The sequence below is a fragment of the Convolutriloba macropyga genome, chromosome 1, assembly GCF_964194025.1.
Source record: "Convolutriloba macropyga chromosome 1, txConMacr16.3, whole genome shotgun sequence".
NCBI lineage: Eukaryota > Metazoa > Xenacoelomorpha > Acoela > Convolutidae > Convolutriloba > Convolutriloba macropyga.
The window spans coordinates 43,050,175-43,261,377 of record NC_134468.1 but is presented as its reverse complement, the minus strand read 5'-3'; the positions used below and the strand labels follow the sequence as shown (position 1 = coordinate 43,261,377).

The 211,203-nt window shown below is 35.0% G+C and overlaps 1 protein-coding gene across 1 annotated transcript; it reads right to left on the bottom strand.

Annotated features, from left to right (window-relative positions):
* Positions 1 to 48,499: 48,499 nt before the first annotated feature.
* LOC142349208 (uncharacterized) lies at positions 48,500 to 172,864 on the bottom strand. Its single transcript, XM_075400625.1, has 5 exons — positions 172,646 to 172,864; positions 55,562 to 55,826; positions 55,262 to 55,480; positions 49,299 to 49,433; positions 48,500 to 48,788 (listed from the first exon to the last, which is right to left on the bottom strand). The coding sequence occupies exons 1-5, from the start codon at positions 172,844 to 172,846 to the stop codon at positions 48,601 to 48,603; spliced, it is 1,008 nt and encodes a 335-aa protein (XP_075256740.1). The 5' UTR covers positions 172,847 to 172,864; the 3' UTR covers positions 48,500 to 48,600.
* Positions 172,865 to 211,203: the final 38,339 nt, after the last annotated feature.

The following is a 211,203-nucleotide window of genomic DNA, read 5'->3' as shown; positions in this document are numbered from 1 at the left end:
TGGAAGAAAAAGGACTACGGCAATGAAAACTGCAGTTCATCCGATTAAAAAAGATATCGTTTTTGATTCTTTGAAGGAGGCTCACACTCGGGATCACTCACAGTTTCAATATCATCGGAAGCCGGCGATCTAGAAAATAATCAGTATCTTAACCTGCGTCAAAAGCAAGAAAATTGCACAAAAAACGGTCCAGGCTTTACTTATCTTCAATATAATCTGTAACTGGCACGCAGTGGATATATTGTTAATCTTTCCAAAATCTCTCTTCACTGCACAATATGAGTTCGCGAAAAAATACCGGACTGCACGCTCCCACTTTGATACACAGTATGGAGAAATTACTTGTAAAACACGGCAAAGTCCAGCCTAAGTAGACAGGCGAGGCCAAAATACTGAAATGAAAACATGGAACACAATTGAACAAGAAACTGCTATTATCTGACTCTCAAAGTAGAAGCTGAAGCCGGCGAATGTCAAAATTATGCCTCTGAGCAAACGTCAAAGCCAAAATTATAAAAACTTGAGCAAAAAACATACATTAAACCAACGATCCGCAACAGACACCTGATACTCTCGTGTAAAGAGCACCTGAAACAGCTGTGCTTTGCAATATGCTAAAAACTTTGGTTCCAAAATACGGTCAGCCCATTTGATGTATCCAATCATCTGAGTATGTTTTTTGGCCTGAATCATCCCAACATCAGTCACAAGAACGGCCACAAATGAAAATACACACTTGCCCGACTCTTGTGATTTGCATTTGGGCTCCTCAAGGACACCGAGAAACAGGCTATCGGCAGGACAGAAACATGGATCCCTATTGAATTGGACCCCAAGATCTGCAAAAATAGTCTTTTTCCTGTTATCCGTTACGCCGCCAATTTGAATCTGCTGTTATGAGAACATTCCCATATAGCAATCAAGACAAAATCGCAGAAATCTAAACAGAGAAAATTCTTTTAGAATGTATGTATGACTTAAAAACGTGAAGTCATAAAGCATAAAAAGTATTGCTTTAAAACAAATAAGAGATCTTGAACTAACTCTCGGACAACCTGTCTTAAACTGGCCGGGATACCCATAGACAGGGAGCCTAGAGCGACTCTATGGTTTTCACCCGCTGAATATGGCTACCCGCTTCATTGTTTTGTGCGTCTTGCAGCACAACGGTGGTCTCTTCAATGGTTGGCACCTTCACACTTTTCGTGCCATATATGAGTCTGCAATGTTACAGTAGAATCAATCGAGCACGATTTTGAAGAGTCTTCAGCAAGACAGCATCTGGCTAATGCCTCTTCTTGAGCTCAATCGAATCGTTCAAGAAGCAGGCATGAACTGAATAAAGACTCTGTTCCATTAAATCCCTTTTGCTTCCATTGCAGAATCACCAGTTTTGTTCTTCAATAGTAATGAGATGCACTTGGGTTAAAACCTAAGAGACTACTGTCTTTCAAAACCTACAAAGTTTGTCCTCTACTGGATTTTTCAGTGGACAGCTTTCAAGAGCACTCATCAATTTTATTGAAGGTTAAAATATACAATGTGAACATACAAAGACATCATTTCGCTTTGACATTGTATTACATTTCTAAATTCGAGTTCACCACCGAGTTATTTGCATAAAAAACCAGTTCCAAAAACTTTGACAATTATTTAAACTCAATATAATGAAAGTCGAAAATTCCAACCATTTCTACTGCTGAACTTTCAACTCAAACAAACAAACGATTTTAAACGTTCAGCAAATAAAGGATTTTCACGGTTGTTCATTTTACCATAATAATTATTACTAGTGATGTATACGAATAACATTCTCAGTTTCTGAAAAAATCATTTCAAACTCAACAACGAACACGCCGCAGATCAACGAGCAAATGAGTTTTAAGCTCATTATCGTCCTCCTCACGGCTTTGATAATAAACCTCTTCACACGAAGCAACAGATAAATACGACAAAGTTCTTGGAATCATTTGACACCAATAATTCAAGATTGCTCTTGCAGAAAAAACTTTAAATGTAGCGTTTCTCTTCCCATTCCCCGTATACAGCTTCGAATTGAAAGCCGAAATTGCGGAACTGCTATCAAACCTTAAGAAAAAAGGGGAACTCCATCCCGACTTTGCCCGCTTTATTTTTCTGGACAATTTAATGCAACAGACGGACCGTTTCTCTGAAAATTTTGGTGTGGGCAAAAATCAACGAAAAAGTTATACTGGTACAACGGGAGACTGATTTAGTTCGAAAAGAAACCACTAAACTGCTATACAATACATAGGAAAAGTCAAATTGTGTACGAAAGGACAACGGCTCTGATATAGTGACCATTGTCGGAGTTGGAGTATTTGGAGCAGGAGTTCCACTGACAGGTATTGCAGGAAGCTGTGGGCTTTCAGCAACTTTTGGAGCATGCAAATCATATCAAAGCAAAAGCAGAAAATATTGAACGAATGCGTGAAACAATGGCACAGGGAAATGGAAGATGAAACTAACGAATTTTTGTTTCTCTTCACAAACAAAACTGCTGAAGTTCAATGCATAGAGCAACTGATGGGAGAAAACCAGAATAAGAATTGTAAAATTATAGAAGAACAGTTTCAAACCACAGAAAAAAAGTTTCACATCCCAAGAGATTGCACTCAAACCTTGTACTCCAATCAAAAACTGACTTTTAATCTTGACACCATTGCTTCAGTTCTTAACTTTGTTTATGCTGAAGTGAAGATCTTCCAAGCCGCGCTTTATGTCTTCAAGAGCAATCTTTGGAACTCGGTGCCCTCAATGCTTGATAAGGGATTGAAAACGTTTTTGATGCCACGTGAATTACTGATCGATGTCTTGAACTAAGTATAAAAATCCAAATTATTCCGCCAGACCGACTGACCCTAGCAATACCAACAAACGAGCTTCGCGTGTATTACGACTCAGAAATGTTACGAGAAGTAGCAAAAAGCCTATACGTTTTGATGTGTGCCCTTGAGATACCACTTGCATCCAATCAGACGGCTTTTTAGATCTACAAGTTAGTGACCGTGCCTATGCCGCAGCCGGACCCGTAAGAAGCCATTCAGTGGTCAGTAGAGGGGCAATACCTTGCGATCTCTGAATATTCTAGGAAATTTACTGTTCTAATAAAGGAGCAGCTTGACAAATGCCTCGGGTCCTCTACTTACCGAATCTGTCGCCAAACGATGGAGACGCATCTCAGTCACACATCTTGTCTCGCAAAACTGTTTCTCCACAGTGCGGCGACGCACTTACTGTATGCGAGACAGAAAATGTGCAACTGCAATCGCCTGAAGAAGCCATGAATCTGATTGCTGACATCTGCATCTGAATATTCTACCTTACTTGAGTACAACCTAAATCAGAAGAAAGAGCCGAAACGTATGGAAAATCCTGGATGTAACATCTGCATCCTGACTTTAGACTGCGCCAGAATTAAACACATGCGATAAAATCAAAGCATCAAGGATAAGTGTTTCATGGCCAGACCCCCTTCAAAGCATGCTGTCCGAGCTACTTGATCTCGAAGAGCTTCCTTATTTCGAATCCAAAACCGAAGCGGGGACAAAGTTACTGCGAGACGTTAAGACAAAACTGATAGACAGCCACAACTTTCAAAAAGAGATGAGCCTGACGCTATTGCCAATCCGATGGCGCACTATATGTGTTTTCTTAAGCCAACTCTTGCACCGCAACCAGAAGCTTATAGGCCACTGAAAATTTTTTTTCTGTAATAGTTTTTTGCTGAATAAAATTTTACTTCATATCCTGTTCATCGTTATTTACCGCAGTTTCAAATTAATACGATACCTTACATCAAAAATTCTAAAAACGCAACACGACGGCCTTCGACTAAAATCTTTTTTCAGTGTCAGTCAGAATAAAATTGACACTATATATAAATGGCGGAACGAATAGAAAGACAAGATAGAGATACAGCCGGAAAATACAACCCACGAATGGGAAGGCGAAACCGAAGAACCTTTGAAACGATCTGACTTAATTAGAAGTTGTCAGTTATCGTTGTCTGACTTAATGCCGTTGTCAGTATATACTCTCACCGAAGAATTTTCAGCGGCAACTTATAACTAGATCCCAACAATGCAGAACATTCGGGATATAGAAAGGTCTAATCCCAAAAAATGCAAAAAATGCTACAATTCACGACACTTAAGTTTAATGTACCCGAAAAGGGACATCATAATTCATATGAGAATCACTAATCAAACTCATTGATAGTTTGGTACATAAAGTAGCTATTTCATTTAGACTATTAGGAAATGATAAATCACTGTCTATCTATAATTAAGATAAACATATAATTATGAACACAGCCTACTAATATTGTGTTCTATGTCACATTTCCTATGTTCAAATAGTAAAAACAAGTAAACAGAGCTAAATATCGTTTGTTACTCGATTAATTGGAAGTTAATGTTCACCTTTAAATTTTCTTTCCAGCCCGGAAGAATTTTAAAAAGCAGGATAATACGAAGGCCCTGAAAATTACGTCATATCATAAAGGCAGTAGTCTAGTTATATAATATTTGTTCAACATAAATTTCATTAGTTGAAGTATGAAATTTGCTCAAAAAATTATATAATGTGATTGAATTATAAACTTTACACAATGTGAAAGAATATTATTTTATTTAGATTACTTATGTAAACATTTAAACATTAATTACGTTACGATTCAGAACAACGGAAATCGATTGTACCCAAGATTTTCTTTCTTAGAAGCGAAAATTGATATTCTATTAAAGTAAATAATTAAAGATTGCAAAATCACTAAACCCAGTTTTATGAACAAGATGTAGATAGAGTCAACCCACGCATCACTCTGCACGAAGATACTGCAGAGCACATCCTCTGCCATTATACAAACGCGCATCAAAATACACCATACCATTTGTACATTACAGCTCCGCATCATTCGGTCCATAAACACAATTAAATTAACCAACATCAGACAGAAATTTTAGATATTTTCGTCGTTTTATAATTGTTTTTTAAGCTGAAAACAGCGAAATCAGGTTGAGATTCGTTTTCAGATTTGTATAAATAAAGCAAGATTTTTGGAGTTGAACAAAAATCAAATATTTTACAACGATAAACTACTAATGTCGAGTGGAGTGTGAGAGGTACAAGCATTCAGGGTGGGAACAAAAGTAGGGGGTTGAGTCATGGTCGACATTGTTCAACCAAAATTGTCGGACAAAAAGGACATTGCTACATATTTTGGATTTTTTAATTCTGCCCGACCCCCTCCCAACCTCAGTCCTAAATAATCAGTCTGTTTGCACCACCCAAACAAAGACTTTTGGGAACATAGAGATCCCTTACTTTAACCACAAAAAACTGCTGGCAACAGCGGACTATTGGATGGCTTTTTGTTTGCGACTGTAGTAAAAATTAGGGCCAGGAAGCCGATCTCTTCTTCCCCCGTTTTTTTGGTCCCATAGTCTAAGTTAGATATTATGCTTGTTATAAAGCTCGCAACGACGTAAATTTTAGCACACCTGACAGCGGTTCAGAATAAAGTGCCCACTTAGCTTGGAGGCTGCAAATAATAGACACCATGATTTTGTTCCTTTGAAAGATAGGTGAAAATACAGTAAACTTTGGTTTAAATACGGATCCATTTGGATCTTTTCCGTTTGTGCCTCGGCTTCCACCCCCTAACGCATTACAGAAAACGTGCCATTACACAGTAAATTTTTACGTATATTACTTGTTGTGATTGAAGATAGTTACAATTTGAAATGGTGATTGTGGAAACCCAGATGGCAGCAATAATGCAGGACACTCTGGCTGGTGGCTTTGTAATTTATTGAATCTCTCTTTGATTGAGCCCCAGTTGCTACTAGCAATCTTTTTAAATTTTTTGTAGTTTCTATTTCGTGCTCCTTCATTGTTCCCCAAAATAGAGAATACAATCAAAGGTGACAGCAAGTAATTGTTGATAGTGAGGTATGAGTCAAACTTAGCCTCCTTTCTCCAGTTTATGAACACATTGGCACTTGATTTCTCTGCTGATAACGTAAGTTATCGGCATTCTTGTTGAAACCAAGCAGATATTGAAGGATAACATAAAAAAAACAAAAAAAGTCAATTTCAACGCTGCAATTACATCGTCCAAAACTTTTCATTTTTTCTACGATGACCACAAAATTGAACGCAAGATAAACTATCAAGTATCAAAAGCGTTTTAGGGAAATCGAGCTAGCTCAACAGAAACCAATTTGAGAACATATGACAAAAAGTTCAACCAGATGGATCCTGAGCTCCGAGCTAGCGTAAAAAATTAGATTGCAAAAAAGCTAGGGTTTTGTCTCCGTCCATATTGATCTAAAAGCACGAACTGCTATAACTTATCAAAATCTCTAAAACTCATCAAAAAATATCAAGTATTAACTTCCAACTAGTTAAAACAGTACAACAAAAAACAAGGTAAATTACTCGAAATTAGTTCCTCATATCAAATAACTCCTCTGAAGTTTCTTTTAAGACTATCCCGAACAAACATTCTCATCTAAGGTAATAACAAGTTTTACATGGAATTGGTCGGCGTATTAACGGGCGCGTAAATGATTGTGACTCTGGTAAATTATTGGACCAAGTGTTATGATAAACCCTAACAGAAACAGGATGATTGAGGAAAGACCCGAATTTCCAACATGAAGCGAAGGTGCGCTGGTTGTAAATGACGCATCAATTTCCAAAACAAAGGTGTCGAGTGCGAATAACGCTGAAGAAATTTCTATACAGAACGCCAGAATATTGATGACTGGGAGTTTAAGAACACTGGGAGTTTAAGAGGAGGTGGTATGGATTTGTTTTTTTTGTATAAAAAGAGGTACAACAAAAGAAGCAGATGAAGTGATATTCTCCAATTGCTATTTAGACGACGTAGTGTGCACCAAAAAGACCTAGGATTACATTGAGTATTCGCATTTTTTTTCCCAATGAGTTAAAATTGATTCTCGAGAGACCCCACGGGTATCAAACTTCGCCTACTCAATTCTGAGCAAAAAAATTACTGATACTAGCATAATGTAAATTTGCATAATTGCAAAATAATAATCAAACACTTCAAGGGAATATACATCAGATTTATAATGCAAGCAATGACTGGAAATCTTTTAATCTTGCTCTTGATAAAATCAAGAGGCCTGAACAGAAAACAGGCAACCAACTGAGTAGTTATCCAGTCCCATTTTCTATTCCTTAGAAAATTATAATCACAAAAGAAGGTTACAGCAAAACCTCCCAGGAAAAATCATTCCAACACAAACAATAAACTCAACTAATGTTAGCTTAAACCGATGTTTCATGTCCATTTAGAGGAAAAGTTCTCCAATTTTTGTTGAATAGACTGAAAATATTGTGTGCGGTTAAAATAATTTTTGCAAAGTGAAAACTAAGAACTTGAGTTCCCACCCTGAAATCTTCCATTGGAAACTTCGAATCGCATGTGTTATAAAAAAATATGTGAAAGGAATGCATATCCATCTACGCCGGCAAAGCGAGTGACCGTGTTACCACTAGAGTTTCAGAGCTTCAAAAAAAATTTCAAGAGAGACATTCTGTTGAATGTTGTGATACAGCGAAAAATTACGAATGCAACACACTAAACGACGGTTGTCGGTTTGGATGTAAAATGACAGGAAAGCAATCTGTGAAAGTCAGTTAAAAGTTGTTGATGTTTTCAATCAGTTCGTTAAGTTTAAAAAACTAAATGGCAAACTTATCTACCTTGCAGTTCATTTTTTTATTGTGCGTCATTTCAATCTGACGACAAACGCAAAGCTCAAAAACGTTGCGATATACTAACCCATTTCAGTCATAATTGAATATTTCCGTTTTGCTCTAATGAAAGACGTTAAGGAAAGTTAAAGAACTACCCTTGAATGAAAAAAAATCCGAAGCGACAGAAATACTGCTATAATTAGATTAAAACTTGAAAATCCTCAAAAGGGACCGTTGAAAAAGTCAAAACTTTGGCAACATTTGGCAAAACATCAAATCCGGAATAATTTCAGAGCAATTCCAGAGCTGAAACGATATCAGAACGACTCACCTATTAATCAAATCCCGTTGGCTTAGCAAGGGGTGCTTAATTTGCCGTGACTCTGGCAAACTTCTGATAAACCCTCACAGAATTATTGTGATGCTTGCAAGAGCCAAAAATCTAACACGAGGTGAAGATGCGTTAAATGTATTTGAAGCGATATACTTTCCGAATTAAAAATGTCGAGTGGGACTTATCGTAAAATTGTATTCATGCAAATAGCCAAAAAGTTTCTGACAGGGAGTTTAAGAGCACGCAGCCGAGGTTTTATGAATTTGTTCTTTTTTGTAAAAAGAGGTACAATGGGAGACGCACATAAAATGACACTATTCAAACGGTATTATGATGATATTATGATGATTACACAGGAGAACAATCAACATGCATTAAATCTGGCCTTCTCAGATCTGATAGAAAAATCTACTGATACTGGCATAATCTAAACTTTCCATAGCTGTGTATTAAATTAAAAATATTTAATATAGTATAAACATCATAGTAAAAAACACATTTCGAGAGAACATATAAAAGATCTTTAATGCAAGCAGTGATTGGAAACAATTTAATCTCGCTCTTAATAAAGAAAAACATATTATGAACAGACAACCTCAAGACAACTGAGTGGCTGCCCAGTACCATTCTTTATACCTCAGACAAAAATATCAACCAAAACAAAAAATTACATCAGAACCTCTCCAGAAAAAAACATTCGACCACAAACAATAGCCTTAACAGAAATTACCTTAAACAAGTTTTTTATGTTCATAAGAGAGAACAAATCTCAAAAAAAAATTTGAGGAGACTGAAAATATGGTGTGCAATTCAAATACCTTTAACTAAGAGAAAATTTCGAATTTATATTCTCACCCGAAGTCATCTATTGGAAACATCAAATAACTTGCTATGTAATATTTAAAGTGTAAGGAAAGTAATCCATCTACGGGAGCCAAACTAGTGGCTTTCTTACTACTAGGGTTTCAGTGATTCAAGGAAAAACTCCTCGGCAAACATCTTGTCGAAGGTTCTGATACTGCAAATAATTGTGAATGGGAAAAACCAGACGACTGTTGTTGAATTGGAAGTTGAATGACATGAAAACGATGTTCAACAATCAGTTAAAAGTGGCTGTTTTATCCAATCAGTCCATAAATTTTTAGGAAAAAAAGTGAAAGGAAGAATAAATACTTTATAGGTCATTTTGTTCTATTGTGCTCCATTTTTAAGTGAATATGACGATGAAAGTTCGAAAACGTTAGGATGTTTTATTTCAATTCAGTCGTTATTTTCGTGTTGCATCAATGAAGAACGTTGAGGAGAGTAAAAAAGTCACCCGTGAATGACAAAAAATACCCGAAGCGACAAACATACCACTATTATCAGATTATATCAAAAAAACCTTAAAAATTATATTTAAAAAAGGCAAAATTCTGACAAGGTTTTGACAAAAAGAATATCCGAAATAATTCGAGAGCAGATATCAAAGCAGAAACGACATCAGAACAACTCGCCAATTATTCGAATCTCATTACCATCAAGAAACAACAAAAATGATTCGCAAAATAACCAATAATTTCTCTCCAAAAAACTCGAAATGTAAGAGAATGTAGATAAGTACTCAATTACAGAGCTCTAGACATTTTGCAACGTTTTTTATTAGTTTTAAGAAACGGGAACAAGAAACTTGTTTGTGCTGCAAAAATGACAAAAGACAATGTTTTTTCAAGCTTCACTTCTGACTTGATTGTTGCATAAAATGCTCCAGGGAAAAGAGGGCGTCAGCAACATATCACAGTCGTTTGACCAGGTTGTCGGAGAGGGTGTAACCCAATTTGCTTAGAGAACTGTTTCGAACAAAAGGTCAAAAAATGGGCTATTGAGTTAAAACGCGTGCGAGGGTTGAGACCTGGTGAACGTACGTGCCGTAAGCAGTTTTCACCTTCAACATACGATGTTGTCCATCTCGCCCAGGGTAGTCTTCGAGAACATGTCCAAGGGGCCAAATTCCACGTGGAGTCATATCTTTCTGAATCCAAACGATGTCATTGACTCTGAGTGGTGTTTGATCACTATCGCTCCCTTTGGACTTCTTTAACAGTATCGGAAGTAACTCCTTGACGAGTCGTTTCCAGAAATGGTTGATCATTTGCTGCACATTTTCCCAGACCTGAAGCTGGGGGATCTTGGTTGTTAAATTTTCCTGGTGGGACAGACTTCAACGGTCTCTTGACTGGAAAATGGTTTAGCGTGAAGGGCATTCCTTTTTCTGGGAGGTCAGCGACAATTTTTAGTGTTTTGGAGTTCAAAAACGCTTCTGTCTCGACCAAAATTGTCTCAAACACATAAAGCGACATTCTTCTGGAGCCTAGAATGATTAATAGAGTGCGTTTTGCGGTCTTGCGGTCTGGATCAAGCGCTCCCAAAAACCGCCAAAATGAGGTCTATAGGGAGGATTGAACTTCCAGGTTGTTTTCGTTGCTACCATTGGTTCGTAGATTTGGTCGTTGTCGAGACGTTTCACACATCTTTTCAGCTCCTCAGAGGCACCAATAAATGTCTTGCCATTGTCACTGAGCATTGTTGACGGCTGGCATCTGCGGTTTACAAAATATCAATAGGCGTTCAAAATAGTGTCAGTTTTGAGATCGGGAAAAGATTTTAGATGCACAGAACTAGTAACAAGGTAATTGAAGATTAAGCCGTAGTGTTTTTCGATGGCATCCTTTGGCATCTTCTATATAAAAGGGTCCAAAAATAGTCTACTCCGCTGTTTACGAAAGGATACTGGGTTGATTATGTTGGGAAACGGCAGGCAGGTAGCGGAGCAATGACAGGTTGAATGCATTGAGGGACAAATTGTCTGCAAATAAAACATGTGTACTTTATACTCAAAATTGTTTTTTTTGAGTCCAATGATGTGGTATCTTTGCTGCAAAAAAGCTTTCACTGGCTCGGTTCCTTGGTGAACGCAAATGTTGTGTGCATGCTCTATATAGAGTCTCTCTTTCTTTTCTTTTGCGTGCAGTGTAATCCGAGATTTCTCGACATCGAGGTTATTTGGCCTAAACTGCAATCCTGCCCATTAACAAAGAATTTCATTGTTGTCCAATATTGGGATGAGCGAACAAATTTTGCACTTTGCATCTTTCCTGGAACCGCGTTTCAGGGTTTGTATTGTTGGTAAGAAGAAATTCTGCTGTGACAATTTGATCAGCCAATTTTTTGCCAGGTTGACGTCTTCTGTTTTTTACTGTTGATCTTCAGACTTTTGCTTTTTGATTCAAAAGACCAATTTGAAAACCGTTGCTAAAGTCAGGGGCATTTTGTTCCAAGTTGAAAACCGAGTCGTGTCAAATATTTGCTCCGATAAACGGCGTAAAATTCCGTGCGTTGCTAACACATGCTTTCTTCTGGAAAGAAATTCTGGCGCTGATAGCCACTTGGCAGGAATTTGGTCAGGATTGAGACCACTGGACTCGTGGTCAGCTGGATTTTTTTTGGTGGTAGAGTGTTTTCATTGGTTAGCATCCGATGGAGAAAGAATTTTGTTGAGGCGATTTGTAACAATAACAGGCTGATTCTTGGTTTTGGATAGCCAGTCGGGAACCGTTTTCAAGTATGCAACGGCTGCAACTGCTACAGTTGAGGCGTCGACAAGTATATGGGCTTCATTTTAACTTTGTGTTGAATGGCAACTCTTACTGAGCGTCATGTTCAATGTTACTTCTGGTGAAAAAAAGTATAAGTCCAATTTCCTTTGAAGTGGTTTAACTGCTTGAGGGACAATTTGTTCGTCCCATTTTTCCCAAGTTTCCACAGTTTTCGAAGAACTATTTTGAAACGGATCGTTGATGGCAACATTATCCCCATTGGGTCGAAGATCGAGGAGAAAGATTAAAGATCTTACGCTGCGTGTACGCTGAGGCATCTTGTGGGAAATCAGTGAGAGGCTTCAAAGTAAAGCAGTCTTTCTCAAGATTTCATTTAACACCAAAAATTCTAACAATATCTGAAATGTCTTCTGGGCGATTTGGTTTAGGACGAGAGAGCTGTTTGAATCAAATTTTGTCAGTTGAAACCCACCTGTTTGCAGACAATGTTTTGTTTCAAGAACTGCCTTACAGGTGTATTCTTCTGTTGCATGTGATTGGATGTAGTCTATATAGAAATGCTTTCTGACTGCTTTGAGGGCTTCTGGGAATTGTTGACTGTTCTCGTTGGCACAATTATTAAGAACGTATTTTGCGCACGAAGGCAAGCAATTTGCTTCAAAAAGCAGTCTGGTAAATTGGTACTGTTGTATCTGATTGTCTGTTAACCAGAGAAAGCCAAGAGCAGCTTGATCAATCTGATGGATGGTGATATGCATAAACATACCTTCGGTGCCCGCAAGGATCGTAATGGGATGCTCTCGAAATCTCATCAGAACACCTAAAAACTATTAAGGAGATCGGGTCTTGTATGAAGATTTGAATTAAAGGATTGACCCCCGAAATTTGAAGCTGCGTTTGCCACTCGGCGGACTTTTGCGGGTTCATTGATATTTTCCACAGGTTAGTGTGGCAGGTACCAAATTCTGTCTGGTTCTTGCATTTCCATAGGTCAGACATAGTTTGTGTCGAGGTCTGTCATGAGGGTCTTATTGTAATTCTCTTGAAACAAAGGTTTACGCTAAAGGCGTGTGTGAAGCTCTTGAATTGGTTCAGTGCAGAATAGAAGTTGATTTCCAACTTCATATCAGGACAGTTTGATTTCATATCACTCACCATTGTGATTGATGGAGTTTTTAAATAAGGAGAAACCGTTTTGTAAAAACTTGTTCAGGGACTCTCTGAAAGCCATCCGCTTCAATATTCCAGAACTGTTGAACAAGTTCGTCAAGTTCAATTTCATCTGTTCTGTTATTTGACACATGGAAAATAAATGTCCTCTTCTTCTAACTTCCGGGCTGCTGATTGGTGGCTGAGATACAGTTCCCATTTTCACGGTCGCGGGTCCAACCAAGTTCAGTTCTCGCACCAAACGGTTGATTTTGATTGCCCGGTATAACATGTGTAGGATAGGTGAATGCAAATGCGTTAACACTGAGGAGTGCGCCGACTTTTCCGTCGTCAATCTTTGGGAAATGTAGGTGGCGCAATTTGTTGAAGGCGTCAAAAAATTGATTAAGTTCGAAAATTTTTGCAGCTGCGACAATCATGGACGGTGTGCTGAATGTTCGATAGAGTTAAAACGATATATCAGTCGACTTATATGGAGTTATTGTGACTGCCTCAACAATGTTTGAGAGGGACATGCTGTTCTCTGTATTGCGAAATTGTAGTGATACTGAATGTTGGGTTTCGCGGGGAAGCTCAATAAATTCAAATATTGTGTCCAATACGAAAATGAATTGGCTACCGGGGTCTATGAGGGCGTAGATATCGAATGCTATATTCCCATTGAGGAATGAAACAGGAATAAGCTGTTACAAGAAACAGCAATAGCTCATACCAATTCTTCGGAGTTTCCGAGCACTCGTTAATGCTGAACAAATGGTTATTTGCATTGCCGTTTAAATTACGTCGTTGCACGTTTAGCTGGCTTTGCTTGTTGAAAGTTGATGGCGGCTTCGTTTGAGTGACTTTTCTGTTGAGAAGATTTAGTTGGAGTTTGACTGGGAACTTTACTACTAGACAAAACTGTTGGATTTTTACCAGAAAGACTTCAGTAGAAAAAGCTGCTGTAAGGCGTTTGATTTGCTTGGCAAGATCATAAAAAATTGTGTGGTGGAATCCACTGCAAACTTGACAATGTTTTTGCGATGGGCACGATTGTTTGTGGTGTCTGTTGCTCAAGCAAATTGTACACAAATTGTTATGGCCGACAAGTTGGTACCGATCACCTGGTGAGGAGAACAGACACTCAGGACAAGTGGCAACACTGTGATCTTGTTTGCACTTCTCACAGTACCGATCTGTGTTGAAAGTTTCATTCGGAACAATTTGGGAAGTTGACTGTTGCTTTTGCTGAGGTGCACAGCTCCAATGTTTTCCACCACTTTCTGGTAATGCGCTGTTGATTGACACTGAGAGGTTGCTACTGTACTGCTTATTTTGCAAGTTAAAAGATTTTGAGGCTTGAGAACTGATGTTTCTTTGATGGCTTTCTTGGCTCAGTTTGTCGCAGATTTGAGCTTGAAGTTCTAACCATTGTTGAAAGACCACAAGAGTCGGGTCTGAGCTGAGCTCGTTAATACAATATGTTCTGTCCATTTCAGAACCAAATGATATGTTGTTTTTTCTTTGGCTTTCTTAATGAGTATTGTAGATTGGAGGTCTTCTTAACTGTCTGGAGGTATTTGCAAAAATGAGGAAAAAGCAATGAAGCTTTGCCTTTTTTGGTGGTTCTTTTGCCAGTTTTCGAGCTGGTTAATGAATATATTAACAATTATAGTACTATCACCGAAGTGTCGGGTTAGTTTGCTCAGTGCTGTCTGATAATAAAATGGATCGCAGGAGTACGCATGAATCAAGTCCCCTGCTTTCCAGCTTACAGAAATCTGCAAGTAGGTTATACGATGCGTGTCTGTAATGAAAACGTTGTTGTGAATCATTGTGTTGAAATTATTGATCCACTCGTGAAAGTGGAGAGGGTTACCATTGAAATTATGAAGTTTCAGAGGTCGCAATTTGAATGAATGCTTGAAATCAACATTTTTTCTTTCTGTGTTACATTAGAATTCGAGGGTACTGAGCTAATGTGTTGGTTGACAGTGGGTAATAAACTCTGGTTGATTAAAAGTTGGTTTATCTGATCTTGTCCAACAGGATTTAGCTGTTGATTAATAAACTTTGGGGGATGGATGGTGGAAAATACTGGAGCTTGGAAGTTCGATATCACTTGAGAGCCAGGAATGAATTGCTTGTTACACAAGTGACTGGGTTGTGCCACATACTAATAACTGGGAAATTGAGCTGACGAGGCCGTGATGACTGCTCACAATTTGCGGAAATTGCAGAGGAGCTGCAATTACGTTTGATTGAAGCTACCCGGTTTGGCATAAAATTGGGAGCTACAGGATTTCAGACTGTATTTTGATGCTGTGGTTCCATCAGGGGCACGGTAATTGGAGAAAACTTGTGTGAAATAAACCCCAATTATAGGACGATACAATAACTGGATTGTAGGCAATTGCTTTCTGCGGCTATTATGTCAGTGTTACTTGGAGGATGTGTGGTTCTGTTTTGCCACGTCGGGTAAACAGGGGAGTTTTTGCTGATCACAGTTCAACAGTTGTCTGTGCTGATCACAATTTTGTTCCCATGTTAATTTGAGAACGTCCAAAAAAGTTTTTCAGATTGGAAAAAATTATTGTATTGAGGATTTCTGTTCGCATTTGAATACTGATTGTTTCTTTGCTTTGGCAAGTTTAAATTAAAAGTTTTCTCCAATTCCCTGGGCTAATAGACCACCTGTATGCAATTGAGGGGTTTAATCTGCCAAATGACATTCAGCAATGGAGGTAAGGTTTTGCGACGTAATAAAATTTTCACTCAAATTGATTAGAGCTGTTTCAATTTCGCGGACATCACCATTTAACAGATTGGAGGCAATTTTTGGCTTCCCTGGTTTTTTGGAAACGTGAATTCATGGCTGGTATCTTTGTTAAAGCATGGACGGGGATTCGGGGCATTTGTTTGGTTTTCAATGTTATTTTTCGATTTCAGAAGACTTTCATTACCTTCCCTTTTAGAATTTTTTTGATGGGTTTCAAGCACATGTTGAATATGAAGTCTTGGTTCATTAGATGGTTGCAGAAAAAGTGATGGTTGCTTTGGCTCTGGTGGTATTGGAGGCGGCTGATTGAAGCTTGTTACTGGTGGTCTGCTTTTTTTTCTATAGCGCGCTTATGCTGGATTTGTTCTTTGTCGTCACTCGGCGCAAGTGTTTACTGCCGAGACAGTTTTTTTTTGCTAGAACTCATGCTGACATCATCTTTAATGCGACTAAAAGACTGACTGAGCAGGCCATCATCGTCCAACAGACCGACTAGCAGTTACAATTCCTTGAGGCAAGTTATTAGTGTCGTTTGCCAATTCAATATTGATGATGCAGTGCTTTGATGTGGCTGATGTCTCATCACTTCCTCTGAAAGTTTCTTGAGCTCTGTTTCCTGGCCTTTGATTTTGTTGATAATCAAAGATAATGATCGGAAACTCTTTTTTTGCTCCACATTTTTCTCAAAGAGGTCGAGCAATCTCTTCATTGACATTTCTGTCGCTTTGAACATATTGATGGCGAACTGACATTCAGCGATGTTTTGCTTCGACATCTTTGTGTTTTGCTTTTTTGTAGCTGATTTTGACGCAGTTTTTTTTATGTAAAAAAGTTGTCCAAGGATTGAATGCTAATGATCCTAGTTTTTTCTTGTTCAAAAGATCAGCGACGCAAGTTTTCTCAAAAACTGATTTCTTATGATGTGTTTTAAGTGCTAAATATAGCTTTTTGCACTAAAAAATATTCAAAATTTTTTCCAAACGTTCGCGTGCTTCAATCGAATTTTGTTTAACAGACATAAACAATTGTTTGTTTTTGTTGAATAAACACAAGTTTTGCTTAAATAGCTGGCTTTGATTGGTGTAACTAGTCTGTGTGGCTACTGTAGTTGACTGGAAACTTGTGCTTTGCTACAATTACGTAGCGGAGTCAACTTTAGACCAGAACTCAAATAATTGTGACATTAAACACCTTTTTCTTGAAAACCTCAAAAAAATCGTCTGTTTCTCTCAAATAGGAAAAATTACCATTCAGAAGGCTTAAGAAACTACTACCAAAATTTTGTCTCAACCATCTAACGCTAACCAAACACTATGTATAATAAATAACTTTCACTGTCTTTTGCCAACTTAGAAATTTGAAACTTGTTTTTTTTTCTAGGAGTTTTTTGATTTTGCGAGGGCCAAAGATAAGAAATTTGTAAAACTGCCATGTGTGTAGGCAACAAATGTTTGATTAGGGCTACTGAATGCCAGACTTTTGCAAAGACGAGCCATATTGTGCAAAACTTTTTTGTTTTATTTATGACTGTATGATTTTGTTAGCTCTTTTCCACTCTCTGTTCGTTTTTTATAGTATGCATCGTCTGTACTAAACTTTTAAAACTCTCTTCGACAGATAACGTCTGAGATCTGCCTTTCAAAAAATTGAAATAGGAAAAAAACGTCAAATTTTCTAGTCACTACTTGAACCAAGTTTCTTCAAAAACTCCTCTTCTGCTGATGGTGACGTCTGAAACCAATGGGGATAAAGGGACTTAGCAGACGGCAACGTCTGAGACCGAGGACTTCTGCAAAAAAAACAACTTTTGGAAGGACTTTTTTTGTTCCAAAAAAAAAACAAAACCGTAGTGGTTGTTGTCAGCTTAAAATTTTGATTTTTGGTGTGGCGCCTAATGATTTTCTACAAATCGTACAGTTGAAATTGTCAAACTGGCCGACAAAAACTTGTTTTAGAGATCAGAGCTTAAAAAATTTTTCTGACATTTGTTATTTATATGACACTGATTTAATAAATCGATCAAAAAGGCTTTGTTTTTGAATGAAAACTAAATCAAAAGTGTTGTTTGATGGTTTATTCCGAAGATCAAACAGAGTTGTAGTCAGAAAATTGAATTGTAATTTTGAAATTTTCTGAAATTCAAAAATTTTTTCGACACTTTTTTATTCATATGGTACTGATTTGATGAGTCGATTGAAGTGGCTTTCTGTTTGATTTGAAATAAACTCAAAAGAGTGGCTGAATAGTTTTTTCCGCATTTCCAATGTATATGCAGTCGGAAAATCAAAATAGGTTTTTTTGATTTTTCTGATATAAGGAACTTTTCTCTGCTTTTTGTGTTTTTTTTTCGAAGTCGGAAAATCAAAATAGGTTTTTTTGATTTTTCTGACATAAGGAACTTTTTTCTGCTTTTTGTGTTTTTTTTCGAAGATTTTACATCAAAGTTAGAAAATCACCTTCACTCGCTTTGAAAAAAAATCAAAACAGTCAAGGTTTATCAATCGAGGTCTCATAGTAACAAAAAGGTTTTTTGGGGGACATATATCCCTTTCTATTGGCTTTTCGACGAAAAAATTAGAGATTTTTTATGAATCTAACCGGGAACAGGACATCAGAGGTAACATCTGAGACCTCGGGCGGACTTTTTCTGGTGACATTTGAAACCAGTAAAAAAAGATCCTCTCGTCCAGGTGAAGTCTGAGACCCATTTCTCAACAAATCGTCCCTAAAAAATCGCTTTTCTTTTCTCTTCTGTGTCTTTTCTGTGTTTTTTTTGTGTCTTTGCTGGTCGCCAGCGTTCGATTTCCTTTTACTGTGCTCCGCACTTGATATTTGCACAGACTGTTGTCATAGAACCTCTTTCATGGTTCTCTTTAGTTAGTCACACAGGTTGTGGATCAATGAAGATATTTGCCAGTAGGGGAGATTTTTGTCCTCGAAATTGTTTTGTGGAAAGTAGGTAGGTTTTGTTCTTTGAACGAGGGAAAAAACCATAAAATGTAAGAGAATGTATATACGGATTCAATTACATAGTTCTAGACAGCTTGCAAAGTTTTTGTATCAATTTTAAGTTGCGGGAACAAGGAACTCGTTTTTGCAGGGATAACAACAAATTAAATGTTTGTTCAAGCTTTACTTTTGACTTGATTGTAACGTAACACTAAAGAAAACAAATCGTCCAATATAGGCTCTTGCAGCCAGGCCAATAGCGTTAAAAGTTTACAAAATTAATTCCTTCTTTAAATTGATATACTATTATCAAAGAACAAAAAACTGGATATCGCAACGAATAAATCACACAAATGACTGATGGACAGAAGAGCCCACTTTAATATTCTCGAAGCCAATTAGACTCACAAAGAAGACAATCACAAAACCTGAATGCATTGTTGCGACAGGTTTTAGATAATGAAGGGTATTCGATAAACGGAAAATGTTTTGTTGAGGTTCACAATTGAGCTTCTCTAACTTCGTCATCCATAGTCAAGATGAAGAAAAGTAACAAGTCTACAATTTCACTGAGGTACGTATAAGGTAACTCATCGTCATTACTTCAGTCCAGTATCACCGTGTAGATTTTTTTCGCCTTTGAGTTTACATCTCTTTTTGCAGACTCTTGTTGTTTTATCTCTCTACTTGTGGAGCAATTGGCTCAACAAGTTGACTCTAAGCAATTGATTCTAATGCTTGACTCAGTATAAAACCATCGCATGCCCTGTCTATAGAGATTTACCGTCTAATTTCTAATTCGCGCAATTTTAGCCTAAGTGACCCCCCGACTTGGGTATTGAATTCAAACTGGTGATCACAATGCAATGTGATCAATATGATGTTGAATGTTATCCGCCTGTTGTTTTTTGCGCTTTTGTTTTCTGCTGATGTTTTTACCTACTGCCCAATTTACTGAGTTTGCCTGATTTCTATCACAACGAATGTTTTGTATCGAATTTCTTACCTAATATTTTCCAATATAACATATTTACAGTTGGGGTATTACTTAAATAAAAAAGCAGCATCTACGCTTAGAGTTCCAATTCAGTTTTAATTGCATATCTTAGTTTGGTTTCCAATTTCACTTTTTGATTTTTAACCAGACTTCCAAATGGCTGGTAGCTTTCATCTAGTAAAAATCTTTCTTCTTACCTCATTGTTACAGTTTTATGAACCTGGCTACAAACGAATCGATCCTAAATATCAATTTTGATACCTTTTTTTGTAACTGAATGCGCGTGTTCAGCAATGTCACATTAATATTCCAGTTTTCCCTGCAAATTTCTAAAAACCCAGCAAAGACAAGACTAACAGACAACTTCAATTGATACTCCGTTTTGGAAAACTATCTCAGTAGCCGATAAAAATCGCAAATAACTTTGAAGCATAATATACAATTAGTACACGCTTAATGTTTTGTTTTTATGCATATAAAGTAGTTAATGCAATTTCCTCGTCGCCCAAGATCATTACGCTTGTTTATGAGAAGCTTGACCCAGATAGCATATGACGTGACTCAGCTCAACTTCAACGAACTCTTCAATTTCATATTGACCCGAATTTTATTCGTTCTATAGTTTTTACTTGACTGAAGCTAAAATGCTGACGCAGTTGTTCTGCTCAATTTCTGTTCGACTCATCAAAAGAACTAATCATTTAGCCATTATCAAATCATGAGTCAAGCAAAAGCTTTTTTAGGAGTCCAAATTTTTGTCCTGATTTTGTTACGTGCGATTTGCACTCTAAGGCTTACAAACTAGCCATTATGTGTGATACTTCATTCTTTTCCGTTCTCTATAACCAATAACATCTCAAAAATTGCTTTTCTCTCTCTTTTTAAATTCTGAGCCATCATTTGGTACTGAAAACTGTTAAAGCTCACTGCAATTTTATCATTGATATTGGAAAGCAAACAGTTACACTTAGAAAACTTCTGCGATCTGCCTTTCAAAAAATTGAAAGTAGGAAAAAAACGTCCAAATTTTCTAGCGACTATGGGATCAAATTTTCTTCGAAAACTCCTCTTCTGCTGATGGTAGTGACTGAAACCAATGGGGAATTCGCAGACGGCAACCTCTGAGACCGAGGACTTCTGAAAAAAAAACAAGTTTTGGAAGGAATTTTTTTCCCGAAAAAATCAAAATGGTAGTTGTTGTTGCCAACTGAAAGTTTTGATTTTTGGTGCGGCGCCGAATGATTTTCTATAACTCCCTGTACAGGTGAAATTGTCAAACTGACCGACAGTAACTTGTTTTAGAGATCAGAGTTCAAAAACTTTTTCTGAAATTTGTTATTTATATGATTCTGATTTAATAAATCGGTCAAAAAAGCTTTCTTTTTGATTGAAAGCCAATTCAAAAGTATGCTTTGATGGTTTATTCCGAAGATCAAACAAATTTGTGGTCAGAAAATTGAACTATGTTTCTTGAATTTTCTGAATTCAAAAATTTTTTTGACATTTTTTTCATATGATACTGATCTGATGAATAGATGGAAGTGGTTTTCTATTTTCTACAACTCGTACAGTTGAAATTGTCAAACTGACCGACAAAAACTTGTTTTAGAGATCAGAGCTCAAAAAATTTTTCTGACATTTGTTATTTATATGACACTGATTTAATAAATCGATCAAAAAGGCTTTGTTTTTGAATGGAAACTAAATCAAAAGTGTTGTTTGATGGTTTTTTCCGAAGATCAAACGGAGTTGTAGTCAGAAAATTGAATTGTAATTTTGAAATTTTCTGAAATTCAAAAATTTTTTCGACACTTTTTTATTCATAGGGTACTGATTTGATGAGTCGATTGAAGTGGCTTTCTGTTTGATTTAAAATCAATTCAAAAGAGTGACTGAATAGTTTTTTCCGCAATTCCAATGTATATGCAGTCGGAAAATCAAAATAGGTTTTTTGATTTTTCTGATTTAAGGAACCTTTCTCCGCCTTTAATGTTTTTTTTTCAAAGATTTTACTTTAAAGGTTAGAAAAGTGCCTTCAATTGCTTTATAAAAAATAAAAATAGTCAAGGTTTATCAATCGAGGTGTCATAGTAGCAAAAAAAGTTTTTTGGGGGACAAATATCACCTTTTTAGGCCTTTCGACGAAAAAAAGTAGAGATTTTGGATGGATCTAACCGGGAACAGGACATCAGAGGTATCGTCTGAGACCTCGGGCGAACTTTTAATGGTGACGGCTGAAACCAGTAAAAAAGATCCTCTCGTCGGGGTGAAATCTGAAACCCATTTCTCAACAAATTGTCCCTAAAAAGTCGCTTGTCTTTTCTTTTCTGTGTCTTTTCTGTGTCTTTTCTGTGTTTTTTCTTTGTCTTTGCTGGTCGACAGCGTTCGAGTTCCTTTTGCTGTGCTCCGCTCTTGATAATTGCACTGACTGCTGTCATAGAACCTCTTTTATGCTTCTCTTCAGTTAGTCACACAGGTTGTGGATCAATGAAGATATTTGCCAGTAGGGGAGACTTTTGTCCTCAAAATGCTTTTGTGGAAAATTGGTAGGTTTTGTTCTTTGAACGAGGGGAAAAACCATAAAATGTAAGAGAATGTAGATACGGATTCAAGTACATAGTTCTGGACAGCTTGCAAAGTTTTTTTTATCAATTTTAAGTTGCTGGAACAAGCAACTCGTTTTTGCTGGGATAACGACAAATTAAATGTTTGTTCAAGCTTTACTTTTGACTTGATTGTAACGTAACACTAAAGAAAACAAATCTTCCAATATAGGCTCTTGCAGCAGCGGCAATAGCATTAAAAGTTTACAAAATTAATTCCTTCTTTCAATTGATCTACTATTATCAAAGAATAAAAAACAAGATTTCGCAACGAATAAAGTACACAAAGGACTGATGGAGAGAACAGCCCCCTTTAATATTCTCGAAGCCAATTAGACTCACAAGGAAGACAATCACAAAACCTGAATGCATCGTTGCGACAGGTTTTAGATAATGAATGCTATTCGATAAACGGAAAATGTTTTGTTGAGGTTCACAATTGAGCTTCTCTAACTTCGTCATCCATAGTCAAGACGAAGAAAGTAACAAGTCTACAATTTCACTGGGGTACGTATAAGATAACTCATCGTCATTACTTCAGTCCAGTATCACCGTGTGACCTTTTTTCGCCTTTGAGTTTACATCTTTTCTTTTTTGCAGTCTCTTGTTGTTTTATCTCTCAACTGGTGGAGCAATTGGCTCAACAAGTTGACTCTCCGCAACCGATTCTAATGCTTGACTCAGTATAAAACCAGCGCATGCTCTGTCTATAGATATTTACCGTCTAATTTTTAATCCACTCAATTTTAGCCTAAGTGACCAACTGATTTGGGTATTGAATTCAAACTGGTGATCACAATGCAATGTGTTTGTTGAATGTTATCCGCCTTTTGTTTTTTGCTCTTTGTATTCTGCTGCTGTTTTTACCTACTGCCCAATTTAATGGGGTTGCTTGATTTCTATCTCAACGAGTGCGAACTTTTTGTATCAAATTTTTCACCTAATCTTTTCCAGTATAACATATATACAATCAGGGTATTATTTAAACAACAAAAAAGCAGCATCTACGCTGAGAGTTCTAATTCAATTTTATTTGCAGTTGCATATCTTAGTTTGGTTTCCAATTTCAATCCCTCTTTTTCACCAGACTTCCAAATGGTTGGTAGCATTCATCTAAAAAATCTTGCTTCATAGCTCACTTTTACAGTTTTATGAACCTGGCTGCAAACGATTCGATCATAAATATCAATTCTGTTACCTTTCTGGTACTTAAATGCGCGTTGTCAACAATGTCACACAGATATTCGATTTTTCCCTGCAATGTTCTGAAACCCCTGCAATGACCTTACTAACGGAAGACTTCTATCGTGACTCCACTTTGCAAAACTAGCTCAGTTGCCAAACAAAAGTACTAACAACTTTCACGCGTAATTTATTATTAGTATACGCTTAATGTTTTGTTTTTATGCATATAAAGTAGTTCCTACAATTTTCACGTCACCTAAAATCATTCCGCTTGCTTATAAAAACCTTGACCCAGATAGCCTATGACATGACTCAGCTCAACTTTAACGAACTCCTCCAGTTTGACCTTAATTAAATTCGTTCTATGGTTTTTACTTGACTCAAGTTAAAAAAAGCTGACGCAGTTGTTCTGCTCAATTTCTGTACGACTTAACAAAATATAAAACAAATAATGAGTATATCCATTATCAAATCAGGAGTAGAGCAAAAGCTTTTTTATGAGTTTAAATTTTTGTCCTGATTTTTTTCGTGCAATTTTCACTCTAAGGCTTACAAACTAGCCATTAGGTGTGATACTTCATTCTTTCCAATTCCTTATAATCAATAATCTCTCAAAAAATCGCTATTGTCTTTGAAAATGATTAGCCATCATTTGGTACGGAAAATTGCTAAAGCGCACTACAATTTTATCATTGATAGTGGAAAGAAGACAGTTACACTTATAGTACCCAACTTCATACAAGAAACTAATGTTGTTTATTAGTCGAACTATGATCATTGTAGTCTTTTAAGAGTTGCAAAAATTTTTAAAGACTTTTGTCGGTGTTCAAACTGTTTTGTTAATATCAACATCATTGCTGCTCAGACTTCCTCCGTGCTTGCGGCAGTATCAAACGAAGCAAAACAATAGAAAGTTGTTTACAGGTTTACATGGAAGCAAATTTAAGAAGTGATTGAAAGACAAGAAATACATTGCACCCAAGCACTGACTAAAATACCGGACTATTAACTTGCTATTTTTTGGCCCATTAAAAGCTTGCTGGGTCCAAAAATCTTACGAAAAATCTATGTTTGACCAAAAATTCCTGTTAAAAGACGCTTGTTGGACCCTTTAAAGGACTATTTTTGACACTAAGCACAAAACTTGAATGTGTTGTTTAGTTTTAGTCAACAAAGACCCTACTCAATATTGTTTTTGAGCAACTGCATAAGTCAGTGACTAATTTTGGGCAGTGTCTACAAAAAAAGTGCTTTGATAGGCTTGGCTTATTTATCCCAACTTCAGGCTTGTGAAGTGTCTCGAATTTAAGAAAAAAGCTTTAATGTTAATTAATTCTTTTTTGATTTAAATGTTTAAGAAATGATTCCATGAGTGACACTAAATATGCTTCTTCCGTTTGAAATAATTCAGCGCCTTCTGTGAATTTAGCAGTCTGCCAATCTTTCTCTTGGGGCCAGGGTTGTGTTGAAAAAAAATTCAATTAATGGGGTGGATAGTGCCAAAAATAGCTCCACTGCAAGTAGTGTTCTTTAAAATTGGCTCTCAAATCAACATTTGCTGCTGTCTTACTGATTCCGTCTGTACGCGGATCTCGGAACAGCCAGAAGGTTTTTATTCTGTTTCAACATCTCTTTCGTGAACCCGCATCGAGGGTGGTGTTTGTCAAACTTCATGACCCAGACTTCTTTTTATATCTGAACTGGCAAAATAGAACTCGCACACCAAGTTGGGGTTAATTTCAATAGCTTGACTTGATAAAAATTTTCGAAAAATATCAATTGCTTTTATGCAACTAAAAAACTATGATATTCAAAATTTTCCTCCAAAGCAAGCTATTCTTATGGTGATGTAGAATCCTCGCGCAAAAGGGAACGCACATATCAAATTGGTCTTCATCTGTACTACCCCTTGATCCAATATTATCCATTGTTTTTGTCATCGGCTTTTGTGCAAATAAAAACGTGGTAAATTCATTTTTTTGCTAGGAAGGTTTTCCACATTCTTTTGATGCTTTAGACTCACTGTACATAAAGGAACTTACATATCATGTTTGGTTTAATTTGAATAACTCCTTCGTCCGGTTAAAAACCTTTGTTTAAAACATTGTTTGATTATAAACAGCTAAGAAGGAATAAAACACCAATTTTTGTTCCCAGGCAAGCAATTGCAACATATTTTGATGTTTTAGGCTCCCCACACAAAGAAAACTTATCTTATATGGCAACAATTGAACCGCCGCTTGGTACCATTTAAATTCAATATTTTTGAAAAAGGCATCTCGTCTATATGCTACTAAAAACATGAGAAAATCCCATTTGATTCCCAGGAAAACTACCAAAAGTGCTTGATTTTTAGATTCTCTATACGGAAAAGAATTTACATTGCAAACTTTACGCTACACCTTCGCTCTTCTTGAAATTTTTGAGTTTTATTTCGACTCAGATAGTCTGTTCAGTTTTTGCTGGACACGAAAAAATGAATTGGTCGAGCTATTATCAAATCAGCGGTCAAAAGTTTTTATTGAGACTGTATGTTTAACTCGAACAGATTACAAGCAAACATATTACTCACTACGACAGTCAAATTAGGCATTATGTGTGATGCTTCATCATTTATCATTCCTAATAATCACTAATCTCTCTACAATCGCCATTGCTTTTGAAATTGATCAACCATCTTTGGGAACGACAACCCACTGAAACACTTCTCATGGTTAACGGAAAAAAGACTTTTACACTTAAAGTACCTATTTTCATTCAATCAGGTAACGTGGTATAATAATCGAACTCTGATCCCTGACTTAGCTTAGAAAATGCAAACAAATTAAGTCTTTTGATAGTTTTTCATCTGTTTAATGAGGTGACCCGCAAAACTGTTTTTTCTTGCTCAGATGCATCAGAATTACTCCTTGTTCCAGTTAAAATCCATTTTTAAAATTTTTATTTGCTTAACAACTGCTGAAAAGGGATAACAATCCAGATCCTTTTTTAGTAAGAAAGCAGTTTTAACAGATTTTAGTGTTCTAAACTCTCCATACACAAAAAGAGCGTACATATCTAGTTTGGTTTTGGTTGAACCGCTATATTATCATATATAAATTGATTGTTTATTGTTTTTGAAAAAGAAAATAAGTTAATATTTAATTGACAACGTATGAAAATTCGATTTAATACGTAGACTCGCAATTCCAAAAGTGCTTGAATTTTTGAAATTCCTATATGTAGTAGAATAAACATAGCAACTATTTTGCTGGACCTTTGCTCAGCTTGATTTTCTGGGTTTCAGCTCAAAATACTCTGATCAGTTATTGCTCGACTTGAAAAGATGAGTTACAAAAAATTGGTCAAGCTAATATCAAATCATGAGAGAACTAAAAAATTTTTTCATTTGACTGAATTGTGCTTCGAACATTTTACTTGGAATGATTAATTGGAAGAAGATCGCTATTTTCACATTGTTTAATGATTCTCAATTCGGTTATGTGGAACAATAGTCCAACTCTGATCACTTATTTAAATTAGTTTCTGCAGAAAAAAGATTAAGTATAATGAAAATCTTACATCTGTTTTTGAAGTGAAACTCAATGGTGTTTAGTCAATTCTGTTCAAAAGCCATTTTGCTTATATGCATCCCAAAACATGTGGAAATTCTAATTATCTCCTAGGCTATCTATTCCAAAATTGCTTGATTTTAAAACTTCCTATGTATAGAAGAAAATACATAGCAAATGATGTGCTAGACCTTCTCCAGACTTGCATTGTTGGGCTTTGACTCGACTCAAACAATCTGTTTTTTTTTTAAAAAAAATCTGAAACATGTCATTTAAACTAACCGCTTGGTTGATTTTACGTGTTAGAAACTTATATGTCAAAAACTATCTTTCAGATTCATAACAAACTAAGTTGCTGTTTTCTTAAGGCATTTGAGTCCTGCAACGCTTCTTTTTATTGGAATCGTTTTCGAATCGTTTTAAATTTTCTGCAAAAATTTTTTTGTCTATTTTTGTTGTTCGACTTTTTTAATGGGAAATTTGATGTTTCTATGAGAGGATATGATTTGGAGTTCCGCCGGAAGAGTTTTTGTTTCTAGAAATTGATCTCTGGGAAAATCATTTTTCAGCAAACTTTTATTCTCGAGTTGACCCGTTTGATAATTCTGTCCTAGATGATGATAAATTTTGAAAAAAAGCATCGCATTAAAATCTAAATGAGACAATGCAAGAGACTTGAAGAGATTTATTTTCATTTTTTATGGAAATTAACCACGAACCAAGCAGTATAGTCTGATTGCTAAAGCCATCTGCTGAAAGTTAATTGATTTTGGTTTTTCAGTTCGTTGTCAATTATTACACCCAAACACAAACATATTTCAGAGGCTCCCAATCGGTGCATTTTTAATTTGACAATTTGTACGATTGCCAATTTTTCATTCTCGAAAACTTCTAACTCCGTTTTTCCCCATTAAAGGTAACTTGTACTGTTTCGTTTTATTGTACCGTTTTGGCATAGAATTGATGTATCAATGTCAAACTGTCACACATAACAATACTTTAACAATTAATACATAAAAATTTCGTAATCCCTTTTTCCCCCTTTAGGTAACTTGTACTTTTTGGTTTAACTGTACAGTTTTGTTTAATTCATCATAAGATTTTTGCTGTGAATGTGTTTCTTTCTTTGCACGGCATAGAATTGATGCATCAATGTAAAACTGTGACACATAACAATTCCATAACAATTGATACATAACAATTTCTTAATCCGTTTTTCCCCAATAAAGGTAAATTGTACTCTGTCGTTCAACTGTACCGTTTCGTTTAATTCATCATCAGTTTTTATTTGTAAATGTTTCTTTCTTTGCACGGCATTGAAATGATGAAAATTGTCAAACTGTGATATGTAACAATTCGTTGACATAACTTCACTAATATTGTTGACATAAAGTACGAAAGTTAAATGCTCTTAGACAATTCAGGGAAACCATGATTTAATGACAACCCAATCCGATTTTGCACACCGCTTTCTATCACAAGGAAAAGAACTTTGAAAAAAATCGTGCATTTCTTTAAACTCTTCTTTACCAAAAAAAATTCTATACTTATCGAGATCAAAACTTTTGCTAAGTATAACAAAAATATAATAACAGTTTCGTTTTCTTGATAACATATAATTATTAAATGATGGTGTTTTGAAAAGTCTTTTGCTTTGGGAATCCGAATCGATTCATTAAAAAGTAAGTTGTAATCTAATTCTTGAAGTAGTAATTGTTCAAACAACTTTGCTAGAGTTGGAGTGATTGATAGTGTTCGATATTTTTTTGGTTTTAACTGGTCTCTTTTCTGATGAATACGTGTAACATGGACTATTGTCTAAACATTAGGAGCAGTGATTGTTTTATTTTTTCTTCGATTGCAACTTTTAATGAGTTAGAGCTGATCTTGTTGTTTATAACTTTTTTTGTTCTCTTGAACTAGTGAGCTGTTGGAAAAACTGCTTTGCATTATCATCTGCAGTTTTTCCAGCTTTATCTTCGCGTAACAGAATTTTGTAAAGTTTTGTAATTAATAAAAAACTCTGTTTTTGGATTTTGTCGATTTCATTTCCACGCAATAAAAAGAAAAACTTTTAGTCTCGAATACGTTTTATTTTGATTATCAAAAATTGCTTTTTAATATAAGTGTGATCCTAATCTAAAGATGACCGATACAATATTATGAAGTGCTCAACTTCAGGGATTCACTTTAGGGTATTAACTTCAAAGGTTCGTTTCTACAACATAAGCAAATGATCAATTGACGAACTTTTTTCACCATTTGACCAGGTTGCCTTCTTTGCATCAAAGTAATACAACCCAATCTGCTGTAATAGTATCAAGAGAAATTTTCCCTTTTGTATCTCACAGGTTTTTCTATAATCTCCAAATAATAGTAGACTATCTGTAAACGGATCTAATTTGAGATGTCTACAATCCCTGCAACCAGAAGAAATTACATATATTGACCTTTCGCAGTATGCTAATTTAAAGAGTAAATTTTTTGTTAAAGGCTTACCAATTTTACTCCATTTTTACTCAAAAATTTCGTTGATTGTTTGATTGTATGCAAATTACTTCTCTTTTTATTGCAAAATTGTTTCGACTCCAATTAACTTCATCTCTTTGTACTATAGTTATTAGTGATATTGCTTGGTGACCAAAATGACAACTATTCCATAGAAAAAATTGTAGAATGTCAGTTTTTCTTTTATCCATGTTCCGGTATTAACCACGAATGAAAATTCATCAGGGATTTCAAAAAAAGACATTTGCTCTCGTTTTTTCTATGAGGTTTCTCTAAATCATACACCAAAACGTGGTAAATTTCAATTTTCTCCCAGTATCATCAACCAATTTTTCAATTGTTGATATGCTATCCAAGTCGGCGGAACATGCCTTCATTCAATGTCACCATTTTTATGCAGAACTATTATTATAATTATAACTTTTATTTATTAGACAATTCAGGGAAACCATGAATTAATGACAACCCAATCCGATTTTGCACACCGCTTTCTATCACAAGGAAAAGAACTTTGAAAAAAAATCGTGCATTTCTTTAAAGTCTTTTTTATCAAAAAAATTCTATACTTATCGAGATCAAAACTTTTGCTAAGTATAACAAAAATATAATAACAGTTTCGTTTTCTTGATAACATATAATTATTAAATGATGGTGTTTTGAAAAGTCTTTTGCTTTGGGAATCCGAATCGATTCATTAAAAAGTAAGTTGTAATCTAATTCTTGAAGTAGTAATTGTTCAAACAACTTTGCTAGAGTTGGAGTGATTGATAGTGTTCGATTTTTTTTGGTTTTAACTGGTCTCTTTTCTGATGAATACGTGTAACATGGACTGTTGTCTAAACATTAGGAGCAGTGATTGTTTTATTTTTTCTTCGATTGCAACTTTTAATGAGTTAGAGCTGATCGTGTTGTTTATAACTTTTTTTGTTCTCTTGAACTAGTGAGCTGTTGGAGAAACTGCTTTGCATTATCATCTGCAGTTTTTCCAGCTTTATCTTCCCTTAACAGAATTTTGTAAAGTTTTGTAATTAATAAAAAACTCTGTTTTTGGATTTCGTCGATTTCATTTCCACGCAATAAAAAGAAAAAATTTTAGTCTCGAATACGTTTTATTTTTATTATCAAAAATTGCTTTTTAATATAAGTGTGATCCTAATCTAAAGATGACCGATACAATATTATGAAGTGCTCAACTTCAGGGATTCACTTTAGGGTATTAACTTCAAAGATTCGTTTCTACAACATAAGCAAATGATCAATTGATGAACTGTTTTCACCATTTGACCAGGTTGCCTTCTTTGCATCAAAGTAATACAACCCAATTTGCTGTAATAATATCAAGAGACATTTTCCCTTTTTGTATCTCACAGGTTTTTCTATAATCTCCAAATAATAGTAGACTATCTGTAAACGGATCTAATTTGAGATGTCTACAATCCCTGCAACCAGAAGAAATTACATATATTGACCTTTGGCAGTATGCTAATTTAAAGAGTAAATTTTTTGTTAAAGGCTTACCAATTTTACTCCATTTTTACTCAAAAATTTCGTTGATTGTTTGATTGTATGCAAATTACTTCTCTTTTTATTGCAAAATTGTTTCGACTCCAATTAACTTCATCTCTTTGTACTATAGTTATTAGTGATATTGCTTGGTGACCAAAATGACAACTATTCCATAGAAAAAATTGTAGAATGTCAGTTTTTCTTTTATCCATGTTCCGGTATTAACCACGAATGAAAATTCATCAGGGATTTCAAAAAGAGACATTTGCTCTCGTTTTTTCTATGGGGTTTCTCTAAATCATACACCAAAACGTGGTAAATTTCAATTTTCTCCCAGTATCATCAACCAATTTTTCAATTGTTGATATGCTATCCAAGCCGGCGGAACATGCCTTCATTCAATGTCACCACTTTTATGCAGAACAATTATTATAATTATAACTTTTATTTATTAGACAATTCAGGGAAACCATGAATTAATGACAACCCAATCCGATTTTGCACACCGCTTTCTATCACAAGGAAAAGAACTTTGAAAAAAAATCGTGCATTTCTTTAAAGTCTTTTTTATCAAAAAAATTCTATACTTATCGAGATCAAAACTTTTGCTAAGTATAACAAAAATATAATAACAGTTTCGTTTTCTTGATAACATATAATTATTAAATGATGGTGTTTTGAAAAGTCTTTTGCTTTGGGAATCCGAATCGATTCATTAAAAAGTAAGTTGTAATCTAATTCTTGAAGTAGTAATTGTTCAAACAACTTTGCTAGAGTTGGAGTGATTGATAGTGTTCGATTTTTTTTGGTTTTAACTGGTCTCTTTTCTGATGAATACGTGTAACATGGACTGTTGTCTAAACATTAGGAGCAGTGATTGTTTTATTTTTTCTTCGATTGCAACTTTTAATGAGTTAGAGCTGATCTTGTTGTTGATAACTTTTTTTGTTCTCTTGAACGAGTGAGCTGTTGGAAAAACTGCTTTGCATTATCATCTGCAGTTTTTCCAGCTTTATCTTCCCTTAACAGAATTTTGTAAAGTTTTGTAATTAAAAAAAAACTCTGTTTTTGGATTTTGTCGATTTCATTTCCAAGCAATAAGAAGAAAAAATTTTAGTCTCGAATACGTTTTATTTTTATTATCAAAAATTGCTTTTTAATATGAGTGTGATCCTAATCTAAAGATGACCGATACAATATTATGAAGTGCTCAACTTCAGGGATTCACTTTAGGGTATTAACTTCAAAGGTTCGTTTCTACAACATAAGCAAATGATCAATTGACGAATTTTTTTCACCATTTGACCAGGTTGCCTTCTTTGCATCAATGTAATACAACCGAATTTGCTGTAATAGTATCAAGAGACATTTTCCCTTTTGTATCTGACAGGTTTTTCTATAATCTCCAAATAATAGTAGACTATCTGTAAACGGATCTAATTTGAGATGTCTACAATCCCTGCAACCAGAAGAAATTACATATATTGACCTTTGGCAGTATGCTAATTTAAAGAGTAAATTTTTTGTTAAAGGCTTACCAATTTTACTCCATTTTTACTCAAAAATTTCGTTGATTGTTTGATTGTATGCAAATTACTTCTCTTTTTATTGCAAAATTGTTTCGACTCCAATTAACTTCATCTCTTTGTACTATAGTTATTAGTGATATTGCTTGGTGACCAAAATGACAACTATTCCATAGAAAAAATTGTAGAATGTCAGTTTTTCTTTTATCCATGTTCCGGTATTAACCACGAATGAAAATTCACCAGGGATTTCAAAAAAAGACATTTGCTCTCGTTTTTTCTATGAGGTTTCTCTAAATCATACACCAAAACGTGGTAAATTTCAGTTTTCTCCCAGTATCATCAACCAATTTTTCAATTATTGATATGCTATCCAAGCCGGTGGAACATGCCTTCATTCAATGTCACCACTTTTATGCAGAACTATTATTATAATTATAACTTTTATTTATTAGATAATCTAAAGTAGACAATTTATTTTAGTTATTCCTAACCTTAGTAAAAGTTGCTTTTATGATTTATATGTCAGCAGATAGGTTTTCTGGTGTTAACAAAATTTGAGGGTATTTTGAGAAAATTTGTTGTCTTTAAGAATGTTGAACCATCACCATAGTTAAAGTCACGAAAGAATTTTGGTCTCAATATTTATCGGTCTTAGGTACTAGAAACTGCATTTTTAAACATCTGTGATCTATTTCTTCACAGTTATGAACTGGTTTGCACCAGGGTTTAAATATAGAACATTGGTTTCAAAATTTTTTTTCTGCGAAAAAAACAGCAGTGGCCAATTTACGGATATTTTTAAGGTTTTTGTTTTCACATATTGCCTGATTTTCATTCACATTACAAAGCCCATTGTTTGCTGATAAGGTATCAAGGGACTGTTTGGCTTTCTATCTAATATGTTTTTTTGTAATCCCCAAACAATATTAGATTACCTGTATACGGAAAAAATTTGGGATGGCTACAGTCATTTCATCCAGAAATTAATTAGAAATGTTGTTTTTCTGTTAAAAGCTCAACAGTTTCGATACAATTTGTTTCAAAACTTCGATTGATTGTGATCAAATTGTTTCCCATTTTTATTGCTAAACTGTCCGGACCCCAATTAACTATCCCTTCATCTTTCTGTTTTTTTGTTATTTGTGATCTTGATTGGTGGCCAAATTGATGACCCTTGCATGGAAAAACTGTGGAATGCCAGTTTCCTATATCTATATTCCGGTAGTAACAAGGAATGAAATTTCATCATGAGATTCAAAAAAACGAAAAGAACGCTCGCGTTGAGTTTTGGCGCTTGTACAATTTATACAACAAAAACCGGAAAACTCCGCTGAAGAAACTCCGCTCTGTTTCTAGAAGTTGATCCCTGTGAGTATTGTATTTGATGACAACTCAATCCAATATTGCGATCCCATTGCTAACACACTGTTTTCTGTTACAAAGGATGGAGTTTAATAACGTTCTTGTATTCTCATAATTTTTTAATTTTGTTCCTAAAAATTCTATAGATACTTGTTTGAAAGCTTCGCTAAGTCTAAAGTATGTGTGACAATAGTTTCGTTAAATGAGAGTATCGCGAATAGATCTTTTTTTGAATTACGAATTGATTCATATCAATTAGATCAGTAAAATAAAAGTAATGAGTTAATTCTTGAAGTAATAACTGCCTGAAACATTTTTGCTGTAGCTGGAGTGATTGACATGGTTCGATAGTTTTTTGGTTTTACCTGGTCTCTTTTCTTATGAATACGTGTAACATAGACTGTTTTCTAAACATTGGGAGAAGTGATTGTTCTATTTTTCCTTCGGTTGCAACTTTTTAATGATTTTAAATACGCAGTTTAATATTCTTCGCCTAGGCTGTTATATAGCCCGCTCCGGCCAACTTATGGTTGGTTAGTTTATCATAAACATCAGATTAACAATTTCTGGTATGTGGTCGGAGGTTAAATTCTGATCCCTGAGATGTCATGGAAGACCAATTTGACGAAAATTTCTCAACTTCGTATGTTCGAAGCCGCGCAAAACGTTTACTAAGTATATTGGAAATTTTTTTGTGATCCTCATTTAGATGACTGCCTCCCCTAATTTTTTAATTTTTTCAATTGACTGTTTGATTTGATCTAGTTGTTAATAAGTTTCTTCTGTTCCCTTGAATTAGTGAGCTGCTGATGAAATTGTTTCGTATAACCATCTAAAGTTTTCCCCAGCTTTCTCTTCTTTTCACAGGTATAACTAAACCGTTGTAATTACTAAAAAATTCTGGTTTTGGATTTTGTGGATTTCAGTTCCACGCATTAAAGATATAAAGAAATTGGTCTTGATTATTTTCATATAGGTGTGATTCTACTTGTTGACGTAGCGTCACTGATATAGTTGACAAAGAGGTTACAATTAAAGGCTCTAAGACAACTTTCTTTAGAGACACCGTGATGTAATGAAAATCCAAACCAATTTTGCTTTCCCACGTTTAACACACTGCTTTCTATGACGAAGGAAGTTGTTTTAGGAGAAATTCTTCAATTCTCTTCCAAATCTTTTTTAAACTTTAGTCATGAAAAATTTTAATTTTGAAAACCGTATTAAATCTTGTCAATTAAGTCAATAAAATGAAAATGGTGAATAAATTCCTTAAGTAATACTTGTTCAAAAGTTGTTGCTAGAGTTGGAGTGAGTGATATGAGTCGATAGCTTTCTGCTTCTAATCGGTCTCTTTTCTTGGTTGTAACTTGGGCTGTTTTTCAAACATCTAGAAAAGAGTTCATGTTTATACGTTCGATGATGGCAAACTGTTAATGATGTCCAACGGTCAGTTTAATATCTTTCATCGCCTATGCTGGTGTCGTGACCAATTCGTTCGATTTATGCTGAGATAGATGAAGAATAACGTTAGTCAACTCTTTTCTGCTGACCGGTAGCAAGTTAACTTTTGGTCTTTAAGATGTCAAGGAAGATGTATTTGTTGGGGGAAGTTTTTAAACTTTGTATAACCTGAGCCTAACAAACAATTTATTAGGTAAATTAAAATCTTTCCGTCATACCCAATAGGAACACTGCCTTCCCCTACTTTGTCAGCTTTTTCCTATTGACTGTTGGAGTTGATCTTCTTTTAGGTAAAAATTCTTTTGTGCTCAAGAAGGTGGGAGCTATTAGAAAAACTGCTTCCTATTATCACCGCAATACTGTTGGGTAAACCGTACCACTCTTTAGTCTTGCTCGGTTTTGTTTAAATTATTCTTTGGTACGATTAATATGCATTTTTAAAATAATATTTGCTTAAAAGGAGCTTAAAACGTATAGGAAGCCAGTTCGTTTTCCTAGACAAACAGTTCAAATAATTTCTGATGTCTTAGAAAGACTATACATAGAAAAACCTATTTGTTATGTTTCATTTGAACTACTACATAATCCCATTTATATACAATATTTGAGAAAAAGAGATTTTGTTTATCAAAAAACGTATGAAAATCATACTTAACTAAGCTAGCTATTCCAAAAGTGATTTATTTCTAGACAAATTATGCATATAAGAAAATATATTGCAGGTATCGCAGTAGACTTTTGCCACTATTGTATTATTGCGTTTTTGCTGAACTCAAATATTCTGTTCAGTTTTCTTCATAGGAGATGTGTAATTTCAGATTTAACCTCACCTAATTTAACTTAACTTAGGGTTTAAACTAACTTAATTGAAACTAACCGCTTGGTTAATTTTCTTGACTAAATTAATTCAATCTACCGTAAGGTTTAACCTAACCTAATTTAAATTAACCTTTTGTTTTATTTTAGAGATTAGAGAATTATCAACCAAACGTTATTATGTTCCGAATTCATAAACTATTAAAACCCTGTTATCCTTTTTTCTATTGGAATTTTTCGAGTTGTTTAAAATTTGTTTTATAACTCTTTTTGTTTAAATTTGGTGGTTGACGTTTCAATTCTATTTGGGGGTTTGACGTTTCTTTGAGTGAATATTGATTGGAGTTCTGCCGGGAGATTTTTTGTTTCTAGAAATTGATCTAATGGAAAATCAGACTTTATGCTGGATTAATTTCGTTTGTTAATTCTGTTGAAAAGCATTGTAAATTTTGAAAAAGAAAATCGAACTTATATCTGAGCGGGACAATACAAGTGATTTGAGAGATCTATTCGTGTTTTTAATGGAACTTCATGACGAACAAAGTAAACTGATCTGATTGCTGAAACCATTTTACTGATGAATTTGATAAGTTGATTTTGATATTTCAGTTCCTTTTTATTTATTACACCTAAAAATCTATATTTTTCCGATGTTTCCAATCGGTGTCCATTGAACTGAACATTTTAACAATTGTCCATTTTCCAATCTTGATTTTCCAATCTTGAAGATCAATAACTCATTCTGTGCACGACATAGAATTGATGTATCATCAGCAAACTGTACCAAATTGCAATTTGTTGACGTAGTTTCACTGAGACTATTAACAAAAAGATTAAAAATAAAGGATCTAAGACAATTCCTTTAGAAACACCGTAATGTTATGAAAATTCAAACCAATTTTGCTATCCCACGTTTAACACACCTCTTTCTATGACGAAGGAAGTAGTTTAAGGAGAAATTCTTTAATTCTCTTCAAAATCTTTTTTAAACTTTGTTAATGAAAAATTTTGTTTTTGATAACCGTATTAATTCTTGCCAATTAGGTCTTTAAAATGTAAAATGGTGAGTGAATTTCTAAAGTAGTAATTGCACAAAAAATTGGAGTTGGAGTAACTGAAAGTGGTCGATAGTTTTCTTATTCTAATCAGTCTCCTTCCCTATGAACATGTGTAAAATGTGTCTTCTCAAAATTAATTAATTCTTTGAATTATAAAAAACGGTTTATGGCAAATTTTTATTGAGTTTTAAGACATTTTTCTAAATCGCCCATTCTCTTAAGTAGCCCGCTGCGACCGTTTTATACCCGGTTAGATTATCAAAAACATTAGACATTTTTTCGGGTGACTGGTCAAAAAATATTTTCTAGTCCCTGAGTTGCCACGGGAGACGTATTTGAAGAAATTTCTTCAGCTATGTATAATTCAAGCCTGGCAAAACAGTTATCAACTTTTTTTGGCAGCCTTTCGGTTATCCTCAAAGGGATTGCTGCCTTCCCTTAACTTGACATTTATTGCCAATTGACTATTGGAGTTGATTTTGCTGTTGATGAGTTTCGTATGCTCTCTTGAATTAGTAAGCTGCATGAAAAACTGTTTCGTGTCAATATCTGCAGCTTTTTCAGCTGTCTTTCCTCTTAACAGAATTTTGAAACGCTTAGTAATTATCAAAAAACTCTTGTTTTAGATTTTTCATCAACAAATTAATGCTATCGCTTTTCTTCGGTAAGACCATGCTATTCTTGTATTAACCAATTTTTGTTGTTTTTTGCACTTTTCAGCCAATTTCAAGGGTGCATGACAATTCATAATATACTAAAAAGCCAAACAAACTCCAAAGACATTTCCTTAGGCTCATTTGTCTGGTACATTGTTGACCAGTCTTGCAGTGCAGTGTCACGATTGAAGTTTTGTCTCAATGTTTATTGGTATTGGGTACTACTAACTGCATTTTGAAATAGTTGTGATAAAGTTTTAAAGATGAATAATTCCCAATTATGAATTGGTCAACTCCTGGAATTCAATCTGGAATTTTGGCTTCAAATTTTTGCTTCTTGGATGAAACAGTTTTCAATTAACGAATGTTTTTCACGGTTCGTCCATATTGCCTACTTTTTGTCAACATTTCAAAATCCATTATTTGCTGTAATTGTATCAAGTGATTGTTTGGCTTTCTACCAAACATATTTTTCTTGTAATCTCCAAATTATATTAGATTATCTGTATACGGATATATTTTTTGAGATATCTACAGTCATTTCATCCAGAAGTTAATAAGAAATGTTTACCTTTGGGCAGTATGCTACATTAATGAGTAATTTTTCTGTTAAAAGTTTGCCAATTTCGATCCACTTTGTTTCATAACTTTAATTGATTTTATTCAGATTACTTCACATTTTTTTTATTGCCAAATTGTTTGGTCCCCAATTACTTATCCCTTCATCTCTCTGTACATTATGTATTGGTGATCTTGTTTGGTGACCAAAGTAATGACTTTTGCAATGAAAAAACTGAAGAATGCCAGTTTCATTTTTCTATGTTCCGTTAATAACCAAGGATGAAGTTTCATCAAAACTTTCCTAAAAACGAGAGAAATGCTCTCGCTTAATTTTTGTGGTTTCTACAAATCAAACACCAAAACTTGTTTTTCTCCAAATGTCATCAACGTACATTTCAATTGTTGTTGTGTTATCCAAAATCGATTAACCAATGTCCGCTTTCTTTTAATGTCAGCACTTTTATGTAGAATAACTGTGCTAAGAATATGTTTTTTTTTTTACATTTTTTCAATTAGATAATCTAAACTAGGTACCTTTTTAGGTATTTCCGTATAACCGTTTTTTGTCATCGATTTCACGGCAGATGGGTTTTTAAATATAAAACAATTTGATTGTCATTTCAGAAAAGACAAAATAAATTACAAAAAAATTGTCAAGCTATCATCAAATCTAGAATCAATAACAATTTTTATAGGTTTCGTATTTTGCCTCAAAAATTTTACGTGCAAACTCAAAACTTACCAATGCCGACACTTCAATCATTATGTGTAATAATTTATCATTTGTCATTCTAAGTAATCAGTAATTTATCAATAATCTCCGTTGTCTTTGAAAACGATGAAACATCCGATGGAAAGAAAAACTACTAAAATACACTTCAATTTAATTAAATTTTACGGGAAAAAGATCCTTACCCTTATAGTTTCTAATTTTTTTCACTTCAGTGGGTTGATATAATATTCGAACTGTGATCACTGGTTTATCGTAAGAGTTATAAAAAAATTTTTAAATCTTTTGTCAGTTTTCCGTCTGTTTTATGAGATGAACCGAAATACTGTTTAATCTTGGTTGGATTTCATTTACTCCTTGGTCAGGTTAATATAAATTTTTAAGAAAATGATTTTCTTAAAAGCTGATAAAAACCTAGAAAAAGTCTATTCTTTTTCGTTGGTAAGCAGTTCTAACATCTTTTAATGTTTTAGACTCCCAATACATATAAGAGTTAATATATCTGGTTTAATTTATCTGAACCGTTATCTGATCCCTCTTAAATTCCTTATTTTCGAAGAAATATTTGCCTGCAAGCAACTGAAAACGTATGAAAATCCAATCTATCCGCCATGCTTTCTATTCCAAAAGTACTTAGTTTTTTAACTCGTTCCACACAAAAAAAATTACATAGTAAAATTGTTGGGTTTTAGCTCGACTCAAATATTCTGTTTAAGTTTTTCTCGGCTCGAAAAAATGAATTTCAAAAAAATTGTTTGAGCTTTTATCAATTCATGCGTCAAGTAAATGTTTTTAATGAGTCCATATTTTCGCCTCAATCATTTTACCTGCAAAGTTATTATTCACTTTTGCCATCAAAGCAGTGCAGTCATTATGTGTGAATTTTCAATATTTGCCTTTCTTAATAATCACTAATCTCTCAATGATCTCAACTTCTTTGGGAACGATCAACCGTCTTTGGAATCGGAAAAATACTGAAATACAACGCAATTTCCTCCTGGTTGATGGAAAGAAGACCGTTACACTTACAATAACTAGTATCGTTTAATCAAGTAATTTGGTATGGCAGTCGAACTATCATCATTGCTTTATCTAAAGAATTGCAAAAAATTTAACTCTTTTACCAGCTTTCCATCTGTTTTTTTTAGGTGAACTGCAATGCTATATAGTCGGTGGTTGCTGCAGTAAAAAGAAACAGGAAAAAAATCCAATTCAGAAAAAAAAAGATTTCTGAAGACTTTTGCTCAACCCATGGAAAAAATTGTTACCCACCGACAATTTTTTCAAGTGGCCAAACTATGAAACTGCTAAATGTTCACCAATGAAACGACAGCTGGATCCAAAATGCCTATGAAGAAACCACGTTGGGCCCAAAATGACTTTGAAAAGTTATTTGCTTGACCAAAGGAAAAACGTTTTCCTGAATTTAGGTGGAAAACTTGAATGTGTCATGTAGCTTTAGTCAATAAAAACCCTACAAAATAATTTTTGAGGAATTTCAGAAGTCTGGGCATAAATTTGGGCACATGTCAGCTCAAAGAATTTGTTTGACAGGCTTCTCAGGCTTACTGCTCCTCCAGGCATCTTTAGGGTAGGGAATTTGAAAAAGTTCTAAACTTATTAGAAGTTTATTTCTTTCTTCATAAATTTCAGAAAAATGTATCTCACCGAGACATTAAATATGCTTCTTCTAAATTGAACATTTTCGTGAGAAACATTTTGGCATATTCTGTATATTTAACAACATACCAAATTTTCTCCCCTGCCGAGGTTTTGTCAAAAAAGAATTTAAGATGTGGCAAAAGCGGTGAAAATAATCTCTTAGAAATGAATGCGGTGCTAGCGGTAAATTTTTGAAGATAGCGGTGAATTTTTGATGTTTTGAGTGACTGCCATAGAGTATTTGCGGTTTTCGGTAGTACCAGAATGTTTAATCTTTCTTTATCAATCCTTTTTTGACATTTCTTTCGTGATTACCCACCGATGCTGGTTTTGGTCGATGTCAATCCGCGGTCCACGCATCTTTTTTATAACACAACTTTACTGACAGACCAAATTTGGAGTATATTGATTGGCTCCTTGAATCAATTGAATTCCCCTTTTTTTATGAAATGTGTTCCTTGTCAAGCTATTGGAAAAAAACTTGTAGCCAGAAAAAAAGAAATCCAATTTTCTTTCAATTTGAATTACTCCTTGGTCTAACTAAAGTCAACATATTTGAAAAAATTTTTAGCTCATAAGTCCTAAAGCATGTATGAGGATACAATTTTTTACCTGCGCAAGAAATTAGAAAACATCTTTGTGTTTTAAACTCCCGTATAAAACAAAACCAAACTACAAACTTTGGTTTCACTTGAGCTACTCCATTCTCCATGTGAAATCCACTTTTTAGAAGATTTTAATTGCAAATATGCTATGTGCAACTTTACATGTATTTACTGAAAAGTCAACTTTTTCCTGAATTATCTATGCCAAAAACTGTTTGATGATCTAGAAACTTATATATACTAGATCCGGTTTCATTTAAAAAATATTTCAAAAACATTTTTCATATATGCACCTAAATACAAATTGAAAAACCAACTTTTTCCTTTTCAATTTATTTCAGAAATGTTCTGGATTAATCGTACAAAAAATTAACATTTCAAACTTAGTTTCACTCGAACTAATCCTCAGTCAGATTAAAATGCACTGTTTTTGAAGAAGAATTATCTTTTTTGTAGTTAAAGACGTATGAAAATCGACTTCTCCTAGGAAAAATATTTCACATTGTATTGGTGTTTGAGACCCCCCGTTGAAAAAAGAACTTTTGTATCATGTTTTGTTTCACTTGAAATTTTCCTTAGTCCAATGTAAAATCTTTTTTAAAAAAATTATTTGCTTTTTGATCAGGAAACCAGTTCCAAAATTTCTATTAAAATTTTAGGCTACCCTCAAAAAAAGAAATCAGATATCAAGATTGTTTCATTTGGATTACTCCTTGTTCAGATTAAAATCTTTTTTTGAATAGAGCACTCGCTTATATGCAACTAACAATGTGTAAAAATCAATTTTTGATTACTAGGCAAGCTATTCCACCTTGTTTTGGTGTTTTAAACTCCCCGTACAAACGCAAACGTTAATACTCTGTTTCATTTCAATTGAATTACTCCTAGGTCCAATTAAAATCCAATTTTGAAAACAATATTATTCTTATATGCAACTAAGACGTAGGAAAAACCTGCTTATTTTTGCTTGCGAGCTGTTGCCAAAATTTATTATAGTTTAGGATTCTCCATAAACAGAGGAACTCACATATTATGAATGGTTTGATTTGAATCACTACTTGATCCGACTTAAATCAGCTGTTCCTGAAAAAGAATAGTAGCTTACATGCAAAACAAAACGTAGGACAATCGAACTTTTTTTCTAGGCAAGCTGCCTCAAGATTACCGAATTCTCTAGACTCCTTTTCCATAAAAAAGCATATCAAACAAAAATTAACCAAATTAAAATAAGCAAGTTTCGAAAAAAATTCTTCTTAGCGAAGATATTTGAAACGTTTTTAATGTTGTAGAATTCCCAACCCCCCCCCCCACTTTGTAAAAATGGGTTCTGCTTATTTGCAACTGAAAACCTAACTCGGAAGCCAATTATTTCATATGCAAACTGTCCCACAAATGCTTGATTATATTGACTCCCTATACTTACTATGTGTTTGTAACTAGACTCCAATGTTGGACAACAGAAGTCAAAGTTCTCAAAAAAAAGTAATTGTTCGAAAAGACATTATGCAAATTTCAAGTATTGAACAAACTTCCTTCATCTACCGAAAATCTGTAGAAAAACAACTCTCCTCTTCGATTCCTAAGACGTGAGGCAAGCAAACATTTTGAGTAAAAAAGACATAACTGATTACAAAAATTTTGCCCGAGAGGAAAAAGAAATTATTAAACATGCTATTGACCGCTAGCACAGTAGAAAAGCGGTGGTCTCAAAATGTCAAATTTTGTTTCGATGCCATTGGCGCTGGAAATGATTTCGATAAAAAAAACACGTCACAAGAATTAAAAAAGAGCCTGTAAATACCAATCTACTTAAAGACTTTTAAACGAATTAACAAAAATTAGACATCGAATCTCCAGGTGAAAAAAGCTATTTATAGAAAAATCCTGCAAAAAAAGTTGGAAGAAGAAGGATATAAGTTTCATTGCAGCAACCATAGTGTTTTTTCAAACGAAAAAATCAAGGATATCCAATCATTTTTTGCACAGTTTTTGGCGTTTTTGGCGTGAGCAAAAACTACTCAAATTTGACTTTAAAATTAATTAAACTGCATAAACAGGTCTTAAAAATTTAGCCACCGGAACATTGTAGAAACCTCCAAACGTTGGCAAGTCTATGATCAAACTGTATGATGAACATAGCAGAAAATTTCTATATCACTTGTTACAAAAAAAAAACAGAAATGTAATCTATTAAACCCTACGAAATAATAAAGCATAAAAGCAACTAACAAGAATTGATCACAATGACAAGCTTAAAAGGAAAGTGACCAAAATTAAAACATAGCCTTCAGATTGCCGGAAAAAAGCCGCCATTGACGCGCTTGATGCACATCAGGATTGAAACAGAGGAAGAAAAAAATATTAGATTAGTTAACCGAATTTTTTTTCTGTTTTTTTTTCAGTGTGAAAAAGTGTTCTAATTTGGCAGTTTCAGTTGGATTCTAAAACTATACTTAATTCAGCCTCTAAACAGAAGGGTATTAGTCTTGATACTAATATCAGCTAGCAAAAACTCTAATGACCTTTGATCACCTAATTCTCAATGATTTAATGACTGGGATTTATCGGTTTATCTCGTTTGTTGATTTTTATATTTTGACTTTGAGTTTTCACCACATTGCGTAATTGAATGCGTGAAAGATTTCAAGGATGTATTCTGTTTTGCCCACCCCCAATTTAGTGGGCTTATATATTTTACCCCCCCCCCCCCACCCAGGCGCACGTGCTATTTTTTTTGCATAGTAACGTGCTATGTAAGAACGTATAATTTGTAACTGGGGGCGTAAAAAACGCTTGGGGGTAAAACAGAATAGACACCATTTTAAAATCAATTCAGTTGAAACAGTGAGTGAAGTAAGTTAGAAGTCAAACGTGAAAATCGTGACTTATGTAAAACGAAAAACGTGATCAAAAGATAAAGCAAATTAGAAAAACATAGCAGTACAAGTCCTGACGTACAATTCAAAAAAGTTTTGATGAATAAACAAAAAAATAGACCTAGAACAGATTATGGGTGAAGTGGGACAATCATTTCTAAACAAAATAGATCAAAAAAATTAAAAATAAAACAAAAAAAATTATGTCAAAATGCCGCATGTGACAAACAAAAAACCACTAACGAGAAATTGAAGTTTGGTTTAAACAAAAAACTAGGCCTAAAATGTTTGAATGGATTGAGAAAACCTTTTAGAAAAAAAATCGAACCAAAGAAATAGGAAAAAACAGCAAAATCAAAGTGAAATAGCCGCATGTGAACCAAAACCAACAGCGAGAAAGCGAATTTTTGTTCACCCTTTTCTCACTCTACTTTAAAAAAAGAGTGAAAAAATTTCACGACGCAAAACCTCTCGCTTTTTCGCTCCACATCCTGTTTCGGCGTGACCAAAATCACTACTCCAATTTGACTTCAAAAATCATAAAAATGTGTGAACAGATCTTAAAAAAACGGCGCCCCGATACAACTCAAATTCTTTGAATTGTAGAAAAGAGAGCGCCTAAATAATAGCCGTTGAGAGGCTGATGGCGGCTATTAATAATGCATCTGACCGATGTCAAACGAAATGCTCTCTAAAGATAGGCACGGTAGCAGATCGCTAATCTAATTCAAATTGTCGAGTATATTAACAAATAGATACTAACCAAAGAGGAAACATTTACTGTCAAAAGACCAAAGGGTAGCGACAAGAGTGCCATTTTTAGCCAATAAAGTTTGCAGAATAACTGCCTCGTCCAAACCCAACCAGGACAAGCAACTGAATTGATAGGTTATTCAGCTATACAGTTATGGCTCATCAGTTTGTTAAAAAAACAGATTGCACGAAAAATATAACTAAAATTCTCCAAAAAACCGAAAATTGTTGGAATTTGAAATAACTGAAGTTCAATAATCTTGATAATTGAGCAAACTGAAGTTCAATAATCTTGATAACTGAGTGTTCACTCAAAAATAGCTGCCTCGTCCAATGAGCAAACTCCAACTACATAGAAAAACCGACTATCGTCGGATTCCTTGCTCGCTAACTGCAGGCGGTGCATTTTCTTGAAGACATGGTAACGCTTAGAAGCTTTTGAACACTCAAAGCCCCGTGTGGCATTCTGACACCTTACACACTTAACTTTACCGGCTTCGCTACTTCGTCACCTTTATCGTTTACATTCGGCTCTAAGTTAACAATAAACTAATGTCGGAAGGAGAGCAATTGAAAACATAACCTGACTAACATCCGATGAATTTCTCTCGAACAACCGGCGAGGGCAAATTATTTTACGGTTGTTGCTTAGAAAGTTTGATGGGTGCAAGAACTCCGACCTCATAGGGATTTGGACCAACGACTTCCATTATAGAAGTCTGGCATCTTAACAAATAAGGTACAACGGCTTTGGTCCTCAACCACTCACAATCGCTTCTATATTAGCAACAAACAATGAGAGAAATTGCAATCATTCAAAAATGAAGTGAAGCGTGAAAACAGTCACTGTAGAGAATGCAGAAAAAGCGCAGGAACGGTCAACAGAAAACTTTGCTTGAAAAAGACCAAAACGATTACAGTAATGCTTCAAACTTCTTTCTCGCGTAATTAAAAAGGATGCCAAATATACACAAACTGAAACAAAAATAAGAAAATTTGTCTATCGGTATGTTTTGTTACTTATACTTTCTAAACAAAACATTTTAAAGTTTTAGAAATGCGGCATGAGCAGACAACAATTTCTCTGCTCTTCAAATTCGTTGAGCGGTTTCTAATAAGCAAGCATCTTATACGCAGCATTTCCTGTGTCAAACAGCAACAATATTTTCGATCAAAAAATACACTCCACAAATACTCCTCTTCGAATAGTGAAAGAACAAGCAAGGCACCAACACAATCCAAATTCTTTACAATCCAGATTGTAAAACATACCCGGCAGATTGCCGGAAAATAGCCGCCGTTGATTCCAATAAGCATGATTGGGGTTGAACGAATAGAATATATTGAAAAAAAAAGATTTTTGTACAAAAATATTTTTTAAGTCCGATTTATTTTGATGGCATTTCGCAGTTGAACACACTTCTGTTTCTTAGAGAGAGGCTACAGGGGCTACTATCAACACCAATAAGCATTAGAGGTGGTAACTAAGACTTATAGGAACGACGTTCAAATAGCGGGCATCTAAAATTGGGCCTATGGGTTTATCCCGTTTCTATTTCTGACTTCAATTGTTTATTCTGACTCTGTTCATTTTGAATTGCTTTGCTGAGCAACTGATGTTCAAATTCACTTCTAGCAGAATGAGAGAAGAGAGAAACTAGCCTAGAGAAGTCAAAAAGATTTCACGCAAAATGTCGAGAAAGCGGCAAAATGGTAAAGCGAAAAAAAGTTTGACGAAGTAAAAAAAAATACGAGCGCAATAATAGCCGACTGAGAAGATGAGGGCGGCTATTAAACATAACCGACTAACGTCGGGCGAATTGATCTCAAACGACCGGCGAGCGGTTGGCTTCCTCAGTAGCTAGCCACGGTTTAGTGAGACCAGCTTTAGATTAATTTAAGGGGCGTAAGGTGAGCGCAGCTGAGTTGCACCACAGCGGGGGTGCAAAAGTGGATTGGGGAGACTGATGGGGCGTTGGTTGGAGGGCGGGGTGTCATCAATTTCTAAGAGCCATCCTTCACACCATAAGTATAAGTCTCCAAAACAGCTTCTTGGAGACTAGCGGGCTGAACGGCTCCAAGAGAAATTTATGCAAATTGTGCCTTACCTCTTTATCCCGTTTCTAAAGACAAAATTCAAATGGGTCCGACAAAAAAAATTGCCAAGCGAAAAAATGCATTAGACAATCAGTATTAATAAATTTGCTACAAATTGCTTGAGAGAAATTAGCACTGATTGCTTAAAAAAGGCCGGTCAAGTCATTTATGGTAAAAACATTTCTACTATAAGAAGATGACGGATCAGAGATGATGATATTACGCCACATAACAGCAGCCGAAGTGCGGCATCAACAAAAGGAGAGAGATAGAGATAAAACGTGAAGGAGAAAGAGAAGGAAAGAAACGCTAACCCACAGATAGAGAGAGAGAAAGAGAGACGCGGATTTTTTCCCAGATGGGACTTGACTCTGAAACTTCTAGTTTTCTAGTATTGTTAGTAAATGAATCCTATAGAAAAACCGAAAAAAAGAAAACTTAAAACAAAAAGTTTCCAACTGCACAGTAAAAAAAAAGTTCAACATTTTTTGTCTCGAAAGTTCTGTCAAGTAACCCATCTCCAAGACCTAAAAAGTTTCGTTGCCCAGTAATGGTTGTTAAAATTAGAAAGATAGAAAAAATATTTTAAAATTTCAAAAACAACTGCAAATTTTAACAAAATCTTGCTAAAATTCAAGATATTATTATCTTTAGAACCATTTCATTGTCTCAAGAGACTATCCAGTATCACTGTTTCAAGCCTCAAAATAGTTTCAGTGGCTCATAAAGATCCAAACACTTGGAATATGATAAAAATTTCCCGCAAAATTGAAAAAAAAAATTGAAATTTTATCCAACTATTACTAAAACTGGAATAATAAAAAAAATATTGATCACCATTCCATTAACTCTGCAGTGTTTTTTTTTGGGGGGGGGGTGTTCGCGGTTGTTGGGGGATCAATTTCTAATAACCGTCCTTCACAACTTAAGTATAAGTCTCCAGAACAGTTTGAGCTGAAACAGAACTGAATGACTTTAAGAGCACTTAATGCCCACTGGTCGCTACCTGTTTATCTCGTTTTTGACAAAAGTCAAAAGCGTCAGACAAAAAATCGGTCAAGCAAAAAATTGCATTAAAAAGACCGACAGGACTAATATAGTTGATACAAACTTCTTTTGAGAGCAATTAAAAAGCACCGGGTCTAAAAATAGCCATGTGTGTCGCTGACGTCTGCTATTAATCAGTGGCAATCAAGACCGCAGTTTTGTCTCCTACAAACCTTCTTTACATCGTCCGACCATCCTTACATTGTTTTAAGTGAGCTGATCGTTAACCAATAGCAGTTCATTTAAACAAGTTATTATAGCCTGCAAAAGATTTTTAAACTGAGTTTCGAGCATGGGATTGAATTTTTGCTTGTTTCCCACAGGATGTGCAGATCTGCGCACGAAATTCACGAATTCACTAGGACAAACAAAAACGAATTTCAAAATAATCTTTTGATGCTAATCAAGTGTATTCTAATATATAGACAGGATAGACAAGTTATCTTATTGAAATGATAGTTTGGCTGATTCAGTTTCATTCGAGCAGTTCATCAATTAGCCCCTTGCCTTCCACGAACACTTTGTGCAGTCGCATTGTGAAGTAATCTCCGAACTTGAACATGGGGTATGAAGTCTTGGCACCGATGTTGGGAAGAGTCTCTATCTCTGCCTCGTCATCAAATAGTCCAAACACAATCAAACTGAAGGCAGCAGGAACCACACCTGAAAAACAGTTGGTCTCTTACCAGAATAAAATTAGAAATTCGCAAAGATTTACAACTGATAGTCGCGAAGCAGTTCTTAAATTTGAAACAATTTCAAATTGCTGAAAGCGAAAAACCATCAACGGTATTATAGGAATTTTCATCCATCAAGCTTGCAAACTCATTCTTTAACATGTGTATTCATACGATACAGTCAGTCAAACTCTTCATTCATCAACTCTCCAATTTTAACAGAAAGATGAATGAAAGGGTTACCCAGATTTTCTGTACGTAACTTAAGAATTTAAACAACTTAAAATGTCATTTGGATCTGCTTCAGCGTTTTGAGAAATTGAAAGCTATAAAGAATATTCCAATCGTCTTTCCTCTCGATTTTCTATGCTCTATAAAAGCAGAAAAAAGTAAATCTAAAAAAGTATAAAAAATCTGATAGCAATCTGAGCATAACACAAAAACTGTTAAGTTAGATAGGTGATTACATATTGTGTACACGACAAACTCAACTTACCTTTCTCGGTGGGCTGCGGGAATCCAACCTGGTGGGGCGATGCTCTGATTAGATCGCCAGTCATCATCTGAAGACACTCACCCGCATTCACAATCAAGTCGCCCTCCTCCAAACCATACACGTCAATGAAGTCGCCTAAAGTAGAATACAAAAACTGGTGGCAAAGAAAAATAAATGCAACTAGACTGTTCATTGTATCAAAACATTACTCCACAATGAATCAATCAATTCATAAGACGCAGTAAGGTAACCAGAAAGTCGGATTTCCAAAATGTGCCTGTTGAGATTTGAAATGAAAACCAAAGACAGCTGGTAGATTACAGACGAAGAGCCAATATTGACTCCTTTGACCTCAACTGGAATCAAAACAAAAGGGAGTAAAAGAACAAGAGTTCACTTTTCAACGTGCTATTTATTAATAATAAAAGGTGCTAAATTACACACAAACTTAATGTATATGCCCACTTCTGCTTTTAATTGAGAGCATCAAAGGCGTAGAGCTAATACATGGCAAGTCTAAATCTTTCAGCAAATTTATGTTATAGACAGAGCTTTGATTTATCAACCATTCTTGTTTTTTTGCTCGCTTTAAAATGCTAATCTGAGTTGCACCTCGAAATGGGCACAAAATAAATTGCGTACAGCATCATAAAGGCGGCTGACGAAGAAAAACAAAGGTTCGTGCCCAAACAACTGGCCACTATAAATGACAAAAAATTGGTGATTTTCCCAAATCCATAAAAAACATGGAAGAACTATGGTATCAAATGATTCTCCCACCCTCAGTAATTAAGAAATCTGAAACAAAATGAAAATAATTGCTAAGTGCTAGGGCTCACCAAAACTTTGAACTAATTTTAAGATTAAAAAAGCTTAGATCCTATTGAGGTTTTGAAATGTATCATTCTTGATTTTCATTGTTATTCCCAGCAAAATAATATCCCAACGACACAAACGCTTAAAACTAGAAAACAGTGAATGCAAAAAGTAGAGCTAATTTTAGACACCAAAGACGGTGGCAACCGAAGAAACAAAGTCAACGTAGGAGGGCTGGCTTTGATAGCAGCTGGCTTAAGTTTATGGAGGTAAATTGGAGAGGATAAAAATGAATAAGCGGCAAGGTTGATCCAAAACACTCAAAATTGAGCCAGAGTAAATTTACGCGTCGTAAGCACATTATGTGTCTTCACGCAAAGTTTTTACTGAATCAATTTGAATTTCCAAAAGTTTCGTACCAGAAAGCGCAGAGTGCATGTAAAGCAATACACCCAACTCCCAATTAACTTAAATGCATCATGATGTCTGCACAATTTCATAGGGAGTGTAAAATGAGCAAGAACTGAAGTGGAGCCTGCGTTCGATACTACAAGTCAATAAAATTGCCGTAGAATTTTTAATCTAAAAAACCTCCTTTTAAAACCACTTGAAGCCCCCTAGTAAACTAAGCCCTACCCTTCCCTCCAAGCAGGCCACAATGGAAAACCATCAACTACATTTCTTCATATAGTATTCCTCATAATTATTTCTAGTTTCAAATGGGTTTATTATAGATGTTCAACTTAAATTTGTTACCAACTTATTGTTTTATTGTCCAATATTACGTGGCTCTTTAGTTCAGTAGATACTGAATTGAATGACAAACATAACCGACGAACGGCGGGTTAATGGGTCTTAAACGACCGGCTTGGGCAGTAGACAGCTGGGGCTTAGGGGTGCCAAGCGTTGGGGGGAGGGGATTAGGGTTGGGATGGCTGGACAAGAGGGGTGTCCAAATGAGGTGGAGAGTGGACGTGGGGAGTGGTAGGGGGTAAGTGCGTTGGGGTGGAGCATTGAGGGGAGTCGAACTTTTAAGACTAGGAACCGCCCTTCAAACCAAGAAAAGGTCTCCTTGAAACAGTTTCGGTGAATCGCATACTAAGTGACTAGTAAGGCGTAAGATTCTAAGAGAGCTGCTCACCCACATAAAGCTCTGCGTGCATTACCTGTCTATCCTGTTTTTGAGGACAAAAAGTCAAATGGGTCGTTCGAAAAATCGGAGAACCGTATTTCAGGAAAATAGCCGCGATAGATGCTTGTGGCTATGACCACCATTCCTTTAGTAGACCACTCGGCTTTTTGAGTTAGATTCGGACTGTCATTTATATGAGACACATAAGCCCTATAAGGAGAAAACCCTTCTTCTTCGTGTCCAAATTCTAACTGAAGTTCTTAATCTCCTGGGCCAGCTGGATTGCTTTTGCATTTGCGCACCAGAGGTCAGATTTTGCCACTGCTGTTCTCAGCGAGCACTGGGTCACGTGTGTCATGCTTTCAGGGGTCCCACATTTGCACAGGTGGCTATCCACTGTTCCCCATCTGTGCAGGGTCTCTCGGCATCTCCCTGCTCCTGCTCTGAGCATGTTCAGGCTTTTCCATGTTTTCCATGAGAGCTGTTCTGGTGGTAGGCTTTTCTCTAACGGTGGTAGGTTTTCTCTTCACAGTCCGTTCAAGAGGTTCCATCTTTTTGTCCTGAATTTATGGCTATTGTCATATGCTCGAGCTAAGCTGAGGAAGCTCTGTCGGGATTTCAGCCGCCTCGGTTTCTGTTCATGGCCATACATCGGGTGTCTTTTGTCGGTCTCTTGCTTCCATTTTTCTTTTTGAGTCGCTGCTTCCCTCCTTATCTCCGGTGGGCTTATTCCAGGCAGTGCGTGGAGTTTGCTGATCTTCGTGGTCTTAATGCAGCCTGTGATCCTCCGGCAGGTTTCATTCAGGACTATATTCACTTTGTTAGTGACTGGAGCACGACTAGGCAGGACACGCGTATTTAGCTGCAGAATAGCAGAGCGCTAGTGCATTCGTTCGCAGCACGTTCGGGTTTGCGCTCCACGAGGCAAATGTCAACATTTGCAAAAGGTTATTTCGGGCCGCCACTTGCTGAGCTGTGTTTCTGCAATGTTTCTTATACGTGAGTATTCGACCTAGTGTTACACCCAGGTATTTAGGGAACTCGAGTGTTTCAGTTCCACTCCATTCCTGTTGATTTTGAGCCTGGTTGCAGCCATCTTGTTTTTTAGGCGGAAAACGCTTGTTTCCGTTTTAGAAGGGTTTGGGCAAAGATTATTCTCTTCATAGTACCGGCCAAGCTCATCCAGGGCGTTTTCTAGAGTTCTTTCTATTTTCATTAAGAGCAATACTTGGCAGGCAATGGCTCTGTCATCTGCAAACTCATCATAGTCTCTTTGGGCATAGGCTGGTCGTTAGCGTTAGGCTGGTGTTTAAAAGGATAGGTGCCAGGACGCTTCCCTAGGGCAGTCCGTTCTTCTGGTTTCTCCATCTGCTGCTTTTTCCCTGCAACTCTACATAGAAGCGTCGGTTGCCGAGGAGGTTCTTGATTATCCTTGTTAGCTTTCCGTCGTCTGTAATTGTGAGTACTTTTTTGCACAGTTTTCGCTGGTTGATCGTTCAATATGCTGCACTGAGGTCGATGAAAACGATTTCCGTGAAGCAGTTTGTTTCGTACCCTTCTTCAATAAGCTCAGTCATCTTCAGGATCTGGCTCGTTGTTGACTTTCCTGGTGTGAAGCCCGCTTGCTAGGGTATGGTCTGTGGCTCGATGAAGGGGTATGTAGAGAGCCTCCACGTGGCGACCCTGGCTTTGGACAGATTGTTCCGATTCGTCTACCAATCTCTACACCACCACAATGAAATGAAGGAGAAAGCCATAATAGGGCTTTTCAAAATTAATATTCAAAATCGAAAACTCAAGACTCTTAGGGTATCAAGAATTAGGGTATATATGTTTGGCACTCTTAGATGCACATTATTGAGTTCAGAATTCATTTTATTGAGTGTGGTAAGTCACGCAATTGAGCCTAAAAAACAAAAACGCGGGACGCAGGGTAAGACGAAACAAAAATCTGTTAGACGAAGTAAAAAAACATAGCAAGACAAGTCTTGAAATAAAATTCAAAGAAATGAATGAAAAGCTTAGAAGTACTCAACCTGACCAGCAGATCAATTGAGCAATGCCAGCCAACAGACAAACAAATTCAGTCAAAAAAAAAAACAAAAACTAAAGCAACCAAACGCTAAACAAAATTATACTCATTGCTAAAACTCTTGAAGCTTTTACCCCTAAAGCAAAACTTGATCCATTTAAATATACCTATTTCAAAAATATGTTCAGAACTAATATTTGTTTCTGAAACCGGTCCAAGATTATATCTGCAAGACTTGAAAAAAATTCATTGGCCCTTGAAGATCGATTAACCGAAAAATTTTTTACAATGAAATTAATTGCAAACCTTAATAAATGCTGCTGAAAATCGTAACATTAATATCTTCAGAATCATTTCCGTGTCTCTAGAGGCTATCCAGTAACCCAATTCCAAGCCTTGAAAAATTCATTGGCTCAAAGATCGATAGGCAATAATTTTTAGAAACAATTTCAAATTTCATAAAAGAAATTCGTTCCATTTATATGTTGAAAACTATTCAATTGGCTCCTAGCAACTATTTAACAAGAATCTATCAAATCCTGGATGAGGTTATCTGGCTACTGAGCCAAGAAAAACTGGAAAAAAATGTTTTGAAGGAAACTTAAAAATTGCAAACTTTATCAAAAATTTTTTAAAATTCGAAAGATTAAATTGGTGAAAACAAATCCATTGAAACTAACAATCATGCAGTAACTTTTTATCGGACTGAGTACTAGGCTTTCTGGCACTTGAAAACAGACAAAAAACAAAAATAAATAACAACTTTAGGAAAAAAATTGCAGATTTTAAAACACAGAAAATGACAAAAACTTTCAATAAAGATTGCAAAATTTGTATCATTTTGCGTGATTGTGTTTGTAGTACCGAAACATATAGCTCATAAAATGGTCATAACAAGTAATTTTGTCTCGCAAAAGGTCTTCATCATATGTTAAAAACACCAACCTAAGACTAATGAAACATACCCGGCAGATTGCCGGAAAATAGCCGCCGTTGATTCCAATAAGCATGATTGGGATTGAAATAACAGAAGATATTGAAAAAAAAAGATTTTTGTGCAAAAACATTTTTTTAAGTCCGATTTATTTTGATGGCATTTCGTGGTTGAACATACTTCTGTTTTAGAGAGAGGCTACAGGGGCTACTATCAATACCAATAAGCATTAGAGATGGTAACTAAGACTTATAGGAACGACGTTCAATTAGCGGGCATCTAAAATTGGGCTTTATGGGTTTATCCCGTTTCTACTTCTGACTTCAATTTTTTATACGGACTCTGTTCATTTTGAATTGCTTTGCTGAGCAACTGATGTTCAAAAACACTTTTAGCAGAATGAGAGAAGAGAGAAACTAGCCTAGAGAAGTCAAAAAGATTTCACGCAAAATGTTGAAAAGGCGGCAAAATGAGGTAAAGCGAAACATTTTTTTATTCGACGAAGTAAAAAAAAAATAGGAGCGCTATAATAGCCGGCTGAGAAGATGAGGGCGGCTATTAAACAAAAAAACTAAAAAAAAATCACAAAAAACATAAAAAATTGCGCCATTTTGAGCCCAAAACTCCTAACAATGACCTTTTAATCTTAAATTAAGCCCATTCCAGCAGCTACACCATTCTAAGCACTTGAAGGACGACTAAAGCCCATTTTGGGCCTCTAATGAAACTTAATGCGGGCCGGGCTTTACCTGTTTATCCCGTTTTGAAAGATCAAAGTCAGTGCAAAATGTGAACACATCTTTAAAAAAAACACAGCGCCCAAATACAATTCAAATTCTTTGAATTGTAAAAAATAGGAGCGCAATAATAGCCGCCTGGAATTGCTGACGCGGCTATTAATAAATGGTACTAACCTCGTTTGAGAGCAGTTAATTATACACACCTCTCGTGTTATTGAACATGCTCCTGAAGGCAAGAATATTTCCCTTCCGTAGCGCGGAAAGAAAACAATTATGGAAAAATTGAGAGCTGCAACCTATTGTACTGACCTCCTCGTTCTTTAGCAGAGAGACCTCGTTCGAAGGGGCTTTTATAAATGAAGGTCAAGCAGCCATAGTCACAATGAAGACCACATCTCAACTGTCCTGGCAGAATCCTGTCGCTCTTCACCTCGGGATACAATGCAGCACGAAATGCTGTCCTGTTATGAGATGTTCCCAATCCTTTTATCTTGGACGTGATAATATTTGGGTTGTCCAGTTTGAGTGCTTAAACGGTAAAGTTCTTTCCCTCATTGTAAGAAATGATGCCAGAAGGAATTGGAAGGATGTTTGAATTGAAGTACACACCCCGAGCGATGATCAGGATCAGTCGTGTGTATAGAAGTGAGAAATCTCGACTGAGTTCCTCACGCATTTTCTGCCACTCATCTGTTGGTACAGGATCGTCTCCACGCAGTGAAAACTCAAATGTTTCTTTGATATCACAAGGCCGATTAATGTCGAATATTTCAGTTGAGTTTTCTTGTGCCGTGTATCCGAACATTTCCACTTTTGGATTTGTTCGCTTGTAAGCTAACTTTCTTTCAGACGTCTCTCCAAAAAATCTTATGCACTGAAAACACAACCACAATAATAACACAAACAGAAATCTACACAGAAATAATTGAAGTTTATTAGGATCCCTATGATGCTTGCCGTGATATTTCACGCTTTCGTTACAGCTGAAACCCTCACACAACTTAGAAGAGAACAAAATAGTATTTTAATGCAAAATCTTGGTAAAACCACCAAAGAACCTCACACCCAGAGACAAGCAATTTTGATTATTCAAAAGAAAACACTGCGAAAGCAATAGACCGCTAGCCTGCATAGTGATACAGATCAAACTTACGATTCGAAACAATGATCACATACAAAAAGCCAAGACAAAAACATAGCGGGCTGATTGCCGGAATAGCTGCGAAAGAATAGACTTGCGTGCCGTACAATAGAGATAGAAACAGATACAGATCTGAATATATACTCGACGCCGCTCAAAAAGCTATGTAAAAGACATTGATCGGTAAAATAATGAAAATTGTTAATTATCATTCCGCAAAAGCCCTTTAATAGGGACCTTTTCTGCACATATGAGTTCCTTTGGCCTTCAACTAATTCAAATTAAACCTAAAGTGCAAAAATCATTATATCGAGTGAGGTAAGTCATGTAAGATCAAAATCTAATCACGCAAATGAACTTAAAACCTTTGCTAGAGAGACAATGAGAAATAAAGTCACGGGCGCAAACGCTGTTAGTGAGACAAATTTTGTTCAAACACTGTCTTTTCACTACTTTAAAATTAGAAAAAAAAACAATTCACGCCGCAAAACTACTCGCTTTTTCGCTTCAATTCCTGTTTCAGCATGACCAAAATCACTACTCCAATTTGAATTCAACCACCATGCATGAAAATGTACACAGATCTTCAGATCTTAAAAAAGACAGCGCCCCAATACAATTCAAATTCTTAGAATTGCAAAAAAACAAAGAGCACCACAATATAGCTCTTCTCAGCTTAGCTTCGCAGCTATAAAAATTGTAATCCAATCCTCCAAACTTGTTTGGGGGTTAGGAAATTTCTGCCATTATGGCTTTTTAAATTCAGTTTTGTTCGGTCGATATTGTTTACAAAGACATGCAAAAAAGCTATCACTGAAAAGCTCTTGAAAAAGTGAACCAAACTTTGAGTTCTTCTGACTTCAAACTTATTTTAGTAATCAAACAAACTATTCAACGGCGGATGGAATTCCTACTTTAATATCGATATCAAGAATATATTTCGCGGAAACTAAAGACCAATTGAGAAGCTCCACCCTTTAATAAAAAAATGCTGCAATCTTTGTTTGAGATGATAACACAGGGCGAACTATACACAAAGCTTGATAGAAAATTCTCTCTTTTTAGTAACTCATATTTATTTCAACAGACACGTCATAAACAAGTCACTCCACGACTAAATAGCAAAAGAAAACAGCAACTTTTCACAAGGGAGAGATGAAACTACAACAAGCCAAAAATATAAAAAATATCAGATGTATTTTATATCAATCAACATGTAGAACCTCCCCATTCAACCGATGGAGGGGAAAGCGCCACACATCACTCAAAAAGGTAGTGCCAAAAAGTCTTCGAACAAATGCCTTAACTCAAAAATTAACCCAGACCAGAAAACAAATATTCGAAATAATAGGCTTCCTCCCCTTTTCATTTATGTCAGAGAAAGCAACTTTTATCAAAACAACGAATCTAAACGCGACAAGTGGTTTCATCTAAACTCAACAAACAACAGAACAGCATTTAAGTGCCACCAAGTTCTCAAAAAAAGCCTCAGCTCATTTGTTAAACCAGACCCGAAAACAAACTTTCGAAATAACAGGCCTCCTCCACTTTTCATTTATATGCCAGAGAAAGCAACTTTAATCACAACGTATCTAAACGCAGCAGTTTGATAAATAGAAGCTCAACAATCACAAAATTAACAGAGCAGACAATTCATACAAGGAATAACAACTCAAATTAAGAAAAAATAACAACCGCCTGAAATTTAAAGAGCAATAAAAAACCATAACACAATCCTATCTAACTAAAGGTAGAAATCAGATAGAGATAAACCAATCGCTGAAAACAGACTCAGGCTGCAAACAGAACAACAAAATGCCACTAACTGTTGAAGGCACATGTTTCTAAAAAGAAGCCAACAGAAAAATAAGTCGAAGGGTCTATGTAAGGCAGCGGAAAAACAACTATCGGCCTCACCAAAAAAACACGAAAAATCAGATGTATGTTATATGAATCAACTTGTAGAATTTGACCATTCAACTGATACAGCAGAAAGCTCAACATAATTTTAAAAAGTGGTGCCGAAAATCCTCGAAAAAAAGCCTCAACTCATAACTTAAAAAGGACCGAAAACAAAAATTCGAAAGAATAGGCCTCCTCCACTTATCATTTATATGTCGGAGAAGGCAACTTTTATCACAACGTATCTAAACGAGACAATTGGATGCACTTAAAGTCAACAATCATACAAATAACAGAACAGATATTTCATAAGGAATTACAACTCAAATAGAAAAAACATATCAAAGGGGCTTTTATAAATGAAGGTCGAGCAGTCACAATGAAGACCACATCTCAACTGCCCCGGAAGAATCCTTTCGCTCTTCACTTCCAGTTTTAATGCAGCAAGAAATGCTGTCCGGTTATGAGATGTTCCCAATCCTTTTATCTTGACGTGATATTTGGGTTGTCCAGTTTGAGTGCTTAAACGTTAAAAGTCTTTCCGTCATTGTAAGATGTGATGCCAGAAGGAATTTGAAGGAAGCTTGAATTGAAGTACACACCCCGCGCAATGATCAGGATCAATTTTCTGCATAGAAGTGAAAAATCCCGGCGGAGTTCTTCACGCAATTTCTGCCACTCAACTGTTGGTAGAGGATCGTCTCCACGGAGAGAAAACTCAAATGATTCTTTGATATCACAAAGCCGATTAATGTCCAAATATTTTAGTCGAGTCTTTTTGTGCCATGTATCCGAACATTTCCACCTTTGGACTTGTTCGCTTGTGAGCTGCCTTTCTTTCAGACGTCTCCAAAAAATCTTATGCACTAAAAAACCACAATAATAACACAAACAGAAATACATACAGAAATAATTGACGATTATTAGGTTCCCTATGATGCTTTGCCGTGATATTTCACGCTTTCCTTACAGCTGAAAACCTCACACAGCTTAGAAGAGAACAAAATAGTATTTTAAGGCAAAATCTTGGCAAAACCATCAAAGAACCAGCCGACTCTCCAGACAGCTACAGACCAATCAGCATCCTCTCTCCTGTGGCCAGGATTGCCGAGAGAATTTTACTGCCTGAGATACAGCAGGCCACCAACCTGCCCAAGCAGCAACATGGTTTTCGGAAAAGACATTCGACCGTAACTGCCATCTCAACCCTGGTAGAAGATGTCATAGATGGGTTCAATGGGAGACGATCACCAAGAAGAACGATTGCAGTGGCGCTTGATCTCAAGAAAACTTTCGATACGGTGAACCTGGACCAAATCATCGAATTGATTCTTGAGTCGCAAATAACAGTTCACACCAAAAAATGGCTCTCGAACTATCTGAGAGGTAGAGTACAGCGAACGGAACTCGATGGTGTGTTGTCAAAAGCAGCTGTTATCAAAACAGGCGTCCCGCAAGGCACCGTCCTTTCCCCGCCGAAGATGAAGAAGTGAAGCCTGTCATATATGCAGACGATATAGCCGTATATGCACAGAGTACAGACAGAAAGGACGCAGGAGCACGCATAAATCGATACTTGGACGAACCCTCGCCGTACCTTGAGCGGAAACAACTCTTTGTTTCCACTGGAAAATGTGCTTCGATGCTCTTCTCAACCTGGAACAAAGAATGGAAAAAACCGCTAGGGATAAGGCTGCGCAATGCAGATATACCGACAGTTCATTCACTGAAACTACGGAGTGACACTAGACCACAGCCTCACTTTCAACGAGCACATCAAAGGTGTCAACCAAAAGGCTCTGAAACGGACCAACGCCATCAAAGCAATTTGCAGCCGTAACCACGGCCTCAAGCGACATGAAGGAACAATCATCTACGAAACCATGCTGAAATCAACTCAACTATGGTGCGGCGACATGAACCCCGAATGCATCTGAGACAAACTGGAAAAAGCTCGAAGCACGACAAAATGACGGTTTGGGAGCCGTTACTGGTTGCCTAAAAATGTCGCCGGTTAATCACATTCGGACTGAGACAATGTGCATACCCATAAAAGAGAATTGCATTATGATTGCCAGCCAGTGCGCAGAGGAAGCACTGCAAAAGCCGGGTCACCCCTGTTATGTGAAAACGAAGAAAGACAGCTCCACCCGGCAAGTGCGCAAACCACTGCGTGAACACCACACCATATTGCCAGAATCTCCTTTTGGAACCGACATGCAAGAAAGGAGAAATCCATAGAGAAAAGGTCCAACACACTGTAGAAAATCTGGCTGACAACAAAGTTTTGAACGATAGCCCTCCAGTTCCACCCGACGTCCTGATACAAAACGCACGAGAACTAACACCCAGCGATGAAGTAATCCTTTGTCAGCTAAGAAGTGGCTCTAGCTCAAAACTCAACAGTTATCTATCGAGAATAGACGGCTCAAAAAGTGGGCTATGCAGGAAAAGCAAAAATGAGCACGAGACTGTGAGCCACATGAAGAGATCTTACCTTAATCGAGAACCAGGCGACCTGTGGAGGGACCCTGCAGCTGTGTCCAAGGACCTGGGCACCTTATGAGCGGCGGCCTATACAACAACAACAACACCAAGAGACAAGCAATTTTGATTATTCAAAACAAAACACTGCGAAAACAATAGACCGCTAGCCTGCATAGTGATACAGATCAAACTTAGGATTCAAAACAATGATCACATACGTAAAGACAAAAACACAACCGGCTGAAGGCCAAAACCAATCCAGAAGGCAGCATTCAGATGGAGTCATAACAATCGCTGGAAAAACAAAGGCTATGGAAGGCAGCGCCAAAAAAAACTTTGGGCTCACCAGAAAATCCAAAAGTATCAGATGTATATTATTTCAACCAACTAGTAGAACCTGCCTATTCAACTGATGGAGAACAAAACGCTCAATATGAGTCAGAAAGCTGTGCCAACAGGTCCTCAAACAAATGCCTCAACTCATCAAGTAAACCAAACCAAAAAAAACAAACAATGGAAATATAGGTCCGCATCTCCGTTTAAATTACGCATTAGAAAGAGCACAATTTATCTCAGCGACGTATCTAAGCGCAACAATTGGATGCACCTAAACACTATATTCACATGAATAACAGAAAACATTTCAAATCAGAAGGTAAAACTCAAATTTAATAAAAACCGCAAAACAACCGCTAAAAAATGGAAGACAGAAACCAAGAAAAATGAGGAAATCCAATCTCAAAGAAGGGAGCAATCAGATGGAGTCATATCAATCGCTGGAAACAAACAAAAGCTATGGAAGGCAGCACAAAAGAAAACTTTGGGCTAACCAAAAAAATAAAATATCAGATGTATATTTTTTCAATCAACTTGTAGAACCTGCCTATTCAACCGACGGAGAGCAAAACGCACAATATCAGTCAACTCATCAGGTAAACCAAACCAAAAAAACAAACATTGAAATATTATTCCGCATCTCCTTTTAATTTACGCATCAGAAAGAGCAAAATTGATCCCACCAACGTATCTATCTAAACGCAACATTTGGATGTATCTAAACACTATATTCACTTAAATAACAGAAAGTATTTTAAATCAGGAGGTACAACTCAAACTAAAATAGGCAAAACAAACGCCAAAAATTAGAAGATAGAAACTAAGAACCACAAGAAAATCCAACCTTAAAAAAGGCAGCAATCAGATGGAGTCATATCAATCGCCGGAAACAAACAAAGGCTATGGAAGGCAGCGAGAAAAAAAATTTGGACTCACCAGAAAATACAAAAATATCAGATGTACTTTATTTCAATCAACTTGTAGAACCTGCCTATTCAACCGCCGGAGAGCAAAACGCTCAATGTCAGTCAAAAAGGCAGTGCCAACAAGTCCTCAAACAAATGCCTCAATTCATCAAGTAAACCAAACCAAAAAAAAACAAAAATTTGCAACATTAGTCCGCTTCTCCTTTTAATTTACGCATCAAAAAGAGCAAAATTGATCTCAGCAACGTATCTAAAGGCAATATTTGGATGTATCTAAATACTTTATTCACTTAAATAACAGAAAGTATTTTAAATCAGGAGGTACAACTCAAACTTCTTAGAAAAAACAGGCAAAACAAACGCCAAAAATTAGAAGATAGAAACCAAGAACCACAAGAAAATCCAACCTAAAAGAAGGCAGCAATCAGATGGAGTCATATCAATCGCTGGAAACAAACAAAGGCTATGGAAGGCAGCGAGAAAAAAAACTTTGGGCTCACCAGAAAATACAAAATCTCAGATGTATTTTATTTCAGTCAACTTGTAGAACCTGCCAATTCAACCGAGGGACAGCAAAACGCTCAATGTTAGTCAAAAAGGCAGTGCCAACATGTCGTCAAACAAATGCCTCAACTAATCATGTAAACCAAAGCAAAAAAAACAAACATTGGAAAAATTAGTCCGCATCTCCTTTTAGTTTACGCATCAGAAAGATCAAAATTGATCTTAGCAACGTATCTAAACGCAACATTTGGCTGTATCTAAACACTATATTCACTTAAATAACAAAGTATTTTAAATAATGAGGTAGAACTCAAACTTAGAAAAAACAGGAAAAACAAACGCCAAAAATTAGAAGATAGAAACCAAGAACCACAAGAAAATCCAACCTAAAAGAAGGCAGCAATCAGATGGAGTCATATCAATCGCTGGAAACAAACAAAGGCTATGGAAGGCAGCGAGAAAAAAAACTTTGGGCTCACCAGAAAATACAAAATCTCAGATGTATTTTATTTCAGTCAACTTGTAGAACCTGCCAATTCAACCGAGGGACAGCAAAACGCTCAATGTTAGTCAAAAAGGCAGTGCCAACATGTCGTCAAACAAATGCCTCAATTCATCAAGTAAACCAAACCAGAAAAAAAACAAACATTTGAAATATTATTCCGCATCTCCTTTTAATTTAGGCATCAGAAAGAGCAAAATTGATCCCACCAACGTATCTATCTAAACGCAACATTTGGATGTATCTAAACACTATATTCACTTAAATAACAGAAAGTATTTTAAATCAGGAGGTACAACTCAAACTAAAATAGGCAAAACAAACGCCAAAAATTAGAAGATAGAAACTAAGAACCACAAGAAAATCCAACCTTAAAAAAGGCAGCAATCAGATGGAGTCATATCAATCGCCGGAAACAAACAAAGGCTATGGAAGGCAGCGAGAAAAAAAAATTGGACTCACCAGAAAATACAAAAATATCAGATGTGATTTATTTCAATCAACTTGTAGAACCTGCCTATTCAACCGCCGGAGAGCAAAACGCTCAATGTCAGTCAAAAAGGCAGTGCCAACAAGTCCTCAAACAAATGCCTCAATTCATCAAGTAAACCAAACCAAAAAAAACAAACATTTGAAACATTAGTCCGCTTCTCCTTTTAATTTACGCATCAAAAAGAGCAAAATTGATCTCAGCAACGTATCTAAAGGCAACATTTGGATGTATCTAAATACTTTATTCACTTAAATAACAGAAAGTATTTTAAATCAGGAGGTACAACTCAAACTTCTTAGAAAAAACAGGCAAAACAAACGCCAAAAATTAGAAGATAGAAACCAAGAACCACAAGAAAATCCAACCTAAAAGAAGGCAGCAATCAGATGGAGTCATAACAATCGCTGGAAACAAACAAAGGCTATGGAAGGCAGCGAGAAAAAAACTTTGGGCTCACCAGAAAATACAAAATCTCAGATGTATTTTATTTCAGTCAACTTGTAGAAGCTGCCTATTCAACCGACAGACAGCAAAACGCTCAATGTTAGTCAAAAAGGCAGTGCCAACATGTCGTCAAACAAACGCCTCAACTAATCATGTAAACCAAAGCAAAAAAACAAACATTGGAAAAATTAGTCCGCATCTCCTTTTAATTTACGCATCAGAAAGATCAAAATTGATCTTAGCAACGTATCTAAACGCAACATTTGGCTGTTTCTAAACACTATATTCACTTAAATAACAAAGTATTTTAAATAATGAGGTAGAACTCAAACTTAGAAAAAACAGGAAAAACAAACGCCAAAAATTAGAAGATAGAAACCAAGAACCACAAGAAAATCCAATCTAAAAGAAGGCACCAATCAGATGGAGTCATACCAATCGCTGCAAACAAACAAAGGCTATGGAAGGCAGCGAGAAAAAAACTTTGGGCTCACCAGAAAATACAAAAAATCATGTATTTTACTTCAGTCAACTTGTAGAAGCTGCCTATTCAACCGACAGACAGCAAAACGCTCAATGTTAGTCAAAAAGGCAGTGCCAACATGTCAAACAAATGCCTCAACTAATCATGTAAACCAAAGCAAAAAAAAACAAACATTGGAAAACATAGTCCGCATCTCCTTTTAATTTACGCAGCAGAAAGAGCAGAAATTATCTCAGCAACGTATCTAAACGCAACAATTGTATGAATCTAAACACTATATTCACATAAATAACAGAAAACGTTTCAAATCAGGAGGTACAACTCAAATAAAAAACAGGCAAAACAACCGCCAAAAAATTGAAGATAGCAATCAAGAACCTTGAGAAAATCCAATCTAAAAGGCAGCATTCAGATGGAGTCGTAACAATCGCTGGAAACAAACAAAGGCTATGGAAGGCAGTGCCAAAAAAACTTTGGGCTCACCAGAAAATACAAAAACATCAGATGATTTTATTTCAATTTGTACAAACTGCCTATTCAACCAACGGAGAGCAAAACGCACACTATCAGTCAAAAAGACAATGCCAACAGGTCCTCAAACAAATGCCTCAACTCATCAGGTAAAACAAACCAAAAAAAAGCAAACATTGGAAAATTAGTCCGCATCTCCTTTTAATTTACGCATCAGAAAGATCAAAATTGATCTTAGCAACGTATCTAAACGCAACATCTGGCTGTAGTTAAACACTATATTCACATAAACAACAGAAAGTATTTAAATCAGGAGGCACAACTCAAACTTAGAAAAAACAGGCAAAACAAACGCCAAAAATTAGAAGATAGAAACCAAGAACCACAAGAAAATCCAACCTAAAAGAAGGCAGCAATCAGATGGAGTCATATCAATCGCCGGAAACAAACAGGGGCTATGGAAGGCAGCGCCAAGAGAACTTTGGGCTCACCAGAAAATACAAAAATATCAGATGTATTTTATTTCAATCAATTTGTACAACCTGCCTATTCAACCGACGGAGAGCAAAACGCACAATATCAGTCAAAAAGACAAAGCCAACAGGTCCTCAAACAAATGCCTCAACTCATCATGTAAATGAAACCAAAAAAAACAAACAATGAAATATTAGTCCGCATCTCCTTTTAATGTACGCATCAGGAAGAACACAATTGATCTCAGCAACGTATCTGAACGCAACAATTGCAACAGGCAAAATTGACGATAGAAACCAAGAACCACAAGAAAATCCAACCTAAGAGAAGGCAGCAATCAGATGGAGTCATATCAATCGCTGGATAACAAACAAAGGCCATGGAAGGCAGCGAGAAAAAAACTTTGGGCTCACCAGAAAATACAAAATATCAGATGTATTTTACTTCAGTCAACTTGTAGAAGCTGCCTATTCAACCGACAGACAGCAAAACGCTCAATGTTAGTCAAAAAGTCAGTGCCAACAAGTCCTCAAACAAACTCCTGAACTCATCATGTACACCAAACCCAAAAAAAACAAACATTGGAAAAACTAGTCCGTATCTCCTTTTAATTTACGCATCAGAAAGAGCAGAATTTATTTGAGCAACGTATCTAAACGCAGCAATTGTATGAATCTAAACACTATATTCACATATATAACCGAAAACATTTCAAATCAGTGCCAACATGTCAAACAAATGCCTCAACTAATCATGTAAACCAAAGCAAAAAAAAAAACAAACATTGGAAAACATAGTCCGCATCTCCTTTTAATTTACGCAGCAGAAAAAGCAGAAATTATCTCAGCAACGTATCTAAACGCAACAATTGTACGAATCTAAACACTATATTCACATATATAACAGAAAACGTTTCAAATCAGGAGGTACAACTCAAATAAAAAAACAGGCAAAACAACCGCCAAAAAATTGAAGATAGCAGCCAAGAACCTTGAGAAAATCCAATCTAAAAGGCAGCATTCAGATGGAGTCATAACAATCGCTGGAAACAAACAAAGACTATAGAAGGCAGCGCCAAAAAAACTGAGCTCACTAGAAAATACAACAATACAGATGTACTTTATTTCAATCAACTTGTAGAACCTGCTTATTCAACCGACAGAGAGCAGAACGCTCAATATCAGTCAAAAAGACAATGCCAACAACTCCTCAAACAAATGCCTCAACTCATTGGGTAAACCAAATAAAAAAAACACATTTGAAAGATTAGTCCGCATCTCCTTTTAATTTACGCATCAGAAAGAGCAAAATTGATCTCAGCAACGTATCTAAACGCCAACATTTGAATGTATCTAAACACTATATTCACTTAAATTAGAGAAAGTACTTTAAATCATGAGGTACAATTCAAACTTAGAAAAAACAGGCAAAACAAACGCCCAAAATTAGAAGATAGAAACCAAGATCCACAAGAAAAACCAACCTAAAAGAAGGCAGCAATCAGATGGAGTCATATCAATCGCTGGAAACAAACAAAGGCTATGGAAGGCAGCAAGAAAAAACTTTGGACTCCCCAGAAAATACAAAAATATCAGATGTATTTTATTTCAGTCAACTTGTAGAACCAGCCTATTCAACCGACGGACAGCAAAACGCTCAATGTTATTCAAAAAGGCAGTGCCAACAAGTCATCAAACAAATACTCATCATGTAAACCAAAGCAAAAAACAAACATTGGAAAAATTAGTCCGCATCTCCTTCTAATTTACGCATCAGAAAGAGCAGATATTATCTCATTAACCTATCTAAACGCAACAATTGAATGAATCTAACTACTATATTCACATAAATAACAGAAAACGTTTCAAATCAGGAGGTACAACTCAAATCAAAAACAGGCAAAACAACAGCCAAAAAATTGAAGATAGCAACCAAGAACCCTGAGAAAATCCAATCTAAAAGGCAGCATTCAGATGGAATCATAACAATCGCTGGAAACAAACAAAGGCTATGGAAGACAGCGCCAAAAAAACTTTGGGCTCACCAGAAAATACAACAATACAGATGTATTTTATTTCAATCAACTTGTAGAACCTGCTTATGCAATCGACAGAGAGCAAGACGCTCAATATCAGTCAAAAAGACAATGCCAACAGGTCCTCAAACAAATGCCTCAACTCATCAGGTAAACCAAACAAAAAAAAACAAACATTTGAAACATTAGTCCGCATCTCCTTTTAATTTACGCATCAGAAAGAGCAAAATTGATCTCAGCAACGTCTCTAAACGCAACATTTGGATGTATCTAAACACTATATTCACTTAAATAACAGAACGTATTTTAAATCAGGAGGTACATCCCAAACTTGGCAGAACAAACGCCAAAAATGAGAAGATAGAAAGCAAGAACCACAAAAAAATCCAACCTAAAAGAAGGCAGCAATCAGATGGAGTAATATCAATCGCTGGAAACAAACAAAGGCTATGGAAGGCAGCGAGAAAAAACTTTGGGCTCACAGGAAAATACAAAAACATCAGATGTATTTTATTTCAATCAACTTGTAGAACCTGCCTATTCAACCGACGGAGAGCAAAACGCTCAAGGTTAGTCAAAAAGGCAGTGCCAACAAGTCCTCAAACAAATGCCTCAACTCATCATGTAAACCAAACAAAAAAACAAACATTTGAGACAATAGTCCGCATCTCCTTTTAATTTACGCATCAGAAAAAAACAAAATTGATCTTAGCAACGCATCTAACCGCAACATTTGGATGTATCTAAACACTATATTCACATAAATAACAGAAAGTATTTTAAATCAGGAGGTACAACTCAATCTTAGAAAAAACATGCAAAACAAAAGCCAAAAATTAGAAGATAGAAAGCAAGAACCACAAAAAAATCTAACCTAAAAAAAGGCAGCAATCACATGGAGTAATATCAATCGCTGGAAACAAACAAAGGCTATGGAAGGCAGCGAGAAAAAACTTTGTGCTCACCAGAAAACACAAAAACATCAGATGTATTTTATTTCAATCAACTTGTAGAACCTGCCTATTCAACCGGCGGAGAGCAAAACGCTCAATGTTAGTCAAAAAGGCAGTGCCAACAAGTCCTCAAACAAATGCCTCAACTCATCATGTAAACCAAACAAAAAAAAACAAACATTTGAAACAATAGTCCGCATCTCCTTTTAATTTACGCATCAGAAAAAACAAAATTGATCTCAGCAACATATCGAAACGCAACATTTGGATGTATCTAAACACTATATTCACTTAAATAACAGAACGTATTTTAAATCAGGAGGTACAACCCAAACTTAGAAAAAACAGGCAAAACAAACGCCAAAAATTAGAAGATAGAAAGCAAGAACCAAAAGAAAATCCAACCTAAAAGAAGGCGGCAATCAGATGGAATAATATCAATCGCTGGAAACAAACAAAGGCTATGGAAGGCAGCGAGAAAAAACTTTGGGCTCACCAGAAAATACAAAAACATCAGATGTCTTTTATTTCAATCAACTTGTAGAACCTGCCTATTCAACCGACGGAGAGCAAAACGCTCAAGGTTAGTCAAAAAGGCAGTGCCAACAAGTCCTCAAACAAATGCCTCAACTCATCATGTAAACCAAACAAAAAAACAAACATTTGAGACAATAGTCCGCATCTCCTTTTAATTTACGCATCAGAAAAAAACAAAATTGATCTTAGCAACGCATCTAACCGCAACATTTGGATGTATCTAAACAATATATTCACATAAATAACAGAAAGTATTTTAAATCAGGAGGTACAACTCAATCTTAGAAAAAACATGCAAAACAAAAGCCAAAAATTAGAAGATAGAAAGCAAGAACCACAAAAAAATCTAACCTAAAAAAAGGCAGCAATCACATGGAGTAATATCAATCGCTGGAAACAAACAAAGGCTATGGAAGGCAGCGAGAAAAAACTTTGTGCTCACCAGAAAACACAAAAACATCAGATGTATTTTATTTCAATCAACTTGTAGAACCTGCCTATTCAACCGGCGGAGAGCAAAACGCTCAATGTTAGTCAAAAAGGCAGTGCCAACAAGTCCTCAAACAAATGCCTCAACTCATCATGTAAACCAAACAAAAAAAAACAAACATTTGAAACAATAGTCCGCATCTCCTTTTAATTTACGCATCAGAAAGAGCAAAATTGATCTCAGCAACGTCTCTAAACGCAACATTTGGATGTATCTAAACACTATATTCACTTAAATAACAGAACGTATTTTAAATCAGGAGGTACATCCCAAACTTGGCAGAACAAACGCCAAAAATGAGAAGATAGAAAGCAAGAACCACAAAAAAATCCAACCTAAAAGAAGGCAGCAATCAGATGGAGTAATATCAATCGCTGGAAACAAACAAAGGCTATGGAAGGCAGCGAGAAAAAACTTTGGGCTCACAGGAAAATACAAAAACATCAGATGTATTTTATTTCAATCAACTTGTAGAACCTGCCTATTCAACCGACGGAGAGCAAAACGCTCAAGGTTAGTCAAAAAGGCAGTGCCAACAAGTCCTCAAACAAATGCCTCAACTCATCATGTAAACCAAACAAAAAAACAAACATTTGAGACAATAGTCCGCATCTCCTTTTAATTTACGCATCAGAAAAAAACAAAATTGATCTTAGCAACGCATCTAACCGCAACATTTGGATGTATCTAAACACTATATTCACATAAATAACAGAAAGTATTTTAAATCAGGAGGTACAACTCAATCTTAGAAAAAACATGCAAAACAAAAGCCAAAAATTAGAAGATAGAAAGCAAGAACCACAAAAAAATCTAACCTAAAAAAAGGCAGCAATCACATGGAGTAATATCAATCGCTGGAAACAAACAAAGGCTATGGAAGGCAGCGAGAAAAAACTTTGTGCTCACCAGAAAACACAAAAACATCAGATGTATTTTATTTCAATCAACTTGTAGAACCTGCCTATTCAACCGGCGGAGAGCAAAACGCTCAATGTTAGTCAAAAAGGCAGTGCCAACAAGTCCTCAAACAAATGCCTCAACTCATCATGTAAACCAAACAAAAAAAAACAAACATTTGAAACAATAGTCCGCATCTCCTTTTAATTTACGCATCAGAAAAAACAAAATTGATCTCAGCAACATATCGAAACGCAACATTTGGATGTATCTAAACACTATATTCACTTAAATAACAGAACGTATTTTAAATCAGGAGGTACAACCCAAACTTAGAAAAAACAGGCAAAACAAACGCCAAAAATTAGAAGATAGAAAGCAAGAACCAAAAGAAAATCCAACCTAAAAGAAGGCGGCAATCAGATGGAATAATATCAATCGCTGGAAACAAACAAAGGCTATGGAAGGCAGCGAGAAAAAACTTTGGGCTCACCAGAAAATACAAAAACATCAGATGTCTTTTATTTCAATCAACTTGTAGAACCTGCCTATTCAACCGACGGAGAGCAAAACGCTCAAGGTTAGTCAAAAAGGCAGTGCCAACAAGTCCTCAAACAAATGCCTCAACTCATCATGTAAACCAAACAAAAAAACAAACATTTGAGACAATAGTCCGCATCTCCTTTTAATTTACGCATCAGAAAAAAACAAAATTGATCTTAGCAACGCATCTAACCGCAACATTTGGATGTATCTAAACACTATATTCACATAAATAACAGAAAGTATTTTAAATCAGGAGGTACAACTCAATCTTAGAAAAAACATGCAAAACAAAAGCCAAAAATTAGAAGATAGAAAGCAAGAACCACAAAAAAATCTAACCTAAAAAAAGGCAGCAATCACATGGAGTAATATCAATCGCTGGAAACAAACAAAGGCTATGGAAGGCAGCGAGAAAAAACTTTGTGCTCACCAGAAAACACAAAAACATCAGATGTATTTTATTTCAATCAACTTGTAGAACCTGCCTATTCAACCGGCGGAGAGCAAAACGCTCAATGTTAGTCAAAAAGGCAGTGCCAACAAGTCCTCAAACAAATGCCTAAACTCATCATGTAAACCAAACAAAAAAAACAAACATTTGAAACAATAGTCCGCATCTCCTTTTAATTTACGCATCAGAAAAAACAAAATTGATCTCAGCAACATATCGAAACGCAACATTTGGATGTATCTAAACACTATATTCACTTAAATAACAGAACGTATTTTAAATCAGGAGGTACAACCCAAACTTAGAAAAAACAGGCAAAACAAACGCCAAAAATTAGAAGATAGAAAGCAAGAACCAAAAGAAAATCCAACCTAAAAGAAGGCGGCAATCAGATGGAATAATATCAATCGCTGGAAACAAACAAAGGCTATGGAAGGCAGCGAGAAAAAACTTTGGGCTCACCAGAAAATACAAAAACATCAGATGTCTTTTATTTCAATCAACTTGTAGAACCTGCCTATTCAACCGACGGAGAGCAAAACGCTCAGGGTTAGTCAAAAAGGCAGTGCCAACAAGTCCTCAAACAAATGCCTCAACTCATCATGTAAACCAAACAAAAAAACAAACATTTGAGACAATAGTCCGCATCTCCTTTTAATTTACGCATCAGAAAAAAACAAAATTGATCTTAGCAACGCATCTAACCGCAACATTTGGATGTATCTAAACACTATATTCACATAAATAACAGAAAGTATTTTAAATCAGGAGGTACAACTCAATCTTAGAAAAAACATGCAAAACAAAAGCCAAAAATTAGAAGATAGAAAGCAAGAACCACAAAAAAATCTAACCTAAAAAAAGGCAGCAATCACATGGAGTAATATCAATCGCTGGAAACAAACAAAGGCTATGGAAGGCAGCGAGAAAAAACTTTGTGCTCACCAGAAAACACAAAAACATCAGATGTATTTTATTTCAATCAACTTGTAGAACCTGCCTATTCAACCGGCGGAGAGCAAAACGCTCAATGTTAGTCAAAAAGGCAGTGCCAACAAGTCCTCAAACAAATGCCTCAACTCATCATGTAAACCAAACAAAAAAAAACAAACATTTGAAACAATAGTCCGCATCTCCTTTTAATTTACGCATCAGAAAAAACAAAATTGATCTCAGCAACATATCGAAACGCAACATTTGGATGTATCTAAACACTATATTCACTTAAATAACAGAACGTATTTTAAATCAGGAGGTACAACCCAAACTTAGAAAAAACAGGCAAAACAAACGCCACAAATTAGAAGATAGAAAGCAAGAACCAAAAGAAAATCCAACCTAAAAGAAGGCGGCAATCAGATGGAATAATATCAATCGCTGGAAACAAACAAAGGCTATGGAAGGCAGCGAGAAAAAACTTTGGGCTCACCAGAAAATACAAAAACATCAGATGTCTTTTATTTCAATCAACTTGTAGAACCTGCCTATTCAACCGACGGAGAGCAAAACGCTCAAGGTTAGTCAAAAAGACAATGCCAACAACTCCTCAAACAAATGCCTCAACTCATTGGGTAAACCAAATAAAAAAAAACACATTTGAAAGATTAGTCCGCATCTCCTTTTAATTTACGCATCAGAAAGAGCAAAATTGATCTCAGCAACGTATCTAAACGCCAACATTTTAATGTATCTAAACACTATATTCACTTAAATTAGAGAAAGTATTTTAAATCATGAGGTACAATTCAAACTTAGAAAAAACAGGCAAAACAAACGCCCAAAATTAGAAGATAGAAACCAAGATCCACAAGAAAAACCAACCTAAAAGAAGGCAGCAATCAGATGGAGTCATATCAATCGCTGGAAACAAACAAAGGCTATGGAAGGCAGCAAGAAAAAACTTTGGACTCCCAAGAAAATACAAAAATATCAGATGTATTTTATTTCAGTCAACTTGTAGAACCAGCCTATTCAACCGACGGACAGCAAAACGCTCAATGTTATTCAAAAAGGCAGTGCCAACAAGTCGTCAAACAAATACTCATCATGTAAACCAAAGCAAAAAACAAACATTGGAAAAATTAGTCCGCATCTCCTTCTAATTTACGCATCAGAAAGAGCAGATATTATCTCATTAACCTATCTAAACGCAACAATTGAATGAATCTAACTACTATATTCACATAAATAACAGAAAACGTTTCAAATCAGGAGGTACAACTCAAATCAAAAACAGGCAAAACAACCGCCAAAAAATTGAAGATAGCAACCAAGAACCCTGAGAAAATCCAATCTAAAAGGCAGCATTCAGATGGAATCATCACAATCGCTGGAAACAAACAAAGGCTATGGAAGACAGCGCCAAAAAAACTTTGGGCTCACCAGAAAATACAACAATACAGATGTATTTTATTTCAATCAACTTGTAGAACCTGCTTATGCAATCGACAGAGAGCAAGACGCTCAATATCAGTCAAAAAGACAATGCCAACAGGTCCTCAAACAAATGCCTCAACTCATCAGGTAAACCAAACAAAAAAAAACAAACATTTGAAACATTAGTCCGCATCTCCTTTTAATTTACGCATCAGAAAGAGCAAAATTGATCTCAGCAACGTCTCTAAACGCAACATTTGGATGTATCTAAACACTATATTCACTTAAATAACAGAACGTATTTTAAATCAGGAGGTACAACCCAAACTTGGCAGAACAAACGCCAAAAATGAGAAGATAGAAAGCAAGAACCACAAAAAAATCCAACCTAAAAGAAGGCAGCAATCAGATGGAGTAATATCAATCGCTGGAAACAAACAAAGGCTATGGAAGGCAGCGAGAAAAAACTTTGGGCTCACAGGAAAATACAAAAACATCAGATGTATTTCATTTCAATCAACTTGTAGAACCTGCCTATTCAACCGACGGAGAGAAAAACGCTCAAGGTTAGTCAAAAAGGCAGTGCCAACAAGTCCTCAAACAAATGCCTCAACTCATCATGTAAACCAAACAAAAAAACAAACATTTGAGACAATAGTCCGCATCTCCTTTTAATTTACGCATCAGAAAAAAACAAAATTGATCTTAGCAACGCATCTAACCGCAACATTTGGATGTATCTAAACACTATATTCACATAAATAACAGAAAGTATTTTAAATCAGGAGGTACAACTCAATCTTAGAAAAAACATGCAAAACAAAAGCCAAAAATTAGAAGATAGAAAGCAAGAACCACAAAAAAATCTAACCTAAAAAAAGGCAGCAATCACATGGAGTAATATCAATCGCTGGAAACAAACAAAGGCTATGGAAGGCAGCGAGAAAAAACTTTGTGCTCACCAGAAAACACAAAAACATCAGATGTATTTTATTTCAATCAACTTGTAGAACCTGCCTATTCAACCGGCGGAGAGCAAAACGCTCAATGTTAGTCAAAAAGGCAGTGCCAACAGGTCCTCAAACAAATGCCTCAACTCATCATGTAAACCAAACAAAAAAAAACAAACATTTGAAACAATAGTCCGCATCTCCTTTTAATTTACGCATCAGAAAAAACAAAATTGATCTCAGCAACATATCGAAACGCAACATTTGGATGTATCTAAACACTATATTCACTTAAATAACAGAACGTATTTTAAATCAGGAGGTACAACCCAAACTTAGAAAAAACAGGCAAAACAAACGCCAAAAATTAGAAGATAGAAAGCAAGAACCACAAAAAAATCTAACCTAAAAAAAGGCAGCAATCACATGGAGTAATATCAATCGCTGGAAACAAACAAAGGCTATGGAAGGCAGCGAGAAAAAACTTTGTGCTCACCAGAAAACACAAAAACATCAGATGTATTTTATTTCAATCAACTTGTAGAACCTGCCTATTCAACCGACGGAGAGCAAAACGCTCAAGGTTAGTCAAAAAGGCAGTGCCAACAAGTCCTCAAACAAATGCCTCAACTCATCATGTAAACCAAACAAAAAAACAAACATTTGAAACAATAGTCCGCATCTCCTTTTAATTTACGCATCAGAAAAAAACAAAATTGATCTCAGCAACGTATCTAAACGCAACATTTGGATGTATCTAAACACTATATTCACTTAAATAACAAAGTATTTTAAATAATGAGGTAGAACTCAAACTTAGAAAAAACAGGAAAAACAAACGCCAAAAATTAGAAGATAGAAACCAAGAACCACAAGAAAATCCAACTTAAAAGAAGGCAGCAATCAGATGGAGTCATATCAATCGCTCGAAAAAAACCAAGGCTATGGAAGGCAGCGAGAAAAAACTTTGGGCTCACCAGAAAATACAAAAATATCAGATATAATTTATTTCAATCAACTTGTAGAACCTGCCTATTCAACCGACCGAGAGCAAAACGCTCAAGGTTAGTCAAAAAGGCAGTGCCAACAAGTCCTCAAACAAATGCCTCAACTCATCATGTAAACCAAACAAAAAAACAAACATTTGAAACAATAGTCCGCATCTCCTTTTAATTTACGCATCAGAAAAAAACAAAATTGATCTCAGCAACGTATCTAAACGCAACATTTGGATGTATCTAAACACTATATTCACTTAAATAACAAAGTATTTTAAATAATGAGGTAGAACTCAAACTTAGAAAAAACAGGAAAAACAAACGCCAAAAATTAGAAGATAGAAACCAAGAACCACAAGAAAATCCAACTTAAAAGAAGGCAGCAATCAGATGGAGTCATATCAATCGCTCGAAAAAAACCAAGGCTATGGAAGGCAGCGAGAAAAAACTTTGGGCTCACCAGAAAATACAAAAATATCAGATATAATTTATTTCAATCAACTTGTAGAATCTGCCTATTCAACCGACGGAGAGCAAAACGCTCAATGTTAGTCAAAAAGGCAGTGACAACAAGTCCTCAAACAAATGCCTCAACTCATCATGTAAACCAAACAAAAAAAACAAACATTTGAAACAATAGTCCGCATCTCCTTTTAATTTACGCATCAGAAAAAACAAAATTGATCTCAGCAACGTATCTAAACGCAACATTTGGATGTATCTAAACACTATATTCACTTAAATAACAGAACATATTTTAAGTCAGGAGGTACAACCCAAACTTAGAAAAAACAGGCAAAACAAACGCCAAAAATTAGAAGATAGAAAGCAAGAACCAAAAGAAAATCCAACCTAAAAGAAGGCAGCAATCAGATGGAATAATATCAATCGCTGGAAACAAACAAAGGCTATGGAAGGCAGCGAGAAAAAACTTTGGGCTCACCAGAAAATACAAAAACATCAGATGTTTTTTATTTCAATCAACTTGTAGAACCTGCCTATTCAACCGACGAAGAGCAAAACGCTCAAGGTTAGTCAAAAAGGCAGTGCCAACAAGTCCTCAAACAAATGCCTCAACTCATCATGTAAACCAAACAAAAAAAACAAACATTTGAAACAATAGTCCGCATCTCCTTTTAATTTACGCATCAGAAAAAAAAAACAAAATTGATCTCAGCAACGTATCTAAACGCAACATTTGGAAGTATCTAAACACTATATTCACTTAAATAACAAAGTATTTTAAATAATGACGTAGAACTCAAACTTAGAAAAAACAGGAAAAACAAACGCCAAAATTTAGAAGATAGAAACCAAGAACCATAAGAAAATCCAACTTAAAAGAAGGCAGCAATCAGACGGAGTCATATCAATCGCTCGAAAAAAACCAAGGCTATGGAAGGCAGCGAGAAAAAACTTTGGGCTCACCAGAAAATACAAAAATATCAGATATAATTTATTTCAATCAACTTGTAGAATCTGCCTATTCAACCGACGGAGAGCAAAACGCTCAATGTTAGTCAAAAAGGCAGTGCCAACAAGTCCTCAAACAAATACCTCAACTCATCATGTAAAACAAACCAAAAAAACAAACATTTGAAACGATAGTCCGCATCTCCTTTTAATTTACGCTTCAGAAAAAAAACAAAATTGATCTCAGCAACGTATCTAAACGCAACATTTGGATGTATTTAAACACTATATTCCCTTAAATAAAAGAAAGTATTTTAAATCAGGAGGTAGGTAGAACTCAAACTTAGAAAAAACAGGCAAAACAAACGCCAAAAATAAAAAGATAGAAACCAAGAACAAAAAAATCCAACTTAAAAGAAGGCAGCAATCAGATGGAGTCATATCAATTGCTCGAAACAAACAAAGGCTAAGGAAGGCAGCGAGAAAAAACTTTGGGCTCACCAGAAAATACAAAAATATCATATTTATATTATTTCAATCAATTTGTAGATCCTGCCTATTCAACCGACGGAGAACAAAACGCTCAATATCAGTCGAAAAGACAATGCCAACAGGTCCTTAAACAAATGCCTCAACTCATCAGGTAAACCAAACCAAAAAACAAACATTTGAAACATTAGTCTGCATCTCCTTTTAATTTACGCATCAGAAAGAGCAAAATTGATCTCAGCAACGTATCTAAACGCAACATTTGGATGTATCAAGACACTATATTCACTTAAATAACAAAGTATTTTAAATCAGGAGGTAGAACTCAAACTTAGAAAAAACAGGCAAAACAAACGCCAAAAATTAGAAGATAGAAACCAAGAACCACAAGAAAATCCAACTTAAAAGAAGGCAGCAATCAGATGGAGTCATATCAATCGCTGGAAACAAACAAAGGCTATGGAAGGCAGCGAGAAAAAACATTTGGCTCACCAGAAAATACAAAAATATCAGATATAATTTATTTCAATCAACTTGTAGAATCTGCCTGTTCAACCGACGGAGAGCAAAACGCTCTATGTTAGTCAAAAAGGCAGTGCCAACAAGTCCTCAAACAAATGCCTCAACTCATCATGTAATACAAACCAAAAAAAAACATTTGAAACGATAGTCCGCATCTCCTTTTAATTTACGCATCAGAAAAAACAAAATTGATCTCAGCAACGTATCTAAACGCAACATTTGTATGTATCTAAACACTATATTCACTTAAATAAAAGAAAGTATTTTAAATCAGGAGGTAGGTAGAACTCAAACTTAGAAAAAACAGGCAAAACAAACGCCAAAAATTAAAAGATAGAAACCAGGAACAAGAAAATCCAATTTAAAAGAAGGCAGCAATCAGATGGAGTCATATCAATTGCTCGAAACAAACAAAAGCTAAGGAAGGCAGCGAGAAAAAACTCATCAGGTAAACCAAACCAAAAAACAAACATTTGAAACATTAGTCTGCATCTCCTTTTAATTTACGCATCAGAAAGAGCAAAATTGATCTCAGCAACGTATCTAAACGCAACATTGGGATGTATCTAAACACTATATTCACTTAAATAACAGAAAGCATTTTAAAACAGGAGGTACAACTAAAACTTAGAATAAACAGGCAAAACAAACGCCAAAAATTGGAAGATAGAAAGCAAGAACCACAAGAAAATCCAACCTAAAAGAAGGCAGCAATCAGATGGAGTAATATCAATCGCTGGAAACAAACAAAGGCTATGGAAGGCAGCGCCAAAAAAACTTTGGGCTCACCAGAAAATACAACAATACATATGTACTTTATTTCAATCAACTTGTAGAACCTGCTTATTCAACCGACAGAGAGCAAAATGCTCAATATCAGTCAAAAATACAATGCCAACAGTTCCTCAAACAAATGCCTCAACTCATTAGGTAAACCAAACCAAAAAAAAACATTTGAAAGGTTAGTCCGCATCTCCTTTTAATTTACGCATCAGAAAGCAAAATTGATCTCAGCAACGTATCTAAACGCCAACATTTGGATGTATCTAAACACTATACTCACTTAAATAACAAAGTATTTTAAATCAGGAGGTACAACTCAAACTTAGGAAAAGCAGGCAAAAAAAACAAAAATTGGAAGATAGAAACCAAGAACAACACAAAAATGCAACCTAAAAGAAGGCAGCAATCAGATGGAGTCATATCAATCGCTGGAAACAAACAAAGGCTATGGAAGGCAGCGAGAAAAAAAAATTTGGACTCTCAAGAAAATAAAAAATATCAGATGTATTTTATTTCAGTCAACTTGTAGAACCAGCCTATTCAACCGACGGACAGCAAAACGCTCAATGTTAGTCATAAAGGCAGTGCCAACAAGTCGTCAAACAAATGCCTCAACTCATCATGTAAACCAAAGCAAAAAACAAACATTGGAAAAATTAGTCCGCATCTCCTTCTAATTTACGCATCAGAAAGAGCAGAAACTATCTCAGCAACCTATCTAAACGAAACAATTGAATGAATCTAAATACTATATTCACATAAATAACAGAAAACGTTTCAAATCAGGAGGTACAACTCAAATAAAAAACAGGCAAAACAACCGCCGAAAAATTGAAGATAGCAACCAAGAACCCTGAGAAAATCCAATCTAAAAGGCAGCATTCAGATGGAATCATAACAATCGCTGGAAACAAACAAAGGCTATGGAAGACAGCGCCAAAAAAACTTTGGGCTCACCAGAAAATACAACAATACAGATGTATTTCATTTCAATCAACTTGTAGAACCTGCTTATGCAACCGGCAGAGAGCAAAACGCTCAATATCAGTCAAAAAGACAATTCCAACAGATCCTCAAACAAATGCCTCAACTCATCAGGTAAACCAAACCAAAAAAAAACATCTGAAACATTAGTCCGCATCTCTTTTTAAGTTACGCATCAGAAAGAGCAAAACTGATCTCAGCAACGTATCTAAACGCAACGTTTGGATGTATCTAAACACCATATTCACTTAAATAACAGAAAAAATTTTAAATCAGGAGGTATAAACCAAACTTAGAAAAAACAGGCAAAACAAACGCCAAAAATTAGAAGATATAAAGCAAGAACCACAAGAAAATTCAACCTAAAAGAAGGCAGCAATCAGATGGAGTAATATAAATCGCTGGAAACAAACAAAGGCTGTGGAAGGCAGCGAGAAAAAACTTTGGGCTCACCAGAAAATACAAAAAAACCAGATGTATTTTATTTCAATCACCTTGTAGAACCTGCCTATTCAACCGACGGAGAGCAAAACGCTCAATGTTAGTCGAAAAGGCAGTGCCAACAAGTCCTCAAACAAATGCCTCAACTCATCATGTAACCTAAACCAAAAAAAAAACAAACATTTAAAACAATAGTCCGCATCTCCTTTTTATTTACGCATCAGAAAAAAAACAAAATTTATCTCAGCAACGTATCTAAACGCAAAATTTGGATGTATCTAAACACTATATTCACTTAAATAACAAAGTATTTTAAATCAGGAGGTAGAACTCAAACTTAGAAAAAAAACAGGCAAAACAAATGCCAAAAATTAGAAGATAGAAACCAAGAACCACAAGAAAATCCAACTTAAAAGAAGGCAGCAATCAGATAGAGTCATATCAATCACTCGAAAAAAACAAAGGCTATGGAAGGCAGCGAGAAAAAACTTTGCGCTCACCAGAAAATAAAAATATCAGATATAATTTATTTCAATCAACTTGTAGAATCTGCCTATTCAACCGACGGAGAGCAAAACGCTCAATGTTAGTCAAAAAGGCAGTGCCAACAAGTCCTCAAACAAATACCTCAACTCATCAAGTAAAACAAACCAAAAAAACAAACATTTGAAACGATAGTCCGCATCTCCTTTTAATTTATGCATCAGAAAAAAAAACAAAATTGATCTCAGCAACGTATCTAAACGCAAGATTTGGATGTATCTAAACATTATATTCACTTAAATAAAAGAAAGTATTTTAAATCAGGAGGTAGAACTCAAACTTAGAAAAAACAGGCAAAACAAACGCCAAAAATTAAAAGATAGAAACCAAGAACAAGAAAATCCAACTTAAAAGAAGGCAGCAATCAGATGGAGTCATATCAATTGCTCGAAACAAACAAAAGCTAAGGAAGGCAGCGAGAAAAAACTTTGGGCTCACCAGAAAATACAAAAATATCAGATGTATATTATTGCAATCAATTTGTAGAATCTGCCTATACAACCGACGGAGAGAAAACGCATAATATCAGTCAAAAAGACAAGGCCAACAGGTCCTCAAACAAATGCCTCAACTCGTCAGGTAAACCAAACCAAAAAACAAACATTTGAAACATTAGTCCGCATCTCCTTTTTATTTACGCAGCAGAAAGATCAAAATTGATCTCAGCAACGTATCTAAACGCAACATTGGGATGTATCTAAACACTATATTCACTTAAATAACAGAAAACATTTTAAATCAGGGGGTACAACTCAAACTTAGAAAAAACAGTCAAAACAAACGCCAAAAATTAGAAGATAGAAACCAAGAACCACAAGAAAATCCAACCTAAAAGAAGGCAGCAATCAGATGGTGTCATATCAATCGCTGGAAACAAACAAAAGCTATGAAAGGCAGCGAGAAAAAACTTTGGGCTCACCAGAAAATACAAAAATATCAGATGTATTTTATTTCAGTCAACTTAAAGAACCTGCCTATTCAACCGACGGAGAGCAAAACGTTCAATGTTAGTCAAAAAGGCAGTGCCAACAAGTCATCAAACAAATGCCTCAACTCATCGGGTAAACCAAACTAAAAAACAAACATTTGAAACATTAGTCCGCATCTCCTTTTAATTTACGCATCAGAAAGAGCAAAATTGATCTCAGCAACGTATCTAAACGCAACATTTGGATTTATCTAAACACTATATTCACTTGAATAACAGAAAGTATTTTAAATCAGGAGGTACAACTGAAAATTTAGAAAAAACAGGCAAAACAAATGCCAAAAATTAGAAGACAGAAACCAAGAACCACAAGAAAATCCAACTTAAAAGAAGGCAGCAATCAGATGGAGTCATATCAATCGCTCGAAACAAACAAAGGCTATAGAAGGCAGAGAGAAAAAAAACTTTGGGCTCACCAGAAAATACAAAAATATCAGATGTATTTTTATTTCAATCAACTTGTAGAACCTGCCTATTCAACCGACAGAGAGCAAAACGCATAATATCAGTCAAAAAGACAAGGCCAACAGGTCCTCAAATAAATGCCTCAACTCGTCAGGTAAACCAAACCAAAAAACAAACATTTGAAACATTAGTCCGCATCTCCTTTTAATTTACGCAGCAGAAAGATCAAAATTGATCTCAGCAACGTATCTAAACGCAACATTGGGATGTATCTAAACACTATATTCACTTAAATAACAGAAAACATTTTAAATCAGGGGGTACAACTCAAACTTAGAAAAAACAGTCAAAACAAACGCCAAAAATTAGAAGATAGAAACCAAGAACCACAAGAAAATCCAACCTAAAAGAAGGCAGCAATCAGATGGTGTCATATCAATCGCTGGAAACAAACAAAAGCTATGAAAGGCAGCGAGAAAAAACTTTGGGCTCACCAGAAAATACAAAAATATCAGATGTATTTTATTTCAGTCAACTTAAAGAACCTGCCTATTCAACCGACGGAGAGCAAAACGTTCAATGTTAGTCAAAAAGGCAGTGCCAACAAGTCCTCAAACAAATGCCTCAACTCATCGGGTAAACCAAACTAAAAAACAAACATTTGAAACATTAGTCCGCATCTCCTTTTAATTTACGCATCAGAAAGAGCAAAATTGATCTCAGCAACGTATCTAAACGCAACATTTGGATTTATCTAAACACTATATTCACTTGAATAACAGAAAGTATTTTAAATCAGGAGGTACAACTGAAAATTTAGAAAAAACAGGCAAAACAAATGCCAAAAATTAGAAGACAGAAACCAAGAACCACAAGAAAATCCAACTTAAAAGAAGGCAGCAATCAGATGGAGTCATATCAATCGCTCGAAACAAACAAAGGCTATAGAAGGCAGAGAGAAAAAAAACTTTGGGCTCACCAGAAAATACAAAAATATCAGATGTATTTTTATTTCAATCAACTTGTAGAACCTGCCTATTCAACCGACAGAGAGCAAAACGCTCAATGTGAGTCAAAAAAGCAGTGCCAACAAGTCTTCAAACAAATGCCTCAACTCATCATGTAAACCAAACCAAAAAAAAACATTTGAAACAATAGTCCGCATCTCCTTTTAATTTACGCGTCAGAAAAAGCAAAATTGATTTCAGCAACGTATCTAAACGCAACATTTGGATGTATCTAAACACTATATTCACTTAAATAACAGAAAAAATTTTAAATCAGGAGGTACAACTCAAACTTAGAAAAAACAGGCAAAACAAACGCAAAATATTAGAAGATAGAAACCAAAACCAGAAAACTTAAAAGAACGCAACAATCAGATGGAGTCATATCAATCGCTTGAAACAAATAAAGGCTATGGAAGGCAGCGAGAAAAAAACTTTGGGCTCACCAGAAAGTACAAAAATATCAGATGTATATTATTTCAATCAATTTGTAGAACCTGCCTATTCAACCGAGGGAGAGCAAATCACTGAATACCAGTCAAAAAGACAATGCCAACAAGTCCTCAAACAAATGCCTCAACTCATTAGGTAAATCAAACCAAAGAACAAACATTTGAAACGTTAGTCCGCATCTCCTTTTAATTTACGCGTCAGAAAGAGCAAAATTGATCTCAGCAGCGTATCTAAACGCAACATTTGGATGTAACTAAACACTATATTGACTTAAAAACAGAAAATATTTTAAATCAGGAGGTACAACTCAAACTTAGAAAAAACAGGCAAAACAAACGCCAAATATTAGAAGATAGAAACCAAGAACCACAAGAAAATCCAACTTAAAAGGCAGCAATCAGATGGAGTCATATCAATCGCTGGAAACATGAAGGCTATGCAAGGCAGCGAAAAAAAAATTTTGGGCTCACCAGAAAATACAAAAATATCAGATGTATTTTATTTCAATCAACTTGTAGAACCTGCCTGTTCAACCGACGGAGAGCAAAACGCTCAATGTTAGTCAAAAAGGCAGTACCAACAAGTCCTCAAACAAATGCCTCAACTCATCATTAAAACCAAACCAAAAAAATCAAACATTTGAAACAATAGTCCCAATCTCCTTTTAATTTACGCATCAGAAAAAGCAAAATTGATCTCAGCAACGTATCTAAACGCAACATTTGGATGTATCTAAACACTATATTCACTTAAATAACAGAAAGCATTTTAAATCAGGAGGTACAAATCAAGCTTAGAAAAAACAGGCAAAACAAACGCCAAAAATTAGACGATAGAAACCAAGAACCACAAGAAAATCCAACCTAAAAGAAGGCAGAAATCAGATGGAGTCACATCAATTGCTGGAAACAAACAAAGGCTATGGAAGGCAGCGAGAAAAAAACTTAGGGCTCACCAGAAAATACAAAATTATCAGATGTATTTTATTTCAATCAATTTGCAGAACCTGCCTATTCAACCGACGGAGAGCAAAACGCTCAATGTTAGTCAAAAAGGCAGTGGCAACAAGTCCTCAAACAAATGCCTCAACTCATCAAGTAAACCAAACCACAAAAAAAACAAACATTTAAAACTATAGTCCGCATCTCCTTTTAATTTACGCACCAGAAGAAGCAAAATCGATCTCAGCAACGTATCTAAACGCAACATTTGGATGTATCTAAACACTATATTCACTTAAATAACAGAAAGTATTTTAAATCAGGAGGTTCAACTCAAACTTAGAAAAAACAGGCAAAACACGCCAAAAATTAAAAGATAGAAACCAAGAACAAGAAAATCCAACTTAAAAGAAGGCAGCAATCAGATGGAGTCATATCAATCGCTCGAAACAAAAAAGGCTATGGAAGGCAGCGAGAAAAAACTTTAGGTTCACCAGAAAATACAAAAATATCAGATGTATATTATTTCAATCAATTTGTAGAACCTGCCTATTCAACCGACGGAGAGCAAAACGCTCAATGTTAGTCAAAAAGGCAGTGCCAACAAGTCCTCAAACAAATGCCTCAACTCATCATTAAAACCAAACCAAAAAAATCAAACATTTGAAACAATAGTCCCAATCTCCTTTTAATTTACGCATCAGAAAAAGCAAAATTGATCTCAGCAACGTATCTAAACGCAACATTTGGATGTAACTAAACACTATATTGACTTAAAAACAGAAAATATTTTAAATCAGGAGGTACAACTCAAACTTAGAAAAAACAGGCAAAACAAACGCCAAATATTAGAAGATAGAAACCAAGAACCACAAGAAAATCCAACCTAAAAGGCAGCAATCAGATGGAGTCATATCAATCGCTGGAAACAAATGAAGGCTATGCAAGGCAGCGAAAAAAAAAATTTTGGGCTCACCAGAAAATACAAAAATATCAGATGTATTTTATTTCAATCAACTTGTAGAACCTGCCTATTCAACCGACGGAGAGCAAAACGCTCAATGTTAGTCAAAAAGGCAGTACCAACAAGTCCTCAAACAAATGCCTCAACTCATCATTAAAACCAAACCAAAAAAATCAAACATTTGAAACAATAGTCCCAATCTCCTTTTAATTTACGCATCAGAAAAAGCAAAATTGATCTCAGCAACGTATCTAAACGCAACATTTGGATGTATCTAAACACTATATTCACTTAAATAACAGAAAGCATTTTAAATCAGGAGGTACAACTCAAACTTAGAAAAGCAGGCAAAACAAACGCCAAAAATTAGACGATAGAAACCAAGAACCACAAGAAAATCCAACCTAAAAGAAGGCAGAAATCAGATGGAGTCATATCAATTGCTGGAAACAAACAAAGGCTATGGAAGGCAGCGAGAAAAAAACTGAGGGCTCACCAGAAAATACAAAAATATCAGATGTATTTTATTTCAATCAATTTGCAGAACCTGCCTATTCAACCGACGGAGAGCAAAACGCTCAATGTTAGTCAAAAAGGCAGTGGCAACAAGTCCTCAAACAAATGCCTCAACTCATCAAGTAAACCAAACCACAAAAAAAAACATTTGAAACAATAGTCCGCATCTCCTTTTAATTTACGCACCAGAAGAAGCAAAATCGATCTCAGCAACGTATCTAAACGCAACATTTGGATGTATCTAAACACTATATTCACTTAAATAACAGAAAGTATTTTAAATCAGGAGGTTCAACTCAAACTTAGAAAAAACAGGCAAAACACGCCAAAAATTAAAAGATAGAAACCAAGAACAAGAAAATCCAACTTAAAAGAAGGCAGCAATCAGATGGAGTCATATCAATCGCTCGAAACAAAAAAGGCTATGGAAGGCAGCCAGAAAAAACTTTAGGCTCACCAGAAAATACAAAAATATCAGATGTATATTATTTCAATCAATTTGTAGAACCTGCCTATTCAACCGACGGAGAGCAAAACGCTCAATGTTAGTCAAAAAGGCAGTGCCAACAAGTCCTCAAACAAATGCCTCAACTCATCATTAAAACCAAACCAAAAAAATCAAACATTTGAAACAATAGTCCCAATCTCCTTTTAATTTACGCATCAGAAAAAGCAAAATTGATCTCAGCAACGTATCTAAACGCAACATTTGGATGTATCTAAACACTATATTCACTTAAATAACAGAAAGCATTTTAAATCAGGAGGTACAACTCAAAATTAGAAAAAACAGGCAAAACAAACGCCAAAAATTAGACGATAGAAACCAAGAACCACAAGAAAATTCAACCTAAAAGAAGGCGGAAATCAGATGGAGTCATATCAATTGGTGGAAACAAACAAAGGCTATGGAAGGCAGCGAGAAAAAAACTTAGGGCTCACCAGAAAATACAAAAATATCAGATGTACTTTATTTCAATCAATTTGCAGAACCTGCCTATTCAACCGACGGAGAGCAAAACGCTCAATGTTAGTCAAAAAGGCAGTGGCAACAAGTCCTCAAACAAATGCCTCAACTCATCAAGTAAACCAAACCACAAAAAAAACATTTGAAACAATAGTCCGCATCTCCTTTTAATTTACGCACCAGAAGAAGCAAAATCGATCTCAGCAACGTATCTAAACGCAACATTTGGATGTATCTAAACACTATATTCACTTAAATAACAGAAAGTATTTTAAATCAGGAGGTTCAACTCAAACTTAGAAAAAACAGGCAAAACACGCCAAAAATTAAAAGATAGAAACCAAGAACAAGAAAATCCAACTTAAAAGAAGGCAGCAATCAGATGGAGTCATATCAATCGCTCGAAACAAAAAAGGCTATGGAAGGCAGCGAGAAAAAACTTTAGGCTCACCAGAAAATACAAAAATATCAGATGTATATTATTTCAATCAATTTGTAGAACCTGCCTATTCAACCGACGGAGAGCAAAACGCTCAATGTTAGTCAAAAAGGCAGTGCCAACAAGTCCTCAAACAAATGCCTCAACTCATCATTAAAACCAAACCAAAAAAATCAAACATTTGAAACAATAGTCCCAATCTCCTTTTAATTTACGCATCAGAAAAAGCAAAATTGATCTCAGCAACTTATCTAAACGCAACATTTGGATGTATCTAAACACTATATTCACTTAAATAACAGAAAGCATTTTAAATCAGGAGGTACAACTCAAACTTAGAAAAAACAGGCAAAACAAACGCCAAAAATTAGACGATAGAAACCAAGAACCACAAGAAAATTCAACCTAAAAGAAGGCGGAAATCAGATGGAGTCATATCAATTGGTGGAAACAAACAAAGGCTATGGAAGGCAGCGAGAAAAAAACTTAGGGCTCACCAGAAAATACAAAAATATCAGATGTACTTTATTTCAATCAATTTGCAGAACCTGCCTATTCAACCGACGGAGAGCAAAACGCTCAATGTTAGTCAAAAAGGCAGTGGCAACAAGTCCTCAAACAAATGCCTCAACTCATCAAGTAAACCAAACCACAAAAAAAACAAACATTTGAAACAATAGTCCGCATCTCCTTTTAATTTACGCACCAGAAGAAGCAAAATCGATCTCAGCAAAGTATCCAAACGCAACATTTGGATGTATCTAAACACTATATTCACTTAAATAACAGAAAGTATTTTAAATCAGGAGGTTCAACTCAAACTTAGAAAAAACAGGCAAAACACGCCAAAAATTAAAAGATAGAAACCAAGAACAAGAAAATCCAACTTAAAAGAAGGCAGCAATCAGATGGAGTCATATCAATCGCTCGAAACAAAAAAGGCAATGGAAGGCAGCGAGAAAAAACTTTGGGCTCACCAGAAAATACAAAAATATCAGATGTATATCATTTCAATCAATTTGTAGAACCTGCCTATTCAACCGACGGAGAGCAAAACACTGAATATCAGTCAAAAAGACAATGCCAACAGGTCTTAAACAAATGACTCAACTCATCAGGTAAACCAAACCAAAAAAAAAACATTTGAAACAATAGTGCGCATCTCCGTTTAATTTACGCATCAGAAAGAGCAAAATTGATCTCAGCAACGTATCTAAACGCAACATTTGGATGTATCTAAACACTATATTCACTTAAATAACACAGCATTTTAAATCAGGAGGGACAACTCAAACTTAGAAAAAACAGGCAAAACAAACGCCAAAAATTAGAAGATAGAAACCAAGAACCACAAGAAAGTCCAACTTAAAAGAAGGCGGCAATCAGATGGAGTCATATCAATCGCTCGAAGCAAACAAAGGCTATGGAATGCAGCGAAGAAAAAACTTTGGGCTCACCAGAAAATACAAAAAAATCAGTTGTATATTATTTCAATCATTTTGTAGAACCTGCCTATTCAACCGACGAAGAGCATAACGCTGAATATCAGTCAAAAATACAATGCCTACAGGTCCTCAAACAAATGCCTCCACTCATCAGGTAAACCAAACCAAAAAACGAACCTTTGAAACATTAGTCCGCATCTCCTTTTAATTTACGCATCAGAAAGAGCGAAATTGATCTCAGCAACGTATCTAAACGCAACATTTGGATGTATCTAAACACTATCTTCACTTAAATAACAGAAAGTATATTAAATCAGGAGGTACAACTCAAACTTAAAAACAGGCAAAACAAACGCCAAAAACTAAAAGATAGAAACCAAGAATAAGAAAATCCAACTTAAAAGAAGGCAGCAATCAGATGGAGTCATATCAATCGCTCGAAACAAATAAAGGCTATGGGAGGCATCGAGAAAAAAACTTTAGGCTCATCAGAAAATACAAAAATATCAGATGTATATTATTTCAATCAATTTGTAGAACCTGCCTATTCAACCGACGGAGAGCAAAACGCTCAATGTTAGTCAAAAAGGCAGTGCCAATAAGTCCTCAAACAAATGCCTCAGCTCATCATGTAAACCAAACAAAAAACAAACATTTGAAACAATAGTCCGCATCTCCTTTTCATTTACGCATCAGAAAACGCAAAATTGATCTCAGCAACGTATCTAAACGCAACATTTGGATGTATCTAAACACTATATTCACTTAAATAACAGAAAGTATTTTAAACCAGGAGGTACAACTCAAACTTAGAAAAAACAGGCAAAACAAACGCCAAAAATTAGAAGACAGAAAACAAGAACCAATAGAAAATCCAACTTAAAAGAAGGAAGCAATCAGATGGAGTCATATCAATCGCTCGAAACAAACAAGGGCTATGGAAGGCAGCGAGAAAAAAACTTTGGGCTCACCAGAAAATACAAAAATATCAGATGTATTTTTAATTCAATCAACTTGTAGAACCTGCCTATTCAACCGACGGAGAGCAAAACGATCAATGTTAGTCAGAAAAGCAGTGCCAACAAGTCCTCACACAAATGCCTCAACTCATCATGTAAACCAAACCAAAAAAAAACAAACATTTGAAACAATAGTCCGCATCTCCTTTTAATTTACGCATCAGAAAGAGCAAAATTGATCGCAGTAACGTATCTAAACGCAACATTTGGATGTATCTAAACACTATATTCACTTAAATAACAGAAAGTATATTAAATCAGGAGGTACAACTCAAACTTAAAAACAGGCAAAACAAACACCAAAAACTAAAAGATAGAAACCAAGAGTCAGAAAATCCAACTTAAAAGAAGGCAGCAATCAGATGGAGTCATATCAATCGCTCGAAACAAATAAAGGCTATGGAAGGCATCGAGAAAAAACTTAGGGCTCACCAGAAAATACAAAATTATCAGATGTATATTATTTCAATCAATTTGTAGAACCTGCCTATTCAACCGACGGAGAGCAAAACGCTGAATATCAGTCAAAAATACAATGCCAACAGGTCCTCAAACAAATGCCTCAACTCATCAGGTAAACCAAACCAAAAAACAAAGATTTGAAACATTAGTCCGCATCTCCTTTTAATTTACGCATCAGAAAGAGCAAAATTGATCCCAGCAAAGTATCTAAACGCAACATTTGGATGTATCTAAACACTATATTCACTTAAATAACAGAAAGTATTTTAAATCAGGAGGTACAACTCAAACTTAGAAAAAACAGGCAAACGCCAAAAATTAGCAGACAGAAACCAAGAACCACAAGAAAATCCATCTTAAAAGAAGGTAGCAATCAGATGGAGTCATATCAACCGCTCGAAAGAAACAAAGACTATGGAAGGCAGCGAGAAAAAACTTTGGGCTCGACACAAAATACAAAAATATCAGAAGAATTTTATTTCAACCAACTTGTAGAACCTGTCTATTCAACCGACGGAGAGCAAAACGCTCAATGTTAGTCAAAAGGCAGTGCCAATAAGTCCTCAAACAAATGCCTCAACTCATCACGTAAATCAAACAAAAAACAAACATTTGAAACAATAGTCCGCATCTCCTTTTCATTTACGCATCAGAAAACGCAAAATTGATCTCAGCAACGTATCTAAACGCAACATTTGGATGCATCTAAACACTATATTCACTTAAATAACAGAAAGTATTTTAAATCAGGAGGTACAACTCAAACTTAGAAAAAACAGGCAAAACAAACGCCAAAAATTAGAAGACAGAAAACAAGAACCAAAAGAAAATCCATCTTAAAAGAAGGCAGCAATCAGATGGAGTCATATCAATCGATCGAAACAAACTATGGAAGGCATCGAGAAAAAAACTTTGGGCTCACCAGAAAATACAAAATTATCAGATGTATATTAACTCAATCAATTTGTAGAACCTGCCTATTCAACCAACGGAGAGCAAAACGCTGAATATGAGTCAAAAATACAATGCCAACAGGTCCTCAAACAAATGCCTCAACTCATCAGGTAAACCCAACCAAAAAAACATACATTAGAAACATTAGTCCGCATCTCCTTTTAATTTACGCATCAGAAAGAGCAAAATTGATCCCGGCAACGTATCTATCTAAACGCAACATTTGGATGTAACTAAACACTATATTCACATAATTAACAGAAAACATTTCAAATCAGGAGGTACAACTTATTTGAAAAAGGCAAAAACAAGCGCCAAAAACTTGAAGATAGCAACCAAAAATCATAGGAAAGTCCAATCTAAAAGAACGCAGCAATCAGATGGAGTTATAACAACCGCTGGAAACAAACAAAAGCTACGGAAGGCAGCGCGGAAAAAACTTTGGGCTCACCAAAAATCCATCCTAAAAGAAGGCAGCAATCAGATGGAGTCATATCAATCGCTCGAAACAAACAAAAGCTAAGGAAGGCAGCGAGAAAAAAAACTTTGGGCTCACCAGAAAATACAAAAATATCAGATGTATTTTTTTCAATCAACTTGTAGAACCTGCCTATTCAACCGACGGAGAGCAAAACGCTCAATGTTAGTCAAAAAGGCAGTGCCAACAAGTCCTCAAACAAATGCCTCAACTCATCATGTACACCAAACAAAAAAACAAACAATTGAAACAATAGTCCGCATCTCCTTTTATTTTAGGCATCAGAAAACGCAAAATTGATCTCAGCAACGTATCTAAACGCAACATTTGGATGTATCTAAACACTATATTCACTTAAATAACAGAACGTATTTTAAATCAGGAGGTACAACTCAAAAAGTAGAAAAAACAGGCAAAACAAACGCCAAAATTAGAAGATAGAACCCAAGAACCACAAGAAAATCCAACCTAAAGGAAGGCAGCAATCAGATGGAGTCATATCAATCGCTCGAAACAAACAAAAGCTAAGGAAGGCAGCCAGAAAAAAAAACTTTGGGCTCAGCAGAAAATACAAAAATATCAGATGTATTTTTTTTCAATCAACTTGTAGAACCTGCCTATTCAACCAACGGAGAGAAAAACGCTCAATGTTAGTCAAAAAGGCAGTGCCAACAAGTCCTCAAACAATAGCCTCAACTCATCAGGTAAACCAAACCAAAAAAAAACAAACATTTGGAACATAAGTCCGCATCTCATTTTAATTTACGCACCAGAAGAAGCAAAATCGATCTCAGCAACGTATCTAAACGCAACATTTGGATGTATCTAAACACTATATTCACTTAAATAACAGAAAGCATTTTAAATCAGGAGGTACAACTCAAACTTAGAAAATACAGGCAAAACAAACGCCAAAAATTAGACGATAGAAACCAAGAACCACAAGAAAATTCAACCTAAAAGAAGGCGGAAATCAGATGGAGTCATATCAATTGGTGGAAACAAACAAAGGCTATGGAAGGCAGCGAGAAAAAAAACTTAGGGCTCACCAGAAAATACAAAAATATCAGATGTATATTATTTCAATCAATTTGTAGAACCTGCCTATTCAACCGACGGAGAGCAAAACGCTCAATGTTAGTCAAAAAGGCAGTGCCAACAAGTCCTCAAACAAATGCCTCAACTCATCATTAAAACCAAACCAAAAAAATCAAACATTTGAAACAATAGTCCCAATCTCCTTTTAATTTACGCATCAGAAAGAGCAAAATTGATCTCAGCAACGTATCTTAACGCAACATTTGGATTTATCTAAACACAATAATCATTTCAATAACAGAACGTATTTTAAATCAGGAGGTACAACTCAAACATAGGAAAAACAGGCAAAACAAACGCCAAAAAAGATAGAAACCAAGAACAAGAAAGTCCAACTTAAAAGAAGGCAGCAATCAGATGGAGTGATATCAATCGATATCAAACAAATAAAGGCTATGGAAGGCGAGAAAAAAACTTTGGGCTCACCAGAAAATACAAAAATATCAGATGTATATTATTTCAATCAATTTGTAGAACCTGCCTATTCAACCGACGGAGAGCAAAACGCTGAATATCAGTCAAAAAGACAATGCCAACAGGTCCTCAAACAAATGCCTCAACTCATCAGGTAAACCAAACCAAAAAAACAAACATTTGAAACATTAGTCCGCATCTCCTTTTAATTTACGCATCAGAAAGAGCGAAATTGATCTCAGCAACGTATCTACCAAGTATCTAAACGCAACATTTGGATGTATCTAAACACCATATTCACTTAAATGACAGAAAGTTTTTTAAATCAGGAGGCACAAAAAACTTGGAAAAAACAGGCAAAACAAACGCCAAAAATTAGAAGATAGAAACCAAGAACCGCAAGAAAATCCAGCCTAAAAGAAGGCAGCAATCAGATGGAGTCATATCAATCGCTGGCAAAAAAAAAGGCTATGGAAGGCAGCGAGAAAAAAACTTTGGGCTCGCCAGAAAATACAAAAATATCAGATGTATTTTATTTCAATCAACTTGTAGAACCTGCCTATTCAACCGACGGAGAGCAAAACGCTCAATATCACTCAAAAAGGCAGTGCCAACAAGTCCTCAAAGAAATGCGTCATCTCATTATGTTAACCCAACCAAAAAAACAAACATTGAAATATTAATCCGCATCTCCTTTTAATTTACGCATCAGGAAGAGCACAATTTATCTCATCAACGTATTTGAACGCAACAATTGGATGTATCTAAACACTATTTTCAGATAACAGAAAACAATTCAAATCAAGAGGTACAAATCAAATTGAAAAAAAGGCAAAACAACCGCCAAAAATTTGAAGATAACCAAGAATCATGAGAAAATACAATCTGAAAGAACGCAGAAATCAGATGGAGTCATAACAATCGCTGGAAACAAACAAAGGCTATGGAAGGCAGCGCGAAAAAACTTTGCGCTCACAAAAAGGTACAAAAATATCAGATGCATTTTATTTCAATCAACTTGTAGAACCTGCCTATTCAACCGACGGAGAGCAGAACGCTCAATGGCAGTAAAAAAGGCAGTGCCAATAAGTCCTCAAACAAATGCCTCAACTCATTATGTAAACCCAACCAAAAAAACAATTATTGAAATATTAATCCGCATTTCCTTTTAATTTACGCATCAGGAAGAGCACAATATATCTCAGCAAAGTATCTGAACGCAACAATTGGATGCATCTGAACAGTATATTCACATAACAGAAAACATTTCAAATCAGGAGGTACAACTCAAATTTGAAAAAACAGGCAAAACAGCCGCCAAAAATTTGAATATCGCAATCAAGAACCAACAGAAAATCCAATCTAAAAGAACGCAGCAATCAGATTGCGTCAAAACAATTGCTGGAAACAAACAAAGGTTATGGAAAGCCGCGCGAAAAAACTTTTGGCTCACAGAAAAATATCAGATGTATAATATTTCAATCAATTTGTAGAACCTGCCTATTCAACCGCCGGAGAGCAAAACGCTCGATATCAGTCAAAAAAGCAGTGCCAACAAGTCCTCAAACAAATGCCTCAACTAATCATGTAAATGAACCCAAAAAAAAGCAAACAATGAAATATTAGTCCGCATCTCCTTTTAATTTACGCATCAGAAAGAGCGAAATTGATCTCAGCAACGTATCTAAGTATCTAAACGCAACATTTGGATGTATCTAAACACCATATTCACTTAAATGACAGAAAGTTTTTTAAATCAGGAGGCACAAAAAACTTGGAAAAAACAGGCAAAACAAACGCCAAAAATTAGAAGATAGAAACCAAGAACCGCAAGAAAATCCAGCCTAAAAGAAGGCAGCAATCAGATGGAGTCATATCAATCGCTGGCAAAAAAAAGGCTATGGAAGGCAGCGAGAAAAAAACTTTGGGCTCGCCAGAAAATACAAAAATATCAGATGTATTTTATTTCAATCAACTTGTAGAACCTGCCTATTCAACCGACGGAGAGCAAAACGCTCAATATCACTCAAAAAGGCAGTGCCAACAAGTCCTCAAAGAAATGCGTCATCTCATTATGTTAACCCAACCAAAAAAACAAACATTGAAATATTAATCCGCATCTCCTTTTAATTTACGCATCAGGAAGAGCACAATTTATCTCATCAACGTATTTGAACGCAACAATTGGATGTATCTAAACACTATTTTCAGATAACAGAAAACAATTCAAATCAAGAGGTACAAATCAAATTGAAAAAAAGGCAAAACAACCGCCAAAAATTTGAAGATAACCAAGAATCATGAGAAAATACAATCTGAAAGAACGCAGAAATCAGATGGAGTCATAACAATCGCTGGAAACAAACAAAGGCTATGGAAGGCAGCGCGAAAAAAACTTTGCGCTCACAAAAAGGTACAAAAATATCAGATGCATTTTATTTCAGTCAACTTGTAGAACCTGCCTATTCAACCGACGGAGAGCAGAACGCTCAATGGCAGTAAAAAAGGCAGTGCCAATAAGTCCTCAAACAAATGCCTCAACTCATTATGTAAACCCAACCAAAAAAACAAACATTGAAATATTAATCCGCATTTCCTTTTAATTTACGCATCAGGAAGAGCACAATATATCTCAGCAAAGTATATGCCTCAACTAATCATGTAAATGAACCCAAAAAAAAGCAAACAATGAAATATTAGTCCGCATCTCCTTCTAAGGTACGCATCAGGAAGAACACAATTTATCTCAGCAACGTATCTGAACGCAACAATTGCAACAGGCAAAATTGACGATAGAAACCAAGAACCACAAGAAAATCCAACCTAAAAGAAGGCAGCAATCAGATGGAGTCATATCAATCGCTGGCAAAAAAAAGGCTATGGAAGGCAGCGAGAAAAAAACTTTGGGCTCGCCAGAAAATAAAATATCAGACGTATTTTATTTCAATCAACTTGTAGAACCTGACTATTCAACCGACGGAGAGCAAAACGCTCAATATCACTCAAAAAGGCAGTGCCAACAAGTCCTCAAAGAAATGCGTCATCTCATTATGTAAACCCAACCAAAAAAAACACACATTGAAATATTAATCCGCATCTCCTTTTAATTTACGCATCAGGAAGAGCACAATTTATCTCATCAACGTATTTGAACGCAACAATTGGATGTATCTAAACACTATTTTCAGATAACAGAAAACAATTCAAATCAAGAGGTACAAATCAAATTTAAAAAAAGGCAAAACAACCGCCAAAAATTTGAAGATAACAACCAAGAATCATGAGAAAATACAATCTGAAAGAACGCAGAAATCAGATGGAGTCATAACAATCGCTGAAAACAAACAAAGGCTATGGAAGGCTGCGCGAAAAAACTTTGCGCTCACAAAAAGGTACAAAAATATCAGATGCATTTTATTTCAATCAATTTGAAGAACCTGCCTATTCAATAGACGGAGACCAAAACGCTCAATGGCAGTAAAAAGGCAGTGCCAACAAGTCCTCAAACAAATGCCTCAACTCATCATGTAGACCCAACAAAAAAAACAAACATTGAAATATTAGTCCGCATCTTCTTTTAATTTCCGTATCAGAAAGTGCACAATTTATATCAGCAACTCATCTGAACGCAACAATTGGATGTATCTGAACTACATTCACATAAACAACAGAAAACATTTCAAATCAGGAGAAACAACTCAAATTAAAAAAAAAACAGGCAAAACAACCTCCAAAAATTGTAAGATAGAAACCAAGAACAAGAAAATCCAACCTAAGAGAAGGCAGCAATCAGATGGAGTCATATCAATCACTGGAATTAAACAAAGGCTATGGAAGGCAGGCGAGAAAGAACTTTGGGCTCACCAAAAATTACAAAAATATCAGACTTATATTATTTCAATCAATTTGTCGAACCTGCCTATTCAATAGACGGAGACCAAAACGCTCAATGTCTGTAAAAAGGGCAGTGCCAACAAGTCCTCAAACAAATGCCTCAACTCATCAGGTAAACCATACTAAAAAACAAACATTTGAAACATTAGTCCGCATCTCCTTTTAATTTACGCATCAGAAAGAGCAAAATTGATCTCAGCAACGTATCTAAACGCAACAATTGGATGTATCTAAACACTATGTTCAGATAACAGAAAACATTTCAAATCAGAAGGTACAAATCAAATTTAAAAAAGGCAAAAGAACCGCCAAAAATTTGAAAATAGCAACCAAGAACCATGAGAAAATCCAATATAAAAGAACGCAGCAATCATGGAGTCATAACAAATGCTGGAAACAAACAAAAGCTATGGAAGGTAGCGCGAAAAAAAACTTTGCGCTCACAAAAACGTACAAAAATATCAGATGCATTTTATTTCAATCAATTTGTAGAACCTGCCTATTCAACTGACGGAGAGCAAAACGCTCAATGTCAGTCAGAAAGGCAGTGCCAAAAAATCCTCAAACAAATGCTTCAACTCATCATGTAAACGAAACCAAAAAAAAACAAACATTGAAATATTAGTCCGCATCTCCTTTTAATGTACGCATCAGCAAGAGCTCAATTTATCTCAGCAACGTATCTGAACGCAAAAATTGGATGCATCTGAACAGTATATTCACATAACAGAAAACATTTCAAATCAGGAGGTACAACTCAAATTTCAAAAAAACAGGCAAGACAACTGCCAAAAATTAGCAGATAGAAACCAAGAACCACAAGAAAATTCAACCTAAAAGAAGGCAGCAATCAGATGGATCCATATCAATCGCTGGAAACAAACAAAGGTTATGGAATGCAGCGCGAAAAAACTTTGACTCACCAAAAAATACAAAATTATCTGATGCATTTTATTTCAATCAATTTGTAGAACCTGCCTATTCAACCGACGGAGAGCAAAACGCTCAATGTCAGTCAGTGCCAAAAAATCCTCAAACAAATGCCTCAACTCATCATGTAAACGAAACCAAAAAAAACAAACATTGAAATATTAGGCCGCAACTCCTTTTAATTTACGCATCAGAAAGAGCACAATTTATCGCAGCAACGTATCTGAACGCAACAATTGGATGTATCTAAACACTATATTCAGATAAGAGAAAACATTTCAAATCAGGAGGTACAAATCAAAATTAAAAAAAGGCAAAAGAACCGCCAAAAATTTGAAAATAGCAACCAAGAACCATGAGAAAATCCAATCTAAAAGAACGCAGCAATCATGGAGTCATAACAATTGCTGGAATCAAACAAAACCTATGGAAGGTAGCGCGAAAAAAAACTTTCCGCTCACAAAAACGTACAAAAATATCAGATGCATTTTATTTCAATCAATTTGTAGAACCTGCCTATTCAACTGACGGAGAGCAAAACGCTCAATGTCAGTCAGAAAGGCAGTGCCAAAAAATCCTCAAACAAATGCCTCAACTCATCATGTAAACGAAACCAAAAAAAAACAAACATTGAAATATTAGTCCGCATCTCCTTTTAATGTACGCATCAGCAAGAGCTCAATTTATCTCAGCAACGTATCTGAACGCAAAAATTGGATGCATCTGAACAGTATATTCACATAACAGAAAACATTTCAAATCAGGAGGTACAACTCAAATTTCAAAAAAACAGGCAAGACAACTGCCAAAAATTAGCAGATAGAAACCAAGAACCACAAGAAAATTCAACCTAAAAGAAGGCAGCAATCAGATGGATCCATATCAATCGCTGGAAACAAACAAAGGCTATGGAAGGCAGCGAGAAAAAAACTTTGGGCTCGCCAGAAAATAAAATATCAGACGTATTTTATTTCAATCAACTTGTAGAACCTGGCTATTCAACCGACGGAGAGCAAAACGCTCAATATCACTCAAAAAGGCAGTGCCAACAAGTCCTCAAAGAAATGCGTCATCTCATTATGTAAACCCAACCAAAAAAAACACACATTGAAATATTAATCCGCATCTCCTTTTAATTTACGCATCAGGAAGAGCACAATTTATCTCATCAACGTATTTGAACGCAACAATTGGATGTATCTAAACACTATTTTCAGATAACAGAAAACAATTCAAATCAAGAGGTACAAATCAAATTTAAAAAAAGGCAAAACAACCGCCAAAAATTTGAAGATAACAACCAAGAATCATGAGAAAATACAATCTGAAAGAACGCAGAAATCAGATGGAGTCATAACAATCGCTGAAAACAAACAAAGGCTATGGAAGGCTGCGCGAAAAAACTTTGCGCTCACAAAAAGGTACAAAAATATCAGATGCATTTTATTCCAATCAACTTGTAGAACCTGCCTATTCAACCGACGGAGAGCAGAACGCTCAATGGCAGTAAAAAAGGCAGTGCCAATAAGTTCTCAAACAAATGCCTCAACTCATTATGTAAACCCAACCAAAAAAACAAACGTTGAAATATTAATCCGCATCTCCTTTTAATTTACGCATCAGGAAGAGCACAATATATCTCAGCAAAGTATCTGAACGTAACAATTGGATGCATCTGAACAGTATATTCACATAACAGAAAACATTTCAAATCAGGAGGTACAACTCAAATTTGAAAAAAACAGGCAAAACAGCCGCCAAAAATTTGAAGATAACAACCAAGAATCATGAGAAAATACAATCTGAAAGAACGCAGAAATCAGATGGAGTCATAACAATCGCTGGAAACAAACAAAGGCTATGGAAGGCAGCGCGAAAAAACTTTGCGCTCACAAAAAGGTACAAAAATATCAGATGCATTTTATTTCAATCAATTTGAAGAACCTGCCTATTCAATAGACGGAGACCAAAACGCTCAATGGCAGTAAAAAGGCAGTGCCAACAAGTCCTCAAACAAATGCCTCAACTCATCATGTAGACCCAACCAAAAAAACAAACATTGAAATATTAGTCCGCATCTTCTTTTAATTTCCGTATCAGAAAGTGCACAATTTATATCAGCAACTCATCTGAACGCAACAATTGGATTTATCTGAACTACATTCACATAAACAACAGAAAACATTTCAAATCAGGAGAAACAACTCAAATTAAAAAAAAAACAGGCAAAACAACCTCCAAAAATTGTAAGATAGAAACCAAGAACAAGAAAATCCAACCTAAGAGAAGGCAGCAATCAGATGGAGTCATATCAATCACTGGAATTAAACAAAGGCTATGGAAGGCAGGCGAGAAAGAACTTTGGGCTCACCAAAAATTACAAAAATATCAGACTTATATTATTTCAATCAATTTGTCGAACCTGCCTATTCAATAGACGGAGACCAAAACGCTCAATGTCAGTAAAAAGGGCAGTCCCAACAAGTTCTCAAACAAATGCCTCAACTCATTATGTAAACCCAACCAAAAAAACAAACGTTGAAATATTAATCCGCATCTCCTTTTAATTTACGCATCAGGAAGAGCACAATATATCTCAGCAAAGTATCTGAACGCAACAATTGGATGCATCTGAACAGTATATTCACATAACAGAAAACATTTCAAATCAGGAGGTACAACTCAAATTTGAAAAAACAGGCAAAACAGCCGCCAAAAATTTGCAGATAACAACCAAGAATCATGAGAAAATACAATCTGAAAGAACGCAGAAATCAGATGGAGTCATAACAATCGCTGGAAACAAACAAAGGCTATGGAAGGCAGCGCGAAAAAACTTTGCGCTCACAAAAAGGTACAAAAATATCAGATGCATTTTATTTCAATCAATTTGAAGAACCTGCCTATTCAATAGACGGAGACCAAAACGCTCAATGGCAGTAAAAAGGCAGTGCCAACAAGTCCTCAAACAAATGCCTCAACTCATCATGTAGACCCAACCAAAAAAACAAACATTGAAATATTAGTCCGCATCTTCTTTTAATTTCCGTATCAGAAAGTGCACAATTTATATCAGCAACTCATCTGAACGCAACAATTGGATGTATCTGAACTACATTCACATAAACAACAGAAAACATTTCAAATCAGGAGAAACAACTCAAATTAAAAAAAAACAGGCAAAACAACCTCCAAAAATTGTAAGATAGAAACCAAGAACAAGAAAATCCAACCTAAGAGAAGGCAGCAATCAGATGGAGTCATATCAATCACTGGAATTAAACAAAGGCTATGGAAGGCAGGCGAGAAAGAACTTTGGGCTCACCAAAAATTACAAAAATATCAGACTTATATTATTTCAATCAATTTGTCGAACCTGCCTATTCAATAGACGGAGAGCAAAACGCTCAATGTCAGTAAAAAGGGCAGTGCCAACAAGTCCTCAAACAAATGCCTCAACTCATCAGGTAAACCATACTAAAAAACAAACATTTGAAACATTAGTCCGCATCTCCTTTTAATTTACGCATCAGAAAGAGCAAAATTGATCTCAGCAACGTATCTAAACGCAACAATTGGATGTATCTAAACACTATGTTCAGATAACAGAAAACATTTCAAATCAGAAGGTACAAATCAAATTTAAAAAAAGGCAAAAGAACCGCCAAAAATTTGAAAATAGCAACCAAGAACCATGAGAAAATCCAATATAAAAGAACGCAGCAATCATGGAGTCATAACAAATGCTGGAAACAAACAAAAGCTATGGAAGGCAGCGCGAAAAAAAACTTTGCGCTCACAAAAACGTACAAAAATATCAGATGCATTTTATTTCAATCAATTTGTAGAACCTGCCTATTCAACTGACGGAGAGCAAAACGCTCAATGTCAGTCAGAAAGGCAGTGCCAAAAAATCCTCAAACAAATGCTTCAACTCATCATGTAAACGAAACCAAAAAAAAACAAACATTGAAATATTAGTCCGCATCTCCTTTTAATGTACGCATCAGCAAGAGCTCAATTTATCTCAGCAACTTATCTGAACGCAAAAATTGGATGCATCTGAACAGTATATTCACATAACAGAAAACATTTCAAATCAGGAGGTACAACTCAAATTTCAAAAAAACAGGCAAGACAACTGCCAAAAATTAGCAGATAGAAACCAAGAACCACAAGAAAATTCAACCTAAAAGAAGGCAGCAATCAGATGGATCCATATCAATCGCTGGAAACAAACAAAGGTTATGGAATGCAGCGCGAAAAAACTTTGACTCACCAAAAAATACAAAATTATCTGATGCATTTTATTTCAATCAATTTGTAGAACCTGCCTATTCAACCGACGGAGAGCAAAACGCTCAATGTCAGTCAGTGCCAAAAAATCCTCAAACAAATGCCTCAACTCATCATGTAAACGAAACCAAAAAAACAAACATTGAAATATTAGGCCGCAACTCCTTTTAATTTACGCATCAGAAAGAGCACAATTTATCGCAGCAACGTATCTGAACGCAACAATTGGATGTATCTAAACACTATATTCAGATAAGAGAAAACATTTCAAATCAGGAGGTACAAATCAAAATTAAAAAAAGGCAAAAGAACCGCCAAAAATTTGAAAATAGCAACCAAGAACCATGAGAAAATCCAATCTAAAAGAACGCAGCAATCATGGAGTCATAACAATTGCTGGAATCAAACAAAACCTATAGAAGGTAGCGCGAAAAAAAACTTTGCGCTCACAAAAACGTACAAAAATATCAGATGCATTTTATTTCAATCAATTTGTAGAACCTTCCTATTCAACTGACGGAGAGCAAAACGCTCAATGTCAGTCAGAAAGGCAGTGCCAAAAAATCCTCAAACAAATGCCTCAACTCATCATGTAAACGAAACCAAAAAAAAAACAAACATTGAAATATTAGTCCGCATCTCCTTTTAATGTACGCATCAGCAAGAGCTCAATTTATCTCAGCAACGTATCTGAACGCAAAAATTGGATGCATCTGAACAGTATATTCACATAACAGAAAACATTTCAAATCAGGAGGTACAACTCAAATTTCAAAAAAACAGGCAAGACAACTGCCAAAAATTAGCAGATAGAAACCAAGAACCACAAGAAAATTCAACCTAAAAGAAGGCAGCAATCAGATGGATCCATATCAATCGCTGGAAACAAACAAAGGTTATGGAATGCAGCGCGAAAAAACTTTGACTCACCAAAAAATACAAAATTATCTGATGCATTTTATTTCAATCAATTTGTAGAACCTGCCTATTCAACCGACGGAGAGCAAAACGCTCAATGTCAGTCAGTGCCAAAAAATCCTCAAACAAATGCCTCAACTCATCATGTAAACGAAACCAAAAAAAACAAACATTGAAATATTAGGCCGCAACTCCTTTTAATTTACGCATCAGAAAGAGCACAATTTATCGCAGCAACGTATCTGAACGCAACAATTGGATGTATCTAAACACTATATTCAGATAAGAGAAAACATTTCAAATCAGGAGGTACAAATCAAAATTAAAAAAAGGCAAAAGAACCGCCAAAAACTTGAAAATAGCAACCAAGAACCATGAGAAAATCCAATCTAAAAGAACGCAGCAATCATGGAGTCATAACAATTGCTGGAATCAAACAAAACCTATGGAAGTTAGCGCGAAAAAAAAACTTTGCGCTCACAAAAACGTACAAAAATATCAGATGCATTTTATTTCAATCAATTTGTAGAACCTGCCTATTCAACTGACGGAGAGCAAAACGCTCAATGTCAGTCAGAAAGGCAGTGCCAAAAAATCCTCAAACAAATGCCTCAACTCATCATGTAAACGAAACCAAAAAAAAACAAACATTGAAATATTAGTCCGCATCTCCTTTTAATGTACGCATCAGCAAGAGCTCAATTTATCTCAGCAACGTATCTGAACGCAAAAATTGGATGCATCTGAACAGTATATAAGGTACAACTAATTAAAAAAAACAGGCAAAACAGCCAAAAATTTGATGATAGAGACCAGAGAGAATCCAATCTGAAAGAACGCAGCAATCAGATGGAGTCATAACAATAGCTGGAAACAAAAGAAGCTATAGAACGCAACGCGAAAAATATGGGCTCACCAAAAAATATCAGTTGTAAATTATATCCAACTACGGAGTTAAACCAATCTCTGATAAGACATAGCCTGCAAACAGAACGAAAGTGCCATTAAAAGTTGAAAGTACTTGTTTCTAAAAACTCACTGATAAATCAGTTGATCAATCTATGGAAGGCAGCGCAAAAACAAGACTTTTGGCCTCACAAACAAAAAAATCAGGTGTATATTATTTCAATCAACTTGTAGAGCCGGCCTATTCAACCGACGGAGAGCACTACGCCCAAAATCAGTCAAAAAGCAGTGCAAGTCCTCAAACAAATGCCTCAACTCATCATAAGAACCAAACCAAAAAACATACAATAGAAATATTAGTCCGCATCCCCTTTAAGTTATGCATCAGCCAAATTTATCTCAGCGACGTATCTAAACGCAACAATTGGATGTATCTAAACACTATATTCACATAATTAACAAAACATTTCAAATCAGGAGGTACAACTTATTTGAAAAAGGCAAAAACAACCGCCAAAAACTTAGCAACCAAGAATCATAGGAAAGTCCAATCTAAAAGAACGCAGCAATCAGATGGAGTTATAACAATCGCTGGAAACAAACAAAAGCTATGGAAGGCAGCGCGGAAAAAACTTTGGGCTCACCAAAAATTACAAAATTATCAGAATACAAAATTACAAAATAATGTATATTATTTCAATCAACATGTAGAACCTGCCTATTCAACCGACGATGTCAGTCAAAACAGCCTATTCAACATTGGAAATAATAGTCAACATCTCCTTTCAATTTACGCATCAGAAAGAACACAATTCATCTTGGCGACGTATCTAAAAGCAACGATTGGATGCATTTAAACACTGTACTCAGATAACAGAAAACATTTCAAATGAGGAGGTACAACTCAAATTTAAAAAAGAACATACAAAACAACCACCGAAATTGGAACACAGAAACCAAGAACCATAATAAAATCCAATCTGAAAGAACGCAGCAATCAGATGGAGTCATAACAATTGCTGCAAACAAACAAAGGCTAAAGAACGCAGCGCGAAAAGTGTGCTCACCAAAAAATACAAAAATATCAGATGTAAGTTTTAACCAACAACGGCGTCAAAGCAATCTCTGATAAGACACAGGCTGCAAAGAGAACAAAAATTGCAAACAACTGGCGAAAGCACTTGTTTCTGAAAACTCACTGATAAATCAGTTCAACAATCTATGGAAGGAAGCGCAAGAACAAGACTTTCAGCCTCACAAATAAAAAACAAAAGATCAGATGTATGTTGTTCGAATCAAATTGTAGAACCAGCCTATTCAACCGACGGAGAGCAAAACAATCAATATCAGTCAAAAAAGCAGTACCAGCAAGTCCTCAAACAAATGCCTCAACTCATCATGTAAAATAAACCAAAAAACAAACATGAAATATTAGTCCGCATGTTTTAATCCACGCATAAGAAAGAGCAAAATTTAACTCAGCAACGTATCTATACGCAACAACTGCAGGTATCTAAAAACAATAATCACATAAGAAAACAATTCAAATCAGGAGGTACAACTCAAATTTAAAAAAACAGGCAAAACCGCCAAAAATTTGACGAGAGAAACCAAGAAACATAGGAAAATCCAATTCTAAAAGAACGCAGCAATCAGATGGAGTCATAACAATCGCTGGAAACAAACGACACTATCGAACGCAATGCGAATAAAATGTGGGCTCACCAAAAAATACAAAGATATTAGTTGTAAATTATATCAAACAACGGAGTCAAGCCAATCTCTGATAAAACACAGGCTGCAAACAGAACAAAAAAGTGCAAACAATTGTCGAAAGCACTTGTTTCTGAAAACTCAGTTGAACAATATATGGAAGGCAGCGCAAAAACAGGACTTTCGGCCTCACGAGCAAAAAATAAAAGATCAGATGTATGTTATTTCAATCAAATTGTAGAACCGGCCTATTCAACCGACGGAGAGCAAAACGCTCAAAATCAGTCGAAAAAGCAGTACCAACAAGTCCTCAAACAAATGCCTCTACTCATCATATAAACTAAACCAAAAAACAAACATGAAATTTTAGTCCGCATCTCGTTTTAATTTACGCATTAGAAAGAGCACAATTTAACTCAGCAACGCATCTAAACGCAACAACTAGATGTATCTAAAAACAATATTCACAAAAATAACAGGAAACATTTCAAATCAGGAGGAACAACTCAAATTTAAAAGAGGCAAAAACAACCTCCAAAACCTTGAAGATAGAAACCAAGAATCATAGGAAAGTCCAATCTAAAAGAACGCAGCAATAAGATGGAGTCATAACAATCGCTGGAAAGAAACAAAAGCTATGGAAGGCAGCACAAAAAAACTTTGGGCTCACCAAAAATTACAAAGTTATCAGATGTATATTATTTCAATAAACATGTAGAACCTGCCTATTCAACCGACGGAGAGCAAAACGCTCAATTTAAACTAAAAAGTCCTCAAAAATGCCTCAACTCTTCATGTAAACGATACCAAAAAAACAAACATTGGAAATATTAGTCAACATCTTTTAATTTACGCATCAGAAAGAACAATTTATCTCAGCGACGTAATTAAACGCAACAATTGGATGTGTTTAAACATTATGATCACATATATAACGGAAAAAATTTAAAACGAGGAACTACAACTAAAAAAACAAGAAAAACAGCCAAAACTTGACGATAGAAACCAAGAACCATAGGGCAATCCGATCTAAAAGAACGCAGCAATCAGATGGAGTCATAACAATCTCTGGAAACAAACAAAGGCTATAGAACGCAGCGCGAAAAAAAGTAGGCTTACCAAAAAATACAAAAAAAATCAGATATAAATTATATCCAACAACGGAGTCAAACAAAGCTCTGATAAAACACAGGCTGCAAACAGAAGCAAAAAGTGCCCCTAACTGTTGTAAGCACTTGTTTTTAAAAACTCACTGATAAATCAGTTGAAACAATTTATGAAAGGCAGCGCAAAAACAAGATCTTCGGCCTCACAAACAAAAAAACAAAAAAAATCAGATGTTTATTTTAATCAAATTGTACAACCGGCCTATTCAACCATTGGTGAGCAAAACGATCAATATCAGTCGAAAATGCAGTACCAACAAGTCCTCAAAAAATGCCAACTTATCATGTAAACCAAACCAAAAAAAAACAAACATTGGGAATATAGTCCACATCTCCTTTAATTTACGCATGAAAAAGAGCACAATTTATCTGAGCGAAATATCTAAACGCAACAATTGTATGTATTTAAATACTATATATAAATAACAGAAAACATTTCAAATGAGGAGGTACATCTCAAAGTTAAAAAAAACAGGCAAAACATCCGCCAAAAACTTGAATATAGCAACCAAGAAGCATGAGAAAATCCAATCCAAAACAAGGCAGCAATCAGATGGTGTCATATCATTCGCTGGAAACAAACAAAGGTTATGGAATGCAGCGCGAAAAAACTTTGACTCACCAAAAAATACAAAATTATCTGATGTATTTTAACTCAATCAACTTGTAGAACCTGCCTATTCAACCGATGGAGAGCAAAACGCTCAATATCACTCAAAAAGGCAGTTCCAACAAGTCCTCAAACAAAAGCCTCATCTCATTATGTAAACCCAACCAAAAAAACAAACATTGAATTATTATTCCGCATCTCCTTTTAATTTACGCATCAGAAAAAGCACGATTTATCTCAGCAACGTATCTAAACGCAACAATTGGATGTATCTAAACACCGTATTCACTTAAAAAACAGAAAGTATTTTAAATCAGGAGGTAAAACTCAAACTTAGAAAAAACGGGCAAAATCCACGCCAAAAATTAGAAGATAGAAACCAAGAACTACAAGAAAATCCAACTTAAAAGAAGGCAGCAATCAGATGGAGTCATATCAATTGCCGGAAACAAACAAAGGCTTTGGAAGGCAGCGCCAAAAAAACTTTGATCTCACCAGAAAATACAAAAATATCAGATATAAATTATATTTAACAACGGAGTCAAACAAATCTCTGATAAGACACAGGCTGCAAACAGAAGCAAAAAGTGCCCCTGAATGTTGTAAGCACTTGTTTTTAAAAACTCACTGATAAATCAGTTGAAACAATCTATGAAAGGCAGCGCAAAGACAAGATCTTCGGCCTCACATACAAAAAACAAAAAAATCAGATGTTTATTTTAATCAACTTGTAGAACCGGCCTATTCAACCATTGGTGAGCAAAACGATCAATATCAGTCGAAAATGCAGTACCAACAAGTCCTCAAACAAATGCCTCAACTTATCATGTAAATCAAACCAAAAAAAACAAATATTGGGAATATTAGTCCACATCTCCTTTAATTTACGCATAAAAAAGAGCACAATTTATCTGAGCGGAATATCTAAACGCAACAATTGGATGTATTTAAATACTATATATAAATAACAGAAAACATTTCAAATGAGGAGGTACATCTCAAAGTTAAAAAAAAAACAGGCAAAACATCCGCCAAAAACCTGAATATAGCAACCAAGAAGCATGAGAAAATCCAATCCAAAACAAGGCAGCAATCAGATGGTGTCATATGATTCGCTGGAAACAAACAAAGGTCATGGAATGCAGCGCGAAAAAACTTTGACTCAAAAAAAATTGTCTGATGTATTTTAATTCAATCAACTTGTAGAACCTGCCTATTCAACCGACGGAGAGCAAAACGTTCAATATCACTCAGAAAGGCAGTTCCAACAAGTCCTCAAACAAAAGCGTCATCTCATTATGTAAACCCAACCGAAAAAACAAGCATTGAAATATTATTCCGCATCTCCTTTTAATTTACGCATCAGAAAAAGCACGATTTATCTCAGCAACGTATCTAAACGCAACAATTGGATGTATCTAAACACCGTATTCACTTAAAAAACAGAAAGTATTTTAAATCAGGAGGTACAACTCAAACTTAGAAAAAAACGGGCAAAATCAAGGCCAAAAATTAGAAGATAGAAACCAAGAACTACAAGAAAATCCAACTTAAAAGAAGGCAGCAATCAGATGGAGTCATATCAATCGCCGGAAACAAACAAAGGCTATGGAAGGCAGCGCCAAAAAAACTTTGGGCTCACCAGAAAATACAAAACTATCAGATATAAATTATATCTAACAACGGAGTCAAACAAATCTCTGATAAGACACAGGCTGCAAAAAAGAAGGAAAAAGTGCCCCTGACTGTTGTAAGCACTTGTTTTTGAAAACTCACTGATAAATCAGTTGAAACAATCTATGAAAGGCAGCGCAAAAACAAGATCTTCGGCCTCAAAAAACAAAAAAATCAGATGTTTATTTTAATCAACTTGTAGAACCGGCCTATTCAACCATTGGTGAGCAAAACGATCAATATCAGTCGAAAATGCAGTACCAACAAGTCCTCAAACAAATGCCTCAACTTATCATGTAAACCAAACCAAAAAAAAAACAAACATTGGGAATATTAGTCCAAATTTCCTTTAATTTACGCATAAAAAAGAGCACAATTTATCTGAGCGAAATATCTAAACGCAACAATTGGATGTATTTAAATTATATATATAAATAACAGAAAACATTTCAAATGAGGAGGTACATCTCAAAGTTAAAAAAAACAGGCAAAACATCCGCCAAAAACTTGAATATAGCAACCAAGAAGCATGAGAAAATCCAATCCAAAACAAGGCAGCAATCAGATGGTGTCATATCATTCGCTGGAAACAAACAAAGGTCATGGAATGCAGCGCGAAAAAACTTTGACTCAAAAAAAAATTGTCTGATGTATTTTAATTCAATCAACTTGTAGAACCTGCCTATTCAACCGACGGAGAGCAAAACGCTCAATATCACTCAAAAAGGCAGTTCCAACAAGTCCTCAAACAAAAGCGTCATCTCATTATGTAAACCCAACCAAAAAAACAAGCATTGAAATATTATTCCGCATCTCCTTTTAATTTACGCATCAGAAAAAGCACGATTTATCTCAGCAACGTATCTAAACGCAACAATTGGATGTATCTAAACGGGCAAAATCCACGCCAAAAATTAGAAGATAGAAACCAAGAACTACAAGAAAATCCAACTTAAAAGAAGGCAGCAATCAGATGGAGTCATATCAATTGCCGGAAACAAACAAAGGCTATGGAAGGCAGCGCCAAAAAAAACTTTGGGCTCACCAGAAAATACAAAAATATCAGATATAAATTATATCCAACAACGGAGTCAAACAAATCTCTGATAAGACAGGCTGCAAACAGAAGCAAAAAGTGCCCCTAACTGTTGTAAGCACTTGTTTTTAAAAACTCACTGATAAATCAGTTGAAACAATCTATGAAAGGCAGCACAAAAACAAGATCTTCGGCCTCACAAACAAAAAACAAAAAAATCAGATGTTCATTTTAATCAACTTGTAGAACCGGCCTATTCAACCATTGGTGAGCAAAACGATCAATATCAGTCGAAAATGCAGTATCAACAAGTCCTCAAACAAATGCCTCAACTTATCATGTAAACCAAACAAAAAAAAAACAAACATTGGGAATATTAGTCCACATCTCCTTTAATTTACGCATAAAAAAGAGCACAATTTATCTGAGCGAAATATCTAAACGCAACAATTGGATGTATTTAAATACTATATATAACTAACAGATATATATAAATATCATGTAAACCAAACCAAAAAAAATCAAACATCGGAAATATTAGTCCACGTCTACTTTTAATTTACGCATCAGAAAGAGCACAATTTATCTTGGCGACGTATCTAAACGCAACAATTGGATGTATCTAAACGGGCAAAATCCACGCCAAAAATTAGAAGATAGAAACCAAGAACTACAAGAAAATCCAACTTAAAAGAAGGCAGCAATCAGATGGAGTCATATCAATCGCTGGAAACAAACAAAGGTTATGGAATGCAGCGCGAAAAAACTTTGACTCACCAAAAAATACAAAATTATCTGAAGTATTTTAATTCAATCAACTTGTAGAACCTGCCTATTCAACCGACGGAGAGCAAAACGCTCAATATCACTTAAAAAGGCAGTTCCAACAAGTCCTCAAACATAAACGTCATCTCATTATGTAAACCCAACCAAAAAAACAAACATTGAAATATTATTCCGCATCTCCTTTTAATTTACGCATCAGAAAAAGCACGATTTATCTCAGCAACGTATCTAAACGCAACAATTGGATGTATCTAAACGGGCAAAATCCACGCCAAAAATTAGAAGATAGAAACCAAGAACTACAAGAAAATCCAACTTAAAAGAAGGCAGCAATCAGATGGAGTCATATCAATCGCCGGAAACAAACAAAGGCTATGGAAGGCAGCGCCAAAAAAACTTTGGGCTCACCAGAAAATACAAAACTATCAGATATAAATTATATCTAACAACGGAGTCAAACAAATCTCTGATAAGACACAGGCTGCAAAAAAGAAGGAAAAAGTGCCCCTAACTGTTGTAAGCACTTGTTTTTAAAAACTCACTGAAAAATCAGTTGAAACAATCTATGAAAGGCAGCGCAAAAACAAGATCTTCGGCCTCACAAACAAAAAACAAAAAAAATCAGATGTTTATTTTAATCAACTTGTAGAACCGGCCTATTCAACCATTGGTGAGCAAAACGATCAATATCAGTCGAAAATGCAGTACCAACAAGTCCTCAAACAAATGCCTCAACTTATCATGTAAACCAAATAAAAAAAACAAACATTGGGAATATTAGTCCACATCTCCTTTAATTTACGCATAAAAAAGAGCACAGTTTATCTGAGCGGAATATCTAAACGCAACAATTGGATGTATTTAAATTCTATATACAAATAACAGAAGACAATTCAAATGAGGAGGTACATCTCAAAGTTAAAAAAACAGGCAAAACATCCGCCAAAAACTTGAATATAGCAACCAAGAAGCATGAGAAAATCCAATCCAAAACAAGGCAGCAATCAGATGGTGTCATATCATTCGCTGGAAACAAACAAAGGTTATGGAATGCAGCGCGAAAAAAACTTTGACTCACCAAAAAATACAAATTTGTCTGATGTATTTTAATTCAATCAACTTGTAGAACCTGCCTATTCAACCGACGGAGAGCAAAACGATCAATATCACTCAAAAAGGCAGTTCCAACAAGTCCTTACACAAAAGCGTCATCTCATTATGTAAACCCAACCAAAAAAACAAACATTGAAATATTATTCCGCATCTCCTTTTAATTTACGCATCAGAAAAAGCACGATTTATCTCAGAAACGTATCTAAACGCAACAATTGGATGTATCTAAACACCGTATTCACTTAAAAAACAGAAAGTATTTTAAATCAGGAGGTACAACTCAAACTTAGAAAAAACGGGCAAAATCAACGCCAAAAATTAGAAGATAGAAACCAAGAACTACAAGAAAATCCAATTTAAAAGAAGGCAGCAATCAGATGGAGTCATATCAATCGCCGGAAACAAATAAAGGCTATGGAAGGCAGCGCCAAAAAAACTTTGGGCTCACCAGAAAATACAAAAATATCAGATATAAATTATATCCAACAACGGAGTCAAACAAATCTCTGATAAGACACAGGCTGCAAACAGAAGCAAAAAGTGCCCCAAACTGTTGTAAGCACTTGTTTTTAAAAACTCACTGATAAATCAGTTGAAACAATTTATGAAAGGCAGCGCAAAAACAAGATCTTCGGCCTCACAAACAAAAAAACAAAAAAAATCAGATGTTTATTTTAATCAAATTGTACAACCGGCCTATTCAACCATTGGTGAGCAAAACGATCAATATCAGTCGAAAATGCAGTACCAACAAGTCCTCAAAAAATGCCTCAACTTATCATGTAAACCAAACCAAAAAAAAACAAACATTGGGAATATAGTCCACAACTCCTTTAATTTACGCATAAAAAAGAGCACAATTTATCTGAGCGGAATATCTAAACGCAACAATTGGATGTATTTAAATACTATATACAAATAACAGAAAACATTTCAAATGAGGAGAAAAATCTCAAAGTTAAAAAAAAACAGGCAAAACATCCGCCAAAAACTTGAATATAGCAACCAAGAAGCATGAGAAAATCCAACCCAAAACAAGGCAGCAATCAGATGGTGTCATATCATTCGCTGGAAACAAACAAAGGTTATGGAATGCAGCGCGAAAAAAAAACTTTGACTCACCAAAAAATACAAAATTATCTGATGTATTTTAATTCAATCAACTTGTAGAACCTGCCTATTCAACCGACGGAGAGCAAAACGCTCAATATCACTCAAAAAGGCAGTTCCAACAAGTCCTCAAACAAAACCGTCATCTCATTATGTAAACCCAACCAAAAAACACACATTGAAATATTATTCCGCATCTCCTTTTAATTTACGCATCAGAAAAAGCACGATTTATCTCAGCGACGTATCTAAACGCAACAATTGGATGTATCTAAACACCGTATTCACTTAAAAGACAGAAAGTATTTTAAATAAGGAGGTACAACCCAAACTTAGAAAAAACGGGCAAAATCAACGCCAAAAGTTAGAAAAGATAGAAACCAAGAACTACAAGAAAATCCAACTTAAAAGAAGGCAGCGATCAGATGGAGTCATATCAATCGCCGGAAACAAACAAAGGCTATGGAAGGCAGCGCCAAAAAAACTTTGGGCTCACCCGAAAATACAAAAATATCAGATATAAATTATATCCAATAACGGAGTCAAACAAATCTCTGATAAGACACAGGCTGCAAACAGAAGCAAAAAGTGCCCCAAACTGTTGTAAGCACTTGTTTTTAAAAACTCACTGATAAATCAGTTGAAACAATCTATGAAAGGCAGCGCAAAAACAAGATCTTCGGCCTCACAAACAAAAAACAAAAAAATCAGATGTTTATTTTAATCAACCTGTAGAACCGGCCTATTCAACCATTGGTGAGCAAAACGATCAATATCAGTCGAAAATGCAGTACCAACAAGTCCTCAAACAAATGCCTCAACTTATCATGTAAATCAAACCAAAAAAACAAACATTGGGAATATTAGTCCACATCTCCTTTAATTTACGCATAAAAAAGAGCACAATTTATCTGAGCGAAATATCTAAACGCAACAATTGGATGTATTTAAATACTATATATATATAACAGAAAACATTTCAAATGAGGAGGTACATCTCAACGTTAAAAAAACAGGCAAAACATCCGCCAAAAACTTGAATATAGAAACCAAGAAGCATGAGAAAATCCAATCCAAAACAAGGCAGCAATCAGATGGTGTCATATCATTCGCTGGAAACAAAAAAAGGTTATGGAATGCAGCGCGAAAAAAACTTTGACTCACCAAAAAATACAAAATTATCTGATGTATTTTAATTCAATCAACTTGTAGAACCTGCCTATTCAACCGACGGAGAGCAAAACGCTCAATATCACTCAAAAAGGCAGTTCCAACAAGTCCTCACACAAAAGCGTCATCTCATTATGTAAACCCAACCAAAAAAACAAACATTGAAATATTATTCCGCATCTCCTTTTAATTTACGCATCAGAAAAAGCACGATTTATCTCAGCAACGTATCTAGACGCAACAATTGGATGTATCTAAACACCGTATTCACTTAAAAAACAAAGTATTTTAAATCAGGAGGTACAACACAAACTTAGAAAAAACGGGCAAAATCAACGCCAAAAATTAGAAGATAGAAACCAAGAACTACAAGAAAATCCAACTTAAAAGAAGGCAGCAATCAGATGGAGTCATATCAACCGCCGGAAACAAACAAAGGCTATGGAAGGCAGCGCCAAAAAATTTGGGCTCACCGGGAAATACAAAAATATCAGATATAAATTATATCCAACAACGGAGTCAAACAAATCTCTGATAAGACACAGGCTGCAAACAGAAGCAAAAAGTGCCCCTAACTGTTCTAAGCACTTGTTTTTAAAAACTCACTGATAAATCAGTTGAAACAATCTATGAAAGGCAGCGCAAAAACAAGATCTTCGGCCTCACAAACAAAAAACAAAAAAATCAGATGTTTATTATTTCAATCAACTTGTAGAACCGGCCTATTCAACCATTGGTGAGCAAAACGATCAAAATCAGTCGAAAATGCAGTACCAACAAGTCCTCAAACAAATGCCTCAACTTATCATGTAAACCAAACCAAAAAAAAACAAACATTGGGAATATTAGTCCACATCTCTTTTAATTTACGCATAAAAAAGAGCACAATTTATCTGAGCGAATTATCTAAACGCAACAATTGGATGTATTTAAATACTATATATAAATAACAGAAAACATTTCAACTGAGGAGGTACATCTCAAAGTTAAAAAAAAACAGGCAAACATCCGCCAAAAACTTGAATATAGCAACCAAGAAGCATGAGAAAATCCAATCCAAAACAAGGCAGCAATCAGATGGTGTCATATCATTCGCTGGAAACAAACAAAGGTTATGGAATGCAGCGCGAAAAAAACTTTGACTCACCAAAAAATACAAAATTATCTGATGTATTTTAATTCAATCAAATTGTAGAACCGGCCTATTCAACCGACGGAGAGCAAAACGCTCAAAATCAGTCAAAAAAGCAGTACCAGCAGGTCCTCAAACAAATGCCTCAACTCATCATGTAAACTAAACCAAAACACAAACATCAAATTTTAGTCCGCATCTCGTTTTAATTTACGCATAAGAAAGAGCACAATTTAACAAATAAGAAAGAGCAACAACTGGATGTATCTAAAAACAATATTCACATAAATAACAGAAAACATTTCAAATCAGGAGGTACAACTCAAATTTAAAAGCGGCAAAAACAACCACCAAAAACTTGAAGATAGCAACCAAGAATCATAGGAAAGTCCAATCTAAAAGAACGCAGCAATCAGATGGAGTCATAACAATTGCTGGAAAGAAACAAAGGCTATGGAAGGCAGCACAAAAAAACTTTGGGCTCACCAAAAATTACAAAGTTATCAGATGTATATTATTTCAATAAACATGTAGAACCTGCCTATTCAACCGACGGAGAGCAAAACGCTCAATTTAAACTAAAAAGTCCTCAAAAATGCCTCAACTCTTCATGTAAACGATACCAAAAAAACAAACATTGGAAATATTAGTCAACATCTTTTAATTTACGCATCAGAAAGAACAATTTATCTCAGCGACGTATTTAAACGCAACAATTGGATGTTTAAACACTATAATCACATATATAACGGAAAAAAAATTTAAAACGAGGAAGTACAACTAAAAAAACAAAACAGCCAAAAACTTGACGATAGAAACCAAGAACCATAGAAAAATCCGATCTAAAAGAACACAGCAATCAGATGGAGTCATAACAATCTCTGGAAACAAACAAAGGCTAGAACGCAGCGCGAAAAAAGTAGGCTTACCAAAAAATACAAAAAAAATCAGACGCAAATTATATCCAACAACGGAGTCAAACAAATCTCTGATAAGACACAGGCTGCAAACAGAAGCAAAAAGTGCCCCTAACTGTTCTAAGCACTTGTTTTTAAAAACTCACTGATAAATCAGTTGAAACAATCTATGAAAAGCAGCGCAAAAACAAGATCTTCGGCCTCACAAACAAAAAACAAAAAAATCAGATGTTTATTATTTCAATCAACTTGTAGAACCGGCCTATTCAACCATTGGTGAGCAAAACGATCAAAATCAGTCGAAAATGCAGTACCAACAAGTCCTCAAACAAATGCCTCAACTTATCATGTAAACCAAACCAAAAAAAAACAAACATTGGGAATATTATTCTACATCTCTTTTAATTTACGCATAAAAAAGAGCACAATTTATCTGAGCGAATTATCTAAACGCAACAATTGGATGTATTTAAATACTATATATAAATAACAGAAAACGTTTCAAATGAGGAGGTACATCTCAAAGTTAAAAAAAAACAGGCAAACATCCGCCAAAAACTTGAATATAGCAACCAAGAAGCATGAGAAAATCCAATCCAAAACAAGGCAGCAATCAGATGGTGTCATATCATTCGCTGGAAACAAACAAAGGTTATGGAATGCAGCGCGAAAAAAATTTGGGCTCACCGGGAAATACAAAAATATCAGATATAAATTATATCCAACAACGGAGTCAAACAAATCTCTGATAAGACACAGGCTGCAAACAGAAAGAAAAAGTGCCATTAACTGTTGAAAGCACTTGATTCTAAAAACTCATAGATAAATCAGTTGAACAATCTATGGAAGGCAGCGCAAAAAGAAGACTTTCGGCCTCACGAAAAAAACCAAAAAAGTCAGATGTATCTTATTTCAATCAACTTGTAGAACCTGCCTATTCAACTATCGAAGGGCAAAACGATCAATATCAGTCGAAAATGCAGTACCAACAAGTCCTCAAACAAATGCCTCACCTTATCATGTAAACCAAACCAAAAAAAATCAAACATCGGAAATATTAGTCCGCATCTCCTTTTAATTTACGCATCAGAAGAGCACAATTTATCTTGGCGACGTATCTAAAAGCGACGATTGGATGCATTTAAACACTGTACTCACATAACAGAAAACATTTCAAATGAGGAGGTAGAACTCAAATTTAAAAAAGAACAAACAAAACAACCACCAAATTGGAAGACAGAAACCAAGAACCATAATAAAATCCAATCTGAAAGAACGCAGCAATCAGATGGAGTCATAACAATTGCTGCAAACAAACAAAGGCTAAAGAACGCAGCGCGAAATGTGTGCTCACCAAAAAATAAAAATATCAGATGTAAGTTTTATCCAACAACGGCGTAAAACCAATCTCTGATAAGACACAGGCTGCAAAGAGAAAGAAAAAGTGCCATTAACTGTTGAAAGCATTTGATTTTAAAAACTCACAGATAATTCAGTTGAACAATCTAGGAAGTCAGCGCAAAAAGAAGACTTTCGGCCTCACGAAAAAAAAGTCAGATGTATCTTATTTCAACCAACTTGTAGAACCTGCCTATTCAACTAACGAAGAGCAAAACGCTCAATATTAGTCGAAAAGGCAGTGCCAACAAGTCCTCAAACAAATGCCTCAACTCATCATGTAAACCAAACCAAAAACACGAACATAGGAAATATTAGTCCGCATCTCCTTTTACGGGGTCAAACCAAAGACACAGGCTGCAAACAGAAGAAAAAAGTGCCATTGACTGTTGGAAGCACTTGTTTTTAAAAACTCATTGATAAATCAGTTGAAACAATCTATGAAAGGAAGCGCAAAAATAAGATCTTCGGCCTCACAAACAAAAAACAAAAAATCAGATGTTTATTATTTTAATCAACTTGTAGAACCGGCCTATTCAACCATTGGAGAGCAAAACGATCAATATCAGTCGAAAATGCAGTACCAACAAGTTCTCAAACAAATGCCTCAAATTATCATGTAAACCAAACCAAAAAAAATCAAACATCGGAAATATTAGTCCACATCTACTTTTAATTTACGCATCAGAAAGAGCACAATTTATCTTGGCGACGTATCTAAAAGCAACGATTGGATGCATTTAAACACTGTACTCACATAACAGAAAACATTTCAAATGAGGAGGTAGAACTCAAATTTAAAAAAACATACAAAACAACCACCAAATTGGAAGACAGAAACCAAGAACCATAATAAAATCCAATCTGAAAGAACGCAGCAATCAGATGGAGTCATAACAATTGCTGCAAACTACCAAAGGCTAAAGAACGCAGCGCGAAATGTGTGCTCACCAAAAAATAAAAATATCAGATGTAAGTTTGATCCAACAACGGCGTAAAACCAATCTCTGATAAGACGCAGGCTGCAAACAGAAAAAAAAGTGCAATTAACTGTTGAAAGCAATTGATTCTAAAAACTCACATAAATCAGTTGAACAATCTATGGAAGGCAGCGCAAAAACAAGACTTTCGGCATCACGAAAAAAAAAACAAAAAAGTCAGATGTATCTTATTTCAATCAACTTGTAGAACCTGCCTATTCAACTAACAAAGAGCAAAACGCTCAAAATCAGTCAAAAAAGCAGTGCCAACAAGTCCTCAAACAAATGCCTCAACTCATCATGTAAACCAAACCAAAAACATGAACGTAGGAAATAATAGTCCGCATCTCCTTTTACGGAGTCAAACCAAGGACACAGGCTGCAAACAGAAGAAAAAAGTGCCATTAACTGTTGGAAGCACATGTTTTTAAAAACTCACTGATAAATCAGTTGAAACAATCTATGAAAGGCAGCGCAAAAACAAGATCTTCGGCCTCACAAACAAAAAACAAAAAAATCAGATGTTTATTATTTTAATCAACTTGTAGAACCGGCCTATTCAACCATTGGACAGCAAAACGATCAATATCAGTCGAAAACGCAGTACCAACAAGTCCTCAAACAAATGCCTCAACTTATGTAAACCAAACCAAAAAAAATCAAACATCGGAAATATTAGTCCACATCTACTTTTAAATTACGCATCAGAAAGAGCACAATTTATCTTGGCGACGTATCTAAAAGCAACGATTTGATGCATTTAAATACTGTACTCACATAACAGAAAACATTTCAAATGAGGAGGTAGAACTCAAATTTAAAAAAGAACATACAAAACAACCACCGAAATTAGAAGACAGAAACCAAGAACCATAATAAAATCCAATCTGAAAGAACGCAGTAATCAGATGGAGTCATAACAATTGCTGCAAACAAACAAAGGCTAAAGAACGCAGCGCGAAATGTGTGCTCACCAAAAAACAAAAATATCAGATGTAAGTTTTATCCAACAACGGCGTAAAACCAATCTCTGATAAGACACAGGCTGCAAACAGAAAGAAAAAGTGCCATTCACTGTTGAAAGCACTTGATTCTAAAAACTCACAGATAAATCAGTTGAACAATCTATGGAAGGCAGCGAAAAAAGAAGACTTTCGGCCTCACGAAAAAAAACCAAAAAAGTCAGATGTATCTTATTTCAATCAACTTGTAGAACCTGCCTATTCAACTAACGAAGGGCAAAACGCTCAATATCAGTCAAAAAGGCAGTGCCAACAAGTCCTCAAACAAATGCCTCAACTCATCATGTAAACCAAACCAAAAACACGAACATAGGTAATATTAGTCCGCATCTCCTTTTACGGGGTCAAACCAAAGACACAGGCTGCAAACAGAAGAAAAAAGTGCCATTAACTGTTGGAAGCACTTGTTTTTAAAAACTCACTGATAAATCAGTTGAAACAATCTATGTAAGGCAGCGCAAAAACAAGATCTTCGGCCTCACAAACAAAAAACAAAAAAATCAGATGTTTATTATTTTAATCAACCTGTAGAACCGGCCTATTCAACCATTGGAGAGCAAAACGATCAATATCAGTCGAAAATGCAGTACCAACAAGTCCTCAAACAAATGCCTCAACTTATCATGTAAACCAAACAAAAAAACCAAACATCGGAAATATTACTCCACATCTACTTTTAATTTACTCATCAGAAAGAGCACAATTTATCTTGGCGACGTATCTAAAAGCAACGATTGGATGCATTTAAACACTGTACTCACATAACAGAAAACATTTCGAATCAGGAGGTACGACTCAAATTTAAAAAAGAACATACAAAATAACCACCGAAATTGGAAGACAGAAACCAAGAACCATAATAAAATCCAATCTGAAAGAACGCAGCAATCAGATGGAGTCATAACAATTGCTGCAAACAAACAAAGGCTAAAGAACGCAGCGCGAAATGTGTGCTCACCAAAAAATACAAAAATATCAGATGTAAGTTTTGTCCAACAACGGCGTCAAACCAATCTCTGATAAGACACAGGCTGCAAACAGAAAAAAAGTGCCATTACCTGTTGAAAGCAATTGATTCTAAAAACTCACAGATAAATCAGTTGAACAATCTATGGAAGGCAGCGCAAAAAGAAGACTTTCGGCCTCACGAAAAAAACCAAAAAAGTCAGATGTATCTTATTTCAATCAACTTGTAGAACCTGCCTATTCAACTAACGAAGGGCAAAACGCTCAATATCAGTCAAAAAGGCAGTGCCAACAAGTCCTCAAACAAATGCCTCAACTCATCATGTAAACCAAACCAAAAACACGAACATAGGTAATATTAGTCCGCATCTCCTTTTACGGGGTCAAACCAAAGACACAGGCTGCAAACAGAAGAAAAAAGTGCCATTAACTGTTGGAAGCACTTGTTTTTAAAAACTCACTGATAAATCAGTTGAAACAATCTATGTAAGGCAGCGCAAAAACAAGATCTTCGGCCTCACAAACAAAAAACAAAAAAATCAGATGTTTATTATTTTAATCAACTTGTAGAACCGGCCTATTCAACCATTGGAGAGCAAAACGATCAATATCAGTCGAAAATGCAGTACCAACAAGTCCTCAAACAAATGCCTCAACTTATCATGTAAACCAAACCAAAAAAAAACAAACATCGGAAATATTAGTCCACATCTACTTTTAATTTACTCATCAGAAAGAGCACAATTTATCTTGGCGACGTATCTAAAAGCAACGATTGGATGCATTTAAACACTGTACTCACATAACAGAAAACATTTCGAATCAGGAGGTACAACTCAAATTTAAAAAAGAACATACAAAATAACCACCGAAATTGGAAGACAGAAACCAAGAACCATAATAAAATCCAATCTGAAAGAACGCAGCAATCAGATGGAGTCATAACAATTGCTGCAAACAAACAAAGGCTAAAGAACGCAGCGCGAAATGTGTGCTCACCAAAAAATACAAAAATATCAGATGTAAGTTTTGTCCAACAACGGCGTCAAACCAATCTCTGATAAGACACAGGCTGCAAACAGAAAAAAAAGTGCCATTAACTGTTGAAAGCAATTGATTCTAAAAACTCACAGATAAATCAGTTGAACAATCTATGGAAGGCAGCGCAAAAAGAAGACTTTCGGCCTCACGAAAAAAACCAAAAAAGTCAGATGTATCTTATTTCAATCAACTTGTAGAACCTGCCTATTCAACTAACGAAGGGCAAAACGCTCAATATCAGTCAAAAAGGCAGTGCCAACAAGTCCTCAAACAAATGCCTCAACTCATCATGTAAACCAAACCAAAAACACGAACATAGGTAATATTAGTCCGCATCTCTTTTTACGGGGTCAAACCAAAGACACAGGCTGCAAACAGAAGAAAAAAGTGCCATTAACTGTTGGAAGCACTTGTTTTTAAAAACTCACTGATAAATCAGTTGAAACAATCTATGTAAGGCAGCGCAAAAACAAGATCTTCGGCCTCACAAACAAAAAACAAAAAAATCAGATGTTTATTATTTTAATCAACTTGTAGAACCGGCCTATTCAACCATCGGAGAGCAAAACGATCAATATCAGTCGAAAATGCAGTACCAACAAGTCCTCAAACAAATGCCTCAACTTATCATGTAAACCAAACCAAAAAAACCAAACATCGGAAATATTAGTCCACATCTACTTTTAATTTACTCATCAAAAAGAGCACAATTTATCTTGGCGACGTATCTAAAAGCAACGATTGGATGCATTTAAACACTGTACTCACATAACAGAAAACATTTCGAATCAGGAGGTACAACTCAAATTTAAAAAAGAACATACAAAATAACCACCGAAATTGGAAGACAGAAACCAAGAACCATAATAAAATCCAATCTGAAAGAACGCAGCAATCAGATGGAGTCATAACAATTGCTGCAAACAAACAAAGGCTAAAGAACGCAGCGCGAAATGTGTGCTCACCAAAAAACACAAAAATATCAGATGTAAGTTTTGTCCAACAACGGCGTCAAACCAATCTCTGATAAGACACAGGCTGCAAACAGAAAAAAAAGTGCCATTAACTGTTGAAAGCAATTGATTCTAAAAACTCACAGATAAATCAGTTGAACAATCTATGGAAGGCAGCGCAAAAAGAAGACTTTCGGCCTCACGAAAAAAAACAAAAAAGTCAGATGTATCTTATTTCAATCAACTTGTAGAACCTGCCTATTCAACTAACGAAGGGCAAAACGCTCAATATCAGTCAAAAAGGCAGTGCCAACAAGTCCTCAAACAAATGCCTCAACTCATCATGTAAACCAAACCAAAAACACGAACATAGGTAATATTAGTCCGCATCTCCTTTTACGGGGTCAAACCAAAGACACAGGCTGCAAACAGAAGAAAAAAGTGCCATTAACCGTTGGAAGCACTTGTTTTTAAAAACTCACTGATAAATCAGTTGAAACAATCTATGTAAGGCAGCGCAAAAACAAGATCTTCGGCCTCACAAACAAAAAACAAAAAAATCAGATGTTTATTATTTCAATCAACTTGTAGAACCGGCCTATTCAACCATTGGAGAGGAAAACGATCAATATCACTCGAAAATGCAGTACCAACAAGTCCTCAAACGAATGCCTCAACTTATCATGTAAACTAAACCAAAAAAAACCAAACATCGGAAATATTAGTCCACATCTACTTTTAATTTACTCATCAGAAAGTGCACAATTTATCTTGGCGACGTATCTAAAAGCAACGATTGGATGCATTTAAACACATAACAGAAAACATTTCGAATCAGGAGGTAGAACTCAAATTTAAAAAAAGAACATACAAAATAACCACCGAAATTGGAAGACAGAAACCAAGAACCATAATAAAATCCAATCTGAAAGAACGCAGCAATCAGATGGAGTCATAACAATTGCTGCAAACAAACAAAGGCTAAAGAACGCAGCGCGAAATGTGTTCTCACCAAAAAATACAGAAATATCAGATGTAAGTTTTGTCCAACAACGGCGTCAAACCAATCTCTGATAAGACACAGGCTGCAAACAGAAAAAAAGTGCCATCAACTTGTAGAACCTGCCTATTCAACTAACGAAGGGCAAAACGCTCAATATCAGTCAAAAAGGCAGTGCCAACAAGTCCTCAAACAAATGCCTCAACTCATCATGTAAACCAAACCAAAAACACGAACATAGGTAATATTAGTCCGCATCTCCTTTTACGGGGTCAAACCAAAGACACAGGCTGCAAACAGAAGAAAAAAGTGCCATTAACTGTTGGAAGCACTTGTTTTTAAAAACTCACTGATAAATCAGTTGAAACAATCTATGTAAGGCAGCGCAAAAACAAGATCTTCGGCCTCACAAACAAAAAACAAAAAAATCAGATGTTTATTATTTTAATCAACTTGTAGAACCGGCCTATTCAACCATTGGAGAGCAAAACGATCAATATCAGTCGAAAATGCAGTACCAACAAGTCCTCAAACAAATGCCTCAACTTATCATGTAAACTAAACCAAAAAAAACCAAACATCGGAAATATTAGTCCACATCTACTTTTAATTTACTCATCAGAAAGTGCACAATTTATCTTGGCGACGTATCTAAAAGCAACGATTGGATGCATTTAAACACATAACAGAAAACATTTCGAATCAGGAGGTAGAACTCAAATTTAAAAAAAGAACATACAAAATAACCACCGAAATTGGAAGACAGAAACCAAGAACCATAATAAAATCCAATCTGAAAGAACGCAGCAATCAGATGGAGTCATAACAATTGCTGCAAACAAACAAAGGCTAAAGAACGCAGCGCGAAATGTGTGCTCACCAAAAAATACAAAAATATCAGATGTAAGTTTTGTCCAACAACGGCGTCAAACCAATCTCTGATAAGACACAGGCTGCAAACAGAAAAAAAGTGCCATTAACTGTTGAAAGCAATTGATTCTAAAAACTCACAGATAAATCAGTTGAACAATCTATGGAAGGCAGCCCAAAAAGAAGACTTTCGGCCTCATAAAAAAAACAAAAAAGTCAGATGTATCTTATTTCAATCAACTTGTAGAACCTGCCTATTCAACTGACGAAGAGCAAAACGCTCAATATCAGTCAAAAAGGCAGTGCCAACAAGTCCTCAAACAAATGCTTCAACTCATCATGTAAACCAAACCAAAAACACGAACATAGGAAATATTAGTCCGCATCTCCTTTTACGGGGTCAAAACAAAGACACAGGCTGCAAACAGAAGAAAAAAGTGCCATTAACTGTTGGAAGCACTTGTTTTTAAAAACTCACTGATAAATCAGTTGAACAATCTAAGGAAGGCAGTGCAAAAAGAAGACTTTGGGCCTCACAAAAACAAAAAAGTCAGATGTATCTTATTTCAATCAACTTGTAGAACCTGCCTATTCAACTAACGAAGAGCAAAACGCTCAATATCAGTCAAAAAGGCAGTGCCAACAAGTCCTCAAACAAATGCCTCAATTCATCATGTAAACCAAACCAAAAACACGAACATAGGAAATATTAGTCCGCATCTCCTTTTACGGGGTCGAACCAAAGACACAGGCTGCAAACAGAAGAAAAAAGTGCCATTAACTGTTCGAAGCACTTGTTTTTAAAAACTCACTGATAAATGAGTTGAAACAATCTATAAAAGGCAGCGCAAAAACAAGATCTTCGGCCTCACAAACAAAACACAAAAAAATCAGATGCACCAAAAAATACAAAAATATCAGATGTAAGTTTTGTCCAACAACGGCGTCAAACCAATCTCTGATAAGACACAGGCTGCAAACAGAAAGAAAAAGTGCCATTAACTGTTGAATGCACTTGATTCTAAAAACTCACAGATAAATCAGTTGAACAATCTATGGAAGGCAGCGCAAAAAGAAGACTTTCGGCCTCACGAAAAAAACCAAAAAAGTCAGATGTATCTTATTTCAATCAACTTGTAGAACCTGCCTATTCAACTAACGAAGGGCAAAACGCTCAACATCAGTCAAAAAGCCAGTGCCCAAAAGTCCTCAAACAAATGCCTCAACTCATCATGTAAACCAAACCAAAAACACGAACACAGGAAATATTAGTCCGCATCTCCTTTTACGGGGTCAAACCAAAGACACAGGCTGTAAACAGAAGAAAAAAGTGCCATTAACTGTTGGGAGCAATTGATTCTAAAAACTCACAGATAAATCAGTTAAACAATCTATGGAAGGCAGCGCAAAAAGAAGACTTTCGGCCTCACGAAAAAAAAACAAAGTCAGATGTATCCCATCAGTCAAAAAGCCAGTGCCCAAAAGTCCTCAAACAAATGCCTCAACTCATCATGTAAACCAAACCAAAAACACGAACACAGGAAATATTAGTCCGCATCTCCTTTTACGGGGTCAAACCAAAGACACAGGCTGTAAACAGAAGAAAAAAGTGCCATTAACTGTTGGGAGCACTTGTTTCTAAAAACTCACTGATAAATCAGTTGAACAATCTAAGGAAGGCAGTGCAAAAAGAAGATTTTCGGCCTCACAAAAACAATAAAATCAGATGTATCTTATTTCAATCATTTTGTAGAACCTGCCTATTCAACTGACGAAGAGCAAAACGCCCAATATCAGTCAAAAAGGCAGTGCCAACAAGTCCTCAAACAAAGGCCTCAACTCATCATGTAAACAAAACCAAAAACACAAATATAGGAAACATCAGTCCGCATCTCCTTTTACGGGGTCGAACCAAAGACACAGGCTGCAAACAGAAAGAAAAAGTGCCATTAACTGTTGAAAGCACTTGATTCTAAAAACTCACAGATAAATCAGTTGAACAATCTATGGAAGGCAGCGTAAAAAGAAGACTTTCGGCCTCATGAAAAAAAAAACAAAAAAGTCAGATGTATCTTATTTCAATCAACTTGAAGAACCTGCCTATTCAACTAACGAAGAGCAAAACGCTCAATATCAGTCAAAAAGGCAGTGCCAACAAGTCCTCAAACAAATGCCTCAACTCATCATGTAAACCAAACCAAAAAAATGAACGTAGGAAATATTAGTCCGCATCTCCTTTTACGGAGTCAAACCAAGGACACAGGCTGCAAACAGAAGAAAAAAGTGCCATTAACTGTGGGAAGCACTTGTTTCTAAAAACTCACTGATAAATCAGTTGAAACAATCTATGAAAGGCAGCGCAAAAACAAGATCTTCGGCCTCACAAACAAAAAACAAAAAAAATCAGATGTTTACTGTTTTAATCAACTTGTAGAACCGGCCTATTCAACCATTGGAGAGCAAAACGATCAATATCAGTCAAAAATGCAGTACCAACAAGTCCTCAAACAAATGCCTCAACTTATCATGTAATCCAAACCAAAAACACGACCATAGGAAATATTAGTCCGCATCTCCTTTTACGGGGTCAAACCAAAGACACGGGCTGCAAACAGAAGAAAAAAGTGCCATTAACTGTTGGAAGCACTTGTTTTTTAAAACTCACTGATAAATCAGTTAAAACAATCTATGAAAGGCAGCGCAAAAACAAGATCTTCGGCCTCACAAACAAAAAACAAAAAAATCAGATGCACCAAAAAATACAAAAATATCAGATGAAAGTTTTGTCTAACAACGGCGTCAAACCAATCTCTGATAAGACACAAGCTGCAAACAGAAAAAAAGTGCCATTAACTGTTGAAAGCAATTGATTCTAAAAACTCACAGATAAATCAGTTGAACAATCTATGGAAGGCAGCGCAAAAAGAAGACTTTCGGCCTAACGAAAAAAAAACAGAGTCAGATGTATCTTATTTCAATCAACTTGTAGAACCTGCCTATTCAACTAACGAAGAGCAAAACGCTCAATATCAGTCAAAAAGGCAGTGCCAACAAGTCCTCAAACAAATGCCTCAACTCATAATGTAAACCAAACCAAAAACACGAACATAGGAAATATTAGTCCGCATCTCCTTTTACGGGGTCAAACCAAAGACACAGGCTGCAAACAGAAGAAAAAAGTGCCATTAACTGTTGGAAGCACTTGTTTCTAAAAGCTCACTGATAAATCAGTTGAAACAATCTATAAAGGCAGCGCAAAAACAAGATTTCGGCCTCACAAACAAAAAACAAAAAAATCAGATGTTTATTGTTTTAATCAACTTGTAGAACCGGCCTATTCAACCATTGGAGAGCAAAACGATCAATATCAGTCAAAAAGGCAGTGCCAACAAGTCCTCAAACAAATGCCTCAACTCATCATGTAAACCAAACCAAAAAAATGAACGTAGGAAATATTAGTCCGCATCTCCTTTTACGGAGTCAAACCAAGGACACAGGCTGCAAACAGAAGAAAAAAGTGCCATTAACTGTGGGAAGCACTTGTTTCTAAAAACTCACTGATAAATCAGTTGAAACAATCTATGAAAGGCAGCGCAAAAACAAGATCTTCGGCCTCACAAACAAAAAACAAAAAAATCAGATGTTTATTGTTTTAATCAACTTGTAGAACCGGCCTATTCAACCATTGGAGAGCAAAACGATCAATATCAGTCAAAAAGGCAGTGCCAACAAGTCCTCAAACAAATGCCTCAACTTATCATGTAATCCAAACCAAAAACACGACCATAGGAAATATTAGTCCGCATCTCCTTTTACGGGGTCAAACCAAAGACACAGGCTGCAAACAGAAGAAAAAAGTGCCATTAACTGTTGGAAGCACTTGTTTCTAAAAGCTCACTGATAAATCAGTTGAAACAATCTATAAAGGCAGCGCAAAAACAAGATCTTCGGCCTCACAAACAAAAAACAAAAAAATCAGATGCACCAAAAAATACAAAAATATCAGATGAAAGTTTTGTCTAACAACGGCGTCAAACCAATCTCTGATAAGACACAAGCTGCAAACGGAAAAAAAGTGCCATTAACTGTTGAAAGCAATTGATTCTAAAAACTCACAGATAAATCAGTTGAACAATCTATGGAAGGCAGCGCAAAAAGAAGATCTTCGGCCTCACAAACAAAAAACAAAAAAATCAGATGTTTATTGTTTTAATCAACTTGTAGAACCTGCCTATTCAACTAACGAAGAGCAAAACGCTCAATATCAGTCAAAAAGGCAGTGCCAACAAGTCCTCAAACAAATGCCTCAACTCATAATGTAAACCAAACCAAAAACACGAACATAGGAAATATTAGTCCGCATCTCCTTTTACGGGGTCAAACCAAAGACACAGGCTGCAAACAGAAGAAAAAAGTGCCATTAACTGTTGGAAGCACTTGTTTCTAAAAGCTCACTGATAAATCAGTTGAAACAATCTATAAAGGCAGCGCAAAAACAAGATTTCGGCCTCACAAACAAAAAACAAAAAAATCAGATGTTTATTGTTTTAATCAACTTGTAGAACCGGCCTATTCAACCATTGGAGAGCAAAACGATCAATATCAGTCAAAAATGCAGTACCAACAAGTCCTCAAACAAATGCCTCAACTTATCATGTAAACCAAACCAAAAACACGAACATAGGAAATATTAGTCTGCATCTCCTTTTACGGGGTCAAACCAAAGACACAGGCTGCAAACAGAAGAAAAAAGTGCCATTAACTGTTGGAAGCACTTGTTTTTAAAAACTCACTGATAGATCAGTTGAAACAATTTATGAAAGGCAGCGCAAAAACAAGATCTTCGGCCTCACAAACAAAAAACAAAAAAATCAGATGCACCAAAAAATACAAAAATATCAGATGTAAGTTTTGTCCAACAACGGCGTCAAACCAATCTCTGATAAGACACAGGCTGCAAACAGAAAACAGTGCCATTAACTGTTGAAAGCAATTGATTCTAAAAACTCACAGATAAATCAGTTGAACAATCTATGGAAGGCAGCGCAAAAAGAAGACTTTCGGCCTCACGAAAAAAAAAACAAAGTCAGATGTATTTTATTTCAATCAACTTGCAGAACCTGCCTATTCAACTAACGAAGAGCAAAACGCTCAATATCAGTCAAAAAGGCAGTGCCAACAAGTCCTCAAACAAATGCCTCAACTCATAATGTAAACCAAACCAAAAACACGAACATAGGAAATATTAGTCCGCATCTCCTTTTACGGGGTCAAACCAAAGACACAGGCTGCAAACAGAAGAAAAAAAGGCCATTAACTGTGGGAAGCACTTGTTTCTAAAAACTCACTGATAAATCAGTTGAAACAATCTATGAAACGCAGCGCAAAAACAAGATCTTTGGCCTCACAAACAAAAAACAAAAAAATCAGATGTTTATTGTTTTAATCAACTTGTACAACCGGCCTATTCAACCATTGGAGAGCAAAACGATCAATATCAGTCAAAAATGCAGTACCAACAAGTCCTCAAACAAATGCCTCAACTTATCATGTAAACTAAACCAAAAACACGAACATAGGAAATATTAGTCCGCATCTCCTTTTACGGGGTCAAACCAAAGACACAGGCTGCAAACAGAAGAAAAAAGTGCCATTAACTGTGGGAAGCACTTGTTTCTAAAAACTCACTGACAAATCAGTTGAAACAATCTATGAAAGGCAGCGCAAAAACAAGATCTTCGGCCTCACAAACAAAAAACAAAAAAATCAGATGCTTATTGTTTTAATCAACTTGTAGAACCGGCCTGTTCAGCCATTGGAGAGCAAAACGATCATTATCAGTCAAAAATGCAGTTCCAACAAGTCCTCAAACAAATGCCTCAACTTATCATGTAAACCAAACCAAAAACACGAACACAGGAAATATTAGTCCGCATCTCCTTTTACGGGGTCAAACCAAACCAAAGACACAGGCTGCAAACAGAAGAAAAAAGTGCCATTAACTATGGGAAGCACTTGTTTCTAAAAACTCACTGATAAATCAGTTGAAACAATCTATGAAAGGCAGCGCAAAAACAAGATCTTCGGCCTCACAAACAAAAAACAAAAAAATCAGATGTTTATTGTTTTAATCAACTTGTAGAACCGGCCTATTCAACCATTGGAGAGCAAAACGATCAATATCAGTCAAAAATGCAGTACCAACAAGTCCTCAAACAAATGCCTCAACTTATCATGTAAACTAAACCAAAAACACGAACATAGGAAATATTAGTCCGCATCTCATTTTACGGGGTCAAACCAAAGACACAGGCTGCAAACAGAAGAAAAAAGTGCCATTAACTGTGGGAAGCACTTGTTTCTAAAAACTCACTGACAAATCAGTTGAAACAATCTATGAAAGGCAGCGCAAAAACAAGATCTTCGGCCTCACAAACAAAAAACAAAAAAATCAGATGTTTATTGTTTTAATCAACTTGTAGAACCGGCCTGTTCAACCATTGGAGAGCAAAACGATCAATATCAGTCAAAAATGCAGTACCAACAAGTCCTCAAACAAATGCCTCAACTTATCATGTAAACCAAACCAAAAACACGAACATAGGAAATATTAGTCCGCATCTCCTTTTACGGGGTCAAACCAAAGACACAGGCTGCAAACAGAAGAAAAAAGTGCCATTAACTGTGGGAAGCACTTGTTTCTAAAAACTCACTGATAAATCAGTTGAAACAATCTATGAAAGGCAGCGCAAAAACAAGATCTTCGGCCTCACAAACAAAAAACAAAAAAATCAGATGTTTATTGTTTTAATCATCTTGTAGAACCGGCCTATTCAACCATTGGAGAGCAAAACGATCAATATCAGTCAAAAATGCAGTACCAACAAGTCCTCAAACAAATGCCTCAACTTATCATGTAAACCAAACCAAAAACACGAACATAGGAAATATTAGTCCGCATCTCCTTTTACGGGGTCAAACCAAAGACACGGGCTGCAAACAGAAGAAAAAAGTGCCATTAACTGTGGGAAGCACTTGTTTCTAAAAACTCACTGATAAATCAGTTGAAACAATCTATGGAAGGCAGCGCAAAAACAAGATCTTCGGCCTCACAAACAAAAAACAAAAAAATCAGATGTTTATTGTTTTAATCAACTTGTAGAACCGGCCTATTCAACCATTGGAGAGCAAAACGATCAATATCAGTCAAAAATGCAGTACCAACAAGTCCTCAAACAAATGCCTCAACTTATCATGTAAACCAAACCAAAAACACGAACATAGGAAATATTAGTCCGCATCTCCTTTTACGGGGTCAAACCAAAGACACGGGCTGCAAACAGAAGAAAAAAGTGCCATTAACTGTGGGAAGCACTTGTTTCTAAAAACTCACTGATAAATCAGTTGAAACAATCTATGGAAGGCAGCGCAAAAACAAGATCTTCGGCCTCACAAACAAAAAACAAAAAAATCAGATGTTTACTGTTTTAATCAACTTGTAGAACCGGCCTATTCAACCATTGGAGAGCAAAACGATCAATATCAGTCAAAAATGCAGTACCAACAAGTCCTCAAACAAATGCCTCAACTTATCATGTAATCCAAACCAAAAACACGACCATAGGAAATATTAGTCCGCATCTCCTTTTACGGGGTCAAACCAAAGACACGGGCTGCAAACAGAAGAAAAAAGTGCCATTAACTGTTGGAAGCACTTGTTTTTTAAAACTCACTGATAAATCAGTTAAAACAATCTATGAAAGGCAGCGCAAAAACAAGATCTTCGGCCTCACAAACAAAAAACAAAAAAATCAGATGCACCAAAAAATAAAATATCAGATGAAAGTTTTGTCTAACAACGGCGTCAAACCAATCTCTGATAAGACACAAGCTGCAAACAGAAAAAAAGTGCCATTAACTGTTGAAAGCAATTGATTCTAAAAACTCACAGATAAATCAGTTGAACAATCTATGGAAGGCAGCGCAAAAAGAAGACTTTCGGCCTAACGAAAAAAAACAGAGTCAGATGTATCTTATTTCAATCAACTTGTAGAACCTGCCTATTCAACTAACGAAGAGCAAAACGCTCAATATCAGTCAAAAAGGCAGTGCCAACAAGTCCTCAAACAAATGCCTCAACTCATAATGTAAACCAAACCAAAAACACGAACATAGGAAATATTAGTCCGCATCTCCTTTTACGGGGTCAAACCAAAGACACAGGCTGCAAACAGAAGAAAAAAGTGCCATTAACTGTTGGAAGCACTTGTTTCTAAAAGCTCACTGATAAATCAGTTGAAACAATCTATAAAGGCAGCGCAAAAACAAGATTTCGGCCTCACAAACAAAAAACAAAAAAATCAGATGTTTATTGTTTTAATCAACTTGTAGAACCGGCCTATTCAACCATTGGAGAGCAAAACGATCAATATCAGTCAAAAATGCAGTACCAACAAGTCCTCAAACAAATGCCTCAACTTATCATGTAAACCAAACCAAAAACACGAACATAGGAAATATTAGTCCGCATCTCCTTTTACGGGGTCAAACCAAAGACACAGGCTGCAAACAGAAGAAAAAAGTGCCATTAACTGTTGGAAGCACTTGTTTTTAAAAACTCACTGATAGATCAGTTGAAACAATTTATGAAAGGCAGCGCAAAAACAAGATCTTCGGCCTCACAAACAAAAAAATCAGATGCACCAAAAAATACAAAAATATCAGATGTAAGTTTTGTCCAACAACGGCGTCAAACCAATCTCTGATAAGACACAGGCTGCAAACAGAAAACAGTGCCATTAACTGTTGAAAGCAATTGATTCTAAAAACTCACAGATAAATCAGTTGAACAATCTATGGAAGGCAGCGCAAAAAGAAGACTTTCGGCCTCACGAAAAAAAAAAACAAAGTCAGATGTATTTTATTTCAATCAACTTGCAGAACCTGCCTATTCAACTAACAAAGAGCAAAACGCTCAATATCAGTCAAAAAGGCAGTGCCAACAAGTCCTCAAACAAATGCCTCAACTCATAATGTAAACCAAACCAAAAACACGAACATAGGAAATATTAGTCCGCATCTCCTTTTAAAGGGGGTCAAACCAAAGACACAGGCTGCAAACAGAAGAAAAAAGGCCATTAACTGTGGGAAGCACTTGTTTCTAAAAACTCACTGATAAATCAGTTGAAACAATCTATGAAACGCAGCGCAAAAACAAGATCTTTGGCCTCACAAACAAAAAACAAAAAAATCAGATGTTTATTGTTTTAATCAACTTGTACAACCGGCCTATTCAACCATTGGAGAGCAAAACGATCAATATCAGTCAAAAATGCAGTACCAACAAGTCCTCAAACAAATGCCTCAACTTATCATGTAAACTAAACCAAAAACACGAACATAGGAAATATTAGTCCGCATCTCCTTTTACGGGGTCAAACCAAAGACACAGGCTGCAAACAGAAGAAAAAAGTGCCATTAACTGTGGGAAGCACTTGTTTCTAAAAACTCACTGACAAATCAGTTGAAACAATCTATGAAAGGCAGCGCAAAAACAAGATCTTCGGCCTCACAAACAAAAAACAAAAAAATCAGATGCTTATTGTTTTAATCAACTTGTAGAACCGGCCTGTTCAGCCATTGGAGAGCAAAACGATCATTATCAGTCAAAAATGCAGTTCCAACAAGTCCTCAAACAAATGCCTCAACTTATCATGTAAACCAAACCAAAAACACGAACACAGGAAATATTAGTCCGCATCTCCTTTTACGGGGTCAAACCAAAGACACAGGCTGCAAACAGAAGAAAAAAGTGCCATTAACTATGGGAAGCACTTGTTTCTAAAAACTCACTGATAAATCAGTTGAAACAATCTATGAAAGGCAGCGCAAAAACAAGATCTTCGGCCTCACAAACAAAAAACAAAAAAATCAGATGTTTATTGTTTTAATCAACTTGTAGAACCGGCCTATTCAACCATTGGAGAGCAAAACGATCAATATCAGTCAAAAATGCAGTACCAACAAGTCCTCAAACAAATGCCTCAACTTATCATGTAAACTAAACCAAAAACACGAACATAGGAAATATTAGTCCGCATCTCCATTTACGGGGTCAAACCAAAGACACAGGCTGCAAACAGAAGAAAAAAGTGCCATTAACTGTGGGAAGCACTTGTTTCTAAAAACTCACTGACAAATCAGTTGAAACAATCTATGAAAGGCAGCGCAAAAACAAGATCTTCGGCATCACAAACAAAAAACAAAAAAATCAGATGTTTATTGTTTTAATCAACTTGTAGAACCGGCCTGTTCAACCATTGGAGAGCAAAACGATCAATATCAGTCAAAAATGCAGTACCAACAAGTCCTCAAACAAATGCCTCAACTTATCATGTAAACCAAACCAAAAACACGAACATAGGAAATATTAGTCCGCATCTCCTTTTACGGGGTCAAACCAAAGACACAGGCTGCAAACAGAAGAAAAAAGTGCCATTAACTGTGGGAAGCACTTGTTTCTAAAAACTCACTGATAAATCAGTTGAAACAATCTATGAAAGGCAGCGCAAAAACAAGATCTTCGGCCTCACAAACAAAAAACAAAAAAATCAGATGTTTATTGTTTTAATCATCTTGTAGAACCGGCCTATTCAACCATTGGAGAGCAAAACGATCAATATCAGTCAAAAATGCAGTACCAACAAGTCCTCAAACAAATGCCTCAACTTATCATGTAAACCAAACCAAAAACACGAACATAGGAAATATTAGTCCGCATCTCCTTTTACGGGGTCAAACCAAAGACACGGGCTGCAAACAGAAGAAAAAAGTGCCATTAACTGTTGGAAGCACTTGTTTTTAAAAACTCACTGATAAATCAGTTGAAACAATCTATGTAAGGCAGCGCAAAAACAAGATCTTCGGCCTCACAAACAAAAAACAAAAAAATCAGATGTTTATTGTTTTAATCAACTTGTAGAACCGGCCTATTCAACCATTGGAGAGCAAAACGATCAATATCAGTCAAAAAGGCAGTTCCAACAAGTCCTCAAACAAAAGCGTCATCTCATTATGTAAACCCAACCAAGAAAACAAACATTGAAATATTATTCCGCTTCTCCTTTTAATTTACGCATCAGAAAAAGCACGATTTAACTCAGCAACGTATCTAAACGCAACAATTGGATGTATCTAAACACCTTAATCACTTAAAAAACAGAAAGTACTTTAAATCAGGAGGTACAACTCAAACTTAGAAAAAACGGGCAAAATCAACGCCAAAAATTAGAAGATAGAAACCAAGAACTACAAGAAAATCCAACTAAAAAGAAGGCAGCAATCAGATGGAGTCATATCAATCGCCGGAAAAAAACAAAGGCTATGGAAGGCAGCGCCAAAAAAACTTTGGGCTCACCAGAAAACACAAAAATATCAGATATAAATTATATCCAACAACGGAGTCAAACCAATCTCTGATAAGACACAGGCTGCAAACAGAAGCAAAAAGTGCCCCTAACTGTTGTAAGCACTTGTTTTTAAAAACTCACTGATAAATCAGTTGAAACAATCTATGAAAGGCAGCGCAAAAACAAGATCTTCGGCCTCACAAACAAAAAACAAAAAAAAGCTGTTTATTATTTTCATCAACTTGTAGAACCGGCCTATTCAACCATTGGAGAGCAAAACGATCAATATCAGTCGAAAATGCAGTACCAACAAGTCCTCAAACAAATGCCTCACCTTATCATGTAAACCAAACCAAAAAAAATCAAACATCGGAAATATTAGTCCACGTCTACTTTTAATTTACGCATCAGAAAGAGCACAATTTATCTTGGCGACGTATCTAAAAGCAACGATTGGATGCATTTAAACACTGTACTCACATAACAGAAAACATTTCAAATGAGGGGTACATCTCAAAGTTAAAAAAACAGGCAAAACATCCGCCAAAAACTTGAATATAGCAACCAAGAAAGATAAGAAAATCCAATCCAAAAGAACGCAGCAATCAGATGGAGTCATAACAATCACTGGAAACAAACAAAGGGTATAGAATGCAGCGCGACAAATAAGGGCTCACCAAAAAACACAAAAATATCAGATGTAAATTATATCCAACATCGGAGTCAAACCAATCTCTGATAAGACACAGGCTGCAAACAGAAGAAAAAAGTGCCATTAACTGTTGGAAACACTTGTTTCTAAAAACTCACTGATAAATCAGTTGAAACAATCTATGAAAGGCAGCGCAAAAACAAGATCTTCGGCCTCACAAACAAAAAACAAAAAAATCAGATGTTTATTGTTTTAATCAACTTGTAGAACCGGCCTATTCAAACATTGGAGAGCAAAACGATCAATATCAGTCAGAAAGGCAGTTCCAAAAAGTCCTCAAACAAAAGCGTCATCTCATTATGTAAACCCAACCAAAAAAACAAACATTGAAATATTATTCCGCTTCTCCTTTTAATTTACGCATCAGAAAAAGCAAGATTTAACTCAGCAACGTATCTAAACGCAACAATTGGATGTATCTAAACACCGTATTCACTTAAAAAACAGAAAGTATTTTAAATCAGGAGGTAAAACTCAAACTTAGAAAAAACGGGCAAAATCCACGCCAAAAATTAGAAGATAGAAACCAAGAACTACAAGAAAATCCAACTAAACAGAAGGCAGCAATCAGATGGAGTCATATCAATTGCCGGAAACAAACAAAGGCTTTGGAAGGCAGCGCCAAAAAAACTTTGATCTCACCAGAAAATACAAAAATATCAGATATAAATTATATTTAACAACGGAGTCAAACAAATCTCTGATAAGACACAGGCTGCAAACAGAAGCAAAAAGTGCCCCTAACTGTTGTAAGCACTTGTTTTTAAAAACTCACTGATAAATCAGTTGAAACAATCTATGTAAGGAAGCGCAAAAACAAGATCTTCGGCCTCACAAACAAAAAACAAAAAAATCAGATGTTTATTATTTCAATCAACTTGTAGAACCGGCCTATTCAACCATTGGAGAGCAAAACGATCAATATCAGTCGAAAATGCAGTACCAACAAGTCCTCAAACAAATGCCTCACCTTATCATGTAAACCAAACCAAAAAAAATCAAACATCGGAAATATTAGTCCACGTCTACTTTTAATTTACGCATCAGAAAGAGCACAATTTATCTTGGCGACGTATCTAAAAGCAACGATTGGATGCATTTAAACACTGTACTCACATAACAGAAAACATTTCAAATGAGGGGTACATCTCAAAGTTAAAAAAACAGGCAAAACATCCGCCAAAAACTTGAATATAGCAACCAAGAAAGATAAGAAAATCCAATCCAAAAGAACGCAGCAATCAGATGGAGTCATAACAATCACTGGAAACAAACAAAGGGTATAGAATGCAGCGCGACAAATAAGGGCTCACCAAAAAACACAAAAATATCAGATGTAAATTATATCCAACATCGGAGTCAAACCAATCTCTGATAAGACACAGGCTGCAAACAGAAGAAAAAAGTGCCATTAACTGTTGGAAACACTTGTTTCTAAAAACTCACTGATAAATCAGTTGGACAATCTAAGGAAGGCAGTGCAAAAAGAAAACCTTCGGCCTCACAGACAAAAAACAAAATTATCAATGTAAATTATTTCAATCAATTTGTAGAACCGACCTATTCAACCGACGGAGAGCAAAACGCTCAATATCAGTCAAAAAGGGAGTGCCATCAAGTCCTCAAACAAATGCCTCAACTCATTATGTAAACCAAACCAAAAACACTACCATTGGTAAAATTAGACCGCGTCTCCTTTTAACTTACGCTTCAGAAAGAGCACAATTTATCTCAGCAACGTATCTAAACGAAGCAATTGGATGTATCTAAACACTATTTACATAAAAAACAAAACATTTCAAATCAGATAAAACTCAAATAAAAAACAGTCAAAACAACCACCAAAAATTTGAAGATAGAAACCAAGAATCATAAGAAAATCCAATCCAAAAGAACGCAGCAATCAGATGGAGTCATAACAATCACTGGAAACAAACAAAGGGTATAGAATGCAGCGCGACAAAAAATGTGGGCTCACCAAAAAACACAAAAATATCAGATGTAAATTATATCCAACATCGGAGTCAAACCAATCTCTGATAAGACACAGGCTGCAAACAGAAGAAAAAAGTGCCATTAACTGTTGGAAACACTTGTTTCTAAAAACTCACTGATAAATCAGTTGCACAATCTAAGGAAGGCAGTGCAAAAAGAAAACCTTCGGCCTCACAGACAAAAAACAAAATTATCAATGTAAATTATTTAAATCAATTGGTAGAACCGTCCCATTCAACCGACGGAGAGCAAAACGCTCAATATCAGTCAAAAAGGCAGTGCCAACAAGTCCTCAAACAAATGCCTCAACTCATCATGTAAACGAAACCAAAAACAAACATTGCTAATATTAGTCCGCCTTTCCTTTTAATTTACGCATCAGACAAGTCACAATTTATGTCGGCAACGTATCTGAACGCAACAATTGGATGTATATAAACACTATAATTACATAAATAACAGAAAACATTTCAAATCAGGTACAACTCAAATTTTAAAAAACAGACAAAACCGCCAAAAACTTGAAGATAGCTACTAAGAACCATGAGGAAATCCAATCTAAAAGAAGGCAGCAATCAGATGGAGTCATAGCAATCGAAACAAAGGCTATGGAAGGCAGCGCGAAAAAACTTTTCGGCGCTCCAAAACATAGAGCAAGAATATCAGATGTATATTATATCATTTAACTTGTAGAACCTGCCCATTCATCCGAGGGAGAGCAAAACACCCAAAATCAGTCAAAAAGGCAGTGCAAACAAGTCCTAAAACAAACCAGTTATGTAAAACAAACCAAAAAACAAACAATCGAAATATTGTTCCTCCTCCCTTTTAATTTAGGCGTCAAAAAGAGCACATTCTCTCTCAACGTATATTAACGCAACAATTGAAGGTATCAAAACACAATAATCACGTAAATAACAGAAAACATTTCAATTCAGGAGGAACAACTTAAATTTTAAAAAAGGCAAAACAACCGCCAGAAACTTGAAGATAGCAAACAAGAATCATAGGAAAGTCCAATCTAAACAGGAAAGGAATCAGATGGAGTTATAACAATCGCTGGAAACAAAAAAATTCATGAAAGGCAGCGCGGAAAAAAACTTTTGGACTCACCAAAAATAGAGCAAGAACATCAGAAGTATATTATATCAATCAATTTGTAGAACCTGCCCATCCATCCAATGGTGATCAAAACGCCCAACATCAGTCAAAAAGGTTAAGCCAACAAGATCTCAAACGAATGCCTCATGTCATCAAATAAACCTGACCCGAAAACAAATTCGAAAAAATAGGCGTCCTCCCCGTTTTCATTTATGTAAGACGGCAACTTTTTTCACAACAACGCATCTAAACGCGACAAGTGGATGTGTCTAAACTCAAAAATCAAACAAATATCATACACAGGGTCGGGAAGGCAGCAAAAAAAAATTTGGGGCTCACCATTTATGTCACACGAATATCAGACGTATATTATATCAATCAACTTGTAGAGCCTCCTAAGCCAACAAGTCCTCAAACAGTCGCCCGAATTAGACCTAAATGCCTAAATCAGGCCCAACAACAAATATTCGCAATAATCAATAGCGAGTAATCAGGCGAACAAACTATAAAAAGCAGGGGAAAGAAGACTTTCGCCCTTAACAAAAAATACAACGATTTCCCCTTTTAACTTGCCAAATGAACAGGAAACAAAAAACTCATTTACAAAAGGTCAGCATTCGTTTGATGTACACCTCAGATAAAACAAATTGTATCCCAATGGCGTACCTGATCCCGATAGAAAAATGAATCTAAAAGCAGCACTCAAAGCGTACAAGTAGACAGAAGTAAAAAGAAGTGTAACCAGGGCCGCATAATCTATTTTCCCGTGAAACGCCGGGAAAATAGATATTATACCAATCAAATCGCAGAACCTAACCGACAAAGATGTATTAAATCCGCCCAGGATCAGTCAGAGAAATAGCCTGCAAATCTTCAAACAAATGTCAGCTAAGACATTTTGTTCCGCAACAGCGTATCTTAACGCGACAGCTAGATGTATAATAGAAAAATCACATCTAATTTATGGATAGCAATAAAAAAACCAAGCAAGAAACGAGAGTCTAAAAGAGTACATAACTAGATATCACAAGAATTTTAATTCACAAGAAAAAAACGAAGGCAGAAAACAGGAAGTATTGCGCCTAAATGTTGTGAGAAGTCGTCTCTAGAGAAGAACAGAAAAATGCATGAATATATGATAGAAAACATCATTCTAGCAGAACAAACTAATCAAATAAAGAGGTACATCCCCACTTTTCAAAGAATAAAACGAGAACAAAAGGTAGCTACAGGTTTTTGGATAGCAATTTAAAACTACAGAAAAGAGAATCTAACCAAACGTATCAATCAGATCTAATCCTATATTTCCCAAACAAAAATAAAAGCTGAAAACAGAAGGAAACATGGCCAGTGATTTTTGAAAAAGACAGGTAACACAAAAACTAAGGAAAGTAGAAAACGAACTCACGAAAAAAACGAGAAGAATATCACATGTTCATAATCGAAAATAGAAAATTATATCAACTTGCGGAGCATAGTCCTTCAATCGATAAAGAGAAAAACACCTAACTTACGTCTAAGAGTTTCGAATATTGAAAATAGGAAACGATAAGGGCAGTTAAAAATATTAGACAGCCTCTTCTTCTAACATACGATTAAGAAAAATCGATTTGTAGCTCAACCATGTGTCGAAACTTGATAGATCCCAACACGTAAAAGTTACATATAACACAACAAACATGTTAAATCAGCAGGAAAAACTCAATTTTACAAAAAAAAATAAACCTTGTCAGAATTTTTAAACTAGCAATCAAAATCAGACGTAGATTATATCAATCAACTTGTAGAACCTCCCAAGACAACAAGTCCTCAAACAGTTGCCGAATTAGACCTAAATGCCTAAATCAGGCCCAACAACAAATATTCGCAATAATCAATAGCGAGTAATCAGGCGAACAAACTATAAAAGGCAGCGGAAAGAAAAGACTTTCGGCCTTAACAAAAAATACAACGATTTCCCCTTTTAACTTGCCAAATGAACAGGAAACAAAAAACTCATTTACAAAAGGTCAGCATTCGTTTGATGTACACCTCAGATAAAACAAATTGTATCCCAACGGCGTACCTGATCCCGATAAACAAATGAATCTAAAAGCAACACTCAAATATAAAATAGCGTACAAGAAGTAGACAGAAGTAAAAAGAAGTGTAACCAGGGCCGCATAATTTCAATAAAATTGCCGTTCAATGTTGAAAATCGCTTATGTCCAGAGAAATTAACTGAGTGAAACGCCGGGAAAATAGATATTATACCAATCAAATCGCAGAACCTAACCGACAAAGATGTATTAAATCCTCCCAGGATCAGTCAGAGAAATAGCCTGCAAATCTTCAAACAAATGTCAGCTAAGACATTTTGTTCCGCAACAGCGTATCTTAACGCGACAGCTAGATGTATCTAAATAGCAAAATCACATCTAATTTATGGATAGCAAAAAAAATCAAGCAAGAAACGAGAGTCTAAAAGAGTACATAACTAGATATCATATTTTAATTCACAAGAAAAAAACGAAGGCAGAAAACAGGAAGTATTGCGCCTAAATGTTGTGAGAAGTCGACTCTAGAGAAGAACAGAAAAATGCATGGAAAAAGAATATATGATAGAAAACATCATTCTAGCAGAACAAACTAATCAAATGAAGAGGTACATCCCCACTTTTCAAAGAATAAAACGAGAACAAAAGGTAGCTACAGGTTTTTGGATAGCAATTTAAAACTACAGAAAAGAGAATCTAACCAAACGTATCAATCAGATCTAATCCTATATTTCCCAAACAAAAATAAAAGCTGAAAACAGAAGGAAACATGGCCAGTGATTTTTGAAAAAGACAGCTAACACAAAAACTAAGGAAAGTAGAAAATGAACTCACAAAAAAAACGAGAAGAATATCACATGTTCATAATCGAAAATAGAAAATTATATCAACTTGCGGAGCATAGTCCTTCAATCGATAAAGAGAAAAACGCCTAACTTACGTCTAAGAGTTTCGAATATTGAAAAAAGGAAACGATAAGGGCAGTTAAAAATATTAGACAGCCTCTTCCTCTAACATACGATTTAAAAAAATCGATTTGTAGCTCAACCATGTGTCGAAAGTTGATAGATCCAAACACGTAAAAGTTACATAAAACACAAAAAACATGTCAAATCAGCAGGCAAAACTCAAATTTACAAAAACAAATAAACCTTGTCAGAATTTTTAAACTAGCAATCAAAAACAACACAAAAGATCAACGAACAAAAATTAAAAATCAGATAAACTCACAGAGTTCTCAGGAAGAAAGCGAAGGATGGATACGAAAGAACCATGAAAGTAATTGTCGAAAGAAGTCATTTCCAGATATAAAAAAAATCAGGGAAACCCAGGGAACAAAGTATGAAAGATAGCGCAAAGAACAAACTTTGTTCTGATCAAAAAGCCTTTAAAAAAATTAGATGCATCTTATATCAGTTAGTTTCACATTTACATTTATATAAACGCAGAACTCACGTCTAACAGAGCAAACGTATAAAATCAAGAAATGAAAAACTCAGCTGAGCTGAGGAAAAAATGAGGGACAGATTAAGGAAAATTGAGCGTATAATATCTCGGTCTACATTCCCTCCATTCAATAACGGAAAAACACGAACTACAGTCGAAGTAGCCGCACTAGTAAGTCCTCAGCAAGTGCCTCAATTCATCAAGTAAACAGGAATAAAAAGCTTTTCGGTTAAAGATACGCGTCAGAAACAAATGCATCTATGAAACAAATTAAATTTCAACCACGTATCAAAACGCAATAGTTGGATGCATCTAAAAGGAAAACTCAAAAATAAAGTTCAAGAGGGAAACTTGAAGAAAGAAAAAAAGTGCAATCATGGCCAAAAACATCATAGCAATCAAAAATTACAAAGGACAAGAAGGTATGAATAAAAAAGAATAGTATCAAGAACGATCAAAAAGACGAGTGCCGGTGACCATTCAAATAGCCTATGTTGTCTAGAAAGAACACAGCCGGGAACTTGATGTAAATTACATCAATCGAAATGAAGAGTCTAACACTCAAAACAACAAAAAAAACAACAATGGTCAAAGATGTACGGCTTGGAATTCCGCAAAAATGCTTAAGTTAATCAGATAACCCGAATGAAAATTATAGAATTGAAAAAACTTTCCAGCAATCATTTTCAAAATACGCTTTAAATGTCAATATGTATCTCAACAAGGAATAGAAAATCCTATGTAAAACAGAGTAAACGAAGAAAAGTAGCGCTCCAATATAACAAACTAGCCAAATTAGTAGCGGATCTAAGATTTCTCAAGAAACAAGTGTCAGAGTGCACAAAAAAAATCAAAAAGCAACTGCGTATAAGCTAGGAATTAATCAGATACATTTTCAAATATAAACACCGTATATGCTAAAAGTCTGGAATAGGATTTTGTTGAACAAAAGTAAATTCAGTCAACAAAAAATTTCTCAGCTACAAAAACTCGAAAACAGCTTCATCGGATGATCTAAACGTAAAAGTCACGCACTGCTAAAATATAACAATCTCTGTGTTCATAAAAAAGAATTACTTCATATACTAAGATTTATGAAAGCCGAGCCAGTTGTACTTACTGTAACGTTCACGTACTTCTTTTTAATGTCCTCAGTTGCTATGTTCCTCCGTTCCAACACCGCTATTGTTCAGAACAAACAAATAAAATCAAGGAATGCCAGCGACTGAAAAACTCAGCTGAGAGAAAAAAAAACAGCCATTAAAAAATCGGGTGTATATTATCTCAGTCTTCATTCCCTCCATTCAATAACGGAAAACCACAAACTAAAATCGAAGTAGCCGCGTTAGTAAGTCCTCAACAACTGCCTCAATGCATCAAACAAACAGGAATAAAACAATCCATTCCGCTTAAAATAGGCGTCAGATAAAACAAACTGTATTCCAACAACGTATCGAAACGCGATAGTTGGATGCATCTAGGAAAACTAAATTACAAAGTCGAAAAGGGAAACATCAAAAAGGGAAAAAAGAAGTGTAATCAAGGCCAAAAGCAAACATGGCTATGAAAAACTACAGAAGACAAGAGCGTCTAGGAAGGTATCAATCAGAAAGAAAGGCATAAGACAAAAAGGATGAGTGCCGGTGACCATTGAAAAAACCTATGTTGTCTAGAAAGAACAGAGCCGGGAAAATTGATGTAAATTACATCAATCGAAATGAAGAGTCTAACACTCAAAGCAACAAAAAAACAACACCAGTCAAAGATGTAGGGCTTGGAATTTCGCAAAAATGCCTAAGTTAATCAGATAACCCGAAAGAAAATTATATAATTGAAAAAACTTTCCAGCAATTATTTTCAAAATACACTTTAAATGTCAATATGTATCTCAACAAGGAAAAGAAAATCCTATGTAAAACAGAGTAAACGAAGAAAAGCACCGCTCCAATATAACAAACTAGCCAAATTAGTAGCGAATCTAAGATTTCTCAAGAAACAAGTGTCAGAGTGCACAAAAAATTCAAAAAGAAACTGCGTATATGGTAGGAATTAATCAGATACATTTTCAAAAATAAACACCGTATATGCTAAAATTCTGGAATAGGATTCCGTTGAACAGAAGTAATTTCAGTCAACAAAAAATTTCTGTGAGCTACAAAAACTCGAAAACAGCGTCATCGGAGGATCTAAACGTAAAAGTCACGCACTGCTAAAATAAAACAATCTCTGTGTTCATAAAAAAAGAATTACTTCTTTTACTAAGAATTATGAAAGCCGAGCCAGTTGTACTTACTGTAACGTTCACGTACCTCTTTTTAAGGTCCTCAGTTGCTCCGTTCCAACACCGCTATTGTTCAGAAAAAAAATAACATCAAGGAATGCCAGCGACTGAAAAACTCAGCTGAGAGAAAAAAATCAGACATTAAAAAATCGGGTGTATATTATCTCAGTCTTCATTCCCCCAATTCAATAACGGAAAACCACAAACTAAAATCGAAGTAGCCGCGTTAGTAAGTCCTCAACAACTGCCTCAATGCATCAAACAAACAGGAATAAAACAATCCATTCCACTTAAAATAGGCGTCAGATAAAACAAACTGTATTTCAACAACGTATCAAAACGCGATAGTTGGATGCATCTAGGAAAACTAAATTAAAAAGTCGAAAAGGGAAACATCAAAAAGGGAAAAAAGAAGTGTAATCATGGCCAAAAGCAAACATGGCTATGAAAAACTACAGAAGACAAGAGCGTCTAAGAAGGTATCAATCAGAAAGAAAGGTATAAGACAAAAAGGATGAGTGCCGGTGACCATTGAAAAAACCTATGTTGTCTAGAAAGAACACAGCCGGGAAAATTGATGTAAATTACATCAATCGAAATGAAGAGTCTAACACTCAAAGCAACAAAAAAACAACACCAGTCAAAGATGTAGGGCTTGGAATTTCACTAAAATGTGTAAGTTAATCAGATAACCCGACAGAAAATTATAGAATTGAAAAAACTTTCCAGCAATCATTTTCAAAATACACTTTAAATGTCAATATGTATCTCAACAAGGAAAAGAAAATCCTATGTAAAACAGAGTAAACGAAGAAAAGCAGCGCTCCAATATAACGAACTAGCCAAATTAGTAGCGGATCTAAGATTTCAAGAAACAAGGGTCAGAGTGCACAAAAAAATCAGAAAGCAACTGCGTATACGCTAGGAATTAATCAGATACATTTTAAAATATAAACACCGTATATGCTAAAAGTCTGGAATAGGATTTTGTTGAACAGAAGTAATTTCAGTCAATAAAAAATTTCTGTGAGCTACAAAAACTCGAAAACAGCGTCATCGGAGGATCTAAACCTAAAAGTCACGCACTGCTAAAATAAAACAATCTCTGTGTTCATAAAAAAAGAATTACTTCTTTTACTAAGAATTATGAAAGCCGAGCCAGTTGTACTTACTGTAACGTTCACGTACCTCTTTTTAAGGTCCTCAGTTGCTCCGTTCCAACACCGCTATTGTTCAGAAAAAAAATAACATCAAGGAATGCCAGCGACTGAAAAACTCAGCTGAGAGAAAAAATCAGACATTAAAAAATCGGGTGTATATTATCTCAGTCTTCATTCCCCCAATTCAATAACGGAAAACCACAAACTAAAATCGAAGTAGCCGCGTTAGTAAGTCCTCAACAAATGCCTCAATGCATCAAACAAACAGGAATAAAACAATCCATTCCACTTAAAATAGGCGTCAGATAAAACAAACTGTATTTCAACAACGTATCAAAACGCGATAGTTGGATGCATCTAGGAAAACTAAATTAAAAAGTCGAAAAGGGAAACATCAAAAAGGGAAAAAAGAAGTGTAATCATGGCCAAAAGCAAACATGGCTATGAAAAACTACAGAAGACAAGAGCGTCTAAGAAGGTATCAATCAGAAAGAAAGGTATAAGACAAAAAGGATGAGTGCCGGTGACCATTGAAAAAACCTATGTTGTCTAGAAAGAACACAGCCGGGAAAATTGATGTAAATTACATCAATCGAAATGAAGAGTCTAACACTCAAAGCAACAAAAAAACAACACCAGTCAAAGATGTAGGGCTTGGAATTTCACTAAAATGTGTAAGTTAATCAGATAACCCGACAGAAAATTATAGAATTGAAAAAACTTTCCAGCAATCATTTTCAAAATACACTTTAAATGTCAATATGTATCTCAACAAGGAAAAGAAAATCCTATGTAAAACAGAGTAAACGAAGAAAAGCAGCGCTCCAATATAACAAACTAGCCAAATTAGTAGCGGATCTAAGATTTCAAGAAACAAGGGTCAGAGTGCACAAAAAAATCAGAAAGCAACTGCGTATACGCTAGGAATTAATCAGATACATTTTAAAATATAAACACCGTATATGCTAAAAGTCTGGAATAGGATTTTGTTGAACAGAAGTAATTTCAGTCAATAAAAAATTTCTGTGAGCTACAAAAACTCGAAAACAGCGTCATCGGAGGATCTAAACCTAAAAGTCACGCACTGCTAAAATAAAACAATCTCTGTGTTCATAAAAAAAGAATTACTACTTTTACTAAGAATTATGAAAGCCGAGCCTGTTGTACTTACTGTAACGTTCACGTACCTCTTTTTAAGGTCCTCAGTTGCTCCGTTCCAACACCGCTATTGTTCAGAAAAAAAATAATATCAAGGAATGCCAGCGACTGAAAAACTCAGCTGAGAGAAAAAAAATCAGACATTAAAAAATCGGGTGTATATTATCTCAGTCTTCATTCCCCCCATTCAATAACGGAAAACCACAAACTAAAATCGAAGTAGCCGCGTTAGTAAGTACTCAACAACTGCCTCAATGCATCAAACAAACAGGAATAAAACAATCCATTCCGCTTAAAATAGGCGTCAGATAAAACAAACTGTATTTCAACAACGTATCAAAACGCGATAGTTGGATGCATCTAGGAAAACTAAATTATAAAGTCGAAAAGGGAAACATCAAAAAGGGAAAAAAGAAGTGTAATCATGGCCAAAAGCAAACATGGCTATGAAAAACTACAGAAGACAAGAGCGTCTAAGAAGGTATCAATCAGAAAGAAAGGTATAAGACAAAAAGGATGAGTGCCGGTGACCATTGAAAAAACCTATGTTGTCTAGAAAGAACACAGCCGGGAAAATTGATGTAAATTACATCAATCGAAATGAAGAGTCTAACACTCAAAGCAACAAAAAAACAACACCAGTCAAAGATGTAGGGCTTGGAATTCCGCAAAAAAACCTAAGTTAATCAGATAACCCGAAAGAAAATTATAGAATTGAAAAAACTTTCCAGCAATCATTTTCAAAACACACTTCAAATGTCAATATGTATCTCAACAAGGAAAAGAAAAACCTATGTAAAACAGAGTAAACGAAGAAAAGCAGCGCTCCAATATAACAAACTAGCCAAATTAGTATCGAATCTAAGATTTCTCAAGAAACAAATGTCAGAGTGCACAAAAAATTCAAAAAGAAACTGCGTATATGGTAGGAATTAATCAGATACATTTTCAAAAATAAACACCGAATAGGCTAAAATTCTGGAACAGGATTCCGTTGAACAGAAGTAATTTCAGTCAACAAAAAATTTCTGTGAGCTACAAAAACTCGAAAACAGCTTCATCGGAGGATCTAAACGTAAAAGTCACGCACTGCTAAAATATAACAATCTCTGTGTTCATAAAAAAGAATTACTTCTTTTACTAAGAATTATGAAAGCCGAGCCAGTTGTACTTACTGTAACGTTCACGTACCTCTTTTTAAGGTCCTCAGTTGCTCCGTTCCAACACCGCTATTGTTCAGAAAAAAAATATCAAGGAATGCCAGCGACTGAAAAACTCAGCTGAGAGAAAAAAATCAGACATTAAAAAATCGGGTGTATATTATCTCAGTCTTCATTCCCCCCATTCAATAACGGAAAACCACAAACTAAAATTGAAGTAGCCGCTTTATTAAGTCCCCAACAACCACCTCGATGCATCAAACAAGCAGGAATAAAGCCTTTCCGTTTAAAATAAGTCAGATAAAACAAACTGTATCTCAACAACGTATCAAAACGCGATAGTTGGATACATCTAGGAAAACTAAAAATTAAACTCGAAGAGGGAAGTTTATAAAAAAGAAAAGAGTAATCATGGCCAAAAATATCATAGCAATCAAAAATTACAAAGGACAAGAAGGTATGAATCAAAAAGAATAGTATCAAGAAAGATCAAAAAGACGAGTGCCGGTGACCATTCAAATGGCCTATGTTGTCTAGAAAGAACACAGCCGGGAAGTTTGATGTAAATTACATCAATCGAAATGAAGAGTCTAACGCTCAAAGCAACAAAAAAAAACAACACCAGTCAAAGATGTAGGGCTTGGAATTCCGCAAAAATGCCTAAGTTAATCAGATAACCCGAAAGAAAATTATAGAATTGAAAAAACTTTCCAGCAATCATTTTCAAAAAACCAATTAAATGTCAATATGTACCTCAACAAGGAATAGAAAATCCTATGTAAAACAGAGTAAACGAAGAAAAGCAGCGCTCCAATATAACAAACTAGCCAAATTAGTAGCAAATCTAAGATTTCTCAAGAAACAAGTGTCAGAGTGCACAAATAATTCAAAAAGAAACTGCGTATATGCTAGGAATAAATCAGATACATTTTCAAAAACAAACACCATATATGCTAAAATTCTGGAATAGGATTTCGTTGAACAGAAGTAATTTCAGTCAACAAAAAATTTCTGAGCTACAAAAACTCGAAAACAGCTTCATCGGAGGATCTAAACGTAAAAGTCACGCACAGCTAAAATATAACAATCTCTGTGTTCATAAAAAAAAGAATTACTTCTTTTACTAAGAATTATGAAAGCCGAGCCAGTTGTACTTACTGTAACGTTCACGTACCTCTTTTTAATGTCCTCAGTTGCTCCGTTCCAACACCGCTATTGTTCAGAAAAAAAATAATATCAAGGAAAGCCAGCGACTGAAAAACTCAGCTGAGAGAAAAAAATCAGACATTAAAAAATCGGGTGTATATTATCTCAGTCTTCATTCCCCCCATTCAATAACGGAAAACCACAAACTAAAATTGAAGTAGCCGCTTTATTAAGTCCCCAACAACCACCTCGATGCATCAAACAAGCAGGAATAAAGCCTTTCCGTTTAAAATAAGTCAGATAAAACAAACTGTATCTCAACAACGTATCAAAACGCGATAGTTGGATACATCTAGGAAAACTAAAAATTAAACTCGAAGAGGGAAGTTTATAAAAAAGAAAAGAGTAATCATGGCCAAAAATATCATAGCAATCAAAAATTACAAAGGACAAGAAGGTATGAATCAAAAAGAATAGTATCAAGAAAGATCAAAAAGACGAGTGCCGGTGACCATTCAAATGGCCTATGTTGTCTAGAAAGAACACAGCCGGGAAGTTTGATGTAAATTACATCAATCGAAATGAAGAGTCTAACGCTCAAAGCAACAAAAAAAAACAACACCAGTCAAAGATGTAGGGCTTGGAATTCCGCAAAAATGCCTAAGTTAATCAGATAACCCGAAAGAAAATTATAGAATTGAAAAAACTTTCCAGCAATCATTTTCAAAAAACCAATTAAATGTCAATATGTACCTCAACAAGGAATAGAAAATCCTATGTAAAACAGAGTAAACGAAGAAAAGCAGCGCTCCAATATAACAAACTAGCCAAATTAGTAGCAAATCTAAGATTTCTCAAGAAACAAGTGTCAGAGTGCACAAATAATTCAAAAAGAAACTGCGTATATGCTAGGAATAAATCAGATACATTTTCAAAAACAAACACCATATATGCTAAAATTCTGGAATAGGATTTCGTTGAACAGAAGTAATTTCAGTCAACAAAAAATTTCTGAGCTACAAAAACTCGAAAACAGCTTCATCGGAGGATCTAAACGTAAAAGTCACGCACAGCTAAAATATAACAATCTCTGTGTTCATAAAAAAAGAATTACTTCTTTTACTAAGAATTATGAAAGCCGAGCCAGTTGTACTTACTGTAACGTTCACGTACCTCTTTTTAATGTCCTCAGTTGCTCCGTTCCAACACCGCTATTGTTCAGAAAAAAAATAATATCAAGGAAAGCCAGCGACTGAAAAACTCAGCTGAGAGAAAAAAATCAGACATTAAAAAATCGGGTGTATATTATCTCAGTCTTCATTCCCCCCATTCAATAACGGAAAACCACAAACTAAAATCGAAGTAGCCGAGTTAGTAAGTCCTCAACAACCGCCTCGATGCATCAAACAAGCAGGAATAAAAAAGCCTTTCCGTTTAAAATAAGAGTCAGATAAAAACAAACTGTATTTCAACAACGCATCAAAACGCGATAGTTGGATACATCTAGGAAAACTAAAATTAAACTCGAAGAGGGAAGCTTATAAAAAAGAAAAGAGTGTAATCATGGCCAAAAATATCATAGCAATCAAAAATTACAAAGGACAAGAAGGTATGAATAAAAAAATAGTATCAAGAAAGATCAAAATGACGAGTGCCGGTGACCATTCAAATGGCCTATGTTGTCTAGAAAGAACACAGCCGGGAAGTTTGATGTAAATTACATCAATCGAAATGAAGAGTCTAACACTCAAAGCAACAAAAAAACAACACCAGTCAAAGATGTAGGGCTTGGAATTTCACTAAAATGTGTAAGTTAATCAGATAACCCGAAAGAAAATTATAGAATTGAAAAAAACTTTCCAGCAATCATTTTCAAAATACAATTTAAATGTCAATATGTACCTCAACAAGGAATAGAAAATCCTATGTAAAACAGAGTAAACGAAGAAAAGCAGCGCTCCAATATAACAAACTAGCCAAATAAGTAGCGAATCTAAGATTTCTCAAGAAACAAGTGTCAGAGTGCACAAATAATTCAAAAAGAAACTGCGTATATGCCAGGAATTAATCAGATACATTTTCAAAAATAAACACCGTATATGCTAAAATTCTGGAATAGGATTTCGTTGAACAGAAGTAATTTCAGTCAACAAAAAATTTCTGAGCTACAAAAACTCGAAAACAGCTTCATCGGAGGATCTAAACCTAAAAGTCACGCACAGCTAAAATAAAACAATCTCTGTGTTCATAAAAAAAGAATTACTTCTTTTACTAAGAATTATGAAAGCCGAGCCAGTTGTACTTACTGTAACGTTCAGGTACCTCTTTTTAATGTCCCCAGTTGCTCCGTTCCAACACCGCTATTGTTCAGAACAAACTAATAAATTCAAGGAATGCCAGCGACTGAAAAACTCAGCTGAGAGAAACAGTCAGACATTAAAAAATCGGGTGTATATTATCTCAGTCTTCATTCCCCCCATTCAATAACGGAAAACCACAAACTAAAATCGAAGTAGCCGCGTTAGTAAGTCCTCAAAAACCGCCTCGATGCATCAAACAAGCAGGAATAAAAAAGCCTTTACGTTTAAAATAAGAGTCAGATAAAACAAACTGTATTTCAACAACGTATCAAAACGCGATAGTTGGATACATCTAGGAAAACTAAAAATTAAACTCGAAGAGGGAAGCTTATAAAAAGGAAAAAAGGAGTGTAATCATGGCGAAAAATATCATAGCAATCAAAAATTACAAAGGACAAGAAGGTATGAATCAAAAAGAATAGTATGAAGAAAGATCAAAAGACGAGTGCCGGTGACCATTCAAATAGCCTAAGTTGTCTAGAAAGAACACAGCCGGGAAGTTTGATGTAATTTACATCAATCGAAATGAAGAGTCTAACACTCAAAGCAACAAAAAAAACAACACCAGTCAAAGATGTAGGGCCTGGAATTCCGCAAAAATGCCTAAGTTAATCAGATAACCCGAATGAAAATTATAGAATTGAAAAAACTTTCCAGCAATCATTTTCAAAATACACTTTAAATGTCAATATTTATCTCAACAAGGAATATAAAATCCTATGTAAAACAGAGTAAACGAAGAAAAGCAGCGCTCCAATATAACAAACTAGCCAAATTAGTAGCGAATCTAAGATTTCTCAAGAAACAAGTGTCAGAGTGCACAAAAAATTCAAAAAGAAACTGCGTATATGGTAGGAATTAATCAGATACATTTTCAAAAATAAACACCGTATATGCTAAAATTCTGGAATAGGATTCCGTTGAACAGAAGTAATTTCAGTCAACAAAAAATTTCTGTGAGCTACAAAAACTCGAAAACAGCTTCATCGGAGGATCTAAACGTCAAAGTCACGCACTGCTAAAATATAACAATCTCTGTGTTCATAAAAAAGAATTACTTCTTTTACTAAGAATTATGAAAGCCGAGCCAGTTGTAATTACTGTAAAGTTCACGTACCTCTTCTTAAGGTCCTCAGTTGCTCCGTTCCAACACCGCTATTGTTCAGAAAAAAATAATATCAAGGAATGCCAGCGACTGAAAAACTCAGCTGAGAGAAAAAAAACAGACATTAAAAAATCGGGTGTACATTACCTCAGTCTTCATTCCCCCCATTCAATAACGGAAAAGCACAAACTAAAATCGAAGTAGCCGCGTTAGTAAGTCCTCAACAACCGCCTCGATGCATCAAACAAGCAGGAATAAAAAAAGCCTTTCCGTTTAAAATAAGAGTCAGATAAAACAAACTGTATTTCAACAACGTATCAAAAAGCGATAGTTGGATACATCTAGGAAAACTAAAAATTAAACTCGAAGAGGGAAGCTTATAAAAAGGAAAAAAGGAGTGTAATCATGGCCAAAAATATAATAGCAATCAAAAATTACAAAGGACAAGAAGTTATGAATCAAAAAGAATAGTATCAAGAAAGATCAAAAAGACGAGTGCCGGTGACCATTCAAATGGCCTATGTTGTCTACAAAGAACACAGCCGGGAAGTTTGATCTAAATTACATCACTCGAAATGAAGAGTAACACTCAAAGCAACAAAAAACAACACCAGTCAAAGATGTAGGGCTTGGAATTCCGCAAAAATGCCTAAGTTAATCAGATAACCCGAATGAAAACTATAGAATTGAAAAAAACTTCCCAGCAATCATTTTCAAAATACACTTTAAATGTCAATATGTATCTCAACAAGAAATAGAAAATCCTATGTAAAACAGTAAACGAAGAAAAGCAGCGCTCCAATATAACAAACTAGCCAAATTAGTAGCGAATCTAAGATTTCTCAAGAAACAAGTGTCAGAGTGCACAAAAAATTCAAAAAGAAACTGTGTATATGGTAGGAATTAATCAGATACATTTTCAAAAATAAACACCGTATATGCTAAAATTCTGGAATAGGATTCCGTTGAACAGAAGTAATTTCAGTCAACAAAAAATTTCTGTGAGCTACAAAAACTCGAAAACAGCTTCATCGGAGGATCTAAACGTCAAAGTCACGCACTGCTAAAATATAACAATCTCTGTGTTCATAAAAAAGAATTACTTCTTTTACTAAGAATTATGAAAGCCGAGCCAGTTGTACTTACTGTAAAGTTCACGTACCTCTTTTTAAGGTCCTCAGTTGCTCCGTTCCAACACCGCTATTGTTCAGAAAAAAATAATATCAAGGAATGCCAGCGACTGAAAAACTCAGCTGAGAGAAAAAAATCAGACATTAAAAAATCGGGTGTATATTACCTCAGTCTTCATTCCCCCCATTCAATAACGGAAAACCACAAACTAAAATCGAAGTAGCCGCGTTAGTAAGTCCTCAACAACTGCCTCGATGCATCAAACAAGCAGGAATAAAAAAGCCTTTCCGTTTAAAATAAGAGTCAGATAAAACAAACTGTATTTCAACAACGTATCAAAACACGATAGTTGGATACATCTAGGAAAACTAAAAATTAAACTCGAAGAGGGAAGCTTATAAAAATGAAAAAAGGAGTGTAATCATGGCCAAAAAATATCACAGCAATCAAAAATTACAAAGGACCAGAAGGTATGAATCAAAAAGAATAGTACCAAGAAAGACCAAAAAGACGAGTGCCGGCGACCATTCAAATAGCCTATGTTGTCTAGAAAGAACAGAGCCGGGAAGTTTGATGTAAATTACATCAATCGAAATGAAGAGTCTAACACTCAAAGCACAAAAAAAACAACACCAGTCAAAGATGTAGGGCTTGGAATTTCGCAAAAATGCCTACGTTAATCAGATAACCCGAAAGAAAATTATAGAATTGAAAAAACTTTCCAGCTATCATTTTCAAAATACACTTTAAATGTCAATATGTATCTCAACAAGGAATAGAAAATCCTATGTAAAACAGTAAACGAAGAAAAGCAGCGCTCCAATATAACAAACTAGCCAAATTAGTAGCGGATCTAAGATTTCTCAAGAAACAAGTGTCAGAGTGCACAAATAATTCAAAAGGAAACTGCGTATATGCTAGGAATAAATCAGATACATTTTCAAAAACAAACACCATATATGCTAAAATTCTGGAATAGGATTTCGTTGAACAGAAGTAATTTCAGTCAACAAAAAATTTCTGTGAGCTACAAAAACTCGAAAACAGCTTTATCGGATGATCTAAACGTAAAAATGACGCACTGCTAAAATATGACAATCTCTGTGTTCATAAAAAAAAGAATTACTTCTTTTACTAAGAATTACGAAAGCCGAGCCAGTTGTACTTACTGTAATGTTCACGTACCTCTTTTTAATGCCCTCAATTGCTCCGTTCCTACGTTCAACACCGCTATTGTTCAGAACAAACTAATAAATTCAAGGAATGCCAGCGACTGAAAAACTCAGCTGAGAGAAACAGTCAGACATTAAAAAATCGGGTGATTATTATCTCAGTCTTCATTCCCCCCATTCAATAACGGAAAATCACAAACTAAAATCGAAGTATCCGCGTTAGTAAGTCCTCAACAACCGCCTCGATGAATCAAACAAACAGGAATAAAAAAAAGCCTTTCCTTTCCTTTTAAAATAAGAGTCAGATAAAACAAACTGTATTTCAACAACGTATCAAAACGCGATAGTTGGATACATCTAGGAAAACTAAAAATTAAACTCAAAGACGGAAGCTTATAAAAATGAAAAAAGGAGTGTAATCATGGCCAAAAAATATCACAGCAATCAAAAATTACAAAGGACCAGAAGGTATGAATCAAAAAGAATAGTACCAAGAAAGACCAAAAAGACGAGTGCCGGTGACCATTCAAATAGCCTATGTTGTCTAGAAAGAACAGAGCCGGGAAGTTTGATGTAAATTACATCACTCGAAATGAAGAGTACCACTCAAAGCAACAAAAAACAACACCAGTCAAAGATGTAGGGCTTGGAATTCCGCAAAAATGCCTAAGTTAATCAGATAACCCGAAAGAAAATTATAGAATTGAAAAAACTTTCCAGCAATCATTTTCAAAAAACCAATTAAATGTCAATATGTACCTCAACAAGGAATAGAAAATCCTATGTAAAACAGAGTAAACGAAGAAAAGCAGCGCTCCAATATAACAAACTAGCCAAATTAGTAGCAAATCTAAGATTTCTCAAGAAACAAGTGTCAGAGTGCACAAATAATTCAAAAAGAAACTGCGTATATGCTAGGAATAAATCAGATACATTTTCAAAAACAAACACCATATATGCTAAAATTCTGGAATAGGATTTCGTTGAACAGAAGTAATTTCAGTCAACAAAAAATTTCTGAGCTACAAAAACTCGAAAACAGCTTCATCGGAGGATCTAAACGTAAAAGTCACGCACAGCTAAAATATAACAATCTCTGTGTTCATAAAAAAAGAATTACTTCTTTTACTAAGAATTATGAAAGCCGAGCCAGTTGTACTTACTGTAACGTTCACGTACCTCTTTTTAATGTCCTCAGTTGCTCCGTTCCAACACCGCTATTGTTCAGAAAAAAATAATATCAAGGAATGCCAGCGACTGAAAAACTCAGCTGAGAGAAAAAAAACAGACATTAAAAAATCGGGTGTACATTACCTCAGTCTTCATTCCCCCCATTCAATAACGGAAAAGCACAAACTAAAATCGAAGTAGCCGCGTTAGTAAGTCCTCAACAACCGCCTCGATGCATCAAACAAGCAGGAATAAAAAAAGCCTTTCCGTTTAAAATAAGAGTCAGATAAAACAAACTGTATTTCAACAACGTATCAAAAAGCGATAGTTGGATACATCTAGGAAAACTAAAAATTAAACTCGAAGAGGGAAGCTTATAAAAAGGAAAAAAGGAGTGTAATCATGGCCAAAAATATAATAGCAATCAAAAATTACAAAGGACAAGAAGTTATGAATCAAAAAGAATAGTATCAAGAAAGATCAAAAAGACGAGTGCCGGTGACCATTCAAATGGCCTATGTTGTCTACAAAGAACACAGCCGGGAAGTTTGATCTAAATTACATCACTCGAAATGAAGAGTAACACTCAAAGCAACAAAAAACAACACCAGTCAAAGATGTAGGGCTTGGAATTCCGCAAAAATGCCTAAGTTAATCAGATAACCCGAATGAAAACTATAGAATTGAAAAAAACTTCCCAGCAATCATTTTCAAAATACACTTTAAATGTCAATATGTATCTCAACAAGAAATAGAAAATCCTATGTAAAACAGTAAACGAAGAAAAGCAGCGCTCCAATATAACAAACTAGCCAAATTAGTAGCGAATCTAAGATTTCTCAAGAAACAAGTGTCAGAGTGCACAAAAAATTCAAAAAGAAACTGTGTATATGGTAGGAATTAATCAGATACATTTTCAAAAATAAACACCGTATATGCTAAAATTCTGGAATAGGATTCCGTTGAACAGAAGTAATTTCAGTCAACAAAAAATTTCTGTGAGCTACAAAAACTCGAAAACAGCTTCATCGGAGGATCTAAACGTCAAAGTCACGCACTGCTAAAATATAACAATCTCTGTGTTCATAAAAAAGAATTACTTCTTTTACTAAGAATTATGAAAGCCGAGCCAGTTGTACTTACTGTAAAGTTCACGTACCTCTTTTTAAGGTCCTCAGTTGCTCCGTTCCAACACCGCTATTGTTCAGAAAAAAATAATATCAAGGAATGCCAGCGACTGAAAAACTCAGCTGAGAGAAAAAAATCAGACATTAAAAAATCGGGTGTATATTACCTCAGTCTTCATTCCCCCCATTCAATAACGGAAAACCACAAACTAAAATCGAAGTAGCCGCGTTAGTAAGTCCTCAACAACTGCCTCGATGCATCAAACAAGCAGGAATAAAAAAGCCTTTCCGTTTAAAATAAGAGTCAGATAAAACAAACTGTATTTCAACAACGTATCAAAACGCGATAGTTGGATACATCTAGGAAAACTAAAAATTAAACTCGAAGAGGGAAGCTTATAAAAATGAAAAAAGGAGTGTAATCATGGCCAAAAAATATCACAGCAATCAAAAATTACAAAGGACCAGAAGGTATGAATCAAAAAGAATAGTACCAAGAAAGACCAAAAAGACGAGTGCCGGTGACCATTCAAATAGCCTATGTTGTCTAGAAAGAACAGAGCCGGGAAGTTTGATGTAAATTACATCAATCGAAATGAAGAGTCTAACACTCAAAGCACAAAAAAAAACAACACCAGTCAAAGATGTAGGGCTTGGAATTTCGCAAAAATGCCTACGTTAATCAGATAACCCGAAAGAAAATTATAGAATTGAAAAAACTTTCCAGCTATCATTTTCAAAATACACTTTAAATGTCAATATGTATCTCAACAAGGAATAGAAAATCCTATGTAAAACAGTAAACGAAGAAAAGCAGCGCTCCAATATAACAAACTAGCCAAAATAGTAGCGGATCTAAGATTTCTCAAGAAACAAGTGTCAGAGTGCACAAATAATTCAAAAGGAAACTGCGTATATGCTAGGAATAAATCAGATACATTTTCAAAAACAAACACCATATATGCTAAAATTCTGGAATAGGATTTCGTTGAACAGAAGTAATTTCAGTCAACAAAAAATTTCTGTGAGCTACAAAAACTCGAAAACAGCTTTATCGGATGATCTAAACGTAAAAATGACGCACTGCTAAAATATGACAATCTCTGTGTTCATAAAAAAAAGAATTACTTCTTTTACTAAGAATTACGAAAGCCGAGCCAGTTGTACTTACTGTAATGTTCACGTACCTCTTTTTAATGCCCTCAATTGCTCCGTTCCTACGTTCAACACCGCTATTGTTCAGAACAAACTAATAAATTCAAGGAATGCCAGCGACTCAAAAACTCAGCTGAGAGAAACAGTCAGACATTAAAAAATCGGGTGATTATTATCTCAGTCTTCATTCCCCCCATTCAATAACGGAAAATCACAAACTAAAATCGAAGTATCCGCGTTAGTAAGTCCTCAACAACCGCCTCGATGAATCAAACAAACAGGAATAAAAAAAAGCCTTTCCTTTCCTTTTAAAATAAGAGTCAGATAAAACAAACTGTATTTCAACAACGTATCAAAACGCGATAGTTGGATACATCTAGGAAAACTAAAAATTAAACTCAAAGACGGAAGCTTATAAAAATGAAAAAAGGAGTGTAATCATGGCCAAAAAATATCACAGCAATCAAAAATTACAAAGGACCAGAAGGTATGAATCAAAAAGAATAGTACCAAGAAAGACCAAAAAGACGAGTGCCGGTGACCATTCAAATAGCCTATGTTGTCTAGAAAGAACAGAGCCGGGAAGTTTGATGTAAATTACATCAATCGAAATGAAGAGTCTAACACTCAAAGCACAAAAAAAAAACAACACCAGTCAAAGATGTAGGGCTTGGAATTTCGCAAAAATGCCTACGTTAATCAGATAACCCGAAAGAAAATTATAGAATTGAAAAAACTTTCCAGCTATCATTTTCAAAATACACTTTAAATGTCAATATGTATCTCAACAAGGAATAGAAAATCCTATGTAAAACAGTAAACGAAGAAAAGCAGCGCTCCAATATAACAAACTAGCCAAAATAGTAGCGGATCTAAGATTTCTCAAGAAACAAGTGTCAGAGTGCACAAATAATTCAAAAGGAAACTGCGTATATGCTAGGAATAAATCAGATACATTTTCAAAAACAAACACCATATATGCTAAAATTCTGGAATAGGATTTCGTTGAACAGAAGTAATTTCAGTCAACAAAAAATTTCTGTGAGCTACAAAAACTCGAAAACAGCTTTATCGGATGATCTAAACGTAAAAATGACGCACTGCTAAAATATGACAATCTCTGTGTTCATAAAAAAAAGAATTACTTCTTTTACTAAGAATTACGAAAGCCGAGCCAGTTGTACTTACTGTAATGTTCACGTACCTCTTTTTAATGCCCTCAATTGCTCCGTTCCTACGTTCAACACCGCTATTGTTCAGAACAAACTAATAAATTCAAGGAATGCCAGCGACTCAAAAACTCAGCTGAGAGAAACAGTCAGACATTAAAAAATCGGGTGATTATTATCTCAGTCTTCATTCCCCCCATTCAATAACGGAAAATCACAAACTAAAATCGAAGTATCCGCGTTAGTAAGTCCTCAACAACCGCCTCGATGAATCAAACAAACAGGAATAAAAAAAAGCCTTTCCTTTCCTTTTAAAATAAGAGTCAGATAAAACAAACTGTATTTCAACAACGTATCAAAACGCGATAGTTGGATACATCTAGGAAAACTAAAAATTAAACTCAAAGACGGAAGCTTATAAAAATGAAAAAAGGAGTGTAATCATGGCCAAAAAATATCACAGCAATCAAAAATTACAAAGGACCAGAAGGTATGAATCAAAAAGAATAGTACCAAGAAAGACCAAAAAGACGAGTGCCGGTGACCATTCAAATAGCCTATGTTGTCTAGAAAGAACAGAGCCGGGAAGTTTGATGTAAATTACATCAATCGAAATGAAGAGTCTAACACTCAAAGCACAAAAAAAAACAACACCAGTCAAAGACGTAGGGCTTGGAATTTCGCAAAAATGCCTACGTTAATCAGATAACCCGAAAGAAAATTATAGAATTGAAAAAACTTTCCAGCTATCATTTTCAAAATACACTTTAAATGTCAATATGTATCTCAACAAGGAATAGAAAATCCTATGTAAAACAGTAAACGAAGAAAAGCAGCGCTCCAATATAACAAACTAGCCAAATTAGTAGCGGATCTAAGATTTCTCAAGAAACAAGTGTCAGAGTGCACAAATAATTCAAAAGGAAACTGCGTATATGCTAGGAATAAATCAGATACATTTTCAAAAACAAACACCATATATGCTAAAATTCCGGAATAGGATTTCGTTGAACAGAAGTAATTTCAGTCAACAAAAAATTTCTGTGAGCTACAAAAACTCGAAAACAGCTTTATCGGATGATCTAAACGTAAAAATGACGCACTGCTAAAATATGACAATCTCTGTGTTCATAAAAAAAAGAATTACTTCTTTTACTAAGAATTACGAAAGCCGAGCCAGTTGTACTTACTGTAATGTTCACGTACCTCTTTTTAATGCCCTCAATTGCTCCGTTCCTCCGTTCAACACCGCTATTGTTCAGAACAAACTAATAAATTCAAGGAATGCCAGCGACTGAAAAACTCAGCTGAGAGAAAAAATCAGACAATAAAAAATCGGGTGTATATTATCTCAGTCTTCATTCCCCCCATTCAATAACGGAAAACCACAAACTAAAATCGAAGTATCCGCGTTAGTAAGTCCTCAACAACTGCATCAATGCATCAAATAAACAGGAATAAAAAAGCCTTTCCGTCAGATAAAACAAACTGTTTTTCAACAACCTATCAAAACGCGATAGTTGGATACATCTAGGAAAACTAAAAATTAAACTCAAAGAGGGAAGCTTATAAAAAGGAAAAAAGGAGTGTAATCATGGCCAAAAATATCAGAGCAATCAAAAATTACAAAGGACAAGAAGGTATGAATCAAAAAGAATAGTATCAAGAAAGATCAAAAAGACGAGTGCCGGTGACCATTTAAATAGCCTATGTTGTCTAGAAAGAACAGAGCCGGGAAGTTTGATGTAAATTACATCAATCGAAATGAAGAGTCTAACACTCAAAGCAACAAAAAACAACACCAGTCAAAGATGCAGGGCTTGGAATTTCGCAAAAATGCCTAAGTTAATCAGATAACCCGAAAGAAAATTATAGAATTGAAAAAAAACTTTCCAGCTATCATTTTCAAAATACACTTTAAATGTCAATATGTATCTCAACAAGGAATATAAAATCCTATGTAAAACAGAGTAAACGAAGAAAAGCAGCGCTCCATTATAACAAACTAGCCAAATTAGTAGCGGATCTAAGATTTCTCAAGAAACAAGAGTCAGAGTGCACAAAAAATTTAAAAAGAAACTGCTTATATGCTAGGAATTAATCAGATACATTTTCAAAAAAAACCGTATATGCTAAAATTCTGGAATAGGATTTCGTTGAACAGAAGTAATTTCAGTCAACAAAAAATTTCTGTGAGCTACAAAAACTCGAAAACAGCTTTATCGGATGATCTAAACGTAAAAATGACGCACTGCTAAAATATGACAATCTCTGTGTTCATAAAAAAAAGAATTACTTCTTTTACTAAGAATTACGAAAGCCGAGCCAGTTGTATTTACTGTAACGTTCACGTACTTCTTTTTAATGTCCTCAATTGCTCCGTTCCTCCGTTCAACACCGCTATTGTTCAGAACAAACTAATAAATTCAAGGAATGCCAGCGACTGAAAAACTCAGCTGAGAGAAAAAATCACAATAAAAAATTGGGTGTATATTATCTCAGTCTTCATTCCCCCCATTCAATAACGGAAAACCACAAACTAAAATCGAAGTATCCGCGTTAGTAAGTCCTCAACAACTGCATCAATGCATCAAATAAACAGGAATAAAAAAGCCTTTCCGTCAGATAAAACAAACTGTTTTTCAACAACCTATCAAAACGCGATAGTTGGATACATCTAGGAAAACTAAAAATTAAACTCAAAGAGGGAAGCTTATAAAAAGGAAAAAAGGAGTGTAATCATGGCCAAAAATATCAGAGCAATCAAAAATTACAAAGGACAAGAAGGTATAAATCAAAAAGAATAGTATCAAGAAAGATCAAAAAGACGAGTGCCGGTGACCATTTAAATAGCCTATGTTGTCTAGAAAGAACAGAGCCGGGAAGTTTGATGTAAATTACATCAATCGAAATGAAGAGTCTAACACTCAAAGCAACAAAAAAACAACACCAGTCAAAGATGTAGGGCTTGGAATTTCGCAAAAATGCCTAAGTTAATCAGATAACCCGAAAGAAAATTATAGAATTGAAAAAACATTCCAGCAATCATTTTGAAAAAACACTTTAAATGTCAATATGTATCTGAACAAGGAATAGAAAATCGTATGTAAAACAGTTAACGAAGAAAAGCAGCGCTCCAAAATAACAAACTAGCCAAATTAGTAGCGGATCTAAGATTTCTCAAGAAACAAGTGTCAGAGTGCACAAAAAATTCAAAAAGAAACTGCGTATATGCTAGGAATTAATCAGATACATTTTCAAAAAAAACCGTATATGCTAAAATTCTGGAATAGGATTTCGTTCAACAAAAGTAATTTCAGTCAACAAAAAATTTCTTTGAGCTACAAAAACTCGAAAACAGCTTTATCGGATGATCTAAACGTAAAAGTCACGCACTGCTAAAATATGACAATCTCTGTGTTCATAAAAAAAGAATTATTTCTTTTACTAAGAATTACGGAAAGCCGAGCCAGTTGTACTTACTGTAACGTTTACGTTACTCTTTTTAATGTCCTCAGTTGCTCCGTTCCAACACCGCTATTGTTCAGAAAAAAAAATAATATCAAGGAAAGCCAGCGACTGAAAAACTCAACTGAGAGAAAAAAATCAGACATTAAAAAATCGGGTGTATATTATCTCAGTCTTCATTCCCCCCATTCAATAACGGAAAACGACAAACTAAAATCGAAGTAGCCGCGTTAGTAAGTCCTCAACAACCGCCTCGATGCATCAAACAAGCAGGAATAAAAAAGCCTTTCCGTATAAAATAAGAGTCAGATAAAACAAACTGTATTTCAACAACGTATCAAAACGCGATAGTTGGATACATCTAGGAAAACTAAAAATTAAACTCGAAGAGGGAAGCTTATAAAAAGGAAAAAAGGAGTGTAATCATAGCCAATAATATCATAGCAATCAAAAATTACAAAGGACAAGAAGTTATGAATCAAAAAGAATAGTATCAAGAAAGGTCAAAAAGACGAGTGCCGGTGACCATTCAAATAGCCTATGTTGTCTAGAAAGAACAAATCCGGGAAGTTGGATGTAAATTACATCAATCGAAATGAAGAGTCTAACACTCAACGCAACAAAAAAACAACACCAGTCAAAGATGTAGGGCTCGGAATTTCGCAAAAATGCCTAAGTTAATCAGATAACCCGAAAGAAAATTATAGAATTGAAAAAACTTTCCAGTAATCATTTTAAAAACACATTAAATGTCAATATGTATCTCAACAAGGAACAGAAAATCCTATGTAAAACAGAGTAAACGAAGAAAAGCACCGCTCCAATATAACAAATTAGCCAAATTAGTAGCGGATCTAAGATTTCTCAAGAAACAAGTGTCAGAGTGCACAAAAAATTCAAAAAGAAACTGCGTATATGCTAGGAATTAATCAGATACATTTTCAAAAAAAAACACTAAATGCTGAAATTCTGGAATAGGAATTCGTTGAACAGAAGTAATTTCAATCAACAAAAAATTTCTGTGAGCTACAAAAACTCGAAAACAGCTTCATCGGAGGATCTAAACATAAAAGTCACGCACTGCTAAAATATGACAATCTCTGTGTTCATAAAAAAAAGAATTACTTCTTTTACTAAGAATTATGAAAGCCGAGCCAGTTGTAATTACTGTAACGTTCACGTACCTCTTTTTAATGTCCTCAATTGCTCCGTTCCTCCGTTCCAACACCGCTATTGTTCAGAACAAACAAATAAAATCAAGGAATGCCAGCGACTGAAAAAATCAGCTGATAAAAAATCACATTAAAAAATCGGGTCTATATTATCTCAGTCTTCATTCCCCCCATCCAATAAAGGAAAACCACAAACTAAAATCGAAGTATCCGCGTTAGTAAGTCCTCAACAACCGCCTCGATGCATCAAACAAACAGGAATACAAAAGCCTTTCCTTTCCGTTTAAAATAAGAGTCAGATAAAACAAACTGTATTTCAACAACGTATCAAAACGCGATAGTTGGATACTTCTAGGAAAACTAAAAATTAAACTCGAAAAGGGAAGCTTATGAAAAGGAAAAAAAGTAGTGTAATCATGGCCAAAAACATAGCAATCAAAAATTACAAAGGAAAAGAAGGTATGAATCAAAAAGAATAGTATCAAGAAAGATCAAAAAGACGAGTGCCGGTGACCATTCAAATAGCCTATGTTGTCTAGAAAGAACACAGCCGGGAAGTTTGATGTAAATAACATCAATCGAAATGAAGAGTCTAACACTCAAAGCAACAAAAAACAACACCAGTCAAAGATGTAGGGCTTGGAATTTCGCAAAAATGCCTAAGTTAATCAGATAACCCGAAAGAAAACTATAGAATTGAAAAAAATTTTCCAGTAATCATTTTCAAAATACACTTTAAATGTCAATATGTATCTCAACAAGGAATATAAAATCCTATGTAAAACAGAGTAAACGAAGAAAAGCAGCGCTCCATTATAACAAACTAGCCAAATTAGTAGCGGATCTAAGATTTCAAGAAACAAGTGTCAGAGTGCACAAAAAATTCAAAAAGAAACTGCGTATATGTTAGGAATTAATAAGAAACATTTTCAAAAAAAAACACTATATGCTGAAATTCTGCAATAGGAACTCGTTGAACAGAAGTAATTTCAGTCAACAAAAAATTTCTGTGAGCTACAAAAACTCGAAAACAGCTTCATCGGAGGATCTAAACGTAAAAGTCACGCAGTGCTAAAATATAACAATCTCTGTGTTCATAAAAAAGAATTACTTCTTTTACTAAGAATTATGAAAGCCGAGCCAGTTGTACTTACTGTAACGTTCACGTACCTCTTTTTAATGTCGTCAATGGCTCCGTTCCAACTCCGCTATTGTTCAGAACAAACATATAAAATCCAGGAATGCCAGCGACTGAAAAAATCAGCTGATAAAAAATCACATTAAAAAATCGGGTGTATATTATATCTCAGTCTTCATTCCCCCCATCTAATAACGGAAAACCACAAACTAAAATCGAAGTATCCGTGTTAGTAAGTCTTCAACAACCGCCTCGATGCATCAAACAAACAGGAATAAAAAGCCTTTCCTTTCCGTTTAAAATAAGAGTCAGATAAAACAAACTGTATTTCAACAACGTATCAAAAAGCGATAGTTGGATACTTCTAGGAAAACTAAAAATTAAATTCGAAGAGGAAAGCTTATGAAAAGGAAAAAAGCAGTGTAATCATGGCCAAAAACATCATAGCAATAAAAAATTACAAAGGAAAAGAAGGTATGAATCAAAAAGAATAGTATCAAGAAAGATCAAAAGACGAGTGCAGGTGACCATTCAAATAGCCTAAGTTGTCTAGAAAGAACACAGCCGGGAAGTTTGATGTAATTTACATCAATCGAAATGAAGAGTCTAACACTCAAAGCAACAAAAAAACAACACCAGTCAAAGATATAGGGCCTGGAATTCCGCAAAAATGCCTTAGTTAATCAGATAACCCGAATGAAAATTATAGAATTGAAAAAACTTTCCAGCAATCATTTTCAAAATAAACTTTCCATGTCAATATGTATCTCAACAGGGAGTAGAAAATCCTATGTAAAACAGAGTAAACGAATAAAAGCAGCGCTCCAATATAACAAACTAGCCAAATTAGTAGCGGATCTAAGATTTCTCAAGAAACAAGTGTCAGAGTGCACAAAAAACTCAAAAAGAAACTGCGTATATGCTAGGAATTAATCAGATAAATTTTCAAAAATAAACACCGTATATGCTAAAATTCTGTTATAGGATTTCGTTGAACAGAAGTAATTTCAGTCAACAAAAAATTTCTGTGAGCTACAAACTCGAAAACAGCTTCATCGGAGGATCTAAACGTAAAAGTCACGCACTGCTAAAGTATAACAATCTGTGTTCATAAAAAAAGAATTACTTCATTTAATAAGAGTTGTGAAAGCCGAGCCAGTTGTACTTACTGTAACGTTCACGTACCTCTTCTTAATGTCCTCAGTTGCTACGTTCCTCCGTTCCAACACCGCTATTGTTCAGAACAAACAAATAAAATCAAGGAATGCCAGCGACTGAAAAACTCAGCTGAGAGAAAAAAAACAGCCATTAAAAAATCGGGTGTATATGATCTCAGTCTTCATTCCCCCCATTCAATAACGGAAAACCACAAACTAAAATCAAAGTAGCCGCGTTAGTAAGTCCTCAAAAACCGCCTCGATGCATCAAACAAACAGGAATAAAAAAGTCTTTCCGTTTAAAATAAGAGTCAGATAAAACAAACTGAATCTCAACAACGTATCAAAACGCGATAGTTGGATACATCTAGGAATACTAAAAATTAAAGTCGAAGAGGGAAGCTGTTAAAAAGGAAAAAAGGAGTGTAATCATGGCCAAAAACAATCATTGCTATGAAAAACTACAGAAGACAAGAACGTCTAAGAAGGTATCAATCAGAAAGAATGGTATAAGACAAAAAGGATGAGTGCCGTTGACCATTGATAAAACCTATGTTGTCCAGAAAGAACACAGCCGGGAAATTTGATGTAAATTACATCAATCCAAATGCAGAGGCTAACATTCAAAGCAACGAAAAAGATCTCTAAAAATTAGTCAAAGATGTAGGGCTTGGAATTTCTCACACAAATGCCTAAATTAATGAAATAACTGTGAACAAAACTAAAAAAATTGAAAAATCTTTCCAGCAATCATTTTCAAAATACATTTTGTCAATATGTATCTCAATAAGGAACAGAAAATCCTATGTAAAACAGAGTAAACGAAGAACAATACCGCTCCAAAATAACAAATTAGCCAAATTAGTAGGCGAATCTCCGAATTTTCAAGAAACAATTATAACAGTACACAAAAAGAAACTGCGTATATGCTACGTATCATTCCCGATAAATTTTCAAAAAGGAACTGCTCATATGCTAGGAACAGTTCAAGATACATTTTCGTAAACTCAGTATATGTTACAAGTCTGGAATAGGATTTCGCTGAACAGAATGATTTCAGTCAAAAAATTCTGCGAGCTAAAACTCATAATCAGCATCGTCAAAGGATCTAAACGTAAAAGTCACGCACTGCTAAAATATAACAATCTCTGTGTTCAAATAAAAAAATCACTTCTCTTACTAAGAATTATGGAAGCCGAGCCAGTTGTACTTACTTTAACGTTCACGCACCTCTTTTTAATGTCCTCAATTGCTCCGTTCCAACTACGCTATTGTTCAGAACAAAAAAAAATAAAATCAAGAAATGCCAGCGACTGGAAAACTCAGCTGAGAGAAAAAAATCAAATATTAAAAAATCGGGTTTATATGATCTCAGTCTGCATTGCCTCCATTCAATAACGTAAAAACACGAACAACAATCGAAGTAGCCGCACTAGTAAGTCCTCAACAACTGCCTCAATGCATCAAATAAACACGAATAAAAAAAGCCTTCCCGCTTAAAATAAGCGTCAGATAAAAACTGTTTTTCAACAACGTATCAAAACGCGATAGTTGGATGCATTTAGGAAAACTAACAAACAAACTCGAAGAGGGATACTTCAAACAAGGAAAAAAGAAGTGTAATCATGGCCAAAAACAATCATTGTTATGAAAAAGTACAGAAGACAAGTGCGTCTAAGAAGGTATCAAACACAAAGAATGGTATAAGACAAAAAGGATGAGAGCCGGTGACCATTGAAAAAATCCTATGTTGTCCAGAAAGAACACCGCCGGGAAACTCGATGTCAATTACATCAATCCAAATGTAAAAGCTAACACTCAAAGCAACGAAAAAGATCTCCAAAAGTTAGTCAAAGATAAAGGGCTTGAAATTTCTCACACAAATTCCTAAATTAATGAAATAACTGAGAAAAAAAACTAAAAATTGAGAAAACTTTCCAGCATTCCTTTTGAAAAAACGATTTAAATGTCAATATGTATCTCAACAAGGAATAGAAAGTCCTATGTAAAACAGAGTAAACGAAGAAAAGTAGCGCTCCAAAATAACAAATTAGCCAAATTAGTAGGCGAATCTCAGAATTTCCAAGAAACAATTATAACAGTACACAAAAAGAAACTGCGTATATGCTACGTATCATTCCCGATAAATTTTCAAAAAGGAACTGCTCATATGCTAGGAATAGTTCAAGATACATTTTCGTAAACTCAGTATATGTTACAAGTGTGGAATAGGATTTCGCTGAACAGAATGATTTCAGTCAAAAAATTCTTCGAGCTAAAACTCGAAATCAGCTTTACCAAAGGATCTAAACGTAAAAGTCACGCAGTGCTAAAATATAACAATCTCTGTGTTCATATAAAAAAGAATTACTCCTCTTACTAAGAATTATGAAAGCCGAGTCAGTTGTACTTACTTTAACGTTCACGCGCCTCTTTTTAATGTCGTCAATGGCTCCGTTCCAACTCCGCTATTGGTCAGGACAAACATATAAAATCAAGAAATGCCAGCGACAGAAAAACTCAGCAGAGTGAAAAAAAATCAAATATTAAAATCGGTTGTATATTATCTCAGTCTACATTCCCTCCATTCAATAAGGGAAAAACACGAACAACAACCGAAGTAGCCGCACTAGTAAGTCCTCAACAACTGCCTCAATGCATCAAATAAACAGGAATAAAAAAACCTTTCCGTCAGATAAAACAAACTGTTTTTCAACAACCTATCAAAACGCGATAGTTGGATGCATCAAGAAAAACTAAAATATAAAGTCGAAGAGGGTGACTTCAAAAAAGGAAAAAAGAAGTGTAATCATGGCCAAAAACAATCATTGCTATGAAAATTTACAGACGACAAGTGCATCTAAGAAGGTATCAATCAGAAAAAATGGTATAAGACAAAAAGGATGAGTGCCGGTGACCATTGAAAAAAAACCTATGTTGTCCAGAAAGAACACAGCCGGGAAATTCGATGTAAATTACATCAATCCAAATTCAAAGGCTAACACTCAAAGCAACGAAAAAGATCTCTAGAAGTTAGACAAAGATGTAGGGCTGGGCATTTCTGACAAAAATTCCTAAATTAACAAAATAACTGGGAAAAAAACTAAAAAAAATTGAAAAAACTTTCCAGCATTTCTTTTCAAAAAACGGTTTAAATGTCACTATGTATCTTAACGAGGAATAGAAAATCATATGGAAAACAGAGTAAACGATGAAAAGTAGCGCTCAATTAGAAACATACCCGGCAGATTGCCGGAAAATAGCCGCCGTTGATTCCAATAAGCATGATTGGGGTTGAAATAACAGAAGATATTGAAAAAAAAGATTTTTGTAAAAAAAAAAAACATTTTTTTAAGTCCGATTTATTTTGATGGCATTTCGTAGTTGAACATACTTCTGTTTCTTAGAGAGAGGTTACAGGGGCTACTATCAATAACAAGAAGCATTAGAGATGGTAAATAAGACTTATAGGAACGACGTTCAAATAGCGGGCATCTAAAATTGGACTTTATGGGTTTATCCCGTTTCTATTTCTGACTTCAATTTTTATACTGACTCTGTTCATTTTGAATTGCTTTGCTGAGCAACTGATGTTCAAATTCACTTTTAGCAGAATGAGAGAAGAGAGAAACTAGCCTAGAGAAGTCAAAAAGATTTCACGCAAAATGTTGAAAAGGCGGCAAAATGAGGTAAAGCGAAACATTTTTTTATTCGACGAAGTAAAAAAAAATAGGAGCGCTATAATAGCCGGCTGAGAAGATGAGGGCGGCTATTAATAAACTAACCAAATTAGTAGAAGCATCTCAGCTTTTTCAGGAAACAAGTGCAACAGCACAGAAAAAATTTCGGATAGCAATCAAAATTAGAGAAAAGAGCATCTAATCGCAGGTATCAATCAGATATAAACGTTGATGCAAATTATGCTGTAGATATATCAATACATATCTCAACGAAGTATCTAAATGGCATATCAAAAAGCGACGTTTTACGCAGCCGACACTTCTACGGCAAAAGTTTTGTTTAAATAAAGTCATCACATTAAAAAACACGCAAAGCCTGAAAATCCAATTGGTAACCTTAATGTCAAAAAATTTGAAAAAGGTGACAAAAGCAGTTTAAAACCTTAGTTGTATAAAATCTCCAAAAAACCATTAAGAAGTACAACTGCACCATTTTGGGACCAAATGACCTTTTCACATACAATTTAAGCCTTCCCAACCATTAGAGCAAACTGGACAAATCAGACTACTAAAACGCTCTGAGACAACGTAGGGCCTCTAATACAACTTAATACCTCGGGGCTTTTGTGTTTCTCCAGTTTTCAAAGCTCAAAGTCGTCGAAAAAAATGTGAGCCAGTACAAACCAAAACCTTGTAAAAAATAAAAAAAAATAGCAGAAAAACAACTGAATATTACAATTCAACAAAACTTCAAGGACAGAAACTTCACTTCAAAACAAACTGAAAGAAGAATGCACCTTTCAAAGTCAAATCGCCGCATGTGAAACAAAATCATGATCGAGAAAACGATTTTTTGTTCTAATACTTGTTTTCTCATTCTATTGCAAAATAAAAGTGACAAAATGTCACGAGGCAAAGCGACTCGCTTTTTCGCTCAACTTCCCTTAGCAGTTTCATCAAGGGTTCACTTTTGACATCAAAATCCTCAAAATGTGTGCACAGGTTCTAAAAAAAAGAGCGCTTATAAATATATATATTCCTATTTTTTTCGCAGCTTTAATAAGAAAACTATGGAGAGGAGGATAACAAATAAGGTATCATTCAAGATACATTTTCAAAAAGAAACTGCGTATATGCTACAAGTCTGCAATAGGATTGCGCTTAACAGAGGTAACTTCCGTCAAAAAAAAATTTCTGTGAGCTAAAAAAACCTCGAAATCGGCTTCATCAAAGGATCTAAACGTAAAAGTCACTCACTGCCAAAATATAACAATCTGTGTTCATATTAGAAAAAGAATTATTTCGTTTACTAATAATTACGAAAGCCGAGCCAACTGTACTTAGTTTAACTTTCACGTACCTCTCTTTTTAATGTCCTCAGTTGTTCCGTTCCAACTCCGCTATTGTTCAGAATGAAAAAGCCAACATCCTCCAATGCCGAAGACACTGATGATGTCAACCGTTGCAGTTCACTAGACTCTGAGCCAAACAAAAGCTCAGAATCGACATTACACGCCGCGCTGAAGTCAATTCTCGGCACGCAATTACGACCATTCAACATTCTAAAAAAACATTCGCAACTCTAAAATCACTTTAATGTATTAGTAACCAATTACAACGAATCAATCTTAGCATATCTGGTATAATCCGACTGCGTAACTTCTGTAATTTTAATATCAATAGCAATGACAAAATTTTGACTAGCCTGTAGAGCCGAAAATGGGCATTGTTTCTAAGGACTGCTTGGTTTGAGCAAAATGGCTTTCTTTAAGACAACCCACGCCGGTCTATAAATGCCTTTGATAAAAAACATCAAGCATAGATTAACCCGGCAACAAGTTTTGATATTAATGGAGTCCCTCAACTGAATTTTCCGTCGTCGGAGTCCGCACTCATCTCCTCCAGGATCCAAATCTGCAAAAATGGAAAAAACTGCAACAAAAATGCATCGAGCAAAAAAAGAAATCAAAAAACGATAGTTAATGTGCCTCCGCATAAAATTCCAACCCCTATTCTGTTATATGTTTATTCAAGTGCAAAAGCTGCATTTTCAAGCATTGATTAGAGGTCCAGAGATATATTATGAAATTGGAATTAGAGAGAAATCAATTTAAACTGAGATTAAAATAGCGGCTTGACCGTTACAGAATATCGACCGAGAAAATGTCATTTTTAACAAAAAAGAATAGGTGTCTCGGCTTGAACAAAATATCAGGTGTAACAATTAATTACCTTTAATTAATTTGATTTAAAAGAGATACTGTTGTATACACAAAGGTGGTGTAAACTAAAAGCATTTCATCACATCCAAAAATAATAAAAGCTATTTTTTAGAGAACACTTTACCAGCCCAGACGACCGTGAACAGTTTTGAAAATCAGGTCGGTTTTCAATTTATAATTTTCAAATCTGAAACTAAGGTTTTTGAGTTTGCACAATTTAAGGCAAACTCTTCAAAACAGACAGACTTATGCCGGGCCTATTGATCTCAAACGACAGGCGAACGTTTGCCTTCGGCAGTGGCTACCTTGAGTATAGTGATGCTATATTAAGCTTCACTAGCATATAGCGGAAGCAGAAGAGTAGAAAAACGTAGCGGGTAGCAGTGAGGGGTTCCAAAACGCCAAAAGTTGCCCGCCACACCAGGAATTGTGCCTTCTTAGCATCTTCGGGGAATTGTAAACTTTGAGACTGGTGAAGCTCTAGAAGAGCTGCTCAATGACTAAACGCACTCCCTGTTCCTTGCCTCTATCACGTTTTTGAGGCGAAAAAGTGAAATGGTCAGGCGAAAAATCATTTCGTAAGTTAAAAAAAAACGTAAACCGACTAATGTCGAAGAATTGCTCTCGAACGACAGGCGGGTGGAAAAAAATTGCCACGACAGGATTAGAAACATTGAATTCCCGATTCATAACCAGAAGCAGTGCCCATTCGGCTATCAGGCCCTTCCTGATGCAATGCTGCAACCGACCTTTTATTAGCAACAAGCTATACTTCGGAGTGAGAGCAAGAGATCACTCGAAAATGAAGAACGAAAGCGTGGAAGTTCCTAACAGCCAATTCCTTTCAATCTCTGCAAAACCAAATAGCTGAAAATTAAGTATCATAGCAAATATGACCGGAAACATTCTTGAAAATTGAATAGACTTAACTAATTAGCTGGCACCAATGAAAACAGATAAAGAGTTACAAAAACTGCAGGGATTAGGAATTTTGCAATGAAAGACAAGCAGCTGAAAACCAAAATAGGAGACAAATAAAAATCAAAACAAGTATGATTGAAAAAATTCTTGAACTAATTGATGCCAACAATCAAAACAGACTAAAAATTTCAAAAAATGCAGCCTTTATACAGGACAAGAGAGGTAACTGATAAAATGTATTGAAAACAAAAACACTATTTTAGCAAGCAACGATCTATTTAATTTAAATCAGATATCAACGCGACAGGAAACGCAATAGTCACACTAAAAAAGTCATCAGCTGCATTCTCAATCAAATAGAGAAGGGATAAATTAATAATATGCACTCATTTAAATAATATGAAAGCAAAAATTAACAATATGAATCTAACTTTTGTCGGTTGTTAACATCTTGTTTCTTGTCCAGTGCTTCGGATTAGAAATTGTGCAATGAATAACCACCAAAAAAACATGAATTAGGCCGAAAACGATAATCAGAGTCTTTATTCAATAGGCGTCAAACGAACAAGATATTCATCGCGAGAAGTTCCAACTAGTCAATTCTTTTCAATCTCTGAAAACCAAAACAGGTGACAATTAAATATCATAGCAAGTGTGATCGGAAAAATGATTGAAAATTAATGGACTTTAACTAATTGATATCCACCAATGAAAACAAATTCAAGAATTTCAAAACCGCAGCTTTTAAACAAGACAAAAGATTTAATTCAGAGAGTGTATTGAAAATCAAAACAACATTTTATCAAGCAACAATTTAGTTAAATCACAAATCAACGCGACAGGAAAGGCAATACTCCATTCTTAAGGTCAAATTCTCGCCGCTTTCTCGATTAAAAATAGAAGCAAACAAAAATTAACAATATGAATCTATTTTTTGTCTGATGTTAGCATCTTGTTTCTTGTCCAGTGCGACGCATTGAAAATTTTGCAAAAAAACGAGCAAAAAAGTCATGAGTTAGGCCAGAAACGATTGAGTATTTATTCATCAGGAGCCAAACGAACAAGATAGTCATCCCGAGAAGTTCCAACCAGCCAATTCTTTTCAATCTCTGAAAAAAATAGGAGACAATTAAATATCAGAGCAAGTATTATCGGAAAAAGTATTGAACTAAGTATTATGGATTGCAACCAATCAAAACAGATTTTAAATGTCTAAAAAAGCAACCTTTTATACTAAACAAGAGGTAATTTATAGAATGTATCGAAAACAAAAACACTATTTTAGCAAGCACCAAATAGTTATATCACATATCAACGCGATAGGAAACGCAATAGTGAAATAATAAAAAACTCAGCTGCTTTCTCAATTAAATATAGAAGGCAAAAATTAACAACATGAATCTAATTTTCGTCTGTTCTTAACATCTTGAATCTTGTCCAGTGCTTCGGATTAGAAACTGTGCAATAAAAAAGAACGCGCGAACAAATCATGACTTAGGCCAAACACGATAATCGGAGTTTTTATTCATCAGGGGTCAAACGAACGAGATAGTCATCCCGAGAAGGAACCAGCCAATTCTTTTCATTCTCTGAAAACAAAAATAGGAGACAACTAAATATCAGAGCAAGTATGATCGGAAAAATTAGAGCCAAATGTGATTGGCACCAATCAAAAACGATTAAAAAAGATTAAAAAGATTAAAATGCAGCCTTTGTACAAGAAAAGAGAGGTAATTGAGAGAAAGTATTGAAAAAAAACAGTACTTCAGCCAGCAACAAGTTAGTTAAATCACATATCATTGCGATAGAAAACGCAATAGGCAAATATTACAAAAGTCCTTAGCTGCTTTCTCCATTGAAAAGAGAAAAAGGCAAAAATTAATGAAATGAACCCCATTTTCGTCTAACCTTGACATCTTGAATCTTTTCCAGTGCTTTGGATTAGAAACTTTCCAATAAACAACAAGCGAAAAAAATCTTAATAATATGCACTCATTTAAATAATATGAAAGCAAAAATTAACAATATGAATCTAACTTTTGTCGGTTGTTAACATCTTGTTTCTTGTCCAGTGCTTCGGATTAGAAATTGTGCAATGAATAACCACCAAAAAACATGAATTAGGCCGAAAACGATAATCAGAGTCTTTATTCAATAGGCGTCAAACGAACAAGATATTCATCGCGAGAAGTTCCAACTAGTCAATTCTTTTCAATCTCTGAAAACCAAAATAGGTGACAATTAAATATCATAGCAAGTGTGATCGGAAAAATGATTGAAAATTAATGGACTTTAACTAATTGATATCCACCAATGAAAACAAATTCAAGAATTTCAAAACCGCAGCTTTTAAACAAGACAAAAGATTTAATTCAGAGAGTGTATTGAAAATCAAAACAACATTTTACCAAGCAACAATTTAGTTAAATCACAAATCAACGCGACAGGAAAGGCAATACTCCATTCTTAAGGTCAAATTCTCGCCGCTTTCTCGATTAAAAACAGAAGCAAACAAAAATTAACAATATGAATCTATTTTTTGTCTGATGTTAGCATCTTGTTTCTTGTCCAGTGCGACGCATTGAAAATTTTGCAAAAAAACGAGCAAAAAAGTCATGAGTTAGGCCAGAAACGATTGAGTATTTATTCATCAGGAGCCAAACGAACAAGATAGTCATCCCGAGAAGTTCCAACCAGCCAATTCTTTTCAATCTCTGAAAAAAATAGGAGACAATTAAATATCAGAGCAAGTATTATCGGAAAAAGTATTGAACTAAGTATTATGGATTGCAACCAATCAAAACAGATTTTAAATGTCTAAAAAAGCAACCTTTTATACTAAACAAGAGGTAATTTATAGAATGTATCGAAAACAAAAACACTATTTTAGCAAGCACCAAATAGTTATATCACATATCAACGCGATAGGAAACGCAATAGTGAAATAATAAAAAACTCAGCTGCTTTCTCAATTAAATATAGAAGGCAAAAATTAACAACATGAATCTAATTTTCGTCTGTTCTTAACATCTTGAATCTTGTCCAGTGCTTCGGATTAGAAACTGTGCAATAAAAAAGAACGCGCGAACAAATCATGACTTAGGCCAAACACGATAATCGGAGTTTTTATTCATCAGGGGTCAAACGAACGAGATAGTCATCCCGAGAAGGAACCAGCCAATTCTTTTCATTCTCTGAAAACAAAAATAGGAGACAACTAAATATCAGAGCAAGTATGATCGGAAAAATTAGAGCCAAATGTGATTGGCACCAATCAAAAACGATTAAAAAAGATTAAAAAGATTAAAATGCAGCCTTTATACAAGAAAAGAGAGGTAATTGAGAGAAAGTATTGAAAAAAAACAGTACTTCAGCCAGCAACAAGTTAGTTAAATCACATATCATTGCGATAGAAAACGCAATAGGCAAATATTACAAAAGTCCTTAGCTGCTTTCTCCATTGAAAAGAGAAAAAGGCAAAAATTAATGAAATGAACCCCATTTTCGTCTAACCTTGACATCTTGAATCTTTTCCAGTGCTTCGGATTAGAAACTTTCCAATAAACAACAAGCGAAAAAAATCTTAACAGAATTACGACAAAAACGATAATCACAGTCTTTATTCATCAGGCGTCAAATAAATAGTCATCCCGAGAAGTTCCTAACGGCCAATTCCTTTCAATCTCAGCAAAACAAAATAGCTGAAAATTAAGTATCATAGCAAATATGACCGGAGACATTCTTGAAAATTGAATAGACTTAACTAATTAACTGGCACCAATGAAAACAGATAAAGAGTTACAAAAACTGCAGGGATTAGGAATTTTGCAATGAAAGACAAGCAGCTGAAAACCAAAATAGGAGACAAATAAAAATCAAAACAAGTATGATTGAAAAAATTATTGAACTAATTGATGCCAACAATCAAAACAGACTAACAATTTCAAAAAAGCAGCCTTTATCCAGGACAAGAGAGGTAATTGATAAAACGTATTGAAAACAAAAACACTATTTTAGTAAGCAACGATTTATTTAAATCACATATCAACGCGATAGAAAACGCAATAGTCACATCAAAAAAGTTGGTTTCTCAATTAAATAAAGAAATGATAAACTAAGGATATGCTCTCATTTAAATAAAATGAAAGAAAGCAAAAATTAACAATATGAATCTAATTTTTGTCGGTTGCTAACATCTTCTTGTCCAGTGCTTCGGATTAGAAATTGTGCAATGAACAACCACCGAAAAAACCCACGAATTACGCCGAAAACGATAATCAGTCTTTATTCATCAGGCTTCAAAGGAACAAGATATTCATCGCGAGAAGTTCCGACCAGTCAGTTCTTTTCAATCTCTGAAAACCAAAAAAGGTGACAATTAAATATTATAGCAAGTGTGATCGGAAAAATGATTGAAAATTAATGGACTTCTAACTAATTGATATCCACCAATGAAAACAGATTCAAGAATTTCAAAAAACCGCAGCTTTTAAACAAGACAAGAGATTTAATTCAGAGTGTATTGAAAATCAAAACAACATTTTAGCAAGCAACAATTTAGTTAAATCACAAATCAACGCGACAGGAAACGCAATACTCCACTCTTAAAGTTCTCAGCCGCTTGCTCGATTAAAAAAAGAAGCAGTCAAAAATTAACAATATGAATCTATTTTTTGTATGATGTTAGCACCTTGTTTCTTGTCCAGTGCACCGCATTGAAAATTTTGCAATAAAAAACCGAGCAAAAAAACATGAATTAGGCCAGAAACGATAGAGTGTTTATCCATCAGGAGACAAACGAACGAGTTAGTCACCTCGAGAAGTTCCAACCAGCGAATTCTTTACAATCTCTGGAAAAAATAGAAGACAATTAAATATCAGAGCAAGTATTAACGGAAAAAGTATTGAACTAATTGATTGCAACCAATTGAAACAGATTTTAAATGTCTAACAAAGCAGACTTTTATAATAAACAAGAGAGGTATTTTATAGAATGTATCGAAAACAAAAACACTATTTAAGCAAGCAACAAATAGTTATATCACATATCAACGCGATAAAAAATGCAATAGTGAAATAATAAAAAACTCCTCAGCTGCTTTCTTAATTAAATATAGAAGGCAGAAATTAACGACATGAATCTAATTTTCGTCTGTTCTTAGCATCTGGAATCTTGTCCAGTGCTTCGGACTAGAAACTAACCAGTGCTTCGGACTAGAAACTGTGCAATAAAAAAGAAGGCGCGAACAAATCATGACTGAGGCCAAAAACGATAATCGGGGTTTTTCTTCATCAGGGGTCAAACGAAAGAGATAGTCATCCCGAGAAGCAACCGGCCAATTCTTTTCATTCTCTGAAAACAAAAATAGGAGACAACTAAATATCAGAGCAAGTATGATCGGAAAAATTAGAGCTAAATGTGATTGCCATCAATCAAAAAAGATTAACAAAGATTGAAAAGATTAAAATGCAGCGTTTATAAAAGACAAGAGAGGTAATTGAAAGAATGTATTGAAAAAAAAACAGTACTTCAGCCAGTAACAAATTAGTTTAATCACAGCAACGCGATAGGAAACGCAATAGGCAAATATTACAAAAGTCCTGAGCTGCTTTCTCCATTGAAAAGAGGAAGGCAAAAATTAATGAAATGAACCCCATTTTCGTCTTATCTTAACATCTTGAATCTTGTCCAGTGCTTCGGATTAGAAACTTTCCAATAAACAACAAGCGAAAAAAATCTTAATAGAATTACGACAAAAACGATAATCACAGTCTTTATTCATCAGGCGTCAAATGAATAGTCATCCCGAGAAGTTCCTAACAGCCAATTCCTATCAATCTCTGCAAAACCAAATAGCTGAAAATTAAGTATCATAGCAAATATGACCGGAAAAAGTCTTGAAAATTGAATAGACAACTAATTAACTGGCACCAATGAAAACAGATAAAGAGTTAAAAAAACTGCAGCCTCTATACAAGACAAGGCAATTCAGAGAATGTAGTGATAAGAGAAACAATACTTTAGCAACCAACAACATAATTAATTCACAAATCATCGCGAGAGGATACATCATTAGGAATTTTGCACTGAAAAACAAGCAGCTGAAAACCAAAATCGGAGACAAGTAAAAATCAAAACAAGTATGATTGAAAAAATTATTGAACTAATTGATGCCAACGATCAAAACAGATTAAAAATGTCAAAAAATGCAGCCTTTATACAAGGCTAAAAAGGTAATTGAGATAACTTATTGAAAACAAAAAAATTTTAGCACGCAACAACTTATTTAAATCACATCAACACGATAGGAAACGCAATAGGCAAATATTAAAAAGATCCTCAGCTGCTTTCTCAATTGAATAAAGAAGGCAGAAATTAATGACATGACCCCAATTTTCGTCTGATCTTAACATCTTGAATCTTGTCCAGTGCTTCGGATTAGAAACTTTCCAATAAACAACAAGCGAAAAAAATCTTAATAGAATTACGACAAAAACGATAATCACAGTCTTTATTCATCAGGCGTCAAATGAATAGTCATCCCGAGAAGTTCCTAACAGCCAATTCCTTTCAATCTCTGCAAAACCAAATAGCTGAAAATTAAGTATCATAGCAAATATGACCGGAAAAAGTCTTGAAAATTGAATAGACAACTAATTAACTGGCACCAATGAAAACAGATAAAGAGTTAAAAAAAACTGCAGCCTCTATACAAGACAAGGCAATTCAGAGAATGTAGTGATAAGAGAAACAATACTTTAGCAACCAACAACATAATTAATTCACAAATCATCGCGAGAGGATACATCATTAGGAATTTTGCACTGAAAGACAAGCAGCTGAAAACCAAAATCGGAGACAAGTAAAAATCAAAACAAGTATGATTGAAAAAATTATTGAACTAATTGATGCCAACGATCAAAACAGATTAAAAATGTCAAAAAAAGCAGCCTTTATACAAGGCTAAAAAGGTAATTGAGATAACTTATTGAAAACAAAAAAATTTTAGCACGCAACAACTTATTTAAATCACATCAACACGATAGGAAACGCCAACGATCAAAACAGATTAAAAATGTCAAAAAATGCAGCCTTTATACAAGGCTAAAAAGGTAATTGAGATAACTTATTGAAAACAAAAAAATTTTAGCACGCAACAACTTATTTAAATCACATCAACACGATAGGAAACGCAATAGGCAAATATTAAAAAGATCCTCAGCTGCTTTCTCAATTGAATAGAGAAGAAGGCAGAAATTAATGACATGACCCCAATTTTCGTCTGATCTTAACATCTTGAATCTTGTCCAGTGCTTCGGATTAGGAATTTCCTAATAAACAACAAGCAAAAAAATCTTTAAAAAATTAGGCCAAACACGATAATCAAAGTCTTTATTCATCAGTCTTCAAACGAAGAAGATAGTCATCCCAAGAAGTTCCAACCAAACAATTCTTTTCAATCTCTGAAAACCAAAATAGGTGACAATTAAGTAACATAGCAAGTGTGGTCGGAAAAAAGGTTGAAAATTGAATGGACTTCTAAATAATTGATTGCCACCAATGGAAGCAGATTCATGAATTTCAAATGTGCAGCTTTTAAACAAGACAAGAGATTTAATTCACAGAACGTATTGAAAATCAAAACATTATTTTAGCAAGCAACAATTTAGTTACAGGAAGCGCAATAGTCCGATCATAAAAACGTCGTCAGCCGCTTTCTCGATTAAAAATAGGAGCAGACAAAAATTAACAATGAGAATCTATTTTTTGTTCGTTGTTAACATCTACTTTTTTAATGCACCGCATTAAAAGTTTGCAATAAAAAACAACCAGCAAAAAATCATGAATTAAGCCAAAAACGATAATCAGAGTCCTTATTCATCAGGCGTAAAAAGAACGAGATAGTCATCCCGAGAAGTTCCAATCAGTCAGTTCATTTCAATCTCTGAAAACCAAAATAGGTGACCATTAAATATCATAGCAAGTGTTATCGAAAAAATGATTGAAACTTGAATGGACTTCTAACTAATTGATTGCCACCAATGAAAACAGATTCAAGAAAATCAAAACCACAGCATTTAAACAAGACAAGAGCTCTAATTCAGAGAGTGTACTGAAAATCAAAACAACATTTTAGCAAGCAACAAATAGTTATATCACATATCAACGCGATGGGAAATGCAATAGTGAAATAATAAAAAACTCCTCAGCTGCTTTCTCAATTAAATATAGAAGGCAAAAATTAACGACGTGAATCTAATTTTCGTCTGTTCTTAACAGCTTGAATCTTTTCCAGTGCTTCGGATTAGAAACTGTGCAAAAAAAACAACGAGCGAAAAAATCATGACTTAGGCCAAAAACGATAATCAGAGTTTTTATTCATCAGGCGTCAAACGAACGAGATAGTCATCCCCAGAAGTTCCAACCAGCCAATTCTTTTCAATCTCTGAAAACCAAAATAGGAGACAATTAAATATCAAGAGTAAGTACGATCGGAAAAAGTATTGAAGCAGCCTTTATACTAAAAAGCAGCCTTTATACTAAAAAGGAGAGGTAATTTATAGAATGTATCGAAAACAAAAACACTATTTCAGAAAGCAACAAATAGTTATATCACATATCAACGCGATAGGAAACGCAATAGTTAAATATTAAAAAATTTCTCAGCTGCTTTCTCAATTTAATATAGAAGGCAAAACTTAACGATATGAATCAAATTTTTGCCTGTTCTTAACATCTTGATTCTTGTCCAGTGCTTTGGATTAGAAACTGTGCAATAAAAAAGAACGAGCGAACAAATCATTATTTACGCCAAGATCAATAATCAGAGTCTTTATTCATGAGGGGTCAAACGAACGAGATAGTCATCCCCAGAAGTTCCAACCAGCCAATTCTTTTCAATCTCTGAAAACCAAAATAGGAGACAATTAAATATCAAGAGTAAGTACGATCGGAAAAAGTATTGAAGCAGCCTTTATACTAAAAAGCAGCCTTTATACTAAAAAGGAGAGGTAATTTATAGAATGTATCGAAAACAAAAACACTATTTCAGAAAGCAACAAATAGTTATATCACATATCAACGCGATAGGAAACGCAATAGTTAAATATTAAAAAATTTCTCAGCTGCTTTCTCAATTTAATATAGAAGGCAAAACTTAACGATATGAATCAAATTTTTGCCTGTTCTTAACATCTTGATTCTTGTCCAGTGCTTTGGATTAGAAACTGTGCAATAAAAAAGAACGAGCGAACAAATCATTATTTACGCCAAGATCAATAATCAGAGTCTTTATTCATGAGGGGTCAAACGAACGAGATAGTCATCCCGAGAATTTCCAACCAGCCAATTCTTTTCAATCTCTGAAAACAAAAATATGAGACAATTAAATATCAGAGCAAGTATGGTCGGAAAAATTATTGAACTAATTGATGCCAACGATCAAAACAGATTAAAAATGTCAAAAAATGCAGCCTTTATACAAGGCTAAAAAGGTAATTGAGATAACTTATTGAAAACAAAAAAAATTTTAGCACGCAACAACTTATTTAAATCACATCAACACGATAGGAAACGCAATAGGCAAATATTAAAAAGATCCTCAGCTGCTTTCTCAATTGAATAGAGAAGAAGGCAGAAATTAATGACATGACCCCAATTTTCGTCTGATCTTAACATCTTGAATCTTGTCCAGTGCTTCGGATTAGGAATTTCCTAATAAACAACAAGCAAAAAAATCTTTAAAAAATTAGGCCAAACGATAATCAAAGTCTTTATTCATCAGGCGTCAAAAGAACGAGATAGTCATCCCGAGAAGTTCCAACCAGCCAATTGTTTTTAATCTCTGAAAATAAAAATAGGAGACAATTAAGTATTATAGCAAGCATGATCGGAAAAAATCTTGAAAATTGAATAGACTTTTATGTAATTGACTGCCACTAATGAAAAGAGATGAAGAAATACAAAAACTGCAGCCTCTATACAAGACAAGGCGATTCAGAGAATGTATTGAAAAGAAAAACAAAACTTAAGTAACTAACATAGTTAAACCACAAATCAACGCGATAGGATACGAAATAGTAAAACAATTAAAAAAGTCCAGCTGCTCTCTTAACTAAACAATATATATGAAGCAACAATTAACGACATCAATCAAACTTTTATCTGTTGGTAACATCTTGTTTCTTGCCCAGTGCTTCGGATTCTTGCCCAGTGCTTCGGATTGCCCAGTGCTTCGGATTTTGCAATAAAAAACAACCGGCGAAAAAATCACGAATTAGGCCGACAACGATAATCAGTCTTTATTCATCAGTCTTCAAACGAAGAAGATAGTCATCCCAAGAAGTTCCAACCAAACAATTCTTTTCAATCTCTGAAAACCAAAATAGGTGACAATTAAGTAACATAGCAAGTGTGGTCGGAAAAAAGGTTGAAAATTGAATGGACTGCTAAATAATTGATTGCCACCAATGGAAGCAGATTCATGAATTTCAAATGTGCAGCTTTTAAACAAGACAAGAGATTTAATTCACAGAATGTATTGAAAATCAAAACATTATTTAAGCAAGCAACAATTTAGTTAAATCACAAATCAACGCGTCAGGAAACGCAATAGTCCAATCATAAAAACGTCGTCAGCCGCTTTCTCGATTAAAAATAGGAGCAGACAAAAAATTAACAATGAGAATCTATTTTTTGTTCGTTGTTAACATCTAGCTTTTTAATGCACCGCATTAAAAGTTTGCAATAAAAAACAACCAGCAAAAAATCATGAATTAAGCCAAAAACGATAATCAGAGTCTGTATTCATCAGGCGTCAAAAGAACGAGATAGTCATCCCGAGAAGTTCCAATCAGTCAGTTCATTTCAATCTCTGAAAACCAAAATAGGTGACAATTAAATATCATAGCAAGTGTTATCGAAAAAATGATTGAAACTTGAATGGACTTCTAACTAATTGATTGCCACCAATGAAAACAGATTCAAGAAAATCAAAACCACAGCATTTAAACAAGACAAGAGATTTAATTCAGAGAGTGTATTGAAAATCAAAACAACATTTTAGCAAGCAACAAATAGTTATATCACATATCAACGCGATGGGAAATGCAATAGTGAAATAATAAAAAACTCCTCAGCTGCTTTCTCAATTAAATATAGAAGGCAAAAATTAACGACATGAATCTAATTTTCGTCTGTTCTTAACAGCTTGAATCTTTTCCAGTGCTTCGGATTAGAAACTGTGCAAAAAAACAACGAGCAAAAAAATCATGACTTAGGCCAAAAACGATAATCAGTGTCTTTATTCATCAGGAGTCAAACGAACGAGATAGTCGAGAAATACCAACCAGTCAATTTTTTTTCAATCTCTGAAAAAAATGGAGACAATTAAATATCAGAGCAAGTATGATCGGAAAAGTTATTGATCTAATTGATTGCAATCAATCAAAACAGAATTAAAATGTGTAAAAATGCAGCCTTTTATACTAAACAAGAGAGTTAATTGATAGAGTGTTTGGAAAATAAAAACAATATTTTAGCAAGCAACAAATATTTTTTATCACATATCAACGCGATAGGAAACGCAATAGTTAAATATTAAAAAATTCCTCAGCTGCTTTCTCAATTAAATATAGAAGAAAAAAATTAACGACAAGAATCTAATTTTAGTCTGCTCTTAACATCTTGATTCTTGTCCAGTGCTTGGGACTAGAAACTGTGCAATAAAAAAGAACGCGCGAACAAATCATGAATAGGTCAAAAACGATAATTAGGAGTCTTTATTCATCAGGATCAAACGAACGAGATGGTCATCCCGAGAAGGAACCAGTCAATTCTTTTCAATCTCTGAAAACAAAAATATGAGACAATTAAATCTCAGAGCAAGTATGGTCGGAAAAATTATTGAACTAATTGATGCCAACGATCAAAACAGATTAAAAATGTCAAAAAATGCAGCCTTTATACAAGACAAGTGAGGTAATTGAGAAAAAGTGTTGAGAAAAAAACAAAACTTGAGCTTGCAACAAATTAGTTATATCACACATCAACGCTATAGGAAAGACAATAAAGAAATGTTAACAAAAATCTTATTCTGCTTTCTCAATTTAATATAGAAGGCAAAAATTAACGATATGAATCAAATTTTATTCTGTTCTGAACACTTTGATTCTTGTTCAGCGCTCCGGATGAGAAACTGTGCAATAAAAAAGAAACCGCGAACAAATCACGACTTAGGCCAAAAACGATAATCGGAGTTTTTATTCATCAGGGGTCAAACGATTGAGATAGTCATCCCGAGAAGGAACCAGCCAATTCTTTTCATTCTCTGAAAACAAAAATAGGAGACAACTAAATATCAGAGCAAGTATGATCGCAAACATTAGAGCTAAATGTGATTGCCACCAATCATAAAAGATTAAAAATTTCAAAATGGCAGCCTTCATACAAAACAAGAGAGGTAATTGAATGTATTGAAAAAAACAGTACTTCAGCCAGTAACAAATTAGTTAAATCATATGTCAACTCGATGGGAAAAGCAATAGGCAAATATTACAAAAGTCCTCAGCTGCTTTCTCCATTGAATAGAGAAGAAGGCAAAATATAATGATATTAACCCCATTTTCGTCTAATCTCAACGTCTTGAATCTTGTCCAGTGCTTCGGATTAACAATTTTGCAAAAAAAACAACCAGCAAAAAAATCACGAATTAGACTGACAGCGACAATCAGTCTTTATTCATCAGTCTTCAAACTAACAAGATATTCATCCCGAGAAGTTCCAACCAGCCAATTCTCTTCAATCACTGAAAACCAAAATAGGTGACAATTAAGTATCATAGAAAGTGTGATCGGAAAAAAGATGGAAAATTGAACGGACTTCTAACTAATTGATTGCCACCAAAGAAAGCAGAATCAAGAATTTCAAATGTGCAGCTTTTGAACAAGACAAGAGATTTAATTCAGAGAATGTATTGCAAATCAAAACAATATTTTAGCAAGCAACAATTTAGTTAAATCACAAATCAACGCTGCACGAAAAGCAATAGTCCAATCTTAAAAACGTCGTCAGCTGCTTTCTCGATTAAAAATAGAAGCAGGCAAAAATTAACAATTTGAATCTTTTATTGTCTTCGTTAACTTCGATTTTTGTCCAGTCCACCGCATTAAAAATTTTGCAATAAAAAATAACCAGCAAAAAATCATGAATTAGGCCAAAAACGATAATTAGAGTCTTAACTCATCAGGAGTCAAACGAACGAGTTAGTCATCTCGAGAAGTTCCAACCAGCCAATTCTCTTCAATCTCTGAAAAAAAGACAATAAATATCAGAGCAAGCATGATCGAAAAACTATTGAACTAATTGATTGCAAACGATCAAAACAGATCTAAAATGTGTAAAAATTCAGCCTTTTATACTAAACAAGAGAGGTGATTGATGGAATGTATTGAAACTAAAAACACTATTTTAGCAAGCAACAAATAGTTATATCACATATCAAAGCGATAGGAAATGCAATAGTTAAATATTAAAAAATTCCTCAGCTGCTTTCTCAATTAAATATACAGGCAAAAATTAACCACATGAATCTAATTTTAGTCTGTTCTTAACATCTTGATTCTTGTCCAGTGCTTCGGATTAGAAACTACAATAAAAAAGAACGCGCAAACAAATCATGAATAGGTCAAAAACGATAATCAGAGTCTTTATTCATCAGGGTTCAAACGAACGAGATAGTCATCCCGAGAAGGAACAAGCCAATTGTTTTCAATCTCTGAAAACGAAAATAGGAGACAATTAAATATCAGAGCAAGTATGGTCGGAAAAATTATTGAACTAAGAATGATTGCCACCAATCAAAACAGATTAAAAATTTCAAAAGTGCAGCCTTCATACAAGACAAGTGAGGTAATAGAGAGAATATATTGAGAAAAAACAATACTTCAGCTTGCAACAAATTAGTTAAATCACACATCAACGCGAGAGGAAACACAATAAATAAATATTAACAAAATTTTTCAGCTGCTTCCTCAATTTATTATAGAAGGCAAAAACTAACGATATGAATCAAATTTTCTTGTTCTTAACATCGTGATTCCTGTCCGGCGCTCCGGATTAGAAACTGCGCCACAAAAAAGAACGCGCGAACAAATCATGACTTAGGCCAAAAACAATAACCGGAGTTTTAATTTATCAGGAGTCAAACGATTGAGATAGTCATCCCGAGAAGGAAACAGCCAATTCTTTTCATTCTTTGAAAACAAAAATAGGAGACAACTAAATATCAGAGCAAGTATGATAGGGAAAATTAGAGCTAAATGTGATTGCCACCAACCAGAACAGATTAAAAATTTCAAAAATGCAGCCTTTTTACAAGACAGGAGAGGCAATTGAGAGAATGTATTGAAAAAAACTTCAAGCAACAAATTAGTTATATCACACATCAACGCGATAGGAAACGCAATAGTGAAAAATTAAAAAAAATTCATCAGCTGCTTTCTTAATTTACTATAGAAGGTAAAAATTAACGACATGAATCTAATTTTCGTCTGTTCTTAACCTCTTGAATCTTGTCCAGTGCTTCGGATTAGAAACTGTGCAATAAAAAAGAACGCGCAAACAAATCATGAATTAGAACAAAAACGACCATCAGAGTCTTTATTCATCACGGCTCAAACGAACGAGATAGTCATCCCAAGAAGGAACCAGACTATTTTTTTCATTCTCTGAAAACAAAAATAGGAGACAACAAAATATCAGAGCAAGTATGATCGGAAAAATTATTGAGCTTAATGTGATTGCCACCAATCAAAACAGATTAAAAATTTCAAAAATGCAGCTTTATACAAGACGAGAGGTAATTGAGAGAATGTATTGAAAAAAAACAATACTTCAGCAAGCAACAAATTAGCTCTGTCACACATCAACGCGATAGGAAATGCAATACTGAAAAACTAAAAAAAATTCCTCAGCTGCTTTGTCAATTTAATATAGAAGGCAAATATTAACGATATGAATCAAATTTTCGTCTGTTCTTAACATCATGATTCTTGTCCAGTGCTTAGGATTAGAAACTGTGCACTAAAAAAAACGATTGAAAAAATCATGACTTAGGCCAGAAACGATAATCAGAGTCTTTATTCATAGGAGTCAAACGAACGAGATAGTCATCCCGAGAAGTTCCAACTAGCCAATTCTTTTCAATCTCGGAAAACAAAGAGGCAATTAAATATCAGAGCAAGTATGATCAGAAAGACAATTCATAGGTAATTCAGAGAATGTATTGAAAACAAAAACATCATGTTAGCAAGCAAAAACTTAGTTGAATCACAAATCAACGCGATACGAAACTCAATCGTCAAATCTTGAAAAAGTCATCAATTGCTTTCTCAATTAATTATGAAAGCAGGAAAAAATTAACAATATGAATCTAATTTTTGTCTGTTGTTAACATCTTGTTTCTTGTCCAGAGCTTCAAACTAGAAATTTTGCAATAAAAACAACAAGTGAAAATATCATGGGATAACTAGGCCTAAACGATAATCAGAGTCCATTCATCCGTTGTCAAACGAACAAAAGGTTTACCCCAGAAGTTCCAATTCTGTTCAATCTCTTAAAACCAGAATAGTAAAGAATTAAATGTCATAGCAAGTATGGTCGGAAAACATATAGAAAATTGAATTGACTCTTAACTAATTGACTGCCAACAATGAAAACATTAAAGAATTTCAAAAACTGCAGCATTTGCACAAGACAAGAGAGGCAATTCAGAGAATCTGAAGCCTCTATACAGGACAAAAAAAGCTTCGAAGACAGTGAAGGAAAAACATTGGAAAGGCAGTTCAAAGAATTTATTGAAAAGAAAAACAAAACTTAACCAGCAAGTTAGTAAATTACAAAACAACGCAACAAGATACGCAGTCAAATATTTAAAACATGCATTAGCTGCTTTCTCAATTAAACATAAGGGAAGCAAAAACTAACGCTATGAGTCCAATTTTCGTCCGTTGTTAACATCTTGTTTTTTGTCTATTTCTTCAAATTAAAAAATTTGCATTTAAAAACGACAAGCGAAAAAATCATGGAATTGTTAGGACAAAAACGATTATCAACCTTGATACATCCGGCGTCAACCAAACGAGATAGTCATCCCGAGAAGTTCTAACTAGCCAATTCCTTCCAATCTCTGAAAATCAAAATAGGAGACAAATTATTGAACTAAATGAGATTGCCACCAATCAAACCAGATTAAAAATCTCAAAAAAATGCAGCCTTTATACAGACAAGAGAAGTAATTGAGAGAGTGTATTAAAAACAAGAACAATACCTTACCCAGCAGTAAATTAGTTATATCACATCAACGCGATAGGCAACGCAATAGTGAAACAATAAAAAACTCCTCAGTTGCTTTCTCAGCGAAATATAGAAGATCGGAAAAAGAAAGTGTGATCGGAAAAAAGATGGAAAATTGAACGGACTTCTAACTAATTGATTGCCACCAAAGAAAGCAGAATCAAGAATTTCAAATGTGCAGCTTTTGAACAAGACAAGAGATTTAATTCAGAGAATGTATTGCAAATCAAAACAATATTTTAGCAAGCAACAATTTAGTTAAATCACAAATCAACGCTGCACGAAAAGCAATAGTCCAATCTTAAAAACGTCGTCAGCTGCTTTCTCGATTAAAAATAGAAGCAGGCAAAAATTAACAATTTGAATCTTTTATTGTCTTCGTTAACTTCGATTTTTGTCCAGTCCACCGCATTAAAAATTTTGCAATAAAAAATAACCAGCAAAAAATCATGAATTAGGCCAAAAACGATAATTAGAGTCTTAACTCATCAGGAGTCAAACGAACGAGTTAGTCATCTCGAGAAGTTCCAACCAGCCAATTCTCTTCAATCTCTGAAAAAAAGACAATAAATATCAGAGCAAGCATGATCGAAAAACTATTGAACTAATTGATTGCAAACGATCAAAACAGATCTAAAATGTGTAAAAATTCAGCCTTTTATACTAAACAAGAGAGGTGATTGATGGAATGTATTGAAACTAAAAACACTATTTTAGCAAGCAACAAATAGTTATATCACATATCAAAGCGATAGGAAATGCAATAGTTAAATATTAAAAAATTCCTCAGCTGCTTTCTCAATTAAATATACAGGCAAAAATTAACCACATGAATCTAATTTTAGTCTGTTCTTAACATCTTGATTCTTGTCCAGTGCTTCGGATTAGAAACTACAATAAAAAAGAACGCGCAAACAAATCATGAATAGGTCAAAAACGATAATCAGAGTCTTTATTCATCAGGGTTCAAACGAACGAGATAGTCATCCCGAGAAGGAACAAGCCAATTGTTTTCAATCTCTGAAAACGAAAATAGGAGACAATTAAATATCAGAGCAAGTATGGTCGGAAAAATTATTGAACTAAGAATGATTGCCACCAATCAAAACAGATTAAAAATTTCAAAAGTGCAGCCTTCATACAAGACAAGTGAGGTAATAGAGAGAATATATTGAGAAAAAACAATACTTCAGCTTGCAACAAATTAGTTAAATCACACATCAACGCGAGAGGAAACACAATAAATAAATATTAACAAAATTTTTCAGCTGCTTCCTCAATTTATTATAGAAGGCAAAAACTAACGATATGAATCAAATTTTCTTGTTCTTAACATCGTGATTCTTGTCCGGCGCTCCGGATTAGAAACTGCGCCACAAAAAAGAACGCGCGAACAAATCATGACTTAGGCCAAAAACAATAACCGGAGTTTTAATTTATCAGGAGCCAAACGATTGAGATAGTCATCCCGAGAAGGAAAGAGCCAATTCTTTTCATTCTTTGAAAACAAAAATAGGAGACAACTAAATATCAGAGCAAGTATGATAGGGAAAATTAGAGCTAAATGTGATTTCCACCAACCAGAACAGATTAAAAATTTCAAAAATGCAGCCTTTTTACAAGACAGGAGAGGCAATTGAGAGAATGTATTGAAAAAAGAACTTCAAGCAACAAATTAGTTATATCACACATCAACGCGATAGGAAACGCAATAGTGAAAAATTAAAAAAAAATTCATCAGCTGCTTTCTTAATTTACTATAGAAGGTAAAAATTAACGACATTAATCTAATTTTCGTCTGTTCTTAACCTCTTGAATCTTGTCCAGTGCTTCGGATTAGAAACTGTGCAATAAAAAAGAACGCGCAAACAAATCATGAATTAGAACAAAAACGACCATCAGAGTCTTTATTCATCACGGCTCAAACGAACGAGATAGTCATCCCAAGAAGGAACCAGACTATTTTTTTCATTCTCTGAAAACAAAAATAGGAGACAACAAAATATCAGAGCAAGTATGATCGGAAAAATTATTGAGCTTAATGTGATTGCCACCAATCAAAACAGATTAAAAATTTCAAAAATGCAGCTTTATACAAGACGAGAGGTAATTGAGAGAATGTATTGAAAAAAAAACAATACTTCAGCAAGCAACAAATTAGCTCTGTCACACATCAACGCGATAGGAAATGCAATACTGAAAAACTAAAAAAAATTCCTCAGCTGCTTTGTCAATTTAATATAGAAGGCAAATATTAACGATATGAATCAAATTTTCGTCTGTTCTTAACATCATGATTCTTGTCCAGTGCTTAGGATTAGAAACTGTGCACTAAAAAAAACGATTGAAAAAATCATGACTTAGGCCAGAAACGATAATCAGAGTCTTTATTCATAGGAGTCAAACGAACGAGATAGTCATCCCGAGAAGTTCCAACTAGCCAATTCTTTTCAATCTCGGAAAACAAAGAGGCAATTAAATATCAGAGCAAGTATGATCAGAAAGACAATTCATAGGTAATTCAGAGAATGTATTGAAAACAAAAACATCATGTTAGCAAGCAAAAACTTAGTTGAATCACAAATCAACGCGATACGAAACTCAATCGTCAAATCTTGAAAAAGTCATCAATTGCTTTCTCAATTAATTATGAAAGCAGGAAAAAATTAACAACATGAATCTAATTTTTGTCTGTTGTTAACATCTTGTTTCTTGTCCAGAGCTTCAAACTAGAAATTTTGCAATAAAAACAACAAGTGAAAATATCATGGGATAACTAGGCCTAAACGATAATCAGAGTCCATTCATCAGTTGTCAAACGAACGAAAGGGTTACCCCAGAAGTTCCAATTCTGTTCAATCTCTTAAAACCAGAATAGTAAAGAATTAAATGTCATAGCAAGTATGGTCGGAAAACATATAGAAAATTGAATTGACTCTTAACTAATTGACTGCCAACAATGAAAACATTAAAGAATTTCAAAAACTGCAGCATTTGCACAAGACAAGAGAGGCAATTCAGAGAATCTGAAGCCTCTATACAGGACAAAAAAAGCTTCGAAGACAGTGAAGGAAAAACATTGGAAAGGCAGTTCAAAGAATTTATTGAAAAGAAAAACAAAACTTAACCAGCAAGTTAGTAAATTACAAAACAACGCAACAAGATACGCAGTCAAATATTTAAAACATGCATTAGCTGCTTTCTCAATTAAACATAAGGGAAGCAAAAACTAACGCTATGAGTCCAATTTTCGTCCGTTGTTAACATCTTGTTTTTTGTCTATTTCTTCAAATTAAAAAATTTGCATTTAAAAACGACAAGCGAAAAAATCATGGAATTGTTAGGACAAAAACGATTATCAACCTTGATACATCAGGCGTCAACCAAACGAGATAGTCATCCCGAGAAGTTCTAACTAGCCAATTCCTTCCAATCTCTGAAAATCAAAATAGGAGACAAATTATTGAACTAAATGAGATTGCCACCAATCAAACCAGATTAAAAATCTCAAAAAAATGCAGCCTTTATACAGACAAGAGAAGTAATTGAGAGAGTGTATTAAAAACAAGAACAATACCTTAGCCAGCAGTAAATTAGTTATATCACATCAACGCGATAGGCAACGCAATAGTGAAACAATAAAAAACTCCTCAGTTGCTTTCTCAGCGAAATATAGAAGAAGGCAGAAATTAACGATATGAATCCAATTGTCTGTTCTTAACATCAAGTTTCTTTTCCAGTGCTTTGGATTAGAAACTGTGCATTAAAAAAAGAGCGAACAAATCATTATTTACACCAAGAACGATAATCAGAGTCTTTATTCATCAGGAGTCAAACGAACGAGATAGACACCCCGAGAAGGAAGCAGCCAATTCTTTTCAACCTCTGAAAACAAACATAGGAGACAATTAAATATCAGAGCAAGTATGACCGGAGAAATTATTGAACTAAATGTGATTGCCACCAAACAAAACAGATTGAAAATTTCTAAAATGCAGCCTTTATACAAGAAAAGAGGTAATTGAGAGAATGTATTGAAAAAAACAGTACTTCAGCAAACAACAAATTAGTTATATCACAAATCAACGCGATAGGAAACGCCATAATGAAACACTAAAAAACTCCTCAGGTGCTTTCTCAATTAAATATAGAAGGCAAAAAATAACGACATGAATCTAATTTTCACCTGTTCTTAACATCTTGATTCTTGTCCAATGCTTCGGACCAGAAACTGTGGAATGAAAAAGAACGAGCGAACAAATCATGAATCAAACCAAAACCAACAATCAGAGTCTATTCATCAGGGGTCAAACGAACGAGATAGTCATCCCGAGAAGTTCCAACTAGCCAATTCTTTTCAATCTCGGAAAACAAAGAGGCAATTAAATATCAGAGAAAGTATGATCAGAAAGACAATTCATAGGTAATTCAGAGAATGTATTGAAAACAACAACATTATGTTACCAAGCAAAAACTTAGTTGAATCACAAATCAACGCGATACGAAACTCAATCGTCAAATCTTGAAAAAGTCATCAATTGCTTTCTCAATTAATTATCAAAGCAGGAAAAAATTAACAATATGAATCTAATTTTTGTCTGTTGTTAACATCTTGTTTCTTGTCCAGAGCTTCAAACTAGAAATTTTGCAATAAAAACAAGTGAAAATATCATGGGATAACTAGGCCAAAACAATAATCAAAGTCTATTCATGAGGCGTCAAACGAACGAGATAGTTATCCCCAGAAGTTCCAATTAGCGAATTCTTTTCAATCCCCGAAATCCAAAAATGGCGACAATTAAATATCGCAGCAAGTAGGATCAGAAAAGTGATTGAAAGTTGAATGGACTTCAAACTAATTGATTGCCACCAATGAAAACAGATTAAGAACTTAAAACTGAAGCCTCTATACAGGACAAAAAAGCTTCGAAGACAGTGAAGGAAAAACATTGGAAAGGCAGTTCAAAGAATTTATTGAAAAGAAAAACAAAACTTAACCAGCAAGTTAGTAAATTACAAAACAACGCAACAAGATACGCAGTCAAATATTTAAAACATGCATTAGCTGCTTTCTCAATTAAACATAAGGGAAGCAAAAACTAACGCTATGAGTCCAATTTTCGTCCGTTGTTAACATCTTGTTTTTTGTCTATTTCTTCAAATTAAAAAATTTGCATTTAAAAACGACAAGCGAAAAAATCATGGAATTGTTAGGACAAAAACGATTATCAACCTTGATACATCAGGCGTCAACCAAACGAGATAGTCATCCTGAGAAGTTCTAACTAGCCAATTCCTTCCAATCTCTGAAAATCAAAATAGGAAACAAATTATTGAACTAAATGAGATTGCCACCAATCAAACCAGATTAAAAATCTCAAAAAAATGCAGCCTTTATACAGACAAGAGAAGTAATTGAGAGAGTGAATTAAAAACAAGAACAATACCTTAGCCAGCAGTAAATTAGTTATATCACATCAACGCGATAGGCAACGCAATAGTGAAACAATAAAAAACTCCTCAGTTGCTTTCTCAGCGAAATATAGAAGAAGGCAGAAATTAACGATATGAATCCAATTGTCTGTTCTTAACATCAGGTTTCTTTTCCAGTGCTTTGGATTAGAAACTGCATTAAAAAAGAACGAGCGAACAAATCATTATTTACACCAAGAACGATAATCAGAGTCTTTATTCATCAGGAGTCAAACGAACGAGATAGTCACCCCGAGAAGGAAGCAGCCAATTCTTTTCAACCTCTGAAAACAAACATAGGAGACAATTAAATATCAGAGCAAGTATGACCGGAGAAATTATTGAACTAAATGTGATTGCCACCAAACAAAACAGATTAAAAATTTCTAAAATGCAGCCTTTATACAAGAAAAGAGGTAATTGAGAGAATGTATTGAAAAAAACAGTACTTCAGCAAACAACAAATTAGTTATATCACAAATCAACGCGATAGGAAACGCCATAATGAAACACTAAAAAATTCCTCAGGTGCTTTCTCAATTAAATATAGAAGGCAAAAAATAACGACATGAATCTAATTTTCGCCTGTTCTTAACATCTTGATTCTTGTCCAATGCTTCGGACCAGAAACTGTGGAATGAAAAAGAACGAGCGAACAAATCATGAATCAAACCAAAACCAATAATCAGAGTCTATTCATCAGGGGTCAAACGAACGAGATAGTCATCCCGAGAGGGAACCAGCCAATTCGTTCTCCCCTCTGAAAACAAAAATATATGACAATTAAATATCAAAGCCAGTTTGATTGGAAAAGTTATTGAAATAAATGTGATTGCCACCAATCGGGAGATTAAAAATTTTAAAAATACAACCTTCATACAAGACAAGAGGTAATTGAGAGAATGTATTGAAAACAAAACAATACTTCAGCAGGCAAAAAATTAGTTATATCACACATCAACGCGATAGGAAACGCAATAGTGAAATATTAAAAAATATTCCTCAGCTGCTTTTCTTCAATTTATTATGGAAGGCAAAAGTTAACGATATGAATCAAATTTTTGCCTGTTCTTAACATCTTGACTCTTTTCCCGTTCTTCGGATTAGATACTGTGCAATAAAAAAAACAACGAGCGAAAAAATCATGACTTAGGCCGAAATCGATAATCAGAGTCTTTATTCATAGGAGACAAACGAACGAGATAGTCATCCCGAGAAGTTCCAACCAGCCAATTCTTTTCAATTTCTGAAAATAAAAATAGGAGACATTTAAATATCAGAGCAAGTATGACCGGAAAAATTATTGAACTAAATGTGATTGCCACCAAACAAAACAGATTAAAAATTTCAGAAATGCAGCCTTTATACAAGACAAGAGAGGTAATTGAGAGAATGTATTGAAAAAAACAATACTTCAGCAAGCAACAAATTAGTTATATCACACATCAACGCAATAGGAAACGATAGTGAAATATTGAAAAAAATCCTCTGCTGCTTTCTCTATTTAATATAGAAGGCAAAAATTAACGATATGAATCAAAGTTTTGTCTATTCTTAACATCTTGATTCTTGTCCAGTGCTGCGGACCAGAAACTGCAATAAAAAACGAGCGAACAAATCGTGAATCAAACCAAAACCAATAATCAGAGTCTTTATTCATCAGGGGTCAAACGAACGAGATAGTCATCCCGAGAGGGAACCAGCAATTCGTTTCCCTCTCTGAAAACAAAAATGTAAGAAGATTAGTAATCAAAGCAAGTATGATTGGAAAAGTTATTGAACTAAATGTGATTGCCACCAATCAAAACAGATTAAAAATTTCAAAAATGCAACCTTCTTACAAGACAAGAGGTAATTGAGAGAATGTATTGAAAAAAACAATACTTCAGCAAGCAACAAATTAGTTATATCACACATCAACGCAATAGGAAACGTTAGTGAAATATTGAAAATTCCTCTGCTGCTTTCTCTATTTAAAATAGAAGGCAAAAATTAACGATATGAATCAATTTTTGTCTTCTTAACATCTTGATTCTTGTCCGTGCTTCGGACCAGAAACTGTGCATTAAAAAATGAGCGAACAAATCATGAATTAAACCAAAACCAATAATCAGAGTCTTTATTCATCAGGGGTCAAACGAACGAGATAGTCATCCCGAGAAGAACCAGCCAATCCGTTTCCCTCTCTGAAAACAAAAATATGAGACAAATAAATATCAGAGCGCGTATGACCGGAGAAATTATTGAACTAAATGTGATTGCCACCAAACAAAACAGATTAAAAATTTCTAAAATGCAGCCTTTATACAAGAAAAGAGGTAATTGAGAGAAGGTATTGAAAAAAACAGTACTTCAGCAAACAACAAATTAGTTATATCACAAATCAACGCGATAGGAAACGCCATAATGAAACACTAAAAAATTCCTCAGGTGCTTTCTCAATTAAATATAGAAGGCAAAAAATAACGACATGGATCTAGTTTTCGCCTGTTCTTAACATCTTGATTCTTGTCCAATGCTTCGGACCAGAAACTGTGGAATGAAAAAGAACGAGCGAACAAATCATGAATCAAACCAAAACCAATAATCAAAGTCTATTCATCAGGGGTCACACGAACGAGATAGTCATCCCGAGAGGGAACCAGCCAATTCGTTTCCCCTCTGAAAACAAAAATATATGACAATTAAATATCAAAGCAAGTTTGATTGGAAAAGTTATTGAAATAAATGTGATTGCCACCAATCGGGACAGATCAAAAATTTCAAAAATACAACATTCATACAAGACAAGAGGTAATTGAGAGAATGTATTGAAAACAAAACAATACTTCAATAGGCAAAAAATTAGTTATATCACACATCAACGCGATAGGAAACGCAATAGTGAAATATTAAAAAATATTCCTCAGCTGCTTTTCTTCAATTTATTATGGAAGGCAACAGTTAACGATATGAATCAAATTTTTGCCTGTTCTTAACATCTTGATTCTTTTCCCGTGCTTCGGATTAGATACTGTGCAATAAAAAAACAACGAGCGAAAAAATCATGACTTAGGCCGAAATCGATAATCAGAGTCTTTATTCATAGGAGTCAAACGAACGAGATAGTCATCCCGAGAAGTTCCAACCAGCCAATTCTTTTCAATTTCTGAAAATAAAAATAGGAGGCATTTAAATATCAGATTAAGTATGACCGGAAAAATTATTGAACTAAATGTGATTGCCACCAACCAAAACAGATTAAAAATTTCAAAAATGCAGCCTTTATACAAGACAAGAGAGGTAATTGAGAGAATGTATTGAAAGAAAACAATACTTCAGCAAGCAACACATTAGTTATATCACACATCAACGCAATAGGAAACGATAGTGAAATATTGAAAAAAATCCTCTGCTGCTTTCTCTATTTAATATAGAAGGCAAAAATTAACGATATGAATCAAATTTTCGTCTATTCTTAACATCTTGATTCTTGTCCAGTGCTGCGGACCAGAAACTGCAATAAAAAACGAGCGAACAAATCGTGAATCAAACCAAAACCAATAATCAGAGTCTTTATTCATCAGGGGTCAAACGAACGAGATAGTCATCCCGAGAGGGAACCAGCAATTCGTTTCCCTCTCTGAAAACAAAAATATAAGAAAATTAGTAATCAAAGCAAGTATGATTGGAAAAGTTATTGAACTAAATGTGATTGCCACCAATCAAAACAGATTAAAAAATTCAAAAATGCAACCTTCTTACAAGACAAGAGGTAATTGAGAGAATGTATTGAAAAAAAACAATACTTCAGCAAGCAACAAATTAGTTATATCACACATCAACGCAATAGGAAACAATAGTGAAATATTGAAAAAAAATTCCTCTGCTGCTTTCTCTATTTAATATAGAAGGCAAAAATTATCGATATGAATCAAATTTTTGTCTGTTCTTAACACCTTGATTCTTGTCCGTGCTTCGGACCAGAAACTGTGCATTAAAAAATGAGCGAACAAATCATGAATTAAACCAAAACCAATAATCAGAGTCTTTATTCATCAGGGGTCAAACGAACGAGATAGTCATCCCGAGAGGGAACCAGCAATCCGTTTCCCTCTCTGAAAACAAAAATATGAGACAAATAAATATCAGAGCAAGTATGACCGGAGAAATTATTGAACTAAATGTGATTGCCACCAAACAAAACAGATTAAAAATTTCTAAAATGCAGCCTTTATACAAGAAAAGAGGTAATTGAGAGAACGTATTGAAAAAAATACAGTGATTCAGCAAACAACAAATTAGTTATATCACAAATCAACGCGATAGGAAACGCCATAATGAAACACTAAAAAATTCCTCAGGTGCTTTCTCAATTAAATATAAAGGCAAAAAATAACGACATGAATCTAATTTTCGCCTGTTCTTAACATCTTGATTCTTGTCCAATGATTCGGACCAGAAACTGTGGAATGGAAAAGAACGAGCGAACAAATCATGAATCAAACCAAAACCAATAATCAGAGTCTATTCATCAGGGGTCAAACGAACGAGATAGTCATCCCGAGAGGGAACCAGCCAATTCGTTTCCCTCTCTGAAAACAAAAATAGGAGACAAATAAATATCAGAGCAAGTATGATTGGAAAAGTTATTGAACTAAATGTGATTGCCACCAATCAAAACAGATTAAAAATCTCAAAAATGCAACCTTCGTACAAGACAAGAGGTAATTGAGAGAATGTATTGAAAATAACACTACTTCAGCAAGCAAAAAATTAGTTATATCACACATCAACGCGATAGGAAACGCCATAATGAAACACTAAAAAATTCCTCAGGTGCTTTCTCAATAAAATATAGAAGACAAAAAATAACGACATGAATCAAATTTTCGTCTGTCCTTCTTAGCATCATGATTCTTGTCCAGTACTTCGGACCAGCAACTGTACAATAAAAAACGAGCGAACAAATCATGAATTAAATCAGAACCAATATTCAGAGTTTTTAATCATCAGGGGTCAAACGAACGAGATAATCATCCCGAGAGGGAACCAGCCAATTCGTGTCCCTCTGAAAACAAAAATATGAGACAAATAAATATCAGAGCAAGTATGATTGGAAAAGTTATTGAACTAAATGTGATTGCCACCAATCAAAACAGATTAAAAATCTAAAATGCAACCCTCGTACAAGACAAGAGGTAATTGAGAGAATGTATTGAAAATAACACTACTTCAGCAAGCAAAAAATTAGTTATATCACACATCAACACGATAGGAAACGCCATAATGAAACACTAAAAAATTCCTCAGGTGCTTTCTCAATTAAATATAGAAGGCAAAAAATAACGACATGAATCAAATTTTCGTCTGTCCTTAGCATCATGATTCTTGTCCAGTACTTCGGACCAGCAACTGTACAATAAAAAACGAGCGAACAAATCATGAATTAAATCAAAACCAATATTCAGAGTTTTTAATCATCAGGGGTCAAACGAACGAGATAATCATCCCGAGACAAATAAATATCAGAGCAAGTATGATTGGAAAAATTATTGAACTGAAGGTGATTGCCACGAACAAAAACAGATTAAAAATTTTAAAAATGGAGCCTTTATACAAGACAAGAGAGGTAATTGAGAGAATGTATTGAAAAACACAATACTTCAGCCAGCAACAAATTAGTTATATCAGACATCAACGCAATAGGAAACGCAATAGTGAAATATTTAAAAAAATCCTCAGCTGTTTTCTCAATTTAATATAGAAGGCAAAAATTAACGATATGAATCAAATTTTTGCCTGTTGTTAACATCTTGATTCTTTTCCAGTGCTTCGGATTAGATACTGTGCAATAAAACAACGAGCAAAAAAATCATGACTTAGGCCGAAATCGATAATCAGAGTCTTTATTCATAGGATTCAAACGAACGAGATAGTCATCCCGAGAACTTCCAACCAGCCAATTCTTTTCAATTTCTGAAAATAAAAATAGGAGGCAATTAAATATCAAAGCAACTAAGATTGGAGAAGTTATTTGAATTATATGTGATTGCCACCAATCAAAACAGAATAAAAATTTTAAAAAATGCAAACTTCATACAAGACAAGAGGTAATTGAGAGAATGTATTGAAAAAAAAAACAATACTTCAGCAAGCAACAAATTAGTTATATCACACATCAACGCGATAGGAAACGCAATAGTGAAAAAAAATTCCTCAGCTGCTTTCTCAATTTAAAATAGAAGGCAAAAATTAAGGATATGAATTAAATTTTTGCCTGTTCTCAACATCTTGATTTTTGTCCAGTGCTTCGGATTAGATAGCACTGAAGGCCAAAATCGATAATCAGAGTCTTTATTTATAGGAGTCAAACAAACGAGATAGTCATCCCGAAAAGTTCCAACCAGCCAATTCTTTTCAGTCTCTGAAAACAAAAATAGGAGGCTATTAAATATCAGAGCAAGTATGACCGGAAAAAATATTGAACTAAACTTGATTGCCACCAACCAAAACAGATTAAAAATTTTAAAAATGGAGCCTTTATACAAGACAAGAGAGGTAATTGAGAGAATGTATTGAAAAACACAATACATCAGCCAGCAGCAAATTAGTTATATCACACATCAACGCGATAGGAAACGCAATAGTATAAAAAATTCCTCAGCTGCTTTCTCAATTTAAAATAGAAGGCAAAAATTAAGGATATGAATTAAATTTTTGCCTGTTCTTAACATCATGATTCTTGTCCAGTGCTTCGGATTAGATAGCACTGAAGGCCGAAATCGATAATCAGAGTCTTTATTCATCAGGGGTCAAACGAACGAGATAGTCATCCCGAGAGGGAACCAGCCAATTCGTTTCCGTCTCTGAAAAAAAATGAGACAATTAAATATCAGAGCAAGTATGGCCGGAAAAATTATTGAACTAAACTTGATTGCCACCAACCAAAACAGATTAAAAATTTTAAAAATGGAGCCTTTATACAAGACAAGAGAGGTAATTGAGAGAATTTATTGAAAAACACAATACTTCAGCAAGCAACAAATTAGTTATATCACACATCAAGGCAATAGGAAACGCAATAAAGAAATATTAAAAAAAATTCCTCAGCTGCTTTCTCATTTTAATATAGAAGGCAAAAATTAACGATATGAATCAAATTTTTGCCTGTTCTTAACATCTTTATTCTTTTCCAGTGCTTCGAATTAGATACTGTGCAATAAAAAAAACAACGAGCGGAAATATCATGAATTAGGCCGAAACCGATAATCAGAGTCTTCATTCATAGGACTCAGACGAACGAGATAGTCATCCCGAGAATTTCCAACCAGCCAATTCTTTTCAATCTCTGACAACAAAAATAGGAGGCAATTAAATATCAGAGCAAGTATGGCCGGAAAAATTAATGAACTAAATGTGATTGCCACCAATCAAACCAGATTACAAATCTCAAAAAATGCAGCCTTTATACAGACAAGAGAAGTAATTGAGAGAGCATATTGAAAACAAGAACAATACCTTAGCCAGCAATAAATTAGTTATATCACATCAACTCGATAGGCAACGCAATAGTGAAACAATAAAAAACTCCTCAGTTGTTTTCTCAGCGAAATATAGAAGAAGGCAGAAATTAACGATATGAGTCCAATTTTTGTCTGTTCTTAACATCAGGTGTCTTGTCCAGTGCTTTGGATTAGTAACTGCAATAAAAAAGAACGAGCGAACAAATCATTATTTACGCCAAGATCAATCATCAGAGTCTTTATTCATGAGGGGTCAGACGAACGAGATAGTCATCCCGAGAAGAACCAGCCAATCCGTTTCCCTCTCTGAAAACAAAAATATGAGACAAATAAATATCAGAGCAAGTATGATTGGAAAAATTATTGAAATAAAGGTGATTGCCACGAACCAAAACAGCTTAAAAATTTTAAAAATGCAGCCTTTATACAAGACAAGAGAGGTAATTGAGAGAATTTATTGAAAAACACAATACTTCAGCAAGCAACAAATTAGTTATATCACACATCAAGGCAATAGGAAACGCAATAAAGAAATATTAAAAAAAATTCCTCAGCTGCTTTCTCATTTTAATATAGAAGGCAAAAATTAACGATATGAATCAAATTTTTGTCTGTTCTTATCATCTTGATTCTTGTCCAGTGATTCGGACCAGAAACTGTACAATAAAAAAACGAGCGAACAAATCATTAATTAAACCAAAACCAAGAATCAGAGTCTTTATTCATCAGGGGTCAAACGAACGAGATAGTCATCACGAGAGGGAACCAGCCAAATCGTTTCCCTCTCTGAAAACAAAAAATGAGACAATTAAATATCAGAGCAAGTATGACCGGAAAAATTATTGAACTAAATGTGATTGCCACCAACCAAAACAGCTTTAAAATTTTAAAAATGGAGCCTTTATACAAGACAAGAGGCAATTGAGAGAATGTATTGAAAAACACAATACTTCAGCAAGCAAAAATTTATTTATATCACACATCAACGCGATAAAAAACGCAATAGTGAAATATTTAAAAAATCCTCAGCTGCTTTCTCAATTTAAGATAGAAGGCAAAAATTAACGATATGAATCAAATTTTTGCCTGTTCTTAACATCTTGATTCTTTTCCAGTGCTTCGGATTAGACACTGTGCAATTAAAAAACACCAAGCGAAAAAATCATGACTTAGGCCGAAATCGATAATCAGAGTCTTTATACATAGGAATCAAACGAACGAGATAGTCATCCAGAGAATTTTCAACCAGCCAATTCTTTTCAATCTCTGACAACAAAAATAGGAGGCAATTAAATATCAGAGCAAGTATGGCCGGAAAAATTATTGAACTAAATGTGATTGCCACCAATCAAAACAGATTAAAAATTTCAAAAACGCAACTTTCATACAAAACAAGAGGTAATTCAGAGAATGTATTGAAAAAAACAATACTTCAGCAAGCAAAAAATAGTTATATCACACATCAACGCGATAGGAAACGCAATAGTGAAAAATTTCAAAAATTCCTCAGCTGCTTTCTCAATTTAATATAGAAGGCAAAAATTAACGATATGAATCAAATTTTTGCCTGTTCTTAACATCTTGATTCTTTTCCAGTGCTTCGAATTAGATACTGTGCAATAAAAAAACAACGAGCAAAAATATCATGAATTAGGCCAAAACCGATAATCAGAGTCTTTATTCATAGGACTCAGACAAACGAGATAGTCATCCCGAGAATTTCCAACCAGCCAATTCTTTTCAATCTCTGACAACAAAAATAGGAGGCAATTAAATATCAGAGCAAGTATGGCCGGAAAAACTATTGAACTAAATGTGATTGCCACCAATCAAACCAGATTTCAAATATCAAAAAATGCAGCCTTTATACAGACAAGAGAAGTAATTGAGAGAGTGTATTGAAAACAAGAACAATACCTTAGCCAGCAATAAATTAGTTATATCACATCAGCTCGATAGGCAAGGCAATAGTGAAACAATAAAAAACTCCTCAGTTGTTTTCAGCGAAATATAGAAGAAGGCAGAAATTATCGATATGAGTCCAATTTTTGTCTGTTCTTAACATCAGGTTTCTTGTCCAGTGCTTTGGATTAGAAACTGTGCAATAAAAAAGAACGAGCTAACAAATCATTATTTACGCCAAGATCAATCATCAGAGTCTTTATTCATGAGGGGTCAGACGAACGAAATAGTCATCCCGAGAAGAACCAGCCAATACGTTTCCCTCTCTGAAAACAAAAATATGAGACAAATAAATATCAGAGCAAGAATGATTGGAAAAATTATTGAAATAAAGGTGATTGCCACGAACCAAAACAGATTAAAAATTTTAAAAATGGAGCCTTTATACAAGACAAGAGAGCTAATTGAGAGAATTTATTGAAAAACACAATACTTCAGCAAGCAACAAATTAGTTATATCACACATCAACGCGATAGGAAACGCAATAAAGAAATATTAAAAAAACTCCTCAGCTGCTTTCTCAATTTAATATAGAAGGCAAAAATTAACGATATGAATCAAATTTTTGTCTGTTCTTAACATCTTGATTCTTGTCCAGTAATTCGGACCAGAAACTGTACAATAAAAAAACGAGCGAACAAATCATTAATTAAACCAAAACCAATAATCAGAGTCTTTATTCATCAGGGGTCAAACGAACGAGATAGTCATCCCGAGAGGGAACCAGCCAAATCGTTTCCCTCTCTGAAAACAAAAAATGAGACAATTAAATATCAGAGCAAGCATGACTGGAAAAATTATTGAACTAAATGTGATTGCCACCAATCAAACCAGATTAAAAATCTCAAAAAATGCAGCCTTTATACAGACAAGAGAAGTAATTCAGAGAGTGTATTGAAAACAAGAACAATACCTTAGCCAGCAATAAATTAGTTACATCACATCAACGCGATAGGCAACGCAATAGTGAAACAATAAAAAACTCCTCAGTTGCTTTCTCAGCGAAATATAGAAGGCAGAAATTAACGATATGAATCCAATTTTTGTCTGTTCTTAACATCAGGTTTCTTGTCCAGTGCTTTGGAGTAGAAACTTTGCATTAAAAAAGAACGAGCGAACAAATCATTATTTACACCAAGAACGATAATCAGAGTCTTTATTCATAGGAGTCAAACAAACGAGATAGTCATACCGAGAAGTTCCAACCAGCCAATTCTTTTCAATCTCTGAAAACAAAAATAGGAGGCAATTAAATATCAGAGCAAGTATGACCTGAAAAATTATTGAAATAACGGTGATTGCCACGAACCAAAACAGATTAAAAATTTTAAAAATGGAGCCTTTATACAAGACAAGAGAGGTAATTGAGAGAATTTATTGAAAAACACAATACTTCAGCAAGCAACAAATTAGTTATATCACACATCAACGCGATAGGAAACGCAATAAAGAAATATTAAAAAAACTCCTCAGCTGCTTTCTCAATTTAATATAGAAGGCAAAAATTAACGATATGAATCAAATTTTTGTCTGTTCTTAACATCTTGATTCTTGTCCAGTAATTCGGACCAGAAACTGTACAATAAAAAAACGAGCGAACAAATCATTAATTAAACCAAAACCAATAATCAGAGTCTTTATTCATCAGGGGTCAAACGAACGAGATAGTCATCCCGAGAGGGAACCAGCCAAATCGTTTCCCTCTCTGAAAACAAAAAATGAGACAATTAAATATCAGAGCAAGCATGACTGGAAAAATTATTGAACTAAATGTGATTGCCACCAATCAAACCAGATTAAAAATCTCAAAAAATGCAGCCTTTATACAGACAAAAGAAGTAATTCAGAGAGTGTATTGAAAACAAGAACAATACTTCAGCCAGCAATAAATTAGTTACATCACATCAACGCGATAGGCAACGCAATAGTGAAACAATAAAAAAACTCCTCAGTTGCTTTCTCAGCGAAATATAGAAGGCAGAAATTAACGATATGAATCCAATTTTTGTCTGTTCTTAACATCAGGTTTCTTGTCCAGTGCTTTGGAGTAGAAACTTTGCATTAAAAAAGAACGAGCGAACAAATCATTATTTACACCAAGAACGATAATCAGAGTCTTTATTCATAGGAGTCAAACAAACGAGATAGTCATCCCGAGAAGTTCCAACCAGCCAATTCTTTTCAATCTCTGAAAACAAAAATAGGAGGCAATTAAATATCAGAGCAAGTATGACCTGAAAAAATTATTGAACTAAATGTGATTGCCACCAACCAAAACAGATTAAAAATTCTGAAAATGGAGCCTTTATACAAGACAAGAGAGGTAATTGAGAGAATGTATTGAAAAACACAATACTTCAGCAAGCAACAAATTAGTTATATCACACATCAACGCGATAGGAAACGCAATAGTGAAATATAAAAAAAACCCTCAGCTGCTTTCTCAATTTAATATTGGAGGCAAAAATTAACGATATGAATCAAATTTTCGTCTGTTCTTAACATCTTGATTCTTGTCCAGTACTTCGAACCAGAAACTGTACAATAAAAAAACGAGCGAACAAATCATAAATTAAACCAAAACCAATAATCAGTCTTTATTCATGAGGGGTCAAACGAACGAGATGGCCATCCCGAGAGGGAACCAGGCAAATCGTTTGCCTCTCTGAAAACAAAAATGAGACAATTAAATATCAGAGTAAGTATGACCGGAAAAATTATTGAATTAAATGTGATTGCCACCAACCAAAACAAATTAAAAATTTTAAAAATGGAGCCTTTATACAAGACAAGAGAGGTAATTGAGAGAATGTATTGAAAAACACAATACTTCAGCAAGCAACAAATTAGTCATATCACACATCAACGTGATAGGAAACGCAATAGTGAAATAATAAAAAAAATTCCTCAGCTGCTTTCTCAATTTAATATAGAAAGCAAAAATTAACGATATGAATCAAATTTTTGTCTGTTCTTTACATCTTGATTCTTGTCCAGTACTTCGGACCAGAAAATGTACAATAAAAAAGAACGAGCGAACAAATCATTATTTACGCCAAGATCAATAATCAGAGTCTTTATTCATGAGGGGTCAAACGAACGAGATGGTCATCCCGAGAACAACCAGCCAATCCGTTTCCCTCTCTGAAAACAAAAATATGAGACAAATAAATATCAGAGCAAGTATGATTGGAAAAATTATTGAACTAAATGTGATTGCCACCAATCAAAACAGATTAAAAATTTCAAAAATGCAACTTTCATACAAAACAAGAGGTAATTGAGAGATTGTATTGAAAAAACAATACTTCAGCAAGCAACAAATTAGTTATATCACACATCAACGCAATAGGAAACGCAATAGTGAAATATTAAAAAAATTCCTCTGCTGCTTTCTCAATTTAAAATAGAAGGCAAAAATTAAGGATATGAATTAAATTTTTGCCTGTTCTTAACATCTTGATTCTTGTCCAGTGCTTCGGATTAGATAGCACTGAAGGCCAAAATCGATAATCAGAGTCTTTATTTATAGGAGTCAAACAAACGAGATAGTCATTCCGAAAAGTTCCAACCAGCCAATTCTTTTCAATTTCTGAAAATAAAAATAGGAGGCAATTAAATATCAAAGCAACTTAGATTGGAAAAGTTATTTGAATTAAATGTGATTGCCACCAATCAAAACAGAATAAAAATTTCAAAAAATGCAAACTTCATACAAGACAAGAGGTAATTGAGAGAATGTATTGAAAAAAACAATACTTCAGCAAGCAACAAATTAGTTATATCACACATCAACGCGATAGGAAACGCAATAGTGAAATATAAAAAAAAACCCTCAGCTGCTTTCTCAATTTAATATTGGAGGCAAAAATTAACGATATGAATCAAATTTTCGTCTGTTCTTAACATCTTGATTCTTGTCCAGTACTTCGAACCAGAAACTGTACAATAAAAAAACGAGCGAACAAATCATAAATTAAACCAAAACCAATAATCAGTCTTTATTCATGAGGGGTCAAACGAACGAGATGGCCATCCCGAGAGGGAACCAGGCAAATCGTTTGCCTCTCTGAAAACAAAAATGAGACAATTAAATATCAGAGTAAGTATGACCGGAAAAATTATTGAATTAAATGTGATTGCCACCAACCAAAACAAATTAAAAATTTTAAAAATGGAGCCTTTATACAAGACAAGAGAGGTAATTGAGAGAATGTATTGAAAAACACAATACTTCAGCAAGCAACAAATTAGTCATATCACACATCAACGTGATAGGAAACGCAATAGTGAAATAATAAAAAAAATTCCTCAGCTGCTTTCTCAATTTAATATAGAAAGCAAAAATTAACGATATGAATCAAATTTTTGTCTGTTCTTTACATCTTGATTCTTGTCCAGTACTTCGGACCAGAAACTGTACAATAAAAAAGAACGAGCGAACAAATCATTATTTACGCCAAGATCAATAATCAGAGTCTTTATTCATGAGGGGTCAAACGAACGAGATGGTCATCCCGAGAACAACCAGCCAATCCGTTTCCCTCTCTGAAAACAAAAATATGAGACAAATAAATATCAGAGCAAGTATGATTGGAAAAATTATTGAACTAAATGTGATTGCCACCAATCAAAACAGATTAAAAATTTCAAAAATGCAACTTTCATACAAAACAAGAGGTAATTGAGAGATTGTATTGAAAAAACAATACTTCAGCAAGCAACAAATTAGTTATATCACACATCAACGCAATAGGAAACGCAATAGTGAAATATTAAAAAAATTCCTCTGCTGCTTTCTCAATTTAAAATAGAAGGCAAAAATTAAGGATATGAATTAAATTTTTGCCTGTTCTTAACATCTTGATTCTTGTCCAGTGCTTCGGATTAGATAGCACTGAAGGCCAAAATCGATAATCAGAGTCTTTATTTATAGGAGTCAAACAAACGAGATAGTCATTCCGAAAAGTTCCAACCAGCCAATTCTTTTCAATTTCTGAAAATAAAAATAGGAGGCAATTAAATATCAAAGCAACTTAGATTGGAAAAGTTATTTGAATTAAATGTGATTGCCACCAATCAAAACAGAATAAAAATTTCAAAAAATGCAAACTTCATACAAGACAAGAGGTAATTGAGAGAATGTATTGAAAAAAACAATACTTCAGCAAGCAACAAATTAGTTATATCACACATCAACGCGATAGGAAACGCAATAGTGAAAAATTTCAAAAATTCCTCTGCTGCTTTCTCAATTTAATATAGAAGGCAAAAACTAACTATATGAATCAAATTTTTGCCTGTTCTTAACATCTTGATTCTTGTCCGTGCTTCGGACCAGAAACTGTGCATTAAAAAACGAGCGAACAAATCATGAATTAAACCAAAACCAATAATCAGTCTTTATTCATCAGGGGTCAAACGAACGAGATAGTCATCCCGAGAGGGAACCAGCCAATTCTTTTTCCTCTCTGAAAACAA

Bases quoted from the DNA above. Each gene is read 5' to 3' on its own strand.
- LOC142349208 (XM_075400625.1), bottom strand. From the start codon at position 172,846: ATGTTGAATGGTCGTAATTGCGTGCCGAGAATTGACTTCAGCGCGGCG. The intron at 55,827-172,645 runs GTACGTGAAAGT...TTGTGTTTTCAG, and splicing joins TGAGGACATTAAAAAGAGAG to TGCATAAGATTTTTTGGAGA. The intron at 48,789-49,298 runs GTAAGTTGAGTT...ACTGTTTTTCAG, and splicing joins CCCGCAGCCCACCGAGAAAG to GTGTGGTTCCTGCTGCCTTC.